General features: G+C 40.0%; 6 protein-coding genes and 4 long non-coding RNA genes across 30 annotated transcripts; 4 read left to right on the top strand and 6 right to left on the bottom strand.

The window, feature by feature from the left end:
- The first annotated feature begins 13,938 nt into the window (after nt 1-13,938).
- On the top strand, nt 13,939-16,932 carry LOC135290386 (uncharacterized). Its single transcript, XR_010353163.1, has 2 exons — nt 13,939-14,063; nt 16,214-16,932. It is a non-coding gene; the product is annotated as an uncharacterized LOC135290386 (long non-coding RNA).
- An 11,992-nt stretch (nt 16,933-28,924) lies between these two features.
- On the bottom strand, nt 28,925-31,466 carry LOC135290385 (uncharacterized). Of its 2 annotated transcripts, none has more exons than XR_010353161.1 (2): nt 31,047-31,466; nt 28,925-29,778 (listed from the first exon to the last, which is right to left on the bottom strand). It is a non-coding gene; the product is annotated as an uncharacterized LOC135290385 (long non-coding RNA). The 2 variants fall into 2 exon arrangements; XR_010353162.1 differs by having other exon boundaries at nt 28,925-29,749.
- Nucleotides 31,467-31,981: 515 nt separating this feature from the next.
- On the top strand, nt 31,982-43,081 carry HMGCS1 (3-hydroxy-3-methylglutaryl-CoA synthase 1). Of its 2 annotated transcripts, none has more exons than XM_064402801.1 (10): nt 31,982-32,140; nt 36,318-36,775; nt 37,147-37,272; nt 37,771-37,935; nt 38,640-38,808; nt 38,924-39,094; nt 39,876-39,982; nt 40,327-40,452; nt 40,721-40,884; nt 41,282-43,081. In XM_064402801.1, exons 2-10 carry the CDS (start codon nt 36,328-36,330, stop codon nt 41,372-41,374), a joined length of 1,569 nt encoding a protein of 522 aa, XP_064258871.1. In that variant the 5' UTR covers nt 31,982-32,140; nt 36,318-36,327; the 3' UTR covers nt 41,375-43,081. The 2 variants fall into 2 exon arrangements, with proteins under 2 accessions (XP_064258871.1, XP_064258870.1); XM_064402800.1 differs by lacking the exon at nt 31,982-32,140 and adding an exon at nt 35,120-35,177.
- NIM1K (NIM1 serine/threonine protein kinase) lies at nt 42,240-63,254 on the bottom strand. 4 transcript variants are annotated; one of them, XM_064402804.1, is made up of 5 exons: nt 63,000-63,254; nt 53,997-54,188; nt 53,199-53,587; nt 47,410-47,693; nt 42,240-45,479 (listed from the first exon to the last, which is right to left on the bottom strand). In XM_064402804.1, the coding sequence occupies exons 3-5, from the start codon at nt 53,488-53,490 to the stop codon at nt 44,730-44,732; spliced, it is 1,326 nt and encodes a 441-aa protein (XP_064258874.1). In that variant the 5' UTR covers nt 53,491-53,587; nt 53,997-54,188; nt 63,000-63,254; the 3' UTR covers nt 42,240-44,729. The 4 variants fall into 4 exon arrangements, with proteins under 4 accessions (XP_064258874.1, XP_064258873.1, XP_064258872.1 ...); XM_064402803.1 differs by lacking the exon at nt 63,000-63,254 and adding an exon at nt 59,452-59,638; XM_064402802.1 differs by lacking the exon at nt 63,000-63,254 and adding an exon at nt 54,523-59,031.
- Nucleotides 63,255-68,497: 5,243 nt separating this feature from the next.
- LOC135290826 (uncharacterized) lies at nt 68,498-72,958 on the bottom strand. The gene is made up of 2 exons (XR_010353641.1): nt 72,451-72,958; nt 68,498-71,372 (listed from the first exon to the last, which is right to left on the bottom strand). It is a non-coding gene; the product is annotated as an uncharacterized LOC135290826 (long non-coding RNA).
- Nucleotides 72,959-73,892: 934 nt separating this feature from the next.
- On the bottom strand, nt 73,893-89,134 carry ZNF131 (zinc finger protein 131). 7 transcript variants are annotated; one of them, XM_064405684.1, is made up of 9 exons: nt 88,996-89,134; nt 85,260-85,398; nt 84,088-84,189; nt 82,980-83,124; nt 81,141-81,184; nt 80,821-80,906; nt 80,496-80,718; nt 78,271-78,401; nt 73,893-76,025 (listed from the first exon to the last, which is right to left on the bottom strand). In XM_064405684.1, exons 2-9 carry the CDS (start codon nt 85,381-85,383, stop codon nt 75,363-75,365), a joined length of 1,518 nt encoding a protein of 505 aa, XP_064261754.1. In that variant the 5' UTR covers nt 85,384-85,398; nt 88,996-89,134; the 3' UTR covers nt 73,893-75,362. The 7 variants fall into 7 exon arrangements, with proteins under 7 accessions (XP_064261754.1, XP_064261749.1, XP_064261751.1 ...); XM_064405679.1 differs by having other exon boundaries at nt 80,821-81,184; XM_064405681.1 differs by having other exon boundaries at nt 80,496-80,906.
- On the top strand, nt 75,991-81,005 carry LOC135291468 (uncharacterized). The gene is made up of 2 exons (XR_010354258.1): nt 75,991-77,727; nt 78,490-81,005. It is a non-coding gene; the product is annotated as an uncharacterized LOC135291468 (long non-coding RNA).
- Nucleotides 89,135-100,263: 11,129 nt separating the features above from the next.
- On the top strand, nt 100,264-108,026 carry SELENOP (selenoprotein P). The gene is made up of 5 exons (XM_064405686.1): nt 100,264-100,513; nt 102,054-102,257; nt 103,432-103,644; nt 105,230-105,347; nt 106,192-108,026. The coding sequence occupies exons 2-5, from the start codon at nt 102,067-102,069 to the stop codon at nt 106,855-106,857; spliced, it is 1,188 nt and encodes a 395-aa protein (XP_064261756.1). The 5' UTR covers nt 100,264-100,513; nt 102,054-102,066; the 3' UTR covers nt 106,858-108,026.
- Nucleotides 107,328-122,745, bottom strand: CCDC152 (coiled-coil domain containing 152). Of its 8 annotated transcripts, none has more exons than XM_064405690.1 (10): nt 122,657-122,741; nt 121,396-121,456; nt 120,661-120,777; nt 119,546-119,651; nt 113,353-113,421; nt 112,255-112,319; nt 110,614-110,716; nt 109,781-109,908; nt 108,766-108,852; nt 107,328-108,209 (listed from the first exon to the last, which is right to left on the bottom strand). In XM_064405690.1, the coding sequence occupies exons 3-10, from the start codon at nt 120,745-120,747 to the stop codon at nt 108,087-108,089; spliced, it is 768 nt and encodes a 255-aa protein (XP_064261760.1). In that variant the 5' UTR covers nt 120,748-120,777; nt 121,396-121,456; nt 122,657-122,741; the 3' UTR covers nt 107,328-108,086. The 8 variants fall into 8 exon arrangements, with proteins under 8 accessions (XP_064261760.1, XP_064261763.1, XP_064261759.1 ...); XM_064405693.1 differs by having other exon boundaries at nt 121,392-121,456; nt 122,657-122,732; XM_064405689.1 differs by having other exon boundaries at nt 122,651-122,731.
- Nucleotides 122,746-132,388: 9,643 nt separating this feature from the next.
- Nucleotides 132,389-250,616, bottom strand: GHR (growth hormone receptor). 3 transcript variants are annotated; one of them, XM_064403181.1, is made up of 10 exons: nt 250,390-250,616; nt 209,442-209,526; nt 196,409-196,488; nt 147,139-147,268; nt 145,940-146,100; nt 144,741-144,919; nt 140,836-141,007; nt 138,257-138,347; nt 135,450-135,519; nt 132,389-135,191 (listed from the first exon to the last, which is right to left on the bottom strand). In XM_064403181.1, exons 3-10 carry the CDS (start codon nt 196,476-196,478, stop codon nt 134,232-134,234), a joined length of 1,833 nt encoding a protein of 610 aa, XP_064259251.1. In that variant the 5' UTR covers nt 196,479-196,488; nt 209,442-209,526; nt 250,390-250,616; the 3' UTR covers nt 132,389-134,231. The 3 variants fall into 3 exon arrangements, with proteins under 3 accessions (XP_064259251.1, XP_064259253.1, XP_064259252.1); XM_064403183.1 differs by lacking the exon at nt 250,390-250,616 and adding an exon at nt 209,691-209,708; XM_064403182.1 differs by lacking the exon at nt 250,390-250,616 and adding an exon at nt 209,617-209,635.
- Between the last annotated feature and the right edge of the window lie 485 nt (nt 250,617-251,101).

The raw sequence follows: 251,101 nt of genomic DNA, 5'->3' as shown, positions 1-251,101 counted from the left end.
TAGATGAGCCCTACTGAGACACATACTAAGGAAAGTAGCAAGTACTTTGTACCATGACTTCTCTCCCTCCAGACAGAGTGGCAGTCTCACACCTCAGCCTGACATTTAGGCAGCTTTCACTGAGGCCATCGGCAGCTTTTCGAGGTAACCTGACACGTGGCAGGTACTGCTGTAATTTGTGGGTAGCCAGGGTAGGGTAGGAAGGGGAAGTTAGGTGTTTGTTCCAGCCTGTGTGTCGTGGGCAGAGTGGGAGCTACAGAGATTATAGAGAAGCCCACCCTGTTGAGTCACAAGGCACAGACAGGACCCTCTTGCTTTTTGAACTCCTCATAGAGACCTCTGGGTGCAACTGGATCCTGCCTTAGCCCCAGACCCTCTCAATGGTTTATGCTAGTGGATTAAATAGGCATTATTGAACCTTTTCACAGCTTTGCCCCAAAGGATTATGACAAACCAGAGGTACTTATATAAAAATAAATTAGGGTTATTATTAGGGTAATAACTTACTATGATAATAATGAGACTAAAAGATCTTAGTCATAATTATTTACTACACAGTATAGGTGGCTATAAGTACTAGTCTAGTTCAGTCCGCTGTTTTTGAAGCAATATTGAAGCAATTATGTTAAAGGTAGTGAAAGAAATTATGAAGTAAAGATTGATTTTACTCACCCACACCAATGACTGTGGGCAAATCTCTTTCTCTCAGCTTCGAGAGATTTTCTTTCATTGAAGCAAATCCCAGCTCAAGGAAGGAATCTCCAGAAAGGGGATTCTTGGAAGACCCTCCCCACTCATTAATAAGTGGGAGTGGGCCCTTTGTTACCAGGCCAGCTGGGTCAGTTCAGCGTCTTTAAATAAGTTAGTAGTAGTAGTAGTAGTAGTAGTAGTAGTACCAGTTGTTTGTTGCTTTATCTGGTACTTAACCAGATCTGCCACATGTTCTCCTTTCTGCCAGGTATGTTTGACTCTGGGATTGATGAGTCAGGCTGGTTTCAGCATTCAGCACCAAAAGCACCAGGACAACTCCCTCCTCCATTCACCACGGATAGCTTTGCAAACAGGTCATTATTCCAGCTGTTTTACTGCCATCCAGGCAGAGCATCTTGCCACACCTCCTCACCAACACCTGCCTGCTACAGGTGAATTGCCCAACAATTCCTTACCAGTATTTCATGTGCATTTCAAATTCACTGGTGTTTCCAACTATGCATCAATACCACGTCTACCAAAACCATAAGAAAAATAAACCAAGATACTAAAAATATAATGACTCTGTGCTTTACTGCATGCATTACTATAATGGGTAAATGTAAAATACAAAAAAGCATGCAAGTTGCACAAAATGTGGCTTGCAAAGTCAAGCTAATGGTGTTGTGCACAATGTCTGATACACGTCACTAAAATACTAGGTTTTTCAGTGATTCTTTTAATATACCAATCTAAAAATTTTCCATTTATTTTCAAGTTGAACTTAAAAAGTTGAACAGTGTTGGGGTTTTGTGACTTACTTTGTTAGAACTGTGCTGCTTTTTGTCTTGGTTTGATGGATTTCTGCTGTAAAAAATAGGTACTAATAGCCCAAGTTAAAGAAAAATGTTTCTCCTCCCCAGTCCCTGGAGAAATAAGATAAAATTTCTCCTAATTGCCTAGTGGCCTTAACAGAATGCGTGAACATGTTTCCTATAGCTTTGTATTCTACTTTAAAATCTAATCTGTATTTTCACCTGATTGTTGATATCATTTTTTACTACAGTGCAGTATATATTATATCAGATGCCCTTAGTAAGGTACTGGTAAGTGAATTATTCATAACTGATCCCGTGCCCCAAAGAAAATTATGCTAAGTTTGAATTAAACTGAAGTAATTTTTATAGCAGGCCACTGATATTGACTTATTATGAGAAGAACATTTCTTCTGCTAATGGAAATGAAGTTTCAGAAGGAGAGAGAAGGGGTTGAAATTCTGTCTGAAGGAAATGTTAGTACACAATTACAGTCACAGTTAATTTTGGACACATACATTTTTATTCCATCACTGTCAGTATGAAGCTAAGTGATGAAATGCATCAGAAGACTACATGTCTGTTTGTGTAACTGAGCCAATCTAAATTCTGTCAATTATGCAAATCTATTCAAGACAGAAGAAATTTTGTATTCTCAGTGTTACATGTGAGCTTTGATCAGCTGGTAATTTTGAGCCCACAAACTAGGTTTTGTTTCCCTGCTACAGGTGGACCTTGCATTGAAGAAAAGGAGCAGCTGTCAAGTTGAAGTACCCTTTGTGTTCATCACAAAAAAAAAACAGTACTAATGCTTTTCCTCAAAATTATAAGCTGGTGCCTTAGGTTCTTTCTTGAAATTTCCCAAATTTTACACCCTCTGCATTGAATTTTTGAATTTATATTTTCAAATTGTGTATGTGAATGCTGCGTTGTAGGACTGTTTCCTGTTACTTAAACCTGTTAGTTAAAACTTTTTCCTATTAATTAAAGTTAAATGGTACTTGTATTTTTTATATATACATACATATGTGTATGTGTAATATATATATATATATATGTTTATGTATATGTATATATATGTGTATATGTATCGCACACTGATACATACACATCTTTCCTCCTGTGTTCATACAATAATTTTGCATCTGTTCAGCTAATTTTGTATTGGTTTTTCCTGGAGTGAGGAGAAGTGTTTGTCTCACTGACTGGGGAAAACCAGGCATGCTACAACTTAGAAGAAGATTAGGAAATCTTCACATATTGAAAACAAGAAGAGAGATGATACTGTCCTTTTGATGGGAGAATTCAGTAGGTTTCTAGGCAGTTCTTGAAAACTGATTTGTTTAATCAAAACTAATAGACTGAAAACATTTGTCTTAGTAAATATGAGTGAACAATCTTCATTAAATTGGATTTGTGTAATAAAACTTTTGCAGGGATAGTCGGCCAAGTTGTTGTTGCTATATCCACCACAGAAACAACTCCTTTGGCCTAGAAATGTTAGTAATATCCCAGGAGCTTTCCTTATGTTTCCAAGGGAATTTAGTATTACTTTGATTTCATTTTTCCCTTTAAAAAATTAAATTGAGCAAGGACTCCCTGTGTGGTGTGGGGTAATTTCCTTGAACTGCTGTCCAGTCATTCACATCAGTTTTTACAAATGAGCCAAAGAAGCTCAGTACAGTAACACTGCAAAAGAAATTAAATGAAAGGTAGTGGACATAATATTGACATAAGGAATTTAGAAGATACAATGCTTCTAGTTTCACATTTCCATTCAAATTGCTGATAATCAAAACCACCTCCTTTTTATGTATCAGTGCCAGAAATTTAGAAGCAAAGTTTGTGGTGACTGCTCTAAAAATTTCAGCTTTTTGTGGGCCAAGTAAGATACGAGTAGCAAGGCTTTATGAATGTATTTCCAAAAAAATCATTGTGTCATTGTGTTAATGTAGCTGTATACAATATGTAGATACAAACACTCAGTTATTTCCTGGTCTTATAGTGGAAACATGGTTGTGGCATGGGGAGGTTTGGTACAAAATGCTGTAGCTAGCATTAACCTTTTAACTCAAGTAATTTTTGTTTCATTAGTTCATGTGGAGATAGATCTTCCGTTCTATTTGATATATTTTGTTAAGGTGAAAGTTCGAGTGCTTTGCCAGCATCTTTTGTGTGAGTGTTTTGTGTGCCTTGTACAACATGAATAAGCAAAGCAGAGGCACTCAGAACTTCAAAAATGTGTGCACATGATTTATTTTTAATTTTTCCTCATGGTGAAAAATAGTTCCTCATGCTTTAGCATCATGCATCCTGCATTTAAATATCTATATAAATGTAGACCAAATGGTTTTTCAAGTAATTTTATATGGCTACAGAGACACTGTTAGTGTTTAATGTGTTCTCCTGGTGCTTGATTTAACTCAGGTTGGATGATAAGCACAATCCTACTGCCTCAGTGTACCAGACTGCTCAGCTGGGTGTAGCAAATGTAAGTGATGTACATAGTAAACAATCATAGAGACCCTTTCTATTCAGTGTGTGACTGCTCAGTCTATTCAGTGGTGCTTAACATGTGATTTATATTTTCCTCAAAGAGATGTATGCTTCTGGTGTGCTGAATTGCATTCCAGTCATCACAGATTGTTCTAACTAGATGGTACACTAATATAATTGGGATTGTAGATTGGGCTTGTCTTCCTGTCCTTCTTGTGATTTCCCCTTGCTGGAGAAGTAAACTATCTCTTCAAGGACTATTTTATCCAGGGGTTCTTTGACGCGTAACATAATAATGTAAACATAAAAAAGTTAAACAGCTAGAGGCACTTCTCAAGAGGCACTGATGCTATAGTTGCTTCTAGACTGGCATATTTCAGTAAAGGGATGACCAGCTTTTTAAAATTAATTTTAACTTTTGAAATGCAGATGAAGATTTATTTATTGTAAATTTAGACAATTTTGTGAACATCTTTCCAAACAGAGGAGTGTCTCTTTGAAAGATTTCACAATTTCAGTGAGAATATTTATCATGGCTGAAATTTTCAGTGTCAAATCTTTGTTTCAGGTTACTATTTGTTCTAGATTCAGTGTATGGGGACGTAGACTAGGAACATGAAATCTGTTAAAAGTTTGCACCTTTTTCTCCCTTGAAACTTGACACAGAAGAGGCTCTGTTTAAGGTTCCTTAAGTAGAGCTTGTATTAGGTAGTCTAGCTCTGTGGTAATATAGAAAAGCTGATGGCCTGGTGCTGTCATGATATACATGTATTGCAGTTAGAAACCCCTGCTACTGCTCTGCAGCACTACCAGGGAGGTGTGGGCTGGATTTGCTGCTGCCATCTGCAGACTCAGTGCGAAGAACGAGTGCTGCAGTGTTAGTTAAGGGAAACCATGGCACGAGTATGTGCTCTGTGGGGCTCCACGCTTCAGTGGTTTCTGTGAGTGTTAAAACCTGCTTCTGTTACAAAGAAAATCATGAGTTTCAAAAAAAAAGGGTTTTTCCCCCAATGAATTTCAGCCACTGAAAACCTTGTTAAATGATCAAATTTCTTGAAAACTCATTTCAGATAAGAAAACCAGTTTGGCGGGGACTTGATTTACAAGTTAGTGTATTCCTGCTGTCTGTTTCAAAGTGAGGAATGTTGGCACATTTCCGTAGTTCTCTGTTGCCTGGATTAGCTTTGCAGAAAAGGATGTGTTTTCTTAGTCACCAAGTGTGAGCATTTCCCCTCTTTTTAGTGGATAGAAAGCTTTGAAAGTGTTGAGGACAGCTCTTTTTGCCTTTGGCACATATTCACAAGCATTCACCTGTCACAGTTATGAAAGGTATTCAACAAAACATGGAAAATGCCTTGGACTAGGCATGCACTGAATACTTAATCAGAAGTGTCCAAATTGCTCACATAACACACTCTAGGTGAATCTCCTCTGCAAGAAAGTAACTGATAGTGTGAAGAAGTCTGTTGGGAAACAAAGCATTGAAGACAGAATTGCTTTGCTCTAGCTTTTTTCCTCACCCAGTTGTTCCACCTCCCTGCCTTGCAGGAGGACTGGCCTTTGAGTGGGCTTGTCCTCTTTGCTACTCAGGGTGCACGCACACCAAGCTTATTGGGAAGGGGAAAGGTTTCAAATGCACAGGCGAAGGTGAGTTGCCTGATGGTAGCAGAATGCTCTGTTCCTCAGCTGATGGCAGGTGATACCAAGAGGGGGTCGGGGAAGCGCCTCTCAAAAGGATTGCTATTGATTGAAGGTAGAGAACAAGTGATTTCCCTGGCTCTGGTGATATTTCAGGGAACCTGGCAGGAATTACTTTACTGCTGGAGACTGAAGCTTTGCATTTCAGCTGAGATTCCATACTGACATAATTACATCTGCAGAGGTAATAAACACTGATGTTCTCAGTGTAATGAGAATAGCTTCTACTAAAATTTTCCAAGTTTGTAAAAAAAAAAAAAAAAAAAAAAGAGGCAACCGAATACTTTGCATTGGATATGTTGTTTGAAAACACTCACATCCTGCCATGTTTGCAAAGCGTGTTTGCTGTTTCTGCTTCCTTTCTATCCCAAAGCTAGCCATACTTGCCAGCCTTTAGCTGCTTCACACAGAAGGAAAGAACTTGTAGAGTTAAATAGAGAAGAAAATCTGGTTTACCAGTGTTCTGAAGGCTTTTCACTAGGGTTTAAAGTCAAAACAGTTGAGCAGATGTGTTATGGGGCGTACAGAAAATACATTTCAATGCTATTGAATATTTTATTCCTTCATATTTTATAGAAATAAAACTTCACTGCCACTTGTTTTCTTTCCTCCCGTCCATGGCTAGTCCTTTCTGTGCTCCATCTCCATCTCCTGGTGGTAGTATTTCAAATTTGTCTCCAATGTACTTTGTAAGAATTACACAATCTCACTATGTCCCTAATTAGTTTACAGGAGGAAAAAAAGCTTATTGTCTAATATGAACAAATGGGGTAGCTGAGCCAATAAGTGTGTTCAAAGATAAATTCTTTGAAGCTAAAGAAGAGAGGCTGAATGGAGAATGTTATGATGAAATGCAGTTCTTCAAGAAAAAGACTGATCTAGAGAGGAGCTTGTTTCAAACTCTGTAAGGACTAGCTTGGAGTTTCATGGTTAAATGGTATGTACCAGTCACTTCCTGCTAGCTGACCTAAAGTGATGAAATAGTTTGGGTTTTAAAACTACAAAAACAGAGCAGGTTTTGCAAACAACTTTCCAGTGCCAGGAAATGGGATCTGGAATAGTGATGAGGAACTAAGATATCAAATTCACTTGCCAAAGTAAATCAACTCCATGCCCCAAGTTACTCAATAAGTATAAATGTGCAGGACTCTTTCCATCCAAGTATTTGATGGACTGGAAACCACTGGATAATTTGAAAAAAACCAGGCATTGAAAGAGATTACAGGAAGACAGTGTGTGTCCTCCTTCTGGAGGGTGCAGAACCACCCCATGGCAGGAGAGTCAGCATTTACTTGAAAGATTTGTCTCTTATTCCTGTTTGATTTCTGTTACAACCCAAAGACTGGATCGCGGAAGAAGTGAAGGGTTCAGGGTGGTCCATCCTTAGCTGGAAACATACAGTCAGTGATAGTAGAGTGTAAATGAAATTTAACAAAAAATTTACTTGCCCAACTTCAGGTGGCTAACATGACCTAAAAGGCATTTAAAGTGCTGTTTTTTACCTGTGTATCTTTACAAATCAAATTAATTCTGTTACATCTGTGCAGCCTCTGTCTGGCAGTTTCATGATGTAACCTTTACTATAAGTGAGGAATATTTGGTGACCACATTTCATTAAGTGGAATTCAAAAGAAAAGCAGACTAAATTCAGCAACCAAAGCCCTTCAGGTATTAATGAGCAAGAATCGTGCAACATGTTAGTACATATTATTAATAGCACCCTTATTAATAATTTATTTGTCCAGGTTAGTGCAGGGAGGTTTCAATCACTCATTGTGTTAGATGTTGTTTAACAGTAGGACAGTCTGTGCTCAGGTGGTTTTACAATATAAATAGTTTGGTTTATATCATGTAGGTAACATTTAAGTGTAAAAATGTTAAAATAGAGGAAGGGATTGTAATCTTGTTTAAATTCAAGTAACAGACTTTAAAAATGTAGATTAAATTAATGAATGCAAGTGAGTAGTTCTTTTCTCAAATTCTTGGCATTTCCCATATCCCAGGGACTTGTGAAATTCATGTTTCTGGCATTCCAAAAAGAGAGTGGCCAGGAATACTCCCATGGTTTTTGTGCTTTTTCTTTAAATTCACATTTTAAAAAAATTTCTTAAGTATGTTTTCCTGAGACAATGAGCTCATGGAGAATGATGGAGAGGATCTATATCTAATTCATGCATTATTTTATTGTTCAAAAATGTACTCTCTCTGTGTCCTGTTGTTGGTAGAGTCTGACCTCTTTTGAAAGCACGGCAAATCCAATTTTTTCTAAATGAGACAGTAGAAGTTAACCCAACTGCAGTCCTGTCTACTGTGTTTCATCATAATACATGATGAAATTGTACACTGAAGTTATTTTGTTCCATTCTGTGGGAAAAAGTCAACCAAAAAAATCAAAATGGCACGGGGAAGAAGCTGTTTTGGACAACTGCTCCTTTCATGGTGAGTTTCCCCACTTGTGCCAAGCTACCTGACAGTCCCAGAGACAGAATGGGCATTGATCGGAAATTTATGCAAAGACACAGAGTGAAAACACTCTTTTGCAGTGGGCCACAAGGCCTGCTCAGGAAGGAAAGGTCCTTCATTAAAGTCACCCTCACATTTCTTAGCCTGGGCTATAGAAAGCATGAAGGAAGTCTTGGCCTTCAATGGTCTTAAAGAAACTGTGCATTCAATTCTAAAGAAGGGCCAAGGATGCTGTGCAAAACTGACAATGCAGCATAGCCTCAGAGGCCTCAGGCATGTGAGGGCACAACTGCCTCTTACCTGGCAGACATGAGGTCATGTGAAGCTGTACAAAAGCCTCAGTGCTAGCTAAATAACAAACATGTAACATGGGGACGTGATGGTTTATAAAACAAAATTTAATCTCCTGGTGTAAACAAGGGCTGCAAGAGATCATAGTTCAGGGTTGGTAGTGACTTCACAGGCTACTCTCAGAGTGAGTGAATTTGGGTCAGAAAAGAGTTAGAATGACATTTGTTCGCTGTGAAAGTGGTGCAAGGCTGCTGTCCCCACGTGCTGCTGCAATGTGCTCACAATGTGTTGGTATAACCTTGTCTGCAGCTCTGTTTGCACTCGTCCTGCGTCAGCCTCTCTGAGCGTAACGCCTTCAGACAAACTGGAACACCAGGACCTTTCTCCGTGTATTTATGTTGGTAGAAAACAGCAGCAACCCCTTTAAAAAAACTTGACTTAATGCATTTCCATTGAATATTTGTCACTTTTTGTTATCATCCTATGCATACAATGTTGGGTTTTAAAAGATAGGGAGATCAGAACAGATGCTCAGGATACATCTTGTCCAGAAAGACAACTTCAAGTTTTTTAGGACGCAGGAGAAGCAGGTTAGTAACAGAACATCCTGCTGATCCAGACTACTAACTAACCTATGTGGTCAGATACTGCCTCTGTAGGACATGAGCTTTCACATGTTTGTGAGCAGACCTTCTGTCTCTCCCCCATTTTGGTTTTTGCCTTTTGGAATCAAAATCACAGACTCACTTCCTCATTCAAAAAGTCAGTTATGGCCGAAGATTAAAAAAAAAATCCAAAACGTAAGGGTACCTGGCCTTTGGCACTCAACTTCCTCATGACAGAAGGCAAAGTCTCCTGGGAGGTAGAGTTGGAAAGAGGCTGTATGGACACTCATGTAAATGTCTTTTATTTTTATCTGGTTTAAGAAAAACTCAGCTATGTATTCAGGAAGATGCATTGATTTTTAAAATAATAAGGAAGCATGCAAAATTACTGGTCTTTGTTCTGTTCAAAAATATAATTCCTAATGTCCTTATTTCCTGCTTGTGCATCTTAGCATCAGGTTTTCTCCTGAGCTAATCAGCCATGGAAAACATCTGGCATACTTTCTTTTCAGCACTCACCTTGTAATCCTCTAAATTATTATTATTTTTTAAAAAAGCAGAGGTTGAAAAGGGAAGGGTCTTCAGTTTGTTCTTTTGCTCATTGCTTCAATAAATTAGGTCCTTCTTCTCATGTTGCATAATAAGGTGTCAGCCTTAAATATCATACTGGATGTATGAAAAGGGTTATAATTTGGCTATCTCAGGTGCTGGGAACATGCTATTAGAAGCCAAGATTTTCAGTTTACCAGCAATAATGTACTCTTTGGCAGTCTTGAAGTAAGTTTCTGAGGTGAATCCTGGGGCTCTGCTCAGGGCTGGCTTCCCAGTCAACATCTGCAACATGATGCTAATGGAGCATTCTATCAAATTGTTCTCCTCGCTTCTTCAGCAGTTATTTTCTGGGTGTTGGCCTCTCTAGTCTGCAATATTTGCATGGCCACCTTCTCTTCAGTCTGTTTCATTCTTTCAGAGAGGAGCAGAATCACAGAACTTGTGCCAGCCTCAGTTTTCTCCCAGTTCCCACTTCAGAGAGATTTTAATTTCTCTTTTGAATGCCAGTCATCTTCTCTTCTCTGTTAGCACCTGTGCCACAGCATTCTCTCCTCCTCCTGTGGTCTGGCCTCCAAAGCACTGCCCTGTGAGGAACAATCCCTTTTGCTGTGTCCTAGTGGTAGGGCATTCCTCTGTGCTGTTTCCATTGGTGTTGATAATTGCCGTCACAGCAAGAGCTGAAGTCCATACAGCCACCTTCAGGTAAAATGCCTGGGGGTGTATATGTGTCTGTCTGTCTGTACGTGACTTTGTGTGTCAGCGGCTCCAGATGGAATTCAAAATACCTATATTAAAGTTTACTGAAATGGACAATGGGAAATAAAAGGTATTTCTCTGAAATTTTAGCACTGCAGCCAGAGTTGGGACCTTTGCCTTCTTGGTCTGTAAAGCCCAAAATGTCATTTCAGGACAAAAACCTGCAGCTTCTTCCCAAGAACTCAACTTTCATCCTATTCTGACAAAATTTAGTAGTCAGGGAATGAGAAGTCCATGCCCTGAGTGCCAGGCAGCAGCACAGACAGAGACAAGACTTTCAGCAATTCCTGCAAATGCTGCACCTCTCTCACCAGAGAGTCCTGGGGAGGCGGAGTGCAGCAGGAGCATGTGAACATCACCTGTGGGAACATTCATCTGGGGCAAGGGGAATGGGTGCTCCAGTCCCTCCTCAAGTTTCTTCCCTGTTCTATGCACCCACAAGATGTAGTGCTGAGTGTAAGACAGATCCCACCAAGGCCCTAGCTGGCTGGTGGGGAGCTATCCTGACATGTGTGTGTATCCATACCCTCCCTCTTGGGCAGAGGACTGAATCTGGCTTGCATATTAAGCACTAATAATTTTCACAGCCCAAAGATTTCTTTGGGGCTCCTCTTTTTTTCCCCAAAATGAAGTACCCGCAGATAAAATATCTGGTATAGAGAAGGCCGAACGAGAGTTATGCAAACCATTTTAAAGTCAGAGGTTTATGATAGGCACAGGGCCAGCCAATGCAGTCTAGAATAGGGGATATCTGAGGAGGCTACAGTTTCGGATTTTGATATGCACATAAACAGTTGAGACATTGCTAGGAAGTCCAAAGGATATTTCATTGTGAAATCTGTCCTTTCATTATTTAAGTCAAATTAGAAAATGTATTTATTACTGTGACTTGGTTATTAGGATCGTTTACAGCATAATAAGTACTGTGATAGGCCTATTGCATCTATCAACGTGTTAGAAGCCTTCATCAAATTAAGTCTTGCTGGAAACAGTAAAGATCCAAAGTTGTTTTAACATTAATTATCCTGATTTAGCAAACTGGACTTAGTCTTCTCAGTGAGCAGCACTCCTGTGGCAAAAGAACATTGTTTAACTGCAAGGAATGGGTAAAGGAAGGAGCATTTACTTTTGCCTTGGCTTGAGTAACTGCAGAAAGGTATACATAACTGAGGGGATTATGTTACAATGCACACTGAAGCAGAAGAAGTTACAATCATTAACCTCTGCTCAAAAACTGAAGGCTCAGATTAAAAGATCCATCAGTTTTAGCCTTGCTAGCCATTTAACAAATAAAAGGTAGAACATCAAAAAGGATTTTAAAAAGCATTTACTTTGTTTCTCAGGGTAGAAGAATGACTAGTTTCTCATTTGCAACAATTTCTGCCTGCAGGTTAGTGCTTTGATTTGAGCTTTGAATGCAATCCAAGTCAATATGCCAATAAAACTCTTTGCCTCCTTCCAGCTATACTTGTAACTAATGCCACTGTCAACTCTTGTCAGCCCAATTCTTGGAAAAGAATTTCTGGCTAACTCCTTCTTCCTTTGTAAATTGGATGGCTGCCTGCACATTCATGTGGAGCCATAGCACAATATTTACTGTTGTTCTCTTTGTTTTTATTTTTAATTTCTCAGTCTCATAAATCAGTGTTGTTTCCCCAGTTTACATTTTGTCCTGTTTCAATAGATTTAGCATTTTAAATTGCCGACACATTATATAGCCTCCATAAAGTAGGAAGAAGATTCCAATAGATTTAGCATTTTAAATTGTTGACACATTATATAGCCTCCATAAAGTGGGAAGCATGTTCCGGGTCTGTCACAATCCTAATTTCCTTGCTGCACTTTCAATGTTGAAGTAAATGGCAATTTACTGAATTCTGAACCTATAAATGATACCATGAACATAAGACAGAGGAATATAAGATATAAAACTTGAGCTCAAGCTGAAAGAAATAAGTTTTATTCAGTGTGCTGTTGTTTATTGCCAGCAGCAGAGAAAATAATACCCAGATACCTGTATTTACTCTGTGTTCTGCGAGCACATGAGGTGTGCATGTCTGAGTTACATCTGGAGAGCGCTTAGAATTTGTCATACAGGAACAGGTCTCAAGAAACACAAAATTCTTTGGTTCTTCCTCCATCCCCATCACTGCTACAGCTCCCTGTACTCCATACTCTCCCTGTGGAAAGACCCTTGTAATCTGTATCAGGTCTTTAAAACTATATCATCCCACATGAAGCATATGCCAGGACAAACTAATTAATTATCTGCAAGGAAGAAAGCATCCTAATTTGCAGCATCAACCAGACACTGGAATACAAAATCTGATACTGACTGAAGCTGTTTCTTTAACATGCCGCTCCAGTAGCACCTGTCTCACTGTATTTCCTTTAATCTAGTTTTTTCCTCCTCATGCTACTTTGAAGAACCATAATGCTGCTAATATTCTTGTCCTTATATAGGTTCAGGTTAATAAAGCTGCTATGATCTGTCTTAGCTTTGGTGAGGATAATGTAGCTTTTATAAACTAAATGGTGACAATGAATCAACTTGCTGATTTCAACATAAATGACTTCTTCAAAATCATACTTTAAACAACACACATGATTATCTTCTACTCTCTTAAATTTTAACAGTAGATTTTATTTCAAAGTGTATTAGTCTGGATTTGCCCTGGTCTCTTATCCTGGTAGATAACAGTGAATAGCAGAAACAGCTATGAAGTAAATAACTGATAGCCAGAATGGTTGATTGCACTTTATTAATTTATTATTAGAAGAAATTGCAAAACCAGTTTTAGGATAGTGCAAGTATAGACTAAATTTCCTGAAGTTAGCAATTTCTTCTACCTTGTGGTCTGGAAATTTAGGAATAGTAAGAATGATGTAATGAGCCAGAGCAAAGATGAGCTTGGTTGAATAGTGTAGGAAATTCCCAGACTGATTTTCTATTTCAGCCCTGGGAAAGGTCAAAGCAGGCACTGCACTGGCTGTGGTGGAGTTCAGCAGCTGCTTGCTACTCTTACAGCCACTGTGCCCAGTTCAGACTGAAACCACACAGTAATCTTTTTAGGGGTTTGGAAGCTTCGAAACAGTGCTGAACACCAAGTGTGCCAGGAATAACATGGGCCTTACAGATGAAACACAAAGCTAGGGCAAGGCTGGGGTCTCCTTGAGGTTGCATTTTTTGTCCTACAGCAGGTTTGGCCCACAGCCTTGCACGTGTAGCTTCCATGCAGGTGACATCTAATGGCAGAGGGGTTTTTTTCTTAATCCTCAATCCTGCAAGTACTTGTGTCTGAAGTACTCCCACCCTTGGCAAGTCTGTTGCTGAAGAGCCTCACCAGTGAGGAGGGCTGTGAGGATCTGGCTGTAAGGCAGCACCTTCTTGGGGAACTGTGTGGAATACAGCCTGTCTTCCCATATGGCAAAAAACTGAACCACACGTCTTCAGGTGAGAGGAGGAATCCTGCTGAAGTCCATAGTGCCACACAGGACAGAACTGGTGCCAATCTCTGCTCAGGGTGGGGCTTTAAGGCACATTCATCCCCAGCAGCCAGCAGGTAGGGTCAGGTGTTAGTCCTGCAGCTCACCACCTGCTCTGTGGCTCTGCTCCCGCAGCTCCCAGGAGGAATGGATGTGAAATTTGTCACCGTTCTGGTTGTCCTAGCAGTCACGGTTAGTCAAACGTCTGAGAGTAAGTAAAATTGTACTTTATCTATTTCTATACTTTAATCTCTTTAAGATAAAAAACCTGAAGTGTGCCTACCTGGAACTGTGTCTGCTTGAGCTCTGCACAGGACCAGAGGTGATAGCTTAAAAGTCTGTGCTGCTTTTCTTCAAAAAGTCAAACTTGCACAGAGCAATTGGCATTTTCAGTGGAGTTAGGGCTTCACCTGAGAATTTCCTCTGCAAACCTGATGTTTCCACAACAGGTGTGAGCACACTGTAATTTTGTGAAGTAGCTTGAGCAGGGAAAAGCCATGTGAGCTATTTGTCACAAGAAACATTATCAAGAAGATTTTAGATGCTAAGGTGTAAGACAGTTAAAGCAGTGATTTCCTGAGGGAACATCTAGTAAAATGTCAGTATTTTTTTCAAAGGGATCTCACAAGTTCAGGTGTAAATTCCTCCTTTACAAACTTCCCAGAGGAAATGTGTTTAGAAAGTCACTTGTCTTTTTCCTTTAAAGTGAAGTTGCCCTGGGTGGCACAAGTTTCAAAACACTTTTTATGACAAACTTCAAGTAACAGATTTCTCCCAGCAGAAAAGCAGTTTTGCATGCAAATTTGCTCTGTGTTCAGTGCAGTATGTCTCAAGGATTCAGGAGGTCTAATAGCACTTTAAAATTTAACTTAACTTTAAACTTAAAATTTAAAAAAAAAAAATTAAACAACTTTAAGAGTTTTCAAAACCATCTAGGAAGTGCTGTGCTTGAATCTTACTTTTCCTTTGTAATTTTTTACTGTAAAATAGACTGTGTTCACAGAGAAGGTAACTCAGATTTTGGAGCATTTCTCAGGCTCTTCTGGCTACAGTAGGAGTAGGAATTGTGGAATTCCTTGAAGATTTAGATAACACGTGGACAAAATCTGCCTTTGAATTTTATCCTGTAAAAATGGCCACTGCACTTGCTGGCATGGGAATGCTCTGCAAGTGCTTTTGGTCTAGATATATGATATGGCCAGTCAGCAAGGTCTTGTGCAACAGAACTGACAGCTACATGCACAGGTCAAAGTAAAGGTGCTCTCAGAATGTGTTCTTTTACACTGAACCACCTGACACAGGGGAAATACCTTTGCCACCCAACTGTCCTCAAACAGACATGCTCCATACTTGACTACAATACTCAAATGGCAGAACCCACAATAAAAATGAGCAGAATTTCAGGCATGGGTTACAGGCATGCCCTACCTGAGCTGAACCAGATTTGGGCTTAACCCTACCTAGGCTTACGCTTCTTAGGCTCACCATTATGCATCCATTTATTTCATTTATGTCAGTAGACATACAAGCAAGATCTGGGCTAGTACTTACAGAAGTTGCCTTTGCTCGTGAGTGTGAATTGGCAGCTGTTGACAGAGGCCAGGAAACCCATCTGTTGTCCAAAATCACACCTAGCTACAGGCCCAGCCAGGCAAGGCCAGAAAACAAAAATCAAGGTATTCTGTAGAGTGTGATGGCGATTTCCTGCTCCACAAACTCTACCGCTCTACCCCCATTTCCCATAATATAATTCAAAATAAGTTTTTGCAATTTTACTTCAAAAATCCTTGTAATCTTCCATGATTGCATCTCAGTGCCAGGGATTTACAGGGTGCCACACATGCAGTGGAGGAGGCAGCACTGCATGAAGTATGCAGCAGGCTGGACAATGGAGCTTATTCCAAAGATGGTTAGATTAAATTTCAGTTTGAGAAAACAAAAGTTCTCTTCTGGAAGCTCCTACATGTATTTCATCTTGAAGACATGAAAGGAGAAATTCAGTAATTCATACACAGTAATAGCATCCAAATCAAATGTTTGATGCTACAGCTTAGGAATAACAACTAAATAAGACTGTCTGACATTTCCCAAAGGAGTTATCTGCACTCATCCTACTGAAGGTATTCCAGTAATATTAGTCTGGTCTGTGCAGTGTGGGAGATGGGTTCCCTCTTATCAAAATGCATTTCTTTATTGAAACAAACCAGATTTATGTTGATATGACAGCTTCTTTCTGCATCTTAATATGCAAGACATTGTGATGTTTGTTTCGCTAGGAATAGCAGAAATTTCCCCTTCTGGTAAGGCAGTAGATATTTTTTTGACCACATCAATATTATACTTTGTTTTGCCAATTTTCAGCCTGCATTTCTTTGATGCTCTGTACCCCAAGAACCAAGGATGTTGTGTGGAGACAGCTTGCAAACTGATCATGATTTGATGGACAAAACCCTCTCCTAAAATCCTATAGGAAATACGCATTTATCCATCTCCAGTCAGCCTTCCAGCTTTGAAAACATCCATATTAACAGCAGTCCTCATAGCAAAACAGGAAAAGCTTCACCACATAACTTCAATTATATTTATTCTTTATATATGCTTTTTAGATCTATGTATTATTATTTATGGTTATATGGTTATAGCTTAGAATCCCTTTATCTTTTTTTTAATCCATCTCAGAATTGTGCTTTAACTGTGTGCATTACCATGTTAAAAGAGTAGGATGCATTGGAGCATTTTTCAGCATTTGAGTTCTCCTGTCAAGTCCAGCTACTAAGCAACCTCCTTGTTTTTACAGTATATGTCTAAGCTGCATTTCCCAAGAATTCTAGCATCTGGCTTTGTTCACCTGTCAGCCAGGATCAGAGTCTTCTGCATAATGAAATAGTTATTGGCTTGCTTTAGGTTAACATGAAAAGACCTGCCTTGAGGTGCTGAACTCTTAAAATAGCCTCAAGTTTGTTTTAAATGAGAGAAACAGTTTCTGGCAGCTTTATGAAATGAGTGCTAAATAAGCTGCTTTACAGGAGTTAATATCAAGTATAGATGATGTGATAGTCCATTTCCCTCCAAGGACAGAGCCTGGATTCTATGTTCATAAGCCAGCAACATGGGACCAAGTGCTGAAACTCGTCTGTGGAAGTGGCTGTACTGATACCAGCACATATCAATAAACACCATGTTCTGACTAAGCAAGCTGGTAATACAATTAATCAATGCAAAGTTGTGTGGGTTTTCTTTCCAGATGTACAAAGCCTACTTTGTAACCACAAAAGAATTCCATTAGGAAACACGAATGCCTGCTGCTAATAGCACAGGTGTGCCAAACTTGTGCAATGTGTGCAGAGCTGCAACCATTCAGGGTGAACGTGAGGCACAATTAGCAGCAGGTCTCACATTTCAGCATAGAAACAGAAAGTGCCTCAGATGTATGGATCTCACTGTGCAAGAGAAGCTTTCCTTCAGACCACACAAAGTGTTGGGGAACACATCCTGCTTAATAATGTCACCCATATTTGCTGGGCTCTCTCATTTTGTGTAAATTCAAGAACTGTTCTGTTTTCTTGGTTACATAAAAGAACAAGTACAGCATGGTTTTTCATTCAAGCAGTCCAGTTCACAAAGGTGACCCAGGTGCTCTGCCAGCAGTAGATGGGCTCCTGTGTGCTGCCAGCAGGATTCAGGAGGGACCACCAATTCCTGGTCAAAACACTCACTGCTGGAGTGAAACTTGTGAAGAAAAGAGCCGCACAAGTCCTGCCTAGGGCAGGTGGGTTGGATCTGGAGTGGAGGGAAATGGAGAAAGGAAGGACAAATGCCTTCCCTACTGTTCTCACTTAAAGCACAGCTTTTCTTTATCATGTTTAGTCAAGAGACCAAAATTAAAACAATAGGTAAGAGCAAGCACAGGGGTTGGGGGCACAATGGCTCCATCACTCACCATCTCTTTCCATGGGGCATCATCTCCTCTTCTTTCCTCCATCCGGCCCTCCTTCTTGAGGCAAAGGCCTGCCCTGCAATGTTAAATTCTCTATGGAGGAGGCTGGCAGAACCACTGACTGCCATGTCTGTCCTTACCAGTGCTCTGCCCTACCCTCTGCCCAGCCCCACCTGCCTGAGCCTGCAGAGAGCAGCACAAGAGCCTGGCACGCTCCCGCTGTGTGCCGCAGGAGGGCTCCTCATCAGGCACGGCAGTTCTAAAAGACTTGGCAAATCGAGGAATATCAGCTTGAAACTGAAGGTGGACAGAAAAGTTCTTTGTGGCCCCAGAAACTGAGCGTGCACCAATAACTTTTTTTGGATTTTTTGCCTGAACCCTAGACAACCAGCCTTCTCTGGCTGATTAACATGTGGTTGACAAGTTTGAGAATGGCAATGAAAAAAGTACAACAGATGGGTAAGACAAGTTTCTATAGATTAAGTTTGGCCAGATGGCAGAGAGGAAATGGAAAAGGAAAGTTTAGGCAGTCAAGGAGATTTGATGCTGATCAACTTAAATGCAAAAGCACATATAATGGACAGTACTCATGGAGATCTTTTTCCATGAGAGGCTTTGTTTTCACTGTGCTCCATTCCCAAGTACTCCACTTCAATCACAGAATGGTTTGGTTTGAAACAGACCTTAAAGATCATTCTGTTCCAACCCCTTCTGTCCTGTGCAGGGACAATTTGGACAGCTTTCATCTTTCTTTTATTATTTTTTTTCTTTTTCTGAATGTGCTAAATAACTTCGTCCTTTCAGCAGTTCCTTTAGCTTTAAGAGTCTCAGTGCCAGCAAACATGTCTAAATAATTTTTAGTTAAGCTGCTGTGTATTTCTCATTTCTTACTATGTCACTGAGCAATAGAGACAAATTAAATCAGCAGCACTGAAAAAATCCTATTGACTGCAAAAAGGACGATGCCCAACATCCATGTGCAAAACCACAGTGATTTTCTTTTAACTACTGTTTAGATCAACAATTACTAACTACCCTTATCTAATTGCTGAAACCACAAAAAAAACCCAAACCCAAAACCAAAAAAAAAACCCCAACCAAAACAACAACAACAAAACCAAACCAAAACAACAACAACAACAAAACAAACAAACAAACAAAACATGGCCTGAAATTATTATCTTTGTTTAGGATTACCTCCTAATTTCTTCTCACTTGCAGGATTAGAATGAAGTTATAGTAACAATGGAGGTGCAGGATGGTTCAGTGCTCCATGAGACCAGCATCAGTTTTTCTGGGCTCTGGAGAATTACAGGATTTCCTTGGCTCACTGCTCTCATACTTCATACACAAGGAAAAACCCCACTTTTATTACTGACTTCCATGTAGAAAGGTACCAGTTCTCATAAGTGCCTCTGTCAGCAGAAGGTAGCTGGTGACACTTTCACATTCTCTGACAAAAAGACCCTCATGCAATGCATTCATCTATAACTCACAGATTGTCGATTTCTATTTTCCATATTGTAGCTGTGCTTTCATACACATAACAAAAATGTAAAGAAAAAAAATTTTGACAACTTCTTTTTCATGAAAAAAACTGCACATCAAAATTCTTCAGCGAATGCATACATGTGAAAGCAAGAAAGCCTCCCCAGGCACATACCTCTAATAAAAATGTAGTAACAGGCTCTCAATGTCCATAAGAAATGCTCTTGCCTGTTTAGCAGGCAATTTACATTTTATGCAGAATTTCAACTGGTTTTTATTGGGGTATTCCCCAGTTTCACATGCAGCTGTGGGGCAAAGCTTTTGTACAGCTGCATGTCACTGGCATCCAGTGCTCCAGGTCAAAGACTGACTGAGGAGTGGGTGATTGAATTCACTCTGGTCATGTAAGTGGTGTCTAAATATGCGGTTATAAACAAGTTGCTAAAGGATGCAATTCCTGTTAGTTAAGATTTTTGCAAAAGGGCAGTCTGTCAGAAGTGGCCAATGAGACACTCACAAGCCCACCTGGATGCATCAGGAGTTTTGCTTTATTTTCCTTGGTTGAGCCTGTGTATGTTTTTCCTTACAAAGCTATAAAAGTACATCAATATTAATTTTATAAATTTTAGTTATAAAGTGTACAAATGGCTAACATGGTGCTACATAGTGCACTGTAAACTGCAATACTGATAGTATAGCAATACTGATAGCAATACTGATAGTTCAGGTCTGAGTATCAAAACAAGGGATGGTTTTAAGTACATAAAGTAGGTTGAGGGCAAGAGGTAGTCAAGCATCAGCAAAACCAGTTACGGAATAGTTCAGTGCTCTGAACTGGCTCTCCCTAACACCTCCTGTAATATGCAGCCATTCTACAGAAACTGGTAGTACTGGTCTTGCCAAGTACTTTAGTTTACTAGACCCCAAAGAAGTACAGGAGTAGACCTCTCCAAAAAGCACAGCAAGCAATATCAGACAGAGCTGAAAATATCATTACCCTTCCTTAAGTTTTCATCTGACAGAATTCTTCTGTCAGGAGCTGACTAGCAATGACTAAAGTTTATACTTTAGTTTTACCAACTCTATCTTGAGGACCCAGAAAAAGCCTTACACTTAGTGGTGCTCAATGAGCTGAACTTCCATTTGTGAACATCAATTAACTTGCTTCACAAGAAGTATTGCTGTTGAAGGGAGAAAAACAAAGGACAATGGGGAAATAATACAGGTAGCACGCAACATTTAATTAGTCCTTCTGCACCATGTGATTATTTATAGCCCTCCTCTCTGGGTTGCTGAGGAGACAACTGCTGAGCCAGCTTATGTCTTTCCACCTCCCTTCTGACTGTGAAATCCCAGGGCCCTGTCATCAACCCCACAGATACAAAATCCCCCTGTAAGCAGCAGTGGGCAGTGTGGGTGCTCTGAAGACTGCAGCTCCATTGCTGGCTGCTCAAGCTCACTGCTACAGCATCTGCTCACTGTGCCAGCATCTGTTATTCCAGCACTTAGCAAGCACTCCTGTAAGAAGAGCACACAATCCTCTTGCTTACAGGAAAAATTTTAAACAGACTTATCTCCTGCTTACAGAAGCTGAAATTGATTCTGTGTCTTTTTTTAAAATTTTTTTTATTTTCTACCTCATGACTCTTGCATTCAAGGCTAAATGATTAGTTAGGGAAAGCATGGATAGGAAGAAAAATGAAAACAAATAGGAAGAAGACTCTCTCTCCACTTCTCCCAGATTAGTTCGAGGTCTGGGACTCAGGGGTCCTTGCTGTGTTCATTTTGAAGAGTGGGTTTAATCTTGAGACCTTCATAAATCTTGAGACCTAGATAAATCCCTGAGCAATACAGCTTTGCTTGTCCTTGAGCTACTGGAGGAAATCCCTTTTAGAAGATCTATTTCTCTGCTAGCACAGAAGAAAATCAAGCCCCAAAATGTTAGTATTTTTCTTAAAAAATAAAAACCCACTTAGATTTATGATTTGCTGTTTAAAGTTCACTGACTTTTTATTTTTAAGACGGTATTAGCAAACAGGAAAAAATGTGCAGGAGATAATTCCATAGTGGAGACACATTCAGCGATGGAAGCCCTTGGGTAAAAGAATACACAAAGCCCAGCAAGAACATTTATCATTTCAAAAAGACAACAAAAGGTAATGGGCCTGATTTAACCTAAAAAGGCAGAGCTTTTAAATTACACTACTGACACTTCCTGTGTCTTTAATGCTGGTGATCTTCCACAAGTAAAAATAAGTATTTTAAAAATATTTTTACATTACTGTAACAAGCCAGTAATATGCGTGCAGAAAGAGGGGTGAGAGAAACTTATTTAAGCCACCAATCTCTCTTGTGGGAGAAACGGGGAGGACAGTACCTCACCGCAGAAGCTGTGAGGATAACTAGTCCTTGGCAGCACTCGGAACTGCCCTCCCGCTCAGGCATGCAGCATGGGGAGCACACAGGGGCATGAAGTGTGGCTGCAGGTGCAGGGCTGGGACCTCTCTGGGCTCAGGGACATGCCCAGGGGTGGCTCATGTCACTGCTGTGCTGCAGCTCAGGGATATGGGCTTTCGGGAATGGCAGGATGGAAGGCAAGCAGAGAGTAGCAGGAATGCATGGACTCTGCCTGGGGATAGAGGATGAGCTGGCTGAGAGCTTACAGGTCAGGATCAGTGGGCAGACCAATAGGGGTGATCTGGTGGAGTGAGGGTCTGCTACAGAGCACCCAACCAGGAAGAAGAAGCTGAGGCCTTCTTCAAACAGCTGGAAAAATCCTCATATTCACAGGCCTTGGTCTTCATGGGGGACTTTACCCATGCTGGATTCTGCTAGAAGGGCAATACAACAGTGCTGAAGCAACCCACAAGCTTTGATGTGCATTGATGACATCTTCCACAACAAGTAATCAAGGAACTGGCACAGAAAAGCACTCAGGTGGATACTTGCAAACAGAGCAGATCTAGTCAGAGGCATGAAATCAGAGGCAGCACTGGCTAACTGGTCATAAGGGCATAAAGTGGTAGGGTTTGGGATTCTAGAAGAAGGGAGCAGGGCAAAAAATAAGATCATGGCCCTGGATTTAATAAGAGCTGATTTACAGCCTCTTCACAAGTTTGGAAGAATCCCATGGAATGTGATCCTGGGTAGAAGAGAAGTCAAGCAGAGCTGGCTGATGTTCAAGGGTCACCCCCTCCAAGCATTAGAAAGGTCTGTCCTGACAAATAGAAACCCAAGCAGGAGGCCTGGCTGGATGTTGTCAGAGCTTTTAACTGCATCAAAACATAAAAACAATGTGTGGAACAAAGGGATGGAAGCAGGGCCAGGTGACCCAAGTGGAGTATAGGGTTGTCTGATCATGCAGGAATGCTGTGAGAAAAGACAAAGCTCAGCTGGAGCTGAACCTGTCAAGGAATGTGACATATGACAAAATGTTCCATAAGTATATAAATAACAAAAGAAAGAGAGGTGAATATGAAAACCCACTGCTAAATTGGACAGAGAAACTGGTGACGAATTACATGGATAAGGCTGAGGCCCTGAACTCTTCCTTTTCTTGCTCTTTACCATGCAAACTAGGCAATCTAACAAGAAACCCAGGTTCCTGGGACCAGAGAGAATGTTTGCAGCAAGGATGATTTATTGTCAGTGGAGAAGAACCAAACTAGAGAGCACTTTTAAAAACTAGACATATATAAGGCCATAGGACAAATAGGATGGACCACAACCAGTGCTGAGGAAGCTGGTTGATGCCGTTGTGAGGCCACTGTTGGTTATCTTTGAACAGTCATGGCAAGTGGGACAGGTTCCTGAAGATTCAAAGAGAGCAAGTATTACCCCTATCTTCACGTAGGGCAAGAAGGAAGATCTAGAAGACTATAGGCTGCTAAACCTCATCTCAGTCCCTGAGAAGGTGATGAAGAAAATTCTCTGAGAAAGCATTTCCAAGATCTGAAAGGCAAGGGAGTCATCAGGAGTGGTCAGCATGGGGTTATGAAAGGGACATTATGCTTGACCAACCTGGTAGCCATCTCCAATAATGTGACTAGCTTATTGGTGAAGAGGAGAGACATGGGTTTTGTGTACCTTGACTTCAGGAAAGGCTTTGATTACTGTCCCTTGTAATACCGTCATAGAGAAGCTGACAAAGAACAGGATAGATGAGTAAAGATGAGGCAGACAGACAACTGAATGAAGGACCAGGTCCAGGGCTTTCTAATCGGTGCCACGAACCCCAGAGGTCACCATGGGAGACAACAGTGTTCAACACCTTCATTAAAGACCTGGATAATGGAACAGAATGTGCCTCTGGCATGTTTGCAGATGATAACAAAGTGGGAGCAGGAGCTGATCACCACATGGTTTTGCTAACATAAAAAATGGGCAGAGAGGAAACTCAGGAAGTTCAACAAGGGGAAATGCCAAGTCCAGCATTTGGGAAGCAATGATGGCAGGCTGGGGACTGGTAGGGAACAGAAATAGAAATCTCATTGGTTTGTCTCTTGTTTCACAGGACTTCCAGGGCTTGATAGTGAGGGAAGGGGCATGAACACATGACTTGCTTGGTCACAGCAAGTCATGGCTTCTTGTCTCATAAAATGGAGTTAATTAAGCTAACTACATTGTCAGGGGCTGGGAGCAGAGCTCAAGCAGGACCCAGGGACCAGATGGCCCTGCTTGAGCAGAGAGCTGTACCAGATGACTTCCAGCAGTGCCTTCCAATCTCAACCCCTCTGTCATTCTCTGCAGTCAAACTATGAGTTATCCCTCTTATACCTGTGTTGTTTCTAACATTGCTACTCCTCTTTTTAGCTTTGTTTCCTGAAGTCTTTAGCTGTTGCACAAAAATTTCAGATGAAATATCCAAAGGAATTCTCAGAAGAGTGGAGAGATATGAAATCCAGAAAGCTGGTGGCCTGTGTCACTTAGAGGCTGTCATGTAAGAGAAATTTTGTGTCCTTCACTGTGAAAGAGCTACTGCAAGTTAAAACCTATCACGCAGCATTTAAATAATTAGAATCTTGGAAAGCTAAAACAAAATAAAAAACCAATGTTTTATGTGATTTAAGAACTGTCTTTCCTTGTGCTATTTAAACCTGATTGTTAAAATTTAATTATTTTTTCAGTAATAATACTGAATATTATTCAGTCTTCATTAACACTTGCTTTATTTTCAGAACTGAAAAATTACTCATGCATCTTAAGACTTTTCTGCTTTTTCCAATTACTTATCCCATAAAACCCTTGCCTAAACTCATTAAATCAGCTTCACTTTTGTACATAAACTATATCTAATTTTTTTTTTCTCATACAATATCACACCATTTGGATTAAATTGGTACATTTTCTAGACTTTTGCATGATAATCATCACAGTCAAAATAACTACACAGTAGTCTGCTTATTTATTGGTCATAGAAATGTACTGCTTTGCATTGTGATTCTTTTTTGAAGATTTTGGAATGTAAGTTTAATAATGTAAAACTTAGATCCTAATGTATTTGAAACCAGAAAAAAAAATAAACACTTTTACTTTTTTTCTTTAAAACTGACAACTATTTCTTTAAATGTTAGTCTCCACATGAAGGGCAGGAAGTTCTGTGTGAATCCATGGAATAGAAAAGTCGAAAAAATGATGAAGAAGATGAAGCACAAGATTCACAGGAGCAAATCTCATGTTAGAAAGCAGAGAAGAGTCAGAAGAACCAAACGGAAAGAACAGAAGCAGTAGCAAGATCAAGGAAAATGAAGCAAAATGACCCATGATGAAGATTCTGTGGCATATGGCATTGCGGGCAAGGATACCAGATTTCACCAGTGATGGATGATTGTAGCATTAAAATGACTTTTCAAATCTCTATCTGCTAGAGCAAGCAGAGACAGAAAACATCACCTGTACTCAGAGCAATGCTGATCAGACTATCAGACAAATGACAAGGTGTTCCTGGAAATGTCTTGTAGCAAGTGCTCGCTGTACCTCCTGGATCTTTTGACAGTCTCAAATTTTCCTCTCTCTCACCCTGCTTTTACAGCAACCTCCCCTGTGACTTGTGTTTTAACATGCTGTTCCTTCTCAGTCCTCCAGTTTTTCCCCAGTCCTACACTTGGTCCCTATTCTTTCCTGTCTGCAATCATTTCTGCTGTTGCCTGTTTTGTTTATATTCTTCCAGCCATTAATCTTTCTTTTTTTTTCTTCATTTGGCATAGGTTTACAAACACTTTTTCAGGTACTTCCAGCTTGTTTGCCAAAACCATGTATTTTACCTCTTCTAAACAATCTCTCCTCCAAGCTGTTACTATCATGAAATATAATTTCAGTGATAATATCTGATCCTCTTCACAGGACTCAAAGTGTGGCACTCAGAGCTATGCAATAAAGATCATCTCTATTGCTTTTTTTCATTCAGTTTTGTTCATTCAAATACTCAGATCCTTCAGATGGGTCCTTCCTACTCTCTTTGCTGAATTTCTCGTAATTGAGGATTATGTCTGTCCCTCAAGGCCTTTTTTCAAACACTAGCAATGATGACAGTCTGGCTGCCCACTCCATAGTTTCTCTTCCACTGTACAGTACTGACTTCTCCTGTGTGGCACAGTCTGGATTCCCTCCCGCCTTCCTTGGAAACTTCAAAGTAATTTAGTATTTCCACAAAGACATCTCATCAACAGCACTTCTCACAGACATATACAGAAAGCAGCAAATGAGGGAGAAGAGAGGTCTTTAAAAGAGTCAGTGCCATAGAGTGCACACATCTAATGAGGCAAAAACACTTCATATAGCAGCACAACTCTGCTCTTTCTCCTCTTCCCCTAGCAATTACTGTTTTTTTTCAATCACTGCATTTGACTTAAATGAGCTCCTCTGGGTTGCCTCTAGTGTTTGCTTTGAAATTTTTATGTAAAACTACATCCTGCAAGCATGGGAGAAAGCAAGGCTGATGATAGGGGATAGAAGCAGCTGCTGGTAGGTTCCCTAAATGGGAAGATGAACAACTGCAGCAAGGTCACTAGAGATAAACAGCAAACTCCTACAGATGCAAATCTGGTGAAAGAAACCTGACTCCCTTCAAAACAGGTAAGAGAAACAATTACTACTCTAATGAGCCAACTGTCTTCTGACAGGGATGAGGCAACTGATATAGCTCCTCTTCCAGAATCTAGGGAATATTTTGTACAGCATGTATACTGGCACAGCTCCATCCTCTGCCTGCTGGAATAGTGTGCAGGAAGCCTGCTGCTGGAAGCACGAGCTGGGGCTGCCCTCTCTGACTCCCAGCCTGCACAGAGGCTCTTCCTCCCCAAGCTGTGCTTGGCACGCTGCTGAGGCAGAGGATGTGACCCTGGCTAATGCAAGCTGAAATGGCACACACTTTCCACCATTCCATTTGCAGTGCCTGGACACCACACGGATAATTAGCTAATGGGTATCACACAGAATCCAACCCCCCTGGGCCCAGGTCAGCTGAACACCAGGAATGCAAAACTGCTGAAGCACTTTACAATATGGTAGCAGCATATTAATCTTTCTGGAAGTTCCACTTTCTTCCTCATGTTCTGCTCTGCCTTTCAGATTTTGAACCTTCTTGCTTTGCTCAGATTTCTAGATGGGTTTGTGATGGCATCTCAGCTCCTCAGAGCTGTGCCATCAATGCAACCAGTGACCTTTAGAGAGTATACACTTACTGACTAAAGCATGGACTGTACCCTAATTTCCATGGCTGAGTATGGGAGAGAGCATTTCACAGGATTACAGTATGGAACAAAGGGAAGGGAAGGGAAGGGAAGGGAAGGGAAGGGAAGGGAAGGGAAGGGAAGGGAAGGGAAGGGAAGGGAAGGGAAGGGAAGGGAAGGGAAGGGAAGGGAAGGGAAGGGAAGGGAAGGGAAGGGAAGGGAAGGGAAGGGAAGGGAAGGGAAGGGAAGGGAAGGGAAGGGAAGGGAAGGGAAGGGAAGGGAAGGGAAGGGAAGGGAAGGGAAGGGAAGGGAAGGGAAGGGAAGGGAAGGGAAGGGAAGGGAAGGGAAGGGGTTAATGCTGGTTTAGGTACAGTCTTGGCTTGCAGACTTGTCCTCTGACAGTTGCAGGATCACAGCACAGCAGCAGTTATCTCTCCCATTTGGAAAGCAGTACAGATACTAATAACTAGTTTTTGTACTGTCAGCCTTTCTGGCCTCCAAATCTTTGATTCTTATCAATTCAGCAATTCTTTCTTTGTATTGAAATTAAAGACCAAATCAGATCTGCAACACAAATGTTATTGAAATATTTGCATTTACTGGACCTACTTTAAAGACAGGCTTTGATATTTTTGTTTACATCTTCCAATTCTTCAGTGTGATGTCTCCTATTAGGTTCTCCTGGAATCAGTAGATCAAACTGAGAAATTATGAGATTACAAAGTCCACTCCCTGCTTCCAGCTGTATTTCAAGTTTTGGTTCCTGTGCATTCTTTTGGGAATTGAATTAGAAATAACTTCTACCTGTCATTCAATCTAATAAAAATTTTGTTTCCTGGTATTGGTATATGAAGTACCAAAACAATACTTGAAAGATCCACTGCCTCATACAGTTTCATTTATTTATCCCTGAATGCTGACACACAAATATGTAGAAGAAAAATCTTCCAGTTTCCAAACCTTTACTTGAGTGACCTCATATTCTCTGTACCTGAGCATTATTTTTGACCTTTGCTATTTTGTACTTGGCAACAAAATAAAATCAATGCCTTTTTCGTTAAAGTCATCTCAACATCTTGTTTTGTGGAAGAGATTAGTAGGGCACATTACTTTGTTTTCCCTGAAAATGCTGAATAAAGCTCTCTTTTCAATAGGTTTAGGTGCCTAAAAGATGTAGTTGGATGCATTGAAAACACCAATGAGTATTTTAGTGGCTTAGAAGGGTAACTTCCATTGAAATAAGTCCAAATTAGACTTGTAATTATTATTCTTGAGAATTGCAATAAAATCACTCTTAACCACTTTTAAGAAACAGCTTAGCAGATTATTATCATTCACTTTTTAAATTTATTTTAAGAGTTATTAACTTACTGTAACAGTCTCTAAGTCTTTAGGATGCTCTAAAGAAATCACAAATAGCATTGCTCAAGAAGTGTTAAACAAAAGCAAAGAACCTGTTGGGTCTATTAAAGCAAAACCAGCACCCTGAATTTGATACTCTTGCTTAAAACTAGAAGTCAGACTAGAGTCATAAGATTCAAACATTTTTCTTTCAAAAAAGTACTGGGTTAGGAGTTACCACACACTTTTACACAGTTGAAAAATGTTGATAGAGGCTCAAATTCAGACCCTTCTTTTACCAAAACAGCCTGGATTTTAACAGAGGGAGAGGATACGTGCTTGCCCCCTGACTAGCACACTTGAGGATGTTTCTGAGGCAACGTTATTCTGAGTTATGCTGAGTTTCTTTGGTAGTACCATTTTTGTTAAAACAGTCTGCCCTTAATCCAAACAAATAAACACAATTTGCAAATACAATTTTTGACTGAATATCTCTCTGGGCAGATTGGTTATGCTCTACAGCCATGAAAGGGAAATGCCCTGCATTCTTACTAGCTGGGCTGGAAAGAGTGCAATCGCATGTGTGGAGCGTAATTTGGTTAGAAAATTATAATTAATTAACTGAGAGGTTTGGAATAACATTCACCAACAAGTTTAATGATATCAATGCAATCCTTACGAGAAATTAATGTAAAACAATTGTAGACGATTGCAACAGCAGCATAGGCAGATCCTTTCTTGTGAAGAAACAATTGTAATTTTTTATAAGTCTTCCCTTGTAACACAGTCTCTAGCAGGAAAACCAAATAGTGCCATAAACCTGTATAAAAATAATAATACTATTGACAAAAATTATACAATAAATTGTGCTGATTAATAAGAAAATGTAGGTTATAGATCTTAGGCTATAAAGGATTAGTAATCAAACCAGTCTGCAAGAGAAGGACATCTGGACTTGATATAAATTTAAATTAGCATCTGGATCCATAAACATCCTGAGGAGGCAAAACCAACGCTTTTAGCGGTGTAAAAGCAAGTAAATCCTAAATAGAGAGTAGAGATACATAGACTATGGGAAAGAAAGCAATAACACGGATCACGTCCCCAGGCTAATCTTAGTAATTTTGGCAGGGCTTCTTTATGACATCTATAGAAGATCTGCATTTTTAAGATCTGCATTTAGTGTTGACTATACATGCACCAAAAAAAAAATTGCAGAACCCAATTTTGACATCACCATTTTGAAAGCAAGTAAGACATTCATCAGAAGGAAGCCCCCCACCTGAGCAGGTTTGCATTGCCAGGAGCAGCGAGAGCAGGTGCAGCCAGGGCCGTGACAAGGCAGCAGGCAGGCCAGCGACCTCACCAAGGGCACGCTCCCACAGTGCCCAAACAAACACGTAGAGCAGGGCCAGTGGTGGCAAAACAGGGTCAAACAGGAGTCCAGGTTCTCAGACAAGTCTGTAGAGATGAGCAGGTCGGAGGTGAAGCTGGGGAGTCAAGTCACTGGGTCAGGATCAGGAGGGGCTGGACCATGCTCGGGCACATTCATGGTGCCCCTCTGGCAATGGCTCGAGTGTGAATACAGCTCCCAGCTGAAAGGCAAGAGGGGGCCAAGGAGGCTCCTCACAGCTCCATCACACTGCTTTCCCCAGGGCAGCCCCAGCCCAGGCTAACTGAGACAGGGGAACCTGTGCTGGCCTGCTGCACAGGCAGCTGAGCCCCAGGGAGCTCCCTCTGCTCCCCAGCACCTCTTCCATAAAGCCAGGGCAATCCAGGCATCCCTGTCGCAGGAAACATTTTGTCACCAAGTGCATATTGAGGCTGGAATTAGGAGCCCATTTTGATGCCTAGAACAAGGACACAGCCCGGGTTCTGGTTTTTTAGTATTGTGTCATTTTAAGGGGTTTGTTGTTGTTGTTGTTTGGGTGTTTTTTTTTTGTTTTTTGGTTTTTTTGTTTGTTTGTGGGTTTTTTTTTTTTTGGTTTTTGTTTTGGTAGGTTGATTGATTTGTAGTGTTGGGGTTTTTTTTGTTGTTGTTTTGTTTTGTTTTTCTTCTGTTTTGTTTTGGATTTTGTTTTGGGTTTTTTTTTTTGTTTGGTTGGTTGTTTTTTTTTGGTTTTTGTTTTCCTGTGATAGGAGTAGAAAAGAAGAAGGAATTGAAGTTTTGGAGTCCCAGAACAGAAGATGAACTTTCCTGACAAGTCCCTTTTGTCTGTAGGCAAAGGAGGTAACTGTGTCTACATGATGTAACTACACCATCACCTACTGAATTTGCATTTTGTCAACATGTTTTTTCAGAATTACAAATGGAACTGGCTGGTAACAGGGACTGGCACAAGCTTATCAGGAGACTGCAGGGTAGCACATGCAAGCAAAACTTTTCTTGATTTCTCAGTAGTATTTCTCAACACTCACACTACAGATAGTTACGTGACAAATCTGTGATGATTTTCCATGACAATGGCACAAAAACAGTAGCAAGTTTAAAACAGATTGAACAAACAGGACAGGATTTAACGCTTTCAATGATTTTCCATTTCCTCAGCAGTGCTGTTGCCTGCCCCTAAGATGGTGGTTTAACTCCTTGGAGTGGAGTGAGGAGAGCAGGCTGGTGTCTTCTGCTGGCTTCAGCAGTCAGATCTCACAGAACCTAACAGCTGCTAAGGGATTGCGTTTCCTGACTTGAGCAGTGGTTTACAGCCCAATTACCCAGGGTACAAAATTTGTGTTTGACTTTTGTCAAGCAGCTTCCCACCTGCCCAGAGGTTTGTTCTCCCAGTTCTCTGGGGGTGTGCAGCAATGGATTAGGTGGCAATAAATCATCGCAAGGCCTAAAGGCAAGCGAGGCTGGCAGGAAGAACCCACACAATGCCAATTTGTCAGACAGCAGTAACCCCGTGATGTGCGGCTTGGCACATGGAGGATTTAACGAGCTCGAACGAAAATGTTACGGGAAGATCCAGGGCAGGGCAGGGCAGGGCAGGGCAGGACAGGACAGGACATCCATCACATCCTCCGTGAAGCAATTCTGCTGGCAGAGCCCGTGCGAGCCCCGGTGCCGGGGCACACCGGGGCCGGGACACTTGAGGGGCTGGATGGGCGGGAGCCGGGACAAGCCGGGGCCGGGCCGGGGTCAGGATGGGTCAGGATGGGTCAGGATGGGCCGGGGTCAGGATGGGCCGGGGTCAGGATGGGCCGGGGTCAGGATGGGCCGGGCCGGGCCGGGCCGGGGTCAGGATGGGCCGGGGTCAGGATGGGTCAGGATGGGCCGGGGTCAGGATGTGCCGGGGTCAGGATGGGCCGGGATGGGCCGGGGTCAGGATGTGCCGGGGTCAGGATGGGCCGGGATGGGCCGGGGTCAGGATGGGCCGGGCCGGGCCGGGCCGGGATGTTCGGGGCTGCTCGGGCCGGGACACGCGGACACTCCCGTTGCCAGGCAACCGCCTCGCGCCCGGCCCGAGCCCTTCCTACCCTCACCCGCGGTCGGCCGCGCGCTCCCATTGGCTGTCCCAGCACGGCGCACGGCTCCCATTGGGCGTCCGCCGCCCCTGCCGCGTCCCCATTGGCGCACCGCCCTCTGCCCACGCCGCGTCACTTTCTCACGCCATTCCCCCCGCCCGCTCCGTCCGCCGCGCGCCGGGTGGGGGGCGGGACCTGAAGCGGCCGCCGCTGTGATTGGCGGACGGCGCTGCCGCTCAGGCCGCGCACCGGGCGGCGGGCGGTGCAGCTGCTTAAAGGGGCCGCACGCCCGCCGGAGGCCGGTGCTGTCTTGAGTCCGTGCGGAGCGACACCGGGAGCGACAACGGGAGCTACATCGGGAACGACACCGGGAGCCATCACCTCCGACGGGTGAGCGCGGCTCGGCGGAGGCACTCGGGCCGGGGGCGGAGGGCTGCGGAGCCGCGTGGGGGAAACACGCGGGGGGCGGCGGGGCTGGGAGGGGGAGCAGCACGCAGGGTCGGCTTAGCTGGGAGCGGCTGCCAGTGCATGCGAGCGCCTTCGGAGGAACACCCGTAGCGCCGCACGGGGCGGGCGGGGGGAGAATAAAAATAAAATTTAAAATGAAAGAAAAAAAAAAAGATAAAAAAAAAAAGAATGAAAAAACACCCCAAAAAGGTGTGTCAGGGTGTCCTAACTCAGGTGTCACCTCCGATCCCGCGCCAGCCGTGTCCGGAGCATCGCGGCTCGTAGGGCGGCGCAGCGGGCGCCGCTCACTGCCCGGGCACCAGGTGCGTCCCGAAGGAACCGCATCCCGGCATGGGGATCGCGGCCGCTGCCTGCCATCCTGCCCTCGGGGGAGGCTCCCGGCTGTGTGAGCCGCGGTGAGCGGCTGCTGCGGGGCTCCGCCGCGCTCTGCCCCCGTCTCGGAGGCAGCCGAGGAGCCTTCGGCGTGTCCCTTAGTTTCCTCTCAATGTCGCGACAGCGTCGCCCTCCCAAGCCGGGAAAGGCGGACCGAGGGTGTCTGCCTGCCCATGCCACCACCCATCCCCCGAGCAAAGGCAGCCGGGTGCTGCCCCGGGGGATGCCGCCGCCTTCTCTCCTGACGGCGTTTGCCGCAGGGTGTGGGAGCCCCGTGCTGGGATGTGCCGCCATCCGCGCGGGTGCGGCCGCACGGCTCCGTGCAGGGCTCCAGGGCTCCGTGCCCGCGGCGCTGCGCGGAGTGCCTGTATCCCGTATCCCGTATCCCGGCGGGCGGCGAGCATCCCGCGCGGTGCCGCTCCCGGCCCGGCCCCGCCGCCCAGCGGCCCCTGGCGGCGGCGCGGGCGCCGGGCGCGGCTGTCCCCGCGGGACCCGCCGGGGGCGGCGCAGCCGGGGCTGCGCGGGCACTGCCCGTCCCGCTGGGCCTCTGCGCCCAAAGGCATCGCTTGTAGCCAGCTAGGCCGGGACTTAATGCCTGCCTTTGAGTGAAGTGTTACGTTAGAGTTGAAAACTCAGGCAGGAAATAAGAGAGTAAAATTATTGACATGATATGCTCAAATTCCTAAGAAAGATAATAATGCCACCAGTTGTTACAAGTGAACGAGTTTCTGGTAGCACAAGCACAAAGAAGAGGCTTGTCTTATGCTTCTTGTTCATTCCCAGCAGAATCATAAGGAGACACAAAACAAAGCATGCTTCTCATTTCCATAAATCAAAGTATTTGGGGTTCTTGTTATTTTAAAACAAATTATACTTCTCAGAAAGTTCTCATTTTCAGTAAAAACTCAGTGATAGGATGTTGTTTGCTGTTTGACCAGGAAGACAAAAGACTGTCTGTTTTACACTGAGTAAACAATTTTTTTTTTCTGTAATGACTGACTGACTCAAGATGTCATATGTCCCATTTCCTTCAGTGGTCAGAGTATGCTTACAAAGCAGTGCTTCTCATGGCAGCAGCACCTGGCAGCCCAGACTGCCACCCTGCTGGGTGTGACTGGGGAGCCTGGGAACACAAAAGAAACACTCTCCCTTTAGTTGTGTTCTACACAAAGTTTTCTGTGAGAGAACTGCAGCAAGTAACATCACCTGAATGCTAGTTTTGGCATCTCAAAGTTCTGCAAGGAGCAAGCACAGAAAACACTGGCTTGCATCAGCTCTCATCAAGAATGTAATTCCTTTTGGCATGCCAACTGCCTGGTTAAAAGCTGCTGTTCTCCTATGCCCATTATTTATCAAGTCCATTACATGCTCCATGCAGGCTTCAGGGAGACCTCGCTGCACCCTTTCAGTACTTAAAATGAGCTTATTAAAAATTAGAGGGAGAGGGGCTTCTTGCAAAAACATGTAGTGACTGGACGAAGGGAAATGGTTTCAAACTGAGAGTACGTTTAGATGAGATATGGAGAGGAAATTCTTTAGGGTGAAGGTAGTGAGGCGCTGGCCAGGTTGCCCAGAGGAGCTGTGAATGTCCTGTCCCTGCAAGAGTTTAAAGCCAGGCTGGATACACTGAGTAATCTGGTCTAGTGGAAGGTGTGCCAGCCCATGGCAGAGGGTTGGAATGAGATAATCTCTAAGGCCCCTTCCAACCCAAGCTGTTGAATGATTCTGTATGAATCTTAAATAAAGTTAGGCCTTCTGAGATTCTCTGGAGCCTCCAAATTTAAGCTTTCTGGCCCTTGGAGCAGCAGTGAGCTCTAATCTGGGTACACCCTCGGTGTGGCTGCCAGACATTGATGAGCTAGAATTTCCTCTTTGATAAAATGAGGTGTTTTGTGCCAGAAAGGGAGCTGGACCCCAAAGCCCTTGGACCAGCTGGGACCTCGGGATCTCTCTGTGGGCTGTGTCTACACTCATACGGGAGCCAGAGAGCATCTTCCTGCAGTGCCTGTGCAGATCTGGGATGGCACACAGCTCTTGGAGCCAGGTTTCGGGGCCCAGCGCTGCCGTGTGTCCCCAGGACGTGTGAGGGGTTCGCGGGGCAGGCCCGTCCTCGCTCCCGCCGCTCCGGGCTCTCGGGCCGGCGCTGCCTCAGCGCCTGCCTGTGCCTTCAGCGACGGCCGCTCTGCCGAAACAAAATCCTGCCCGACAGCTTCCAGGAGGCAGGAATAATTATGGGTTTGCTCAGTTTGTGGGTTGTTTGGGGTTTTTTTATCTGTCTAGTTTAAAGCAAGATAAGGCGACACGGCACCGCTCCACGTCGGAAACAGAAGCGAGGTACCGAGGGCTTGTCCAAAATAACAAACAAACAAACACAGCGAAGACCACACAGTAAGCCTCCCCGCACGGGGGTTCGGGCGAGCTCAGTTTTATTTTCTGTGGGAGCCCCCGCCCGCGCCAGCCGCGGAGCCCAGCACTGCCCCGGCCCCGCCCGCGCCCCGTGCTGGGCGAGCCAGGCTCCTGCTGCGCACGCGCACTGCCCGCGGCGCGCATGCGCAGCGCAGGAGGCGGCCATGGGATTCCGCAGCGTGTAAGAGGCGGGCGGCGTGAGGGGCGCCGGGGGCGCGGCGGGACCGCGGCCGGGGCTCGGCGGGACCGCGATCGGGCCGGGCCGGGCCAAGGGGCGCTGGGCTCGGCCTGCGCCCGGGGCGCGCTCTGACCCCCGGTTCGCACTGTTCCCGCGGCTCCCGCCCGGCTCCCGGGTGGGTAATGGATAACCTTGAGGGTAGGGAGGCGGCAGCAGGGGACACAAGCAAGGCGAAATTGCTTATTTTGCTTAAAACCGCGCAGTGCGCTGTGGGGCTGTTATTTGTTCCTTTATGCAGCTGGTCCCGGCTTCTGGAAGCTTGGAGCTGGGCACGGGAGGGATGTAAGCTGAGGAGGATGGTGCCGGGCTGTGTAACTGGGGGAGGGGGTGTAGGGTGTCCTTGGGATCCACAGGTGTGGAGACAGGAAACTTGTGGGGTTGGAATAAGGAAACTCGGCCTGTCAGGGAGAACACTGTTCATCCCATGCAGTGCTCCTTCAGGCATGGTATTCGGAGTTCCACTGTTGTGGAATGCCAGAACGGAGTATGCAACAAATTAAAAAACCAGAAAGAACGCCAACACCCCCCTGAAAACAAAAACAAAAAAAACACCCAACCCACACAGAAATAATTCTACCTTGTTGCAAGTGACCTCTGTTGCTTTGTTTAAAAATAAAAATTATTTTGAAGAGTCTTGGCCTGTCTTAAGATGGTGATTTCCTAGTAAGCATTTTCAACTAGCAATTCTAATAAAAATATCCAATGTTTCTAGCTTGGTTATAGGCAACATTGAGACTTTGTATATAAGCAGAAGTAAGATACTGAGCATTAATTTCTCAAACACTTAACACATGGTGTGTGTTTTGCTTCAGAAAGATAGCTTGGGTTTAACCTACATCTGTTCATCTGCAGGGCTGAAATCTGTATTTTCACTTAATTAAAAAAATAATATAAAACTAATGATGTTTACAGTATGCCTGTACCAAAGCTTCACCAGAGAAAAAGGCTTGCCTTTTGCAAATGACATTCTAGAGTACATGCAAAACAACTTTTTCCTTACAATTACAGGATCTAAAAGTAGGCTTCAGTAAATATATGTGAGTAAATCACGTGGTTTTGTGGTTTTCTTTTTTCTTCTTAAAGATCTGCCACGATGCCTGGGTCTCTTCCAGTGAATGCTGAATCCTGTTGGCCCAAAGATGTGGGAATTGTAGCACTGGAAATATATTTTCCCTCTCAGTATGTTGACCAGACAGAGCTGGAGAAGTACGATGGCGTGGATGCGGGGAAGTACACCATTGGGCTAGGCCAGGCAAGGATGGGGTTCTGCTCGGACCGCGAGGATATCAATTCCCTCTGCTTGACTGTGGTGCAGAAGCTCATGGAGAGGAACAACCTTTCCTATGATTGCATTGGGAGATTAGAAGTTGGAACGGAGACCATCATTGACAAATCAAAATCCGTGAAGACTGTCCTGATGCAGCTTTTTGAAGAGTCTGGTAATACAGATGTAGAAGGAATCGACACCACCAATGCATGCTATGGAGGCACTGCTGCTCTTTTTAATGCTATTAATTGGATTGAGTCCAGTTCCTGGGATGGTAAGTCAAGGGTATTTTCTTGAAGAGTTACATCATCCTTACATCAGTCTGCCCTGCAATGACAGTGGTCATGTTTAACCTTATAAAATTCAGAGGATAAACTGTTTATCTGTTCTAAAGTCTTTTTCTTAAATACCCTGGGCATTTGCCACTTCAGTTACAGCGTGAATAATGACATAGCTACTAATGTAAAGGTCTTCTGTAAATTTAGGTGATTGCTAATTGAAATGTGGGAGAAAAGTCAAAATTGAAGAGTCCTTTAATCTTGGTGTCATCTTCTCAGTAACTATAGTCTGAAAACTGCTGATGGATGTTAAGATGTGTCAGACTCGTGGCTCCATCTCATCGTTTTCCCTGTGTGTTTTTCCCAGGACGCTATGCCCTCGTGGTGGCTGGGGACATCGCCGTGTATGCCTCTGGAAATGCCAGGCCCACGGGAGGAGCCGGTGCTGTTGCAATGCTGGTCGGCCCAAACGCACCGCTGATTTTTGAGAGAGGTTAGTCCTCTGGGAGAACATACTCTCTTCAGGTCAGGTTACTGCTTCTGCCCCGGAGCCTCTTCCCTGGTTTTTGTGCCTTGCTGAAGTGGCAGACCAGCTCCCACTAGTGTCAGAAATTGTTGTCTCTTCTTGGTCTGGGCTAACTCTGCCAAGTCCAGTTACAGGATGCAACAGGGAACAATTAGAGATGCTCCTACTTGTTTTTTTCCTTGAAGATTCTCCAGTAAAATTGATAGAGTAATACTAGAGCTGAACAAAACCACATTCTACTTCCAGAACAATATGACAATCTTTCATTGCACGTGTTTGTCAAGCTCAGTCCTATTCTGCTTTTATGTACCATTGAGGAGCATGTGAAACCTTATCTTAAAAGCCAGAACTGCCATGAAAAACTGCTGAACAGGGGCCAAAACTGCTTATTTTCCCACTTGTGCCAACTGACTCAAAGCAACTGAATAAACTAATTTTCAACTCTGGTTGATTTCTGTCCCCCAGGGTTGCGTGGGACCCACATGCAGCATGCGTATGACTTCTATAAACCAGACATGGTCTCTGAATATCCCGTCGTGGATGGCAAGCTCTCCATTCAGTGCTACCTCAGTGCGCTGGACCGCTGCTACACCGTCTATCGCAACAAAATCCACGCCCAGTGGCAAAAGGGTGCGTAGCCTCTCCTGGTGGTACTGCAGCATTGGCAGATGCTCGAGTGTGTACCACACAGGCAGTTTTAGTATCTGATCTAAAAACTAGTCTGCGAGTCTTTCATGTTTATATGTTCTGAAGTGATTGAAGTAGTTGCTGTCTCCTGTAAGAAATTATTTATTTCTGTTCTGGCATGTTTAATTTCCTGACAGTCTGTAAGCAGTAGTCTGTACAGGCATTTGTTGGTGTAAGATATAATGCCTTGGTTAAAAGCATACTGTTACCCACCTCCATCCAGACTTTTAAGAAACTTAGGTTAATATTTAAATGTTCTGTAATTATACTGGTTTTGGGGTTTTTTTTACCCAATGTATTTAGTAATTGCTTCAATTAAGAGGCATAAATGTGAAGAGAGGCAAATTAAATAGATTATTATGTCAAAAGGCTGGGTAGAAATACAGAGATTCTGTTAAGTGTGCTTTTTGTTGCAGATAAAGGGCAAACATTGTATAGCTGGTGCAAAAGGTAGTAAAAGAAGAATTTTTAAACAGTGCAGTGTGTTAAGTGCACTTGACAGCCGTAGTTAGTGTTACTTTTATGTTTGTATCTCTTCTATGCCAACATGTTATGATGACTGGTGTCCTGCCAGCTCCCTGCTTTATTTCCATAATTGAAGTGAGTACTAAACAGAGGTTGTAACATAACACTTCTGCCACTTCCAGAGGGGACAGACAGACGTTTCACCTTGAATGACTTTGGATTCATGATCTTCCATTCTCCGTACTGTAAACTGGTACAGAAATCTGTGGCTAGGCTCTTGCTGAATGACTTTCTCAGTGACCAGAACCCAGAAACAGCAAATGGTGTTTTCAGTGGTCTGGAAGCTTTCAGGTGAGAATGGCTGCTGTCTACCTTATTCACATAATCTGTTAAACATCCAAGGTGTGTTCTTACTTTCTGCTATTTTATTAACTGCTTCTGAACTTTTTTTTTCTCTTTTGAATAGGGATATAAAACTTGAAGATACATACTTTGACAGAGATGTGGAAAAAGCTTTTATGAAAGCTAGTGCAGAGCTCTTCAATCAGAAAACCAAAGCTTCATTACTTGTATCCAATCAGAATGGAAATATGTATACCCCTTCAGTCTACGGTTGCCTTGCCTCTCTTCTAGCCCAGTAAGCATAAAATTGGGAAAAGCTTTCTATGAACAAGGTCATAAAAGGTTTTTTTCAGAAAGTCTTTTGTAAAAGCATCATCTAGCAAACCCTTCCCTATGATATTGCCTTAAGCAGAAAAAATAAAATTAAAACACAATTCTACACACACATTCACTTCAAGTGACACGCAGATTGAAAATGTCTATGTCAGAAGCTGATGCAAAACAGCTGCTTACTGACTTGAAAGTAGGATCTTATATGTAAGGTATTGCCTGTTCTCAGCCCTAACTTTCCTCCTCTTCCTCTCCCTAGAAACACTCGTGAAGAGAAAAAAAATCTGAATGTCTTCTCTGTCTTAATAAGTAAAGCCAAATCAAATTAGTAGTTAATTAATCAGTTTTTTTCAAATACAGCCTTTTACAAAATCATATTAAGTTTACATTAAACCACTCCTGTGTCTTCTTTTTTCTTTCTTTTTCTTTATTTGGACATTGTCTTCCAAGATGTGGGGGTTTTTTTGGCTTTAGTTTGCTTAAGAAGGAAATATATCTGACTTTATCGTATTCTGGGCATTTCTTAGGCATGTTTTTGCTCTAGGCAGCTTTGAAACTCATCACATAACAGCAGTGTTTGAATTAGTGTTTTTAAAAGTCAGCATTTATGTACATAGTATGCTAAATATGTATTATAGACACTATAATTTGCTGGTTGCTTTTCCAAAGCTAGATGCAGTTTCTAGTTATTTAAAACTGGAACTTTGGCTTAGTTCTGACTTTAAAAAGCTGTTTATGATTTGCAGGTACTCCCCAGAGCAGCTTGCGGGACAGAGAATCAGCGTGTTCTCATATGGCTCTGGTTTTGCTGCTACCTTGTATTCCATCAGGGTCACACAGGATGCCACTCCTGGTGAGTGACTGGAGGTGATGTCATCTGCCTCTCCTGCTCAGCTTGCTCTTGATGCCTTGTTGCACAACCACTACCATAAGGAAACCTGCAGGGCACTGCCTTAATGACAGCAGTACCACACTGAGAATGTCCAGCTCCAGGGAGTGTTTAAGCATCTCCTTGAACAAATAAATAATAGTCTTCAATCTCTGTTAAATGTTTCCAGTTTGTAATTGGGAATATTTTAAATGACTAATACTTCAGATTCTCTAATGCAAAAACTTTGAATGGGCTTGAAATATTCACATACTAATGTGCAGTTCTCAGTACTGACTCTACTCTACATGGATGGTTCTATATTGCAGGTTCTGCACTGGACAAAATAACTGCCAGCCTTTCTGATCTCAAAACAAGACTTGACTCAAGAAAATGTATTGCACCTGATGTCTTTGCTGAAAACATGAAGCTCAGACAGGAAACACATCATTTGGGTAAGAACCTAATAAATGTTAATGATTCCTAGTCCTCATGCAAAATGCTTATCACTTAATCTGCCAGACTTTAAATGATTAGGGTGTAGAATGAAGGAAATGTCCAGCCCTTTCTTCTTCTAAGTCGCCTGTGTTCATTTCACCCAACGTGTCTGAAGTAAAAATGTTGGCTTGTTTTCTTCTGTCTCAGTGCATCCAGTCTGCAGAGGCCTGTATTGGGTACAACTACCAGGAAACAACTAACAATGTGTTACTCTCTTTCTTACAGCCAATTATATTCCACAGTGTTCAGTCGAGGATCTCTTTGAAGGAACATGGTACCTTGTGCGTGTGGATGAAAAACACAGGAGAACTTACGCCCGGCGCCCACTCATGAGTGATGGACCTCTGGAAGCAAGAGTTGGAGTTGTCCACCCAGGCATTGTTCATGAGGTGAACACTCGGCACTCTTTTAAAGTTTGATGTAAATGGTGGAACCATTTACATGTTTGTCTTGGCATGTGCATGTATGTTAAGAGGAAGTGGTTTTACAAGTTACATTGAATATTTTGTTAACACATGTAACGTACAAGCCAGAAGTACAAAGTTGAAACTGCAATTTTAAAAAGTACATTTCATCATAGAAAGAATGAAACCGCACAAGAATGAAAGAGGAACAAACTGGCTCTTCTCACATGATCTGTTTGCATGAAGCATGACCAATTTGATTGACTTAAGGCCAAGCCGTCCATTGTAGCATGAATGTTGTTTGGGAGTTGGACTAGCCATGAAGTATGAATGTCTGTGAACTAGAAAACTGTATTTAATGCTTTTTTTCCCTTCTTCTTAGCACATCCCAAGCCCTGCTAAGAAAGTGCCAAGAATCCCTGCAACAACAGAATCTGAAGGCGTTACTGTCGCCATTTCCAATGGGGAGCATTAAGATACCTCTGTGAGGTGGGGAAAGGAACGAGGTGTGAGGGCAGGGTGAGAGAGAGAGAAAAAGGATTGCAGTAGCACTGAAGTTTCAGTGTACACTAGTACTTAATTGGAGCATGAAAAAACTGTTAAGGCTCCTTGAAAAAAATCATCATAATATGGTGTGCTGATTTTATAGTATTTTCAGAACACTAAAATCAGGAGTATATTGGAGATAGAAGGACTTGCCAGGTGCTGTGGGGATTCCTTAACATGTCTGAACTTTTTTAATTGCTGAGAAGTAGCTGTAGTCTATTACAAAGTCTTCGTACACAGAAAGGAAAAAAAAAAAAGGAATCTTCTGCCTGCTCTTCCATGTAAAATTATTTGAAACCTACACTGTTAACTTCTACTAGTATTCAAGTGTGTGCAAAATAGTCCAGGCTTTTAATGTTAGGGTTCTCAGTGCCTTGACAATAAGCAGTCAACCTTCTGAATACTGCAATTCTCTTTCACTTTTTCACCTTCCCTTTCATATCCTAGTCTGCCTCCCATCACCCCACTGCTTTGGGACAGGCATAGAACCAAGAACATCCATTGCTGGAATAGAGCCTCTCTTCCCTGTCAAAGTGACTGGATCAAGAACGGCTAGGCTGACAAGTGGTTTTCTTAGAAGAAACTCTCTGATCCACTGTGTTAGTTACTATGTAATTCCTCCTAACAACTTACGTGATTTATACCTGCATTTTAAGTCACAGGAGACTGGGAGGAAAGATGAAGAAGAAGGGAGGTAGTAAATTTTTTTTATTCTAAAGAAAGGGGATAATTAATTTGACACCATAATAGACGGTTTAGTAGAATATCCAAGACAGCAGAATTTTCAAATAAAATTTAGAGCTATTGGGAGCTGTTTTAATTGGCAAACAAAGGAAGAGAGTGATGTTTATCACTTTGTCTGGAACTGTAGCCTATTAGTTGTCTTTTATATAATACATTTCCAAAAGACTCTTTCTAGCTTTGAATCTGGCTTTGTACTTTGAAGTCCTTCTCACTATTGGTAATACTGTAGGAGTGGAGTCTTTTATTTCTTTCCCCCCTTCCCTAGTGTGTGAGCTAAAGCTATCCATTTTGCAAGCAGTAGATAGATTTACAGTGGTTATGGGGAGTCCATTCTGGTAGATTTTTAAAGCCCAGATTGGAAATGAACTATGATATGAGCCTTTTAAGCTTGTAATATATATATATACATATATATGTATATATATATTTAAGTTGAGCTAATGTACAGAATGACGTTTCATTGAATTTATTTCTTTGCTAATTCTACGAAGCTACATTATCTAATATAAAGTAGCAAAAAATTATTTCTGTTAATTACATTTTTTTGTGTGTGTAATGAAGTGTTTGTATTACCTGTCACTCACTAGGATTTGATAACTTGCTGTATTGTACAGTCAAGCCTTGGTAAAATAGTTGTTTATTATAAATTGATGAATACTAATCTGTTTGTTCTGCTGAAAATGATGGAGCAATGCATGATGATAGTGTTTGCAAGTATTTTGGTTTAGGTTGCCCTCTTGAAACTTAACTTTGGCACCTGTAAAACAAACTGTCATGGAACAAAGTCCATTGCTGGCAGTGGACAAGCCAAGAAGTGAGCTACTGGCACAGGCCTCACAGGTCTGTGAGGCTGATCATTTATTAAAATAAAGTTTGAGATATTTGAAACCTGCTGGACTAGTGCTGACTTGTTGGTTTTTTAGGATGGATTTCTTTTTCTTTAACAGGAAAGAGGAAACTGGCTCTGGTAAAAATCCAGGAGTTGTGGGGTCACAAGCTATGTGGACATTCTGCATTTTTCTGCTTAGTAATTCCATTACAAAAGTGGAAAAAAGAGTTGCTTAGGCTGGTGTAAAACAATTTTATCAGGGCCATGTTTCAAGATAACTTAAAATGGTTTTATATGGAAACTGTTTATAGTGGAGGAATTAATAACCACTTTATGAAATTGAATTAATTACTGGTTTATAAATACTGGTATTGTTTTATTTACTCTCAGAAATTCTGTGAAGGAGGTTTGGTTCTTGCTTTGTACACACCTGAGCTTCACTGAGTCCAGTTTCCCATGCATGGCCTTTCAGAGTCATCCCACTGCTCATTTATATGAATCTTTCCCTCTAAAGTGAAATGATTGTCTCATTGGTGTCGTAACAGAGAAGACATCTAGCCTTTAAATGTGAGAGCACCAGCTGTGCCTCTGCACACCTTGTGTTGGGTATCTTCCCTTAGCTAAACTCAAAGGTTCCACCTCTTAGCTGAGGCATGTCAGCTGCCCCTGTTCAGAGAACAGCTGCCACACTTGTCCTTTGCACTAGAGTTGATGCTGTTGAAGATCTAAGCATGGAATAAGCGACTAAAGCTGAAAATCAGAGCATCTGCATTTTGGTGATGCTCAGAACAGCTGGAGTTGTCAGACTGTCCAGGTTTTAACAGTGTCACAATCAGCTTTGTGTGAGCTTTGGTTGCCAAAGCGGGACAGCAGGAGTGAGCACAAGCCTGTAACGCTCAGTGAACATAAGCAGATTTTGCTGCTGCTTGCATTCAGCTGCTGGTAACAAGGGCTAAGTGAAGAACTTAAAACTACAGGGGTTTTGGAGTATGCTTAAATCTTTCTTTATTGGAATGCAGCTGGAGTCCAAGCAGTTCCAGAGTGGCAGAATCGTGCAAGCAGTGGAAGGCATCAGAGGGGTAACTGATGGAAGCCCAATCAGTCAGGCACCCACACATACAGGGTTAAAGTACTGAATCCTGATTTGTCTTCTGGAATCGTGACAAGCTGGGAACTGCAGCCACCAACAGCTTTGATGTTTCTTGAAAGAAAATAAAATGCTTTTTAAAAACTAACTTGTAAAAATTTGATGAGGAAGTTCAAAAGAAGAATTTGCAATTGTTTAGATTATAGTCTGGTCTCTGCTTAAATTTAGTTCTCTGAAAACTGTCCTGGTTTGCAGTGGTGGAAGTTGTGTTGAGCTTAGGTACAGCTTTCAGAAGTTGGCTGTTACATGTTTGTGCAGAGAATCTCCCAAATGGGTTAAGTGAAGTAGCATGCTGTTTATTCAGAGATCCCCTCCACTCATGATCTTTGCAGTTACTGGGTTCTTGCTCAGGCTATACATAGTACCAAGTATCTGGATAAAGGGTCAAACAAATGCACAAGAGTTCTGTTTTTGAGTGCTTCACTCTTAATTGAGACATGCAAAGAAAATGAGGCATTTTTGGTTTATTCAAAAATTACAAAAAAAACCGAAACACTACAACTTAAGGATAAGTGAATAATCCCCTTTGTCAAATGTGCAGAGCATAAAGCTTGCAGTGCAATTTTATAAAATAGAACACAGCTTGGATGTGTGTTTAATGCCACTGTAAGAAGCAATTCCGTTCCTCGAGTCGTCTTCTTTTGGATCTGGCTGGGACATGATAGGAACAGATTCAAGTGCCCTTTTCTTCTGTACTCTGTGCAACACGATTCTGTAGACCCCCGTTATGGAGCTGCGTGCATCTCTTCCCCGGTTGTTCTGAATGTGCTGTTCTGTGATTCCCAGATCTTCCAGAATATTTTTCACTTCAACTTCTTCTTCTTTTAGTGTACTGATATCTGATAAATATTTCGGATCCAGTTTAAATGTCTGTAAAGGTTTGGGGAACTGTATTCCTTGCATCCATTCACTGTTCATAATCAGTTTGACAGAGTATCTCTTGGTTGGTACTGGCTGAAGCACTCCTTTTATCAGTTTCTGGCAATTTTCTGAGAGGCAGGGAGGCAAAGTGTATGTCCCTTCAAGAATGCACTTTTTCAGTTTGCCTACTGTATCTGCCCGGAATGGCATGCTACCTGTCATCATGAAGTATAAGAGGATTCCCAGTGCCCAGATGTCTACATAGATGCCGATATAGTTTTCATCTCGGAAGAGTTCAGGAGCAGCGTAAGGAGGAGAGCCACAAAAAGTTTTTAAAGTTTCATCTCTTTTACTTATTGTGCTGAATCCAAAGTCTCCCACCTTAACACAGGTGTTACTGGCGTAGAAGACATTTTCTGCTTTCAGGTCCCGGTGAATGATATTATTGTCATGCTGTGGAAGAAGAGGAGAAGGTGGCATTGGTTTGTTCCCAGGAAAGTTCTCAATGGCTACCTCTAATTCATTAATTACCCTGAAGAAGAAAGGGAGTTATCCTGGGCAAATTCTGAAGATAGTATTGCAATTGGAAAAAATTATTAAACAAATTCAACTTAATTCTCCAAGGATACAAAAACAATTGAGTAAGGGGAGGAGAAGGATGTTGGGATTTTTAAACACAGCACTCTCAATTTGTTAACTAATATCAACTCTTTTAATTAAGCAAATGTGTGACAGCAGCGTGACTAATCCTGCAAGACTAAACATCTTCATGTGCAAAATCTGTATTTTTTTGGGGTTCATGGCACTTGTTTTTGCAATTACTATCTGCAACTTACAGATTCAAACATTTAGTTCCCCAACTGAACATTATCACAGATAAAGTAAGAGATTTGCTATTATTACATTCTGAGATCTGATGTCTTATGAGGAACTGGTGGTGGCAGGAGAAAAGGACCACAGAGTTGGGCTTCACAGTACTTCATGTTTCAGCCAAGTTTAGTGGTGTTCTAGTTTTAGAAATCTATAATACACACCATAATTTCTATTTTTTCTTCTGTTGGAAATGCCAGTAGTAAGCTAAGGACTCCAACTTAATTTGCTCTGCTTAGTCATGACATACCTGTCTTGATTAAGTAAGAGTTTAGTTTCATCTTTGGAACAACTAGAAGGAATGGATGAGCACTCTCTGCCTTATCCTTTGGAGTAACACCATACAGTATCTGGAGGCAATAAAGAAACCCTTTGGCATGCTATTTCAACTTTCATCAGTAACAGCCAGGGATCCTCTGTCCTTGTGGACTGGCAGCAAGGAGATAGGATTCATGTAGCCTGGATGTGATGGCTTAGTAAAGGTGAAATGTGCAGAAGTTTCTGTGTACAAATGAAGAGGTTGGCCTTCTTGATAGTCTATGTTTAATTCTAAGAAACAGATGTAAATAAATAAATGTAAATTCAGTTCCTGTAGCTGCAGGGCCCCTGTCCTATGGATTAAACGTTGAAGCTAATCCACCACTTAAAGCACATACAATCATTTCGTCAAAATACGTAAGAAATACATGCTGTTTATGTAAGCCTCGAGCAGTGTGTGGTGCAGTCTCCAGACGTCTGACCTGGGATCACCCTTGTTTCTGACTTGCCCAGAAGCTGTTATGTGGCAAGGAGGACAGGAGCCACCGGAGGGCACCCTGAGCCAATTTTAACGAATGCTGCTTCTCAGACTTGTAGAACAGTTCTCCGTGGTTTTATTTTTTTGAAGTAGCTGTAATTATTCTGCAAGGTTTAGAGATGTACCGAAGTAGTTAATTGTTCCTTTTCTGCCTTGACAAGATGCTTTCTGCTCTACACAAATAGCATCATCTTAAGTGTACATACTGAAGACCAGGCAAGAAGTGACTTGTTGGGTGTTAACCTCACAGATTTGCATCGAAGTGAGGAACAGGAATTGACTGTCTTTAAGTGACAGATTCACACATTCATTAATGTGCAAGCCGGATGTTTGCAACACCTAACCAGCCTCTCTGGAAGAGGAAGAGCAACTGATCCTATGTTTTGAAACAGGGAGGGAAGAAACGAAGCTTTGTTCACTGCTGCCCACAGAACATTAAAGCAAACAGAACATTGGTGCTAGGAGGGTGATTCCACCCACCAGGTGTTCCCAGTCTCCTCACAAAAGCTGTCAACAGGGAGGCAGTAACTTGAGGTGGATGTGAAAACCCTCAGATACCTTTAACAGCTCTTCTATAGCTGTTAGATGTTTTGATTTTTAGAAATGTGGGCCTGAAATTTTGGGTAACAGTAAATCTACTTTTGAAATTTAAAAGAAATATCCACAAAATGAGCTCAGAGTAGTGAGAGGCAGCATTCCTGTGTAAGAGCAACTTACCATGTGCTTCACAGCAGACACAATCTGGGAGAAGATTATTTTACACTCTGTTTCTAGCAGCTTTCCTTCTGTACTGATTTTAGTGAAGAGCTCCCCACCTCCTGCATACTCCATCACCAGGTGCAGTTTTGAGAGTGTCTCCACCACTTCATACAGCCTGATGATATTTGGGTGGTGCAGCTTTTCCATGCTCGATATCTCACGAGACAGCAAACGTTGAGTCTTCCGGTCTAGCTTTGTCTTGTCCAAAATCTTAATCGCAACTTTCTCTGAGAAGAAAAACACTTTTTTCCATGTTATTAATGCAACAGGTACAAAATGGTAATACCATTTACATACAGCAATGCTTGGTTGTGTAAGTGTACTAAAATTTCACCTCATCAGTATAAACTAAGCTGCAGGTGTCTACTAAGCCCTGCAATCTTTCACACAACCCCTGCCCCTTTCTGTCTACCTACTCAGTGCTGGGATAACTGAAGGCTGGTAGAATATTCCAAGGGTTGATCACATCATCTGCTGCCTTGGTATGCTTTGCTGTGACAGGCTTATACATGTCTGATTTTGGTGTTCACTGCTGGTAGAGAAAGTCTGTGCTTTTGTTGTTAGCTCAGAGCTCCTCAGATGAGCCAGGTAGACTAACGGAAGTGTGAAATTTGTGTGCTTTGTTTCCCATCAGACAGACAAATTTCTGGGGAATTTAGAGGCTTTGGCTATTTTATTCTGAGCGGTGAAGTCAAGTTGCAAGGATCCTGTAAGACAGCAAATCTAGCTGGCACATACTGTTCTGGTAATGCAAAGCTGCTGTTAAGTCCTACATGTTTCTGGAAGCCTACATAGTGAAGCCAGAGGCCACAAAACACATATATCTATATATCTGCAGCTGCACCACATCATCAGGGTAGCTCAGAGCAGTATGAATAGGTAAATCACAGTTGCCCTATGTTCCTGTTTTAAAGCTTTTATCTTTACTCTTCTGAACACAGCCGGTATTTGAAGGATTAGTCTGGTTAAAACAGGTTTATGGTGGCTTTGTATAACTTGTCAGGACAGCAAAATTAAAATGGATCACAGCAATAAAAGCAACTATTTATTCCTGGCAAGAAGGGATTCTTGGTTGTTTGGTTTTATTTTCTTTTTTTTTTTTTTCCCTCAAGACTATCTTAGTCAAACAATCACAGATTTCTTAATAATTAATCACTTTTAATAAATCTTTCAGAAAAAAAACTTCACCTTAGTTCCTAGTAAATGGGAATAAATTAGGAAAAAAGGTGTTGTTCACTTGTTGCTGTAAGAAATGAGAGAGAAGGCTATTACATTTTTACACATGTTCATGCATAAAACCATTCAAATTTTTACTGAATATTATCAAGTTTTAACTCAAGTTTAGTACTTCAGCATATATAAAGGGATGTTAAGGATACTTAACGCATGTGTCTGTACAGATCAAGAAAGTTCCATATTTGGTATATTTACATTTTTTGTGTGATACATATATCAATTGATCTCCCTACTAAAGTGCAGAAGGTGCTTGAAGCACATGTGATTCTTGTAGTGAAAGATGCTAAATTATCCCTTGACATGCCTGTTTTTAGGAGTCTGTGCTGAGTACAGGGCAGTTATCCTGGTCACACTGCTTCTCTGGGACCTGAGGGAGAGCCCCTCAGGGAAGCAGGTACCTCCTGTGTTGTGTGGAGCTGGGTGAAGCAGGAGGAAATGCAGCTTCTGACAGTGACTGATGACCTAGTGAAAGACCCTCCTTATGTTCATAGCACATTGATCTCTTAAACAAAGAGGAAAGAGCACCAGCTTCCAGTAGGTTATATTTGCACAACTAAATGCTTACAAGCATAACCTCTTACAAGGTTAACCATGCAAGTTGGGGACATTTGGGCTTTAAAAGAAAATCTTCTAGGTTCATTTTTTCCCCTTTCATTTTGCTCTACTTTTCCTCCTGTTAAGTTTTCCTGCTAAGTTTTAAGGGAAAGAGGAGAGGAAAAAAAGATTTTCAACTGAAGAGCCTGGTCCTACTCAAACACCACCATAAATCAGGACCAAGCTCCTTTAAATCTACATCATTGCAGTTGCAAATGCGTTCCATGCAAAGAAACCTGACACCTCCCTTTTGTTTTCTAAACTCTTCCTTTCTGCTTCCAAACAATGCTTGGTTTATAAATCCTCTATTACTCTTGCTTAGCAGGTGTGCTGAACAGGACATTTTTAGCAGGCAGCTTATTTACCAAAATAATCACAAAAAGAGTTGAAAGAGATTTTGATTAACTATATGCACTGTATGAGTTTTGAAAAGTGCTAGGTGAAATCTTAGTAATAAAAACTTGGAAAAAGTTGGGAAATCATTTCAGGAAGAAATGGTGTATGATATGATGGCAGAAGGAAAAATATACAAACAAAACACAGGTAAAATTGCTTTAAAAAAAACCCAAAAACTGGGTGCCTGGACATTCCTGCTTTTGCAATTTGTGTCACATTAGACAGACTTCTTGCTAGCTATAAATTTTGTATACCCGTAATTGATTCTATTCAGCTGTGCTCTCACACTTTCTTTGTCAGATGGAAGGCATGTAAAATAAAAGTTTTACAGGGCTTAGGAATTTAACAGTCCTTAGCAAGAAAACACCATGAACTTCTGGAGAAAATCTCTGCCAAAATTCACGTTAATATAGTGGGCAAAGCCCCTGAATAACACAACACACATAGAAACATAAATCAGAAAAGACCTCTAAGATCATGAAGTCCAACCTGTCAGGCACACCACTAAACATTGTCCCTAAATGGCACATCTACACATCTTTTAAGTATTTCCAGGGATGGTGACTTCATCAGTCACTGTGGAGCCCCTTCCAAGGCCTGACTGGCCCTGTGGTATAGAAATTTTTCCTGATGTCCAACCTAAACATCAACTTTTCCTGGCACAATTTGAGGCCACTCCCTCTTACTCTGTCCCTTGCCGCCTGGGAGAAGAGGCCAACCTCCACCTGACTACACCCTCCTGTCAGGCAGTTGTGGAGAATGAAAAGGTCTCCTCTGAGCCTCCTTTCCTGTGAGCTGAACACCCCCAGCTCCCTCAGCTGCCCCTCACAGGACTTGTGCTCCAGACCCCGCCCCAGTTTTGTTGATCTTCTCTGGACTCTCCAGTACTTCAAAGTCTCTCTTGTAGTGAAGAGTCCAAAACAAATAAAACATAGCAGTGTAGGTGTGGCCTCAGCAGTGCCCAGTACAGGGGACAATCCCTGCCCTGGCCCTGCTGCCCACACCATGGCTGATCCAGGCCAGGATGCCATTGGCCTTCTTGGCCACCTGGGCACAGCCTGGCTCATGTTCAGCTGCTGTCAGCAGCACCCCCAGGTCCTTTCCAGCCTCTCTGTCCCAGCCTGTGGCACTGCCTGGGGTTGTTGTGACCCAAGGGCAGGACCCAGCACTGGGCCTTGAACCTCACCCCACTGGCCTCAGCCCATCAGTCCAGCCTGTCCAGATCCTCTGCAGAGCCTTCCTGCCCTCCAGCAGATCCACACTCCCAACCAATGTGCTGACACCTGAAAACTGAGTGACATTAATTAGGGCTGGCCCCAATACTGAGCCCTATGGAACTCTGCTGGTGACCAGCCCTAGATGGTCATAACTCCATTCAACACCACTCCCTGTTTCCAGCTAGCCCGCCAGCCTGTCCAAGACATGGAACATGGCATCCACATCATAGCACCAAAGATTTTTCTGTGTTTACTAAACAACCAAGACAGCCCTTGTGAGGGAAAGAAGGTTCATTATCCAGTATGATCCTGAAGTTTTTTCCTCTCTCTCTCTCTAGAAATCATGTGTCCTGCTGCAAAAGATCACAAGGGCAATAGAAAAGCATATATATGTAATCATCTTAGTAAAAAAAAAAAAAATTGTTTCCTCTTTTGATACAGGAGAGAGACCATATTAAAGCTGGCAGTAACTGAAGAGCTGAACAGCCCTCTGACACACACACCACCCTCTTCCAGAGGGACCAGCATTAATGATAAAGCCTTTTATTTATATAATCAGATTTAAAAAAAAGAAGACTTGCACTCATGTACACTGTGCAGAAACATAATTTCATTGCCAACACAACAATGTGTATCTACCACAAAAAACAGATTCATCTTTGGTGGTGGTGAGTGTGTATACATGAATGCCTATGTGCACGTTCCTGTTCTTCTGTCCACATCCATGCATTTTATTGACACAGATAAACTGACAGGCAGAATGGGTCAGAAAATATTTATCTTTCATTCCTCCTTCCTCATGACAGTTACAAACTTGGCATAAATAAATCAACTCCCTTTCCAGTGAACATTTTAACCAAAAAAGTTACAAACAAACAAACAAAAGAAAAATTATTTGAGAGATTTCTGTTGAAAAATAACCTTTTCCAGAGAAAGGAAAAGTACCATTTTGGTTTTGATATTTAGTTTGTCCGAGCTTACTGCATTCACTGAAGTTCAAAACTTTTCAATCAGCTCTATTCAGATACTGAAGCAACCTGTTTCCTAAGTAAGTTCAGCAAAGGGTTAATTCAGAATCAAATTTCTAACTGCCTTTCATTAGCATTCCTTGTGTTCCCAGTACAGGAGCAGTATTTCTTCCAACAGTAAGCACAAAACCGTTACCTCGGGAAGAAGAAGAAATATCACAGAAGAGGAAACAACTTGTGGACCAAGAAGAACAGAGATGCTTTTCTGAAACAAGAATAACCAAAAACTTAACACCCAGTTAAAGCAACCATTGGGTGTTTTCACCCCCCTTAAATCTGGGCTGAAAGAGGTGGTTAAAGAAAATAACAAAAGATAACACAGTTTTGGGGCATATCTCATTCTCTCATCTCAGATGATGAAAGGAGGGAGAGTCAATCAAACTGAAAAGTAAAGACTCTTATAAGAAAAGCAAGATAGTAGTGTACAAAGATACACAGAAAACTAGTTATCCTGATGGAAAACAACAATTTCTGTTATTGTCAAAGGCAGAAGAAGAAACAGGACACCTGCTGATAGCTTAGTTATACCTATGACTGAAGTGTCCACTGCAACTACCTAGCCTTTCCAGTCCTTCCTAGAAGCTGTAGATAGGGTGTTTTGTACAATTAAAACAATAAAACTAGCTGACAATTCAACGCAAACACCAGTTTGGCAATACCAGAGTTTGTTCCTCTGCACCTGTTCCTCCCACATCTGTAACTCCCATCCTAGCTTTTTACAGTAAAGAACCATCCACAAATGAGTCGGTTAAGTGGGCACAGCATATCTCACCAAAATTACCGTGACCAAATAAAATTTTTTGTCCATACTAGTAAAACTTGTGATGAAACAAAGGAAGCCTTGCTGCCTCTGGCTGCAGGCAGGAGCATACCTGACCCGCTATCCTGGACATTCATCACCTGTATCCCTGCAGGCCAGGAGCTGAGGCAGGGAAGAGGGTGGATGGACGGGGGCAGGTTGTAGGAGGGGAGGCCCAATACTACACTTCAAAGTGTGGAGTGTCTGAGCCACAGGATGTGTTAACTCCATGAAGTGCAGAGATGAACTCGACCTGTAATAGCTGCCATGTAGAGAAATTGTTTCTAGCTCCTTTAAAGCAGAATCTAACTCTGAGGATTTATGTGTGACCCTGTCTACAGATTAACTCAAAAACATTAAAAATACACACACACACATACACACACAAACTCTATATGTGTATTTAAGGTTCATACAGCATCTTTCTTCCCATAGGAAGCTATTTATATAGGTCACTCAGCATGCAATGGTACCTACCTTTGGTTAGGGAATGAATTCCAAGCTTCACTTGTGAAAAATTCCCACTTCCTATTTCTCCTCTGACTCGATAGAAGGCAATTCTCTTTCCCAGTGTTAATTCTTTTACCACTTTTTCATTATGAGACATGTCCTGCATTAGTTTCTCAAATGGGGTCAGCCTGTGCTGTTTGCCCTCTTCATCTCCTTCATGGCACTCCGGGTGTCCATCATCTTCTCTGCTGTCCTCGTGATCCCACCTGGAACAGCGGTATTTTCCAAGACTTCCTTCATTCACATACCCTGTTGTCATAGTCTATAGGGTAATCACTTCCCCATTTAACAAGATGTCCTGATAAGTTTAAACGAAGTAATTCTGTGTGAATATGCAATCCTGCACATTATGGACCCTGTGACAAATGAAGCAAAAGAAAAAAAAATAAAAATAGCAGCTTACAGAAAGTCCAAAGATTAGTTTGAAAATTCGTTCAAAAACAAATCTGGCACATCTACATATTGAATGTTCTCTTCAAAATCAGAGATAAAACATCCATTCTTCACTAACAGAGTTAGTGTGTCAGGATCTTCAGCTGCAAGGTAAAAGAGGCTTTGCAATTAAAACTGCAAACTTTGTGCAATTAAGTGGCAAGGAGCTCACTGTCTATGCAGTACATTTGACACATGCAAAATATTTGACATAAATATTCAGATTTTAGCTTGATTCTTTGAGAAGTAACTTGATAGACAAAAGTCAAACAGAAAGCTGATTAACTTCTCTGAATGAATCCAGATATTTCTAGCTAATTTTGAATAGCTGACCTTAAGAGCGTACTTCTCCTTGATTCTGGTAAAAGTCCAAAAGCTGACTGTAGAGATTGCCTTTGATTCATTCTTCAGCCTGTGAGCTTGTCACTGTACCTTGGAAATGTCACTGTGTGTGGAAGCCTTGCTGCAAAAAGTACGCTGCCCCTCTGTTTCTTTCCCATGATGTGTTCGACAAAGCAACTGATTCTGAAAGATGACAGGAAAAGCATAATCTGTGCACCAGGCAAAAGAAATGCTGCGCCTCAGTATCCCTGCAGTCACATGGCAGGACAATACAGGATTAAGTAACTGCAATGTCACGTTAACCCTCCTTTATTTAGATGAGCTTTCTTTAACGCCTTGAGCCTTCTCAAAATTTTGCCAGACGCGTGGTGTTCCTGAGCAGGCAGATGAAGCAAGTAATTAAAACCTTTACATAACAGCCATACGCTTCACTGAATGACAGCATGACCCATACCAGTTTAACCCTGGCAGCACAGACACAGAAGTACTTACCCTTAATACACAAGCAACCACTTACCTTTAAAGCAGCGCACCAATTTTTTCTTCTTTACCTTTCTCTCTTAATCTTGAAAGCCAGGAGTTGATCAGCAAGTGCTGATCATGCAGCTGCACAGCTGAGGGTGGTGAGCTGGGCACAGAGCTGAGGCAGCGCAGGCAGTGGCAGTGCTCACCTCCCCTGCTCCCAGCCTGCAGCACACCCGACTGATGGACAGGGAGACACCCGGCTGCCAGGACAGGTGCACCAGATTGAGGGGGAGGGAATCAGACCACTAACTCACTGCCTGAAGCTTAGGTAGACAGTCACCTAAGGTGCCACACTAGCAGAGAGCATGTGACATTTGCCAGGTGGAGCTGCCCTCTAAACCCCACAATCTCCTTCGTGAGCAAGAGGAAGAGAGGTCAGACGCACGACCTAAGCGCAAAGAAAAAGCAGCTGGTGATGGTTTCATTAAATGGGAGCTGGAGTGGCACAGAAACACTCATCTGTTCCTTCAGAGAGGCCAAGGTGACTGACCCATGCTCTGGGACACTGCTCCCTGCCTTAAGATACATTGAAGGAATTTTGAAAGCCACTTTACCTCCCTGTGCTGCAGCCACGTTGTGGGTACACAAACCTGTCCCAGGGTGAGGCAGAAAGCCTGTCTTTCCCTCAGAGTCTGTGACTCTCTCAGTTCTGTGAACCAGGGATGCTTCTTACTGTGTGAGCTGCAAACTTAATGGCTGACGCAGTTTATAACTGGAACAGAGGGAGAATTTACTACTTCCATAATGCCTTTATTAACACTTTTTGGCTTACTCATGTTTGAAGAAAAGAGCCCCTTTAATTGTTTACAGAAACTAAAAATAATAAATACATAATTGTATTATTCTCTGGAGTTAAATAGAGTGAAACTCCTGACAAACACTGTAGTATGTGTGCATACAGCTAATGGCCAAATGTTGATATTGTTATTAGGGAAGAGACCAAGTGACAAATGAGAAAATCCTTCAGTATTCTCCCACCAAACCACTCTTTCTTAGCACCAAATGTTCCCCCTAATTTTATTATTTTATACCTTGGAAGAAAAAATGTATGTGAAAGGACACCCCCCATCCCCGCGCAAACTGAAAAACTCAAACCCCACACTTTACACTCTGTTTTTTCTCCATTTGGGAAAAGGACAATTTCTTTCAGGAGCGTCTGAATTCTGATCCACAGAAAAAACTGATCCACAGTTTTTCTGCTTTAACTAGTTTCACATCATAATTGTAAAAGTATTCTAGGTAATAAAAAACTCCTTATATGAAACTTGACTGTATTTCACAGTTTTAATGGTGGGTGACACTCTAGCAGAGCAGGGCTTTTGGAAGCCACTTGTCTGCTGTACAGTGCCACAGCAATTCAGAAGCAGAATTCTGGCCCCATTCTGCCCTTTGATCTTGAGAACAGCAGCATAGGTTGCCCATATGAAAAGTCTGGAAAGCTCCAGGAGCAGTGTCAGGCATGCCATGTACAAACTATGTTATTTAATCAAGTTTCTTTAGTTGGGCAGTGACATCCTCACCACCAAAGAATAGCTGTAACTTATGGCTATAACCTCCAGAGCGGCAGATATGGAAAATTCTACTCCTGCAAAAGAAGAAACACAGAACCACCACCATCTTCTGCAAAAATTATCAGTGCCCTTGCAGTTAACTTGCTGTACAGAAAAGGCTGACTGCGTAACAACAAGGGTTTCCTTCAAACAGACTTGTGTAGACAAGCCCCTCCTGAGTACATTCCATGAAGGCAGAGAAGGCAGCTAGCCCAGTCCATGTGGATCACAGAGACAAACCATATGGGAATGCCACAACCTTGTGGGGACAGAGGAGTCAAGAGAAAGGCAAAACTGCATTGAGGCATCAGCACATGGCTCTTCCTGGATTTGCTCCTGCAGAATTTCTCCTGGGGCTCAGCATGCTGTTTTTTAGAGCACAGCCTACCATTAATCCCCATTTCAGGCTTGACATGTAACTGTCAATCCTGCAACCTCCTGGCACTTGGCCAGCTGGCTGGGTTTTCCCTGTCTTTTGAGATGAGCTATTTCAGTATTCCTAGTGTTAGCAGTATATATACCATCTATTTATGGCCTACATTCCTTCCTGTAATCAAACCCAGCAAAATCCATCCTGATATCATACAAAAGGGCACTGACTGTAAAAGAAAATAATTCTAAGAGAGAAGGGAAAAACAGGGAATCAGAAGTGATCCAAACACAAGACCAATGATTTTTTTTCTCCAGATTAGCTGACCAGTGACCAGAAGAACTTCACAAAAATTTATCCAACCAAATAATCACTTTAAAAAACAAAATAAGCAAGTAAAAGAAAGCCAAAACCAAAAGCAAATCACTATAAAAAGCATCACAAGACAATGAACGAATGTATCAATCCTTTAAGACCTAACACTGCTGTTGTTTAACCTTGTTTTTCAAACTGACATTCTCCTCCTATTCTATGAAGTGCTAAGTACCCTCAGGCTTCAGCTGCAGCCTCAGTTTAAACCCTGCATCACAACTCTAAGGAAGTTCAGAATGAGGGGGAAAATAATTAAACCAAGCAAGATATCACTGGGTACAGAGAATTTGGTTCCTAAAATCCCATTTTGATGGATAGATAAAAAGTGACCTTTGAAAGGAACACATGAAAGCACAGAAGCAGCTAGACAGTGCTCTCTGATAGCACTGTGTTTGGCAAATTGGCTTCTCTCATTAAATCTGTCTTTCAGAGGCAAAAATTCACTCAGCTTGGAGCACTTAAACTGCTGCAGCTCCTATTAGAGTGAATGTGAAGGAGTTACACTGGAAGGTCTCCTGCCACTCAAACTGTAACAGTACCAGGTGTTATTAATGAGGATGTACCTGGATATTGCAACTCATTCACTAGAGTTCCCTTTTCAGCCCCTCTGCTGTCTAGTCTGAGGAGATGGGGATTTTTAAGGTATTTCCCTAGGGTAGGGGATTAGTAAAATTTTTTTTAAATTCCCTTGAAGAACAGCATGTCTCCTGCTTAGTAGATTATATGCACCATGCACCAGCTTTGGAACATGCTGAATTTAAAGTAGCAGGGATTTTTTTTTTTAACTCATCTGCTAGAAAAATACCAACCCCATTTTTTTTGCCACATCTTTGAATGTTCAGTTGTTGTAAGAAAATACCAACAACCTAGTATGCTCCTGTGTATAGAAGACCTATCTTTTACAGAAGATTAGAGGCCAGCAGAACAGTCCTGCAGCACCTGCAGCACAGACCACAGGTGACACAAGAGCTCTGCAGACAGACACCACAGGGAAAGTAATACCTCAACTTCTGTGCTTGTGCTCAAGTAATACTGAGTGCATGGCTGCTGTGGCCAAAGGAAGTCAATATTTGTTCAAGGTTTGTCCTGAGCACATTCTTTTGATTTACATGAGAAACACTCTCAGTCTTATTTCTGTGAGTGCCAGAAAACATAATGACTATATGAAATACACCCCAGAGCTTCACATGAATTGTTTAAAAACCCCCCAAAACCCAACTATTCAAAATACAAAATACAGCATGGTTGCAGGCTGACCAGAGACCTCTATGTTCCCAGCTCATGCAGGAGAAAATACTGACAGGACACTGACCATGGAGAACCTCCAGAAAATACGCGCTCTCTCTGCCCAGGCCCACATGCCACCATTTCCATACATCCCAGAATTACTACTGTTAGCTGGCACAGCATTCAGTTTGCCAGTTATTGTTTGATGAAAACCAGACATGAAGAACATCATTCTTATCAGCTTCCTGCTGTGCCTGGGAATGCTTTGGTAACAGGCACAGCGGTGGCCTGGGCTGGCAGGTGGGCAGGGCATCACTGCCAGTTCTGTGCTGCTGCACTGCACAGGCTGGAGCTGCACTGTGAACTCGAGCTGGAGGGACTGTGACCTGTAGATGGTGGGAGCAGGTACCTCTCAGGGTGGCTGTGACTGTGACTGTGCCACAGCAGGCACACCTCTGGAGGGACTGTGGCCCTGCAGGCCACTGTGGAGCACGTGCACTTTGAAGGACTGTGCCTGAGTAAATCTCTGCTGCGGCAGGTATAGCCCTGAGGAGACTGTGGCTCACAGATATGGCTCCACCTGAAGCAGGTACAGCCCCTAAGGCACTGCAGACTATGGGTAAATCCAAGCTGGAGCAGGGGCATGGGGAGCAGCTCATTGCACTGTCAAACCATGGCACATTGGACTCGATCATCTTAAGGGTCTTTACAAATATAAATGATTCTATTGTTCTTAGCCTAAGGCATGGCATTGTTTTCCCACACAGGGAACATTAACATATGCAGCAACCCTGGCTGAAATGGAATACAAACACTTTCAAGGCTTCTGTGCAAAACCTCACTTACTGACCACAGCACCAAGAAGAGAAGTGGGAAGAGATAATAAACAGCTGTACTGTACACACTCCTTCCTCACAATGAAATACCTGTTCTATACACTGCTATCAGAAAGGAAAAAAAAAAAACAATCAAACAAACAAACAAAAAACCACCAAAACCCAAGAAATTCTGGTATAAAAAGGAAAAAAAACAGCAAAAAACACACAAAAAAAAAAAAAAAAAAAAAAAAACCCAAAAAAACAACCCACAAAAAAAACCAAAACAACAACCAAAAAAACCTCTCTACACTGGAACACACTAACTTTTACCAGCAACTTAATTCTACAATTGTAACTTACAGCAAGACAGGAGACTCTGCAACCTATTTAGACGTTTAAGAAGCCTGAGCCCTTCATACTGAAGCAGAATACAGGTGGATGCTTACTCAAGTGTCCCCTAATCTTAGCAGAAAGACTGAAAACTTCATCTAGTGGATTGACCCCACAGTCATTCTGGAATAGAGCCCTAAAGACAAACCCAATTCCTTGGAACCTGATGGAACATGATCTCTCAAGGCTTTTACCTGACCAGCCCCATGCCAGATCTGCTGACTGAGCACTATTCAGCACCGGTCACTGTGCACAAAACCGTAGATCTAAGCAACCTCTCACGTTTATTTAGTCCAACTTCCTTCTTGCCAAGACCAGAGATGAGAAATAGAGGAAAAACACCCTGGTGTGCCCTGTTTTGTGGCCCGCCTCTAAAAGGTCTCTCCACGACCTTCAACAAGCTCGCCGTCCTGCGCCCAGGAGTGCTCGGCCTGTCCCACAGCGGCCGGGCCGGGCCCGCTCCCGCCCGGGCTGCCCAGGCTCGGGGAGCCCTGCGGGGCCCTTAGCGACAGGCGCTTCATGTCACACGGTGCCAGCGAGCAGCACAGGCTCACCTTCCCCCCTTCCCACCTTCCCACCTCCCCGGGGGTTGCCTGCCAGCAGGCTGGAATAAGCTCCTGGCCAGAGGAGGGAAGGCCGCACAGAGCCCTCAGCAGTCAGACCTTACATAACCCCACCAACACAGGCCGGGTGCAGCCTCACATCAAATGCACCGTCTGCAGATATAGGGCACATGGAAAAGAAAATCAACACAAACTATACTAATCAAGTACATTAAGACTTGTGAACTAGAAACTAAAATGTGTGTGGGGAGCTGCAGGCGGACAACTCCTTTCATCCTTTCAAAGCACTACTGATAAAACATCTAGAAAGATAATTAAAATTAATTAGTCTTTGAATTGTGCAGGAAATAGCATTAAAAACAAAGACAAAAAATTAATTTATTAGTAGAACACATTGATTTCCCAGGTCTTTGAAATATATGGGAGGGATTAATTTGAAGTCTGACTGTTTGAAATTAAATTTACCCTTTCAAAACTTTAGCCTGGCCAGTCTATTTTATTTCCTTCTTTGAGATATAATGCAAATTACATCATTTTGTCTCAGAATTGTTCTTCCAAGATAAAATAAATTTCCATTGAGTATGTATTTTTGAGTCAACAGAGATGCACCGAAGTCTTTATTAGCCTTTTAAATAACTGAAAAAAATTACATCTAACTTGGTTATTTCTCTAAATATTACTTTTACTCCTTTTTCGGTGAAGGAGTGTTTTGCTCTACATAAAGCAAACTATAGCCCAAGAAGTAAGAAACAGGCAATACTTATGGTACTGCTGAAATCACTAAAGAAATCAGTCTTCACTTAGATCAAGAAAATGATTGCATATTTAGACAGAAGACAGCCTACAATAAAATCACCCTGTCATTTTCAAGAGAGAAGAGAAACCTAAAATGTGCTGCCATACAAGGGCAACAGAAATTTACCTGGTTCATATTGTCTATCACAGTTTTCTTTCACTACCCCCACTTACTTAGTAGTTGGGCCTTAAAAGCAGAAACAACTTTGGTTACCTCTTACAAGGTAATAAAATTTAGTTGCATCACTATATATGCACTACTCAAAAGTACTGAGTAATAAAGGGTTAAGCATTTTAAGGGCATTTTTCAATGTAACTGGGCAGAAGATGAGCAGCTGGTATTATTCTCCAGGGACCTACTTGAAAATACATAAATCCTGCACTGCACTTTGAAATATACTTTATGCTGACTAGAGCTTCCAGTTTTTCAGAGTAATCACTAAGACACCTGAGATTTAACCTGAATCAGTATTAAGAAAACACTGCATTACAATAATTACATTCCTCACTAATAGAAGACACAGATGTAGAAATATAATACCCACATAAAAGTGTCAGGAGAGCAGCATCATAAAGACTGCTTTTAAAAATGCTGAAGAATTATCCCCTGAAAGTGTTGTTGCAACTTCTCTGTCCCTGCCCATTTTAGACATCCTGAAGTGACTGCAGCTTTGAGAACTTCTTGAACTTTTAGAGAAAAGAAATCTAGATAGAAAGACAGGTATTTGCATTTCTTATCTCATGACCATTAGACTGGAAATGTCTAGAATACACCAGAAAACAACAAGGAAATGGAAAACAGTCCCAGACATATTTCTCTGGGAGTGGAAGCCACCTTCTCAGACTGAAGGCGTCCCCTTCCCATACAGACCACATGCCCTTCAGACCAGCTCCCACCTCTGGAAGTCTGTTTGGGTACCACACGCTGAAAAACCTCTGCAGTGCACTGCTACCAGGTTTGCCACCCATATGACCTCCTCAAGCTTTGCAGACATAGAGCCAGAGAGCAGGGGAATAAGCACAAACTCCCCAGTGTTCCTGAAGCTTTGATTAACCTCTGGAAACTGGTTAATGCACATCAAATCTTCAAGATGCAGCAAGGAGCTTAGCAGGAAGAAATCTGATCTTATTTGACATCCTACAGGTCGTAAGTCACTAATCTCTGTATATCAAAGACATCTTTCCCACTAAAGATTCCTCTTCCACTGGACTGAGAACAGAATAGGTATTTTTGAAACTGGGATCTAGAGAAACAGTACAAAGGGAGCAAGAAACACTCAAGACAGCCTACTGCATACTGAAATGTTCTATCAGCTTCATCAGTGCGGTGCACATCCTAAGTGAGGGATATAACCCAAACAAGAAGCACAACTCCAGATTTTACTCTTCTTTTGCAACTTTGGCTTCAGTATTGCAGCTTAATGCTTCACATGCATCCTAGGCTTCTTTGACATGCCTTTTTTTTTTTTTTAACTGACCTGGTTTTGGAGCACTGAAAAATTCATAATGCTGTCTCAAACTGAATTTCCAAGTGCAGCAGTGTGTGCTGAGGAAGCTGCCAGCACATTTAGGCAACTGATCTTTCCTGCCGAGAGGAACAGCCGAGCACACAGTATTTGAGGGCAGGCACAGACCAATACCCTGGGAAACTGCAGAAGAGGAACACTGCAGAGCTCCAAGCAATACAAACCTTACTACTGATGTACTGAAAGACAATCATGTGAAAAAGCTGCTACATCTCAAATCCCTAAAACCCATGCCATTTTTCATATCACATTTAAACAGCAAAAACTTTCCTGAATTTAATGAGTATCAACAAATTTTGCTAGCATTTAATTTCATTAGCTAATCTTACAGACATTTGTTGAGTATCTGTCCTGTAACTCAGACTATTATTATTATTACTCCTGCTCTCACTACTATTATTACTGTGAGAATGAAGGGTTATGTGAACTATGTTTCCTTAGAAAAAACAGAGCAAATCTGAGTAAAAAAGACAGTAACACTTGCTACTTTGTTAAAATGGTAATGAGTAGCACATTCAATGTTCAAGCTTAGGGAAGAGATTTTGACAAATCTGCAAAAAAGGAAATAAAGAATAAGTCCATGGTATTACATGCAACTCTACTATTACATATAACTCTATGGTATTACACAGATACTAATTACATTCCATTATTTCAGGGAGCGTAGATTCACTAAGGAAGCAGAAAGTAAATATGTGCAGAAGTGCATAAACAAATTTTAGAACATCTTTTAGCTATAATCTTCCCTGCAAGCATCCACTCCCATGACACAGTTCTGTGGGCAACCACCACACATAACACAATCCAAAATCCTAAATTTGTTTAAAAATCTGTAGGTAAGAGACTCCAGTTCCTCACCTTTCCTCAATCTTTTCCTTAAAGAAATCTGCAGGAGAACTTCATATCAGAATCCAGAAATGTATCTGAGATTAGAGACATGCAGAGTACTTTATACCATTCCTATTAGACTAAAGCTCTGAAATAGCAATCTATTTTTAAATAGACAACAATGTAATGCTGCTAGCATTTCATTCACAGACTAATCTCTCCTGGATTTGCTTAATGCTACACCCCTTTCCAGCAGCCTTCTATCAGCTCAAGGAAAAGCAGCTGCCTCAGTGCAGCAGAACTCAATGAAAAGGAACAAACCTCTAGTTTCATTTTACTTTGTAAAGGGGGGGGGGGGGGGGGGGGCAGAAGACAGTAGGAAAACAATCAGTTTAATTAGTTCACAACTAGTGTTTAATAAAAAGGAGAAAGAAAATGGATAGAGTCAAAATAGTGTAAGAATCTATACTACTTTAATAGTGTGAGTTGCTTGAGCACAACTAATTTTTTTCCATTTATCACTGTAATTAAACTATAAAATCCATTGAGTGGGAGTTTTGTTGAGACACTTAAGAATAAAACTGCTGTTTAAGTGGTATGTACGTGAAATTATTTGTCAGCAGGCAAATATAATAAGAAAAAAAAAAGCTTTAAAACCATAATTATGCTTTTGTATACTACTAAAGGCACACACAGTGTCACTAGTGGTTCATGTGACTGTGCACTTAAAAACATAAAGTTATAAGACCTGCTAAGGTTTCTACAACAGCTTTTGCAAATAGAGGAAAATAGGAACAAGAGACAGAGAGGAACAGTCTGTTCAGTTTTTCCAAACCCATCAGGCTAACACCAGGCAGCCAGCAAGATAAAACAAGAAATGCTTATGTTGCTCTGAGATCTGAAAAAAGCACAGCTGGCAATCCAGAAGATCCCATTCTCTTAGGACAAACACTGACTTGTCAGGTGCTAGGAAGGACAACAGCCTGTGCAGGATGTCACCTGCTGTCAGGATGACAGTCAAAGCCTCTGGCAGTAAAAGGCCAAGTCCTCATGCCCTGAGTGCATCACCCCAAGCTCAAAGGCATGATGACAACATTATTTTCCAGAGAAAGGGCACCCTTCCATCTTCCTGATTATTAAAAAAATGCATCATGAGGAACTGCAGCATCAAGTCCAAAATCTTTTTACTCTTCACAGCATTTTACAAATGACATTGTATCATTTTAGCACCACAATGTGATAGCAGTGAACAGGTCAGGAAATTAAGACATGCAAAGAGTTGAATGTTGTAATGGCTGCATTTTCAGGAAAAAGGGATTTGTTGGATCTCCTATGCCCTCAGTCTAGTAAATAAGTTCCATTAAGAGTCTGAAACCTCTCAGGAAGAAGACTCATGAGCAGCTCTGAAGAGGTGTATTTGAAGAAATTCTCCAGCAAGCATTTCAGAGTAGACAGAATACTGTCTTGGTATAATATTACCTGGTGATGTACCAGAGCTAGAACTGCTTTGCTGGCACCAAGATCTTAAGACTCCAGCTTAAAGATTAACTGCTTTTTCTGGTTCCTCCAAAGGTCTCTGACTGAACATGCACTGACAATATTTACTCTTGTGTCTCCCTACAGCATCAGCATTCCTTAGAGCCACAGCACTAGCTGACAGAGAAAAAGAAAGAAAATGCGTATCTCTTGCATCCTCTTCATATAATTAGTACTTAACCCAGTTAATCACACCATTTAATCTGATGACACCATGCAGAGCTCAACAGGACTGAAAAGAGATTATTCTCATAACCTCTAAAGCACAGGGCTGGCATAATTTGGTTAATTGGGCCAAAGCACTTCATATATTTCTCTCATGTCTCTAATTTTTAAACCTAGGGGCACCCCTAATCACTCTTAAGACAAAAACACAGTTATTTACCATTCTATTATTTAACACTGTAGAATCATTTATTCAACATAAAAACCAGAAAACCATAAATCTGAAAGCCCACTCCCAATTCAGAACCAGCATCAAGCCTGTATCCTGTGTCGCTGTGCCACTCCATGTGTCCAACTTGGAGATGCCAGCTCGCCAGCGAGTGGCAGGGAACACTCTTCCATTCCTCAGGAGGGCAGGAGGGTGGCTGAGGCTTTTGCCTTGCACGGGCGAGACACGGACGACAAAGGCGGAAGAAAGGAGTGGACTCCTGTCAGGGGTGAAGTCCTGCTTTATTGGGGACAGCTTCAGGGAGATGCACAACCGAGGGGAACGAGCCGACAGAAGTCCAGGAGCTGGATTGTGCAACAGTATATAAACACCTTGGTTAGTTCCAGTTTCCCCTGTTGTAATGGTTCTGCCCCTGTTGCCTCCTCCCTCCTCCTCATGTCAGTCTCCTTGCCCCCACCCCCTGCTCTTTAAAAAGATGCCAAGTCATTCCCCTAATCCCTCCCCAGTACCTGTTCATCACTTGACAACCCATCCCCTTTTTCCAGAGACTTCTACCTGGGGCCTCGAGTGTTTGGTTCAGGGGCTGGGGCCCTCCCCCAAGCTTCCCCCACTGATACATTTAAATGTCAATCTTCCCACTCCCCACGCCCCCCCACCCCCATTGGCAGGTGGGCAAACCCCCTCCCCTGTTTCCTCCCCCCTTTATAACCCCTTGCACAGCACAGTTTGAGGTCTTCAGCTGGATGGCTTGCAGACATCTGATCTACAAGTAAACCTGGACTTTGTCCCCAGTGGGAGTCTACTCTCCTTATTTCTACTGGTGTTGCTAAGTGTCTCATCCGTGGAAAGAGAAAGCCTTAGCCACTCACCTGGCCTTCTGAGGAGCAGGTGGGAGGGTGTCCCCTGCTGCTAGCTGTGCCAGAGCTAGCCAGGATACTCCAAGTGGCATATTGGAAAGGCACAGCTTCATAAAATTTCTGGGGAACTCTATTGCAAGTAATTGCCATTTCGGTGTCTACCAGTTGGAGCAGGTACATGTGGACAAAACAAAATGCTTTTAAGTAAAACAAACCCAACCGAACCCATGTCAAAAGAGCTTCTCAAAACTAGTCTCATGACTAGAACACTTAGACCTTAGTGGTGTATTTGAATCCCTGTCCTAAACCCAGAAGTAATGCAGGTGCAGTCTTTCAATGTAGTGTCACAGCTCAACCATCCTATAAGCATTGAAAACCACTAAAGCAAACTTCTAGAAAGCTGGAGGGAGGACAATTCAATGATTGTGATGCAGATCCATGTAGCAATTTACACACAAAAATTACGTATGCACTATCGCATCTTCATGCGAAGGAAAGTTAAGAAACAATTTTTCAGTATCAGAGTTATAGGCACCCCTCTATGGAAAACACCTGAAGAAAGAAATGTGATATTTAGCAAGAATTAAGCCTCGGTTTCAATGTGTTTGTTCTGTTAAGTACAGAAATTTCAGCAACTCCAATATATAAATATTCAATATACTTTGCTTAATGTCTATATGTCATGTGTAAGGACTACAGCCATTTCTTAATTTCAATCTTTTATTTTTTTACCAAACGTGTTCTCAGATAGTCATCAGATCTTGGGTCACCAAAGACCAGCAAAGAGGATGATAAAATCCACATCTGGGAAAAAGGCCAAACCCAGCTTGTACTGATGCTCCTGCTTGTGGTAATCGGCGGAAGAAATGTAGCGCTCAATATGAGTGATCAGTAAATCTCGAAACTTTATTGATAGGCACATACATTTATATTGGTGTTAATGAGGCTAATACATATTACAAAAGGCAAGCTCATTATTGGTTAGTTACTTATCAGCTAACTACGCCTACCTTAGCATTCTTGTGACTACTATGGTGCAGCTGTTCTCATCTTTTCTTCCTATTTCTAACGAACGATCCTCTCCCCCATCCTGATGTTGCACCAAGGGCACAGTGCCCTTGCCTGATTTAGACACTGACTGCTGGCTCCTACACCTATCTCCTTCTTCCTTAACTAACTGTATTATGTCAGTGTGACCTTTGTCAGCTAGCCAGCGGTTCACAAAATCCTCCACACCTGCTCTTTGATTATTGAAGAAAATGAGGCAAGGAGACCTGCTCCTTTTGAATTCTTTTATTAAGTGATCAGCTCTGGGTGGGGGCCTGAGGGGTTGCGCACACTGCCGCTGCTCTCTTTGCTGATGCAGAAGAGGAGATGGACAGTTTTGCTTCACAGCAGAACTGGGGCTTCCGTCCTCATGGGCGTGCCTAGGAAGATGGTTTCTGGCTCATTGTCTGGGGTCCTCATTCTGACTCAGTTCTAGTCAGGTCACCGTGACATATAAAATTTTGTTGGTGGGGTAGGAGGACTTTTTGCTAGTAGGACCCTTTATTTAGTTCTTTAAATCTTCAGTTTGTTCATAGTTTTTAGGGTCTTCTGTTGAATTTTCTTGAATATTTCTTAATTTGCATATTTCCCAGGGATGTTTCCTAGCGCCATTTTGAGGAGCAGCGGAGACAGTACCCAAAAAGTGTATCGGTAAGGTAAGGGGATTAACAATAAGGATAACTTAAAGATCTAACATTTAACAACAATGTAATTAACACAATTTACTTGTTCATAACAATTATTAAGAGAAATTTGCATTTTATTTTCTTCTACTTATCAAAGTTATCAGCTGTTTCAAGCAATATAAAGCAGCCAAAGGGGGTTGGGACACAAAAGCATGAGAGGAAAAAAAACCAACACAAAAGCCCACCAAAAAAATCAAAAAGCCAAAATCCCAAGGAAGAAGAAAGACATTGAAATAAAATACTTCTGGAAATCATTACTCCTGCAAATCATTACTCCTGCAAAAATTTGTCAATCTTAATTACAAATTTAATACTGTCAAGAGAAATCCCCAAACAGAGCTGATTACACTTCAAATTAAGATAAAAATAGGCCATTCATATCCTGCAAAAGAGCTGACACTTTGCAGTACTTCTGAACTACTTTCCTTTGATGTTTTTTTCAGAATCTGATCCTTGCAGAACCTGAACGTTTTTCAACCTGTCATGGATGCCCCCAGCCCCAGGGCAGCTCTCCAGGTGCAGCCCCAGCTGCTGGGTGACACCTGCATAAGTGCAGTGCCAGTTACAAACACAAGCCCTTAATGATGAGAGTGGAGCTGCCCTCTGCCCTCGCTGCAGCAGCACAGGTAAAGGAAGCCCAGGCTGAATGTGCTCCCTTCCAAGCCGAGGGACACAACACGTACAGCCACAGAGGTCTGCAGGTCTGTGTTCTGTCTGGTGCTGCAGCTGTGCAATGCTTAACATCCCTGGAAAAGTTAAATCCTTAACTGAAATCCCCTGTGCTCCTTGTGGCATGCTTTTCGGTATCTTAAACAACCCTGCACACTGCTGAGAGTAAGTAAAGCAAGACTTCCCCATTAAATGCTAACAGAAGTGCGCCGCTGGGAATTAAACACTGACTACTCAGTGATCAGCTCTCCTTTGGTGCCATGCTTGGGCAGAGAAGTGGAACTTTATTTAGGAGCAGAGCCCCAGGCTCAGTCCTACACTATAATTTTTGGACTTGAACTGAAACAGACTCTTCAACCTGAGTTCTGGAAAACCAAGCTCCTAAATGAGCATTCTGTGGAACCCATAACCATGAGAAAACCCCAAATTTACACCATTCTGTTGTGTGTAAAAATGAAACTGAAAATGAGAAGCATGATTACATTCTCCTTTTGTAATTATGAGCCCAGTTTCACGTTGCTCCTCTCAGCCCACAATTAGCTCAATTCACAGTGGCCTGGCAGGGCAGAGAAGACTGGCAGTACAATCAACCCCTGTGAGACAAAGAAAAATGGATTTCTTTCAACTGTGCTGTCCAAAAAACTACCCTATCTACAGGCCTGCTGTAGAGGACAGGTCTGTCATTTTACACAAACACAGCTTCTCAAAGAGGCCACCTTGCACATATGAACTGAGCCTGCTCATCTTGGCTTTGTGAGAACTTTCTCCAACACTGAAGTATGTAAGTACATTTCAGCAAGCTGCAGGAAATGCAGTGGAAGTAATAATACAGTAATTGCAAAAAAAAAAAAAGTAATTGCAAAATAATAAAAGAGGAATCACATCACATCAGTAGTAGTTGTCCTGAATTGTACACAGACACATGAGTTTTCAACCACACTCTGCTACTCAATTGCCTTGCAGGCAATATGTTTTCTAAATTGATTCCAGATTAAACACAATCTTATTTTGCAATTAGAGCTTTAAGTCATGATAGTATCAGCACGCATTGCTGCACCAGTGTAATAACTATCTTAATGAGGGACTAAAGAGTCCTTACACTTCTGATGCCATCTCTAAAACATAAATGACATAATAATTCAGGCTGAGAACAATTACTTCTTATAAACACCTGAAACACATGGAGCTTGGGATTTGCGGCAAGTCATTCACTGCCATTACAATATGAAATTGCACCATGATGTAACACTGTGTCTTTCTGAGAAGATCAGAGGTGTGTTGGCTGGACTGTGGTCACTATTTCCAGTGAAGTGAATGGAGAGCATTTAATCCAGCTGTTACCAGTCTGCTCAGAACTAACGACCTAATTTGGAAATTGGATTACACTGCACACACAGATTAACGCACTGCTGTACAGCTGCATGGATTTATGATTCCCATGGCAACCAGCAGAAAATGTATCCCGGTAATTCTCCCCGCACCAAGCAGATCTGTCTCCATGCAGCACTAACAAGATTTATCACTAGCACAGTCATATTTTCAATGAATTCAATGCAGATAACTAGACTGGTATAATCTCTAACTCTCTCTGCATCTTAAAATACCAATTCACAATCAGAAGAGACACACATATGATGCACTAATGCTGCAAGCAAGCACTGAAAATCCTTGGATACTATCTGAAATGTATAATTTCTTAGAAAATATTAGTGGTTTCCAAATAATTTTCCAGAACACTGAGTAAGTTTGTGTTTATTTAATGTGGTGTTCCAGTTGTGGCTTCTCTGGGTCTGGATTGAAGGCACTTGAGACAGTAGCTCATGTTCGGACTCATATGTTTATTATTTCTTATCAGTAAAACAGTCTCACTACTGTGAGTTTGGCAGCTTTTCATTAGAAGGCACAAAATGGCTAACAATTTCTTGTTACAAGGTCTTTTAAGACTAAACTATCCAATTAAGAACTGACACCTAGATTATTTTCCCTTTTAACCCAATAACTGATCCCAAAGAGCCCACAATGTGGACTTTCCTGCCCAATTACAAAATGCCACCCAAACCCAAGAAGAAGAAGGAAGAAGAAGCATGGAGACACAGGATGACACCCTGTGCCCTCTATCATGCTTCCATCCACAACATACTAAAAATCCCAAAACCAAAATTTCTCACCAAGTGATACACCTACACTACTCTCTATAATCTGTTTCACACTTTAATGGATTCTAGTCTATCTTGAAGTCTAGGAAACTTTCTCCATGAATGAGGGTCAAAGTCAGTGCTTCCCTGAGGGTCAGGGCACCCCAAAGCAGACAAGAGAAATATTCCCAGTGCCCTGGGCTTCCACAGCATGAGAAAGTGAGTATTACCCTACTCTTCCCACACTTGGCATAGTCCTCTCATATTTCAAGCAAGCGATACTGAGTTCTGTTTTGGAGTTTGGTAACTTTTTCCTTGCAATGAGAAGAGTGTTTGGTTTCATGCTTCAGAAAGTCAGAAAACTGGACAGTATTTTCAGTTCCATCACTGCCTGCTTGCAGGATTATTTACTCTGTGTAAACATAAAAAACACCGAAAAAAAAGTTAAAAATAGGGAAAATAAAAGCCATTAGGTACTTCACACTAAGTTAGAGGCTGAGCTAAATAATAGTTGCCAAGTGTCCTAAGAGAGAGCTGTCTATGCATGAAGGACTGTTTTCTTCCAAACACGCAGAAGAGCCATGCTGGAGATTTTCTCAGTGTTAACCAAGAATTTCAAAGGTTGAAGTTTATTTCCCAACTCACAGAAAATATCAGGAAGAGAAGCAAACACACCCAGTTGCTAGAGCTTTGGAACAACAGTGGAGCTGAAACTTGCCATGAAGAAATTGTGTGATGTTCCAGCTGTAAGGAGCTAATCCCATCACTTGTCAGTATGGTTCAAAATCATGTGCTGTCCCTGGTTGTGTGCTTCCACCCCAGCATAACCCAGCCCAAAAAAAGGGGCAACAACCCCAAATTTGGGGCAACAACCCCAAATCCTCCCATAAAGAGCAACTTCTGAACATGTGTCTTACAAGCATCTCTGTCACATGTACCTCTCCCAGATAAAGCAATACAGCTGTATCAGTTCTGCATTTCCTTGGGTCAGTACCTCATGGAGTGGGAACTTGCAGCAGCCCCACTCCAGAGCATTTTCTCAGTGGCAAAGTCCAAAAAATCCTGCCATGAAGTTCAGCCTACAGGAACCAAAGAAAAATTATTTTTATCAAAGGGCCAACAGATCAGTTTATTGTAATGTGGCTGCAGTATGAAAAACCCCGTTATCTGGCAGTGCAATTTAACTGCCTTCAAAACATTATCAGTACGTCTTAATGTGCTGTAATGAATTATTTATATTTGCAATAGTGCAGATCCCGTGTTAGTTCACAAAATCACTGTATTTCCATCTGGCAAAGCTAAGGACTTGACAAATGGACATTTTTGTGAACACCCACCCAAGAGCTGCAGTTTTAAAACAACACTCTGAAAAGATCCCAAACGAGCAACTGTAAGAGCAGGAGAACTGGCATGTTCAGGTATTTTATTTCCTGACTCCCAAACAGACTGCCTATCTAGGACTAAAATCCTGAAGTCCTCACCTCCATTTGTTGGATAAGCACTATTTAGAAAACAACCATCAATGAATGAAAGACAATAGACGATAAAATTAACATATTCAGGAAAAATAAATAATCTCAACCAAATTATTTGGTCATTTCCATTCATGAGATTGCTCAAGCCCTGGGACTGCTGTAGATCTGACAAAATACTTTAAAAGAAATTACTTAGTGCAAGAAAAAAATATATGTAATTTAGGACTCTTTGATAGAATTAGATTTCTTAAATGCAGGTGAGTTTTTTTTAGGTATACATGAGCAAATACTCTTTCTGATAACAAGCACCAGGTTTTCATTTTTCTGACCTAGGACCACCTGAACAGGCTGGAACACCTGTGCATCCATGATGTCAACAAATGTACTTGGTGTAGATGAACTGAGATGCCAGACTACATCCTCAAAGGAGCAGGTCCTGAAATGACAGGTCTGGTCTGACGGGGACTGTCCCTCCTGGTATTTGTAGGGACACCGACTGCACTGTCCAAATTAACAACCTAACCCAGAAAACACTACAGCTCCTCCCACAGAATTTGTTGTGTATTCTGTAGGCCAAACAGGGGATGAAATTTATTTGAATCAAAAAATTTCTTTGAATCTTTCTCCTCAGGCTCCAGTTAGTCCCAGGTGTGAGAGGGTCTCAGATAAAACATGCGTATACCTCAAACAATCTGCATTTAAGAAACACTGGAACGCAGGGGCTCACACCGAGCTGCTGCTGAGGGGTTTGAAGAGGCTGGGCATTAGGAAGATGAGGGATGCTGCACCAGTGATCTCTTCGGGAAAAACCGCAGGTTCTCTGCGGTTGGAGGTCATCCAGCCCAAGCCCCTGCCAAGGCACGATCCCCTGGAGCAGGTGACACAGAAGGCCAGGTGGGGTTGCAGTGTCTCCATGACTCCACTTCGCCACTGTACTTCTTCTCTAGGCAAACCAACACACAGGGTAAAACAGCACCGACGCCCTATTACTGAAACTACCGAAACACCTACGGCGGCATTGCGGCGGAGGCTGGCGGGGAGGCTGGACCGCCGGCCCGCAGCTCCCGGCCCTTGGCTCGGCTCCCTGCGGGCAGAGGCGGCTGCCTCCCGCCACCTGCACGGGGCTCCACCGGCCCGGCCCTTCCCGGGTCCGGCCCGGCCCTTCCCGGGTCCGGCCCGGCCCTTCCCGGGTCCGGCCCGGCCCTTCCCGGGTCCGGCCCGGCCCTTCCCGGGTCCGGCCCGGCCCTTCCCGGGTCCGGCCCGGCCCTTCCCGGGTCCGGCCCGGCCCTTCCCGGGTCCGGCCCGGCCCTTCCCGGGTCCGGCCCGGCCCTTCCCGGGTCCGGCCCGGCCCTTCCCGGGTCCGGCCCGGCCCTTCCCGGGTCCGGCCCGGCCCTTCCCGGGTCCGGCCCGGCCATGGGCCCCGCCCGGCGCCGCCATTTGCTGCTCCCCGCGGCCGCGCCATTTCCCCGCCTCCCGGCTCCCCGCAGCCTCCCCCGCTCCCGCAGGCTCCGCGAACGGGCACGAAGGACGGCTCGGGGAAGAATCTGGGCTTCAGTGGTTTGGGAACGGCCCTCTGCTACAGAGTTACTTCTAGAGGAGAGGTTTCCTCCGTGTCCCTCGGGTGAGGAGGGGACACCTGCTCCCGCCCAGCCTCACTGGCAGGCGGGACAGCTGGGCACCAGGCAGAGCACCGCTCCTGTCCTGCAAATCCCCGTGAACCGCTGTTGGAAAGGGCACAGCACATAGAACCAAGAAACAGCGCAACTGTGCTTACCAACCACGGCCTTGCTGGCAATAGCATGGAATTGTCCCATTTACGCTCGACTGAAAAACTACACAGAAGTTAGTTTCGTTGGTTAGATGCACAGTTAGATTGTTCCTTTAATTCCACCGAGACAGACTTTGTCTATACGCATTTATACGTAAAAGGTTTAGAGCTCGGCAGCTAACCAAACAGGCCAGTCCCCTCCATGTTGTCAGAAGCCAGGTATAAATATAATACCTAAAATTTGCTCGCATGGTGAATGTTGGGTCACATCCTTTCCCCTGCACAGAATCTTGTCACAGATTACTTGCATCTGAGGAAACCCAAAATGTAATTTAAAAAAATGCAAGTTACATTAATCAAATTGTTTGAAATTTTAATCGCAATCCATGTTTCTTTTGCAACAGTTTCTCAAAGGCTATGATGAAACACAATAATTAAACTAAATAAAAGCACAAATCCCAGGAAACAGTTTGGCATTTGAAGATGGAATAGAAAAGCCTGATTTTAAGATCTATAGTATTACCAAGAGCAGTAGGGACTGTCCTTGCAAAAATTCTTCCCTTCATTTAAGGCTTTGGAAATAGTTTCTTCAGGAGTTTGGAGCACCTCTAACCTCCAGCAGTAATTAAGACATTCTTAACATCCTTGACCACAGACAGACAAGCATTTTCTAAATGAATCTAACTTTACAGTAAAAAAGCCATTAATCATATTAAAAATGAGATTGATCCTTAACACTGTAACTTGGCACTTAATTGCCAGTCATTCAGTTGTTCCTCATATATTGATGAAACAAATAATGCAACATTTGACGGTTGGTATTGTTTTATTTTCTAATATTGATTAAACTATTTACACTTTTACACTTCTATGTTTCAATCCACAGTTTAGCACTCATACCTATGGCTTTTACTTTTATGTTTAGCATATCTTTTTGTCAAGTGTCAGAATTTAATTAAAAAAAACCCCAAGAACCTGATACCATATAGACAAGTCTCTATGTTTATGTTTAAACAAATTCATTTTCAAAAATGATTATTTATAAAAGAAGAGCCTGCTCATAGCTTTCTTCCAAATCATGTTTATCACAGACTTTACCAAGCTCTTCCTATTTTTAAGTGTGCCATTTAGCATGTCCTGCTGCCTCCAAGTGAAGTCTGTTCCCTCCCTCAGCCCCCCCCGCCTTTAAATTTAATGCAAAAAGAAAATCAGTAACCGGCAATTTCAAGCAAAAATATAAAGCACTATAACATTACCTACACTGCCTTTCACAGAACTAAGTTCTCAAAAACTCTAGAAACTTTGTGGAAATTTAACCACTCAGTGTTGAAAAGGCACAGGACTTTTGTGCTCAGAGACCTCCAGCAACAGTGCTTTTAGCCCAGCCTGAAAGTTAAGATCCAAAAATTCACAGGTACGTAACTGCCACTTACAGCAGAACCCCTCAGATTTTACTGACTCTCCTGCCACAGACATCCTGCAAATTTGTACAAGACTTTGCTTCTACTGCAAGAGGAAAAGAGGTGAAATTACTTTTACATATGCCCAGCAATGGGGTAATGATACAAGCTACTCATTGCTAAAAATCTCACAAAATTGTCTGTGTCTGTGGTAGTTTCTGTTTCATGGCACTACATGAATGGGGAAGTATTTTTCACATATGAGAGAAGTTTAATTGTACATGGAGAAAGCTAATTTTGGTCCACTTGTCCAGCTCCCTATGGACAGCATATTGGAAAGGTGACCAGTGATGGTTCAAAAACCAATGTAAAAGTTAACAAAAATAATTTGGTATTTCATTGTTAAAACTGCAGTGTCATTATGTCCTACTCATCCACTTCTGCATTTTGTGTATCCACTAACTGTTGTGTTTTTAAGTCTTCAGCTGACTCATGATGTTCCTTATCTGCATCATCTTCTTGATTATGATCCTTTTCTTCTGCTTCTCCTTGATCAACACTTTGATATTCTACTTGTTCAAGGTCTGTTCCGTCTATAAGTTCTGCCTGTACTTCTTCCATCTGTATTTGATTTACATGCTCAACATGTAACTGCTCCACATGAACTTCAGCACCTTGTTCAGTCTGAATGTGTTCAACTTCCAAGTAACTAATCTGCACTTGTTCCTGTAGTTCCTCCATCTGTGTGCCTTTCACTTGATTGTCCTGGATGAGATCCTGGTGCATCTGTTCCACAGTTACCTGTGCAGGATCCACTTGTACCTGAATGACTGGTAGGACATGCACTTGCTCAACTTGTTCTATTATTGTCATTGATGTTACTGGTTCAGCTTCCATAGCTTCCACTGGAAGAACCTCTTCTGTCACTAATAGTTCTGAAATATTGTGCATTTCTTTGAGATGCCTTCTCAGCTCACTGCCTTGCATAAACCACAGATCACATAAGGTACAGTGGTTGGGTTTGTCACCAGTGTGTATTACCAAGTGGTCTTTGAACTGATCCCAGCTGTTAAATACGCTGTTACAAACCTGAAACAGAAGATACAGAATGTTAAACAGTGCCAACAGAAATGTGACAAAATACAGTGCCTGAAATCATGGCTTTGCATTGTATAGCTTCTTGCTACTTGGATTCAAAAAACATACATTTTAGAGGTAAAAGCTGAGAAGCTTCAAATTAACAGAAGACTTGATATTTATTTATTATTTTTTTAAGTATGGTGAGATGTTTTGAGTTGTGCATGTGTAAGACACCTACAAAATTCATAAGTCAGTAGAGCATTTGAAAGTTTTCTCATCTGATATTCATGTAAGTATCATACACCCAATCAACACATGTCTGGCACTAGAGTTTTGGGTGGAAAAATATTTATGCATTAATAGGGGCCACTGAAAGTGTAATACAGATTGTTGTTTTACTGACATTCTAGATGCAGTACTACCGAACAACTTTTCCTTATCAGCTTTCACTTGCTCATGATGTTGTGAGGTTTAACATGCTAGGCTGAACTCTCCCATTTTGTGATTAAAAAAAAAAACCCACTTGAGTGATTTCAGCAGATAAATCTTTTAAAACTCCATGCCTCTGATTCTCTTCCAGCCAAAAGTACTGCCTTAATATCAAACATACTGTTTTAACAGAGCACATGAGCTCCCTTCCCTTCAGCGGGCACTGGAGATAAATAAACAAAGAGAGACTGCAGAAATAAATGAGATGCAGGGTAGAGGAGACAGAAGAGTGGGGTAGAGTCAAGGCTTGGAGTAAAAAAACCCACAGGCTAAGGAAATTGTCCATGGAAATATGTTTAGCTGTAGAAAGCAACAAGAACACACATATCAACACTCATTCACTGCTGACAAACAATTTTGAAACGGGATGTTCTATCTCTTCATGATTTTCAGTAACTGCAGAGAAATGTGATGCAGGGAGTATCTGACAGGATTAACTCAAGAGCATGTCTGTGTAGTCAAGACAAACATCTCAATTTTTCTGCTGAAGTCTGCTAAAATGGGTTGTAATACTATTGCCACACATTTTTTCCCCCAGGCTTATATTTCAGAAAGACACCGCACTACAGTTTTTAAAATACTGATGTTATAGATAAGCACTCAAAATTACTTAGTCATACATAAAGATAATGACTATCAGCAATGCCCAGGCACATAATTACTGTTCTTGCCACACAGAATCTAATTCCGTACTCAAGGCATACACCTGAAGAGCACAAAAGGACTCATCAAGAAAGCACAACTTTTTCTCATCTTTGTTCAGTGAACAAAGTTGTTCAAATTTAGTTCTAATGAGAAAAACTAAAAATTTATGCAAGAATTGCTGCAGTTTCTGCAGGCTGAAGGGACACAAATCCACATTCACAACATCTGTGAGAGGACGAGGAAGTTTACAAAATGAGTCATGACTTGAGTCAGCTCTTCAAAAGTGAAGTAAGATTTTTAAACGTCAGTTACATATAGTGACCAAGTACCCTAGCAATCTCAATAGCATTTATTTTGCTAAAAAAATACACTGCCATAATAAATTTCAATTGCTTTCCAAACAAAATCAGTATGTTTGGTATCACAACAGAGAATAATAGAACAAGAAATTAAATAATTTGTATTTTGGACTTTGGGCTTCACTTCTAGTGAACATGCTCAGAAGTGGGAAAGGCCTAGGTCGCTGTGTCAAGAGTCTTGTAAAGGAAGCAGCCTACCCAGAAGAATCTCTATGTTTGTAAGTATTATGAGGCTCCACATCAGTAATCCCAAATTTTAAATGGAGATTCTTAGATGTGAGAATTTATCTGCATATTGTGGCTGAATGTCATCTAAAGACCTCACTATTGTCTACAACTTCTAGTTAGAAGAGGGGCAGGCACTGATCTCTTCTCAGTGGTGATCAGAGACAAGACCTGAGGGAATGGCCTGAAGTTGTGCCAGGGGAAGGTTAGGCTGGGTATCAAAAAAAGGTTCTCCACCCAGAGAGTGGTTGGGCACTGGAACAGCTCCCCAGAGCAGTGGTCACAGCACCAGCCTGACAGCTCAAGAAGCATTTGGACAATGCTCTCAGTCACAGGGTGTGATTCAGGATGTCCTGTGCAAGGCTGGCGGTTGGATTCAATCCTTGTGGGTCCCTTCCAACTCAGCATACTCTGTGATTCAGTATTATTTTACTGAAGTAGCTCTCAGAGACATAAGCCACTCCCATTGCCTCTCCTGTTCCGTCCTCCCATGCTCCTTGAAGGAGGGAGGTACCAAACCTATTTCCATTACCCACCTGACATTCGTACAGCTTCTTTCTTCCCTTTTTAGCGCCAGCTCCAGACTGACAGGCTGTCAGGTGACATTTCAGTGTGCTATTCCGAGCAAAACGTTCATGGCAGTTTGGACATTCAAAGGGTTTTTCACCTGTTGAGACAGATACAAGGATTTGTAAGTGTATAAACCACCCAGTCTTCTTTCAGGTCTCTCTTCTCCCTCTTTCTCTCCCGTCTAGGTTGATAAATATACTGTAAAGATGTGGCCAACAGGATTATTCTGCAGAAAAAGAAATGAAAATTGAATATAAAAGGGCAAAAAAGCTGATGTAGAGTCATAAATCTCATTTAGAAGAAAACCAGTGTAACAATTACAGTAGCTTTTAAGGTATTTGTGGAAATTATGTTACTATTCTGGCAAAATATTCTATAGAAATAGGAGCTAATTTCACACATTTCATCTGATAATAGTTACAATTAAAGAATCAACATAAGTCAATATACAAAGTGACATATTAAAAAAGGAAGAATTTAAATAGTACAACCTTTTATTTTCAGAAATAACAGCTAATGCTTGAAACTGAGCTCCAGAAAATGAAGCTGGTACAGATTGATTGTGAAATAACAGTGCATCAATACTAAAACAAAAAAAACCCCTGCGTCCAACTTTCCTCCAAAATACATGGAAGAGAAAGCACAGAGGGACATAAATGGGCACAAGCAAGATAAAAATTCCTCTCAGTTTGGCCACTTCATTTCAACCATGGTACCAAACACAGAAGCCAGCTAAGGGCAACAGCAGGGGAAGCTGAAAGTAGGTCTTTTTATCATCCTTATTATCATGCCTTAGGAGACCACAGTTAAATGCTGATATCTGCTCTGATTTAACCTTAAGGCTTTTGAAAATGGTAAACTGTAAGTAATTAGATTGCCTACATTATACTTGTTACATCAATTTATATTTAGTAAGTATTCTGTACCTCTTGTGATGTGCTAACTTGCTTTAAATCAAAAATACTTTCTTTGCAAGAGCAACCAACATATTAAATAGTTTGGATTACTGTGGTTATCTGCCACAATTTTTTTTCTGAATAGATTTTTGCTAACTAGCACCTGTTTGAATTGCTTGTAATGGAGAAACACTCCCTGCTTTACGGGGGATAAGGGCTTCCCAAAGCTTGTTTATAAAAGGAACTTTTAAGAGACTATTGGGAACAGACTGGACACTGCCACATATCAGTACTCAGAAGTCCCATACACAGATACATTCTAATTAAATTAAGACATTAAAATTAAATTAAAAGGCTTAATTAAATTAAAAGGCCTTAACAGTAACAAGCTGCAAAAGAAATAGAGCTGCTACCCTCCATTAAATTTTTACTTATGACTCATGACTGGCATATTAAATTAAAACATCAGGAAGGTCAAGATGACATGTATTTTACATTCAGTTACTGTGTCATTTTCAGTGTCTGTTCAGTCAGCTGACTTCAGTGAGATGTAGAAGTAATCTCCTATACTAAAAAGAAGGAGGGAGGGCCACAAATCACTTTGTACTCAAAAGATTTTTTGCTACCCAGATTTCAAAGAGGCAGATTTCACAGTAAAAAAAGTGTACTATAATGAATAGGAATGTTTTGCCAGTTTTAGTAAATTTGCTTAATTAACCAAGAAAATTCAAATCATAGATGAGAGGAGACAAGAGCAAACATAAAACTTTTCAAACATGATGGTACAAGACATAATTCTTTGAGGGTATTTTATGTCTAATAGGCATTTGCTCAGAAGTTCTGTTTGATAAAGAAACTCTCTAGACTGTATTCCACAAAGAAGACTGTGATTCAAATAATATTTCAACAGAAATATTTACTAGAAAATTTTGAAAATAAAAGTGGTTCCTCAGTTTGGTATTTCTGAGGAAAGGAACATGACTTAAGGGAGTATTTAACAAAAGCTCTAAGATTTAATACACTTGACAGAGAAGATCCCTTACTGCTTTCTGCTTTTAGGTGCCTATTTTTAATTGACTCAATCCTCCAAAAGTTTCCAACATCAATGGAAAACAAAAAAAACATGAACAAACAAAAAGACGTACCACCATTTTAGTTATAACTAGAAGCCAAGTATTTCTAGCACTCAGGACTCATTTATTTTCTTCAGCATATTATCTATTTCCCCAAAACATGCAAAAGCCCAAAATACTAGAATGAAGGCCACAAGCACAGGACTGTAGCAGTGTTCTTACCTGTGTGCTTACGAAGGTGCTCTTTAAAATGCCCAAAATGGTCAAACTGCTTGTCACAGTACTGGCATACATGTATTTTCTTGCCAGGTCTTTGCTTCTTGCTGGCACCACCTTCATCAAGGTGGTAACAGGTGAGGTGCTGTTTCAAAGCACTCTCTCGTAGGTATCTTTTATTGCATATGTCACATTTGTAATTCTCAGTAGAATGTGTTTTCATGTGTTCCTTAAAATGGTAAAACAATTTAAATGAACGGTTACATTTCTCACAGTGGAATAAATTGTTCATGTGTGACAGCTGAAGTTCCACAATTTCAATACCTTCTACCTGTTTGCACGAGGGGTCAGTTGTACTATCACCTTCTTCTTGCATCTGGCATTTTCTCTCTCCCTGACGATACTTGCTGGTGATATCTGCCAAAAGAGCCAAAGCAGATTCATCTGATGTACCTGTTGTCTGTATGTACTTTATGGATTGCTCTGCAGAAGCTACTTCTTCAAGGGTTTCAATGCTGTCATCCTCCACTTTCATCGTCCCTTCAGCAATCTCAACCTCAATTTCGACAGGCTCTGATTCTGCAGATGGCAATGTTTCTGTGATAACATTAGAGGTTTCAGCAATCTTCCTCTTTTTTGGTTTATTTTTACCTTGTGCTTCATTTGATTCTAAGGGCGATGAATTTTCTTTGTTCCTGAAAAGCATTAGCATAAACATAGTTAAGATCAATTAACAATCACATAATAATGCCTGTCTAGTAATCTAGGTTCTGCATCCAACACTCCCCTAGCTGTTTCTTGAAGCTGAATAATTACCACATTATCCGTGTGCACATCAGACACACAAACTATGTGCATATCAGGAGCTAATTTGTCCTTAATCTACACTCCTTAGTGCAGTAAAATGATACAAAGCAACTAGCAAGAAGAAAAGGCAGTTAACCTAATGACTTTTCGGAAAATTTGTGAAATTCTGTACTTGGAAAGAAAACTCCTCTAAAATAATTCTTTGGTCTGCCTACTCAGAAATAAGGTTTAAGTCCCTCCTATGCCATTCACCTCTTAAGCTCTGGATTGTGTACAACTGCAAGCAGTACTTAGAGCCTGTTAGAAAACATTTTAGCTGTGACTTCCCATGACGATTATACACACAAGGGTTAACATATCCCATAACTCAGGAAGGCATACTGCTAACAGCTGACATAACAAAAGCCACCAGGACGTGAAAGGTGTATTCTAGTTTAATTTTCTGGGCTTAAACACAACTCTCAGTTCTGAGCTGTTCTCTCTGCATAACGCACACACAATCCCCTTCCTCCAAAATGTCAGGGATGGCACAGCATCTCAAACACAGACAAAGCTGAGTGGGTCAATGCCTTCAAGTCATCCAGAGCACTGTTGTGCTGGAGGTTTTACTACTGGTCATTAGTTTCAGAAATAACTGGCTATCTTTCCATCAAATAGACTGACTGGAGTAAGCTTTTAACCTTCCTCTGCACCATGATGAGTCCTTTCATGTAATGCACTCCCTATCACTTTCAGGCTTTCTAGTAACAAGAGACAAGACTTTGCCCAGTATCTCCAAGTCATATTGTCACATGTGTAACTAACGATGTAATGCAGGCCACAGCTTATAAATGACACCTTAGTCTGTTCACACACAGGAAAACAGAGTAGCTAAAGTTAAGTTTCATATAGCCTGGATTTCTAATGTCTACCAGATTACAGGCACATTGCAAGGAGCTCCTGGATCACGTTACCAGAAGCAAGCAGTGTAACATGCAGAAGGAATGAGAACATGAGAGTACTTTATGGAAGTGAAATGGAATAAAGGGGATGAAAAACAGCATGATGGGACTGGCACCCACTTCTTCAAGCTAGACTTTGGCAATGGATTACCATTCCTGATACTGGATAACAGGTGCTGCAGCCACATTTGATTGAGTATTGAACCCAAATAAAACTGACTTTAACAGTTACATTCATTCAAGAAGTTTGACAGGTTAATTTTGCAGCAAGAGATTTTAAGATCACAGTTTATTCTCTCAGAAATAGCAGAAAGCTACACAAAATCAAAACACCACAAAACAAAACAAGCACAACAAAACCAAAATAAGGACAAACTCGTTAATGTTATCTGGTTACCAGAGACACATTGCCACTGCACAGCCAGCTGTCAATCAGGTGTGGGCCATCAGACAGCACAGAGACCAACTATCAGCTATCACAGAATCACACTCTACAACATCAGCAACATTAGAAGCCATGTCACTTGTCATCGAGTTCTAGCCCAATGAATGTGACGTTCTTGTTTTACCCAGTGTAATTCTGAAATGTATGTTACAGTAGGAGAATATACAGTTCTACACAACTTAAGGAGGTTCTAGTATAAGGAACAGCACTGCAAAATACTGGCAGCCAGTTCTTGCAAAAGCCTTATTAAGACTCTCTTTTTCAGTGTTGGAAAGAAAAAGAGGCTTATGTGGTTACCTGATTTCAAGTGCTTTGATTGCTTCTAGCATCTGTAGATACTCTGCAGCTTTCCAAACATCATTTGCTTCTTCCTCACCTTGTACCATTAGCTTTGCTGTATAGGTGAACTCAATTAGGTGACGAAATGCCATGTTACTTACACCTGTGTAGAGGCAAGGAAAGTTAGCTTTGACAATTCTGCAGCCTCATCTTCCCAATGAACCTTGCACACTTGTCTGCACACCATTTTGATCACAGTACTGTAGCCACCAGTTTCATAAAAATCACACCCTTAAATGGCTCCACTGAATGGTTTGGGTTGGATGAGACCTTTATAATCACCTAGTTCCAACCTCACTCATGTTGGAATAAAAAAAACCTACTAGAGAATCATAGTCTGGAACAACTGTGGAGTTCTGCCATGACAAACATAACAGAAATGATAAGATGGATAAAAAGCTGTTTCAATAATATATAGATTTAAACACAAAAATACTGTTCCTGGAGGCTAAAATGCTGCTCCAGGAATTTCATTTCCTCCCTGCTTATCACGTAAGTATTATCCCATGTTTGCCTTGCTCTTGCATCCCAGCCAAGGCATTTGCCATTGGCCATCACTGACAGCCTTTTTCAGCTGATCAGAATGGCTTTTCTCTGGGAAAGCTTTTGTGTAGTGCTGCTAGTCCGAACAATACAAGGTCTGCTTGACCTTCACTAGACATGTATTAGGGGAAAGAATGGGGAAAAATAATGAAAAAGCAACACATAATCTCACATTTTCCCTTCCAATATATTTAACACCGTTCTCATTTTAATTTTTCTTTTGGGAGGTTTTCTTTCCAGTGATGGTAGCTGTCTCAGAACAACTCAGCAACTAAAATCTAGAAAGTTAACTGCAATAACCAAGCATGTTCAAAGCATGACCAGATATGGCCTTGACCAACCTGGTCTAGTGGGAGGCATCCCTTCCCATGGAAGAGGAGGTTGGCCTAGATGATCTTAAGATTCTATTCTCCAACCCTAAACATTCTATGATTCTATGCACTAGCCTCTACTCAGGACAGTACAATAATTTCCAGCTTGAGCACACAACTATGAATGCTTTTATTCGCACAAGTCAGATTACCTTCAATCTCCACCAAAGGCTCCTGAGTGAAATCTTGAAAGAATTTGTGGAAGAACTGGCTACAAGCAGCAAGAACTGCCTTATGGGCTTTAAAATGGTGACCTGCAAAGGGAGACAAAAAGTTTGGTTTAAGGTAACACCTTCCTCCCTTCATAGTGCAGAGTAAGAAGTGCAGATGCAGAAAAAAAGACCACCCAGTGTAAACATCTATTCCAGCAGCAAGTGATATACTGAGTAATTCTCCTTGTAACACAGGACAGTACTGCAGCTGGCTTGTCCCTTCTCACACACAATCTTGCTGACATTGTTGAGCTTGCTAAAGCTCTGCAACTCAGCCAGTTGGAGAACTCACTCACTCACTCACTCACTCACTCACTCACTCACTCACTCACTCACTCACTCTTTCAGATATTTAAGAAATGAATTATGGGAAATTTCTACGCAAACTTTTCTTGGTGTGTCTTGGGCTCAGCTCTGTATGTCTCATGTTTTTTTGCTCCTACAGACTGATATATGTTATCACCACTGCCAGCATAAACACCACAGAACAAAAGGGGTTCTATTCTTTCTATCTTCCAGAGTCTGTATTTCTTCTACCCAGTGGAGGCCTGCACATTCATAGGGCTCAGTGGTACAGGGATAAAGGAAGCAACACAGATTAGAACTACACAGCTGCATACAAAACCAGCTTTGAGTTTAAAACAGTTCTTCTGCCCTTAGAACACATACAAAAAGTGTGTGCTTCCACTTTTTAAAGTATACATTAAAATAGTAGACAGATACCAGAGAAGCTGCTGTGAGAAGTAAGTATTATTTCAAGGTATGGGATATTTTTTATTTAAACACAGTATTTATAAAAGTTCTCTGCATGCAGTCTGTTTAAGTCAGAGAAAAATATTTTACCAATGTTTTGGTTATCCTTCACACGTTAAATATACCACAGCAGTTTTGAAGAGGGCTTCTATCTGAAAACATTTTAGTTTCTTGTTGGGAAAGCAGAAGCAAAATTATTAACCACTACAATGAAACTTTGCAAGTAACTTGCACACAGGTACAGAACCAAGAATTGGTTCACAGCCCCGTCTGACACCTGACCATGACAAATCCAACAGCATCCCAGCACAGCTTTCAGAATTCTCTGAATACCAGCTAGTTCTCAGGCCTGTACATACCATCGACGATCAGAGTGATATCTGTAAACTGGTCCTGCTCACGTTGTTCATTCAGTCTATCCAAAATAACTTTATAGTGTTCAGGGAATTCCTGGATACATTCCATTGTTTCCTCAGCTTCCATGGCAGAAGGCCTGGTCTGCAAAGCAAATGTGGCATGAGAGTAAGATACTGTGCCAGTCAGTAAATACTATGCAGTCAGGTTGTTATACAAATATGAACTAACTTTGCCAGGACTATAAATCCAATGGAAAAACTGTCTTGCTTGCAGGATTTTTACCCAATGTTGGCTGACAGGTAGGAAATAGCACACTACTGCTGTGCAATAGCACAGTAGTGATGTGAAATATTGTCTTATTTGGACACATGAAGTAACAGCCAAAGTGGGTATTTCTTTATCCTACAGATTCAGCAGGGACCCAACACCCAAATACTTTTTGCTTTGAGGGTGGTGGGTCCCTGTTGCACCTGTTGGGATACAACATCTCCACAGCTACTCATTCAACACCACTGCAGCATAATCTCAGAATCTTCATACAGTTCTTGCAATCCCACCAATCCACTTCGTTAACAGACAGTTCTTAAAACTTCTATATTTAAGTCACACTTTGTAGCTCACGAACACAAGTTGTTTACTTCCTTTAAATATGGAAGTAATACAGCAGCAACTTTCAATTTCTGAGTGCATTACAATTGCCAGGGATTTCATCTACTGTCAAGCTTATTCATCCATCCTACTTAACACTTCTTCCTCTGTAAAGTGAAATTTTCTTTGCCAGCCTTTTGACGTAAAATGCTTGCAGTCAGAGAGCCCTTCCTCCCTTACTAACACAATGAACATAGCTGGGGGTGGGAGTTGCAGAGGATCTCAGACTGGAGAGGTTTAGCAGAACTGGGTGCCTGTGGATGAGATGCAGACAGTAGTCTGCTGCATATGCAGAAGAACCTCAGCAGAGCATCCAAATGCTTCAACGAAAGCACTTTACAAATTACCTCCAGGCAAAATTACTTCAGATCCATGAAGCAATCCTCATTTTCAACTCCCACACTAATGTGGCTAACACTTAGAATGCTGCAGAAAAAAGAATTATGGAGTTCCTGTTTACACCACAAAACACATTCCTTCTTGTCTCTCAGAAAAAAGTCACTCATGAAGAAGTTGTTTTGCCAAGAGAATGAAATAAGTAGAGCAGAAGCAACTACTCAGGGAAATCCAGCCCTACCTGCTACTGCTACGTTGCCAACCACAGAAATGCTGCCCACAAAAGTTGGATTCGTTACCTAGTGTGCAAGGAGCCAGTAACTGCACACTCGAGGTGACACCGATTATTTATTTCAGAGTTGCGCAAGCCCGGGTGCCCGGTGGAACTCCACAAATCAAGTACCCAACTATAAGAACTTTTTACTAATTATACATTTTAGCGAGCAAAAGGATTAGTGTTCACTAGTTACAGGTAACATAGTTCTCTAATTAATTAGTATTCTCTCTTCTACTGGGTAATGATTTTCTTGCTTCCAGTGCTAATTAGTCCCCATGCTCAGCCTCTCTCTTCTTTTGGAAGAGCAGGTTTCTTGGGCTGGTCGTTGCAATCTTCCCCAGCCAGAATTACCTGTTACCCAGCTGGAGCCAATTCCAATACAACTGCAAAATTTGCTTTATTAGTTTTTTTGCTTATTTTGGGGTTTCTGCTACATGTCCCTATGGCCTCTAAATTCTAGATTCTCTGTGTCCACTATCAGTGGCACACCCATTTTCCCAGGCTTTGTTAGCCTGTCCGTAGGTCAGAGATCACTGAAGTATGTCTTCATAAGCTTAAGAAGGCAATTGTACCCACAAGTAATTTTTCTAACACCTGTACATAACTTAGAGCTTGTCGGCTGTTCTCTGTGTCATGTATTAAATCTCCTTTCTTGTTGAAGAGGCTTGACAGTACACAGAGATCAAACATCAAGCAAATCCTTCCTGAAGAAAATTCTACATATTCTGTATTTCACACCAGAAACAACTGTCAGGGTCTCTAAGTGGGCAGAGGAGCCCAGCCTGCAGGGGAAGATGTGGTGGAAGGGAGCAGATGCTGCTGCTGCATTCTCTTCACCTCATCTGTAATGGTGGGTCTAAAACAGACAACCAGAAATTCCTGCCTTTCTTTCACAATCAGGTATTTCACACCAAGTCTCATGTAGGAAGGTTTAGCTACCTACTTCACAGTTTAATTCTTCCTGCTCATTTTTGACACATTATAAAAGGGCAGATGACTTGCAATTAAAAGGATAATTCCTAAAAACAAAAATTCAAAAATTTTATCTCCAGCTCTCATGATTTTCATCTCTCATGGTTTTTGCTCTACTTCCAACCTCACTGTAGGGATATCTCAAAAGAAACACCCCAAACCTCAAAATAATAGAGCAACCTTAGCCTAGCAAAATCAAGATACTTAAAAAAGTTTCTTTCTTAGAACTGTTACAAAACATAGTAGAAAACATACAATTTATATTAGGCAGTTCATTAATTTAAACAGAACTAGTAAAAATGTGAGTTTACTGTGTATCTAAATGCTGTTGAAGCATTCATTGACCATTCTCTTTTTAAAAACCTGGGTCATACTGCACAAAAAGGCCTGACAAAACAGCACATGTTCAGGAAGAGTGTGACTGCTTTGGAGGAAGGAGTGAAAAGTACAGTTGGGAAAACAAAGCAGCCGAGGAATGGGGACAGAAACGATCCAAATTCACACTTATGAGTGGGCCCACGGATGAGAGACAGAGAGCGGACTGCTTCAATTGTCTGTTCAATCTCCTTGAAAGACTCATCGAAATACTGCCTTAGCCTTACGAGCCTGTGACCCGGCACGCATTTCATGTGATGTGCATATGATTCGCCGAGCTGCTTTTATGAAAAATCCGCCTCAGCGAAACGTGTTATTATTGCTACCCTCCTGGGCGGCATCAGGAGCCCCGGGGGCTCCGGGCAGCAGTGTTCGCTGCCCGCACACGGACGCCGAGGCGCAGCCGGGGTGCCCCGAGCAGCCGATGCGGCGTGCCCACAGCCCCGCCATCTTGGCACGGGGGAGCCGCGGCCTGGGCAGTGCAGAACCAGGAGCTCCTCACGCACACTGCCGCACGCCCTCCTCAAAGCCACCGCTCAGGCACGACCCCGACCCCGATCCCGCCCGTCGGCCCCGCAGCGCGGACCCGGGATCGATCGGGGCCGCTCCCGCCGGGATCGCGGGCACTGCGGCCGCCAGGCGGCGCCCCACCCCCGGCCGCCCCACCCGGGGCTCCCGCCACCCGCGCGCGCCTCCCGCGGGCTGCGGCCCGCGCGCCCCGCGGCCACCCGCGGCCTCATTGGCGGGCGGCGGTGTCATTCAGCGCGACCCCCGCCAATCGCGAGGCGCGGGCAGCGCTCGCCCCGGGCGCAGAAGCCAATGAGCGGCCGCCGAGTGCCCGGAGCGGGCGAAGGCGGAAGGCCTGGCCCGCGCCCAGGGCTGGCCGCGCACGGGGGATCCGGGCGCGGTGCGGGCGGCGCCGGCAGGCACCGGAGTCCCGCGGGGCCTCCCGAGAGGGGACCCGGCTGCTGCCGGCCCGAGCCTGGCGCGCGGCAGCGCCGCCGCCTCGTTAGTCCTTATTACGTCATCAAAGCGCGCATTAAATCGATCCCTTTTCAATTCCCGGCCGGGTCGCGGCCCGACGACGCGGCGCTCCGAGGGGTGGGGAGGCGGTTCCGCCGGGGACTCACCGGGAGCAGCTCCTCGCCGCGCCGCTTCCCGCTCCACCGCCGCCGCTTCCTGCTGCCCAGCACGCTGGAAAGCGGGGCGCGCGCCGGCCAATCCCGACTCGCATTCCCGGCCTGCCCCGCGCTCACCTTCCACGCGACAGGGCGCGCGCGCGGCGGGGGCGGGGCCCGGCGGCCGGGGCATGCCGGGAGCTGTAGTCCATTTGTGCAGAGCGACGGGTTCAGAGTGATAAAACGGGTCAGGCTGGAGCCTGGACCACAGCGGGCCATCTGTTCCAGCCTCCCTGCTAAAGCAGGATCATCCAGAGCACATGGCACAGGATTGGCTCCAGACAGTTCTTCAGTATCTGTGAAATTAGACTCCACAGAATCTCTGGGTAATCTGTTGCAGTACTTGGTCGCCCGTGCTGTAGAGTTCTTCCCCGTGTGCCGGTGGAAGTTCCTGTGCACCTCTCACTGCCCATTGCCTCTTGTCCCATTGCTCAGCAGCACCGAGCAGAGCCCGGTCCCTGCTCTGACCCCTCCCTGCAGGCACTGAGACACTGATGAGATCCCCCTCAGTTGTCTCTTCTCAGGCTGAACAGGCTCAGCTTCCTCATAATAGAGACACTGCAGTCCCCGATCATCTCTGTTGTTCGACTCTGTTCCTCTTGATGAGGAATGCCCGTGTCTCCCCTTCTAGATGCACCTTGCAGCTACATTGCAGTGCATTCCTTAGTCTGGCATGCCAGAGCATTTTGGAAGACAGGAGTTAGGGCCACACACACCCCGACAGGCAGGACTCATACCCACGGGATTCCCTTCATCCCACGTCCCCTCGACTCTGTTACACAGCCACTCTTCCGTGCAGTTCCAGAACACCGTGTTACTTTATGAATCAGACTGAGCTGTGCCCAAAATGGGTGTCATGAAGCGGTGTCAAAAGCTGAGAAGTCAAAAGTGCAGTGCTGCCCAGCAAGCCTCTGTGGTGCCCGGCTGTGCCCTGCAGCTCCAGGTCCCCACAGCTGAGGGAGGAAAGGCCCAGAGAGCCCCTTGCAGCTGCCTGAGCCCTGACGATGTGGAACTCGGGTTTATTTTATACACTGCAGTCTTCAGGGCATCCCTAGTCATCCACGTTCCATGTCCTGCCACCAGATGAGAATGTACTCATCCAAATAAAGCAGGATAATAATTTAACTTGTCAGAACAGACAGCACGATCATCCCTTTGACAGCCTCTATGCTGAAGTTGACAAGAGAAGAGCAGCCTCATGCAGTGGCTCTAATTAGTTTGCCCATGTTAATTCCTGAAAATTGACTTGTTTATGAGCTCATGCCTTTCCCATGGTGCTTATTGCTTAATGGCCTTGTTAACATAACAGTACTATCGATCTTGTCAGTAGGTCTGCTCAGACAGTTATTTGCAACCCAGGAGTTGCCTGCCACACCCATTCTTGTTTTCTGGTACACAAAAGTACATAAAGCAATGTTGATGCCTCCTGCATTTAAAAATTGTGAAGGATTGTTTTAAACTAGCAGAGATTTAATTTTTAGTGGAAGAACTGTATCTCCAATAGTTCATAATCCAAATAGAAATATTACTAAAGCTATCACTGCAGCAGAGTAAAAAGAATTAAAATTTTCTATTCCAGCACCTTCTACCTGTCCAGTATTGGCGGCTTGCTTGTTTTTGATTAATGTATGGTTTGTTCTGACCATTTACTTTTTTTCTCGCAGCATTTTCTGCTGTATTTATTTTTTTCCTATGGCTTCCCCCATCTACTTTTACTGTGAGTTTAGGCTGAAGGTTTTAAATTAACAGTTCATACTTGGTCCTAATCGCTTTTCAAGTATAAAATACACTGACTAAGCCGTAGCTCGTATGTTCTCCTTTTCCTCTTTCAGACATGGGTGTGTCATTTACCAGCACTACCTCCAAGATTTCCAAGACCTATGTTACAAAACAATGCAATTTAGTTTTAGTAAGTCTGGAAACTACCTGGTTTATAGTGCATTTTATTTACATAAGGAAGACTATGTTAAGCAAACATCTAAAGGATCTTTATCAATATCTCTAGTTCAACTGTATTAGTCATTTATATGCCTAAAAATTACCTTCTTTTTTTCCTTTTCCAGAATCACCTCAATGACACTAGAGAATTCTGTATTAATTAAAATAACATGTTACATCTTATGGACATAACATTCAGCTGAGTTTGGGAAAATTACTGAAGTGTAGATGTTCTCTTCTAGCTCCAGGCTCTCACAGCAGCATCGAACAGGGCTGAGAGCATCTGTCCAGGCTGAGCGTTGTGAGCCTCTCCCAGGGGGAGCTGTGATGTACCAAACAGCCAAAACTGAGTACTAAACTAATAGTAGAAAATTGTGAATCACACATTTCTGTTTTTCAATAAAGGAAACACCTCTGTGTTGGAGGAAATGTAGGAATTAATAAACTGGAGATGTGAAATCAAGTATTGATTGCTTATGTGCAGCGTTGAGTAGATAACTGTTGTCCAAAAGCAGTTGATTTAGATATTAAATGAAGGCCAAAAGGGACCATTAGCTCATCTAGTGCAAGGCCATCCACCTGGCACAGCCTCTGACCTACATCCAGCTTGCTGATATCGTCAGCTCAGCAGGCAGTCAGTTCTGACTGGCTCCCAAAATGGTTTTGAAAGCTCCTTAGTGCACTCGTGGCACACCCAGATCTCCCACATCAAAACCAAATTATTCACCAGGCAGAATACAGGTAGCTGCAGCGTGGCCTGTACTGGTCTCTTCTATTAGAACAATTCTTACGAAATCAACTGCTCATTCCTGTAGTGTTATCAATCACTTGCAAGAAATCTCTGTATCAGACGAGTCAGTACATCTGCCTTGCACAGTGACTTGTTCTGTGCATGAGAAGGCTTTGCTGCCATGCCTAGAGCAAGCCAGATGTGTGCTGTTATGCAAGAGGAAAACATTTCTGTGGGGCCCCTTTGATAGGTATGCTGAGGGCAATAATATCAGTGTCTGTTTAAAAAGTTTTAAAGGAAAATAAACATGGATTGTGCTTCTGACAGAGAACTGTTCTGTTAATTCTCCTTATTTCTTTGTTATTTCCAGAGTGAAAGGAAGATACAAGGAGTTAATGGAAGTCAAAATAATAGTGTAACTACAAAATGCAATGCTTGAAAACTGTAATGTGTAGAATTGTGGATTGATGTCAAAAATATTTAAACCTTAGTCCTATGACACAAACATGTCAGCCTGTTCCTGCATTATCTATTTTCAGAGGAAATGTCCAGCTAGGACAGGATGTGCATTTGTATCTATTTAGTATTATCTGCTGATGTACAAGCTCCATTCCATGTCTTATCTGCAGTTTACAAGTGTGACCCCAGAAAGAGCAGCTGACTGGTGAAATCAGGAAGAGCAGTGTCTGTTGAACACTGCAAGCAATGGCAGCTGAATTCTAGTTCTTATCTAAATATTTTCTTTTGTATAATTTTAAATATCTGGAGGAAGAAGCAAGTCCAGCAACTTACTGTCCCTCAGTTTTATAAACTGTAGATTCTGCAGGGTTATGAGAAGCATGCCTAAAGAAATTAGATGTAAAGTACTTAGCTATTTTTTTCTTTTACTCCCACAATAGAGAATCATACATATAAATATAAAATGGGTTGTGTTGGAAGATCATATAAATCCAGCAGACTTTGTCAACATCAGTACTTGTCTGGAAAACCTCTTAAAGAAAACCTCTGATAAAAAGTTATCTATATTTATTATTAAAATACATACAACTGGGCAATTTTTGCATGGGTATGCATTGTGCATCATGAGTAGAAATAACATACACAGACATTATTATTACAGATTTCATATATTTAGTTAGTACCTCTTCAGACATGACCCAAATGTTTCACAGCCAAATCTTTAACCTCATTTGCAAAAGTATTTTTGTTTTGTGGGGTTTTTTTTTGGTAAGCAACAGTGGTCACAGTGCATCAGGACTTGAAATGTGGTGGCTTTTTTCCAGGTCTTTCACGATCCATGAAAATCTACAGAGTCTGGAAGGGGCTGAAGCTAAACTGTAAGGAATAATTTTGACCTAGCCCACAGCTGTACTTCCATGTATTATACATGCAGAATCATGAACAGATAATTTTATATTACTCGTCTTTCAGGTCAGGTAATCTTCCTACAAAAATGTAAACCTATGAATCATATATTGCTGTGTGAAATTATGTTTGGCTGATAGGGGCATAAAATATTCACTATAAACTTTACTCCAGAACCTGGAGACAATCAGGGAGTCATTCCACACCCAATTAAGATAAGATTAAGAGCAATAAAAAGTTGGAAAGCTGGGCAACCTAGAATTCTTCCTGTTTTCTAGAAGAATATTTTCCTTTCAAGAACTTTTTTCTTGTTTTCCCATCAAGAACTTTTTTATTTCTGGCACAGCCTTCCACCCATGAAGTGCAGCTTCTATCTGTGCAAGACAATGTGTGCTCTGTGTCACATTGACCAGACTGAGCTGATTGTCAGGTGAGTGCTCACTTTGTGCACTCGCAGGTGGAGCAGCTACCAAAGCACACATGCTACTGGAAGACCACCCACCTTCTGTCTGTTGTGTCACTTCAGTTTTTAAGGGCATGGTCCACACGATGTTGATCACACATGATCCATTCTGTACACCTCAAACAGTGCCTGAGCTGCTGACTGCATAATGATTTGCCTGAACAGTGGGGACTGAAGTCCTACCTTGGCTTCAGGACAACTGAAATTCCTCACTGTCCTTTAGTTTTGTACTTTGTAACTTACGTAGACAGACAGCTGTGTTAAGGAATTAACAAAAGTTAACAACAACATTTACAAACAAGAAGCCTTTGCAAAAAGGGGAATACAATTAAAGAGTATTTATTGTTAATTATTACTTCATGCAGTCATGGGATCACTTTTGCATTTTGTTTTCTGGTCTGTCTCTCTTCCTGAATGCCTGTTAGCTGAAGAGAATGTTCAGCAACTTTACTGCCATGATTCTTAAATCATTACAAATTTTTTTTCACTTCACAGTCATATTTTATTTCCCTTTTTTGAGCTCTTACAGGAAACCTGGCAAGGATTATGATGCAGGATCAGCAGAAAAAAACCCCTCCTACTTAGGTGGGTTTTTTTGGTATTGTGGTTTTTGTTTGGGGTTTTTTGTTTTGTTTTGTTTTGTTTTTTCTTCCCTGACAAGAAAAAGGTCAGATGATTTCAGCTTGCAGTTTAATGGGGTGGGTAAAATGCTGATGGAGAAGAGGCTGTGGGATGCAGACTTTGGGCTCTGTGGCGGGTGCTACACCTCCTTAAATACAACCCTTATTACAGTTATGTGCCTGATACATAAATAATAACTAGTAAATAATACAAGGCATAATTGAATAATATTGTGAACGTCTTCCTGCCAAGAGGCACACATTAAAAATTAAACTAGAGGTCAGGTAGAGATGAGGACTTACCAAAGTAAATGCCAACCCGGGGCTCATCCCTGCTGTAGTTCTTCATGAGCCCTTACAAATGAGCATCCATGCAAACCCCACTGACTGCTGAGCTGCTGTGGCATTATGATGGCTGTCTCTTGATGGGACCAGGACTTACTCACCTTTCAAGTTCCACGGGTTTAGCCAATGCTTTTGAAATGGGATGAGGAGACACAAAAGAGGGTGTTGCTGTTACTGCCTTTAATTAGACAACATGATACGAAGCCTGTCCAGTGTGAATTCTCAGATGAGCCAAGAACAAGAAGTCCATCCAAATACACGTGGACTTAAGAAATTATGGTAATTTTGTAAAAACAACAAACAGTGCTGTTTGAATTTTGCAGGGCAGATTTTCCCATATCTTTGCTATTGGTGGTGATTTGTAGTAGTGTGACGGCTTGTGCAGGTGACTTCAAACATGTCATCAGACAAAATGTCCTCAAGTCTTCTCTCACTTCTCTTTCTTTCAAACAGTTATTTCCTCTGCATTGCATTCTGCATCCTTTTTTTCTGGAATGCAGTTGCAGATCTACTACTCTAATTTTGCCTTTTACAAAGACTGGGAATCCAAAGCTGTAAGGAGAACAGGAAGACTGCCTGTGTCAAGGTATGGCTAATGTATTTGTCAGATATAATGTCTCTGGTCTTTGCTGGCCCATTATCAATGTTATACAAAAGTCATATTTTGTATTCAAAATTTTACTTTGCCTTCATTTTTACTTTCAATAACTGCATCTCTGGAAAGTAAAATACAGGGTTATAATATCAGAAGATTGAGGGCTTCTGTTATATATATTTTAGCCAAAATACAAAACCATTAACTTTATGTTAGTTAATAATTATAATTTTCAGCAAAAATTGCTGAATGTGAACTTTTCATGAGATAGGAGAACCTTGGAAACCTTCTGGTAGTGCTGAATTCTTTAATACTAGAGTATATAATAGAATCACAGAATTATAGAAGGGTTTGGGTTGGAGGGGACCATAAAAATCATCTTGTCCACCCACTTTCATTAAGTCAGGCTACCATCTAACTTAAACCTTCCCTATTTCAGTTTAAAAAGATTGCCCCCTGCCCTGTCATTACCTGCCTATATAAAATGTCCCTCTCTTTTTTCAGCCCCCTTTAGGTACTGAAAGACCTCAGTGAGGAGTCCCTGAAGCCTTCTCTTTTTCACCCCAATTCTTTCAGCCTATCTTTGCTGCTGAGGTGCTCCAGCCTTCTCAGCATCTTTGTGGCCTCCTCTGACCCTGCTATTTGAAAACAAGTATAATCTGCAATTAACTGTCAATATCATGTATTTGAAGCCATCAGTATTTTAGTTTGTCAGACTTCATTCCACGTATGACAATCTCCATCTCACACTCAGATATCTGAATCTGCCCATAAATGCTCCTAACAGCTCTTGCAGGCCATAATGTTCACAGTCACTTCTGTATTAGCAGGAAAAGAGAGCAACACAGAGCCACAAAGAGAAATTAAACCAAAACCACACAATCCACTTTTTATTTACAGTTCAACAGTTCTTGAAAGAGGAATTTTTTTATTTACAAACATCTTTTGTTCATTAGTTGGGACCAGTTTTCACTTTAGTTTTAATGTATTTCACAACAGATAAGCAAAGGACAGACTTGACCTTCCCATCAGGCTAACTGTGTACGGTCACTGAATCCCATGTACTGGGCTGTCTTAACTTCCATTCTGCAGCTAGGGTTCAGTGCAGTGAACTGCACGACTGTAAATCATTAACAGCAGCCTGCTTGTACAGGTATTTCTGGTGAGAAGCATTTAAATGTAGTCACCTAGAATGAACCACTGTGAATTTAGCTGATGAATGATTTTCTTCCACATCTCCTAAGGAGGTTTATTGTGTATAAAGAATTAAAAGGAATTTTATGTATTGCTGATGGTACTTCTGAGGTTTTGATTACAGTTACACCCTCTTGGACGCCTGATCTGTTAGTGTAATGAGAAATGTCTGAATGCACTATAACAGAGAGGGGAGGGTTTTTAACTTTCTGTGTGTTCACTGGTCCAGATCCCTAACCATTTTATGTGTTCACACAATGAATTTTATTGGAGAGCCTAAAGCTGCCCGCTGAATTCCTGCTGCACCTGCATCCTTCCCATAGAAGGAGGATCACTGTTTGGGATATGAGATCTGTACAGATACCCTGTTGTGGGCACTGCATGACAACATTTGATTCCTGGTTTACTATGCCAAGCACCAGGAGCCTCAGCAGAGTCACACCAAACTGAAGGAATTTTCAGTTTTCCTCCATGGATCACAGGACTGCCAAGTATTACTAAATACACTGGTAAAAGTACAAAAATGTGGAAGATTTCCTACAGCTATGATCTTCTGAACCACCTCTTGGGTATAATCAGCAAACTTTTTCTTCCTTCAAATGATAAGAGGACCACCAGTTTTAAGCTCACTGCAGTGACTTAGAAAATTTGTGGACTGATAGAATTATTGCAGGATAAATGCAGAAAGTAAACAAAGCCTGTAAGGAGCTCAGAACAGACATAGCTATTCAGCAATTAGGGTCTGTTTGCCTTTGTAATCTGTGCAATTATTGTGATTGAGGACACATCTGATAAAACATTTCCCTTCCTACTTACAGTGTGCTACAGATAAATTCAAGCAGACAAAGGTACTTCATTATTGTAATGGCATTTCCAAGCAGAAAACCCAAACATTTTGCTAGATCAGGGCTCCATTTAGTCTTGTTTTATTTGTAAGTCGACAATTGCATGTATCAGCTATTCCTTTGTTCACTGAAACAATCTTTAGGCCTACATCAGAGGATGTCAGCTTTAGTTCCTTCCTGTGAATTCTGAGAAGTGTGCATTTAGTTACCTTACGCTGTGATTTACTTTACTTCAGTATCTTTTTGCCCTTCACTTAAGTGACCCTTTTTTTACAGCATTTATTAATGTTTATCCCTCATAAACTAATGGAAATTTCTTTATATAAGTATTATGTAACTCTAACAGCCTTCTGTTGTTGCCATATTTTCCACTATAAAGTATGAGTTGACACAGTTGTCAGAGAAGACAGGGAAGAACCAGTAAACAATTAAGATCTGCAAGTGGACTTTGAATTCTGTGTTTATGACATCCTTCAGTCACAAGAGCAAAACAGGCACTGAAGTCCTAAGGCCTCACAATAGGGTTCATGCTGAATCTGTGTTCTGCCCCCATCCTTGCATTATTTGCACATTACAAATCTCCTCAGCAGGCGTTACCAGAATGTAATTTCTGACAGCCACAATTCCTTGTCCTTTGGGATTGTGGCATTGTGTTGGGGTTTTTAATATATTTTTGGGTTTTCTCTTCCCAAGAAAAGAAAAACCAAAAATATCAGTCTAGATAACAGAAACAACAAATGGTATTGCTGTGCTCTGAAAAGTTTGGAACATGTCAGAAAAGTTTGGAACATGTTAGAAAAGGGCAAAGTTTATGTTCAATAAAAAAGGAAGGGGGCTGTTATTTCCACCAGAACTATTAGCCTCCCCCAAAGAAGAAAGAAAGTGAATAGAAACAGGATGATCATTAAAAAAATTATTGTTTCCTGCTGAGGGCTTGTCCAAATTACAGTTCATAACTTGCCTCCTGCCGTGATATTGGACCAAACTCAACGACTAAGAAAATATATTTGCAGTGGAAAGCAAAAATTAATATTTAAGATGATTGTTTCTTTACAAGCTATATACAAAGAGCTACAGAAGCCTATGAACAGAAAGGGGATTAATGTAAGAAATGGAATGATCAGACTCCTAGACTGTTAATTTGACAATTATTAACAGCTTTATCTATGTTCATAAAAACATCCTGTGGAAGCAGATTTTTTTTTCCACTCAGAAACAGTAATCCTTCAGAGTGAAGTTTAAGCATATTTAGTTCATACATTTCTATACCAAATTAATTACATCTATTTTAATCCACAACCAAGATTATAATATTTCCTAGCACTTGCTTTAAGATAGAGAAACTTTTTACTTTTTTCCTCAATATTTATTGAGTCAGAGCAATGATCTAAGGTAGGGTGAACATTAAAAAGTGAGATGCTTATGGCTTACCACTTTGAATATAGTTGAAGTCATCTTAATATTGTAAAGTTATAATAAATATAATAATAAATAATACTATATTTAGTATTTATTGTCACAGGGATCATTGCTAGCAACAGGTGCTTCTTATCTCTCGGCAAGGCATCTAAGGGGCTGCAGGCATCTCCGTATACAGTATGGGAGGAAATACTAACTTTTCCATAGCAACCACTGTCCATTTCCATCCTCAGTGTGCTTTCCACAGCAAGGTACTTGTTTTATACAAAGCTCCTTCAGCTCACTCTGCCTCAGTTCTGAGTTCTTCAGTACTTGTGAGTGGCATCTCGCAGCAGCACTCAGTGATATTACCTATAGTTTATAGGTTCAGCACTTGTTAATCAAACCTTGTCCACATCCTCTCTACAAAGGAAAGGAAAAGGAAATGGACATGGAGTTTAGTTCTTCCTTTGAGAGTGTCTCCACCTGTGTTGCTGTAATTATCAAGAGAACAACTGTCAGTCACCAGTGAGCTGCATCACTTTAATTAACCCTTTTAATAGAGCTGTACCTGCTTCATTTTTTTGGCTGCCTCTGTGCTTATGCAAGAATTGGTGGGTGTGGTGCACACCAAATGCTTCCAGCCAACCTTACAGGATTTTATCAGCGCTGGGAACAAACCCCGACACCTGAAGCAGGAGGTGAACAAATTGTCTATCATCTGAAACAGTAAAGGGCACTATTGCATATGAGGGTTTGGTAGCAGCCCAGCAAAGAATACAAGATGTGTTTCCCTAACAATATAATAAATAAACCATGCTCCACTTCTTAAAAGAACTTCAGGTCTAGTATGAAGTCAATCTGTTTTCTGCATTCTGTCTTCCAAGGCTACTGAACAGAAGTTCACATCTTTCTCATTCTTTCCACTCACCAGTGGAAAAAGAAGTGCACAGGACTTCTACAGCAGAAACCCACAAGGTCAGCAGTTCCCTATCTCGCATCCAGCCTAAAGCAAAATGCTTATCTGTGCAGAAGATGGCCTCAAGCCATAGATCTAAGCAGTTTCAATCTCACCACCTTGAACTGTGAGGGCACACCAGCTTTTTAAACATGGATTTTCCCATAAACACAAGTAACATGTACATTGGAGGAAATCAAAGCAAACTACTGTTGAACTAAAACATCATGCATAAACAATTCTCTCCCCAAGGAAAGGGAGTAGGAAAATAGTTTAATCTGGATGTCCATAGATACCTTGATGATCCTGGGGTTAAGAAAATATAACAGTGAAATACAAAGGCTCAGGTACCTACTGCCAGTAGCTAGAGCTTCATTACTTTCATGTAGTGACATTGATTTAAATGTCTGAAGTTCTGGGCTCTAGCTTTCAACAAAGTTGAAGAACTGGGAGGTTCTACAGAGAAAAGTTTGAGAGCAGAGTGATATAATCAAGAGCAGCTGGGCCAAAGGAGCCCAGTATGCACATGCCCTCAGATGGAGCACAGCATTATTCTCTAAGGCAAATATCAGATAAAGCGCACGAGAAAAAACCTGCTAGCTCAGCGTTTTTGTAAACAGAGAAGTGCCTTCCCCCCTCACTGTGGTTACCACTGTGTTCAGAAAATAACTCCTCAGCCCATCCCCCTTCTCTGGCTGTACCACTACCTCCAGCTGACTGGGGTGACGGACAAACTGCACAACAAGATATCCGAAGTCATGATAGTAAAAATGCTTCACTGTTGTGCACAATAAATGGTTTCCACTTGGGATTAGTTAATGGAGAAATATTTTGGGTACTTTTTGCTCAAGGGGTTTCATTTGCTTCCAGAGTCGTTCAGAAAAAGCTCCCTGAACTTTGAACCGTATCTGCAAAGTGAGATAAACAAGAGCCATATAAATACCACAGCCCTTTTCCCCACACTGTTTCCTTCTGCAGCGGAGCCAGGCAGAGCTGCCAAGAAGGGGGAGGAGGAACGGGTAAGTGCGCTGGGTTTGCTGTGAAAGAGCTTCATGACTTAAGATCTGGCAGAGTGTTTGCTTGTTTCTTTGGCTGAAAAGGCTGACTGTGGAAATTTCCATTGGAAACTAAGTTGAAAGTTGAAATTTGAAGAGAAGTATAAGGCATGCCATGGCTCTCCTGCAGCTCACAGGGCGGACAGCTGTTGCAGGGTACTGCATGCCAGTGCTGCAGAAGGCTGCTGGAAAGGCAAGGAAGGATACCAAAATGTCACGAGAGTCTCATGTGTTCATAATGGATATAAAGGCAGGCTGCTTTCCCGATTTGTGGAAAGAATGGAAAAGGGCTGTGTTGGTGTACACTGGACCACAGTTTAGTCTTCAAAGTACTTTACCTAGAACATCGGGAAAGAACTGTCAGGGAGGACAGCTGGATTTCACAAATGCAGCAACAAATCACTCTTGTTTCAAAAGGTCAATTATTATTAATCTTTTAGGCTATAACAAGATGGATAGAACATGTATTATTTATCAGAATTTATTGTTTCCAAACTGTTTTATGGTCATTGTCAGACTTTGATGTAAGTGGTGAAATTGGAGCAGCTTCATAATTTTATATGCTTATAATTTTAAATATTACTTGATAATGTGTGTTTAAGCCAAAATTGAGATGTTAGTGGAATAAAATGAAAAGGTAATTATAGATAATTATAATTTCTCACAAGCTTTGATTGTCATAAACATTAACTGAACTAAGTATGGATATGAGATTTTATAAGATCTGAGGAGTCCTGAAATTCAGTTTTCATTTCTGGTTTTTGCAAAATTGTTTCTGGTGCCTGACTTCTTCATAGCTTTTTCTCAATGGAATCCAGATACTCCAGACTGACTTGTAAAAATTTTGAAGTGTTTTATGTTATTTTCTGCTGTGTTCTGTAGTACTTGCTGTGTACTGAAATCCGCTGTTGGTGCGTATACTTTTAAGACAGTGGAATTACTCTGTAACTGGAGTGAACTGGTCCAGATTCTTCCTGATATAAACAGGCTTACCACAATTTATATCAAAAAACAAGAAACAAAGCCACATTAAAATCACTGAAGTGTTAAAAATGGTCAAAAAGAAATTACAAAGAGACAGATTAGTAGTACTAAAAAAAAATCCAGTTATTCTGAATGTTTACTTTGTAGCTGTTCAAACACAGTAAAAAAACCCCAAAAATCACAAAAACCTTCAAGCACCACAAAGAAAAAACACCTACCTCTGTTATAGAGGAACTCTACTGAAAAACCAAAGAAACTGAGCAGTAAACGAGGAGGTCAAATTTTTTCTTAGAGGAGTTTGTTTCGTTCCCTGTTTTTTTTTTTTTTTTTTGTTGGTTTGTTTTTTTTTTGTTTGTTTTGTTTTGGTTTTTTTGTTTTGGGTTTTTTGTTTGTTTGTTTTTTGTTTTGTTTGTTTTTTACTGAATGGAGGTAATATGCTGCTGTGTTTTCTTATGGGAATTTCAGATTCTGAACTTTGTTTAGGCATTGGCCTTACATTATTTCTTTTCTCTCTTCTCAGGTAAAGCCCAGCCATGTGGGCAGGTCTGGGGCTGGTTCTGGCCCTCTGTCTCCTCCCAGGAGGAGGGGCAGAGACCCAGAACTGCCAGGAGCCCCCAGAATGGCGCATTGGGGAGGAGGACCCGATGTGGAGCTCCAGAGGCTCGGTGACAGTGGTGGCTCTCCTCCAGGCCAGCTGATTGTTGTGCCTGCGGCAGGCTTCCAGGTAAGCGTGGATCTCGTCCCGATTGGTGTTATCCAGCTGAGAATGCTGCCTGTGCCCTGCCACAGATGCACTCCATGAAATCTAGCTGCCCAAATGCCACCATCGCAGCTGGCACGTGTGACCCAGTGACCTGGCTCACTATCAGCAGAAGGGTTCTGTGCCAGTGGGTAAGGTTCTCTATCTCTTGACCTACTCCTGACTGGCAGATTGTCTTCTCCAAATTAGGTTTACAGCATAATAAATAGTATGATCAACTTGACATTAACAAAACCCAAACCACAGGAACACCTGACAGAAACAGCAACAGATGATTAATGTAGCAAAAAATGGTGAAGCCAAGAAGTATCACAATTCTTTAACATGGTTGGATTCACCTGAAATAGAGAGATCAGTGATCACTGATTCCTTATGTAAGACCTGTAGGGGAAAAAAAGAAACCAAAACATGGGCTTTTCATGTGGCTTTTTAGCCTGTGCTCAGAGATACCACATATATTTTAAAAATCCAGAAGTTAAGGTAAATACTGTCCTGTCAAAAAATATATGAAGCATTCAAGGAAGGTTAGGTTTTCATCCAAGACCTGGGACATTGGTGCTGTATTTTCTAGAACTTACTCCTTGCAAATAATTGGCTATCATGACAATAACAATAATAATAAAATAATTTCAAGCTGAGCCAAACAGGAATTGCATAAAGCTTTTATCTTTGATTCATTTAGGATTTGTGAAATTATTTTGGCTTAAAAATTCATAGTACCATTTTCAGATTTGGATTTTTAGTCACAGAGAGAACATCTTAGTTTGCTCCTCTAGGCTGCACAATTTACATATCATAATAGGCTTTGCAAGTTTATTAAAAATTTGGTTTAAAAACATAGTGCTAAATCTCTGGCTCCATCAAAGTTAAAAGTGGGCTTCGTGTTTGGCTTTCAAAGTAATTTGGTTTGGTTCTTAATTTTAGAAAAAAGTTTAAAAATCTTTCACATTCTAGACTGTTTCCCATAACTGAAAAATAAAAGTTTTCTAGAGCAATTCCATAGGAAAAATACAAATGAAAGGGAAGAAACTCCACATCATGCATCTGTAATAAAAGCAAGATGGAGCATATTAACTTTTGTGTCAAATCTCATGATTCTGTAACGATTTATGGTCTTGCTTCTCTACACTCCCACTAGTTTGGAGGACCTGCGAGTAAAGTTAGAGAATGAAGGATTGGTCAACATCTCGTATGTGATTGTCAACCATCAGGGAGCTCAATCCCGGAGGGAATTTCACCTGCTAAAAGAACGTGTTTCAGACTACATTACTGTCTACCAGCAAGATGAGCAGCAAGAGGATGTCTGGACTACTTTAAATGGAAACAAGGATGACTTTCTTATCTATGACAGGTGTGTGCTTACAGACAAACATGGAAAAATATTTGCATATATTTTGTGTTATGATTTGCAAATCTCTGTATTATTACATTGATGTGAAAGTAACAAAAAATCATCATGCTCAGCTTCTAAGCTGAACTACATAAAGTGCTAGCATTTACTGGAAAAACAAAGTTACAAAAGCAAAATCTGCTTTTGCATAAGTAATTTTGGAAGAATTTTTTTGTTCTTTATAATTACCGCGGATTTAAATGGACAAAAGTGAGTGTAAAATTTGGTAACATGTTCATGGTTTTGTGGTGTTTTTATTTTCAGATAACTTCATTACATCCATGCATATCAAAGCAGAATCTTTTATCTCATGGAAACTTTTTGATGAGAGTTATTGAAAATGCCATGTAGACATAAGGAAAATTAGTCTTTAGGTAAAACTTAAAATTTCAGAAGAAAATTGCTTTTTGGTATAGGTTTCTGTCACAAGTATATTTTGGCAGCACCACTAGGAACTGTAGTTGAAATCCCAATTTTTCTGTTTTGATATGATGGCAGTGACTTGAAAAATCCTACACTTGAAACATGTCTATCCTTGTTACTTTATATTACTGTAATGAACATTCCAAGTTCATACGAAACCATACATAAGCTTAATACAGAGTTAGAAAGTTATTATTTTTCTGTAATGTGATGAATTTAAACAAATTAGCTACATTAGGTTTGTGGGATGAAACTAGCAGTGGAATGAACGATCTTGAATGTTACAGCAGCAAATATGCCCAGGTAAGGAAGGCTGATGTCATACAACAGACAAAAAGAACAGTGCTGCCTTTTGTCTGGGAGGGGGCCCAGACACCTTGCCCAGAGCATTTGAAAGGTTGACCAGTTCTGTGCTGTTGACACGCAGGGTATGTGTACATTATGAATCGGCTTAGCACTAGCCTGGCTGTGATCCCTCAACAGGAGTCTGTGTTCTTGCTGTGCCTTAGCCATGAAAGCTTTGCTTGCTGCTGGTCCTAAATGTGCAGTCCACACGTGGGGAGCTAGGGCCAGGGGACTGTGTGTTGGCAGTGAACAAGCTGCCCTTGTGTACAGGTTCTGCATTTTCTCCAGCTCCTTTGAGCAGATCAGTTGTGTAGTCAAGTGCATATCAGAACCCTCAAGTACAGACATGGGGCAAGCAGGCACCATAACAATGCCCCCATTCACATTAAATCAGTCATGCAGGTGCACCGCAGTGCCCATCCCACTCAAAATACCTGACAGGTTGCATAAGAAACACATGGTAATGCAGCAACCACTCTGCAAAGAGCCTTCTCATTATCCCAATGGGTCTGTAACAAGTGCACCTCTCTCAGTCTCAAGTGCCACTAAAGGACAGGCTTCTGGCAGTGCAGCTACCACATCAACCAATCATGCTTCACATCCTGGCCAGTGCAGGTGAGCAGGCAAGCATTTGTAAGGATTTTCCTGTGAACTGGAACAGAAACACTCCCTGTGGAACTGTACAGTGTGCGTGGTTTGATTCAAGTAAAGTGAGATACCATAAGAAGAGAGATTTAGTTGTAGGTATTTGTAACCATGGAGTTCTTTCTCTCCTTAGATGTGGCCGTCTGGTGTATCATCTGGGTATGCCCTACTCCTTCCTGCATTTCCAGTATGTGGAAGAATCCATTAAGATTGCATACTGCGAAAACAAGTGTGGAAACTGCTCTTACATGGTATTTTCTTGTCTTATTCTGTGTATAAGAGAAAAGTGGATTTGATTGGTACTTAAAAAATTATTTAAGTGTAATAAATCCAAAAATATACTATTTCAAACTTACACATTTCATGCATCTTGACAGATAGCTTTTAAACATTTTTCTAAGCAAATTAGATCTGATTTCTAATTGATTGATTATCTGAATTCCTGTCCTTGATAGAAATGCAAGTAATTATCAGAAATGTAAATGAAATCTTGGAGAATAATTCTGTTTGTAGAGCTATAGAGGTAGTCAGCAATTAACTACTCTAATTTTGTGGGATAGGTAAGTATGTATTTTTTTTTAAAACCCAGGAATCAAACTCAAGCTGGCTTGCGTTACTGTTCATTGTAGTTTGCATTTAAACACAGTCTATAGGAGTTATTTTAAAAAAGTGATAGTACAAGGTGACAAATTATAAAAGAAGAGTAGCTTTCTTTAATGAATAATTCAAGACCAGAAATACTTTTAAGGATTATCAAGAAATGTACATACTTCATGGAAGTTCAACAAAATAATACTTTTTGATCCCACTGTGCAGCATTCTGGCCAAATGTAGACCACAGACAGGTCAGATGTAGCATCTAGGATAAGAATACTTGTTATTAGCAATTACTGGAATGATAATTGCTAAAAAGCCCTGTCTAGTTGACAGTGGTGTGACAGCACAAGGCTATATTTGATATGTTCATATGTTCAGCAAAATAGCACAAATAACTTAAAAGTGCCTTTTATGCTCTGCAAAAAAGTCAGTTAATACTTTACCTCTCCTTTTATTGAATACAGTGCCCTGTATTTAATGCAAGCATCTGTTTTGCAGGAACCTGATACTGATGGTGTATGTGAAAACATCACTAAAAAAGCAGTTGAAGAGCTGTCAGAGATAGAATCCAAGCCGACAGATCAGCATTCCCATCCCCACCCGCACAGACATGGACACCACCGCCGCCACCACCACCACCACCACCATCAGAAGGGCAGCCGTGATCCCAAACACGAGGCCCACCAGGCTGCTGCCGAAACCGAGAGACATCCTCCTCCCAGCGGCTGGCGCCACAGGCTCTTTGGCCGCCACAGACACGATGATCAGATAGGTAGTCAGGAGCACGTAGACACTGCCCCTCCAGGAGAAATTGTGGAAATTCCACAAGATAAAAAACTACGAAAGAAAGGGAAAAACAGCTGCAAAAACCAGTTAACTTGAAATTGGCAGACAGGATCAGACTCTGCCTCTAGCAGCTGATCCTGTCATTGTAGACACCTTCTGTTTGAAGAGCTAGGGAATTCTGTCACCTGACAGTGTCGCGGAGCACTACCAAACTCTTGCAGGTGACACGGGCAGCTGGCGGCAGAGGACGTCACTGAGTCTTGTCAGTGCCGTCTGCTCTCTGCTGCCTGACATTTATCACCAGCAGGAGCAAGTGAAACTAGTGACACCTGACAGTGACAGGAAAAGGCAAGGAACTGATCCTGAAAAACAAACTAAGCACCTTCCAGAAACAAGGGAGTCACGCTAGCTCAGTTAATGTAGAGCAGAGCAGAAAAATGAACAGATTATCTGTTTTTATTGCCCCAAATTCAAAATTATGCTGACAGGTATGGGTATATTGCAAAGAAGTGTATTTTAGAGCAGCACTCTTAGAATGATTGAATATCTGTCAAATTCCATCAGTGAAATCTTCCTGATTTAAAAGAATTTGGTTGACCCCTAGTTTGTTTTTCAGTTCCGCTGGGAAGGTGTCTCCATTCTTGATTAATTTGTCTTTCTTGTTTCTCTTCTAACATGTTTCTGCTTGCATTTGTGAGGACAGGAGCATAAACTATGACCTAGGGGCTCCTGTCTGATGTTTTGCAATCAAGAACAGAAGATAACCAAGTCAGATATTTTAATCATTTTTTATTAAGAAGACAATAGATGTGAAAGTTGAGGGTTTTTTTTTTTTTTTCCTAACCTGGGGATAACAAATCATGTACAAGCAAAACTTACTCCTAAGCAATGTGACAGAATAATTCCACATAAAAAATGTAATATACAGACAGTAACTGCTTTATTTTTAAGTAACAGATAGATATACTTAACTTTGACAAAGCTTTCTTAACAAAGCTAAGAGCTTTGTGGCTCTTAGGTACAGTAAGAGGGTCCATTAATACATACTGCTACAGCACGTAAAATCCTACTGAATTAATTAGATCATCCTGAAGTGAGAAGTAGTGTCAACAACCCGAGAGTCAGAATCAAAAAGAGGGTGGGATGAAACAAGTTTAATCTTGGTGTAATGTTGATCTTTGTTTATAACAGTGCTGAATTGGGTAAGTCTGTATCAATTAGCAATCTATTAACATAATGTACCACTTAAACTTGTATAACTTCTTTCTCTATAGCCTAGCATTCCTAATGTTTGATTAACTGAATGGAAGTAAATCCAGTTGTTTGAAGGATTCCTGGATGAAGAAGAGAATATTCATGAAAAGAAAACTGCTATGAAAGCATACACCATAATTAATGATGGTTTAATAGGGAAATTACTACTCCTACAAAACCTGAATCTTTTTATTGTGAATGCTGATTAGCAAGAGAGTAGCTTTGAATGTACACAGAATGCATGCTTTTGGAATGTTTGACAAGAGTGTTTTCAATAAAACATACTTTCTTCATATCTTGTTTTTATTTTGAGATGCAGAATTTGAAACACTAAAATACTTCAAGTCATTTACTCAGAATCTCCTCCGTTTGAAGGGCAGGTCTTGGCCTTTATTAAGACGTTGCTCCAAGTCTCTTATCGTGTTTCGGAGAATTTCAATTTCCTTGTTTTTCTCTTCCTGGAGATGCTGCAGCTTCTGTAAAAGTGCAGGCAAAGGCTTCATTATTAAACTCACATAAAATTATGTAACAATACATTTTACTACTGCAAGTAAGATATATTCTAATAAGAATATTTTCCTTGGTACTTTGTATTCACAAAATTACAAAAAACTATTTGCCCTGAATCCTGTTTTTCTGCCATCCCAAAGTCTTAAGCCTAAAAAAAAAAAAAACCAACCAAAAACAAAACAAAAAAAAAAACCACCCAAAAAACATATGCAGAGTATTATATCAGTGTCACTGATGTCAGTTCTAGTTTAATTTTCCAGGTTAACAGTTCTGTAGTAAAACACCTCACATGTTGCTTTCATTGCTTGCCCGCAGTAGTATCAGTATGTCAAGAGCCATGACAGTTGGGAGTTCATCTTAAAAGCCTTTTTGATCTTAAATTATTCTATGATTCTATGAATTGAGTTGCGTAGAGGTGGGAGGAATGTGTGGGACAGAACCCACTGAGAGAAACCCCCGAGAACTCCTGCTTCAAACACCCTGAAGCAGCATCTGTGCGCTACACGCTATGGAAGCACCTACCCTTCGAAAGATACTTTGTGGTAAGACTGAAGCCTCTGAAAAAGACTTGGTGGTTTTATCCTGAGCTCTTGCCAATTTAGCATTGAACTGAAAGAATCAGGCAAAGACAAAAGATGGAAATGAATGGGGGGGTTGGAAAAAGATGTATTAAATATGTCAAGTGTAATTTTCACTTTTTATTAGTTGCATTTTTTTACCAGAGAGTAGTAGCAGTAAGCCTTTCTACTAAGTCTAGAAAAACAAGGCTACTTAAGTTTATTTTAAAAAGAACGCAGTTACAAGCTGTATTTCTTAAAAAAAAAGCCTCAAAGTTTTGCAAAAGTACTACAAATATGATTAACTAAAACCATGTAGATAAAAAGATCCTTCTGAAAAAAAAAATTAAATTGAAGGCTTCTCAGCCGCATATCTACAGGATCAGAAACTACAGAAGGTACTAAAATCCTTCAGAACCATCACTCTTCTCTTATGGTCCAAGGATAAGTCAGCCTGAACACTTCCACATTTTATTTCTTTTTTGATGTGTGAAAGGTTTGAAGTATTTCCTTAATTCCTTCTGTAATGAGAGTGTTTTAAAACATAAGCAATGAAATACATGCTGAATGCTCTGTCTTAAATCTCTGCAGGACTAGAAATTTTTATTGGAATTTAATTAAAAAATATATATGTACTCACCATTTGGAAATTTAAAAAAAGTTAAGCAGAAAACATTTATGAATTTTTTAATAGCTCAAAATCAAAAACTGTTTCTATGTAATTTAATTTGGAACAAGAAGACAAAAACCTTCAGTCTCCCTATACAATAGGTGAAATTTGACTCCTGAGCACGAGTCAGTTATCATTGTGGAAGGGAGCACAGGGAGCACCTGATACTGATCCTCATAAAGACAATAAATAATTAAGTTTTCTAGATTCCATCATATTACTTTGCTAAGTACTAATTAATATTTTTTCACTACACAGTCTTTGAAACCCAATGCCCAGTTCATCTTTAAGTCAGCTCTGTAATGCATACCTCTATCTGCAGTTTAATTATTTCATTCTGCTTCTCTTCATTTTGAATTTTCAGCTGTCTAGTTAGCTCTAATATTTCCAGTTCTTTTTTCTCTCTCTCTTCTCTATACTCCATTTCTTTTACTTCAACTAGGAACACAGTAACACCAAAATCATTATTATAATATATGAAATTATATAGATGAAAAATTAACATAATTTCCCAAATATTAAAACTTTCTTGAACATCAGGTCAACATTTCACTGGAAAACAATTTAAGCAAAAACCATACCGAAACTATATGAAAACCACACTGTCCTTTTAAAAAGTCACCAGTAAGATGGTGTCTTTTTAAAAAAGGCACAAAATTTACAAACACTTTCCTTGTTTTCACCTATATTTTTCACCAAAAAAACCCTACTTTTTAAGGCTATATCTCCAATGGAGCAAATGAACATAGAAATAAATTTTTTCCTTATTGAAGTATTACTTATTTGTGAAAAATAATGTTCTGCTCTCCTGAACACAGATAGAAGATTTGAACAGCAATCTAGCTTACAGTTCAAAGCAAGGTTCCAGTTGATACTTAACTGAAAATTTCATTCCTTCTGATTTTTATGCTCACATTCCCAGCATTTGTTCTAACTATCTGGGAATTTCTGCTCATTCCGTGTTGCTGTACTATTGCTTCATTACCACTCTCTGCTCTCTTCAGCAAAGATAAAATTCCATTAAACACTGCCCACTTCTAGTGTTCACATGTTTCCACTAAGGAGTGGAACTCGTATTTATCCTAGACAAAATGTAGCACCACAGGTGACATTGCTAAAGCATTCAGTCTTCAGAGAACTTACATTTTTTCCTTGTATCACAATTCAACTGTGTTATTTCTAATTTGTGGTCTTCCTCTTTGTTTTTAATTTCTGTCATGAGTTTCTCAATTTGATCTTTATACTCCTGTGAATATAAAGTGTTTTATAAAGATCTTGCAGTTTCTGTGCTCTTAGCCTTCTGCAAACCATCATGTAAAAATATACAGTACTCTATAATTCAGTACTTGTTTTATCCTCAATCTTGTAAATTTAAATGCCCACTTACTTCTTACACAGTCTGGCTGAAGTCCACAGATGAAAAAATATAGCAGATTTCTTTGTACTACAACTATCTGTTAATGTAAAATTAGAAACTGTACTTCTTAGGAGAACAGGCAAATGGAGAGGTAATAGTCCTTTCCTGAGAGCAGGATCTGACACAATGATTCAGTTAGTTAAGGGACTACAGTTTCACCTTTGTGGATTTTTGACTCAAGGATTGCATGATTCAAGTGTGAATTTTATTAGTATTGCTTATATGAAGGATTCCACAACTTCATGTTGGCAGCAGTAGACACATCAGTGATACCAGCAGCAGTAACACTGCTGGCACTGATGTTCAAAGTTTGAAGATGCCAGTTATAAATTTACTGCAATAACTACTCCAGAATTTTCAAGGAATTGTCTGTAGCTGCCACTGTCGAGGTGGTGTCTCCAAAGCTCTCTCGTTGCAGCCTTCTGACGAGATGGCCACTCACCAGAGCAATGCCTGGGGGCACTCACCAAGGCAGTCACTGACTGGGGATCAGCATATGGGGACATAGTCAGGCGCCTTCAGAATGACACCGGGAAGTCCCACCGTGCTCACACGTGTTTAATGAGTGGAATAATAATTTATTAATAAATTATAATATCAATATAATAAATTATTCTATAATTTATTATGTTTATTTATAATGTATATAAATCCGTCAGAAGACATTACTCACTTTTTACTTGAAAAGTCAAGATAGTAGCTCTACTGGTGCTAATATTTAAGTTTAACTAATAGCACAAACACAGGCAAAGGATATCATCAGTGAGATTCCTGATCCTAAATAGATAACAGATCTGCACTCTCCACACAGAGAACTATGAAAACAGAGAACTATGACTAGTGCTGCTGTTTTTACCTCCTTTGCAAAAATGAGTGCCATAGATACAAAGTACAGAGATGGAATTTATTATGAGGTACAGATAAGAAACAGAGACTTATTATCTTTGTAGTATTTATTCCTGAATAAACTGGACAAAATTAAGACTGCTCCTGAATCTCTGGCAGCACAACCAGACATCTTCAATGTGAAAACCCTATTTCCAAATGAAAAATTATTTTAGTGCAAGGGATTAGAATAATGAAGGTTAAGGTGAATTTAAAGCTAAACACAGCTAAAAAAACCCCAAGTGCATCTTAGATTGAGCCAAAGTTCTCAGCACCAATGAGTTTTATAACCTCTTAGTTCTTCTAACACCTTCTTACATGGATACTGTCATGAGAACAACCCTTCTCTTTTTACACATGAAAAACATTAACAGAAGAGCACCAATAAGAGTATCAATATCAAATCCTAAACAAAAAGATATACAGCATAATAGAGATGCAGTATTATTCCTTTACCTAAAGAATGATAATTTGTGACATACCTCTTCACAAGTCTTTAATTTATCTTCCAAGATGTGAATGGTTCCTTTCAGTCTATCATTTTCATCTACATAAACAAAAACTATATGGTACACTAAAAAGTACATTTTGACAATTTTTTTAGCATGAAAGAGGAATAAGGAAATTACTTGCATTTTTTGACTTGGCTGAACTTTGAGAAACTTTTTTTGTAGACAGTATAGTCATCATTACAGAACTATATACTGTCTGTTTCCATTTTTTAACAAGAAAAATCATAGTTTAAGTTTAATCATAATATTTACCTGGTATTACTACTTAGAACTTTCTTTAGTCTTCTGATAAATGATGCATTCAAAAAATCTAGATGCAAAGTTCTTTGACTCAGAAAATAAAAGACTATTATCACAGCTACAACAGTTTCAAATTGGAATATGCCAGTTCTTAAGTACCTGTTTCCCAAAAACCAGAAAACAGTATGTAAACACAGAATTTAAAGAAAGTAGGGTTTTTTATTATTAATATCAGTTTGAATATTAAAAACATCAATATACTTAAAATGTTAGAGATTTATTAATATATATGCAAATATGCCTTGAATGCATATAATTTATAATAATTATAAAATTAACTTCATGGTGTACTGCTGAGCTATAGTACAAAGATAGAGCAAATATTTATATTTTTTCAAGTAAAAATTAGTAGTTGTCAAGTATATGTAGATAACAGCAATAACATTTAATAACATTATATACTAAGGATTAAGACACTCTGGTTTAACAAAGTGATAAAAACTGTGCATAGACACTTGGAGAGTCTACAATCCAACAGCTGAATGATACTTTATTGCCTTTTGTAAAATTGCCTGTGTTATGCTACAATGAATTGAAAGCCCAACTATTGATTAAAATAACTCCTGGAGGCAGTTACTAAGTAAACTATGGCAATAGACATTTATTACTGCACAAGACTTATTTTAGATAACTTTTTTTGTTTCTCTTTGCTTACCAGTAAATTTCTGTGTCTGAAATAAATTAGTAAATATAAATGAAAAAATTAAATGCCTGCTCATTCGAAATTACAGTACAACACCTAAGTAAAATAGCATTTTTTGCCTTTACCTTTCACGTTACACTGGTTTTCAATGGTTTGTGTTAGACCCTTTATCACATTCTGTAGAGCACTGCATTCTGAAAGAAATGAAAAATCCAGCATTTTTTAATAGCGTCTTCACAAATTCACATTTTGTTTACAAAATTTTATCAAATATTTTATGATAATTTTGGTTAAATGTTACTCTAAGTCTTTTAACTGACTGTAAAAATTACTCCGATTATTAGTAGGTGGTTACTGCTTAATTTTAGCTTTTAGTTTGATGCTTGATTAAAATCAATTTTATGAAGCAATACAAACAATTTCATAAAAGTATTACATGTTTGTTTCTAGTCAGAAATCAAATATCTTTTTGTTTTCTGGGCAATACTATAAGTTTTCCATATCAGCCTTCCAGCAAATTGATATATTTGATGAAACTGATACTTACTTTCCTGATAATATTTCTTTGCCAATTTTCTTTTTAACAAGACCAAAAGAATCCACCCATTGCAGCCTCTCACACATTTTTTACCCCTTTTTTGATGCATGTAACATTCATCTTATGGCTCAACATAAGCTTTGAGAGATTCAGAATATGTGCTATTGGCTCCATTATCTCATTTTATACAACAGAATAAAGGAAAATAAATAAAAATAGATGCAAGCTTTTATCAGTTTACATACATCAGTTGTATTTCATAATTTTATTTTTAAAACTGTATTTTAAATATTCAAACACCATGTGTACTTCCTGTAATATAGGATTTGGTTTTCATTAATATGACTTTTATCCCTTTTGTTCATTGTAAGTTTATCAGTAGAGTCACAAAACTGTCAAAGACTGAGAACAGTGGAGGCTATACAACTGAGGTTGTTTACTTTTAAAACTTCTCTTTCTCTTTCCTGAATACCACTGCATTTCTTAAACAGCTTTTAATTTCCACAACACATAAAAGTTTGCTAAATAACAGTTACTCATCGCATCAAACTAAAGCCCTTTTGAAAACTGTCTATCGTATCACTGAAGACTACATTACAAATAATGGAGTGAGGAAAATCCCAGCTAACAGGTTCAGTTTTCTGCTCAGTCTTTTTGACTCTCAGCCTGACCTTCCATCAAGCCTGCTTTTCTTGCAGCCGAGTACGTTAGCCAGATACTTTTTCCCGTTCCGTGCTTCCAAAAACAACAGTAGAGGGAGCACGAGCAGCACAGAAACATTGCCTGCCCATCAGTTCCTGTGCTAGATCAAAAGCAACTGTGGAAAAATCCTATTCAAAGTCGGAATGACGGGATCAGCATGCCCGTCTGTACCAACTATTTCTACTACAAATTTCCTCCCATTTGAAAATGTATGGAAAATAACTCAGATGCTTGTAATTCATGCACAATTTGGAAAGACATCTGAGTCAACACTAGAGCAGCAGCTAGTCTTTAAAAAGAATCACAACTGTTTAAGTGTAAGCCACTCTTTTGCACAGTTCCAAGACTGCACTTAAAGTTGCGACTGGAAAAAAATTCCTGGGAACCCACAAGTTTTGTTTGCCTACATTAAGGAAAAAAGCAGAATTTTTCTTAATGTTTGCAGCCTTGTGGATCACTGTCATAGCATCTGCTATGGATCCTGTGTAGCTCATTCCTTGTAAGGTATAGTGCCTACATGCAGAAAGACTGAACATCATAAGCGTTCATCTGCATTTATAATTGATTATTTCATAGGGCAATTATATCAACCACTTTTTCCTTTAACACCATAGAAATGCTAAAAAAACAAACACACAACCCTGAAGATGCTAAGTAGAACCTCCTTAAGTGTTTCACAGGCAAAAATGTGATTGCTTTGTTTTAGCAAACGACATTAGAATTTTATTCAGAACTGTAGCATCACAAGAATCTATTTAGCCACCACAGAAAAGGTTTAGGAGTAGAAAACAAAGATGTCAGACTTGTATCTGTCTAAAATGGATTTGCAATGATAAACAATTCAAAAAATTGTTTTTTTGAATCTCATCTTTGTTTAGCAAAGAACATATCAAGAGAAAATGAAGTTAATTTATGACCTTTCAGAGAGTGTATACACAGGCCAAGCTGCTTTTCTTTTTCCACCTTATCTTGGGTATAAGTGTTTCACTGTCCTCTCCCTTGATTTTTAGATGCTTTCATTCTTCATCTATTTTTTTTTTCCAGAATTTCCAATCTTCTTTTACCTTAAACAGTTCTAGGAAAGACTTTTGACAAGGATGTCAAGGATTCCTCAGATTCTCACTTGTTGGAGATTTCTTGGGGTGTGAAATACTATTTTTGTTTTTTGTTGTTGTTTCTTAAAAAAAAAGTGTTCTTCAGCCAGGATAAAATTCCACTTCCTCATCCCACTACCACTAGTAGCCACAACCCCTTCAGGGTAGGTGGAACAACAGCCTGTACTTCCACAGCATCTTTCTTCCTGCTCCTCTGCTGTAAGCAACTTCTGTTGCTTTTGGACCAACTCTTTGAAAGATACTTCAGGAGCTGTGGCTGAGCTGGGTTCTGGGAAACAGCTTGGGACATAAGGCTGGGAGAAATATTTTTTTCCAAGCCATAATTGGCAATATCATTCTATAAAAGCCATTTTCATGACTACAGTCTGTTCAGATAACTATTCCCAGAGTAAAGATTGAAAGTATCAATGCTGCATTTGGTCCCTGGTGCCTCTCCAGTGCTGCAGAGGACCCATCTATAACCCCATCAATATTAAAAGTGATTTGGGGGTCTCTTTTAGTCCCACAATGCTTTGCCCTTCCAAAAGGTTTTTATAAAGAATTTAACTATTAGATGAAAAAGTTTTAGTACTCTGACTCTGAATACCACATATGCTATTACCTCTTTTGAAGGGTCAATGTGGAAGGTCAATTTAATAAAAGTGCAAAGACCATCAATTGCAAAAAGAAAACAAAAGGTTTAGAAATGTTATAGACTTACTAAATCAGCCATCACTACATCAGCCTTTCACATCCTTTTGAAGTACTCCTAATGTCACTACCACAATTCACAGGCTCTGCTCATCTCCACTAACATGTTAACCTGAAGGTTCCTGTGACAGTCTCTGCCCAGTTTATGTCAATTTTCTGTCCAAACCATTTTTTTGAAACTCTGCTTTATGAGCACCTAGTAATGAATACAGTTCAAAACTATAAACTTACCAGCATTTCATGCCCTGGTATTTGAAAGGTTTGCCTTATTGGTAAGAGCATTAATCTAATAGTTTACCTTACTGGTAAGTACAGAACCACAGAAAGGGCCCTTGCTGGGTGATCTGGCCCAACCTCTCTGCTCAGGCAGGGCCACCCCAGAGCACACGGCACAGGATTGCACCCAGATGGCGCTGGAATAGCTCCAGTGGGGGAGATTCCACAACCTTTCTGAACTTAACCTAACAGCCATGATAATTGTCTTTATTTCTAAATACATTCTATCCCTTTGGCCTCTTACCCATATTTTATTTCATTATCATCAAATAGCTTTCAGAAGCATCTCTTGAATGTCTCACATTGTACCAAGTTCCTGCTTTTCACTTGTTTTTGTCAATGTTACTAGTATCTCTGCAATTACTCTTACTCATTGACCAGGATCCTTGTCTTACAGCAATTCTGCCTCCTGTCTGTATCTGCACTATCCCTATTACTTCAATATTGTTGAAGTTTGTTTTCTCCTGACCATCTCTGTTGCTGAAACCTAAGTTCATATTTCAGGCTGATTGCTCTGGCATTTCTACTTGGACTTCTGCCACCCACACTTCTTTTTTTCCGTCCAGTGTTTCGAAAGAAGCTCCAGAGGCTGTTCTCTTCTATTATATCAGCATAACTATCTCACCAAATAATTTCTCTCTTATCTCATGAAAGTGAGGCAATACTGTTTACAAAGCTCAGATCTCTCTTCTGACTTTGATCTGTTTTCAGTCCATTCCTCTTGTTGCAGTCATCCCAGCAGCTCTGGTTTCCTGAGTTGTCTCTTTCACTTTCTCTGCTATCTTTTATATCATAGGTTCTATAGTAAGAATTATTTCTTCTTTTTGTCCACCTTTTCCTTTCCTTTTTTACAAAGTGTTTTGTATAAACCCGCTCCTTTCTGGTTTCATCACTAAAGAAGCCTCTTCTGTTTCTGAGTGACTGTCCTGCACTGTCTGACTATCGTGCTTAATAGAGAAACAAGTATTTCTGACTCAAACCAATGTTCCCTCCAGCTCACTATGCCACTTCACAATACACACTACAAGATAATTCAGGAAAAATTAAAAAAAGCTAGATAAAAGCTATCATTAGTACATCCTCTCAACTTCCTAAACACAGAATGAAGAGGGACAATGAGAGATACTTCTTTGTGTTTAAAAAGTTTGTTGTTTTCCATTATTATTTTCCATTATTTTTTAATTAATGTATATTTCTGTTATGCACAGGCTTCTGTGGGACTGATTTAACTTATTTTGTAATGTGTGGAAAAGTTCCTCCCTTTGTTAGCTTTAAATCAATATACATGTTTTATTTCCATCTAGTTTTTTTATTACATTAGAAAATGAATATTCTATTCTGTAATCACTTTCTCTGTGCCATTCAGAATTTTACAGCTATGAGTCATATCAGCTCTATTCTCTGTCTTGGCTGAAATATTCCCAACCAACTGAAGTCTTCCCTCAGATGTCCCAAAATTGTGACCAAACCTGTGAAAGTTCCAGGTGCATTTCCCCCCATGCACCTTCTGGGTGTTTGGCTGGGCACAAGGCCATCTTAGAAAGAGTATAGATGGTGACATTTAAAAAAAGGCTGGCAGCAGATTCAGAAATAACCATCCCTTCTTCCCATGGGAGCTGCTTGTAAAGAGAGGCTTTTGCCCTTGGCCTATGCTGCAGTTGTGACAGCCACACACTTGGACCCTGGTCATGACCTAGGGAGTGATTTCCTGGCTTGATATCAGACCTGCCTCTTCACTTGGTACAAAGCAGAGATCCTTGGGCCATGTCTGGCCTTTGTTACCATTTCTGAACTCCATTCTGACTCAGCCTCCTGAGTCACTCTCATCCGTACATACTTGTTTGGTAATGTAGACTTTTGGCTGACCACGGCAGTCCTCTCTGGGCCAGCCCTGCCTGGGCAGAGCAGGAGTGAGCCTTGCATGGTTATGCCCCTACATCCATGGTGTCTGTTACAGGAGTAGTTCCTGATTCCTTGTACCTTTCTCCTTCCTGGCAATACCAAGCCTTGCCTCCTTCTCTGTTACCTGTGCTAGTTCTGCTATTGTCTTTTTTGAGATGGACCAAAACATGACATAAAAATCACAGACCTTACAGAGTCACAATGCTTATTTCTCTTTTTCTTTCATCATCATACCTACACTGTGTTTGCTTCTTTGTCTACTGATATTTTAAGAGAATGCAAATATTTAAAGAGAACTGTTTAGAGGACACCAAGATCTCTTTCCTGAAAAGCAGCAAACTAACATCGACCATTCTTTATACAAAACGCCTCCCATTTGCACTGCCACTGGTCTCCATCTCCCCTGTCATCTTGTACTATGAGTTTTTGGTATATCTGAAGAGATTATCATCATAAGCAAACTTCACTCACTCAATAGCTCAATTTCAACGCTTAGTTCCTGATTATGCCAAATTATCCAAGTCCCAGTGAAGACTGAAATAAAACCCAACTGGTAATCTCCCTCCTGTGTGAAACTAAGTTTATTCCTACCTTGCTTCCAAACTTTTAGCAGGCTGACTTCCCAGAGATGAAAGTCCTACAAAAGATGCACCTTTCAGCTACTTTACAAACTACAGAAGAATAAGCAACCACAAATCTGTGCTAAGCATTAGATATTGTTTCTCGTTTCAAATACTCATCTGAAAACAGTTCTAGAATAAAACTAATCTTAATTTTATAGTTTTCCCTGTAATTCCTCCTTTGTTTCACAACTCTTTAATTATGATTATAGCCTTATAATTCCCACCTATAAATGGTAAATGACGTTTTATTAACATCCACTGAACAGTCTGAATCCTCATAAAATTAATATGAATATTAATATTTACTATGAGATGGGTTTAATTACATTATTCAAGATTGGGCATTACTGCTTTTCACACAGCATCTTAGATCCTTGCTGTGTTATTTTTTATGGCTGAAAAGAATGGAAATTATCACTCAGAACTTCTTGAATGCACGCAAAAATCATACCTTTCTAATAAAATAACTTACCCTCTTTTACTGATTCCTCCTTTGATTGGCTTAATGTTAGTAATCTGTTACATTTTTCCAGCTGATGAATCAGTAGGTTATTTGCATCATTAATTTCTGATATTTTCTAGAAAATTGAGAAGGACTAACATTATATTAACATGTTTAAAGTTTTAAGTGAATTAAAAAATTTAACAATTCAACAATACTGCAGTCCAAGCCTGTAATATTTTCCCATTCAGTATATTCCTTTATAGTGAAGAATGATAACTAGACTCGAGATCCTTTGCTGTTCCAAGTTTACCCTGCAAAACTAAGAATGCTAACTTAATCATGAGTTATAAACCATTTTCCTCCAGTCTTGTAGCCCAGAGTCTGGATCAATCCTCTGCAAGGTTCTTTCTACTGCTTTGCATAAAAGGCTGTCAACACTTTTGCAGAGCAACAACTTGAACAGTATGTAGGAATAGGAACTGGTATAATAAGTTTATTCCAAGAGAAATGCTAAATTTATTTCAGGTGCTCCTTTTATACTACCTCTAGTATGGATTTGCTGACCAGGAAATCAGCAGAAAGCTGATCAACATCAGGCTAAAAAGATTTTCCTCAGAGGGTCAATTTTTAAAGAAATTACATACACATAAGATAAAGGAAGCTCAATGCATATGAAATGTAGGAATTTGTGCTCCTGATAAGGAAATGACATTTTTCTAGAACAAGGAACAACTTCTGAAAGACCACCTGGTCTAGTGAGAGGTGTCCCTTCCTACAGCAGGGCAGGGGGCTGGCACTAGGCGGTCCATAAGGATTCTGTGATTCTGTGAAAGCAGTGTAATGCAGTTTATCTTCAACACCATCTTCCACAGTCTTCCTGAGAAAGCCAATTTGGCCTCTGGATGACTAAAATTGTAGCACAGAAACAAAGGCTTCTCAGATTTCACTCAGAATCCACTCCTGTTTCTCCAGGATACAGTCAATACAAACACCTTTTCAAATGAAGTTGGTGTTACAAGGCATAACAGTAAGCTGATATAATTTAAGGAGCTGATACAGCTTAAAATTCTCAAAAAGATTTTGAAAATGTCAGACAACAATTATAGATGGCAGTCTCAACATTTTTTAGGTTCTTCACTTACCTTTTCTATCTCTGAGAAGTCATATAAAAGCTTATCAAGGTTCACTACACTGGTTTTCTTCATAGTTTCTTCATCACTATGATTCATTTATTTCTGGACCGTATAATCAAATGATCACTAGATATATGTAAAAATAGATCTATAAATTAATATATTCATTATTCACACCACATAAATTCTTAGGCAAAAATGTAAGAAGAAGAAGACTCTTTTTTAAAATTAAAACTATTTTTGCATTGAAGCTAAACTTCAGCCTATTTAAGATCTTGCATTTCTGGGAAATACAATGAATGTCAGAAAGCCCAAAAAATACCTGCCAAACTGATATATTGTGGTTAAATTTGGAAAGTTTGCTGCAATTAAAAAGTTAACATGGATCCACTTCCATAGACAGAATAATGCACCAGGCATATATTAATTCAGCATCTTTTACCTCTGTAGATGCTCTAATACTTGGCTACACAGGTTTAAAGGTACTTACATATTTTCTTATAAAAAACAAGTGTTAAATCAGTGCAACACATAAACCTTGCTGCAGAATAAAAGGCAGTATTTTGAAAGGCATCCATATAGTTTCAGATTTTTAGCATAACCCCTATTTTTATAAATTCTACATACAAAATTTTCAACATATATTTGCAAGATGGATCTGAAATACACAACATGAATGCTTCTAAAAATATTCAAACTATTTCTCAGCATCAGGCTCTATGAGACAAAAACTCCAATACCTACTAGTAAACCATGTGGTCCAAAAAAAAATCACCACTTCTATACATGGAAATCTGTGAACAGCCTTTTTACAAATAACAAAAAAAAATTGCAATCAGGGAGATGAAGCACAAGTTAAAATATGTTCACTACTCAGAAAATGAATGAGCTTCCAGACAGAAATACTTGCAGTACAGTTAGGCAGAAATAGGTAAAGGCACAGCACTAAGCAGAAACCAAAATTACATAACTGTGTGATTTTCTCAGTAATTCAATATTTACAAGCTTTTGTGAACAAAGCAGTAAGATACTGGTTCTGTGTGTTTAATATTTTTTCCTTGTGCCCACTCCTTCCTCAGTAAGACTAAAACTAATTCATAAGCCAAAGCTCAGTTTTTTTAAATTAACAGTTCTAAATTAACAGAATATAGTAACCTTTGAAAAAGTAATGCTTCTTAGTTAAATTAATGGGGGTTTTGTTTTTTAATTATTTAGTAATCTTAATAACTTGGAACTTACTACCATGCAATGATTTGTCAAATTGGGGTTTTAAATATGTATTCAGGACACTCAATTTTTTAAAACAATTAACCATCTTAATATTCTGTTAGTTGATAATCTAAATGTACACTATGAATGTCGGTCCTTTGACTTTTCCAGTCCTTATTATGGGCAGCATCTTCTATTTGTCAATCATAATTTTTTTTCATTATACTTTTAAAACTGTGTTCCACTCTCCACATTTAGACAGAGGATAGAATTCAGGGAGCTGCTGTGTTGAGCTGTTTTGTTTGTGTGTTTCCTTATTCTATGGCATCACTTGTTTTCTCGGAAGACAGGATGTGCTCAGCACTTGGCAACAGCACCACTGGGTACAAAACTCCTGCTGAACTGGAACAGCAAATTAAAAATGATGTTGTATTATTAATGCTGTATTTTTTTTTTTCCAGCAGGAAAACTCATCACTGTTATTTTTGAGCATATTACTGTTACACATTATGTCTTCAAAAGGCATTTTTTGTTAAACCTCTCACTCCTGTTTTGAACGATATTTATGTCACTGGGGAAAAATTAAATATTTAAATCATGGGTTTGACTGCTGTAAAAGTGACACCTTCTTTTAATGTCTCTTTGACCCCTTGCCATCCATGCTTTCCCAGTATCACTTTTGAAACTATTGTAGGTGATGGTCCCGTTTTGAAAGTTAAGTTTTCGATTTTTTTGCTGCATATGGCAGTGAAGCACATTTAGAGAGAGAGCGAGAGAGAGACGGACAGACATTAACCGAATGTAGGGATTATCCAGCAGCAGGCACGCCAGCGCTCCCCGCGCTGCGCCGACCGCCCTCAGGCACCTGAGGGGAGCGCGGGAAGCCCCGCCCCGCCGCCGGAGCGTACCACCGCCGCCCCTGCAGGGGGCGCCCCCCCCCCCGCCGCTGGTGGGCTCGGCCGACCCCCACCTGCTTACAGCCTCCCCTCAGGGGCGGTGGGGCTCCCCCTTAAAACTTGGAGAGATGCTAGTTTACTTTATGGGCCTAGGTTTTCTACAGAAATAGGCCTTGTAATTGTTTCCCTGGAGCCCAAGCTGCATTCCGGTATGTGACATTTCGCCCTTAAGCAGAAGAGAGTAGCCGAGCGTCGTAAATGCTTGTGGTTGAACTGAAGGGCAAAAGTCAGGGGGTCTGCAAAAGTGTGGAGTGGTTTTACAGTGTGTCAGCTCCTGACCTACTCTGTAAGCACATGGCAAGGGGCTGAAGGGATAGGGATAGGGATAGGGATAGGGATAGGGATAGGGATAGGGATAGGGATAGGGATAGGGATAGGGATAGGGATAGGGATAGGAATAGAGATGGGATAGGGATAGGGATAGGGATAGGGATAGGGATAGGGATAGGGATAGGGATAGGGATAGGGATAGGGATAGGGATAGGGATAGGGATAGGGCTTGGGTGGTCTTGTTCTCCCCTATAGTCCATGCCCACTTCTTGGCCTCATTCCTGCATTTGTGCTGTGCTGGGCTGTGCTCCAGAAACTGGAACAATGTTTGTCCTGGTAAAGTTCTGCGCTACCTCCACATGGCCCCTTCTCCAGCCACATCTTGTTCTTTCTCACACTGTGTTAGCACCAACAATCCTTAGTGATTACCAACAATTCTTGTCTGTTATTCAGCTGTCCTTTCTTGGCTCCACAGCACTCTAGCTATCCATGTTCAAGATATATACATTGAGACCTACACCCTTATCTTCTGAGATTCTGGAGTATAAATGGACTTCTTGTCCAAAATGCTAAATACTCCATAGCTGTCTCAGATAAACGGTTTTTGTCCGTAATAGAGTGGAAAGATGTTACATCTTGAATACTTTTTGGTGCTGTCCCTGTGATCAGAACTGTCTGCTGTGCAAATCAGAAGATGTGCCTGCAAACACCCAGAGAAATAACAACCTACCCGTCACGGTCACACGTGCTGTTTGGCAGGCAGCTGCTTTATCAGAACATCTGTGGGTTGGTTGTGTGCACTGGGACATTGCCTAGGCAAATTGATAAAAATAATTTTCACGGATAGAAGGTCTGCAGCTGAGATATCAGTGAGGAAAGGACACAGTGCCAAGTGTGTCATGGACAGATATTAATAGGGAAAGAGGTACCCAGGGAACTTGGTACATGCTGCTCACGTTTTCTAGCTCACTTGCCCTGCTTCAGATACCAATTTTTACAAAACATCTTTTGCAGTTTCACTTGTCCTTCTAGATTGCACAAATTTTTCAAAAGGTTCGGTACTTTCAAAAAATTAGAATAAAAATTTGTAATTAAAGTTAATAAAGTCATTAATCACCGCAGTTAATGTTCCTCTTAGACCTATAAAAAAGTCCACTGTTGGTTACTAAAGAGAGAAAACCTGTGACAAGACATTGTTTCATATTATTTCTTACAAACAGCACAATCTATGTACATTTAAATTCTCATAATTAGGCATGGGCTTGAGCAGTGTTTTAGTGATCTTCATGCCATTTTGATGGTCTTTAACAGCCTTCTGTACAACCCTGTACAACCCCTTTAACAACTTCTGTACAACAATCTCAAGTGGATGTGTCAGATTCTTTCACAGAGCTAAACTCTGCAAGATTCATGCAGTTTACAAAGTTGTTTTGTCTTTTTCTGAAGAACACAGAGAAAGAAGAGCATAGGTTTTAACCTGCTCTAGACTGCCAGAGCACTCATTCCAGTGTTTAGCAGAGTATCACATTGACTTTAGTGTCAGACTGCAGAGCAGCTTAATAAGATGGTGCAGTAAATTGTACTCTCATGTATCTGGGGCATCAATGTATTGTTTGACATGTTCTGTTCTTTTTGACAAAAGGATTTGTTTTTCTGGTTTAGGAGATGAAAGCTCTCATAAAGGGTATTTGGTATAGAAGTGCCCATTTCTGTTGCATTCTCCAGAATGTTTAAATTTGTCCAAACAATGAAAGCAGAAATATACATAAAATACATACAAATACATGTTTATTTGTATTGGGTTTGCATGGCCAAGTTTTGGTAGCAGGGGAAAAGTGGGGAGAGTTACAGGAGTGGCTTCTTTGAGATGCTGCCAGAAGCTTTCCCCATGTCTGGCAGAGCGAGTGCCCGCTGATTCCAAGACAGACTCACTGCTGGCCAAGGCCAATCCCATCAGGGATAGTAGAACCACCTCTGTAATAATGTGTTTATAAAGGAAAAAAAGTTACTGTTGTAATTGTGCTCAGAGAAGAGAGGAGTGAGAATATGAGAGAGGAACAGCTCTGCAGAAGCCAAGGTGAGTGCAGGAGTTGGGGCAGGAGGTGCTTCAGATTCCCCGTGCTGACACCCTGGTGAGGCAGCTGTGCCCCTGCAGCCCTTGGGGGTCAGTGCCAGAACAGGTGGATGCCCAGAGGAAGGCTGTGACCCTGTGGGAAGTCCATGCTGGAGCAGGCTTCCGGCAAGGTGTGACAGGTTTGCTGGTAGGACCAGTGACCCTGTGGGTAGCAAGCTGTTTTTGAAGGACTGACTGCCCCCCATGGAAAAGGACCCATGCTGGAGCAGTTCATGAAGGACTGTGGCTCATGGGAAGGACTCACACTGGAGAAGTTAATGGAGAGCTGTCTCCCACGGGAGAGACCCCACACTGAAGCAGGGGAAGGACTCCTCTCTGAGCAGCAGCAGGAACATGTGGTGATGTGACCATAACCCCATTCTTGTCTCCCTGCTGCACTGTTGGGGAGGAAGTAGAGCTGGGAAAGAAAGGTGTGGGTGGAAAGTGTTTTTAAGATTTGTTTTGTTTCTCATTATCTTGCCCTGGTTTTGATCTGTAATAAATTGAATTTGTTTCCCCCAAGTCAAGTCTCTTTTGCCTGTGATAATTGATGAGTGATCTCTCTGTTTTTATTTCAACTCATTAACCTTTTGTTATACTTTTTTCCCCCCATCCAGTTGCAGAGCGGAGTGATAGAGCAACATTGGAGGTACCTGTCATCCAGCCAGGGTCAATCCACCACATTATTAAGTATAGTAATATAGTAGAACACATTTAAATGGATAAATATATAAATAAATATATCTGTATTTATTAGCAAATATACCTGTTAAAACAGTATCTGTAGCCATAAAAATCACCTCAGGGAAAAAAGTTGATTTCACGTTTGTTACCTAAGTATTGGCATGGGAGTCTTAAGGGGGAGAAAAAATATTCGTTTACTTTCAGCATGTGCTTTAGCTGTTATTTTCTTCAGAAACAGAACAGAAATTTCTGTTCACAAAGTATTTTTTCCTCTGTTCTTGTGTCTTTTTGCTTGTCAAAGGATGCCCTAATCTCTGCTTTATAGCTTCAGTAGTTGAAAAAAAATGGTTTAGCATTAGTGATTATGGTATGTATTAAAATAAAAGTTTCATTTTTTGTACCTTGAGACTGGTAAGCAGTCAATTTTTAATGTTCCTTATATGAATCCCATACCTTGCAATTTTGACATGAATGTTCTGTGATGCAATATGAACCAAAAAAAAAATAAACACTAGCTAAATGACAAATGACATCTCCTAAAATGTATATCATTCAGTGAATCTGTGAAAACCCACACAATCTTCTTTGTGAGCTGTTTTACATGTTCGATGTAAAATGGCTTTGGTTTGCCTTGAGAAATAACTTCCCAAATTACTACAGATTGAAAACTAGGTCACTGTATCTTGCTGTCTACAGGTCTTGGTCTGGAATAGCCTGTCCTCCTCTGCAGCATAACTCATAATAAAATACTTGGCCATATGGAATGGAGGTAGCCTGTTCCAGTGCTTTGTTGTGTAGACTGGTTTGTGCTGTTTCCAAGAGGAAAAAATCCCCTTGTATGTCATTAGAGTCTGAGACCTTGGCGGTCATTTAGCTGGTCAGAACAACACTTTTGTTTTAAAAGTTTCAACCATCACCCAAGCAGGGGGGAAACCTTTGATCTGTAGCGGAGTTTGTTGCTTTTTTTCTGACACAGATTTTTTTTCATATATCACAGAATCATATAATGGCCTGGGTTGGAAGGGGCCTTAAAGGTGCTGTAGTTCCTACCACCTGCTGTGGCCAGGGACACTTTTTGCTGGGTCAGGTTGCTCAAAACCCTATCCAGCCTGACCATGAAGACTTCCAAGGATGGGACAGCCACAGCTTCTCTGGATATGTATGTATCTCTAGCAAAACAGAAATCAAATACCTAGACTAAATAATTTAACTATGTTAAAATAAAAGTTTAATCTATGCTACAGGAAGAGAGTATCTATCTGTATTCAGTTATTCTTGTGCCCTGAGTTCTTCAGTAGTCAAGTATTCTTCATTAGAGTGTATCAATGTCATCCATTTGGAGCCACTTCCATGGAGAATGTAATTATGCAAAACCAGATTCTTGATCTTGCTGAAAATCTTGAAGTCATTAGTATAATTTTATCCTCAGAAGATTTTCACTTTGCAAATGACTATTTACTATTTATACTGCATCCATGTCAGCATTCCAACCATGTCAAAACTCTGTCTTGCAAGCCATAGTGCAAGCCTACAAAAACTCCCAGTCTTTTCTTGGAAGCATTTAACAAATATTCTGACCACTTTAAATACAATATGACAAAGATGACTGATGATCTCAGAGATGAAGAATAATAGAGAAAGAAGAATGAACTCAAGAGGAGTAATTATGTTGCTTCCTGGCTTTCTAAGTAATCTCACATGTATTTCTGTGCTTTCCCATCTACATTGGATTTATCTTTTTGTTGTATGCTGATGGGTCAAACTATTATAATTTCAATTTTAAGCACAAATGTAACAATTATATCCTTACAATTTATTCGTAATTCTGGATCTCTTGTACTTTCAAAGTAATGTTGAATTCCTGACCTAGTTTTCTTGTACACCTAAAAAACCAGATTGGTAGTGAGTGTTTAAACCATGCAAACGTCTGGCAAGGAGCACATTATCTGAAATACATTTCTCTGAAATCACAGAATATTCTGAGATTGAAGAGACCCAGAAGGATGACCAACTCTAAAGTGAATGCCCCATATGGGGATCCAACCTGTGATCTCAGTGTTGTTAGCACCATGCTCTTACCATACGTGTGTCTATTGTATTTCTGTTTATGACAGTGTTAAATTTCAGTGCCAAGCTGAAAGCATGCATTTTGCTTCTAACAGTCATTTAATACATTCCTCAACAAAGGAAATTGAGAAGGTTGTTGTAATTGATCAGTTGGTGATTGGTAGAGATCAGCTAATACTAACCACATTCAAAAGAAAGTGACACAATTTTGCCATTATTTATATTATAAAATCAAGAGACCATGTGTCCCTGGAGCCTTTAATACAATAGGTCATTCTTTGGCTAGTCTGTTCTTGGTATCTAAATGTGACTACGAAGTGTATGAACCCTGACTAAGTAAAATCTTGCATCTTCAACACAGTAGGTTTACTAATCTAAGTGCGGTTAACACAGGGCTTTTTGGGAGTTGCACATTGTTCCAGCAGTAGAAAGTAGTTTGGCTTAGAAAATGTCACTTAAAATTTTCATGGCATTTCAGGGCACCAGTAAATCTTTCTCATTCCACCAAAAAATGTGCTGCAAGAAAGAAAGAATTTCATCATATAGTTAAAAACTTGGCTTAAGGAACCCAGCCCAGCTAGGCCACGGGTGGAGGATAGGATGCTTATCATGATCTCTGGGTAGCAACCATACCTCAGATGTGCTCAGAGGTGTGTTGAAGAAGGATTGGACCTACTCACTTGGTATCACAGATTTAGCTAGAAATCATGTTATCTTTAGTAAATTTCGAAGCCTGAGCCTTACTCTTCCAAGGAAAGTACATTTAGCTGGCTCACAGAATTAGTTCCTGAAGGAGTTTTTCATTCAGAAGGGCAAGGTTGGTATTTCCTCTGTAACTTTAGACTGCAGCACTGTACATACTACACAGATAGCTGCTGGGAAGAAGATCTGAAAAGTTTTGACACTGTATTGTTCTATAGTTTATGTCTTTCTAGTATAATATTGTAAGGTTTTTTGTTCAAGGGAAATAATATATGTTAAATATAATATATATTAAAAAGAAAAATCTGTTGAAATTACTACTATAAAAAAAAATTAGTTTCCTGGCATGTCTAGGTCTCAGGTGTCTGTTATGGAACAGATTTATTTTCCTTCAGTATGAGCTTAAAAGCAGACCAGGGACAGTAGTGGTACCATCATTTGTAGCATTGCGATGGGAAGCTATAGAAAGTTGTAAGCATTAAAAGCTCATCAACTTTGCTTTTATTCCCACTAAGTCTTCTGCAGACTTTTATTTCTTTCAGTGTCAAGGAGGGGAGTTCACCTATGTTCTCTCACAAATTACCACATGATGTGGGATGATCTACGTTCTCAGACTAATTGCAGGAAGCTAATGTATCATTAGTCAGCTAATTTTCATATATTAGGGTAAAGGAGCTTATATTATGCAAAAGAAATACCAAATACTGTAGTGATAAAAAATTAAACCTGTCAAACAGTGTGCCAGTTTACTAGATGCATTGATTTTAATAACTGCATCTGCTTATCATGCTGACTGCTGGCGGCCACTCTGCTGTGCCTGTTTCTCTGACACCACTGGTACAGTTTCTCTTCTGCTTCTGCATGTTACCTACTCTAATAGCCCTGATTATAGAAGGTAAGGAAGCACTCGCTCAATACAGTTATGCCACAGTGTTTAAGTAGTATACTAATCACAGAAATAGATTTGGACTACATCTTGCTTCTCTGTGGCCTGAGGGCATGGTTTCTATGGCAGTTAAAGCACTGATTGTGTATGCAATTAATAATGATTAGTCAGAGAGGAGAATTTGTACTGCTAAATTGCATTTAGACAGAGTCAGTTCCAAGAGAGAGCTATATCCACTTGTATCTCCTCAAAGTCAATTGATTATAAAAGCTGGTTAAATTCTTACCAATTCCACCATCTTGGTGAAATAGATATTCTGAGTTAAACTGAAGAATTGGTATTGCAAAACTAGGATTCTGTAGTCCTTACTTCTTTTCCCACCACCCAAGTTTGTATTTCTTCTGTCATAAAAATAGTATCATTCTCCAAACATTTCCACAGAATTCACAGAATATCTAGGTTGGAAGAGACCTTAAAGATCATTGAGTCCAACCAATGCTTTACACCTCAACTAAACCATGGCACCGAGTGCCACATCCAATCTTTTTTTAAACACATCCAGGGGTGGTGACTCCACCACCTCCCTGGGCAGACCATTCCAGAACTTTATGACTCTTTCTATGAAAAACTTTTTCCTAATATCCAACCTACATTTCCCTTGGCACAGCTTAAGACTCTGTCCTGTGGTTCTGTCAGTTGCTGCCTGGAGAAAGGGACCAACCCCACCTGACTACAGCCACCTTTCAGGGAGTTGTAGCGATCAATAAGGTCACCCCTGAGTCTCCTTTTCTCCAGGCTAAACACCCTCAGCTCCCTCAGTGGTTTCTCACAGGGTTTGTGTTCCCAGCCCCTCACCAGCCTTGTTGCCTCCTCTGAATGTGCTCAAGAGTCTCAACGTCCTTCCCAAACTGAGGGGCCAGAACTGGACACAGCACTCAAGGTGTGACCTCACCAATGCCCAGTACAGGGGCAGAATGACCTCCCTGCTCCTGCTGGCCACATTGTCCCTGATACAGGCCAGGATGTCTTTTTTCTCCCCTTTCTCCCTTTCCCTCTCAGATCAGGTAGTCTGCATCAGGCATTCCTGTTTTTTATCTGGTAATAAGCCCCTGAGCAAATCTCAAAGGAAAGAAAGTTGCCTGTGGCTAAATGTCATATGGTTTGAAGTTTTTCTCTGAACCAGAGGATTACTTCCCATTCGTACAACTATGCTGATGCATATGTAATTAAATATACTAAACTGTAAATGATAATAAGTGTTCCCAATAGAGTCTGCCATCATTAAATGGAAGCATTTATAAAATTATGCAGGTCTAAAGAGCACTCAATTCTTCTTTAATACTTGACTTTTAAACGGAAAATATACCTTTTATAATGTTAATTTTCATTCAGACTGAACAGCTCTCATAATCTGCTGATCTCGCTCCCTGTATCATAAATCAGAAAAAATATTTCACCCTAAGTAATAAAGAATTGTAAGTCATTACATTGAGTGTAAGTCATTATGTTTGACAAAATTATTTCTTATCTTAATGGAAACTGGTATAGATGATGCTTTTTTCAGTTTCTTGTAACACTAAGCCTTGGAAATTTACATTTTCTTTGATGGTTAAAAAGAGGCTCAAATCCAAACTTTTCCAAGGTGGCTTCTTGCTGACACCCACAGACAGGCAGCAGAGCAACTTCAGTCCTTGCTTTTGAGAACCAACATGGTTTCTGAATAGAGATACTAGAAGAGATTAAACTGTGCCAGGTAATCTATGAACAAAGTGTCATTTTAAGAAAGGGAACATGAGCAGGCATTTCACATGCAAGCTGGCCAATGTGTTTGAGACAGGCATTAAAGTGAAGGACTTTGGGAGTGGGATCCAAAATGGCAATGCTCACACCATTCCATCCAATTAGGAAATAGATCAGGTCAACCAGAGCAGTAACAAATGTTCCCTAACTGCCTTCAAAGGTAATAACCAACAGGTCAATCACCTCAAGGAGGGGGTGTGTGGCTGTGGTAATTTGCCTGAACCCCTCCTGGGAGACCTGCATGCCTGGTTACCTCCCTGGAGTGCTTGTAGACCAAAGCATGCAGCATAGGGAATAAAAAAGCCTTCTAATATGTAATGTTTGGCTGGGTAAATGAGGGCAGAGCAGTGGATGTTGTCCACCTGGATTTCTGGAAGGCTTTTTAACACTATCTCCCCTAACTTCCTCACAGGAAGCTCAGGAAGCATGGGTTGATGGGTGGACAATGAGGTGGGTTGAGAATTGACTGGCAGAGCTCAGAGGGTTGTGATCAGCAGTGCAGAGTGCAGTTGGAGGCCTGTAGTCAGCTGTGCTCCCCAGGGCTCAGTACTGGCTCCATCTTGTTCAGCTTATTGATCCGTGACCTGGATGAAGGGACATGGGATGAAGGGACAAGTTTGAGGATGGCACAGGACTGGAAGGAGTTGTTGATTCTCCAGGAGGCTGTGTGAGACCTGGACTGGCTGGAGAGTTGTGTGGAGAGGAACCTCATGAAGTTCCACAAAGGCAAACTGGCAGGGTCCTGCTGCTGAGGAAGAATAAACCCATGCACCAGTACAGGCAGGGGACTAGCCTGACAATCACAGGATGTTCCAGCAGCATGTAAATGGGTCAGCTAACCTGGCAACACATCTTGGCCAGCTCTGGGTGCAATATGTCCTATGTCTCCATGCACATCCATCAGTGAAAACATTGATCACATAAGGCATTGTTCTATTCTAAGGAAAGTGGCTTTATGCTTTATTCTATGAGAAATATTTTATTTCTCCTAATAAAATCTGTATTTTCCATTTAAAAAATAATTATCTGCAAATAACCACATTGTGTCCAGACAGATCAAAGACAATACATTTATTAAACTTTGAGAAAAACAAACAAAACACTAACATAGAGAAAGTTAAATAGAAATTGAAAGACACATCTTCTGACCGGCATATCATGGCTTGTGTGACCAGTAAAGTACCAAAATGACATTCTGAGTTTGACTGAGGTATTTAACTATTTTTGGCAATAGAAACAGAGTAAGAAACTTCTTTCAAACACACACATAGGCATTACTTGCATTAGTGTCTATCATCTATGAAATTTTATATGAAACTAAATAATGCAGCTGTTAGAAAATTATAGCAGCAAATTAGCAGAATATCTAATGCACATTTACCATAAAGTACGGGCTAAACTTAAAAATCCCTCCCATAGTTGGGCCCAGTTGTGTAGCACTTGGTCACAAAAAGAGCATCAGTGAGTTCAGTTTGAGACATCATAAGCAAGACCTGAATTTGCTGCACATCATACACTTCTGCTCAGGTCAGAGTAAAGAAATTAATGTTCCTATTTGCCTTCTAAGAAGAACCCTGCTGTGATGAAACCATGGCCTAGGAAGGTAACTCCTGAAACAAAAAGAGTTAATTGCAAAGCTCTGTCAGGTTCTTAACATATGCAAGAACAAAGAGAGCTTCCCCACTGAATTTCAGTTTTCCCTCCTTTCCTTCTGAAAGTCCGCCTAACACGGTCAGAGGAGATGCTGTTAGGCTGCAAAAACGAAAACCACGTTTGAACAATACTGCACTTGATCCCCTTGTTCCACTGAAGTATTTTAATCCTGTTATATATTTAAAAATTAACTGTTGGCTAACTTCTGAAGTCCTTAATTTTTTTTTTTTTTAATACAGACTTTATGTGGCACAGACTAATAAATGTAATAATGATACCTTTGGCTCTGGAAGGGCTTCAGAAGTTGGTCAAATATGAAATACTACGCTGCTAAGTTATCAGAGCTTATTCACGTGTTCTCAAAAATATTCAGTGAAAATTTAGTTGCACAGTCTTTAATACTGTGGTCAACAAGATTTTGTTTATAAAAAGTGTATTATCATTAGAATCTGATGAGGAACAGAATAATTTGCTCAAGTATGCTGCATATTTTAAAATTTTACATAGAATTTTAAATTGCATGTATATTTCTATAATAGTTACCATAAGAAAGTAATAGAATCAGTTACTTTTAAGTTCCTACAATATTCCAAAATCTTTATATAGGTTTCTCTGAAGGTATAAAATGGCTCTGTAAAAACCTATTTTTTCTTTTAGCTGTGAACAAAATTTTAAAAAACAGAAAACTCCTTTTTAGGAATGCAGCAATTACATTACTTAAATGGGTCACCATAATAGAACTACAATATTTGTTGTAATAGAAAACATTTATGGTTTTATGACCAAAGTATTAAAATATATTTTACCAATTTATATAAATCAAAATAGATGTGTTATTTAGTCAAGCTACTTTTGTGTTTTCACCTATATGATCAGTTCCCAACTACTGATATAAAGATCTCTGCCAACAGCAGTTTTTTCTAAAGTCTTACACTTTAAACCACCTGATTTTTAGCTTTATCAAAATGCACAATTTACTGTACATTAAACAGTAATTTCAATGTTTAATTTCACAAAAATCAACACCCACAAGAACAAGACAAAACAGCCTCAAGACAAAATCATAGGTAATATTTACAGAACACAATAGGAATATTTTGATGCATATTTTATGCTGCAACATTTCAGATAAAATTCTAGAAACCACAAAAAACTTTTAGACTTCATTTTGGTTTCAGCATACAAGCCCAAAGCTGACTCTTTGCTGTCAAACACTACACACACCTAGTGAAAAAAAGAGCTATGGCATGATCTTATTCAGCTGGTCTGTGCTCACATAGCCACAAGACACATTGAATTCCTTGTCTGGCACCGGCAGTGCGGTGGCATTGAGCACAAGGCCTTGTGGAGACTGAACGATGTGGATCGACGTATAGTCTGCCACAGGCATCTCTGAACTTGGAGGTGCTGCTGTTGAAGCTCCAAGATTGGCAACAGTAGTGGTAAGGCTCTCTGTGGTGAAGTAACCATCTTCATTATAGCCTTGTTCCTGAACATGTGGCTCATTCTCTTCGGGGGAAGTCACAGCAATGCATTTTTTCACATCTGCCTCACAGAAATAGGTGTTGTCCATGGTGAAGTTTTGTTCTGTGCAGCCTTCACGCTGTGCTCTCCCCAGCTTGGATTTCTGCCCTGGTGAAAGTACAACCCTGCCTGCTGGAGTAATATCACTCACTTGAGCATAAAAGTCAGTACTTGCCAGTGAATTCTGGTTGCTTATCTGGGTATGCACTGACGGACGGGGTAGATCAACGCTGTCTCCAAAGGGTGCCCACAGGTGGCTGTTTGCAGACTGAGTATTCCTATGCTGGCGTTGCAGGTCTGTGTTGGCAAGGCTTGGAAGTGACTCATTATCTTGTCTGTCAAGGCACAAGAGATCTTCTTCTTTTTCAGTAGCCTTTTTGAACTGATCACTATCAGAGGTGGCATCACATGTGTCGCTTGCGCTGAAGTCTGTCTCTGGAATATCTGGTTCACAACAACTGGCCCGTCCAGAATCATCATCCTTTGCTCCCAAGGAACTGTGAGATTTCAGATGATCTTCACTCAAGAGCCTGTCAGTGTCTGAGGCTCTGTTCTTTTCATCAGGGTCTTCTATGTCCAACTCTATAAACTCAACCCACAAGTCATCACTGTACAGCTGTGTCTTGTAGTTGTCATGGCAGGCTAAGATGGAATTCACTTCATCTAGCTTTCCTTTCTACAAAGCAAATAAAAAAGAATTTTATAAAGGAAGTAATAGAAATGCTTGTCCTTTTTATAATGTTGACTTATGTAAAGATGACTGTAGTTATGTAATAATTGCAAAGGGATTCAAAATTATTTTATGCAAAGCAATTCTATGGCAACTCCCGAAATGTTACAATTATCTTCTACAAATTTTTTCTGCCTGGGACAAGAGTTGTCATCTGCTACTACTACAAAGATTCTCACTGTAGATTTTAGAGTTCAATATTACCTTCAAAAGATCTGGGTCAATCCCCTTAATCTTTGGAACTGGCACAGGAGGAAAAATAAGCATTTTTAACCTGAAAAAAAAAAAAAAGGTTTTTAATTGACAGTGGTCTTTTTTGAGGAAGTTAGAAAGAAGATAGCCTTACATTGCATTTATAGTGAATTACTTCAAAACTTAAATGTTTTAAAATAAAATTTCAAATACTCCTAAGGAAAAGAATATTTTCTCTCATTGCAAATTAAGAAACAAAGTTTTCTGCAAGCTTCCTTTTTGAAATCACTTAAATTTATGTGGGAATCCATTTTGCAGTCTGGTCTTTGACAATTCAATGCTGCATAGAGAGTAAATTCCTATAGCTCTGTAAATACATTCCCTTTGAACATATTTTTCAATGCAACCTGATACAAACCTCAGTATGTGGTGACCTTTCCAAATATTTTTTCAGGGACACAGTAGCCTTGCATATGCCCAATAAATTTAAATAGGAGTACAGAAAATGGGAATTGGTGGAAAGAGTGAATTAGTTTAGAGCTAATAAATAAAACTGAAAACCATCTGCAAAAATTTAGGCTAGTATTTTGCTGTCTCTATGACAGTTCTGCTTCTTGAATTATTAGTGCAACAAATAATATATAACTAAGGCAGGGGTTTACCCTTGTGGAGAAAGGTCTAGTAACTTGCTTGGGCATTTGCAGGTTGTGGAAATACATGCTATTCTAATCCTTCATAAAGTGCATTCCTAATTTTTTAGGGGACAAAAAAGCCCCTCCAAACTAAACCACTCCCTCTGCCCCCCCCAATTCTAATAGAAGGATGATTTTCCCTTAATCATAATCCAACAGTAGCTGGTCATGTCTGTCTCCTCTATGTTACCTCTCTGCTTCTTTTTCAAACAGATAAACAAAAGGAAAAATCAAAATTCTCTTTATACTGAGTTAATTGCATATTTTAGAAAGTAAGGTGTGGAAAATGGTAAATACAAATCCAGATATTAGTTTTGCTGCCTTTTTAGGGACATTGGTGAGGTCCAGAGAGGGTCACAGATGCCTAGAGTGGAGTGCCTAGAGAGAAATTTAGGCACCTTTGGCTTAACCATGGCATGTCCAAATTCCTCAGATGTTTCTGGTTTTGAGCAGATCCTCAGTGTTCTGCCCAGAAAGCCTAGTGAGGGCCAGAAATCCAGTAATTTTCCACCTAATCTCTGGAGAGGCAGTGTAAACTGGTTGGGCTCTCAGGCTTAGGACTCATGCTTTACAGTTGAATCCACAAATCAGGTATTCTAACAGGACTGGGCATCGCTTCCAATGAAACAGACAAAGAATTTTACCACTCACTGCCTGGAAAAGACATTTGGGAGGGAGAACTGTGCTCTGCTCCATTCTTAACCCAGCATAATTCAAGTTTTCATCTCTCAACTCTAATGACCTAAACCTATGGCATCTGTCCTACAGAGCCTGTGAGATCACAACTGAGGAAAATATGAATTGGTATCTTTCAGAATCAGGAGGAAACCAAGCCTGGATATTTTGCATTATGGAAAACCTATGCAGGCTGCTTCTCTGCGGAACGCATTGCCATTTCACCACTAAATGCTTGAGTTTGAAGAAAAGGGTGCACACCGCAGTCCAGAAAAACTTTCCATGTGAGGTCCTCAGTGGGGAAAAGCTTCTTCCAGCATTCATGATTAGCATGGAAGATATTTATAAACTCTGATCAGAGATATGCTCCAGACTTGAGGATTTTCTGAGACTAAGCCACCTGTTATTCAGTGTGCTGACCTTAGCCTCTGGTGCTACTTGCACATTGCTCCATTCTGACACATCAAGCTTTTGTCATGAATTGTCATGTATCAGCCTTGCTCTTAAATCTAGGATTGGGATGCTATTGTAGGGAATGGCTTCCTGAAATTAAACTCTGTCAAAGCACAGAGCTTGCCTAAATAAAAAATTACTGCTTAATGAGAAAAATATTTTTTGAGATCTGCTCCAAATGCACCATATTGTTTTAATTTCAGTATGTAAAATGAAATTTCACCATTTTTTGGTATGTGCAAAAGGACTCTGTTCATTTTCAAAGTGTATACATAAGACCACTGACAACACGCATGTGTGCACTGGGTCTTGACCATGGTGTTGCTCCATAGTGTACAACAGTACTGATAGGATATCCAAGTTGAATTCTGCCAAAACCTGTCCCTGAAAACATACGTTAGGGGATTAATTAATTTTAAGACCTGTTATTTTTATGTATGTTACATTCTTTCATTTTTGTATATGACACCATTTTATAATTTTTACAAACAATGCAATTCTGTGCTTAGTTTCATTAGTTATCTACAGGAACTGCAATTTATCCACCATGAGACCAAATGTTGCCTTATGACTCTATCTCTTTCCCTTGGCTTCAAGAAGTAGTGTTTAGTGGAATGGTCTAAGAACAAAATCAAACACATAGACATAGGTTTGTATGAAACTTTTGAACAGCATGTGAATGAAAAAGAGTATGTTCAAAATTTGAGTGAACTAAAAAACCAGCCTCCTTCAAAGCATAAGTAAATCAATCATGTAGGTTCTGCAGAATAAAATGTACTGCAGTGAAAGAGGAAGATCAAGGTAATCACATTCCCCATGCTGAAGGCCCCATATATACTAATCCCAGTTATATGTAATTTACAAAAATAGACAAAAATCTCAAAATGGTTCCATGTCCCCCAAATCTGAAACAATTGAAAAATCTTTTTTTTTCTTTTTTTTCTTTTTTTTTTTTTTAAGCTAGAGGTACACAAAATCCAACAAATAAAAAGTCTCTACCTTGGTTGTTTAGACAGCATGATTGAGATCACTGTTACAGCCAGCCCACACACTCCAAAGACAACAACTAAGAACCATGGAAACTCAACTTCTGAAACAACAAAACATGAACATATAAGCAGGAATCTTCATCTCTGTTGCATCTTTAACTTCCAACCTTGTCTTCCACCACCTGAGGATTCCAAAGTGGTAAAAACTGATGAAAATTTTTGTTACTTAAATGTGAAAGTTCTATGTTCAGCAGAAATAAAAATGTGGTTTTGTCCTAGTTGTGGCCAGCACATGGAGGTTCTTGGACACCCCCTCATGTCAGGATCAGGTGCGGACAAAGGGACTCCCTACCTTCCAAGAAGAAGGGTGTGGCGTCTGGTTGAAAAATGTGGTGGCATTGTCTGACATTCCTTGTCTCTGCAGTGAGCATCTCTCACTCAGAGAGTGTGAACCACCCTCTCTTTTTTATACTTTTGCTGGTAATATTGCTGCTTTTACTGTTTGTTTTCTTATCTCATTGCTGTTTCTAGTTAACCACTCGTATCTTGACTCATGATCTTCACTTTTTGTGTTATCCGTTCTCAACTCCTTCCCACTGGAGCAGAAAGGAGAAGAGGGACTGAGTGAGCAGGGTGTGTGGTTTGGGAGAGCCTCAGCCACGACTCTGAATTGGGAAGTATCATTCCTAATCCATGGCAGTTTTTGGTCTCAGCAATTTTCATGCATTTACGAGTCCACTGAGACTCCTTGCTAAACCAGCAAGGTTTAGCCGATTTCACAAGTCTAAACAAGATTCTAATAAAGATAAACGTCTATAGCAAAACCAGCCATGAGGAACATTCTGCCTGCTTGGAACATGGTATCAGTGTCCTGAGGGCATATAATGCCACAGACCATGCTAATACTTGTTCATTCAAGCTGAGAGAACATTACTAACAGTACACAAAATCACAAGCAAACTATTTTTCTCTCACAAAAACCAGGGTATGGTGGTGTCAAAAAACATACCACTTCTCTTTCTAAAGGTTGAACATTAATTGTTTTGTTAACCAACTGAATGAACTGAAAAACAAAGCCCCTTTTATTTATCTTGCAGGTGGCTATGAAGAATTTAGAAATTAATTGAGAAATGCAATTTAGTAGAAATGAAGAACAATACTGATAAATGAAATGTTTTATCTCTTAAATACTAGCAATTCCTTTATTCTTAATATTACATTGCAAATTACAAATATAGAGAATTTTTTTCTAGCTTTAGTCTTAGATTTTTCTCATTTTTTCATAATTTAAAATTTCCTAGAGAAATTTCACTCTCATTTTTTTGGGCCAAGGAACACTGGACAGAAAGCTTTAGAACTCTATATATAATCAAAAATGACCTTTCAGAGAAAAAACAAAATAAAAAATTCAGGTACAAGTTTGAGCCCTGTGTTCCCAGCTCAGATTTTGACAAGATAGGCTTTCAGGCATCAATAAAGTCCTATATGGATATGTCTGTGTTAAATAGGTCTCTATTTGAGTAACTCATTGTCACGTCAGCGAGACCAGCAAATGTCCAGCTCCTTCAAGAAGTAAGAACATTGCATTAGAAGACTTTAAATTATTAATACATGAAAGGCATCTAAAGTTTAATTCTGTGTTCCTGAAAGTGACATACAAAAGAAGGAAAAATAAATTCTCAATCAAATCAACTCACTACTGCTGTGTGAGGTGTGTGGATTAGGATCACCTTGGAGAATCTGAGTTGCAGTGACTGAAAAAAACTGGCCTTAGAATTTTCAAGTATTTTATTCATATGAAAACTGTGACCACCTAATTTTGGATAAGGTTAATAAAAAAATGCCACATGTACAGAACATTAACTGTTCCTATAAATTAGAAATGTGAATTAATAATAGGAAGAACTAAAAGGAGAATCTAGCCAGATTTTTGAAAGATAAGAGTTACAGGTTGTTTTATAAAATACCTTCACTAGTAATCTGGGAAATAATGTGATGAAGCTTATTAAAATTACTTGCTAAAGACCTCATATTTTGAAGACTTGATTTAGTAGCTCAGACTTCTGAAAAAGGCACTATCTCATTCCTTCAATAGAAAAAACGTGATTCTCAATGGCTGATTTTTCTTCTGTCTTTAACAGCACTTGAAAATGAGTACCAGTCATAAGCAAGAAGGAGAAAAATACTCACTGCCCTTGACAGTATATCAGGATGATTAGAAAAGCACAGAATTCTAGAAAAAAACTTAGCAAATAGTATTACAAGAAATCACAATTCTTCTCTTCCCAATTGAAGTGCTCATTTTAGATGATGAAATATGAGAATTAATTCTGGTTTAGACTCTATGAGATGTACAATAGCAGTTACTTCTGATCTTAAAGCTTTTTGTATTTTTGCTCTCTGATGATCTGTGAAACAGTCTTGCTGAGTTTACTTCTTATATATGGAACTTGAACATTCTCAATCTCTCTCAATGATTCTCATGTAGTAGGCTGGAATATTTATGTATTCAACCACATAACATGGTGGTTTCAACCCATCCACCAAAAAGACAAGAATCACAACCACAAAAACGCTTTGCTTATTTACCTTCTGTACAATGATCACATCCAATGCCTATTTGAGAAAATGATACATAGAGGATTTCACTGAACTCCCCAAATTTTTCAGAAGTTCGTTGTCTTGATCGGATTCGTATCTCATAATCTCTTGCTGTCTTCAGAGAATACAGTGGAACCATTGTTGAGAGCCTGGGTTTTAACTGTAAAGACAGAAGGACTGTGATTTATTTGTTTGGGTTGTACTGGAAATTTTACACTGCTGCTTGATTTCTGAAGGCATTTTTACTACTGGGAGTTTTAAGGATACCACAGGAAGAGTTCAGAGAACATTCACACCATTTACTGTTGACTTAGTAGTCATCAGGCATTTCTGAGATTCACGGGACCAAAAACAGAGAATCCAAGCTCTAGTACAGTCAGTAAAGAAAGGCAGCTTCACCCAGTTACATGCCATAAGTAGGTGGTGTGAAAATCGTTCACTGATCTTTCAGGTTGTAAATCCTTTTTACTGTTATAACACATTAATGATTGCAGAATGCCAAAAATGCTGTTAAAATAACATGGGAGTTCTAAAACTACTGCAATCTCCACTACAGATTTAATGGTTATAACCAAACATATTGCATGTTACAAATGTTTTCATTTGGAGAAAAATGTATATGTCCCCAAAATCTTCAGCTATATACAAAATGTGGTAATGGAGACTGAGCGACAGCTGGCATCAGACTGTGGTCTTTGAAACTTCTATATTAGCTGAAACACACTTAGATACTGCTGAACATCAAACTGTTTAGGAAATCACATTTGAGGTCTTAATAGGTGAAATTTCTGCCTTTTTCTATTACCCCTCTGAAATATGCATTTTAATTCCAATAACCCTACAAAAGTATACAAAATAAGGAAAATGTGCTCAAAATAGAAATCCATGTGGCAGATGTTATATTCTACTTATAGTTCAGAATCAAATATGATACCAGAAAAAACCCATCATGACTAGGACTTAAAATATCTGGAAAACAGCAGCTTTTGGGAATTTGAAGCAAGCTTCAACAATGCAGTCCTATGCTGTCTATAGCTGCATAACCCAAACTTGAGACAATATCTTTTGGTAGGTATGATCTCTGGAGTTGTTTAATCCCTGGTGACTCCAGACTCCAATATTCTTACAACCAACCAGTCAGATTTTGGAGAAGACAGACTGCTGTACATCACCAATGTTTTTACATGTGAAGAATATCCATTTGGAAACCACTGGGAAGGATATTTAATATATACCTATTTCATGGTATTAAGCCACAAAGAAACAGTTCACTGAAGTTTTATGGATAAGTTTACATGCATCCCAAATAATGGTGTCACTTGGAAAAAGCCAAGATGAATAAATCAGAGCCATTATGAAAGACTCCTGGATGGAGCAGGATGTATGGAGTGGGGAAAGTTCAGCATGAAGTGAATAGATGATCAAACAATATCTGTCATGGATTAATTCAAGTAAAAGCCATATTAGAGAGACATCATAAAAGGTAACCAATAATTTGTCTCTGTCTCATGGATACCCATTATGTCAGGGTGGATTTTATTAGTTTAGAATGTTTCTCAGAAAATAATTTTGGTTCTCTTATCACTATAACTTACTGTTTTAACACTTAGTAATTAATGTTTAATCTTCTTTCAATTTAGAAATTATTTATTTTCAATTAGTAAATATATTGAAAAAATAATAAAGGCAATGCATGAAAAAGAAATGAATCATTCAAAAAATATAGAAAAACTACAAATAAGTCTCAGTAAGGGGGGACTTAGTACAGTAATAATTGCTATAAATTATTTTTTTATTAGTTATATGTACAAAGTATTATGGTATATTTAAGCAGTCAAGGATTATCCTTTGTTTAAAAAGCTAGTAATAACTAGACACGTATAACTTGACCATGTATAGCCAGACATTTATGTTTTAATGTGTTTCAACACCCATTAGAGAAGGCATTTGTAGCAAGGAATCCAAAGAGTGAAATTGTAGCATTGTTCCAATGCTGTGATTCAGAAATTTGCTCTTGTCCTAGGCCAGACCAGGATTTTCTTCAGAAATTTGTCTTTTATGCTCTCATAGTGTCTCAGTGGATTATGCAATGTTTATATTCCTAAGATGAAAGGCTTATAAAACCTTGCACTATACACAGGTTAAGTCAAACATAATCTATAATACTTTGTCTCTTGAGGCAAGTATCACAATCAGATTTCCTTATCTGTGTTCAAAAAGAACTGATCTTGAAATATTTGCTCTTCTGAGAACTATTCTCAAAGAATTCTGGGATTATTGATGGTACTGGAGCAAGAACAAAGCTTTGTTAGGGTATTTATATGACTGATATCAAAACTCTTATAAAAAAACCATCAAAATGTGCATTTTTAGAGACATAACTGTATTCTTGCTTCTGAACATCTGCAGATTTTCAGCTTCTTAAATATTATTGATTTATTGCCTAAACTTAACATATTTCTTAACATAGGCTTTAAAATAGAGGCTAATATATTAAGTATATATATATATCAATAGGCTAATATATTAAACCAGTATAGATAGAAAAACAGAGAACTATTAGAAAAAATCATTACAGACATTATAGGCCTGTTTGGCTGTAGACTTATTAATAAGGGCTAGGTTAAAGAGAAAATGCCAAGACTGAGAAAGACCAGAAGTGAGGAGAAAGCCAAGGTCTTTCACAGGTGAAGGCAAGCAAACCAGTTTGACTACATTTCAACTGGTAAATCCGGCTATGTTCAAATTGTTTAAATTTTCCTTTTGTAATTAAAGACAAATTTGTAATAGTATTTTTTTTTGCCAGTTAACTCAGTTCATATTAATAAGAAAGCAAGGGAAGGATGCTGCTCTGACATGATGTTCTTACTGCATTGAAGAAGAGCTCTCCAAATGCAAATATGCCGTGACACATTTAGCTTATGCATTCAGTTAAGATGGCTACAATATCTTCCCTGGAACAGAAAAAGCTAACTACATAAGAAATTAAGTGATTTTCAAAAAGTAAACTCAAAAGATTTGTAATATATTCTTTTATATTTTCATAGACTATCCAAAAACTTCCCCTTGATGTCTGGCATGAAATATGTACGTCTTATCTATGTTGCATTATTTTTATTTGCTTATTGTATCAAATTTTAAATTGCAACTGAAAGTTCCTTCCTTCCTTCCTTCCTTCCTTCCTTCCTTCCTTCCTTCCTTCCTTCCTTCCTTCCTTCCTTCCTTCCTTCCTTCCTTCCTTCCTTCCTTCCTTCCTTCCTTCCTTCCTTCCTTCCTTCCTTCCTTCCTTCCTTCCTTCCTTCCTTCCTTCCTTCCTTCCTTCCTTCCTTCCTTCCTTCCTTCCTTCCTTCCTTCCTTCCTTCCTTCCTTCCTTCCTTCCTTCCTTCCTTCCTTCCTCCCTCCCTCCCTCCCTCCCTCCCTCCCTCCCTCCCTCCCTCCCTCCCTCCCTCCCTCCCTCCCTCCCTCCCTAAATTATAAGTATTAAAAGTTTACTCTGAAGAATCTGGATTGACATGGTGATATTTACCAAGCAAAATATTCCTGTTCAGACTACTGAAACATCATGCACTCTTTAAATAGTAGAAGCTTAAGAAAACAATAGATAAATATTTTATCCTTGAAAAAACTTGCATATATTTGACTCTGCCTATACTTACTAATCTAACACAGGTGTTTCTGGGTTTTTCATTATCCTGCCTGTCAACTATCTTGACACATAAAGTTACAGTATTTGCTAGAAAATGTCAGAAACAACGGAGGCACATTATTTAAGAAATAAGGCATTGTCTAATTAGCAATTACAAACATGTTTCTCATAGTGGTACAAGAGTGTTAGGGATAGAACAAGCCTGCACTGCACTATGACTAATGTATAATAAATATTTGTTCCATACCTCCTTCCATTTTGTCTCATTAACTTCTTTGTACTGCAATTCATATTCCAGAGTAATCCATCCCTTCCGAACATCTGCTGTTGGTGGTGGATCCCATCTTACCTGGATATCCCCATGGATTCCAGTCTGACTAGTATTCAGCAGAGTCCAGTTAAGGTGGACAGGGGGATCAGGTAGTACTGTTTAAACAGAGCATTTGGAATAAAACAGCCAGTTTTCAATATGAAATGAAACCATTTTTACCACACACTGTTAAATTATTTCAGGACTTAAAAAGTATATTAACCATGTATTTTCTGATTAAAATAGAAATATTGCAATGTCAATGCTATTGCAAGCTATAACAAGAAGGCACCCTGCCAGCTGGCAGTAGATATGTTCTGCACAAGTCTCACCCAAGCAACTAATAAAAGAGTTTAAAAATGTATTGCCTATTGAAGTATATTTCTGAATAGCAGATTATAAAACACTAGATATAAACAATTATCCATCAAAATTCTAGAGTTCTGCCTAGAAAGAAAAACAATAATTGGAGTAACACAGAAAGACAAATATTTAGTAGCTAATACAGAAGCACACTGAAAAATTTTTGTGTTTGAAAAATGAATCTAAATTTGCTCAGCTGAATAAAAGAGAGCATTGGGTATTCTAACCACCTGTAGGAATAAATTATCTGGATATGCAGTTAATGGTGGTACACTAGTACTCTGAACAAGCAATAACATCTGTAAAGTCCCAGGCAGTCAAAATTCATACTGCCATAAATATAAATTCTAGCTTAGAAATACTAGACATCCTGATCCTTTAGATTACAGTTGATTCAGGAACAAAATAGTGTTTGGCTTCCAGAGCTTTGCAGGATCAATCAAAGTTTTAATGCCAACTTTGCTCTACAAGGAGATGTAGCATCCATTAGAGAGGACTCAAAGTGAAAGCAAAGACAAGCTCATTTGAGCATGCACAAATTTGAGAGACTACTATTTAGAAAATAGTATTCAGAAAAACAAATCACATATTTGCTTTTATCCTTTAGGCTTTCTTCCAATCTAGGTGATATTTTGTGGTGTAGATCACCACAAAATCAAATCCCTTCCTATGTATCATATATTTTAGGTACTAACTTTTCTGAAAGGCAATATTTAAATACAGCCTAAGTAATACAAAAGCATATAGAGGTAAGATACATAATGGAAGCATACCTATTTCATCAACACTGAAACATTTTTTATCATATACTTCATTTTTACTGGCAAGTTGAACACAATATGGTGTCCACACAGAGGTGTAGGATGCATTGAAGTAACAGCTATTTTGTCCTGAAGAGATATAATCAGGGCATTCTTTCCAGTCTTCCTCATTACTAGAATGACAACAAACATGCAATATTTGTGAGAGAGAGATTTATAGACCTTACAAAGTACAAATTGCAGATGTTACAAGACACAGTACTGATAAGGTGTAAAATATATGAAAGGGATAAAAACGAGTCAATATCGACGGTGATTTACAATGTCACCACTATTGAAGAAACCTGCATAACTGAGTTTAGGTACTGATGTACACTTAGTGGCCTGGAAAATAGTTAAACTTTAAGGTGCGTTCTTACCCAAAGCATTTTATGATTCTTTTATTCAATGTTTCTATTTTTTCTGAGATTTCTCAGAGTAACTAAGAAAGCCAATCTTGCTATTAGGCTTAACTCTGCTATGCAAATGTATCATTACCATAATAAAAAAGATCAAAACCCTGTTCATTAGAGGGAACAGAAATGCACATCCTCCTATTCCTGTGAACAAAAGGCCTATTTCCTTAATAGCCATTACTGGTAATGTCTATGTCCTTTTTCAGGCTAATCATTGTAGCAACATGAAATTTAAAAAAGCTTAAAGTGGAGCTGAATCATAATTGAACAGGACTCAATGGAACATTATCCCAGTATCAGATCAGTCTTTTCTCCTGGACCTGTACATTCAGACTTTGATCAATGGGGACTTCATAAAACTTTAATAAAAATTTGAAAGGGCCTGTATCCAACCTCCACATCTGTGCACACATATAAGGAATCTCAGTGTTGCATGTTAGATGGATAAAGAATAAACTGAAGTTGCCTATTAAAAAAAATCATTACTCATGACATATAGTATTCAGTTCTGGATTCTGCAACCTGGACCTAAATTTAGCAAGAACGTGTTCTTAATTACCTGTCAAATAATGCTCATTGCTGCATATTACTCAATAACTACCAATAAATTCTAACATTGGAAAACACATACTTAAAACATGGGTTTATACCCTTAAAAACAGTATGGCTCATATCACAGCAAAAAATTAACAGTATCAACCTAACAAGCATGGCAAAATAAATTATTTTCTCTTTTCCTGTTTCAGCTTTTATTACCTCTTCTTGTACAACAGCTGTAGTATTCTTGGAACAGTGAGGTTATAAAAATTTCCAGCAGTCCAAAAACATGAAAATGTCTCCATTTCAGGTGATCTGCATTTGCTGATTTGTGGCCATTGCAAGAGATCTGTCAGTAAAAAAAAGCAGGGGACAGAAGGATACACATTAACCAAATCCAAACCCCAGACTAACCTGCTGTTAAAATGAAACTCAGCACCTTTAATGAATAATTAAATTTTCTTCCAATCCGTTATGTAAAATGAGGCAAGATTTAAATTCTTACATGCATACATGTCGATGACTATAGAAGCCATCAATCTGAAAGATGTGTCAAGCTCTCTTCTGTACTGTGTAGAAGTGATAGTGTCACAGCCTGACACTCAGCATAGGGATTTGTAACTGAATAGAATAGAAAAGTCTGTTTCAGATGGAAGGGATCTAAAACAATCATCCAGTCCAACTGCCTGACCACTTTAGGGCTAACCAAAGGTTAAAGCCTGTTATTAAGGGCACTGTCCAAATGCCTCTTAAACACTGGCAGACTTGGGGCATTGCCCACTGCTCTAGGACGCCTGTTCCAGAGTCTGACCACTTAAAGAAGATTGTCCTAATGTCCAGTCCAAACCCCTCAGGTGCAGTTTTGAAACATTCCCACCTGTCCTGTCACTAGCCCTCTTACTTTGCTTTCCTCCTCAAGATGCAATCAAGGACATTCCAATGTTCTTAAACTGCAGGGCCCAACACTGCACACAGGGAGGTCACACCAAGGCAGAGCACAGTGGGCTCATTGCCTTTGGACTAGCTGGCTGTCCCAGTTTGCTTAGTTCAGTACAGATACACCTGAATTAGCACTTCACTTGCTTTGAAGAAGGTGTGGTACTGCAGAGCTTACACAGCTCACCACAGAGACTCACCACAGCTTAGCACATACCCAGCTGATGCATTTCTGTCATGACAGAAGCTACCTTGAGCTGTGCTAAGGGTTTGTGTGCTCAATGCTGTGTGGATACAACCTGTTTTGAGGGAGATAAGGGACTTCTGAGCAAGGGCATGTTCTGCCACATGCCACTTCTACATCCATAATTTCTATTCTTTGTCAAAACCGAAACGATGAAAGCTCATAAAATGACTGCTACAGTAAGTCAGCCACATCAACCCTTGTGAGAAGTACAAATGCAAAAGTTGCAGGCATGACTCACTGCTTCCAAAGTCAAGCCTTAACTTTTTCCTGATTTTGAAGGTTATAATTGCCAGTGTTCCCTATTTGGCCTGAAAAGCTTTCAGAGGATGATCAAATGTACATGGAATTGTATACCTGCCTTCACAGACTACCTGGGAATATGCTCATTTATTTCAGAAAATTTTTCCAAAATGCACTTGAGATGTAGATGTTAGTCAGGTATTTATGAGTGGTGAAATGATCCCTGAAAAGGGAATCACATGATGCTACTGGACCCTGCATGCAAAGGTCTTTGCAAAAGTTTTGGAAGTATCAGAATTTCAGACAAGATAAAAAGAGGAAATATGTTAGTGTCAGAGTGGTGAAACCCTGGAATAAATTGCTCAGAGAGGTGGTGGGTGCCCCACCCAGGAAACATCCAAGACTAGCCTGGACAGGGCTCTGAGCATCCTGGTCTAGTTGAAGACATCCTGGGTGATTGCAGGTGGGTTGGACTAGGGGATCTTTACAGGTGCCTTCCAGTGCAAACCATTCTGTGATTCTGTGATAATACTTGATCCAAGATATTTACCTTCAAAGTCAGAAAAATATTAAGATATAGTCATCCACAATCACAAGGCACTTCCTGCTACATAAGAGGATACTGTGGCCTTCATGAATGCTGACTCCTTCATTTGTGGTTCAGACAGACACAGCTACTCCACGCCTGAGCAATCTGTATTTCTTGGGCTCAGTGGTGTAAACTGTGTACTTTATATCACACACCGCCAAGCATCCATATCAGGCACTAATACACGAGTATTATGCATTTCTGTTTTGCTCATCCCATAAAATGGTCTGACTTTACACTTTGGACAATGAACAGGGCATGAGAAATGTCTGTAAATAGATTTCACAAGCTGGTTAGATTAAACTTCTCTGCCCTCCCCTTCCCTCTCATGCCTCCTCAAAACACTGAGAATACATCTTGCCACCCTAAAATAACTGAAGTTTGATTGGAAAGATTTTAAAAAGATGGCTTTTTTCTTAGCCAGCATGTTCTATTTTACTCAACTTTAAATAAGTTTCAGTTTAAAACTGAAATAAATTTTGAAATGAACTGTTGCTGCAAAGGGAAAAAAATGGCACTGTTCTTTTTCCAGAAAATATTGAAACAGAACATTTTTACTACTGTGTCTGATTTTTTTAGTGTAATATTTAGTGTTTGACAGCTTTGGCAAAACTTCAACATGCTTCTGGGATTGACATTGATTTGAGCTTTTACACAGTCTTACATCATTTGTCAAACAATTTCCATGTAGTAGATGTCTTAGTTAGAAACAGCACATGATCACTAAACTACAAATCATTATAACATAAATCCAAACTAAAACAGGATAAAAGATTCAAGAACAGTATTGTATCTATAACTTTTAAAAGTGCGAGTGTTCCAGCTTTCAAATTTGAATTTTCTTATTTAATTGAAAATCAAATTATTATATATAAGGAAAACAAAGGGAAAAAATGTTTCAAAACAGAACAAGAAAAATGAATTAAATTTTCTGCTTTTACTTCAAAGACATGAATAAAATTGCCTCCATTGCATAATACCTATAATCAAGAAGACACGTGTCTCTCCCTTCTTCTATAAACAGATAGTGTGCAAGGAAGTACATGCTATGGTTTTTCCTGTTTCTATCCTCAGCTACATGCAAATATAGTTATTTTTACTGCAACACATTAAGAACTTGAGAAAATGATATACTGGAAAACTCTACTAAATTAGAGTATTTCTGTTGATGTATTCATAGCTGTATTTATAGCTAGAACATATAATATTTAAAGACCATGCAGACCATGTTCTCATCTGAAGGGGTAAATAAAGTCACACTTTTTCACATGAAATGAACTGAATTGAATCAAACTTCACTTAGATATTGAGAGGTCCAGCAGAATCTTAGATATAGGCTCTACCATGTCTTAATAATCAGTTCTCTGGAATTTACCAGCTTTATGAACACTTTCAGATGTACAATCTCTTTTACAAAAAGAGATCATAGCAAAACCAGAATGGCACCAGTTACAATGGAGAGGATTAGAAATGCAGAATGCAGATTAATATTTGGTCTCTTACATCCTAACTTCAGAGGAATGTATCCCCAGGTCTCTCTTTTCCACTTCATCATGATAGGACCATTAATTCTTTCTATCATAGATATTCCTTCAACAGTGCCAATAATTTTTGAACAGGGATTGTTTGGGATTCAGTATTCAGTTTATATGAATACTTATATTTTAATTTTATGACTATTTGAAAGAAATATTATCTTATGATAAACATTTCCAGTTTCTGTGTCAAGTTTCCAGCCACAGATTTGGTGACTGACTGAAGAAAACTTTAGCATATTAACTTGTGTAAGGCTTGGCATTCCTAGGGTAGATCTCATTAATTCCTTGTTTCTCACAAAAGTCAATTATCAGCATTGTGCACCGTGTGTGAGCTCCATCTGAACAAGCTGCCCCAGAATGTGATAACTGTAAGCAATAGCTCAGCTGACTGCATTTAGGCATAAAGACAGCAGGGTACCGAAAGTAAAGGCTGTCAAACCAAGATTTTAAATAGACTAGAAGAGCAAAACAAAGCATGGGTTCACACTTGCTCATTTTCTATCTAATCCAGTAAATTCCAGTCAAACTGTCATTAATAAAACCACTCGCTTTACTCAAGATAATGGCTTGACCAAACATGCCATTTCAACAGGAAAAAACATGGAAAAAAGTGTCAGAAGGCTAATTCTTTTAGAGATTGAATTTACTTTTTAAATTTTCTTTTTCTTTCCCCTTCCCATCCTTCCTTAAAAGCCCTCTAATAAAATATAACTTTAAAAGGAGCTGGAAGTGTGGAAGAGCAAAGAACTGACAAGTATAACTGGGGTGTAGCAAAACAGTTTATCATCATCTTGGACGAAGTCCTGCTCCCACCAGACCTCTAGTACTTCTACAGGGACAAGAGTGGAGGAGTACACAAATTGTACAGAAATATTCCACTTTTTAGTGTAGGACTTTGGTAGGTGACATGATAATAAGCATATTAATAATAAGCATAAAAACCAAGCTAACTAAACACAAAATGATAAAAGGGGCTGCACTTTTGCTGAACAAAATGAGGTGTTTATAGTTGTGAATTTTAGAAGCTTCAAGCAGAATTATCCATTATCAGAACTTCCTGTACCAGTCAAACCCACAGCAAAGTTAAATTCACAGAAGAATAACATGTCCCAATATGCAAATCACTGATAAATGAAATCTTATGCAACAGCATATCTCTTCATATAATCCATTCCCAAAGCACATACAATGTGTCACTGCTAGAGTGCAATAGAGAAAGGTGGCAATACAAAGAAGGGAATTCATTACAGTTAACACTAAAAACAGCTGTGAAGAGCTGGTGTGCAATTTCCTGTAGCTCAAATTTATACATTGGCAGTAAATGCTCTGTCAATTAGGTCCTGCTCCTGAATCCACCAGGCTCATCAAAGGTTGGGTCATTTAATAAGAGGCAGTTGATTTCTGTGCTATAACAGGAAATTCTAATTTGTTTAAATTAGGCAGAAAAATGAACCACATTTGGTGTCAGTGGATGATATGTTGAATAGGTGCAATCTAGTACTAATAAATTGTCAGACATCCTATACAGAGAGCGGAAGATGCAGTACAGGGAGACAACAACCAGGTCACCTCCTCATCAGGCTGCTTGCTAATCTGACCCAGTTTTTGCCCTAAGTAAAAGGGACCTATAAAGGACCCACCAGTTCTGGAACAATTTTTTGTAGAAAAGAATAAAATGTATTTAATGTCATTAATAAATCAGATCCTTTTGTACAAAATACTTGAGAGAACAAAGCAAAGCTTAATAACTCTGATATGCTGCATCACAGTGAAAACAGAATGGAAATGCTCTGTAAGGGAATATTATGCTCATGGAGTAAGTCTAAATATTTTAATAGTTCATGATAAATTCAGGTGTTTTTCTTAGAAGAATGAAAGTGGGATGTTTACCTCTGCTTTGAACATTAATTTGGTGACTGCTACCTCAAAATACATTATGCAGACATCCCTGCAAAACAGATAACTATTCTGGCTGTTTTTTCAGAAAAAAAACCTTTTTCCATCTTTAGTCAAGTAGTCTGATGTAGTTAAAAGCACAAAAGACAGGAGAAACTGAGCTTATTCTATAGCATAGAAGTCCAACAGCTGTGCTGGTTTCCCACACTTTCTATGCTATTAGGAATCCACAGAACAGAAATGAATGTGGCTCACACACATGTAAGGGTAGTACACACAAACAAAGTAAATAAAGCTCAGGATTGAGGGAAAAAACAATCACACAGCATTACTCAGTACCATTTCCCATGAGAGTACAGGGAGGAGAGTGGATGTGCACACGTGCCACGTTCCATGGTACTTGGTATTTGTTTTCAAATCATGCCCTCCCTCGTGTAGTGGTGGAATCAAGTGATTTCTGTTGCAGGTAATTGCTGTCTACTGGCCTGCCTTAATATACAAGAAATAAAGAGAAGGAAAGCCAAAGGTCATGGTAATTGTAAATGAAAGGCAGTTAATGTAACAAACCAATTTTCAATTCTCTCTTAATTGCTTACATAGTTGTAACTTAAATTGAAATTACCTTTTCAAGAAATTATGTAAAAAAAAAAAAAGTGGAATGCTTTTATCTGTTACAGCCATTGCTGTAGATGTTCAGTATTGACTAGCATTATGTGGTAGGGCATGTGAGGAAATATGGAAGCACAAATGAGGTCCTGTGGTCAAACAGAATGTGCAATCAGCATACACCACAAAAGGTCTTCCATGCCATTCTCAGTGCAAACAAATTTTGCAGTACTGATAAAAATTTTCAATATCCTTCTTCCTCCTGCATATGTACTAGCAATTCCTGGTCTGAAGCCCACTTCAAAGTTAACAGCTGTCTGAAACCAAATGCATTGCTCCTCACCATGCAGCAATGAGGGGTTATCCTTGCTGAGATGTGCGCGCTCCAAAACCATCAGAGATTGGTGCTCAGAACCAGCACCAGAAAGAGAAGCTTTCCAGAAAGAGAAGCTAAAGTTCAACTTGGCCTTCCCAAGCCCTAAGACCATCCCAAACTCTAAGAAGAGAGTACTCAAGAGGATATGGGGAGTAAGACTGTCAGGTTTAAGAACTGCAACTTGACACACCAATGAAAAGTCACTCTAGGGCACATCTTAATGCTCCTGCCTAAATGTTGCAACTTACTTCCCTTGTTTTAACATTAGTTCCCTTCCTATAAACAAGACACTGTGCAGGTGGGGCACTTTGACTGCACTGCAGTGGCTACTGGCATTGGGTAAGGGTAGCCAGGTCTTGATCTGACCAGGGATTAAGGAGGGACCAAGCCCTGAGCCCCAGAGCCTGGTGGAGGTGGCTGGGGCATGGAGCCCAGGGTGGGCAGGGTACTGTGGGGCACACCCTGCAAAACCTGGCAGCAGCAAATATCTGTGCAGTGGTGTTAGGAAAGCAAACAGCACAAGTGCCAGCCTGAGAACAATACAGAGAGTGTTTTAACAAAGGAAAAGCTACAGCACAGCTAACTTGAAGTGGAGTAGACAAATGGAGCCAAAAGAGGGAGAAAAAGAAAAAGCAGGTGAAAAGAAGAATGAGAAAATGACATGTTTGGAAAGAAAAGCACAAGAAAGCATAAGTGATTATGACAGGAAGGCAAGTAAGGGCAGCAAAAGACTTGAGGTAAGGCAGAACAAGCATAACATTGAAAAACTACAAATGAAACGCGTGAGCTGATGTTAGCCTGCAGTCACTGTTACTCAGTTCAAACAGTGAAGACAACAACTTCTGGGTCTGGCACATGCATAACCTGATAATGTAGAGCAGAAACTGCATGTACCTGGGATCACCCAAGAGAGATAACAGGTAACAGACTGGAAAAGAAAGCAGGTTGCAAGTGCAGTGTGAAAAGTCAAGCAAGCACTGACAAAAGAGTCAAGCAAGCACTGACACAGCAAACCTGTTTAAGGACAACTGCAGAATAATGACAGCACAGAAATACTGAGGTCTTCCTCAAAAATCCAAGTGTCAAACAGCAGGTCTAATACAATCAGTGCTCCATGAAAGCAGGGCTGTGAGTTTGCCAGGTTTCATTCACAGCCAAGGTGCAGCCGTGCACTAACAGTGGTTATATCCCAAACTCCATGGGTAAGATGACAATGACACTATGTCCCAAACATAACCATCAAAACAGTGCTGGTTATGCAGACATGTGTCTTGATATTTTTTGTTGTTTATTTCCCGTCCACACCCTCGTTACATTTGAATGAAGTAACTCACAGAAATACGACCCCCAATCTGGCCGTGTTCTTGGCATTCAGTCCTTTAAATTCACACTGCTTTTGAGAGATCAGATTAATCTCTGAATTCTTGTACTTTCTACTGTTAAAATTTCAAGTTATTTCTGACTTCTGCAGATTTAAACCATTCTTCAAAACTACAGCTGTCTGGTATATTTGCAGTATCTCTTTCATACATGACAGAAAAATCCTACCTTGTACTTTAAAGAGACCTTTAAACCATCTCCATTTGAAGCAGCAAAATTTGGGTTTTATTCAAGTGAAGCAAAAATTCCACAAAACAACTATCTGATTATCTTTGAAGGGCATTCCAAAAAGGCAGCAACAATTTGTTCCTTAGTCCAGAGGAAAGTTCCCTGTCACAGTCACCATATAGCAATTAAAAAACTACGGAAATAAAGACAATATGGAGGCTGTTACTAGGAGGGTCATTTGTTACCTTCACCTGGAGTGAAACTCCATAGGATTTTACTGAGCCATTCCCTGAGAAGTGCTACTACAAAAAACATCCTAGGCAAGCAGGGCCACAGGCACTCAACAGAAGCTGAGTCCTCAAAGCAGTCCAAGGATTCCTGTGGCAATGATGATTGAAAACTTTTTTGAAGACTGCAAATCTAGTGATTCTTCCCAATTCTTCATCATGACACCCACCCAACTTCATCTTTAGACAGACTGTGAAGTATACAGGGACATATATGGTATGTTCACTCTTTTTGCATGTTTAGACCATAACACTTTCTTTTGGATCCCAAAGAAAACTGAATTGAGTATTTTAGAATATTCTGTTGTGCCATATTTCCCCTGTGCTTTTTGAAGTGTCTGTTTTATTACTGTGGCCAGGATGTTTATTCATTCCATAATTCAGACTTTTATTATTGCAGTGAATTGTGAACTATAAGTTTCCAACTTCAAAGTGAAATTTAAAAATTAAACCCAAGAAGAATAAAATAATTGTTTTCTCCTCCTTTTACCTTCAAACCTAACAAGAACATGAGTCTTTGCAGTTTTGCAGTGCTTTTGTAAGAATGCTCTTTTTAGTAGGTTTTAAAAGGAAAATCACTGTAACAATAGTTCTGTCTCCTCTTAAGCAAAGTTCTAGTAGTCCTACTACAATTGTCCTTTTAATAGTATTTATAAAGCAACAATCTCCACTTCCTAATGGTCAGAAATGAAGCCAATATTGTGGTAGATCATTTAAAAGTCCTGCTAATTTACAAAAAAAGTTCTATTTGAAAAAAACTCAACTAAGAAATTGGAGTACCAAGCAGTTCTCACAGCCATGACTTGACATATGTGCTTTGGGTCCCAGCTGGATTCCTGCACATGAAAGGAAATATATGTGACACAGCTGTAAATTACAAACAGTGGGTATCTGAAGTTCTTCCCAAAATGGGAAAGTTGCTGAGCTGGATGCATCTTGACTTCATCTGAAATTCAGGATGATGTAAATACCAAACAAGAGAAGAGCTCATGTCAATGATGTTAGACTGATGGAATTAACTCAACAGTGGAAAAACACACCCCCCACCCCCAGAAGTACTGGCAATTCAGCACTAGGATGAACAAAACACCAGAGAACATACAAACAGGGGACACTTATGACTCAGAAGTGAGTTGGGCTTAAGGGAACAACACATATTTTCCTTCAGCTTTCATTTCTGTCATCTGGCTGCAGACCTAAAAGATCTTTTGATCATCTCTATGGCACTGGGTGGCCAGAAGTAAGCCTCCAGATTAATCCTTATTTTACTACTGCAGAAGAGATTTGGACAAAACAGACATATTCAAAATCACAGTGGACAGATTTATATAGGATTTTTTTTTTTTTTACAGACTGCCAAAAATGATTTATTTACATTATGTATCCTCTGCTGAACTTTACTTTCTCTGGCACCTGTTTTGTCTTTCTAAGAATCCAGTGCTGTCAGCCCTGAGCTTCAGAGCTTACATAGGGAAGGCTTTACTTTAAGTACTTTACAGTACTTGAAATAAAGGCTCCTGAGATATTCTTGAAGTTTCATGGCTATTAAAGAATAAGACTTTCCCATCTGGCTTGTTTTCCATCTTCCTCCAATGACATTTCATAAACTAATATTTTCAAATGACTACAGGAGGTGTTTAGAGGGAAGATGTAATTTTTAAAATTTGAAAACACAGACATTTCCTGACAGGAAAGAAACCAAGCCCAAACAGTCAAGTTAACTAAAGACCAACCTAGGTCTCTTGAATTTCTATAGTCTTTAGCATGCCTAAGAAGACTTCATTTCTGATAAAAGCATAGACTTTTAACAATACTATGCCAAGGAGTGGTTCATTCCCCTGAGTGCCACTCAAGCCACTCATGTTATGCTTTAAGATTAACAAAAGATTAATAGGCACTATCAATAAGGGAAGATCTAATGAGCCTTTAAAACAAGCAAAGAAATAGAGATCAGTCAGGAACAGTCTTACATACCATTTATAGTAACACACTTCCTTTTCCTCTAGGAGCTCTCCAGTATGCAGTTAAAGTCAGGAGGTAATGAACATTTTACACACAATACATTAAGAGTTTTGCAACTGCCCTCATTCAAGTTATCATAAAACAATTACACACCATCTCCCCAAAATTACTGCTTTTTGTAGGGGAGAAACAGGAGCAGCAGAGAGGTTTGCTTTGGGAGCCTCAACTGAGTTCAGATAGATGGAAGGAAGAACAGTTGCTAAATCCAAAATGGTTACTCAGAAAATCCTGCCATCAACAACTCGCTTCAATGTGTCACACACACATTAAACGCACACTAAGTGGCAGTCAGTTAGAAAGCTCCATTTGCAGCAAGTTTTCTAGATGCAGGTGGTTTGTCACTGTGCTATTCATTGTGCTATTCATATGTGCTATTCATTGACACTAGGTATTACAACGAGATACACCTTGCCTGCTCTAAAGACCCTGTAATTTTGGAAACTCTGAAGGCAGGTACTGCAGAACTTGTTTCCTACAGTAACCATGCATCACCTCCCTTCCTGCCCAACTTTCATGCTCTCTTGAGTTTTCTTTCAGTATCCTCTACTACTTTGTAAACATCAGCAAACACACCAGTAAAGCCAGAAGTTGTGATTTTGCTCCAGTGCCTTAGAGTAAGAGCAAATTGATCTTAAAACAAGTCACAGAGTACTTGTGTGCACTTAGCCAGATTTTCCTGACTAGAGTCTCAGAACTGTGATGATTCCATGTACCCCTGCACAGTACAAGTTTGCTACTCAGACAGGTATAAACAATAATGTTATAATCACACCATCTCCTCATCAAAAACTGCAAGGTGTAATTATATAAAATGACCAAAAATACATTTTTGGCACACAGAGGAACATCAGATTAAGTGATTAATTCACTCCCTCTGCAGCTGAACAGAAAAACATGAGTTCAAAAGCGTTACACTCGTCTTTAAAACAATGAATACAAAAAAACTGTGAGGATGAGTTGTGTGAGACCTTCCCTGAGTGATGATATGAAGTTTTACTTCAGAAGATTGTTCTGGGTCAGTGAAAAACTCCTCTCTGTTTAGTGCTGGTTGTACTACTGTATGAATCAACATCAGCAGGTAAAATGGAGTTACACAAGTCTAAGAGAAAAATACAAAATCCAGTTTAGTTTTGGTGCTCTTTAATTTCCTACTACAATTAATGTTGGTAGCCTTGTTTCACATCCCATGTGGTTTACCACTTTTGCTCAGAATATTTAAATTTTTTCTAAGAAATTGCCTCAGAACATGTCCTTAAGGAAGTTGTATAGAGGTTACCATGTTACTGCTCAGTCACAGGTCTTTTGCACTAGTCCTGGCAGGCCCAAATACAATGAACCACAAAGAAGAACATTATGACTTCTTTTTCCACAGGAAGACATTGACAGCAAGATTTTCCAAATTTTTGAAGTGTAGAATATTAGTAATCATCAATAAGCATATATTTGTTCTTAGTGGACCATTTCCAAAGGATCTTTGAATTTCCCTGAGATTTCTGAGATCCAGATCTTCAGCATCATACTAAGAGTGGATCTTCCTACAGTAGAAACTGTCAGATCCCAATGCCTCTGGACAAATATCAACTGTACATTTTTTTAATTGTTCAAAGAAGTCTGAGACACTCTCAACAGTAATATAAGGAAATTGTAGGTGAGATTTTTCTGTTTGTGATATTATTTTACCAATTAAATATGCTGTTGTACAGGTCTTCTAAATTTGATATGTTATAGATTGTATTTTACTAAGTTTTTCAATTTAAGAAATGTTGATGGGTATACTGATATAGTTTAAGGAAACAGAGACTAAATGATAGTACTAGAATCAGAAAACATCAAGCCAAAAAGTAAACACAAAAACCCATTTTAAAGCAGAAAATGTGCAATGTTGATATGTGAAGGAAAACTAAAGGAAAACTAACCAGCTTTGGTTCATTTTCAGTAGTGTACTTACATAAAACAAAATCTGTTGAGCTAAAAGGCGAACTGTATGTTTGATTAGATTTCAATGGTAAAGCAGAATCTGAAGAGGGGGAAATGAATGTTTATGACTAACTGATGACTAAATTATATCCCAAAGTTGAATAAATTTCTTGAATGCAATTCAAATTGGGATCAGAAAATCTTTGTAATTATTCCCATATTTTTGCTGTACAGATAGCTGCTTCTGTTATAGCAACAAGAGTGACCTTGTGTAATGTTACCCTTTACTTAGATACAATTCTTGATTATAGAGCAATTCATACTGTCTCAGTTTATTTAAATAATTGCTAAGTCTTGATGGTCCTGCAGATCCAGTGCAATTTTGAAAAGGTGAGATGGATTATACATTATGGTATGTGTTCCAACAGAATTTGTCAGGAGACAGTTGTAGAATCCTTACCTTGAGACTTACACTGCTGAACTCCTCATACAACATTTAAATATTTCTGTACTTTCAGTTACTGCAGATTTTATTATGCTGAGCTAAAAGCAGCCCACAAAAAAATAGATAAAGAAAGACAGAAGGAAAAAAAGGAAGAAAAGCGTGCAGAAAGAAGACAAGAACCCAAGTACTGAATAAATCCTATGACACCTACCTTGAAGCAGCTTCATAAATATATGTTGTAGAAGGAAGCTTAAATAGAAGCTGAAAGTGAACCTAAATTTTGCAATTCTTTCCATTTCAAAGAGCTGTTTGCTTTTGCCTGATGAGATGCTGGAGCTGCTCATGCCCACACAAAAATGTTGGGGCACAGGCAGGGAACTGCCCTGTCCCCACACACTGAACGGGCACTGAGCACCCCAGCACAGCTCTGGGAGGGGTCACGGCCATCCTGCACCACACAGAGCAGCCAAGCAGTATGAGGGGACATGACCAAGCCAGTGGGGATGGCTAACTGGTGTCCAGCTGATCTCAAGGGTAGGAGTTCCAAAGCCATTTCCACATCTGCACAGTGAGAGACAGCCTCATACAAATTTGACTGTGAGGGAAGAGAGCACTCCCTCCTGCCTTATTTGGTGGGAAAAACACCTGTCTGAGTGCTGCTTGAGGGTTTGTAGGAGGGACCAGAAGCCACAGCAGGAGATTGACTAAATACTTCTACACATGGGGATAAGAAGATATGGTATCAGTGATGTACACCTGTCTGAGAACAAAAAAGCCAATGCACAAATGCTGCTATTCAACTGAAATAAGTGACACCAATTAGTCGGCATTACAGCCATAGGTGTATATTTATTCTGATTTTCCACAAAGTCAGAAGGGACTGCACAAATTGGCATCTGCCTTAAGAACCAGCCTGGACTCATTCACAAGCTCTGAGTAACTGACAAAAACCCCCTAATTTTAAACAAACACTCCTTCTTTCAAAGTATTTCATATTTGCTATTCTGAGTAGCTACAAAATTAATTTTTAATGAAAATATAAAAAGAAAGAGCAAAATATTTCTGTGGAAAGTTGACATTCAAGAAACTCAACAGAAAGGCAGAAGTTACAGCAAAATGTTAGATCTGAAAAAGCTCAAAACAGAGGAAAAGGATTAAATGGCAAAAGTAAACATACAGTCTGTTTAAAATGTTGTAACATTCTAGACCTACTTGCATTTACATGTCTAAGAAGTAAACTCATCAATAAAAGCCCATAATGTTTGCTCCCTGTCATTGATTTTGAGGCCAGAATGATCCTGAAGAGTTGGAGAGGTTTACATCAACCATCATAGCTGAACTTTGCAAACTGTAAAAAACATGGATTTGTTTTCTAAAACACTACAGTAAAGACTCTACCAAAAGAATGACACTATTTCCATTAAAAAGCCCTTCCTTGGCAGATGTTCATTAGTGTTTAATGCTGGTCACAGCTGGATTAAACTCAGGAAAGCTGAGCTCAGCGCTTCAAGCTTGGAAGCTTATTTGCGTCTCTACAGACAAATTCTGTTTCAGCTTGCAATCCAGCTGAGTACAGCCAGGCAAGTGTTACACGTTTTCCCATGGCCTTCAAAGCTGAATTGGAAATCTCTGAGCAGGGGCTCCCCTCTGACTTTCACCACCTTCCTTTCACAGCTAGGCTAAAAGTAATGTTAAAACAGGGAATGCAGTTAGGCTTTGGAAAAAATAATTATGCCTAGAGAGGCTATCTTGATTGCTTCCACCAACTTTGCACTGCACTACATATAAAGATAGTCCCCAGAGGGAATATGCAAAAGGTGACATTCAAAACTCAAGTCAGCATCAAAATTTGCAAAGTTCTGAGTTTATGGTGAACTTTGGTGTTTCTGTCACCTTGTTTATTTCAGTGACCAAGAAAAAATTATACTGAATGACATCAGCCATCACATTCTGATGGTTACCCCAGAAGTAAAGTGCAAATAATTTCTGCTATGTCTGCACAAGATAGAGTATTAGTATAGTATACAGTATATTATGATTAGCTCCTGCATGTAGGTCTAGCATAGAGATAGGCCTAAGAAAATAAAAATACATGAAAGTATACTACTACTACTACTACTACTAACTGTTTTAATTTCAAAATAGGAAAAAATGTTGGTAACTTAGGAAATGTGAAGACCATGTTTTCTTCAGATGCTCTCAGCTGTTGCTTTTGAAAAGGTAAGAAAAAATATGGATCACATCAGACAGTGTCCAGGCAATGACAGAGATCTCTTTAACAAATTAATCTCTCACAAAACAATAGGAAGTGGAAATACATTACAGCTTAGTTTTAAAAAATTAAAAGACATCCAAGCAGTTATATCCAGTAATGGTCCTCTATGTATTCGTATTAGGCTCACCCTTCTTCCATGAGATAGAAGAGTAATACAATAAACAAGAGGGCTTGTCATGGAGACAGAGGCCTCACTGGTGACACAGAAAATTCCATCTGTATTTTACAATGTGTATCTCTGTTCCTTTTCTCACCAGTCAGCCAAGAGACTTAACTGCTTCAGGACTCAAAGAAAAAGAGACGTGCAGACATGATCTACATACACTTTGTCCTGGTGAAAGCGTGCAGATGTTACAGCAGAAAAAAAATGGCAACTGCTCTGAGAAGAGAGGACAACTGAAACGTGACAGATTATATTCCCCACAACAGCACCATGTTCTCTCTGCTTCACCACATGCAGTCAGGATCAGCTCCACAAGGAATTCTGGAGTACATACTGCTGCTCTTGGGCAATGAAAACACAAAATTAACAGTGAAGTCACAATTCACAGCTCAAAGGCCCTTCTTCACACTTACAGGACCAACAAAGTATTTTGATACAACCATTTGACACAGTTTTGCCATTATTGTCAGACTCCCAGGAACCTCACTTATGTTGACTTTGATCAGTATGACAGCAACTGAAGATAGGTGGGACTTTGCATGCGTACATCACACCTCCCTGCCCCCAAGCCCATCCTCCCTGTCCCTCCCACCCTTTTTTCCTTTTCCCTGATGTTCAATGTGGTTCTTCCTAACATGGGAACACCAGGTGGGTATTGGAGGAGGAACTGTCTGTATGACTGCACAATCAATGCATCCCAGTGATGGGACAGCTGACATGTTTGCATTTACTTTGGAGCACATCAGCCAGTAAAAGTGTATGGAATGCTGCTGGAGACTGGGACAACCTGGCAAACTTGCTTCCCAAGGTTGTAGGCAGCTTCTGGGTGGAGGCCTCCTCCCTGCCAGGGATGTCTGCAGGGTCCATCCAGCCCGAAGATGGAACACTCTCTTTTGGACATCTGAGTAAAAGTGAGTAAGATTCAACCAAATATGGAGAAAAGATCCTAGAGCATATCCAGAGGCACTTTGTTGCTTTGTAGTTGTGGAGTCTGCAAGGCCAAAGACTGTAAACCTGTATATTTCTAGCTGAACCTGCTTATATAATGACTCTTTAGATACTATAATTTATTGCAAGAGATTATAAAGTTGTTATTTAGATACTGCACTGACAATATTTAGATACTGTATTAGCCATAAATCCAATAATAAATATCCTCACAACCCTGTGTCCTACTTCTCATGTGTAGCCAAGAACACTTCCCTCTACAACTCTGCTACATGCAGTTTGGTCCCTTTGTTGCCCAGGAAGTATCCAATGCTATCAGGGATTTCCTTCAAGATCTCAAGATTCATATAAGAAACCTAAACAGTAAACAAATCACTTCCTAAACCAATGTGTTTGCCTTAAGCAGGAGACACAGGATATTTAACAGGTACAAGTTGGATAATCTCTCTGTGGGTTTCCTGCTACTATCAAAGCAAGAGAGCACAGGGAATCTTTCCATGATGCAATCAGTTGTTCCTGATCTCTACAAACAAGCCTGGCATCCCTTCTTTAACATCTGTAGCACGGTGATGTCAAAACAGCCCCACTGAACACTTCCCAGGGTGTTATGGATGCATGCCACTACTGTTGCCCTAAAGCTTTCCTTGTTCTGTGTGGGCTCTACCACTTTCCGCTCCCTGGGCTTCTTGGCATGCTTTCTGGGTGCAAAGACATGGAATCTTACCTTCTGACTTCAAAGGGCTTAATTCATGCCCTGAAGAAAGGAGCTGAGGTGCTTTGATCTGCCATATGAAGATATTGATCTGCCACCGGGAGATACTGATCTCTCCTCCCGGCCTGCAGTTCCTTGCCAGCTCCTCCAGCAGGCACAGCTGGCTGTGCTACAGGAAGAAGGAGGCTCCAAGGCCACTTGCTCTCCCCTGGCCCAACAGCCGTATGACCAGGTGGTATAATGGGCTAGGCAAGGGAAAAGCTGACTGCTGCCACGGGGGTGCTGGTGGGGTGGGCTGGGGGCATGGTGGGGAAAAGAGTATTTTCCAGCCAAATCAGTTTATCAAGCCAGCTTCCATGTGACTGCAAAAAAAAGCTTTTGCCAGGCATGTGGGAGGCAGCCATGGTTTGGAAACAAGTGACCAGGCACAGATGAGCCTAATTTTTTCCCTGGTAGTGAAAGGATTTATTTTGGGGAATAAAGAAAACAAGAAACCACCCTTGCTCCTCATGAGGTGCCTTAAGGCGGAGTGCCAATGATTTTGCACAGCTTAAAAATTATTCAGGGGTACATTGGGTGGAGTAAAAGGCACCAGCAGAAGTACATTTGGTCCCTTGTCTTGGCCTGTGGTGTGGCTGCAGCAGCAGGAATGAGCATGAAAGACAAAAGAAATCAGATTGTACTGTTTTCACATGCCACACATAAACTTAACGAGAACAATTTCTACTGATTAAATGAACTTGAAATTTGGAAGAACATTTCTGTGTTGACTGTATAACCAGCTCCAACTTAGGCTCCAAAAAATCGGAGAACCATGTATATTAACAACAAATAAGCAAGGTGGTTTAGGAAACAACAACAGCATGAAATTTTATGTAATTTAGTTCCCAGCTTTGCTTTGTTTGCAATAAGAAAAACTGATTTTCTTTTTTTTTACAATCCTTCAATTTTTCATCTTTAACTATGTTTGTGTGTTCTATTAGGAAGAATAAAATCAAAAGTTAAATTATCAGTAAAAATACAATTTTCAAAAATTAAATTATTGCAACAAAACCAGAAACCAAAGAAAATGGGAAATACTACAGTATACCATGCAAGATTTTCAGGTTGATTTCTAGATGATTAAGCTTAAGGAAAGCATTCAAATGAAATCAAAACATTTCAATGAAGAGAAAAAGGAAAATTATGGCACTCCAAAGACTGCAGTGACAACTGTAAAATAAAACTCAAAAACTTTAGAATTTTTTGTGACCTTATCTTAGCATATGAGAGAAAAATTGTTGGAAGATGGGAAGAGTAGTGAGAGTACATTCAGGTTCCACATGAGAAAACAGACATAAGACAACAGAAGCATGTTAAAATAAAACATGTATCACTAGCAGAGCTAACAATGCCATCAGCAAGTCTTCTTTACACATCCCACTACAAAATCTAGTATTTGAATGTTTTAGTCTTTGCTCTAACATACTTATTTAAGGTGACAATCTCAGTATCAGGTGCCTGTTTTTTACGGAAATCTCCACCTGAAACAGTTTGGTGATTCCTTAGTGGTTTGCTCATGCTAAGTATTCTGAAAAGAGCTTTTGAATTAGGAACACCACACAATTTTGTGGAAATTTGCTCCAATTCCACTATAGGCTTCATACTGTGCCTAAATTTGCACTGGTCCCTGGCACAAGGCATAATTTTATCACATGAGGCACAGATAGACTTTTCTTGCAGTAACTGCTTATATAATGCTATTATAGGCCAGTGTACGTCTCAGTCTGTTGGTGAGATGTTTGTGCTGTTATCTGAGCTGGGAAACCAAACATAGGAGTGATCCCTTTTGAGTCCTAAGGGCATGGAACATGGTGGCACATGTTGGAAATTCCTACGACAGTGGCAAAATGCTGACAGATTAATCTACACCTGGCCCCCAAACATGCCTATGTATGTCTCACTGAACCATAAATCAAATATGTTTTTACAAGTTTTCTTCTTTTAGAAATCACTCAGCAGATATTTTGAGCTCAAATCAGGATCCTTTTTCCCATAAAAGTGCCAAGTCTTTTCCAAACCAGGTTAAGTGAGAAGCAGATTAAAGTATCAGTTGCTTAAGCATCTAGAGAAGTGTTATTACAAAGGAGTACCTCTAATGCTGCCTTGTAGAAGGTAAGTCAAAGAACCACCACCTACTGTCACAGCACAAAGCCTGTAAACTTCTTCCAAACAGCTGCTATTAAATTTGACAGCAGCTGATTTGCACGATGGGGCTCTCTGTCCTCTCCCAGGTACATCTCCTTCCCTGGCTTCATCAGAGTTGGAAAGGAAAATCAAGATCCTATGCTAAACTGTTTTCAGACAAGCCTACCAAAAAATCTTAAGATCAGATCTTTTGAAATAAATATTCTAGGACTTCCCTGTCTGGGAAAGAGATAACTAAGTAGTGAGATTTACAAAACTAGACAGAAGAGATGAGCTGACTGATTAGTCACTGTCTCTTTAAATCAAAAAAAAAACAACAAACAACAAAACCCAACCAACAGACCAAACGTCCCCCCCACCAAGAAAAATGGAACAACACAAAAACCACAAACCAAAAGGAAAGTTAATGCAACTAGGAAGTAGCAGATTCAAAGGAACAAAAAGACACATTTTTCCACGCAGCTTGTAGCTGAGCTGTGAAGGTTCTTACTAAATGGCATTTAGGATCCTAAAATTTTCTACCTTTGCATGTTCAAGAGGGCAACTGTCAACTTTACATGAAAAAGTATTCAAAGACAATGAATATCAAGGTACAACCTCTGGCTCCAAGCCCCACAGACATACAACACCACAGGAAGGTGTGTTATTCAGTGATTGCTCCACTTGGCTGTTCTTTGCTGCACATTTGGCAAGCAACCACTGGAGATACAGAAGATAGGATACAAAGCTAGTAGAATTTCAGGTTTTCACTGGCACAGCTATTACTATTTCACAATGCTTTTGAAAAGACAGGCCTGCAAGGAAGACAGACATGAGTAGCAACTTGTGGTAGTTCAAAATATGTTTTTTACTACAAAGTAAATTACAATTTATTTAATTAATCAACCTAGTTTTGTTATCCCTTGTCAGTACATCACAAAATTAATAAAACTTGCTACGTAATACAAACATGATACAAGCTCTTTCCTCTACTTTTAGTAAAGAAATACTGGGCAAGCTCACGTCAGTTCACAGCTCTGTTCCAACCATTCCTATTTTACTGCCAGAAGAAAACCCAAGTTATGTACAATGTATACACAAAGAGCTCAGAAGGAGGCTTATGGCAGAGGTAGCATGAAATTCACAGTTTTTAAAGGTGTAAAGCCCTCTTCTCTTGAACTCTACCCTGTCTTCTGTCTGTAAATGGCACCTCTCAGGCTCACTTATAAATTACTATATAAGCATCAGTGTGGGAATGCAGCCAAGAATGGGAAGTCTAAGCTGCATTCCCTGTTTAGGCCACAGTCAAAGTAGTTTCTTTAGTTTCTTTTACAAAAATAGGCAATTTGTTGTAAGGTATTCGTTGAAAGGAATGAAAATGAAAGGAAAGGCAGCTTAATAAAGTCTCTTAACAAGTAGTCATTTAGGACCAGTAAGACTGGTAGGTATTCTCTTGTGAAAGAAACCCTCCTAATATTTTTTCCATTACCAGAATAAATACAGCATTCATGGTGGCTTTCTGACTGCTCTAAATCCACCACTTCCAATTGCCAGCAGCAACTGTAAGTTCCACAGCCAACCTTTCTGAATTCCAGGCAGAGCTATGACAATCAGGAGTCATTTGAAGAACTAAAGGAACAGAGTATTTCTTAAGCTTTTGTCATATGCTTATTCTGCTGCTGAGATTGTTCCAGAGATAGATGGAAAAAGACTTATTTATTGCAGGTTATGATCTGCCCCACTATACACGCTACCATCTCTGAACAAAATGTGAAGATAAGGCAGAGGATGCACAGGTTTGGGATCCAGTCACTGATGATAGACTATGATCAGTATGAGAGATTAATAGGAGGGATGAAGAAAGAGGAAGGGGGCTATTATGGCTTGTAAGCCTGTAAAGTCTCAGAATAGCAAAAAATACCTCATTTTCAATCCCTCAAGAATCAGGTCTGTGGCAAGAATCAAATCAATTTCTGAAAGCTGTGTTATAGCATGGTAAGGCCCAGGACAAAAGAGGAAGAAAATGTGCCTAGTGGAATAATCTAATCCAAGTGTACAATTTCAATGAAAACTGAGCACACTTGGTGCCAGGCACTTAGAAAGGTGAGAGTCAAAAGAAAGACAACACTGGGATTTTTTAAGTCCAGTTTGTAAAAAGACAAGAGATAACATTCTTGTGATGGGAAGATCAGAGAAAACATTCCCTTTCATGCTGTTTCAGAGCATTGAGTGTATCAGGTTTTGTCACTTAGTGACAGAAATCTTTTTGCACTTCACATTTTCTCCTTTTCTCATCCCCTTCCTTCCATAATGTATTTGTTTCCACTCATGTATTCCTTCCATTATGGGAGACATCACAACCTGTCTGGGAAAACTGTTCCAGTTCTCTGGAATCTGTTCCAGTTACTGCACAATAAAGAAGTTCTTCCTTAGTTCAGGTGGAACTTCCTGTACATCAGTTTCTGTCCCTTGCCTCTTGTCCTATTGCTCAGCAGAGCCTCATCCATCCTCTTGACATCTTCCCTCTGCCCCTATTTTATTTTATTTTGCCTTTGCTATTTCACACTGCTTGACTTTAGGTATACATTGCCTCTGATGGGTTCACGAGGGAATGCGTGACACATCATTTCTGAATGGCAGCAGACTGCTGGCTGAGGGACAGACCCTGGTGTGGTCCCAGGACACAGTTCTGTTTTCTATTTAGGACTAAGAGTTCCCAACAAACCTCCTGAAGTGAGATGGTGGAAATGAGCTAATCCAGACAGAGAAAAAAAAAATCATCCCAAAAGATTTACGAAAGGATCTATCTTGGTATCTTCAATTAGGGGGCATCCAACAGTTTTCCTGCCTGCTCCATAGGGAACACTGAGTTTTTGCTATAGAGACAACTTAGCTCACTATTAAAATTTAGAAAATATATTTTGGCAAGCATTGAGGAAGAACATATTAAGAACTACGAAAAATTAACATTAGGAATAACATATTAGAAGGAAATTCTTGCCCATGAGCATACTGAGGCACCAGAACAAGTTGCCCAGAGAAGTTGTGGATGCCCAATTCATGGAGGTGGTCACGGCCAGGTTGGATGGAACTCTGAGCAACATGGTCTACTGAAAGATGTCCCTGCCCAGGGCAGGGGGATGGAACTAGACTGTCTTTAATGTCCCTTCCAACCCAAGCCATTCTATCATTCTATCTATCATTTGTGTGAATTCTGTTTTGCCATCTGAAGTCCAGAAGGGTCCATGAGAACCACGGCTCTGCTATGTGACTGTGAAAATTTACCTAAGCATGTTTAAAGACTGCAAAAAAAAAAAAACTCATCAAACAAAACTCACAGGTATTACAAATGAAAAGGTATCAAGACCTTAAAATACTGCAAAGCATTCTGCAAACTGCTGCCACAGAATCCTTGTCATCCTTACTAACTTCCTTGCATAATGTGGGTGTTACAGCATTTAGTCATTTGTTACAGAATTTATAAATGGATTTACTTTTGTCACAGGCACTCTGGTGAGAAATCTCTTGTTGACACAATGGCAATTTCCTCTATGAAAACTGTCTTTTAAGTTCACATCAAAGATACAATGAATAACCATTAACATTTCAACAGCTTTTTAGAAAGCTGGGCTGTAATTTAGGCATGCCAAGATCATAGTGACTTCTAAGCAGTTTAAGTCCTATCAGTAAAAAGGACGCAAATTAATTATCAAATGAACACAGGGTGGGGCCAGCTCTGCCATGCTTACTCATGCAGAACAGGGTGTACCTAGACAATTCCCCCGTGGGACCCTTCTGCAAAATGTACTACAGGCCTGTTCAGATTCAATTGAGAAGAGAAATGTAATAAAAAGTTCCCTCTCTAACTTCTTAAAGCTAACATGCTACTTCTGTGGAGACCAAACTAGTGCACTTCTGGTGCAATGCCTAGGTTAATCTTAGTCACCAACAGACTTGTTTTCTTTTGCTACAGCTCTACTGCACAGTGAAAAAAAACCACACTTATGTACAAAGGAAGAATATATGGAATAAATATGAGCCAACCTTCCTGAATTCCAACTGAAACAACCCTGCCAGGATGGGAAATGCCTAATTGCTGGCACTCCATATGTCCTTTGCTTTGACATGTGCTTTGCCAGTGAGATTTACATCCCTTCAGCATGAAGCACCAGACTGATGAGACAGAAATACAGTTCTAATTCAGGCTTTGCATGAAAGCAGGCTGTAGGGATTATACAGAGAGTTTCTGTGCATTTCTTTGCTAGTGTGATCTCAAGCCTCAGTATCACAAACCTGTCATTTGCTTCCTGCTCTTATCACAGAATCCACTCTTCAAGTTGTGCCCAGCCCCACTTTTCCATTCAGACTATCTTAATTTTTTCTATGTGTGTCACCACAATCCTTCAACACACGGCAAGCTGCTGTGCAGGTGCCTTCTCTTTCACCCTGTCTAAAACAGGTCCAGCTGGCTCTCTGGCTGTGTACCCAGCACTGCATGTCTCAGCCAACACATACCCTCATCTGCCCTGAAGTTATGCAATGCAAGATCACCTTTAGGGAATACCTGCATGATGTTAACAGCAGCAGGTAACAGGTACAGGCTGTACAGAGAGATGGGTTCAACTGAGCTTCAGGTAAGCTTATTCTAAAGGACTATCCACACAAAATTTCAATATTTCAAGAATATTCTCCCAGAATATGGAGACATCACTACAGGAAGGAACCACAAATGCATGGAAGTGCTCAAGTAAAGCAGATTGGCATCTACAGAGCCACCAACATGCCTTCAGCTCACATCCACACAACTGCAAAAATACAGCCCTTGCCTGTATCCCTTCCTCCTAGTTTAGGTTTTGTCCTCACTAAATTTGAACCTATTCCCTCCTCCACACTGCTTTGGCACCAACAATGGGGTCACTGAACGCACACAAGAGACAGACTTCCTGCTCTCGCTTCCCAGGCTTGGCCACATCCCAGCCCACAGCAGCTGGCTCTGGCTGCTGCAGAAACTCTGCTTCATCTCTGCAGCCCGGGGACACAGCGTGCTCTGACACCCTCCTTCGGGAGCACACACAGGCTCAGTGCTAATTGCTGGGAGAGCCTAAGCAAACTGATGTCAGGGGCTTTGGAGATTTTAGTTTCCAACTGCAAGAGTGCAAGCAAGTTTCAACTGAGCACACACATGGAGAACTGACAGTTCTTGCAGGAGCACCAGAATTTGAGCACACACTTTCACATACAGAGTAAAAGAAAATTCCATGGTAAACTACAGGAGACTATGAATATTTCAGTAGGAAGACTGAGGCAAAATGTAACAAGATAACATGTTAGCACCACTGCCTACACTCATTCTGCCATCAGTGAGCTTGCAAGTGCAGAGGAGGACATAAAGTTGTGTTTATTTATGATGCAACTCTTTATGAGAAAAACAACAATTTAGGTTAGGAGGGATTTCTTGGGGGTCATCTTGTTTAGCCTCACAGCCTAAGCAGACCTTTGAAGTTAGAGCAGTATGCTGAGGGCCTTGCACTGTCCTGCTTTGAGGACTTCGAAGATGGAGATCCTATGTCCCCTCTGGCAAAACCTTTCTGTCTGCAGAAGAATGTTTTTCTTATGCTCATGCGAGTCATCCTTTCTTGCAGTTGGTCAACCATTGCCACTTCCTACGTTTTGTGTATACCTCTCAGAAGAAACTGGCTTGTCCATGAAAGCTCTTGTAGGTAACAAAAACCAAAGCCAGTTTCTTCCACTTCCGTTGTTTATTGTGTGTTCCTGCCCTCTACCCATCCTAGTGTCCCTCCACTGGACTGCCTCCAGCTTGTCAGCAATATCTGCAAGTATTTATAAAGCTCTCCAGATTGCTCAATCCCACAAGAACACACTAGCTTAACAACAGTAATATAAATATTATGGATAAATTTTACAGCTCCTTCATGATTCATTAAAGAAAATTATTGCAAGCAAAGTGGTAGATCTAGCCAGTAATTACCACACAGGGCAGTTTCTGTAGGTGTGTTGTACAGTAAGATTAAAAAATAAAGCTTATGCAATAATATAACTATTAGGTAGAAAATGTCCCAAGGTATTTTACACCCCAACTGAAAGCACACTGGGTGTAAGTACATGGTTACAAATTTTGAGCCACAAGTACTTTCTTTAAGAATATTCCACATCTGGCAAAGCCCCATATTTCTGTGAACTGAGATGATTTTGATGTACTTCTGAAAAATATTTCTGAAAAGCCTCATTAATCACTTTGTACACTTAAGAATTGGAAACACTTCTTGTGATGAAGACCGGTCTGTTTGAAGTGGTCTACAGAGAAGCTCTCCAAATTATCCAACTCCTGGGAAACAATAACTGATGAAAACTCCTCCAGCAGAGTAAGGGCAGATACCTTATCCTATGGCACTGTTCTGTAGCTGTCACAAAGGGTTTTATGGATTTGTCATGTCACAGTGAGTTCTTGTTGTCATGAAGCCTAACTCCTCACTTTTCATTGTACTGAGAAACAATGAGGAAAGCAGGAACCATGTGGTACCAGTTGTGATATTCCCAAAGGACAACAGAAATTATGTATTTCTGACAGTGCCTGCCACTGCAAGCAGCAGGGCTGCCAAGCTCATTCCTGTATTTCTAACACCAAACCCATCGTTAATGGTTTTGGGGAAGTTCAAGCCCAGGTTTCCTGGAAGCATCCTTCCTCCACAGAGTATTTCAGAAGGGGCAGTGGACAGCTGAGATGCATCAATACTGCCTGACACTCCTTATCCACATGACACCAGAGGTGCCACTCTACCCCCATGGTCATGCAGTTGTGGGTCAGTGCCTATCAAAGGCTCTGCACTTCAGTGCTCATTCATGATTCGACTTCTCCAACTATACTTAAAAATACATTTAAATCTCTTTCACAGATAATAAATTTAAAAATTGACTATTTTGGATTAGTCTACAAAGTCACAAAAAAATGCACTGAAAACACCAGTACTTATAAATTACAGCCTATCTGGTATATAAAGGATTGCAGTCATGGTGTCTAGTGAGACTTGCAGAAACTCTGTAATGTAACTCCATCTATTTATAAGTTTACTATTCTAAAGTAATAACAAAGTCACAGCCACCACAAAAAAAACCCCAAAAAATCCAAAACCCAAAACACAATAGAACAAAAACAATAACAACAAAAGACCACTGAACAAAACCAAACCCCAAATGTTTTCAAAATTAGCATTTGGAATTGAGGGACTAAACACGTTGAGATTGTTGCGAGTATATTTAAAACCTCAATAACAATTGCTATTAAATATATACAGTCAATTACTGTATTCTTAACATCATCAGAAGTAATAAAAATAACACCAGTATAGTAGCAGCATCGCTAAAAGAAGGGATAGAAAATTAGTTTTTGTTTAATTTTGTGTGCTGCTATGTTCTTTGTTTCTTCAACATGTACTGGTAAAGTCACTTATATCTTTGCACCTTGTCTGCTTTCCATACACAACAATGTGATAGCAAGAGAAAAAGAGGAAAAGAAAATGAGGACATTAAACTACTATAAAGCTTCTCCATTTGCAGATAGAAGGAAAATGCTGAAATGTTTTAAGCATAATTTGGAAGATCAGTTATGGAGGAATCTCTTGTAACTCCTATGCATTTTTGACAAATCTAAATAACAGATAAAGACTGCTTGTGAAGAGAAGCAGGAGTCATGTGCCTGATGTGCAATGTTACCTAAAATCCCATAACAGCTGCCCCATTTCCCTCCCTATCTTTACAAAACAATGTTGAACTCTCCTAACAACTCCCTGCTTCAGCTTCACATACTCCTTTCCTATCTGGCACAGCACCTTCTGCTATGATTCTAAATGTCCTCCTGACACAACGCTTGTGCACGTACTGCTGCATCTGCTACTAATTAAGGAGGGATATTTAGGCTGGTTGGAGAATGACACTCTTTGGCAGGGAAATGAAGCCTGCAAGTTAGAAACACCTTTTCACTCTATTCCTATTAATTTTTACACGCAGCAAAACAGAAAGAAAAGAGCCTGTGAACCCTCTACAGAAGGCCAGTGTGTCTGTGCAGATTCAGGTTTCTTCCCAAGATGCTGGAATTTTTTTTTGCTTTCCTTTGAACTCTCAGTCAGATTGGCGTTTTTCCACATACCTGTTCATGACCAACCTTTTCTATCAACAGTTATGAAAACTCTGTCTAGGCTTTCACAGACTGAACAACAAAGTGATACTGCCTAATTCAGCCAAAAACTATAGTATGGCACTGTGGAACAGAAACAGCAGATAAAATTATCAACTTGTCAGAACATGTGCAGAGCAGACAAGAAAGAATTTATAGCCTACATTGGTTTAATTTGCAAACATTTTGGAGCAAACTAATAGGATAGTTAATACCAATAAAAGTGTTGTAGTAAATTAGTATGTTTTGCCAATGTTAAATGGTAAATATGGTGCTGCTAATGCCACAATGACATCCTCAGATAGGACAGGTTCTTCAGAGTACTGCAACTATCATATTCAGTAAGTTTGTATTTCATCTTACAGGGTTCCAATACCCATGAGTTACATAGAGATGTGGTCATTTATATCAGCAAAGGCATGACTAATTGAATTAAATTTTAGATGCCCATGATGTATATAGCCCAGTCATCAGCCTTTACAATCAGTGGACAGAAAGAGGAGACAGGTAAAATCGGATGGACATCAGCTTTATGATGAGCTCAGTCATGGTTGAAGCATGCTTGTCATTCTTGTGTTACCGTCAATCTATCTCCAAAGATCTCTAGGTACAGGTGTTGAAAATTTCCCTATTTACTTTTGGTACCAAGGTTAACTGAGTCTGTTGGTGACAATTTTTTAATTCAGACACTGGGCAGGACAACTGAAGGAAATGCTTTGCAGGACCAACAGTTAAGGAGGAGCTGGTAGGGGATGTGAAGGTCTACAGCAGCTTCAGCTCTGGAGACCATGCTAGTTTTGGAACTGGCAGTGAAGGCAGTGAAGAAGTTGCTGTAATGGAAATTCTGGTTAGACACAAAAATGCAGCTTTTTGCCTCACAGTCAGGGTTGTCAGAGACAGGAATAGGTTTGACAGACAGTTTGTGGAGCATGCAGAACTTAAACTCAGCCCTGCTTTCAGCAGGCGGGTGGACTACAGACCTGCAGAGTTTCCTTTTGATTTAAATTATTCTGTGACTGAAAGTTTCTATGACTCAAAAGGGTCCATACAGAACGTATGACTAACTGTTAACTAAGAAGGCTGTCATTCTTCAGTTTTATAAAGTGGGCTTCAGAAGTTCAACTTTGGATGAAAACAGTAAAATCTGGATATGTGGTAAGAACTGCTATGGCTTTTCTGAATCAAGACTTTTTTAAACATAATCACTCCAGACACATTTGAAGACTCAAGATAATTTTTTCCCCGTTGGAAAAAAGGAACAAAGAATGAGTCAATGCTGACAAAAAGAAAATCAAAACAATCTTACATATTCTGCCACTCTGCCCTTCTTGATGAGCCAGCATCTTGCAGCTTTAATTTATATAGTATTTTCAGACTGTCCCTGATTTTCACTTTTCTCATACTGTTATTCTTACCCTTTGCCTCCCTTATTTCGGCTCTTTAATGCATTTTTAGTCCACATTAGCCATACTCTGCTGTCCAATTCATTCTTGACTTGAACTGCAATCCTAAAAATGACTTTATTTACTCCCTCTCTTATGTGAAGACAAGAGATACAAACATTCAGTTGAATACACAAAAAAACCCCATGCACATACACAGGCTGCTTCTGTTTCCATCTAGTGGACAAATGATGTTTAATTTGACTTAACCTTCTACATACTGGTCTGTTTGTTTTATGCAAAAGACCTCTACACAATTCACAACTAAGCTAGAAAATGGGTATTTGTAGAACAATGTATGAAATCCTACTGAAGTCTTTTCATCATAATAACATTTAGAAATAGGCCTCTCAGACATCTGGCAGCAAGAGTAGGAAAATGATTGTTGCACATCTCTATAAATGCACCATAAGCATTTCCAACAGTAAATCTTACTGTTTCCCTGGAACCACTTATTCCACACAAAAGAAAGCAAATCTGAAAACCATTGCTTTAAATGCTTGTGCTTCTGTCAGTTAAAAATGGTGCCACTCATTAAGAAGGAAGAATTTTTTATGAGAACTATTGACAAATGGAACAGCTTATGGTGTCCAGGACAAATGTTATAAATCAACAATTAGTGACAACTGGCAGAGATTCAGGGCTCACTATCCTGACATAGAAAAAAAAATCTTCAATTCCCATGACAGTACTCCACGAAGAGTCAGTCCAGTTGTATCTGCTCATAAAACCAGGGCAAGCCATGATTTGTTTCTAGAGTGGACTGCTATCTACAGAATCACCTTAATAAGGATCTTAATTCTTTCTAAAGCACAAACAAGACTGTCCAGCTTGTGACAGCAGACAGGAGGGTGAAATCACACAATCAGCATGATGAGAAACTTACTATTTCCTAACCCTAAAAAGAATTTGTTTGCTTTTTTTCTGGAGGCAACCTAGCTCAAAGCATTAATGCATTTATGTTTTGTATCCCAGATTTCCAAAACACAGGAATGGGTTCTTATGCTGACTGTGGTATTTACAGAACTCATGCACAGAGTCCAGACACTACTCAATAACAATTCTGCCTGTCTTTTTGTCACATTGTTTTATGTTAAAAATACCTAGTTGCTACAAATTCCTTTATTCTATTAGAAAAGAAAAAGCCTAAAATACTTTTCTCCTTGAACATATTCTGCATTCAAATGCAGAAATAATTTTTTAACAGCAGCATCAGCCTTCTTCATTTATCCCTCCTTTTTCCAGAAAGTTTCATATTCAGTTCACAGTTTTTAATTGCTGTGGTCTTCCAGTGTTTTCTTTGGTTGTAGGTCCATGTTGTACTCAATGAATGCTCAGTGCCATGGCTCTGGCAGAATTGGTATCCTTCAGCAAAGATCACCATTTTCCATGTTTCCTGCTCTGAACCACTTAATAATGTTCATAATTTTCTCTGATGAAGTAAAGTAAATCCAGGAAGTGCCTTTAATTCTGAGTGCTATTGGGTGCAAAGGATTTTCAGCTCCTTGTAGAAGGAAGTTAGTGCGTAACAGCCATACTCAATCATTTGAAATGTAAATGCTCCGTCAGAAACTAATAAATTACCTGCATAGGACTATAAGCTCCAAAACAGAGCAAGAGTGAAAATCTATTCTAACAAGTATTTAAATAGAAATGTAACTTAAAATCAGCAAACTCTGAATTTGATGTTCTTGCAGATTACTGAAAATATTTGTCCTACCTTTCAACTTAATACATATCAAAAAATGTCATCCTTAAAATTACTAAAAGAGTATTGCTCTTGATAAGAGTGGTCCACTGTGTGGCTAGCTTTCTAACTCATCCATCACCGCCATTCATCTCTTCTCCTTTTATGTTTTTCTTCTCTCTTATGTGGCATGGAACTATTTTTCAAGAAGCACTCTGCTGTGAGCATCGGCAGAGAGCACACTCTCATAAATTGAGTATTACCAAACAGCACAAGTCATACCATAAAATTTTTTTTGCACATTTTCCATGTATTTTTCAGGTTTCAGGCAACATTTAAATCAGTCTACCAATAAAGTGATTCAGAAAAGCCAAAGTATTCTTATAAATTACATTTGGTAAATAAGTGAAACTGTCAGTACTTGATATGACTCTTTTATCTCAGCAGACTGAAAGCTGATAAAGTATAAAGAGTGTTACCAGCATTGCAAACAAAATATCTCTACTTCATGCTTTCAGTGAGGGGAATAGTATCTAAAATCATGCAAAACCCAAAATTTAAAAAAAAAAAGATGAAAAAAATTTTCTTCCACCCCTTCCCAAAACACCAGATTTGACTTGCATACACAATAATCTATTGATCTTCCATTCTAAAAGGAAAGATCAATAAAGAAGTAACTAAAAGTCAGAACTGGATGTTCTGTATGTTACCAAATTATATTCTATCAGTATAGCACATACTTTAAAAAAATCAATTTTATTACTAATATAACAGAAATATGCAAAAATCAGTAAAATGAGAAACCCATCTCTCCATTGTTTCTCTGACCAGTCTGTACATTCTCAACATCGCAGTTCTGGAAAATCACTGTTTCTTTATATTGCTGTTTCCCTCAGCAATTAATGAAAACAGTATTAATGAAACCTTTTGTCATTCTGTATTAAACCTCTATTAAGTATTTTGATATTCTCAAATGTAAGGTCCTCTCTAAGAAGTATATACAGCAGTCATTTTTACCTCTATATATGGTTCTGTTACTATGTCTGCACTGCATATGAAGACACCAAGAACTTAATTTATCACAACACACTCTACTACTACTACTACTACTAAAGTATTCCACTTATTTTGAAATAGCTGCAGCACTAGCACAATCTAAGAATTTGTTTTTAAATGACTTTGTGTCTTGCCTTGAATGGGTGACCAGGTCATAATCCTCCCACAGCAGTGGCTGGTTAGACTGCTTTAAATTAACAACCACTGCTAACAATTACTTGTTAATTGTTAGCAGTGAAAACAGATAGTCCTGTTAGAAAAAATGGTGATCCAAATTCCACAATTTTTTTCCCCCCAAAAAACTACTATGGTTTTATTGATCTATTTATCCAACAGTATTGTTAGCTGTACCTCTTTGCTTTTAAAATAAACAAGAAAACTGGAAAATAAGCCAACTACACTTAGAAAACAGTACAAAACAAAGACTGAACATTGATGTCAATGACTGAATTTTTTCCACATAATTCAAAACTACAGACTGAAAATTTGGATTTCATATGCAGCAGCAGGTTTTATATAATTTACTATGTTCTATCTTTGTGGGTAAACTGTTGAGCTGCTTATTTTTAAGAAAAAACCCCAAAAACCTAGCACAACCCCTCACCCTTAATCTCTAATTCTCTAATCACACAAAAGAAATACTCTAAGACCTAACAACATTAGATAGCCATGCCTAAAGTTTCTCCCTTAGGAAAGCTATTTTCAGTTCTCTTGCTACATGGAACCAGCTCGCTGCCAAGAGCATGTGTTCTTGGATGGGGCTGCAATTCTTGAGGACAGATAAAGCTTTCTCAGCTGGAAAAACCTGGCTGTAGAAGGAACTATGGAGAAGAAACATTGAGTGCTGCCCATCCTTGTTCTGAAATGTTCTAAAATTTTTCTTCTTATTTTTTTTTCCTGTGTTTGTTTTTGTTTTCTTGTTTTTTACTCTAACTGGAATGGGACTCATTTCATACCATGAGCAGAAGAGGAGCCAAGGACTCCCTCAAGCTGACTACAGACTAGACAATTTCCAGTATTTTTTGTGGAAATAGACAAATACCAGAATGGAGGAGAACATAACATAAGAGGAGCTCCCCTTATTCTCCACTACATTTCTATTACTCCTGCTCAATAACTGAATTTTCATCAGGGCACAATGTTTTTAAACTCTAACTTAAGGTTGGCAGACAAACTAAACAACCACAGAAAAGAAGGACTTATGAAGCCCTTACACTTTCACGGTGTTCTTTTAAAAATTGGCTGTGTAGTATTGTCTCAATCAACTAGTTTTGAGAATGTTCCTTCAGAAAGCTTGTGTCAGATGCAATAATTATACAAGAGTGACTAGACTGAACTAGAATGACTTTCTCTATTTTGCATACACTGGACAGAGTGTAAAACCAGCTGTGCCAGCAGCCTTCTTCTCTCCAGGGTATGTCTTCATGCAATTTGCGTGCTGCCCTCAGGTAGTGCCTGCAGACAACAACCCAGCTGGTCTCTGTGAGCACAAGCGAGAGACACCTTTATTATTGAGGCTCTTGGTTATTCATTTCAGGATATCAGTTGTAGGAGCATCTGAGAAGCAACAGCTTAGGAAAACTGAAGGTGAAGGAAGACCTTCAAGCCATCTGTTCCAGAGCTTTGCTCATCCTTATTGGCCTTCTCTGCACTTTTCTAGTTCTGCTCTATGTCTTTGGTGTGGGGAGAAATGGAACTGTGACCAAGCAGTGAGCTGACCTTCCTGGGGACACCTTGCCACAGCAGCAAAATACCATCTCTGAGTCATAACATTTGGAGTGCATGAATTTATGTGCCACGTTAGGGCTGTATTTTGCCTACATCATTTGACATTTATCTACACTGAGCATTGTTTGCTAATGATTTATTACCCAGGCATTTGCCTTGTAAGGACCTTCTGCAGCCCCTTAGCTGGTCCTTTATGGTTTAGTGGGGCATCAACACACCTCTTGTTTTGCAAACTTCAGCATTTGCATCCTTTGCTGAATTGTTTATGAATGCGCAGAAAAGAACAGGTCCCCACATAAATATCACCCCATCTCACCAACTCCTTCTCTCTGCTATCTAGCTGCTTGTCAATGGAAGTACTACCTGCCCTGTACCTCTAAGGGACTAACTTTTCCCAACACAGATGTGAATGGTGTCCCTCCTATTAAGGGTCACTTTACAAGTACCTACCATTTTGTATCTGTACACTAATGACAATTCAAAAAAATTCCAATCAATTGCAATGAACCTACGAGATTTTACACACTTTCCTGAACTGACATATTCCTCAGCTCAGCTTTGCTTACCTGGTACTCTGTGCCTAGTGCTTTTAGGGAAGAGCTGTGTCCTGGTTTCAGCTGGGATAGAGCTGGCTTTGCTCCTAGCAGCTGGTACAGTGCTGTGTTTTGGATTTGGTATAAAAATCACACTGGTGGCACAGTGATGTTTTGGTTGTCGCTCAGTAGTGCTTATCCTATGCCATGGGTATTTCAGACAGGAGGCTCTGTATCTGGCCCACAAAATGTAATTTCTGGAGTTTTGTAAGTTTTCTGAGCATTTTTATTCACTCATTCTGTGTGGAATGTTAAATTAAACTAGCAGTCTCAGAAAACACAGAAAAAGAAGAGACACTAATTCAGCAGGAAGACTGAATCCTGACTCGGGCAACAGTTGTGATCCAAATCTGTCCTGGAAGCAGGTACTTTAAACTTTCCTTACTACTTCATCTTTGAGGATGAAAGACCGATTTCAGTTTCAACAGCTTTCAACACACACCACTCTGAATACACCAAAAGTAAATAAATAAAAAAAAAAAAGAAAGAAAACATACAAATAGAAATTAGTCCCTTACAGTAAGAAACCTCCCACAACAGTGAATTGAAATGCTCAATATATATTTCTGTCTCCTGTAAAGAGATTTCATTTTCTGCATTTTGTGTTTTATGAACAACGAACTATTTTAAGCTTCTAAATTGCTGTATGATTCATGCTGATGATAAAAGCCAGCAGAACACATTTGAACTTTGCACACATCCATCTCTCCTTGTTTTTAATGGTTTAGAACAGCCCTAATGTATTTACACAGGTTAAGCAGCTTAAAAGCTGGAACACAGGAAACCTTTGGGCTAAGCTCAATATGATTAAAGTTCACAGTAATGGATGAAAAGAAAAAGAAGAACACACAACACACTACAACAACAAAAAATTCTATACAACTGTTCTGCAAACACTTAAAATAGAAGAATTTTGTTGTTCGAAAAACAACTAAGTACAGCTGACTTATTAAAAATACTTTTATTACAAAAATTTCTTAATTTTTCAAAAGATACTTTGGCAAAAGGATTAAATATTACATCTGAACTATGTCCCTATGTAGTACATTTCATGCTTTAAAGCAACCCATACACCTAAGAATCCATTTTCTCCAGTAAGGCACTTCACAAAATGAAAGAAAAGTGGAGTAAATTAGAAACTTGTTCTGCTCATGATTCTACAACTACAACTATAATATAACAAACTATAACTATATAACTATAATATAACAAACATCTGTAATTGCATTTCAAAGAATTGAAAGCAGAAATTCATCTACTTGGAAATCTGTAAAGATATTTTAAATGGCCCAAGTAACACAAATCCAAAAATTATGGTAACTCATCAAAAATACAGATAGCAGTTACATAAGTAACCTTGAGGGTGGAAAAACAAAAGTCTTCCTCTTTTACAACTTCAATATTGATATTTCACTAAAAAAGGTTCTTTCCAAGATCATGAAATATTTTGTAGCTTGAACAGGTTTCTGTCTCATTTATGTAATTCTGTTTAACTAATTCTTAAAAATTTTTAAAATAATTTAAAAATAGTTAAACTTTTATAAAATATGTTTTAAATTCACATTCATTTTGTAAGGTCTTTTCTTCATTAGTAAATTACTGTAGTCTAGGAAAAGGAGGTAATAAGCATCAGGTGGCCTACATGCACAGGTGTTTAGCTTGGTACTCTAAATTTCAAAATTACAGAATCGATTAGGTTGGAAAATATCTCTGAGATCAAGTCCAACCTGTGACTGAACACCACCTTGTCAACCAGACCATGGCAGTGAGTGCCACTTCCAGTCTTAAACACCTCTAGGGATGGTGATGCCACCATGTCCCTGGGCAGTCCATCCCAATAATTCAGTCATCCCTTCTGTGAAAAAATTTTTCCCAATGTCCAACATAAACCTACCCTGGCACAGCTTGAGGCCTTAAGCTCTTCCTGTCACTGGCTGCCTGAAAGGAGAGACCAACCTCACCTGGCCACAGCCTCCTCTCAGGCAGTGGTAGAGAGTGACAAGGTCACCCCTGAGCCTCCTTTTCTCCAGGATAAACACACCCAGCTCCCTCAGCTGCTCCCCACAGGACTTGTGCTCCCCAGCTGACCCTTAACCCTTCTGCCACCCTTCTCTGGACTCATTTCCACACCCCAATGTTCTACTGGAAGTCTATACTGTCAGTATGTACATTCATCATAGCTAAAGATTTTGTGAGCTCTCCCAGTTTGAAGCAAAATTGTCATTTAATGAAATGCAAGCATAACAACAGTGTGCCAATTAGATGTAAATCATATCTCAAAATCCCACTAGTAGTACCATAAAAAAATCACAAATATAATAAAATTAAATTCATCATAATAAAATTAAATTCATAGCACGTGTAGTCTCTGTTTCTTCAGACTTAAAAAAACCTTTCAAAACAAAAAAGGAGGAAATCAGGGGAACAATGTACTAAGTTATACCAAGTCACACAGTTAGGGGATCATTAAGACTCATGCTCCTGTGACAGCTGTGGCTTATCCTGTACTTATGAAAAGAGCTGCTGGTGGCGAAAGGTGCTCACACACCAACATGAAAGTGCTAGACAGGAACAAGTGCTAGCTTGCTGTCTCAAATGATGCTAAAATTAACACTTATATTAATCTAGTCAGTATTTGGGTATGCAGAAGAAATTGGCAGGTTAGACTGTTTTGAAGGCAGGGAGGGAGCCAAGCATTGCACTCTACTGCTGGTGTTTCTTTCGTCTCAATAAACGGTGCCAAATTCACAGTCCAAAGCAAATGTGTAGCTCAGCCACTGACAATGCAGGCTTTTCCACAACATTTCATCAATATGTTTGAATGTGCTTCACACAGATCTGTTTTAAAAGGACAATGGTACAGTCAGAGAAGTCCTTGTTTCTTGAGCCCATAATGCTGCTTGCTATAGCAAGCAGCTTGGCCTCAGTAACAGACCTAAAAAAGCTTTCAAAAGCAGCTTAAAAATAAGGCAATTTTAACCTATCAACAAGATAGCTACAATTGATTAGAGCACCTGCTTGTCCAAGTACATTCCACAAGCTCTTGCTGGTTAGCATAAACCGTGTACCAGTGACATTGCCTTCTCCTGTCCAGCAGATACCTCGGCCACTACCTGCCACCAAGGATGGCTAGGTCACTTCCAGCTTCTCCAAACTTCAGTCATCTGAGCTGGGATTCTCCAGTCAAGTGCACATCCCACAGTGCAAGTATTTTAGAAAACTTCACACCGGACAATACAGCCTGAGTACAAGGAAAGGGGAAAATGGGTTTATAATTCAAAAGACCATACTTTCTTCTTTGAAAAGCTCCAGCATTTGCATTTTTGTGTTTGCATCACATTTGATTCCGTGGGGAGAAGGGCTGCAGGGTCACGCTGGCAACAATTAAATTGAAAATTTCCTAAGACTGGCTGTGCCTTTCTGTCAGCGCTGAGCACACCAATGAACTGAAGGAACACCAGAGGGTACTCTGGGCATGTCAGAACTGGAGCAGCCCCATAAGACACAGTGTTCCAGGAGAGGCTGATGCTTCCAGAATCTTTAACATGAAAGGCAACCTTTCATAATTCAGCTTGACCATGCTACACCAGGGAAGAAACATATATACACACTAATCTGCGTATGTTGACCCACAGATGGAACGGTATATCTGAACACAAGCTCCATTCAGATATAAAAGCGTGGGTGGCCATTTCGGAGTTTCCCATGGCAACAATTAGTTATGGGCCTACATTAGCATAAATCCTTGCCTGTTGAAAGAAAAGCATAGTTTCTGCAAGTATGTAGATTTACTCAGAAAAAATATATGCACTGGAGGACACTTCAGTGCTTTCTCTGCTTACGGGTAGTGTCCCTTACCTCCTGACAAGCAAACAGACACCTTTCCCTGCCTTGGTGGAGGAGGCAGCCTGCCAGCTTCATGAGTACTGGAAGAGGAGATACAATTTTCTATCATTTTGTTCTGCACAATAAATACAATGCTGTTGACAGAGGATATTGCACAACCTCAGCAATTTCACTCACCATAATATCTGATAAACTCAAACAGATTAAGAAGTTTATCCCTAAAGTGCCCTCTCATTTTTCAGCTAGGGAGGCAGGACACAGATATTAATCAATTTTCCAAGGACACACAGGAATTTCTATGGCACAGCCAGATGCTGAAAGTTTGTTTCAGACCAGTGTCGTTAGTATAGAACTATTACTCTTGCTGGAGTCACAGGAATTTTGCCTTCTTTAGGACAAGTAAATGGCTTTGGAAGCTCACCATTTCTGCCAGCATGCTTTAGTCTTATCTGAAGATCTCATATTATTGCGACCTATTTGCCTTTCTGCTGAGACCAGTGACAGGTATGTCTGTCAGTGACAATTCAGGTAAATGTTTCCCTCCAAGAAACAAAAAAACCCCCATAAATTTTAATTTAACACCAATCAGGTGAGAACCACCCACATAAGTAACAAAAAAAAACCCCAGCTAACTCCCCAGCTCATTCATGCCTTAGCACCGAAATAAACACTTGAGAACTCAGGACAGCCTGAACCTCCTAGAGACATATCTACCCTGCAGTCATCTCAAACATGGTATAAATTTTATTCCTTATTTAATATCTTAGACCTGCCCTGATTAAAAGGAAGGAAGATTCATTTTTATGTATTTTGTAAAAAAAACAATGTCTTTCTAACATGCTGCATTTAAATGCTACAGTGCATTAACAACCAGGAAATGCTGTATGTCATACAAGTCATGGCAGATTTACTTCCAGTAACAATATGATGGATTCAGGGCTTTTCTAAAAGAAATTTGTTAGAAGACTACAGCAGCTTTTCATAAACTACAATTGAGTGCATGATGGTATTCCCACAGCAATTAGAACAACACACAGAGGCCAGCTCTCTTTAGATCAAGGACTCCTACCAGTGTAAGCCATATACTATTTTAATCAGGTCCCACTTGTGTTCTTAAACAGGGTTAGGAGCCACATACTAAGGCTAATACTCCATTTCCTTTAGGGATAGGTATGACCTTGGGAAAAACAATGCCGTGTCTAGAAAGCCAGTGCTTATATATAGGTATCTTGGGACTACTGGAACTGTTAATTGTATTTCACACATCTTTGCAAGTTGCTGAGATGTGAAACCCATAAAGTGAAAAGCATTGACATGGTCATAACTCATGTTTCTTGAGAAATTTCCAGAGGGGTATAATGAAATTAAATAGCAAGGCCCTAACTGTTGACACTTCTCTAAAACAGAAGAAAACACAGCCTTATTCTCTTAAGAAAAATAATGCCCTTTTGGGCTTAAAAAATTGGAGCAAAAAATAAGTTGAATTCCAGTGGTAACATGCTGTCACAACAGAAAAACAGCATTTAAAAACAATTTACAATCAAGGCTTCTGTTATAATGCTGGACAACACAGACAAAATGCTAACTCTGATAGATGTAATCCTTTCAGTCCTTCCTGTAACTAAAACTGCTACTCAAGACAATTAGCTAGAAAAACTGGTGTAATAGAATATCAGCACTGCTGCACTGAGGGGATAAGATAACATGTCAGATTGGGACCTCTGCGAGGAGAATATAGTTATTCTGAGATGGTCAGGGCTTCTGGAAAGAAACCCTCACCTCCTGCAGAACACCAACTGGAAGCTGTCACTCACTTATCTCAACAAAACATTCACAAGCCTGTACCACGTGCAAACGTGCCAGATTCTGTAACGCATGTTCCTCCTGGTAAAAAAACAAATGTTTCTTGATTCAGGGAGGAAAAAAGGGCACACCAGAAAAAAATCTACTTTAAACCATGAACAGTGTTCACAGCCTTGGAAAAGTACATAATATCAGCTGCATGTTTTGGGCCACCACATGAAATTCTGATGGCTTTGTCTCTGTTACTGATCTTAACATGAAGTCTCTGTCAGGAGCGTTCTTGAAATATTATTACAAGCATTTTTGTAGACAAGGATTTAACTCTGCTTAACTGGCTTGGCCAAGAATGGGAAGTTAAACAGAGTCAGATGTGACAGCTGGATAGCCTGAAAAGCTCCCAGAGCATCCTTTCTAGAGCAAAGTCTTGCCCTCTACATCTCTAAAGTATGGCATGATCCAGCCAGGACTTTAATTGAGTTCTGAAGGTCCTTAGGTGTGCTGAAAGGCACGTGACAAGAGTGCAAGGAGATACCTTGGGTTTTTCTGATAAACTTCTACAGTTTCGTATTGTGTAATAGCCATGAAATCAGAAAGAAAAGATAATAAATTATTGATCTCACATTTATTTCACTACTTTTGGAGTTGCCCTAGATGCTTCTCTTTTTACTGCCAAGAGGCTAAACAGATCTTCACAGCACGAAGGCTGAGTTCTGGAGCCAAGTGGAGATATCCTTGGCTAAAAGGGCTATTTCAGATAGGATGGTTACAGTCAAAGCTAACTCAACAGGTTAGCAAGGCCGAACATCACTGAAGAATACAATGGAGAATGACACAGTTTACTAGAAAGTAAATTACGTTGTTTATGTATACACGTCAGTATTTCTGACATTCTTCACCAGTGTTTTATACCTCCCTTTTAATAAACCACTCATATTTCCTTTGCCCTGTGAAAAAAATGGGCTTAATTAAGTGGTGAAGAATAATCAGACCAGTGACTTACACTTCCAGACACCTCATGAGATGAAACCCCAAATATCACATAAGACTATGACAGAAAATACTCTGCGTTTTACTCCAACCTCAACCATTTCTGGCGCAGGAGCTTTCTAAAAGAGACACCAAGAATTGAAAAGGCATTTCTTTTCCTTGCCAAACCATGAACCACTAATAATTTCCATTCCGTTAATAATTACTTTTAACTTCCAGAAAAACACTTCACTGCAAGCAAAGATCAACCCAGGATATATACAAGCATTAAAACAAATGGTTTGAATTAAAACCTATACAATATTAAAATAGTAACTATAGTTGACATCAGCATTTTTACTGAAGTAATTACAATGACTATTAACTACTTGATCACTAACAGCAAACAATAAATAGATCATGTTAACATTTATAATTATTACCTACATTTGCTTCCTTAACACTTGCAGTTTTCCTATTAAAAGTAAGTTACCACATTTTTCTTTGTTCAGTGTTTCAGCTATGAGGAGACCAGACACAAATTCAAAGGGCATAATGACATTATTTTATTTGTACAATTTTTTTGTTGAATATTTACTATTTATTAAATACTATCTGTTTTTCCTGTTATACAGTAGGCATAGGTAGGAAACACAAAGTGTATCTTAAAAGCAACAGGATACACATAGTGTTTGTCTGCCAGGCACATAATTGGTCCTGTTATTTAGTCTTTACAAAGTGCAATATAGAGGAGGGTTCTAGCAGATAGGGATTCAAGGGTAAATTTTTGGTCCAAGTCAGTTTTCAAATTTGCTTCTGAAGTTTCTGTGTCAGCCCTAAAGCCAAGACTACACATTTCTAGGGGAATAATAAACAAACAAAATCCCAGACCAAATACAAACTAAACATATTTCCTTTCAGTATGCTTCTCTGAATATGCTCAGGGTACAGTATGGGATAGCCCACAGAAGACACACTTCTTGGTCTGGGTGAGTCCATGGTGTTTCCCTGGGCAGCCCCCACTCCACCATTCCAGCAGTGCTGCGCCCAGTGTTTGTGCACACGGCTGCAGGGCTCCAGCAGCCCCACTCCCACCCTTCTCCGTCATTTCCTCAGCGCCTTGCAGAACTGCACTGCTTTCCCTCCTGTCCTGCCACACAGCTCAGCCAGTAGAACAGACCTCAGTTTAATTCCTCCCTGCACAATCTGTAGACAGGAGATACCCTTGGACGTGGGAGCCCATTTGCTCTTTTTCCCCCACTTTTGTTTAATTCATTAATCCATACAAGTCCTTCCATTTTATCCCTGGTGGTTTTTTAAGGAATTGTTGCTTACAGTGCTGTATCAAGGGCTCTCACAAAATCTTGTTCCTGGTTCAGAAGCTAGAGAGTCCTCCTCATAGTTTGCAGCTCTGCCTCTCACCTACTGCATCATTTTTCCATAGTTCATTCTGGGCACCTCTCCAGCAGTACAGAAGGGAAACATTATGCCAGGTAGTTTTGTACTCCAAGGGGAACTTGCCAGAAACTTGTTGTGCGGGGTCACACCACAGCCAAGCTCCCCAACAGTATCTCATTCCCATTCCCCTTTCCATCCTCTGAAGTCAATAATCACCTGGGTACCAGTTTAGTGTGCCAGAGTGTAACAAGGAAGACTGGGGCAATTGTCAGGGCTGGAAACAGGGGAGTCTCTGGAGCCCAAGGGACCAAAAATTCCTCAAGACTGGAATTAGACACACTTCAGATGGTGGCTCTAGTTCCAGAACTACCCAGCTGTGCTAAAAATTCTGCTGCAACCCTGAGAATCATATGATTCTGCTGCAGGTGGTGGCCAGTGCAAAGCTTTCAAAGTCACTCTGTGTGAGTCAAGAATGTCATCTTTTGAACTCCTGCTCTAGAATGTTTCTCATTCACTTTGGATCCCTTGGAATGGTTGAGGGGGAACACCTAGTTGTACCAAAATATTGCTGAGGTGCCCACAAAACTCCCTGATTTATAGAAACCAGTCTGTTCAATTACAGCTCTCCAAATTCCAGTCACTTTTACTCAGTTTCCAGTACAATCCCAGCTGTCACAGCATGGATAAGGAATGTGCAAAACTGCAGTCTCCTGGTTGTAAAAATCTCTTGTGTTTTAAAGCAGGCAGTGCAAGTTACTGCACAATAACTGCATCTTTGTTTAAATTAATTGAAGAAGTCACCCCTTTTCAGGATCATTTCATTACATACTATGAATAAGCAGCAACTAGAGGTTGTTTTTCCTGTTAGAGATGGATGGTATTGAAGGAAGTTTTCTCTGTGTGTACTTTACTGTATGGAACGATTCATTATAACTCACATAGTCCGCTTTTACAATACAGATTAATGTTTATTTGCTAGAGCTATTTTTCCTTCCCCTGCTGCAAAGTCAGTTATTAACTGCAATGATTTGGCTATTGCAGTACACACTGTTTCTCTAATTCACATTAAATACACGATTACGTTTAAAATACAAAGTGGAGTTAAAGTAAAGATTGTAAGTGGGAACTTTCTCACTTGTTAGTCTCTTAGATAGTGGTTAGAAACTGCCGTGCAAGGTTTTGCATAATTTCCATCATCTGATCTTCCTCCATGAATACACAGGCTTCACTGCATGTGTGGGCAAAAGTTTGTGTTTCAAATTGGCCTCACTCCTCTGAAAGCAAGTCACAAGTGGCCACCATCAGTCAGTGGTTCTGGGTGCAGCTCTGTCCTGGTAGAGGAGGAGCAGTTCTGGTTCACAGGAGGACCAGTGCGCTTGTTGGTGGTTAGCCTGCAGGCTGTAAGTCTGCTTGGGAGAGCAAAGACCTGCTGGGATCACAAGCTTTGCCACTAGGAGGGAGGAAGACTGACCTCTCTTTCTGACTACACCAGGCACTAACCACTGATGAGTTGCTAATTCTTGCAACTTGCCTCAAAACACAGCAATCAGAGGACAGCAAATTGGCAAGTCTGTGTATAACAGAGAACAAAATATGATAGCAACAAAAGAGCAATGAAGGAAATACACACAATAGCAGGAATATTAAGGATGACAGAGATAACTGGATAGGGAAACTTTGGCATGTACGTTATTTTACAGGGTGTCTGATTGAAGCTGATTGTCCATGAAGTGTTTTTGGCAGGCTTGTGGGTGAAGATATTCAAAGGCTGGAAAATCTTCAGTAAATGCTGGAGGCACAGATGTGGTTTGGAAGACAGGACAAAGGAGACAAATTTCTGTATCTCAGGTAAGCATTTAAACCACTGGATCTACTCAGATGCAAGCCTAAATACAGACATTTTGGGGCACAATTTCAGGCTTCAAATACCTTAAAATGTTTTTTATTTTCTGAGTTTTCTTACAAAATATAGTCCTGTCTGCAACTAATTTGCAACATGTGTTTTCCATATTTAGAAATCCCAAATGGTTTTCTATAAAAGACAGACAGGCAAAGTTAAATCCTTTCTTCCCCATGAGATACTGTCATACGGGCCCAGACAAATGGTTTACCTGAAATATATACTACTGGGTAGGAAGCAAGAGTGGTAAAAGTAACTCAGAAGTGCACTTCATTGGCCTTCTCTTGGATTTTTCTGCTAGTCATCAAAGCCATCCTTAATCCCAATGGAAAGTGATGATGGAAATACTATTTTTCTCTCTGCCAAAATGAATCTTCTCTTCAGCCGAAATGGCTTAGCCAGATCACAGTGGTATAACTTATGCTTCTCTGTGCCAAGGTTTCTGATTCCGGTTCATGGAATGTGTCTTTAGCAATTTCTTCTACATAATGGAACAATTTCTTGCTTGGAAACATTTGAAATAGGCAAATAGGGCAACTGTTCTAAAGGCTTTGTTTTCAGGTGGAAGTTTTAAACCTGCCTTCTCAACAGTTCTGCCCCCATCCACATACACCCAGGACACATCACACTGATCACAGTTTTCAGTTTCTCTGATTTTACTGCCAGCTCTGCTTGGACTTACACTCCATTTTTAGCTGCACTTAACTGAGAAAACAGGCAAAACAGAGAAAAGACATAGGAAAGATGAGTAAAACTAAAAGAATTAAGAAGAGAAAATGACCACTGTGAACAAGTGACTACTAACTGTATTGTGGCACTACTGTTTACCAAGAAGAGAAGGCAAGAATGTTTGCAGCTTAAGCTAGAGAAGATTCTGTCCTTTTGTCCCTTCCTAACAAGATTATGATTGCAATATATGCAAATATATCTAGTCTTCATGATTATGAAAGAAGTTATTAAAAAACCCCCAACAAATACTTGAGAAATGGTTTGTTACTGACTGCATCTATAAAATTTGGGTTCATCTAAATCATAAAACATGTTTACAGACTAGATAATTTTTCTGACTGGTTCAGGCCAGGTACAGATTTCCCTGTCCTAGGAAACAATATGCTGCCATTCAAAGGCACCTTCCTGCTTAATTTAATTCTAATAATTCGTTCACATGTCACAAAAGCTCTTAGACAACACGTGTCTGCTACTAAACTTCAGGGTGACAGCAAGACCCCACATGCTTTCCCATCAGTGAGAAGACTCCTCACCTTGGCCCTAGTGTGCAGCTGAGTAGCTATGACACTACCCAGAAAAAAGCAAGCAGAATTATGCACATTGAAACAAGTAATCTGCAAAGATGAGGCTGAGTTCAAAATAAAAACACCTAAATTCAGCTCCCTTTGTGCCACATAGGGCAAACATACTTGCCTAAACATCTCTAGTTATCTCAGACTGCCCAGGATACTCTGCCTGCCTTCCAGCTTCTGCTTAAAAGGCACAGGTGTGCTATCAACAAGTTTTATGCAGACTTTTTTGAGTAACTGGAGGATATCTCTGTGATGAATCTTATCCTTAGGTGTCCAGGCAACCAATAGTCAATAGAGAGTTAGTCAAAACAGGCCCTGGAACATAGAATAGCTGATAAGAGTTGATTTAATTACCTGAAAAGACAGTACTTATGTATCAGATACCAGTTCATAAGGTTTTAAAGAGAGCTCTGTAAGCTGCTGACCATCCCAGGAAGATGCAGATGTCCTGCAGGACCGTTGGTACCATGGGGAGCCCTGCACAGAAGTCTTGGCTGCTCAGGCATGTCTTTAAGGACACTGAAGTCCTGTGCACGGGTTATGGATCCAATCTTCAGTTCTGCAGCTGGAGCACTGATACCCAGTGCACACATATAGTTAGATGTTTATCATCAGTGTGTAATGCACACAAAGCATCAAACTGCAACAACGGACACCAGTAAAACAAAAGGACATCCCGATGGAAATAAAAATTGGATTGTATTTGTTTCAGAAACAAAAATAACTAAGTCTATTTCTTAAATAAAAGTTATGCAAATAGACTATTTGAGCATAGCAGATTCATAAAATAATTTAAAAAGTTGTGATGGAAAAAGATAAATACATTTTTCAAATCCAGTTAGATAAAATGAACAATAATATAAGGCTTGTTGCTCTTAAAATTGTCATTGTACAAAATCAGTTCACTCAAAATTATTTTTCTTGTGCTATAATTAAATATGGATGCCCTTCCAAAGCTGTTTCAGAGGATAAATTAACATAACTGTGATAGTCTGGAATGAACTTTGATCTAGCATACAAATATGGTAAAATACATTTCTCATTTTTTTCACTGGGAAGAAATTAATTTTGGAGCTGCTTGAGCTTATGTATTGTTTTATTAACTGGGACTAGCTCCCAGTTTATTTCTCTATATCCTTATTTGACTTACTGTCATCAGTCATAGAGAAGGAACAAGCAAACAATATCACAACTTTCATTTTGCTTCCTATACATATTTCAGTCTGTGTCTGGATCAATTCCCCTCAACTACTCTGATGTCAACAGGTATAGTAAACCAAATGTGAATTCATGGTGAATTCTCGGTGAATTCTGGATATGGTTTTGAAACACCATACTTTACTGTAAAATCTCAAATACAAACTCTGTATTTGTATGCAAATATAAGCTTTTGCATTTTTTCTGAACTACAATTAATACTGCACAGATGTACACCTGCTTATGAGGCAGTACTCTTTCTTTTTTATGTATCTAATTAACTAAATTAAACTAAAATGTCAAAATCACACAATTACCCATCTTCAAAGCAACCCAGAAGCCTAATTCTGCTGAAAAAAAATTGTCTTAATCAGCTGGGAAAATGGCCCTTGTGCTTTCCAATCCTGAAGGCACAAAACCCAGTTACCTATGGTAATTATGCACCTATTAGAAATTACCTTCCTGTTATTGCAGCCTTTACTGTCTTTCTACCACTGCCTCTGTTCTGCCCCTGTCACTGTACATCAGACGGCTCAAGGGCATGGACAGCACAAGCAACCCTGGTGAAAGGCTGAAAGTTCCAGACCTGCTCAGCCCTGAATTACAGTCAAAGACTGGGGGCAGTGGACACACCTGGTCACTCAAGCCCTCTCAAGAGACAGTGGGCACCCCTCTCACTTCATGCTAGCTGCAGTCTCCATTTAAGGAGCTGGAAGCCAGCTTCTTTGCAAGAGGAGAGCATGAAAAACAAGCCAAATCAATAGAAAGCCTCCAGCAGAACTGGACACCAGCCTGGAGACAGCAAATAGGTGTCTAAATGTCCAGTATCTGGTCTCATATGTTGTGCAGTTTCCTGGCCAACTGCTGGCCTCACACCATTGATCCTGCCAGAGGGAAACTTGTATGGAATTTCACTCTGTCTTGGGCGGATCTGACCCCATGGCCTAAAGCCAGATCCAAGCACTCTTGTAAAACTGAACTCAAACTTTGTTTATTTTCAAGACATGATAGCATCCCATGTACAAGTCTTTATCACACTGGTTCAGTACTGGGCTTTGGTACAAGACTACCAAGCATATGTAATTTTTATCTCTTCCGCTGCCAGAAGAAATAGAACTACTGAAGTGAATTTTTTAGGGAACCATGATACCATAGATCCAGTCACCAGGCAACACATCAGATATGGTACAAGTATAGAGCACATTTAATTAGGCTTATACAAAGATCTCAGCAAGTCTGTTCTGGGCAGGGCACTGTAAGATTGTCAGGATTCATGACCTGAGTGGGGCTGTATCCTCATGAGAACTTTGGTAGATATGAGCACATTCACATGGGAGAAAAAAACCCCAAACATGTAATAAAGAGATCTTGTCTAATACTCTGTCCTAAATCACAAAAGAACAGCAAATGGATGTTCTTTCATACTGTTATCTCAAATACTGCTGTTCAATTTATACTTCCTTCTCTGACATTCTCAGCTGAGCATGTGCCCAAAGAATTAGAAGCAATTCAATCATTAGCAATCACTAAACAAAGCAATTCCCTTCACACACACAATCTTTAATAGCACAACAAATCAGGACATAAATATTTAGTACTGTGTCTTGTATTTAAGCACAGAAACAACCAAAATATTCTTAATTTTTTGTTCTGAAGGTAATGTCATAGAAGTTACTATTTCATCAGCATAGACAAAGTCACACAAAGACGAGGCTGTGGTCAAGTTTTATTTATAACACAGATTTTTACTGCAGTTAGGACATCTGGACCACGGCTCATCTGCCAAGGATCATATAATCCTCATGTGCTCTTAAAACTCAAGGGAAAAATGAGTTGGTCCAGTAGACTGCCCTGGGGATTATTTTTGACTGTTGAATGAGTCTACTGTAAAATGCAGACATGGTGGGGGAAAGGATGAAGTCAGGACACATTAATTTTTGTTCTACTGACCATTCTGTGGTGGCAATGAATAGGAGCTGGTGCATGGTATATGTTTGGTAAATGTTAAAGAAAAAGCCTTAACTAGCAGCCTTATAGATTCTCTTTCTAATAACACAGAGGACGAGAATTTGAGCCACACATATAGAAGTAAATAAACAAAAACTTGTGTTTTCTCTATCCAAACCTGTTTGTTAATAAACAGAATGAACTTTATAGAAGAATTGTCTGAGAACGCTTTAAAACCTGAGTTTTAATAATTTCCTATTTTAGCTTAATATCTCTATTAACATCAAAGTAACACCCCTATGCCTCTCTAGTGCTTCCATATATACAAGATACCTAGAAACTGAAAGTATGCTACTCCAAGAAAATACAGAACTGTATCAGGACAAAGAGCTATGGTTATACCTTTAAAATGTGAGCCAGTTATGACTACAGGCAACTATGCCATCACCTTTTGGCTTACTACCATACTTTAGCACTAGCAAGACTGATGAAACATGGCTTGCAAGTCTATAGATGCTTAATTTGAACTCAGGAAAACTAAAGTATGGACCTAAAGAAAAAAAAAATTGAGACGTCAGAAATTTTCATTAAAATTTTATCACTTTATTTAGAGTTAGCAGCAGAAGCTGTTTTCATCCCACTTCAATAAAATTTCTTGACAAACTGCCCTTTCTGACTTGCTCTGCTAACACAGATTTTGATTAGGAAGTCAGGAGGGGCACTTGTTTATAGAGCTGCAGCTGCTCTGTAGCTTTGGGAGAAGCAGTGACACGTCTGCTTAAAATTAGTTATTATGGAGAACTGTTACTGCTGTCTGCTCTGAAGACCAGAACAGCACAGAGCTGACCAGGTTGAGCTGCACTTCTTTAGATAATTAGATCCTAGCAAGCATAAGCAGATCAATCTGACACAACATGCAAGTTCCATTGAAGTTCAAGTGTTTTGTTAAATGAGTTAAAGACCAGTCCCAGCTGGCTGGTCAAGGGTATATGTTCTGTTGAAATCCCATAATCTCTACTCAAGAATTACTAAGTTTATTTCTTATGAAACTTGCTCCTAGTGGGCTGAGATTCAAAGCATACGGTCTTCAAATCCTTATTCTGTATGTCCAAATACTTATATTATGTATGTCCAAATACTATACTTATACTAAGTCCTATATTTAAGATATGAATATACTAAATTTAAAATATGAATATGCTAGAAGACTTGTTTAGGAAAAAAACACTAGTTCACATTAAAAAAAAAGAATCCTATACAATTCTTTCATTCTTTCAATTTCATCTTGCTTACACATCAAAAACTGTTGGTGAAATTCACCTTCTTTCGCAACATGTCCCAACCTCACCCACTATATTTACAAAAAGATTAACTGATGCATTTGTCACATTAGCTGCTTGGGTTACTGCAATCAAGAAAGTTGCACAGTCATTAAAAATTCAATATAAAAATACTGTTTATATAAAGCTACATATTTATATATCTACACATTTAAAGGCATGGAAAGGCATCATAAAACTTACCATCACCTGCAGAAAGTAAGTCATTTGCACAGATCAGTGCCAAAGTAAACAGCAGATGCCGAAGATCCATACTCCTAACTCTGCAATAACAAAAGACAATAAGAGAGTTTCTTTACAAGCAAATATTACTAATATGATACAACATTTAAGCTATTATCTAGTTTTATTGAATTTTTGATTGGATTTAAACCAGAGGTACATTTAGTTTATTGTTCATTGCCTCATAAAGTAATACATCATCTTGCAGTCTGGAACAGATAGTAAATACTGTATTTACAAGAGAAGTGGCTTATGTGTCTCTAGTCCATTAAATACAGAGAGAGGAAAAATCAAGTATTGTCAATTGATAGACTGCATCTGCAAATGACTTTAAAACCTCCAAGAATGCAAACACTTACAATCCCAGCACAAACCAGCAAGCTTTTACAACTTCCCCAAAACAGCACACTCCTCGTTTTCCTTAATTCACTTGTGCCACACACGCACACACATTATACAACCCCACCACACAATCCTGTTTTGAGGCTCTACTTTGCTCTTGCCATTATCACCAGCATCTGGTGACAACGGTGAACGGCAGCAGCTGCTCTGTGCTGGACTTACAGATTGTGCAGACATCTGCACAAGATGGTACCTTGCTCCCAAAAACCTCAAAAATGAGGTGTCCACAGGAAGTCTGGGGAAAACATTCATACCATGGATTATATCCTGACTGTTTATAGCCATGGAGATTACCAGAGACCTTCAAAACTAAAGTTACAGCACACACGCTAAAATGAGCATGGATGTTTAAACAAGTCAGGCAACATTTTTTTGTTCTGTAGCACCAAACTAGCACCATACACTAACACCTCGCTCAGAGAGGCAGCAGAGAGAGAATAGCTCCACTTCCACATCTACTGTAAATTAGTATGATAGACCTTGATTCCACACTGGACTGTTTTCATTCAGAGATTTTATTTCTTTATCTAACAGGAGATTAAATCACAAGTGTCCAAATAACCAAGCCAACTAATGAGTGACAATCTCTAATTAGGTGTTATCAAGTAACGATTTATGCTATCAAATCTGGGTGTCAAAAACTAGTCAGTTGCTTAGTACAGCTATCAAAGTTTGAATTAGGTATATAATATATATATATATAAAAAAGATATATATATTATTAGGTATATATATTAGGTGTGTGTCTATATATGTGTGTATATATATATATTAGGTATATATAGGTATTAAGTTTGAATTACTATATCATTATAGCATACATTTACTATGTAAAGCTATAGTAATGTGAATTTGAAAGGTAATTCCCTCAATTTTCTTACACTAAGAGAACAGAAGGAATCACGGTACAGAAAAAAATCAGAACTATTACCAACTCCATGAGTTGGCATTTACTCAAACTGCTCTAGACTAGCAGAACCAAAGCCAGACCTGCAAAGGCAAGCCAGGAAATGCTCCCTACCTCACACACATCAGGACAAGGATGCCCAGGAGTACCACCCAGACCAGCTTGGGCTAACCTGAGTGGGCATGGCACTGCTACACCAAGAAAAGAGCTATAGGAACTCTTTGGACTGCCCAAGCACCTGCAGGACTTTTCTCTGGCCAGGCAGACATGGGTTACTCCAAAGGGGAGCACGGAGAGAGGGATGGAGGGAGGGGGGAAGAAAGGAGGAAAAGAAGAGGAAAAGAGGAAAGGAAGAAAAGAAGAGAAGTGCTTTAGTGAGGATTTTGGGGCAGTGTGGGAGTAAAACAACTTGGGGAGCAGGACCAGGAGAAGTGACAACTGCAGCTGTTGGAGTGCACAGACCTGGGACAAAGCTAATAAAGCAAAACACAGGCTAACAGTCCTCCTAACTCTCAGTAGAGGAGCTACACTGCCACAGTACAAGGTTGATTCAAGATCAGCTACATTTTCAGGTAGCTCAATTAGTCCCCCTACTTCATCTGTACTCTTGTTTAAAGGATTCTTATTATCTGTTATTAATAAATCTACTACAAAAATGTGCCTCTGTATTTGTTGATTTTTCTCTTACACAATGTCTACCCCAGCAGTCTCTTCTCCCCCTCAGCTCTTCCGCCTTCTCCCTAAAGTTTTATTTTCTCTTTCACAGGCCTGAGAACAAGGTCACTTTACTTACAACTCTCCTTTCCCAGTACCCATGCATGCCGTGCTGCCTTCCTATTCCCACTTTCCTGTTCTCCTACATCCATCAGCCTCTGCTAATATTCCAACTACTTTTTTTCCAAGTCTTTCTACTTCTTCCTGCCTTGTAACAGCCACAAGAGAAGGCCAAATCCTCACAGGAGTCCACCAGTGAGAACAAATGTGATCAGAATCCATCATTCAGACCACACTGTTTCAGTTTTCATAACCACACCAAACAACTCTGGTAGGACCAGGGCTGTTCCCCACGTGTAGCTGTCCCAGCATGACTATCCCCTCCATCCCTGGACACCTGACTGGTGGCCATCTTAGCGTCCTTCCACGAAGAGTGGTTTGACAGCTGAAGCACTAACCCAGGAGCCTGGAAACACATCACAGAGGTCAACAAACACACTGCACTTCAGTAAGGTCTTGTTATTGCAGAGAAAAACAATCCTCTTCCAGTACTGCTGTTCCCTCCTGCAGTGGTAGACTTGTTTACATACCTGCAACACAGTGAACTCCATCAGGAGATTGTTCCAGTTAAAATGAATCCATAAACATTTATTGTAATGAACCTGTTTGCAGACCGGTTTTATCAGGACTCCCTAAAGCCCAGGAGCAGAGCTGGAGCAGCACAGGCATGGGAATGAACAGTAAGGGTGGAGGGGAGGGCACAGCCACTCTCCAGCAGCAGCTATTACTTGCTTTAGAGCAATCCTACAATTATTGGGAAATTCCCTGCTCAGCCACAGACCTTGACTAAAACAACCAGCTCTCTGAAACAGAGCATAGGATTAACTTGTGTTCCTAAACATCAGAGATGAACAAAATTGCCACTTCATCCCTTGCCCTTCTGCTAGTAAAACACAGTATAGAAACAAACTGTTTCTTCAGTGGACTCTCATAAATGCCAGAATCTCAGCAAGACAAAACACTGTCTTGGCTTTGCCTCAAACCACATGGGATATCCCACTGAGTTATCCATTCAGACAAGTTGTGTCTGTGAAAAATATCCAACTGGTATACTCTGAACATACCCAATATGGACAGGACTGAACTCAAAAACAGTAACTGCTCTGAAAATATGGATGCATGATGCTCCACCCTTTGTGCAAGAGCCTCTGTAAAAGGCCAAGTTGTGCTATCTCCTTGGAGCTGCAACCCAGAGCCCTTGGGACAGGGCTTGTACTCAAGGCCTCACCCAGGCAAATGGAGCTCTGCATGGGGTGTGAAGCAGCAGGGACGTGACCTCTGCATCCAGCACAAACACCATAAGCTCAGCTGGGCTGCAGTTATGACAGCCATTTCTAGCAGTATTTGAGATGAAATGAGAGCTACACTGCCACAGCTCCAGGCTCATGGGAGAAAATCTGGGGAAAGCAGGAGCTGCCCTATCACGATACCACTTCTGGTGGTACAGCACAAAAATTCTAAGAGAAGGGTCCTCTGAAGTGCCACGTGCATCACCATCAGACAACTACTGCCTTGCAGAAAGTTCTCCAAGGTCTGTTCCATAATGACCCACTGCCCTTCCTCCAAGACACTCTTGAGAGCTTGCTGTCAACAGGAGCAGTATTGTCCAGAGGCTTCTCTGTTAACCTAGCAAGAGACAGCTTCTCCATAGGCATTAGGACAAAACTGACCTTTTACAATCCAGTAGTATCTACCTCCCAACATCTACCCTATGTGCCTATCTATGAAAGAAAATGGCATTAATAAAGTGCCTCTTATTCAACAGGAAAAAAAACCTTCAATTTTCTGTAACATATCATTCTAAAGAATTATATTCTATGTCTTACCCAACTCCAGCAGCCTGCTAGAATGAACAGAGTTAAAATCAGGAAAAAAAAAAATTACAGCAGCTGACTGTCCTCAAGCCAGCTGAAACTTGACCACAGAAACATTTGGCTGGAGGTCAGTTCAGGCTAATTACTTCAGTACAGAAAGAGAGCCAGGAGTTATAAAAAGGATTAAAAAAAAAATCTTGGCCCTTTTCTATAGCAATGTTGGAGTAAGGTCAATCACAAGTGAATTTAAACACAACATCTCTCCAGTGGGACATGAACAGAGACAGCATAAACAGGCGAAACTGGGCTAAGAAGCTCCTTGAGAAAAGAAACAGTTTAGTCACAGTGCACTGAGTTGTTTGCATCTACTCTGGTCAGGTAAAAATGTTAACACTCAAAGTAAACCAGAAGGAGACTTGCTTATAAGAAAAACTTGTTTGAAGTGAGATCTTGACCTTTACATAGTTTCTGAACCTGAAACGACCAAAAGGAAGGGCAAGGACAAGGACATTGAACTGCACCTTTTATGGCACTTTTGTTTTTGCCACGACCATTAACTCAGGGTACTCCAAATATGACATTTTTCCCCAGTAACCTCCTCCAGTTTAGCATTGCTTGCAACAGCAGCATCTCTGCAGCTAGCAGAGAACAAGAAGCAGCTGCTCTGCTGCAAACCAAACCACAACATTACTGAGTGAAGGATTAATCTGAAGAGTTTTCCATACACTGCTGTTTCATCATTCCATTAGATCTCAAAGAGGCAACAGCACAACAGTGTGCCATGCATGTGAATACACACCAGAAGATCCACCACCAAATAAAAACAAGTGCTGGGAAGGAAACATAACTCCAGGCTCTCCAGATCAGTCCTGAATCTTCTTTATTGCAACTACCAAATAGGTGTGCATGTACCTGTGCAGAATTTTCTGGGTGAAAGATCTTTATTTTTCACAGTGTGAACATTTCTTAAAAGTTATTTCAGGGCATTACCAGTGACACCAAGTGGTAATCTTTCTGTGCTTGCCTAAAAACATTCACATCACTTCGGCTGATAGTGCATAGCTGAAATCACTTTGCCTGCATATCCTCATTCCCCCGAGTGCCAACAGGATGGAGTCATGCTGCAAGTGAAATTAGTTTTAGCCCTTCCGATCAACACAATCTAAAACTGCAATGGACTTAAAGCCTTCTTCCCTTGCTTGCTGATATTATGGCTTGATTAAGTCATCAGCAGCCCTTGGATGAGTGCCTGTTTTTACAGAGCCCTTGTCAGGCTCTATACTCAGCCACAGTAAGAAACAGAGATAACAAATTGTCTCAGCTGACATGAGAAACACACCACTCACCTATTGTGTACTGTTATCCTGGATATAAAAAGATCAAGGAATGATACCACAGAAGCAGAAGTTACATACTCCAAATTAAAAAACCAACCAACCAAAAACCTCATAAAGAGCACATTTCACTTTAAAAAAAATCAAAACCTTAACAACAAAAGAAACATAAAGTTGCACCTACTGTGCATGTTTGTTATGTAAATTTGAGGACTACAAAAATGTACACCATAAATACCAACTAAACCTCTGGGACAGAAGCAACTTTATGTTATTAATTAAGTCTTTATGTCAGCTAAATAATTTACAGTGATTTCAAGTGTTAAAATGTTAAAATTGCAAATGGAATCTATTGAATTAATTTCTCACTTTGGGTTTAAATTTTTTTTTCCTACACAAACTTTTCATTTTGAAATAGAGAGTATATTAAATTTTAATTTCAACACCCAGTTTACTTCTCTCTCTATTGTAAGAGACACCTTTAGTGCTTTTAGTGGGTTTCTTTCTCCTATGGATTGATGTGTCTGTTAATTACTCTCATTTAAACTTGCAACAGGCCAAATAATTATCAATTCTTCAATGTGGTTAAGGAGCCCTTCAGTGAATCCACATTTGGACATTGCTCTGGGCTTGTAATGAAAGCTTTTTAAAGTCATTCGCCAAAAACTTGGCTAAGAAGTCTAAGGATGGCTGTGGCACATGATGCATCACTTCTTTATTCACAATAAAAGGAGGATCTCAGCTCTAAGACTAGTAGATCTCTTCATCAGAAGACAATTCCTAAAAAGAGGATTGCAGCTATAGTCTTAAGTTACTGCCTACTACACAAATAGAAAAAATTGAACTTGGAAAAGACTCAATTGCTCTGTTTGTCTTTCAGCCCCAAAACCAGGTCAAAGAAGTGAAATAAATACATCTCAGGTGAAAGTGCAAATATTTAGCTGCGTAACATGCAATGTGAATTGCTGGGCAGATACTCAGCCTTACATATAATTGTATCATTAAGGAAGATTCAGGCCTAGTTGTGAGAATAGTAAATTTTTCAGGCTAAAAACACTTTCTCAGCTACAGTACTAATTCTTCCAAGGCTTCTCTGTTTATTTTTTTTAGTTATTATTAGTATTTATTTAGTTATTATTAGACAGCAGTCATCCAAAAGACAAAATTCTGCTCTTTGCTTTGTTACTTGTACAATGAATTGCACAGAAAAGTGCTAGAATTTCTCTATATAAGCAAATGTATATTCCAGTCTCTTTATATTTAACAAATATAATGCATACATTTAATGTCCAATATCATGTCAAGAAAGCAAAGAGGAATATCTAAGTCTGTATCAGTTACACCCCTAGTGTAATCTGCACTAAAAAAAGTCGTTTTACTCAAAAACCTTTCACTGAGATAATCATTCACACTTTACGTAAAGAGATTAAATGGTATTTCCAGCTTTGTAAAAAAATCCCAAACCACAAAGCAAAAGCTCTTCAGTGTCTTGCTGGCAGTGAAGTTCAAATCCCATCAGGACTACAGCAATGTGGACCCCATCCAGCAAAGCAGTAAAAAAACATCCGATTTCAAGCAGGCAAGATTATATATTTAATAAGAGAACATGGCTAAGTAATTCTCCTAGCACTGCGAGAGAGCTTAGCACCTCACAGAAATTAGGAAAAAATAGTGAAGCATAGGAATCATGGTGCAAAGCAACCTGTGTGACACCACTGGGAGTTTAGGCTGGAACATGAGGGAAAACAAACAGTATTATTTTATGCTTGATAACAAATAACCATTTTATATGTGCTGTTGAATCATCTCTACACAGCAGGTCAGTTCCACTGTTCAGACAGTGTAATCTCTGCAAGCTTTCTCCTGTGTGCCAGTATCTGCATTATTACTCAAATTAAAAAACATACTACCTGGTACTTAGGCAAATACAGTCAGTTAGGTTTCAGCACACATCATAAATAAATTCACATCTGATCTCTTGGAACTCTTGTATAACATGAAAACCCTGCTCCCTCTGATTTCCTTATATTGCTCTTTGAAGTCTATAAGGTCAGTTTGAGTTCAAGGTGATTGGAAGAAATTGAGGATGCTTTGTTAAAAAATGCTTGGCTGTAACCCAATTCTGTTTCACCAGGAGTTTTATAATCTTGGAACAGTTTGGTAGTAGTCAGTCATTTTTGCTCAAAGAGCAATTTCAGGAAATCAGGCTTTTAATTTTAAATAGTATTTATTTTTAAAAAAAACATTTCTTCTAGGAAAAAAAAATCCCCAGGAAGTTGTAAAATTGAAGTTCAAGGCCTGATATTTACCCTAGATTAACGGAATTACTTAACAGCTCATTACCATGGGACAAATTAATTATATGGTTTAATCGCACGCTAAATTATTCGTGTTCTCCTAATCAGATTAAAGACTACATAACAGAGCCTGTATGGCATTTAGGAAGTCATTAACTTAAATAGCACAGTAAGTGAAAGCTAGTAAATGACAGACAAAGCATTTCTGAGTGCATTTCTGTATGACCACTCAGGACTCCAAGCACTCACGTACTTACTATTAGTTGGTCTGCAGGAAAAGAATAATCTTCCTGACAGATGGTTTAACAATAATCACTGCATTTTAATTTAGTGCAGTTCTGTATGTTCTGCAGCTCATGTTAGTTTAAGACATGATGTATATACATTTATTTTGAGTCTGTAATATGCAGACTGAAGCCAACTTTAAATTTCAGTTAAACTGATGCAGATTTAACACATGAGCACAACTATTCAATGCAACTGTTTTTCACAATAACTGCAAGCAAAATTATCTGATCAAGAAGTTCTGTGTCAATAAGAATCAGTATGATTGGTTTTCCATGTGTCCTCTCTGAGATCATACCAGCATTGTTCCCTCCCCTAGTGGCTGCTGATTTGGATCTTTAAGTCCACGCAAACCTGAATATATAAATGGTGGGCACCTACCAAAAAGTAGGTTATTGCATTCAACAACTGCTTAAACTACTTCATATCGACACATAGAGTGATTTTGACCTAGATCCTTAATTGTGAAAATCAGCACAAAGTTGAAAGAAGCACTAAATGAAACAAGCAAGTGGAGATCACTTGGTATTTTTAAATGCCGTGCTGCCAAAACAAGTTTTCATGAGTAAGAAATAAGTCGTGAAGAAAAACTGATCTCTCTTCAAACCTTCATAAAATTCTTTAAAAGTCTGTTAACTTCTGCCCCCACTTGCGCTAGTAAGACCTGGAATACAAAATACCCAACTTTAAATTTAAAGTATGTTTTGATGAAGCATCTCACATACAGAGAAATACTAAGCCCACATTTACCAAAGTGACTTAAAAACATATGAGCATTTTTAGATACCATCCAAACAGGATCTCTAAAACCTTTATACTGAAACAATCACTTCTGATATGCATTTTTGTGATTCAGCTGTTGATGACAACTTTTAGGCCAAGAGCTGCAGGATGAATGCTGCTAATTTTTAATTTGAGATTTTTCCAAGGCTAGAGTGTCTATTATTTCCAAATATAGGGAACCTGACTAGCTTTTTTGCTGATAGAATTTACTGAAAGCCAATCTAATGTACAAACTGTGTACACGGTTTGATTTTTCAGAGCCTTCAAGTAACTTCTTCCAATCCAAGTTTTGTAACATACCATGGCATTATTTTAGCCATTTATCACAGGTCCTAAAATAATTCTTCCCAAGGAAGCAGCAGAAATGGGGTCTGGTTTGTATCCAGGTGTTTGCACACACTTAACACACACATGCACACAGGCATATTGGTGTTTTGATGGAACCTGAAGGTGTACCTTTGCAAGCACATAGCTCATTATTTATATCCTTTCTCTCTAGATATATATATAAAAATATATATTTATATCCTGAGTATTTATATATGAGAGGGGGAGATTCCTTCCTGTGAGGCAGATGAGCAGGGGTTAGATCTGATGAGCAGGAAGTAAGGGAAGGCTCATAGAAAGCCTTTTTTCCTGTGCTGGAGAGGTAGAAGGGTATGTGCCATGGGATCCAGAACAGCTTTGATATGCTGCTCATTATTAAGGAACGGGAGACACGTTTGGATTGCTCATTGACTGATGAAGCCAGCCTGCCTTTTAAGGGGAATAATCCAAACAGACATGCCTGGTAATCTCTAGAGTCAATGACCTACTGAACAGTTACTGGTTTAGAGAGTTTAACTCCTACTGAATCTGCATGGGCACCTGCAGCTCTCATAGCACTACAATGACAACTTCATCTGCAATGGAGATAAAGAGAAACGCCAGGTTGTAATTAGAAATGCACATTGGAAACTGACAGAGCTTTGTCCTGATGCCCATAATTTCCCGTAAGAAAGCTTTACCAATGGAGAAATTAAGAAGCGTCTGTAAAATAAGCCACAAAAACCATATTCATTTTAAAGATAATTTGACAGACCAGTTTCTAACGAGGTATTTTAATGATACCAGACAGTATTTTCCATCAGCAAATCCAGAAGCAGTCAGCAGCAGGAGTCAGTGGCATTATCCATTTAACAGACAGAGAAAGGGACACACTGGGAAGAGGAACAGCTTGCCTGTATTTACACCTCAGCCTGGCAGCAGAGTAAAGCATGGACTGCAACACTTCCCTTATATACCACAGAATATTACAGTCTTGTGGATACACTGCCAGCCATCTCAACAACAAAAAATAAAGCTGTAGTGGATTAAAAAAATCCCAAAACCAAACCCAAACCAAACAAATAGACAATTTGCATTAAGATTGAAAAAATTGCAATTAAGAGAAAAAGAAGCTCATCTGAAACACTCAAGCAATCTTAATAAGTGTATAGCTCTTTCACAAACAATAGAAATTAACTGCTTTTCAGCTGTGGTAACACCACTGTAGTGTATGTAAGCCTATCATATCACATACACCACTTTTCAAATGTCAGAGACAAAAGCAATCATAGCTCAGCATTACAACATTTGATTTTAGACATCATAAATAAAGCACATCAGCTTTGGACTGATCAGCTCAAAATGGGATACTATGCAACAAACAGGTGCTACAAACAACAGAGCTGCCCAGTGCAAAGCTGGCTGGCCAAGGGACAGCGCGTCCGCCTTCACAGATTTTATGACTTCCTTCTCTGCAGGAACTCCATCACAATACCAACTCATTAAAAAAGTGAAACTTTGGAGTACATTCAACTGCTCATTAAAACCAAGAAATGCATTCACATTTTTCCATTGCTGTTACTGTTATTTTAGATGAGAGAATGAGGAAATAGATATTTACAGATAAAATTCACAAGGTATCAGAGCCTGGGCCAACCACCCACAACCAGTATTTCTCAGGCACAAACCCACTCCATGCTGTCTATTCACAAATATAAATCCCATACCAAGCTAGATCTCAGACATATCATTCAAAAAAAGGAGTAGACTAAAGGGCAGGACATTGGAGGGAGTTTTGTAAAGCCCTGCTGTGGGTTCTTCTCATCTAGCACATTATTCAGCTCCTCTGAAGTCTGACTAGGAGCCTTTTCCTAGTGCACATTTTTATACTAAAGCAGGAAGCAGGACTGCTTGTATAGATGCCTGTCAGCAAAAGTCTTAGGAACTGGCTCTCTCCCTTTAATCAGGGCACCACTAAACACTCTCACATCACTCAGCCCTGGGCTCTGAATGGCAGTCTCCCCCACATGGCCATGTGGAAGGGAAAGACTCAGACTGTTCCTTTTTGCAGTTCTGGTACTGAATAAATTTAATTTCACAGGAAGCTGTTATTACTGGAGACACCAAAGGCTTTCATCTCAAGAAAAACTTTAAAAAAATTAATATAAAAATATATACATAAAAACCTTTTATCTTTTCTTAAAGAAGTCATTAGCAAACATACCATCTGCTAAAATATGTATGACACCAATCACACCAATCTTGTGACAGCAGCCATGTTCACATAAGTGTGATGAGACTGACTGCTCTCAGGTTCAACACAAACTGTACAACAATATTCAATAAATCACTTCCTCATAGCATATATTTTTCCTGACATTATTAAAACTACTGAATATCACAGCAGATATAGTTTTGAACTGCCCTGATGCATACATCTGCCCTTATTTTTAGTTCATTTGTTGCATACAAGTTTTTCTTCAGTAATCACACTTATTAGCCGGTGAATAGATTCATATACTTGAAAGAATAAAAACCAGTCACACATAAATGCAAAGGTTTAAATTATCCCCTGGTAACACCATGTCAACATCACATCAAATATGACAAGCACTGTGCAAATAGTATTTCCTAAGGGTTGGGATCTTTTGGTCCCTTCTGAAGGTTTGTAAGTATTAGCCTTCATTTACAAACAGGAAACTGAAGGTTACAGAGGGTGACAGAATCTGAGTAAGTTTGTGGTGGAGCTCAAAAGCAATGCCAGACCCTGTGTCCAAACTGTGTCCTTCCAGTTCTAAGCTGCTCGCAGAGGAATCAGGAATGGACAGTTCAGCTATGGATCAAATCACTCCCTGGGCACAGGAAGCCAAGAAAACAGAGCCCAGAAGCAGTTTTCTGTACGGTTGTTTGGACATGTTTCAGCTACAAAATAACAGAAGTCACTGTTTTCCAGGTGCGCTGAACTCTGTATGAAAAGGCATGGTAACCACAACAAAGAAGGCTCTGGTTAAGAACATCAGTAATGACTAATTTATGAATACTTTACAAGCATTTTTACAAGTAACTTTTCACTATTCTGACCTCATTTTCTTGGTGAAATACATATAGACAAATATCCCAAGCAGAGATCCATGGTGCAATGAAGGAATCTAGAGTTCTACCATCTGGTTTCAGAAACCAGACATAGGATAGCAAGTTTTACCTGTTGTTACAGAAACCAAAGCTAGAAGTATCTACAATTTCTCTTCTATTTAATGACAGCACAACTATGTACACTTAGACAGGAATGGCCAGTTCAAGTCTCATAAAACTGCTACGGTACACAGATAGCAGCTGCAAAGTCTCATGCAGCAATTTAACACCAGCTAACAGCTTTTCAGCTTCACGCCGTGAGCAACCACAGGTCTGAATACCTTATATAATAGATATTTCTGTGATGTTCAATTCAAATTTACCCCACTGCATTCTGATTAGGCTTTCAGTAATACAGGAAAGAACCAATGAATTAGACATGAATTAAAACCAAAACATATGTTCAAATTCAATTACACTTGTGTCATTTAAACTATGATCTGTTATCTACAGTACTCTGATAGGCATTTTTACATTCTCTCTCACTCATAAAATACAGATTTTTTTTTTCTCTAATTGTTTCAATAGTGTGCATTTAAAGTCAGCCAGTTAATATCCTAAATAACACTCTATGTGGGAAATGGCTCATTAAAATGCAGTATAATAATTTTTCTCTGGCAAGGAAAAATGGCTTTTAACCACTTTTAAGAGTCACCCAGCCCTCTGTCTCAAATGCTGGGTACTAGAGATTGACAGAAGGGCTTGAAGTTATCAATTTAATCAGGACTGAATCTGACAGCCTTAATTCATATATCTCCATTGTTTTGGGTATTAAAATATGACAATTAGATCCCAATCAGAATTTTGTATAATGCATATTATAATTATCACCTCCTACAGGAATAAATCCTAGGACCTGTGTGGATTATTTTAGGGTGTTACGGGATACTACTGATCAATCTGCTTAGCCAACACTGGTAATAAAGTCACTTGCAAGTAAGATAAAAATTATCACACTACCTCAAATGTCAGCAGGGGATGGACAATGCTTCACGCCTCCCTCAGCTCGACTGCAGATCACGACCTTCTCCAGCCATCCCAGCACCTTCATGAAAACAGGAGAAACAGAAAAGAGATGAGTTCTGGAACAGCAAAGGTCACCTGCGGTGGGTGGGCAACATGACAAAATCCAGACTGGTGTCCTGGTCGTGCTGTCCCTCAGGGAAGGCCACCAGCAGGGCAGCCGGCGTGGCGGCCCGAGCGCAGCACCTGGGCTTCTCACTCAAACTGCAGCCGGGCCCGCGCCCCGTGCCGCTGAGGCCTGCCAGCCACAGCACCCCCTGCTAACCTTGACATTAAAATAAACACACACTTAAAGGCTAAGAGAGGTCAAGGTGACTGATCAACTCATTCTTAATGCACATTCCTGGTGAAAATCAGCTGCCCTGGAAGTAATCTCTGGACCACCAAGAGGATGAGTAGTATCTCACTACCACTACAACAACAACAACAACAACAAAAACAACAACTACTACTACTACTTCAGACAATAACTTATAAACTAGTGAAATTAAGAAAATAACATTTCATTTTCCTCTATAAAGGAACATGTCTAAGTCTTAGGAAGATGGCATGCTGATAAAAAAAAAGTAGCATGTTGGTATGTTATCTTCTGAATTCCTAAGCACATTTTCGCTGCCATGATATTTTGGCACAGCAGCAGCATCCAAAAGAATTTTTAACTAGTAGCATTTCTATGTTAAAGGAAAATAACATAAATTTAACATGGAAAGTTACTTCTTCCCAAGAATTCAAGTCAGCTTTTGAAAGCATTTAAAAAAGTCAGATACGGTGCTCACATTATTTGAATAATTCACAATAATCTGGTTTCTAGTGGGTGGGACTACAAAAAGATGACCAGATTTCACAGTATCAAGACACAGCGGGGGAAAAATCAGACTGCAAAACCCCTCAAATAACATTTAAAGAACTACTGTGTACATGCAAACTGAATGCCTAGGGTCACACTACCCTACCCTGAACAAGAAATAAGTGACATTTTAACAAAGAATTTTCCTTTACTGAGTTAGCACTAGCTGAAAAAAGAGCAGCAAGAATCTTTTTGTACCACAATAATTTTCTATATGTTATGTGTATAATTTTAATGTACAAACAGATCACTAAACAATGGCAAGCAAAATATGCTTGTGAGTGAAAGCTTCATCAATACTTCTCTGGAACCCTTCTATAGTGCAATGTGTAAAAGGCTGCCACCTCTGAATTTATACTAAAAAATCCAAAGCAATACCCTCCCCAACTGCCAGATGAGAAAATCCTTCAATATAGAGAAAAGTTAACAGACTTTTGAAATAAAGAGCCATTTCCATGCAAAAGCATGACTAATATGTAGTACTACTATAAAAAAAATCATCCTGTATGTGGTTATCCAAGTTAAAATCTGTAAGCACAGTTCCCTCCTGTTTCACATAATAAAACAAGTAGATTAAACGAGACCCTACATTGTAAGTCTTTACATTATCTACCCCATAATATGCTCAGCAAAATTTTATTACCACACTTTTTAGAAAGCGCCTGCTCACATTTCAGCAGGCTGAGACTATAACTGATTGTGTCCCCCATTCATATGTAATTCCACAAGGAGTCTTGTGTTAATTTAATTTCTGATTTTGAAAGAACTATGAATTTCAGACAGAATAACTGAGCAGTGAGCCACAACATTAATTTCCAAAAATAAAAGGACAGCTTAGTGTGGAACAAAGTTATAAAGTCTAAACCAGCTATTGACTGAAGTGAGCTACTAAGGACTACTGACAAATTCCTTTTTCAAAACACTCGCTATGGCACTAACAAGGGGAAATGACCTTTATATGACAAAGTCAGAATCCCATTACAATAGGACAGAAAAAATTATTCCAGTAGTCCTTCCAAAATATTTTGAAATCCTGCTCAGCAGCAGAAAAGATCTCTCAGCTACTTTATGGGCAACAAAAGGAAATGTCCTAACTTCTGATTACCTGATTGTACTCAGAACATTTTGTTTCACTCTTGGCAGCTGTGGCGATGTGCTCCAACCCCTACCGCTTTCTGCTTGTGAAACAGCCACCCGGGTGGCTGTGACGGCTACATCTGGCTCACAGATACCAACACAATAGTTAAGGGCCATAAATCTCACTTGGCACCTAAGGCCTGTGAATCTTGTTCAACAGCTGAGGGCTAGTTGAGCATGCGCCAAACGAAATACGGCTGCTGTGCAAATATGACCATAAGTCAATCATCTTACTCCATAAACACTGGACAGCCTGAGGCTCGTTCAGCTCTCCTGCGCAGAAGGGGCTGAGTACCAGGAGCTCTTCTTCAGCATGGACACCTCTCTCCACTAATTCTTGGGCCAGAGAGACTCCTTGCCTCAGAAGATTCTCAGTAAGTGATTAGTAACATGTTAAACTTTGAAATTTTACCTAAGTGACATAAAATATTGATTGTGCAATTACAATCCTTTAGCCACAAAGTGTTGACCAAGTCTGGGACTAAATCTGCGTCCAGCCACAACCAAACTCCCATCAGAAAATTCAGAACACAGGGGAGTCCTTTGAAACTGGTGACTCAACAGGATAGTCTCCTGGACAGTTTTGTCTGACCCCATCCTCTGTGCCTTAAAAAATCAAGTATACCTTGCCATCAAATATTGTTAAACTGCTGACGCATTTACCACCAAACTTTGTTAAATGGCTGTTTTACCTCAATAAAGATTTTGCTACTTCTTTCTTGCAGGTGAAGTACGTCACTCTATCTGTGGCAGCAGCAAGGGGTGATAGCACAAAAAATGCCGGCAGCAACAGCTTAGAACAGCCATACAAGTGCAAAATCAGCTATATTTGCACTTGGCTCTGACAATTCACTGTGTGTGAAAAACAGGCATTACTGTACATAAGGTAATAAGCTAGATGCTAAAATGATTAGCAGTCTCACTTTAAAATGATTCTTGGAAAAACTGCAGCTTCGCAAAAGGGTAACAGATCCAAGTGAATAAATGATACAGGTGAAGCTCTTTTTTTTTCAGAGATACATATTTTGCCAGAAGCACACTTGATTACTGTAATCTACAAGGCAAACAAAAGGATTACAGCACTGACTTGACAGGGCCCATCCAAACTAGTTTGTTTCACAAAATAAGAAACAGTCCCAGATGCATCAGTGCCTTGATTGGGATGTGAGGATCTTTGCCCATTATTATCTTCTCATTATGTCCTAAGCTAACCTAGCAGAAAATAATAATCTGGACAACATGAAATGGACTCAAATGTGCCAAAACTTCTTTTGGTCTTCAATAAAGCATCTAACGAAAGGTCCAGTGCTGAAAAAAAGCTGGAAAGGCTTTTGAATCTCTCCCATGTAAAATCTTAATGCTGAAGTACAAGCTAGTGTAATGTACTGAAACTTGGCTGAAATGTCCCTCTCAAGGGATTTCAGTCAATGGCAAAAAGTCCAGCTGAGGCACAGCCACTAAAGAAGCACCCCAAGAGTAACTGCTACTTAAATCTCCATTAATGACCTTTTTCACTGACGAGGGGACAAAACAGAGGAAGAGATTGTTTAGAGGTTGTGGAGTCCAGGGGTACTCAAAAGTCCAATGGACTCAAAGCACAACCGCATTAATGAAATCTTGCTCTGAGGACATGGGTTGGACTAAATGATACTCAGGCATCCTTTCTAACCTCAGTAATTCCATGATTCCACAATTCTCTGTATTTACATATCTAACTGAAAAGTTGCAGGCAGCAGACAAAAAGAGAGGAGGGTATAAATTACATGCTTTGTAAGAAAGATTGCAAAAAAACCCCTACGATTGCATGGAACATTGAAAAGGATTGGACTATTTCCAAGCAGACACATGATATGGATTCACAAGTCCTACAAGATTGTCCAGGAGTTCCTGCTTCTCCATAAGCTGGACTACCTGCAGATGTGTCAGAGGACTCCTGGCACCTGTGAAATCTGGCACCTATTTCCAGAGCATTTGTGATTCTCAGATTTGATCTAAGGAATCCTAAGTATCTCTATATTCTATTTCTCTTGTATTTAATTTCTTTCCATTTCCAGTTAAACCACTACCCTACATCTTAACTCAGAGGAAAACAAAACAATTTGTCCGAGATGTATTCTAATTTTATCTGAAAAGCACTTAATTTCCCTAGATTGCATCAATTATGATGCGTGACACTTGCTGAGAGTCCTGAACTACTTTTTCCTAAACCTTTTGAAAGTATTTATCTCAAACAAAAGGAAAAACTGACTTTTCACATGCACTTTTGAGTCATTCCAACCATTTTATGGCAAGCTGAACATGAGCCAGCAGTGAGTGCCCTGGCAGCCTCTGCTCTGAGCTGGAGCAGCCTCATCCTGAGTGCTGGGGGCAATTTTGGTGCTACAGTGTAAGAATGACATCAAATTGTTTAAGTGTGTCCAGAGAAGGGTGACCTGGACAGTGAAACCCCTTCAGGGCAAGACTTATGAGGACCATTTGAGGTGACTTGGCTTGCTCATCTTGGAGGAGAGAAGGCTGAGGGGGCACCTGGCAGCAAGAGAGACTTTCCTCCTGGCAGGCAGAGAAGGGGAAGTGCTGATCTGTCCCTGGTGACCAGTGCCAGGACACAAGGAAGTGGAGTCAGGCTGCACTGGGGAAGTTCAGATTTGACACTGGGAAAAGGTTCTTTACTAAGAGCATAGCTGGTCACTCCAACAGGCTCCCCTGGTCATGGCACCAAATATGTCAGGGGTCCAAGGATTATCTGGACAATGTTCTTGGTCATATGGTTTAGTTCCAAATGGTCCTGAGAAGGGCAGAGTTGGACTTGATAATCCATATAGGCCCCTTAAAACTTGAAATATCCTGTGATTCTGTGTTTTTTTCTTAGGTTCAAACTTCTCACCTTCAAACTTGTAATGGGGTTTCACATTCTCAGCTGAAATAATGTTCTGCAACTGTGAACTCACCCCTTAAATTCTCTCATCTTTCTCCTCTGCACAGGAGAGGAAAACTCCTTTCAAGGAAACACTAAGAAAACACATCAGAACCTTCCATTATCATTCCCTTTTTCTTCTATTCAGGTACCAAAAGCTTTGAATCTGTTTAACCTTTACACTTGTCTCACTTGTCTGGACAAGTGATCACATTCTAGTTCCAAATCAGAGTATTTTTCCCCCCCTCTCAATCTATTCATATCTTTAGGAGTCTAACAATAAATCTTGCCCTTCATGCTTTAAATACTTCACTGAACCACATTTCTGCCCTTACAGACTTGGCAGTCTTTGCCTCTTTGACATAACAATTACCGGAACATTTTCTTAGCAGCACCAAGCTGAGTAACAACTGATTATTTTTTGGCACTCATGGTAGGATAAAAGATGAATTTATATTTTCCACTGTATTATGGTTACAAGGGTATATGTGGACAGAATAGCTCAGGAGGTCTACCCTGTGGTGCAAGGCCAAATATAGGAATTAATACACCTCTTTGGCCTTTTAAAAGAAACCACCAGTATTGTAAAGGATGCAAACAGAAATACGAGCAATTTCACTTGACAAACAACATAGCTCTTGTGGCATCCAGAAATTCAGACTGCCTTCCTTAAGTGAAATATGTCATATTCCCAGCTACAGCTTCTTCTTGTGCTGGAGGAATGTTATGAAGATTAGTTTAGTGAATGTTTATAGAAAGTATTTTGAGATCTGGGCTGCTGGAAATACAGAACTCTATTAACTGAAACTGTTGCTGACATATCAGTAACTTAAAAGGAAAAGTCTGTTGATAAATTAACAGGAGAATGACAAAGAATAGATTAGAAAAAAGATCCATTACTGGATTATTGTAGACACTTCTTATGTCCACACTTAAGAGACTAACTAACTTCAAAAGAGCATGGACATAAAAATATTGTTTGAAGTCTGCAGCACCTTTTTATAATCAAGGTAATAGCCAGTTAATTAAGAAAAATATATAATGGATTACTGTACTTGGTCATAACCCATATGTGGCAGAAACAATAAGCACTAGATTTCTCTTTAATGAAACAAAAGAGATACTGAGGAATCAAAAACAGAAATAAGGAACAAAAAATCTGTCACAAGGCTGAAACAAAATGAAAATTGGAATTTACTAGAAGATAAATAATATTACTTTTAAAAAATCTCCATCACTTTAACTTGCTTTTCAAGTAAACAAATTACTGGGCACAAGTAACTGGTGATCTGTGTAATAGAAATGGAGAAAATCAGGCAGTGCAACACTATTAGACATTATCTGGTCCAACCCCCTTCTTCACACCCAGATCACCTAATGCAATTAATGCAATTCAATTAATCTCCTTTTTGATTAACCATTTCTCAATAGGCACATAAAATGTCAGTTGATATGGCAAAACATATCTATTAATGCTAACTAAAGCAGGAATAAAAACTGTGGTTCACGGAACTAAGACTGTAAAAAGGGAAAAGAAAAAATACAGAATTTTTGAAAAGCAAATACAGGATAATCAGAAAATCACCCAACAAATGTATGTTGCTGAAATTATCACTGCACTAAGAAAGACATAGCATATAGAATGACTTGGAAAACTGTTAATACAGAAACATACAAACAGTATTCATTGGATCAAAAAAGGTCATGACTAACCAGCACAGTGGGTAAACATTTTATGCTTTGAACTACAGGGTTTATAATTCAGAGATACAAATGGTATTTTAGGCTTACTGGTGCCTCAGGCAAAGATGAAATCTCCATGGCTCCTATTTCCCCTCTACTTTTTGAAATGGGGCAACCTTAGCACATCATTCTTGAGAACAAAGGAGAGAGATTTAGGGGACAGCAGCAAATTTACCTTATCTCCATCACTGCTATATTTGAGTTTAGTTTGGCCATTCAATCTTGTAGCTGCTACCCTAAGCTCTTCTAATGTTTAAATGACTGGCTTTGTAAGTTCTACAAATTGGTCACATTCAAACAAAGTGTAACCTTTGAGCAGTCACTTTCTTCAACAGCAGCAAATACAAAAAGCCCACTTTATTGTCATATCCCCGAACAGCTACTCAGTTTCCTGCCTCACTATCACCTCTTTTTCCTCAAAAGGGCTAACATTTGCCATTTCAACTTAACAGGGTTCAGATTTCACTGACATAAGAAATGTAACTCTTCATTAGTTACTGACTATTTTGAGTTTCACTCAAAATTATGTAGCATAATGGGCTGATCTTTCCACTTCTGAAGTATGTTCTCAGCTTTTCAGTCCTGAACTGCGCTTCCTCAGAGCTTCTGCAGTCAGGGTAATCTGGACATGGCTACGCAGAGCAATGCCTAAACCCTACACCACTGACCATACAGCTCCAAGGTCTGCACGACTGCTGCTATCAAGAAGAAGTCCCTGTGAAGGTATTAAAGAAAGGGGTGTACAGAAGTTTGCCAAGAAGAAAGGTGTTGAAGTCAGCCAGGAGTGAAAAGTGTGGCTGGAAAGTGCACAGCCATGTCGGGCTGAAGGGCTAAAACGCAGCACCATCCACCGACTCTCGATGCTCAGCCAGAGGCTGAGTTAGGCATCCAGGCCTCTCCAGATGTTCCTGCAATGTGCTGAGATACTTGGGGCCTCAAATACTGCTGGAATATGAGTGAATGTACTAATCATGTTCAAAATAAATATTTTGTTATTATAAAATACTGGTCTTAATTTTGTTAATCAACAATCACCACTGAGATATCATATAACAGGCAAAAAGAGTCACTAAGTTTTACATCTTAGTTGTGGCTTTTCTATTGCCCTCTGTTGCAAGCTACATATGTACTTTATATATTTTCATATTTGAAATATATTTCTATTGTGGTAATCCTCCACAATTTTGGAAAACAAATACTCTTAGTGTTAGAGAGCTGTCTGCTTAATGAAGCCACAGAAGCCATATATGCTATGGCTTTTAATAGCTGTTTTCCAAAGTCTAAAAATTGCTGAAGAAGAAACATTTTTTGTTGGTTTTAGTCTTCTCTTTCTTCAAGCTTTCAAAACTTCTACTTTCTAAAATCTAAATCTGAAGAGTAACCCTACAACAAAGAAGGTAATAGATCAGGGGAAAAAATCTTTTAAAGGTCTCAAGCAAGACACTCAATATTTTATTTCAGAGGCCAACATTTCTTCTAGGGAGATCTCCAACCCAGTTCCTGAACTCAATGAAGTTTATACATGGCATTACTGACCTGTAACACCCACGTAAAGAGAGACCTAGAAGAGATATTCTATGCCTCAAATTTTGAAGCCTATACAACAAGGACACTTTAGAGTAGATTTTGTATTTTTCTTCCATTATATTTTAAATATTCTCTTATTTGATTCTTTTATTAGATCAATAGAAGAAGGAATATAGCTCCAGAATTCCTCCATAGAATTCAATCACAATAAGGCACTTGGGAAATCTGAGCATTTAATTCATACCCTTTCATTTATCTTTCCTAAGATTGCCTGGGCTTGCATCAATGTATATATTTAAATTCAATGATTTTTGCATGAAATACAAGTTTCTGTTTCATGTTGCAAGTTCTTGTCATAGCCATCATTTACTTTCTCTTAAATTCTGCTTCTGATTTTCATGTACATTTGCATCCACACTGCCTCTTTAGGTTGAAGTCTTTTTGATGCACCTCAGGAAAAGAAAAAGACAATGTGTTATCCAGCCAAGGAAAAACTGAGTTCAACTAAAAGACCATCAGTATCAAAAAACTAAGGTTTCTTTACCTGTGGCTAACTAAAGAACAGAAAGTATCATTAGCAGGAATTCTTTTTGGGGATGGGGTCAGAATTTACATAGGAATGGGATGGAGAATTCCTCCAGAGTCTGTTTTACCTGAGGTCTCAAGTGAGAACACATATCTTGTGCAATTCAAATCTCCAGCCAAGTACTTCTCCATTGATTTAGGCTTGTTTTTCCTTCTAAAAATATTAAATCAACAATCTTAAATCAGACTCAGGAATTCAAAGAGGCCTATTTTCAGGAGTTGGCAGGAGCACCACTGATGGCAGGACTCAGCTTCCAGCCTGTAGCCAATATTAGACTGAATTAGGAATATAAATTTACTTATGTATTTACATACCTATACTTATTTCATATAGTTATTTATTGCCAACTCTGTCATATTTGTTTATACAGTCCACAACAGAAATACTGAATAATTGCAAAAGACAATCAAGTAAACTCACTTAACACTTTCAATTAAAAGAAGTGGAGAGGGCTTCCTCTTCCCATTTCAGTATGCAGACATCATAAAAGCTTCACTGAAGAGATTCCTATATGCCTAATCAGATAATCTCTAATAGCTTCCTTATGACATAATTATACCTTGATGGTAAATGATGTCATTAAAAACAAAGGGATTTGCAGTTTTCTTGCATTTCTAAGGTATGTTTATTAATGTGTTTGTAAATTTAATTGCCTCAGTATAGAAGTGACTTGCAAGTTATCAAGGACTCCCAAATTTTTTTAAAAAGAACCTAAACAAAGAGATGTGGGTATTCTAGTTCTGCCTAATCTCAGGTTATTTCAGAAATTTCATCAAACTGGACTAACTAATGCTGATAGTAACTGAACAGATGTTAAAAAGAATGCTTCTGGGCATAACAACTACTGTTTGCCACAAAGCATGTGCATTTATACAGATGCAAATTATGCTTCCTTTTTCTTTCATTTAATGGTAAGTTCAATGCAGAGTTCAATTCACCCCTTCGCCCATTATTATAAACTTCAATACTCATTTTCCATTACTGAATAATTAAATTCATGAAGCTCTAATTTACCTTGTCAGTGTTTAAGAACCTAGATGAAGGAATCAAGAGTTTAGTTTGTTACAATGTAAGTATTTGAAAAGATTATTTACAAGCATCTATTTCTGCAAGCAGTTCTGTATTGGGCACAAAGAAAAATTAAGTCAACTTTCCGGAAATAAAGCCTGAACATGATTTAAGAAAAATAATGCACCAAACTCAGTATGAAAAAAGTGACCTATACAGATAAACAAAAACCTTTTACTGAAAAAAAACGCTGGGGTTAAAAAAAAAATAAAAAATGAGAGAGAGAGAGAGAAAAAAGCATCATATTTCAAACAACTTTCAATTCAACTTGTTCCTCATAACCCTGGTGCATGCTACCTTGCCTTGCCAAAAGTAATGAATCAGAACAGTGGACAGCAGTTAAGATTACCAGGGCAGCATGAATTATAGAATGGATTATTGTCAGACTAAAAACTCACAATAATGGTTATAAAGATAAAAGTAGAATTTCAGAATTTGATCACAGATCTGAAACAAAAAGTGTAGATATGGTTTTGTGCAATTTTTAGAGTGCTTTGTTTCCTTCTAAAGTAGCACTGAGCCCTCAGACCACATGCTTATATCAGAACATTTCAGTAATTTTTTCACTTGGAACTTTAGATCAATCAATGATTTAAGTTTTTTATGAAATATAGCTTACTTTGGTAGCTGATTATTCAAAGACCTAAAAAAGAAAGCAACTGTTTCCAGCAATTTCAGTTGCAGTAGCAGTGTGAGAAACTGAAAGTGCTTCTTACCACCTATGAATTTTTAATAATAATTCAAACTCATGAATTTTTAATACAAATTATCACATAAAATCACACCCAAATACCAAAGCAAGATGCAGTTTCCGTGCCATGAATTTTTTGGTTCTGAGTATCAGCATGCTAGAGAGCCCAGCAGACAGAATCAGCTATACTCATTTACCTGTGAAAGCTAGTGCACAGAGTACTGAAGTAGGAAGAGATTTATCCTGTGAGAGCACTTCCTACCAGTAGCAATCCATTCCTGTAACCACAGCTGAAGTGAGCTCCATCAGGACAAATCACCCCAACAATTAATTGATTTACTTAAATAATTTACATAGGAAAGCCAGTTTCAAGCTAACAATACATCTTTTTCTCATAAGCATACCACAGACCCACTCTTTCAGAATGCCACAGCTGCCACTATGATTACAGCAAGTATCAAGACTGGCAGGTAGAATACATGCATGACCCTCAGCCCCATCCTTCAAAGGGAGTTCATACTCTTGATGAATGACTCCTAAGAATCTTTTAGGTTTTTAGGACATGGTGAGTCCTATCACATCTCTGAGAACTACACTTGTCAATAGGAATGTGTGAATAAGGACACACCTGAATGAGCACAGATGAATTCAGCTCTGACAGAACAAGAAAGAGCCCAAATGACACTCCCTGTGCATTACAAAAATTAAGTGAGAAGAATTAAGAGTGTAACAAAGCCTGAGAAGAGGGTGGAACTAAACATGTGTAGAGAAATTAACAGAGTAATAAAATATTCACTATTTACACTTAGTTCAAAGGGACAAGGATGACTGCACAGGCAGGGCAAGACAGAGGACAAGAAAAGCCGGTGAGGTGGCTGGATGCCATGTACCAAAATTTGGATTTCTTATTCACCATGAGCCAGAAAACACTCTATGGCAAAATTTTCAAAATAACCAAGGAAGATTCAAAACAGAGCAACAAAACTCACAGTTTTGTACAGCACAGTCTGTGCTGATCAACAGCTCATCTCCAGGCTGGCCCACAGATCAGGGCGATGACTCAAGGATAGCATCATTCAGACAGCATGGGTGGTGTCACTGCTACACAGGCCCAGCTTCTTTTCTAGGTATCCAAAAAGTGCTTCAGGGGCATTATGGAGAACACTGAACAAACTTTATTTTTCTTTTATGAGTCAACATTCAAGCCATTCTAAGAAGAGCCCAGGAAAGAGAAGGTAACTACAGGTCACATCAATCTCTTGCTTACTGAGAGATCTCTGAACAGTGCAGGTAAAATACACCAGGGGGCTGCCACACAGCTACTCCAGATGGGCCATTGCCCCAGTGCTGTCAAGATCTGGGATCACCAGCCAGTACAACTCATCTACTACCTTTCCCCTCTGCTATCTTTCCTTTTGGAGAAAGGAGGAAAGGAGTGGATTGGTGTTAAAAGAGCCTGAAGATTTCTCTCAAGTAATATCAAGTAATAACTAAATTAATTTTTTTGGGTCTACTCTAAATCCTTCATCTTCCTCCTCTTGCTCTCTGTCTCAGTACTCTCTTCCTTTCCCTCATGCTGTTGTCTGATCTTTCACTCTAGGGCTCTACTTTTCCATTATAAATATGTTCAGTATTTCTCATACAAAATTCTCTGCTCTACCAGCCCAGATCTGTCATGAATCTTCCTACAATTTTCACCTCAAATTCATCAAGCCAAATGCATCCACTCACTAAAGGTCTAATCATACAGACTTTAAAATATGGATCTTTTGCATCAAGAAAGTTCCTGAAGATTTGGTTTTGGAAAACAAATCAGAATCTTAATTCTACTCTCACACTGCTTTGCTCACTGTTCTGATTGAACTCCACAAATCGGTTTTTTTGTGATGGCTTCCATTTTAACTCCTCACTTTCACACTCACTCCCTCCTTCCCTCTTATCTTCTGGAAGTCTCACCCAGAAACAGCAGATTTGAATATATGCAAATTCCTCTGACTGAGCACACTCCTTCTGCTTCTTACTCCAAATGAATTTCTCTTGTCACACTGAAATATACAGCTGGGAAGAAGTTGAAAATAACTGTAAACTCAAACTGACTTTAACAGAAGTGAGATGCAATGAAAGTCTGCAAAAATTTTCTTTTCTTCCCCCTTAGTGTAGTACCCACTGCAGTATTATATAAAAAAGTATAATAATAATAATAATTTGTTTGAAGACGTTATTTAAAATTTTATCCAAATCTTACTTCAAGAGGTTAAAGGACAGCTGAATGAAAGATATTTAAAGGCCTAAGTAAATTTAAATAAATCACCCCCTCAAGTAGTTTAAAAAAAGGAAATTCTTGCCAGATAGAAATGACTTGAACAACTTAAAGATGCAGAAAGAAGAAAATCAAGTTAAGAGTTCATAAGCCACTGATCTAATTTTTAGTGAAAGATTGCATACAGCTGAAGAACAGTTTTTTTATTACCATGTCACACAAAAGAACATTAAGGGAAATTTGAAGTGTCTATCTGATATAACAACTTCACTGAAAATTACTTTGTTTCCTTTATTTGATGCCAAAATAATAGTAAATTCAGGCAATCAGAAGGCATTTCACTACCACTGCTTATACTTGAAAAGCACAAATAGCTAATGTTTTTTGAATGATAGTAGCTGTCTCCACACTAAGAACAAAATCACACCAGCTTCTGCTTAATCAAAACATATCAGTTACTTTACGGTTAACTGAACTGAGAAATAGACAGCTTCTATCTATATTAGTTCATAAATATGCATTTTTAAAAATAAAATGGCAATTGACTACCTTTCATAATAATTTGTACTTATTATTAGAATGACTGCTGTATTTGTTTCCATGCCATGTGTACTTAGGCAGATGTAAATTTCTGCAGAGAAACCTTTTAATATGGATTTTCTTTTCTTTTTTTTTCTTTTCTTTTTTTTTTTTTTAAGAGAAGAAGAGCAGGTACTAAACAAGGTAGGGTTAGTGAAAACAAAAGATTAGGAATCCCAGAACATTTCACATATTTGTGACAGATGTAGGCACTAGCATCCTGGAAATCCCAACTTCCACACATCCTCGTTGTGGCCATATGATGTACCCAAGTGGTACAAATGTCACCAGAAGGATCAGGGCAGAATTATGAATTAGGAATGCCTTACAATGGCAAGAGACACTAACCCAAATACCACTCACTTCAACTGCAGAATAGTGATTTTGGCATTACTCATACAACTTCCTTCATTTTTAGACAGCAAAAACAAACTAGTAAGGCTATATATACATTGAACCAGCGGTTCAGTCACTTACCAACTAAATTCTTTTGTTGTCCTAGCTCAGAACTCATTTAACAAAACATAATTATCTTCAAGTGCCATTTTGCTAAACACTCCAGAAAGAAATAAGCCCCCACAAGCAGTGTGAACTACTTTCCCCTCTCCACCCTATGGCAAATATAGACTATCTACAAGAGGACTAGGGCTTCCTGGGAATAGCCTGCATCTCAGTCCAATACCAACAACATGGGTAACATGAATATGTAAAATATAAAGTTTGAAAATTGGAGATATTAGGACTTCATTTAAAATTGACACTTATTTCCCTATACACACTATTTGAAATCTTTAGAGTGTGGTATTTTCCATTCTGATTCTCCAGAATGGATGCTACCAGGTCCTCTGATACATTAATGAAATCACACAAGGACAGAGAATACATTAGTTCTGGTATGCTGGAGTTGGATTCTATTTTTTAAAAGTAAAAAAGAAAAACATCTCTTATACAGCAAAGAAGTGGGACTCAGTTCTTAGCCACAAACCTGCACACTTAAGAATTCAAAGATGCTGAAATACTCAGGAATGTTCCCTCACCTCCCTCTTACTGCCCTGGGTTGCTGAAACAATGGTCTGGGAAGCACCATTGCAGTTTGTTGGACAGATGGCTGAGTGATCCTGGACAGAAAATGGGGCATTTTTAATGAAAAGCTGAAAGTTTTGTTTCCCACAATTCCTTTGCACAATTTACAACAATCGTGTTAATTTAAAACTGGCAACCGCAGACCAGAATGCTTGACTACTACTATTAGACTACAATTGTTTCAGTAGCACAACCAAATTACCCCTTTTGGGCTTTTAAAATTAACTTGTTACATGCATATGTTACCACTTCCTAAACAGTAATATTATCAGATGAAGAAATTCAGCAGGGAATAGCAACAGGAAAAATATTGTGAATATAATTCCTAATCTGAGCCCCAGAGAGAAATTCTTTATAACAATATGCATTTTATGCGTAATTATAATTTTAGAAACTTTTTTGGTAGTATGTTCTTTTCCATTCCAGTCCTAGAACAGGAATGAAGGAAGGTCTTAAAAAATAAACATATAAAATTCCTGAACACTAAGATAATTGCATGTATGTTTAAGTAATCCCTCAGGCTCTCAAAGGTTTAATTAAGACTCTAAGCTACAAAGAAACCAACTGCCAAAGCTAACACCAGCCAGATACCTGCTCTCTGCCATGTTAGGATTGTGAATTATGGCAAAATCCTTTTGTAACACACATGATGAACCAGCCAGGAGTGTAAAAGGTCATTCTTTTCTTTCACTCACTTTTTGGATGAGATTTCTCATCAACTTTAATAAGCTAATTCCACATGACTGACATGCAGCTGCGAAACACTCAGAATATTACAATAAACATTGCTGCACTCCTGTCACTGTGGTATTACACTGAGCAAGAGGGATGCAGAATAAAGTCTTCTTTATGTATCACCTTGAGGAAAAATGATGAATCACACAGGTAAGCAGCTTGGCAGTACTTGTTCTGTAAAATAACTGTAGAGTAAAAACCTGGGTTCACTTGGCACTTTTACTAAGGAATCTGGATGTTTAATAAACCACAGATCTAAGAATTGCAGTGAGGGAAGTTGACAGTTCATACTAATCAGATTCTTTCCTATCCAAGCAAGGGCATAGCATGACATGGCATGGCAACAGTGGCAAACACCAGTCAGTGTTTACACACTGCCCTGCCCAGCTGTGGGTGAAAAATGGTATGAACATTGTGTGTAGGTCCTCTGTTGCTGTTCAAATCCTCTCTTCACAATCAGGTCTGTTTTACCATGGTCCTGACCATGGAGAGACAGCAACCTCTCAGAGGTGTATTTCCCACTTGTTTACGATGTGTTTGGGATTTCATCCAGTAATCTGGTGGCTTGCTCCTGTTAAGCCCAAGTTATATTCGCCTAAAGCATCAAGGGAACAGCCCAGAACACCAAACCTTCCACAACTGTAGCTGCAGAAATATCTTGTAGTAAACATAGGTTTTGCAAACAGTATCACAATTACCTACTCTTAAACGCAGCAACAACTAGAAATCTGCCTTCAATTAAATAAATATAAAGACTCAATAAAAGTTACTGTACTGCTATGAGAAGATACCAACACCCAGGTGAGCAGAACCAGTCTCCTCAAAAACCTCCCTGATGGTGTGAGCATAAGGGTCTGCTGTACTATAAGAATCAAATAGGTACTTCAAACCACCAAATGAGCAAAGAGTGCTCATTTAAAGAGTATTATTGTTGTTGGAAGCATCAAGAGATAGTGATTTGGGTTTAACTGCAGAAGAAAACTGAAACAGTTAGGTTTATACTAGTCAGTAAACATGTTGTGACCAGATCCCTACTCAGCTGAAATTATTACGGAGATATAAAACATAGAAACCTACCTAGCTTTGCTACAGCAGCCTTCAAATGAAGAATAAAGAACTCAAATGAATTTCCCTTATTTTCTCTAGTTCAAATGTATAAATGCTTAAGAATGTTATATGAATGTCAAGTTTAAATAAGCCAAGTCAATATGGGAAAAGAATATTTTCACCTTTTACAAAAAGTTGTGATGGTGATGAGAAGTCTTTGCCTTTCCTTAATAAAAGATGAACAGAGCCCTTACACTTTTACTTCAAGGTCTTTTCCTGCTGTTCTCTATCTATCATATACATATTTTATTCTAAACAGAGAACATCAGGGATTAATGATCTCCATGAAACAGTGTTTAGCAAAAAAATAAGGGTCTGTAGTATTAAAAAGGAGAACAGTTCACAATGGTATGCATTATATGGCTTAGACATAGCTCAAGAGCCTGACAAATAGTAGACAAACATTCTTAGGCTTTTGAAGACAAAGGTTTCATGTCTACAGATTTATCAGTGTTTTCCAGAGTAACACTTGCAATTTTTTGGCTTGTTCAAATCTTGAAGAATCTCATGTGTTTGTTCTTTCTCAAACATGTATTTCAGGTATTTCAAACGCATATGAAAAACGTGCAACAGAGGTACAAATTAGTATCCTGTTTAACATCAGCCACCATTATTTCCAGGTGTATTCTCTTATTCTATTCCCCAAAAAAATCCTGGTATTTCAATGTTATATTCATACAAGTCAGTTTCTTTTATTTATATTCCTCTACATTTAGACCCCTGCTTTGAAAGCTAATTACTTGCCAGCTTCCAGCTTTAGAAAGAAAACACAGAATAATGCAAATGAATTTGCTGTTCAACAGAGCCAAGATAAATTGCTCATTAACTATGGATCAACAGCATGAATACACTCAAAAACTTCTACAACCTATATTTACCTTCTGTGCAACAAAATCTTTTTTACTGAAAGGCAGAGATCTACCATTGTCTGTAGAGACTAGGCTTGTGGCAAACCAAATAGTTCCAACAAGAACTACATGACTTCTTTATTGTTGCTCCACCATCCAAATTATTTATAAGCAAAATTCAGTAGCTGCACCACCTGCACTGAGGCAGAGTGCTCTGTCCTCTCTCTGGACTGCACAGGGGGACAGGTGCTGGCAGCCCTGACAGCATGGGAAGATGGCATTTGCATCAAGTACCAGAGGAGGCATCAAGAGCCACTCAGCTTCCATAGAAGCAGCCTACACACAGTATGAAAGAGTTCTGCATAATATTCCACGGGATTTTGATAGATATGCTGGGAAAAAAAAGGATCAATTTCAGGCATTTTCCCACTCCAAACACATGCCAAATACAGTTCACACTTACTGCAGCCATCTTGTTTTAAGAAGCACCTAGCAATATATATCACAGATTTTGGTTTGGTTTTATTTTTGTATTTAGGTGCTACTTATGCATATTCTAGTAGTAGTGGTAATTGATGCATATACATAAATGCAGTTAGACCTGAAAGCTCACCTTCTGAAACCCTCGACCATTAGAGCCAAGCCTTAATGTTTTTAGTTTGGCTGATGTTCTTTTCAATACAAGGTGGAACTCCACAAGACTCTAGAGGAAGCTGCTCTGTATTTATAAACCTCTGAATCCCATTAACTCCAGGCATTACTAGACACAACTGCCCAGTCACAGAGTGGTGACCATCAAAAGCTGAGGTGATGCACGCACTAGGTATTGTGATTTGAATACTGCACTGACTGCCAAAACCACAGGACAGCACCAAAGCACATACACGCAATTCAAAGTGTCTTGATGTTAAATATGGGGTTCTGGGAAAACAGACCTTGCTAAGAGTAAATTGTAACATTTAGAGATCAATTATGTTATTGAAAGAGATTTCCTAGTGTTTTGATACTACCAGAAACCAATTATACAATGTAATAAGAAAAAGAAAAACCTTGGGTGACGCCTCTTGGTTGGAAAGCCATTAGAAACAGTTTTACGTGATGATGAAATTGAAACTAAAACGCTACTCTGTCCTTTGAAATTAGATCTTCACCAAGCCAAGGCTTTCCTCCTGTTAAAAATCCTTGGTCAATTTGGCCTTAGCATGCAGGACATTCCCTCCTCCCTCACAGGAATTCACCATGGTTGCTGCTTTTTACTTGAAAACATTAGAAGAGTGTCCAGGTCTTCATCACCAAATTGCTGAAACCAAAATGACCTCAATATGGAAAGTCAGAAGAGGAGCAAAAGGACTAGTGTCAGATGTCCTCACTTGGGCTGGCTGTCAAAATAAACACAGGAATGCTCCCAAGCACATTGCTCCTGAAAGAACAATTATCCCTTTCCCACAAAGCCTGGTTATCTCACCATGGTCCTCGGCAGATCCCTGGCTTGGGTCAAGTTTCACAGTTGGAAACAATTCTTAAGCATGTTTTAAGAACAAAACATTCTAATAGTAAAGAGGTGGCCATTCTGCAGGTCCCAGTTCTGGGTATGCTTAAAGTGGCAATCCAGAGCTCCCAGGCAGCCATTCCACCTGCTGGGGACACCCACCCAATCTCAGAGGGATGCTGCAAGGCCATTTTTAAGGGGCCTTGGTACAACACCAGGAACACTACAACCGTGCCTTGTCACATCCTGACCTTAGCCAAAACACCCTTGTGGTTCCCCCAAATTATGTCATCCAAGGAGGCTGTGCTGCAGAAAGGATAGAAGGATGAAAGGAGCTGGTGTTCAGCAAAAGCACCTGTTGGAAGTATTGCTGGCATGGCAGGATGCACAAGACAGTACCAGCTTGCCCTGTTTCGCACCAACAAAATCCTATGGTGCTGTCAGGAGGATACCCCAGTGAACTGATGGACAACTGCCATGTGAAAGAGCCAAAAAAATTTTTTTTAACATCCTGAAAAGAAAGGCAAATATCTCTACTAGTTTTAAATACTGTCAACCACACGAGTTGTCAAGCCACTTTCAGCAGAACAAAGACCAAAACTGTGGAGGTTCATAAGAGGGCATGCTGGGAATAATGGACAACAATACGCAGAATCCAAAATTCTGAGAAAATAAATTTAAATATCCAAACCAAACCAGCCAACCAACCAACAAACCAACCAAAACCCTCCCAAAAAACCCAAAAACTCCAGGCCTTTTGACAGTCTACAATATCCCTAAGCTCAAATCTCTGTTTACCATAATGCTGGATGTTCAAAAGAGCTACAAACCACTTAAAATTTTCCATTGTATTTGAAGTATTTTTTCTGTAAAGGAGGGGATTTTTAACTAACTACATTTATCATTAGTACAAATATATTATACACCAATATGTTAGGCTGTAATAACAGCTGGGAAATAAATACTTAATAATGGTTATTATTTGTACAGAGTAATGGCAAAATAAAAGTGTGTTGTAAATTTGTTCTGCTGGTTTTATGACTAAATATGTCAGAACAAGACACCTATACTGTATTGATGTTTAATTATTAGTGGTCTGGCTGCATCTTGAACTATTTTATTGCACTCCTTGAACCTTAGAACATTTACAACTGCATCATCTCTCCACTGGTTGGAGTATTCACTTGTAAAGTACCCACTGAGCTGTAAACTATGAACCCAATGTCCATTTCAGATCCAGGACTAACAGATTATACCAACTGGCTTGATAAACTTGTAACAAAACTTCAGGGTGCAACTGCTCAGCCAAAATACATGTGAGATGCACAGAGTGAATAAGGGCATAAATTTGTCTCCAAGCACAAAGCCTTAAAGGGACACATCAAAATCAGAACTCAGTTCTCCACAACATGCTACTTAAGTTTAAGTCACCCCAACTAAAATACACAGCTAGATTTTAGCTATTTTTCTAATTTTATCTAGTGTATTTATCTTCCTTGTTGGTATAAAACTGTGACATACATACTAAAAATTAATCTAAAATGCAGTGAAAAGCTGAGAGCAAAAACCACACAGCAATAAAGAGAGAAGACTAATTATTTATTAATTAAACCTCTACTAAAAATCAACAATTAATTCTTTTTCATGCATTCTTTTATTGACTACTATTTTTCAGGTCATTTGAAGCAAATCCTACCTCCCACTAGGCATTTCTACAACAGTTAGTGCACATCATAAAAAATTATAACTAAATCACTTTTGAAGTAAAAATACATAAAGGCAAAACAAGTACAGCTATCCCTTCATAAACTGATCACTTTGCAACCATTAAGTAATTCAGCACTAAGAATTTAACTACTGAAATGTACACAAAGGGAGATAGAGAAAACATGATGTGAATGTCACTATTGGATGAACCATGCCAAGCATTATCCATTCTCTGATAATGGCAATCAAATCAAAATCTGTAAGGAAGCACTAAAGGTGGGAAGGATGAAAGCACAGCTTCACCAGATGAAGGCACAACTCCCATCCCTTTTGTAGACAGCAGCAGAGCTGGCCATAATCTGTACCATGGGGCAAGGGTTCAAAACTTGATGTCTGTACAATGTGTGCAAATATAAAGCAACAGAAACCCCGAGGACAGGAAGGAGAATGCCATCTCAGCCTTGTGACTAAACCTCACTTTCTGCACAGGTAAATAAATAATAATTAGTTTATAAAAACCTCATGATACAGAGAGTGGGCAAATTCTATATCTTTATTTTGGGGTGGCCTTTCATGAACTGGACAGAAAATTACATTTATTCAATATCCACTCCTGAGATCATAATCAAAACCACAACATGCTTTACAAATAAAAAGGCAGACAAGGATTTTGAGACTTTAATATCACTAACTCAATCAAGTAAGAAAAATAATTATCAGAAAACTGAGACCAAATTAATGTCTGGGGTCTTTTGATGTTTTTTTTTTCTTTGTTTTTTTAAACTAAACTGATTGCAGCAATCAATAAATAAGTTTCAAAGAGCTCTTTCAGTAAAGAGCAGGCCTAGCCAGCAGGTATTACATTAACAGTCATTATCAATTAGGGCTCACTGGGCACAGACATTATTTACAAAGCAAGAGTTCTGAGAATCCACTCATGTGCTAAAAGAACTTCTGTACTGCTACAGAGTGATGTTAGCAAAGCTAAGTGCTGCTTCATTAAGTGCAGTACACACACTTCTTAATGGAGAGCAACTTTAATTCTCAGGAGGAGTCCATCTTTACCATCTAGTGTGGGATAAACACATTCATGTTAGGAATTTCAGGAACAAGGGAAAACATTGTCCATTTCTTTTTTTTTCCCTTAGAAAAAGGTATCATAAGTAAACTAGACATTCTTCAGAGCCACTAAACTCTTTCAGCCTTTAGCAGGCGTAAACATAGAAATGGAAGGTTAAAAATGACAAAATGTTTCACCTTCTGAGAGCTATCTCCTCAATTCCATTCAGGCAGACATTGATCACTCCAGTTTATAATGGAAATAGCCACACAACGGAAAAAAAAGAGGACAAGTATTCTGATGACTCATTTTGTTATTTCTCAATAAATCCTTCTCCTCCCTTCTCTAAATGCCTCTTCCAGTAGATACAAACATCAGAAACACATTTATTAAGTCATATGTACTTTTGAAAAGGCTGCTCTTTTGATATTTTGATGATTACAAATCATGCAAGTTACACAAACACAGAAATATCACTGTAGCTGCGTTTGACTTGAAGACACAAAGGGAATGTATTAGCTAATGATGCTGATGGTCAGCACAGCAACAAAACAAACCTCTGTTCTGGGTAATCAAGATTTGAAGAATTTAGATTTGGGTGCAACAGTATGAGCCATAGATGACATGGAGAAACAGCAACATTCACTGCAAGAGGAGAAGGCTCTGGAATGCTTTTAGTATTTGCACTCAAAACAAAACAAATATACAAATGAATATATCAGTTTATTTTTTATAGGAAAACATCTTAAGTAATACAATTAAAATGAGTTTTTAAATCCTCCAATGCAATCAATAAACATAATTGCCCCTCCTTTTAATTAAAGGCCACTTGTCACCACCCTGAAGTAACAAATAAATTGCAAAGGGCAAAACAGTTTAGTGTTCATTTATCTCCCAATGACAAGTGGCATTAAGTGTCATTGAGATGGTTTAACTGTTGCTTAAAGAAAAAGTACCAAGAAGAGAGGGCAGGATGTGTCTTCATTTTTAAAAGCAGCTTAATGGTGAAACACGCTGAAATTCCTGCACTTGGTAAAGTTTGGGTAACATCATATTAACTGGGAGAACACTCTCCTGAGATAACAATTTAACTACATGAAGTCCAGTAACCAAACATAACTGATGGTTATTTTAACATGGAAAGTAAATTTTTTATATTTTTAAACAAGTATGGCTCAGTGTTATACACTACTTTTACTCCTATGCCTTCCTTGCACTTGAAAAATTTTGTCCAACATTTCCATGATAAAATGCACCTTGTTACTCCCCCTCAACACTGCCCAGACATGAAAAGAGCCCTTTTCACAGAGATGCATGTGTTCTCACTGCACCAGTGACTTCTACACTGGCTCATGCTTAGAAATTGTATTACAGAATCGGGACCTAAGTTGTGTCCACCTTGAGAAAGCAACTAATACACAGTACATATATTTGTGCATCAGTTTTCTCACAGATTTAGAATAAGATGTAGAAAAATATGCTCTTTCTATTCTCTTTATTTTACATAGCTGAAAAATTCATATGCCAAAGATGGTGAATGGGATTGCATTAAGAAGTTACTTGACTTGCCTAGCTTACCACAGGCATTCAATGTTCAAGATGCTGGCTTAAAGTTGTGCTTAAAAATGAGTTTTCTCATTTCTTCTGGGGCATCAGCCTTTAGGATTCACATTTGCAAAATCAGTGTAGGCAACACTGAAGGCTGTAAAATTTCATTAAAAGCAAGAGAAAGGCATATCGCACCTCTTTGAAAATTGAATGCTTTTAGGCATTTTATAACACTATGTGTAAGATCAGATCTCAAGCAAGGTGCTAAATGGACATGGAGGTAAATAGGGAGCAAACCAAAAAGAATGAAACTTGTTACATGTATTCATCTCTTTTCAGCCCCCAACCCCCTCCAAACATGACAGTATCAATAAATAAACAGGACTAATGAGAAGAGAGGCTACAGCCCTCCATAAGGCATTTAACATCACTGACTGTCACAATATTCAAGTAGACAGTGCCCTTTTAAAAAAATACTCTTTATTCCAGTCCATTGTCTTTAGCAGAAGATCATATCTATAATCTCTCAAAAAGCCACCAGCCTCCCTCAAGTAGTTGAGCATAAATGGTAACACTGTACACAAAAACACTCTTCCCTCCTGCCTGGTTTGCAAATTTTTATTTAAATATAAATAGCATTAACTTTCTCCATGTGATTAATTTAGAAGGTTAAAAGGTTCACAGGAATATACAGTACTCATTTAAGTGGCCCAAGGTGAACAGTAATTATATCTGAGCTGTCATAGTGGAAATGGAATGCAAAGTGATTAATGATGTACAAGGGAAAAAACATTATTCCTCACTACGGAACAGCCCCATCTTCAAAGCCTTGGTAAACCAGTCCTTACAACCCAGCACAGCCTTTTGTCCTTCTTAACCCCTAAATTCGTGAAAGTAACAATTAAAAGATAAAATAATCCAGCATCTGGATTAAGATGAAGAAACAGGCTGCTAAATGGGAGCTCACCTTTTGATACATGTGCAGTCATGGTCAGCCTCAAAGGCAAAAAGAAGCTGGGATGTGGAAGAGGAGGCGATAGGCTGGAGAACAAGGGGGGCAATCTGTGCCCAAGATGAGTGGATGAAAGTCAGTAGGTGACCCCTGGCAAGTCTTACCTGCGGCAGCCTCTCCCAGATACCAGCCCTTCCTACTTGCCCAACAGTAAGAACTCTCAGCTAAACATCACACCCATGTGCTACCAGCACATCTCCATCTCTAGGTATCACCCCATCCATTCATTGTCTCTGGTAATGTGAATATTCCCATCCATGGTGCTAAAACATCAGTAACATGGAGAATGTCCACTATGCATCCCACCAAGTGCTTTGACAGCAAGAGAGAACAATTACCCTCAGCACAATTTGGAAATTGTGCTCATATTACGTTTTCCAGGAATAAACCATCTGACAGAATAAACAAGAAAATGTGTAAAGGGATCATACGGAATTTTTAAGGCAAAACTATTCTGTGTGAGAGCAACAGCCCTATGTACCCAAAAATCAACAACCAGATTCCAAGTATTTTGGAATATGAACTCAGTATTTCTTTTGTTATCAAAGTTTACAAACCTGAGTTGATGCCAAAGAGAAAGGGAACATTCTAATTTTGCAATAGACCTCAGGGAGAGTGAAAGTCTTCATGAGGGCTCTCCCTGTAGCTGAAGACAAGCAGACTGCCAGCTTAGGAGCTGTATTTGCAAAGTTTTGTAAGCAGCAGTTAGGATCCAAAGGGAAGCTGTACTGTCAGATGCTTAGCCTGGCTACTGCAGTTACCACCTTAGTCCATGAAGAAAGGAGAGCCAAGACCTTTACACACCAAAAACCAAACAGGACTTTGGCGTTGGCTCTGACAAAGCGCAGCAGGGCGTCAATGTCATGCTAATACAGCATGGCACTTGTCCCAGATCCACAGCAAATCCTGTCATGCCCACACCTAACTTGGAAATAAAGATGGATGTTTTGTGTTTCACTAAAGCAATTTTCAGCCTGAAGTTTCCTCTACACACATTTTTTTGGGGCAGCATCTGAAGGGAAAAAAAAAGAAAAAAACTACACAGAAAAAAAACCAAACAAAAACCTGATCACATCTAGGGACTTCTCATGATTCAATACACTTTTCTCATTGCTGTATTACAAGACTTAATGTGTCATATTGTACCACTGACCAATGTAATGTAAACAGTTACAGGTTAGGCAGAAGTTTTGCAAGGAGAAGAGAGGAAAAAAACCAAACCAGTGGAAATCAAAAGGGAAAAAAAGTTGATGAGAAAATGCCATTGTCTCACAGGCACCTGGAATTCTGTAGCGCATTAATGGGAGCAGCACATGTTAGAGGGCTTCTCCTTTCCAATACTGCTGCCAAGTGAAAGACTCTGCCAAAGAGGGCAATGAAGATAATACGTTCAGAAAACCTGATCTGTGGAGAAAGCTTTAGAGAGTGACGGTTTGTTTACAGAGGAGATACAAGACTTGTGAGGGAGCAAGGAAAAGGGAGGCGAGCTCACAGCACTGCAGCCTGGAAACCATGCTCTTGGTGGTGGAGCAGTCCTTTTCCAGCTAGGTAATAAAGAAAAGCAAAATGACCCTGTAGCAGACCCTGGGGAGCTCACTCAAAGGTGCTGAGGGGCTCTGCTGACCCATCCACACAAGAGCAGACAGCTTCCTACGCATGCTGCACACTCTCCAAAGGACAGAGGTGCGTCCACTCACCAGAGAGAGCACCAGAGGTGCCCACCATGGCAGCGGCACCAGCGTTATGTCTACCACAATCCTTGCCCAAGAGTAGTATCTTGCATAATCAATACCTTGCATCAGTAAGTAATCATTTAACAAAATTATTTTTCAAGGCATTTCAGTATCTTCATGAACACCGTAAAAATACTTACTTCTCTATTAAAAAAAAAAAACCAAACTGACAGCAGTTACCCTGGCAGCAAAAAACAGTTTAGTAACAGACCCTTCTGGTGACATGAAAAAAATTCAGTTGGCCTCATTCATATTGATGCATAATTCTATAGGAAGACTGAAATTTTTATCTCTAGCAAATTTTCAAAATATCATTTTATGCAATACAAAATATTTTTTGTATTTGTATGAAAGAACTTGAAATTATTTGAACTTATTTGGACTTATTTGAAATTACTTTTGTTTAGCTGGTTTTGAACTCATTAAAATAATTCTTCAGATTGAATAAGTTTTTATTTTAAATGTGTTTATCCAGTCCAGCATTTATGAGTTATACAGTCATAACTACTTCTGAGAGATGAAACTATTACTCTAATTCAACCCAAAAAATTGGAACTGGGTCAACTTCTTGAAAACTTTTGTTTTTCCAGAAAAATGACTATTTATTTCATCCAGCCAGAGACAAGCTTATAGTGAAAAGTTTATGCACATCATTGCACAGAAGAGACTCATTATCTTCATTCTAAGTTAAAGATTCCAGGATTCCTGTGCTGTCATATTTCATCAGGCTATATTCAAAATTCCTTTAAAACCTCAGATTTCAGGAAAATATTTTCCTGCAGCTATTTTAGCAAGGTACAAAGAAGCAACTAATACTGGGAATCATTAGATTAAGAATACAGTCTACAGAAGCACAAGTATTCACCATGCAGTACAGCCACAGATGACTATATTTGTTTTGTTCAGCACCATAAATTATCCTGTTATTCCTGAATGCAGACAGTTCTCCAGGGCAGGTATCTTCATATTTGTTTAGCACAGCTGGCTGAATTGCAAACTATGGTTGTGGCACTGTATAAGTAATAAATTATTGTCACCCAAGGCAAGAGTATTTGCTCCTGTTTATCACAGCAGGCAGCACATTACCAGTAAAATTCAGGAGATACCACTGAAAAGCAGGATCCAAACTGCACTGGTGGCCTTGTACTTCTCATAGTCTGCTGAGCTTTACAGAAGGCAAATAACAATGCAGGTATCTGGTGGAGACACCTAATACTACATCGTGTGAGTACTCTTCAGCAACTTTAACTAACTTTTGAGACCACCCACACAGACAAGCTACCATTAGGTCACATTTCCCATGTGCTGGCTGGTACACAGGGCTGGCAAAAAGCAGCTTTGTGCATGGCCAAAACCAACTTTGCTGTGGGCTGCTCCCTGAAGGATTTGACTAGCCCTTCTTGGTGATGAGGCAGGCTCCTGCCACAGGCTCCTGTCTCTCCTGGAACCAGGCAGCTGTGGGACAAGTTGCATCAGCCCAGTGACAACAGCTCCCACTTAGGGGTGCAGCTCATGCAGCCTACACTGCAGCTCCCATGGCAGAGAGATGAGAGTCACTCCAAATAATCAGTCTGGGCTCAAATTTGCAGCCATAGCCTTTGAATGTAATTTCATGTCTGAATCTATTACAAGCAGCCTGTGTATTGACACACACCCCACAAAGCTGCATGACTCTTCATTTCAGTGAGTCTGAAGATTTACATTCTGTATGAGGAACAACAGCTATTTTAGGAGATAACAGGCTTCCGATACTCCAGCACATTTCTAGAGTAGTCAAGCTGTCAAGTGACTGTCAAGAAAGTTAAAGAAGCAAAATAAATGCCAGCTGGGAAACTCTTTTCTTCATTGGTGCAGTTTCTATTTAACACTAGCCTCAGGTGAGTTATTGTAGCTCACTTGGTAGCCTGCCTGAAGGGTCTGTACACATTTACGAATTTGTGCATATAATATCTGATATGCAATCTCAGTGTTTTCCTTCAGTAAAACACGACACAGTATTCAGAATACCTACAGGGCAAAATCACATACTTACATTCCTTGAAAATATGCTTGATGATTCATTTCCAGTTATGAAATGTGAGTCTTACTTTTTCAAGACAAAATGCTTACTGATAATAAGAGACAAAGCAAGTTACTCTTTCAAAAAGGAAGAAGTTATTATGTCTACACACTTCCTTCTCCCAATAGTTTTCTACTTCACAGAATGACAGAATGGTTTGGGCTGCAAGGAACCTTAAAGGTCATCCAGTTCCAACCCCACTGCCACAGGCAGGGATGCCTTTCACTACATCAGGTTTCTCAAAGCCCTATCCAACCCAGTCTGAATATCTTCAGAGATGGGGTATCCACCATCTCTCTGGGCAACTTATCTCAGTGCCTCACCACCTTCACAATAACTAATTTCTTCCAAATATCTAACCAAAACCCATTATCTTTCATTTTAAAGATATTCTCCTCCCTCGCCCTATCTCTGCCTGCCCTTGTAAAAAGTCCCTCTCTGGCTTTCTTGTAGAAGTCTCTCTTTCTTTCTCTCTCTCTTCTTTTTTTTTTTTTTTTTTGCTAGCCCAGCTTAAAAAAATAATCAAATGCATTTTCCTGTCTACAAAACACCCAGGAACATGCCAGAAAGTAATTAGGAATGACAAGCATATAATGACATACAAGCTGCAAGTATTCAGTTTTCAGTCTGGAAAATAAAACACTTAGCGGATATGGAATGCTTTTGCTCCAGCTCTTTTATGCATAGCTGGCATGACTGATCTGAAAAATAAGAGAACATGTGCCAGTCTACTTTTCAGGCAGAGTTCAAACAACAGTGAAATTTAAACAGAGGGGAAAAAAATCAGACTAACCATACCAGGTGACTGAATTAACTTTGCAGAGCAACAATGAGTGTATCCGAGGGGCTGCAGTAAGTCTCCACAAATAGACTGGTTTGTACTTGAAGCATGTCAGATTCCTATTTTTTGCTAAAGAGCAAGTTTTTAACCATTCTGAGCCTGGTGAAAAAGTGCTTGTTTCCTGCAGGTAAGTCATCATGTGGCAGAGACAAGAGTTACAAACTAAGATTCTCTTAAAGGATATCAACTAGTGAAGCTTTAGTTTTTCTGGATTTATGAAACTAACTTCTAAATACGTTTCACAGCCCAATGTGAATTTTCTGAAACTATGCTGAATTTTGAGCAAATGCTTAGAGATCTAGTACAGTATGGAAAACTTGAAAATAAGAAGATTTGCTAATGAGCAACAGGACGGACTGACACCTTGAGCAGAAACTTTTTGTTAAATCTCAACAGAAGCAGAGCTCCTCAGGCTCTGCTTGCTGATGAACAATGGAGAAAAGTTTTATGATGGAAAAAAAGTTTTCTTTTTTGTTGTGCAACTTAGCAGCAATAGGTTATCAAAGACATATCTGTCCCAAATAATGCTGGCACTGTATTTCAACTACTTGGCAAAATAGCTGTGCAGCATATTATTGTCCTGTGCCTCATAGGACAGGCTTGCTGCCAGCTGTGTCATACAATAATCAACAAACCAGAAAGGATGACAGATTTCTCCCAGCAGCACCTAACCCTGAAGCAATCAAATATACTTAGTGAGTATAGTGTTGGATTTTCACTTTATTAACAAATTATGCAAAGGGGTTTGATCAGCAGATAACTTCATACTCAGACGGGAATCTTTAATTCATGCAAACCTTTCAGCTCATGCTACTGCCAAAAAGAACAGCTGGAAGAGGAATAGTCTGTTTGTAGGCTCTCTGGACTCTTGGGTTGGATACACTATCCATGAAACACAATCAACACCAGGCTTATTACTACTTCCAAGTAGTTTTTGCATAAAAACTAAAAGCACAATACATTCAAAGCTGCACCAAAACACACAAGTATTCCCTTCTTCCAAGAGGAAGGAAAAAAAAAAAGCATGAGGTTCTGCTATGGTTTGGAAAGCAGTGCCATGAGCAGAGGTTTTGAAGGCTCACATCTGGCTGAGGTCTTTCTGAACTCACTGCAGAGCCTCCCATGCAGTCATGGACAGGGTTATGGCTCCATTCCTAGCCACAAACTCCGTATCGCTTCCAGGAGCTACTGCTTGAGAAATACAGACCAAATCTTTCACTCTGATCCCACAGTCTGTGCTCCAGTCCCTTTTTCACAGCTACACTGAAATCCCAAATAGAAGCTGCTGTGTGCAGTCCCACAGCTAACAGGATAAAGGTGAGAAATACTTCCTCATAAATAGAACTTCTACCTGCTGGTGTGTTATTCAAACTGTAGAACAGTTCACAGAGTATTAATAATCCCCTAAAACAACTGGACTGATAATTGGCTTTGAGCAATTTCAGAAAAATAATTCCCACCACAGTAGTTGCTGTTCTTTCTCATTCAGCATGAGCAACTGGCAACAAGTGATTTCACTGAGTAATCTTGGCAAAACTTTGAAACATTGTTTTGAATTTCCTTTACAACTTCTCAATGCCCAACTGTACTAATAGCTGAAGAGAAGCTACTCTTGTGGGTCCTCCTGACCCCACAATAAATATATCTAGTGGTCCACATGACTCTTTTTTACCATTTCAACATTTGCTTAAATTGTTAACAATTAAATGACCATGCTCTACACAGCAATTTGCTGGTAATCAAGGCAAGAGCAGCCAGTACCTAACACCCATGAATACATCTTTTGAGCCAAATGATATCAAGAAGTACCAACACTACATAAAATACACCTAAAATCTGTAAACTTATCAGCAGATTGTTCCCCAGAGCCTTATGTAATTTCTCAGAAAGGAGTTACAATGACAGTTTTGAAAGCATCATTTCTCACCAATCCCACACACCACGAGTCTGCAAAGAAAAAGTCAAAGGAATATAAGCATTTGTTTTGACTTTTTCAAATGACAAAACAATATAATGAATGGCATTAGTTCTTTCCTGTACTAACTGACAAAACAAAGACAAAGAAAGGAATAGTAAGAGCAGTAGGGATCAAAAGTCAATGCAAAACGCCAGAGCTGCCGATAAGCAACTATTTATAATGTACAACACACAAAAGGTCAGTGCTGTTGAGGCAGAAGTACGTCCCCACCATCCTTGAGTTACATTTTTAGAATTATTTGATGTCTCAGTCACTTCATTGGTCCCAGAAAATTTATACAAGGTATAGATATTAGCCTGTTAAATGTCCCTTTGGTACTCCTTCTTGTCATTTTTCTAATGCCCAAATTCCTCCAGTACTGTTTGTGTGACTACAGCACCAGCACAAGTGAATGACTACCAGTCACTTGTGTATGAACTGCACCAGTGGAGCAAAACATAGACTGACATTCCTCTTTCTGCAGAAAATGCCTCATTTCTGTCCAGTAATTGCCTTAATGAATACAGTTGTTTGTTCAGCCTTCCTGCTCTTCTCTATTAGCAAGTTTCCACCTCCAGTGACGCCATACTTCTACTGGCTTCTGCAGGTCTGCCTCCCTCTCAGGGATGGACACACAACCCACAGGCTAATTCATCATCTGCTTCTCTGGTATTAGAGATCACTGACTGCTGAGTTTGAACACATTAGCCCAAACTCAGAGAGACTCCAATTTCTGCTCAGCAGAAGCAAAGGGAGAGGGGATGGCAGCTGTGTTCGCAGGCTGCTGGATGCTCAGCTGAAGCCACAGCTGCCATCTCTGCCTGAGCACATCCAGCACTTTTCCCAAGCTGGTTTCAGCCTGTGCTGTCTGAAAGGCTACACAAGACACAGCCTGTAAACAAGCACACTCCTTCTGACCAGGTATTTTAATAACATTTTGTAAGAGTACCTATCTGTATTCTTAGGATAGGGAGTGATCAGAGCATCTGAAAAATACCAATCTACTAGGATATGAAGCAACAATGAAAAGTCCCAAGAAGAGAAAGCTGTATGACCTTCAGGCCATGAAGCCACAGATGAGCCTGCTGCTCTGTGGTACTGCTCAATTTTAATGGGAATCAATGTACTTCTCTCATTTTCAAGATATTTGGTCAGGGCAGGTGTCTGAGATGTAGAAGGTGGAAAGGATAATTCTTCTTTTGCCCAGAAAGCCACAGTTCTGCTTCTTATAAATGGGGCTGTATATACGAACAGTTCACACAAATAGTTGCAGCCTTTTGCAATCACTGGCAGGAACCTTTTAGAAGTTTAAAAACTCCCAACAAAAAGTAACTAGTGAGAGATAGCTCTTCTATTTCATCCCTAACAACAAATGGTGCCAGTCCCTTTTTATTGACAGCTTACATTTTGTTTTCACAGTCCAGCATTAGTAAGTAAAACACAAACTGCAATAAAACAAACAGTATGTTTGTTTATATACTCATATAAAATGAGTAGGTGAATGACATCATCTATTTGATGCAAAAATACCATCTTTCTGTTCCCTCTATTTTTACATGCTGTTGCACTGACAGGCTGCTAAAAAATACTGCAACTAGTATGCCATTTGGAAAACATAACAATGCAAGCCACTGACAAAATCGGTCCGACACTAACAAAAATATTTCTACTCCTAGCATAGTTCAATCCATGAAACACTATAATATTTACAATAATAACATTTTTTGATAATTTCAAATCAGTATGAAAATACACTTCTAGGTGCAATTCAAATTACATTAGAATTTTTTAATCATCTTGAGGAAGCTGGGGTTTTTTTACTGTGTTTTAGTCCAGCCACCTCAAACATCCTTAAACAAATCATTACTCTTGGTCTTAAAACATGTTCTTTTGATTACTGGTCACCTAATGTTCAGTTACATGTTCACATAAATGTCCACTAAAGACCGTGGAACTTTCTGACAGCCATTAGTTCCCCAGCTTTCATGTCCTGGTCTTCCTACTTGCACATATTCAATTTTGTTTCACAAATTATCCAGAATCCGTATACAGCCCCTGGCTCTTGATCCTTCAACCTCTTCTCTTTTTCTGTGTGATTTAGTAAAGTGAAACACTAAACACATTCTAACACTGTGAAAAACTTCTTCCCTGCTCTAATTGAAGATCTCCTGTGATTAACTTGGATCCCAGTTTCCTTGGGATTGAAATAACATTCAAACAAAAGGCCAAAATTATTTTTTAAAATCTGCAACTCCCACCTCAGCAAAGAAAACAGGAGCATGACTATAGAAGGTTCTACATGAAGATTCCCATTATTACCATTCAATGTCAATGTGAACAACTAGTCAGGAGGAGTCTCTCTTCCTAATTCCTACGTTTTTTTCCTTTCAACAGATGGATTTTTTTATTCACACTGGCTCCACAAAGCTCTGTTGTGCTTTTATAGAGAGAGCTCTTCACCCGCAGTAGTAGAACAGGAGAGGAAAAGAGACCTGCAATGATTTTTACAATATACCTCATAACCTTAATAAAAGATTAACTTTTTATATTTGAAAAAAAACAAAGCAATAGAACAGGCTACAACAAACACACGGGCACACAGTAAACAACATTACTTTTCACATTGTGGTATTAAGTATTCATCTATGCCACTAGCTGGATCAAAGGTACAAGGGCCAATCATATTGTTTAATTCCCTTGTTGCTAGATACAGGTCCTGTACCAATATACACCATAAGCCTGAAAAATCATAGATCATAGAAATATTATGGGTTGGAATGCACTGTAATGATTATTTAGCCCCAGTCTCCCCTGTCATGCTCAGGGACACCTCGCACTTGACCAGGCTGCTCAAGGCTTTGTCCAACCTTTCCTTAAACACTGCCAAAGCTGAGGCATCCACAGCTTCCCTGGGCAACCTTTTTCACCACACTTAGTCAAGAATATATTCCTCATATCTAACCTAAATTTCCCCTCTTTCAGTGTGTACCCTTTTCTCCTTGCCTGTCTCTACAGTTCCTGATAGAGTCCCTCTCCATCTTCCCTGTAGCCCTCCTTCAGATGTTGGCAGGTTGCCCTGAGGTCTCCACACAACCTCCTCTTCTCCAGGATGAACAGCCCCAGCTTTCTGAGTCTGTCTTTTTAGGGGAGAAGCTCTGGCCATCTTACCAGCTTTGTGGCTTCCTCTGGACTTGCTCCAGCAGTTCCATGTCCCTCTTAAACTGGGGACACCAGGGCTGGACACAGTGATCCTGGTGGGGTTTCACAAGAGGAGAATAGAAGGAAGAATCCCCTCCCTTGATCTGCTAGCCATATTCCTTTCAATGCAGCCCGGGATTCCCGTGGTTTTCTGGCCTGGCAGCACTCACTGGGGGCTCATGGTGAGTTTTTCATCAGCCATCACCCCCAAGTCCCTCCCCACAGGGCTGCTCTCGATCACTTCTCTGCCCAGCCTGTGGGTGTGTCTGGGATTGTCCCAAGGCAGGTGTAGGACCTTGCACTTGGCCTTGCTGAGCTCCCTAAGGTTTGCATGGTCCCACCTCTCAAGCCTGTCCAGGTCCCTGTGGATGCCATCCCTTCCCTCCCCTGTGCCCACTGCCTCACCCAGCTCAGTGTCATCAGCAAACTGCTGAGACTGCCCTCGGTCCCACTGTCCATGTCACTGACAAAGGTATGGAACAGTGTCAGCCCCAGGACCGACCCTGAGGGACACCATTCATCACTGGCCTCCGTGTGGATAATGCACTGTTGATCACAAACGTGAGTGTGGCCAGCCAGCCAGCTCTTTATCCACCAAGTGGGTGATCCATCAATCCACATCTCTCTAATTTACAGACAAGGATGGCCTGCAGGACAGTGTCAAACTGCATAAGCCCATGTAGACAATATCAATTACTCTGCCCCTGTCCAGCAGACCTGTACTTCCATCACAGAAGGTCACCAAATTTGTCAGGCAAGACTTCCCCTTTGCATAAAGCCATTCTAGATTTACAATGATGTATAAAGTAAATATCCTTGTTCCTCTTGCTTTGATATAAGTTAGGCAGACCCCTCACACCACTTAAAGAGGTGCCATGCTTCCTTACTGTCAGTACCAGCCCCTCTGTGGTCAGCTAGAGCCCTGAGAACCATCAAACTGAATGCACTGCAGTCAACCCACTTGTGTGTGCCTTATGGTGGATGAAATTACATGTCACAGAAAAAACCTGGATGTAGTACAACCAAAGAAATTAATTTTCTCAAAGCTATCCATTATTTGAAGGAAATTAGCTGTTCAAACAAAATACTTACCTAAGAACCAGAGGCACAGGCTTCTTTGCAACAGTGACTTATTTTTCTGACATGTTTTCTCAACTGATATGGCCATCCTAATTAAAGCACCTCAGAGCTGGAAGATACCAGAGCTCATCACACACACAGTTCCACAAAAATAGCCTTTCTCACAGGGAAGTGGAGGGCTGTTTCTCCCCCTCTGAGGCTGCAGTCCCTCCGTGCTGTACACGCTGTCCTGCAGCAGCAGAACTGGCTGGTGTACAGCCGGCCAGCAGTGACCGTATCACGTAACAAGCACCTCTCCTGTGCAGTGCTCATTAGCAACACCCAGCACGAGCAGACCCAGAGGCACACTGCCGCTCTCCAAAGGTCAGAAATCACAGCTGAAAAGTGTAAAGCACTGTCTCACACACTCCTTCTGATCCTACTGCAAAAACATTGCAGCTGTAAGATAAGCTCATTCACACATGCTGGACCAGTAGGCTGGCACTATTTGGAACAAGCACCAGCCTGTAATGTTTCAGCTGCATATGTTGCACTTATATGTGTGCCTCAGCCAAAACCTGGAAACAGACTGTAGAAAAAGAGCAGGATTTCCTACTGCACCCTGCAAATCATTCCTTCAGGTGGCTCAACGCATACCGTTTTAAACCAGCCAGGACTCAACCTACAAGACCAAAGCCTCAGCATAAGCACAGATCACCAGGCTAGATCCATGTGTCCTATGAAAGAGATGGCCTGGTAGAGTCCTGACCATGTTGTATTCTACTCTGTTTACTTAACATCTGACTTAGTCCTTAGAGCTACTCTTGTCTGACTGCAAACTGTCACAGTCATTACGAAAGCTATGGTTTTCTTAGAGGTTTCTTTTTAAGTAAAAGTTCCACACTGCTCCCCTGATATACTGTAACAGGCTCAGACATAAAATGCAATCAAAACGCAAAGACACAGCAGCTTTTAATTGTTCTTTTCTCAGTCCTTGCATCAGATCTTGCTTATTCTTGGCAGAACAGGTAAAGTTTGGTCCCAAACCAAACCACAACCAGTCTTCTTCAACCCATGCAAAGCAAGGGACAAGAACCACCATCTAGAAGGAATCCTGGTTTGTTTTCATTCATTTTTTATAGCATCACATAAAGCCATTAGCAATGCTGCAAACCATCAAACACCGAACAGTTAAAGCTGTTCTGGATGAAAACAGTAAACAAGGCATTGCTAAGAACAATTAAATAGTAGGCTTATAACACGGCTCTTGAGCAAACACAGTTTAATAAGCATTCCATAAAAAAATTTAAACAATATCTTCAGTCATACAACGAACGAGAGCCCAACTCATTCTCTAGGTACCACTAATATCACACATGTGTGAAAAAGGCAGGCAAAAAAAAAAAAGAAACATGAAACATAGCAGAAATCAGACTCCTTGCTGCAGCTGGGAAACAGGTATGGAAGGCAGAAACTGCCTGCATGCTTATTTAACTGAGACAGCTGGAATAAAATGTGATGGTTCCTTCAGCCTGTTTCTTGTGTGCTACAAGCTCTACTTAATGGTCAGACTATCCCCAAACTCCAACAGGCACAAAGGGAGTTGTTTGGCTATACCAATAAGGTTGTAGAGATACATTGTGTATGGATTAAAACCCAAAACTTTTGCATATTGGTCAGGCACAGAGGTATCTGTTCACAGGATGAACACAAGTACAATTTCTAAAAATCACTGACTTACCCTAGAGATTTACCACAATACGGAGTTTTCTCTTGAGGCAGTAAAAACTCAAATTCTATTTAAATGCTTGAATGCTGTAACATTATAGTTGTTATTAATAGCCTCTTTCCAACTTTCCCTCTGAGCTGCTGTCTGTTAACCAGTGACTTTTTTGTATAAAATTACTGTTTTGCATCCAAAAGAATCTTTCATGTTTGGACTGACCAATTACAGAGAGTTTGAAGACCATAATGGATTTGTGACAGCATTAATCAGCTTTTGAAGTTCTAAATATTATCTCCATCTCTGTTAATGTCCTATTTAAATGCAACTGATTATTAGTTTCTTATTAAGTGATCAGAGACAGCAATCTGCTGCCTTAATGAGCACAAAGCTAGTAAATCATCTTTGCTTTGCACATTTTGAGTTCAGTTTCACACACTTTGATGCCATCCTCAGCAGTCACTCCGTGCCTGATGCAGAGGCCAAGCAGGTCTAGCGCTGTAATGCACTAATGCTCTGAGTCTCACTAAATGGCTACAGAAAAGGAGAAACGGGGAAGTGTAAATCATTCCACACCAACAGAATGGGTGCTGTGTTTATTCTCTTAATGCAGAGAGGTTAAAATTTTCTGCTACATTTACCAGAGTTTCATAACCTCTCAACAGCAGTCACTGTGCAGAGGTTTTTGTCTCTCCAGCTTTCTTCATGCAGCTGTATCACCTTCCCCTAAACGACCACGATCCCACACACTGGATCCCTTCCACAAAATCCAACCACTGGCATGGGCATAGCACGACAAAAGACTATGTTACAGACTGTGTCACTACAAACAGGAGTACTTTTGTAACTCTAATTTATAAAGCTGAATATGATTTAGTAGGTATGGGTGTTGGCATGGCAGTCTGGATCTCTTGGCAAGTCACAAGATAAACATAAATGGTTTAAATTAGCATGGTAAATATGAATAGCATGGCAGATGGAGTTTTAAAACTCAGAAACTATTGATTTGTCATGTAGTCCTTCAGCTACTGAGTATATGGCAACAGAGTGCGGCAATATTACAACTGAAAAGTTACTTTAACCCAACTGTCTGTGCACGTGCATCCACCACCAACTGTGTTTTCCAGCAGTTATTCCATCAGTAAGAGTGATTTTCATTCTCTTTTATCCTCACAACATTGTACATCTGAAATGCCCAGCAAACAGCAAGGCACATTATATTGGTCAAGTGAGACATTAAGTTCCACCCTGTTGCAGGCCATACTGCTACTGTAAAGTATTTCTGAATTTTATACTAACTTATTAATAATGAAGAAAATAACTAATTTTAGTGATTAAGGTATTTTTCATAGACTACGTGCTTTCTAAAGATCAATAAAATATCTGTTTAAATTTATTTTCAATTCATAATCTGCAGTGCACATGATATGGACAACATTCATCTCTGTCAGAAAACAGCCTTTTACAATTTTCTGGGAAAAATTGTTTCTCATACACTGAAAACCAAGCTCTTTGGTAAGAGGACACTTGTTCCATCTCTCATGAACTAAAATAATGTGTAAACAAACACCCACCTCATACAAAGATTTAAACTAGGATTCATATACGGTAAAAGAAGATTTCCCTAGTGATAAACAGTTTGAGCACAAAGTGTTCCTTCAAGTCCTGACATAAATCTGTTCCTGCCAAGCTAGTATCTCATTGCATCAGCCTTTCGCCTTCACCACACCGAAGCAGCAGCCCTACTGCCTCTCTCCCTGTTTTCCTCATAATGCCCTCTCCCCAGAATTACTAACTCAGCTCCACTGGGCCAAAGAATTGTCTTTCCATCCCACAAACATTTGGTAACAAGAGAAGAAAAACCTTTTATTTAAAAGAAATCTGATTCTCTAGCTAACCTATCACTGAAGGACCCCCATGCGGGCTGAGTAGACTCATTATTACTGCTGGTAGCCTTGCCCTTTCCTACAACATCAGCTTTACCCCCACTTCTTGGTATTCCTGTAATTTTTATTAATTTGTAATGCTTTTGAAATGTTTTGGTATGTACCTTAAGATTGCAAGATCTTCAACTGAGCTGAATGCAAGCAAGTGCTTTCACGTCTGATAAAGCACTTATTTTTCAATAAGAGAAAAAAAAATCAAAGCATTTCTGCCTACTTTGATTCCTCAATAACAAATATTTGCAGCTTCTATTTTATTAGTGGAAATCTGGTATTTCAAATAAGATACATGATGCTATATTTATTCCATTCAATGCTCCTTTCAGTGGCGCAAGATAAAACACAATTTCTGCAGCAAAAGTTTCATTTAACAGGAGCAAGGCCTAGCTCTAGTTAATATAAGCACTTAGACATGTACATACAGTCAAGCAAAAGAGACCATGCAAGTGGAAGTTATGGTCTAAAACTATATACTAATACTTCCTTAGTCTCCAGTTCATGAAAAGGAATGGTACCAATCTGTAAACGGGAGATTTGCCTTCAGAGGTTTTGATCATTCTTTACTGGAAGAGGGCACAAAAGATCATATACAGTGCTACATGTTACTTCAGTTTGTAAAGATGTCTAGAACTGAGCTCTGCAGATTTCTCCAACACAGCCAGTGTGGCACAAACACCCATGCACTCTCTGGGAGCGGTGCTGTGGACTGCCTCTACAGGGCCCTTGATTTTTACACTTGAACAGTGCTACACTGTGCTGTGCAAATACATCAAGACCAGGAGAGAAAACAGCCCATGGTAATGAAAACAATGATTGACCATATTCAGAGAATTTAAAAATATTTGGTGGGTGTCTATAACTTTTCTGTACATTAGTGTTAAGTTTCAGCAGTTACAGTCATATATTTGATAAAAGTACCACTACCACTTACTGGCAATGTTAGAAATTACTCCTCAGAAGGATTGCAAGCTGTCTTGTCAATCCTTTGTAGTTATTAGAACATACTAACATCATGAATTAACAAGGCAAGTAGTAATGTAGCAATTCTAGTAATGCGAGACTGAGATGTGATGGAGATGAAAGACATCACATTCCTATTCAAACAGCTCAAGCTGTCTGAATAAATTTCAGTATTACTTACATTTATCACTCAGAGAGCCACAAGACATCTCAATTGCAATGTACTTCAATCTCAATATTTAAAATAGCATCTTTTAAATAAGCACCAGCATTTCAATGTATCTTACTAAAACTCCTTAAATTGATTCTATGGCCAACTGCATTTTCATTGCTGATGCGAGCAACCAAGTCTAAGCTATAGTCAAAAGTCTTTTGGATTTAAGCTAAAAAGATCTTGACAACTAACTTCAATTTTTCGTATCAGTAAATACTTGCTTTAAGCATTAATAAAACAGGATCCAACTCAAGTGGTGGGTTACAGTTTTTTAATTGCTTCATTCTTACTTCTGACATAATCATGACCAGAAAGGTGGACTAGGTGTGAGTCTTCTGTAGCTGCTACACAAAAAGAAAAGTTAAGCTGTGACTGAACACCCTAAAGTTAATAATACACTATACTCTAAACAAAATATACTGTACTGAAAACATGAGTAACTAGTTCACATCAACTAGCTCACTTGAGCTCCAGCATTAGCCCTGTGAGAGTTTGCAACAAGTTTTACTGAAGACGTTACTATGATAAAACTCTAGTTACTCCTATGCTATATAGCCCCTTTGTTTGCATACCTCTGCTCAGAACGTTTGCAGTATTTATTTTTCAAAACATTGTCTATTTTTTATCCCATGCAATACTTACAACACGCAACACAATAAGAAACAAAATTATGGACAAATGGCATTAAAAAAAAAAAAAAAAAAAAAAAAGGTCGGAACTGCAGGGATTGTATAAACTGGAATAAATCATACAGAAGAAAAATTCTGATTAGGTCTATTACAGCGGAGAAGATTGTGACGCTGGCAGCTAAACGACCATTCTTGATCTGCTTTTAAAATCCAAGTCCACACAGAAAAGAGGGTTTCTCTGAAGAAAACTGTTTCTCCAGACCTCCGAGGCTAGGCTCTTCCCGGCACCCCATCCATCACCCACAGCATGGGACGTGCCAGGAATTCTCGCCCCCCGCCCGCCGTCCCAGCCCCGGCCAGAGCTGACGCCGCGGTCCCGGCCCGGCTCCGGCGCCGCACTGCCCACAGCAGCGGGACGCGGGCGGCCCCGCTGCTGGAGCGGCTGCGACACCGGCCGGGACCCTGGGGCAAGCTCGCAGATCCCCCGCCACTCCCGGGCGAGGGGAGGTGAAGCCGGACAGGAGCGCGACCCCGGCCCGTCGCCCCCGGGGGCGGGGAAGCCGCTGCGCGGCCGCGCCGGGCGGGAGGCGGGCGGCGGGAGCGGCGCGGAGCCTCGCCCGGTACTCACCGACTCGCTCGGAAACTTCCCCCAAGTTTCGGCGGCGCGGCGGGCGGCAGCGGACGTGCCCCCCCCCGGCGGGCGCCGGCACCATGGGAGCGCCTCAGCGAGCGGCCGCCGCGGCCGGCCCCAACTTCTGGGGAGGCTGCGACCGTCATAAAACGCGAGCGAGAGCGGCGGGGCGGCGGGCTGAGCCCGCACTCCTCCCGCGGGGCGGGGCGGGGCAGGCGGAGAGCAGAGCGGAGCTGAGTGGAGGGACGGACGGACGGAGGGAGGGGAGATCAGCACAGGGCGGGGGGCGGCGGGCAGCGCTCCCCAGCCCCCTTCCCCATGCACCGTCCCCCAGCGGCGGCGTTGGCGCTCGCCTCGCTTGCCGCAGCCCCCTCCGTGCCTGTCCTGCCCCGCCGGGGCACGGCGCGCTCAGCGGCCATCGCCGCGTACTCCTCGTCCTCTTCCACCCCAAGTGCCGGCCCGGCCGCCGCGAGGAGGGGGTCAGAGCGGCGAGGGACACCGTGTCTGGCAGGGTGGGGCGGCTCGGGGATCGCCGCCGCCCGGCCCGAGCCGCGGCCGCTGCCGGCACTTGGGCTGCGCCGCGGGGCTCCGTCCAGACGGGGACGGCGGCTGCTGCAACGCGCATCCCGGCCGGACGGGCGGGAGCGCGGCCCCGGTGCCAGCTCCGCGCTGTGGGCGCAGTCCCACCGGCGATGGCTATCGGGGGCGA

Source organism: Passer domesticus, chromosome Z (genome assembly GCF_036417665.1).
Source record: "Passer domesticus isolate bPasDom1 chromosome Z, bPasDom1.hap1, whole genome shotgun sequence".
NCBI classification, from domain to species: domain Eukaryota; kingdom Metazoa; phylum Chordata; class Aves; order Passeriformes; family Passeridae; genus Passer; species Passer domesticus.
This window is presented reverse-complemented; position numbering and strand designations above follow the sequence as displayed.

Coding starts and splice junctions, on each gene's coding strand:
- NIM1K (XM_064402804.1), bottom strand. CDS start 53,490: ATGACAACAGGGTATGTGAATGAAGGAAGTCTTGGAAAATACCGCTGT. Junction 47,694..53,198: donor AATTCATTCCCTAACCAAAG/GTAGGTACCATT, acceptor CATGGAAAAAAG/TGTTTTTCTTCTCAGAGAAA. Junction 45,480..47,409: donor TGTCTGCTGTGAAGCACATG/GTAAGTTGCTCT, acceptor CTTCTTCCACAG/CATGACAATAATATCATTCA.
- CCDC152 (XM_064405687.1), bottom strand. CDS start 120,747: ATGAATCATAGTGATGAAGAAACTATGAAGAAAACCAGTGTAGTGAAC. Junction 108,853..109,780: donor TAATTAAACTGCAGATAGAG/GTATGCATTACA, acceptor TGATTCTTTCAG/TTCAATGCTAAATTGGCAAG. Junction 108,210..108,765: donor CACAAAGTATCTTTCGAAGG/GTAGGTGCTTCC, acceptor GCACTTTTACAG/AAGCTGCAGCATCTCCAGGA.
- GHR (XM_064403181.1), bottom strand. CDS start 196,478: ATGGATCTTCGGCATCTGCTGTTTACTTTGGCACTGATCTGTGCAAAT. Junction 144,920..145,939: donor TTTCAGTGTTGATGAAATAG/GTATGCTTCCAT, acceptor CTGTTTAAACAG/TACTACCTGATCCCCCTGTC. Junction 141,008..144,740: donor ATGAGACAAAATGGAAGGAG/GTATGGAACAAA, acceptor CTGTCTTTACAG/TTAAAACCCAGGCTCTCAAC.
- HMGCS1 (XM_064402800.1), top strand. Junction 37,273..37,770: donor ACCGCTGATTTTTGAGAGAG/GTTAGTCCTCTG, acceptor TCTGTCCCCCAG/GGTTGCGTGGGACCCACATG. Junction 39,095..39,875: donor CTTGCCTCTCTTCTAGCCCA/GTAAGCATAAAA, acceptor TATGATTTGCAG/GTACTCCCCAGAGCAGCTTG.
- ZNF131 (XM_064405678.1), bottom strand. CDS start 85,383: ATGGAAGCTGAGGAAACAATGGAATGTATCCAGGAATTCCCTGAACAC. Junction 78,402..80,495: donor GCACCTTCGTAAGCACACAG/GTAAGAACACTG, acceptor CTGTCTCAACAG/GTGAAAAACCCTTTGAATGT. Junction 76,026..78,270: donor AGAAGCTGTACGAATGTCAG/GTGGGTAATGGA, acceptor CTTCTGTTTCAG/GTTTGTAACAGCGTATTTAA.